The sequence below is a fragment of the Girardinichthys multiradiatus genome, chromosome 2 (genome assembly GCF_021462225.1).
Source record: "Girardinichthys multiradiatus isolate DD_20200921_A chromosome 2, DD_fGirMul_XY1, whole genome shotgun sequence".
NCBI lineage: Eukaryota > Metazoa > Chordata > Actinopteri > Cyprinodontiformes > Goodeidae > Girardinichthys > Girardinichthys multiradiatus.
In genome coordinates, this window is record NC_061795.1 from 1,329,626 (window position 1) to 1,575,547 (window position 245,922).

The 245,922-nt window shown below is 39.8% G+C and overlaps 3 protein-coding genes across 14 annotated transcripts in view; 2 read left to right on the forward strand and 1 right to left on the reverse strand.

Moving 5' to 3' along the window:
- The window catches only part of LOC124880690 (pleckstrin homology domain-containing family A member 7-like), a 167,285-nt gene extending 111,380 nt beyond the window's left edge, over positions 1-55,905 (forward strand). For 4 of the 10 annotated variants that reach the window (XM_047385960.1, XM_047385998.1, XM_047386006.1 and 1 more), the window contains 23 exons: positions 871-975; positions 4,301-4,373; positions 9,089-9,189; positions 20,535-20,713; positions 23,989-24,531; positions 27,749-28,301; positions 29,540-29,623; positions 30,026-30,253; positions 32,876-32,929; positions 35,790-35,855; positions 39,526-39,606; positions 40,779-40,928; positions 41,165-41,266; positions 41,873-41,984; positions 43,984-44,105; positions 44,226-44,420; positions 44,575-44,671; positions 45,131-45,213; positions 46,382-46,633; positions 51,070-51,243; positions 53,132-53,265; positions 53,376-53,509; positions 55,669-55,905. In XM_047385960.1, the coding sequence (XP_047241916.1) occupies positions 871-975; positions 4,301-4,373; positions 9,089-9,189; positions 20,535-20,713; positions 23,989-24,531; positions 27,749-28,301; positions 29,540-29,623; positions 30,026-30,253; positions 32,876-32,929; positions 35,790-35,855; positions 39,526-39,606; positions 40,779-40,928; positions 41,165-41,266; positions 41,873-41,984; positions 43,984-44,105; positions 44,226-44,420; positions 44,575-44,671; positions 45,131-45,213; positions 46,382-46,633; positions 51,070-51,243; positions 53,132-53,265; positions 53,376-53,509; positions 55,669-55,691 (3,645 nt within the window). In that variant the 3' untranslated portion in view covers positions 55,692-55,905. Of the gene's footprint in view, positions 1-870; positions 976-4,300; positions 4,374-9,088; positions 9,190-13,154; positions 13,469-20,534; positions 20,714-23,988; positions 24,532-27,748; positions 28,302-29,539; positions 29,624-30,025; positions 30,254-32,875; positions 32,930-35,789; positions 35,856-39,525; positions 39,607-40,778; positions 40,929-41,164; positions 41,267-41,872; positions 41,985-43,983; positions 44,106-44,225; positions 44,421-44,574; positions 44,672-45,130; positions 45,214-46,381; positions 46,634-51,069; positions 51,244-53,131; positions 53,266-53,375; positions 53,510-55,668 lie in introns of those variants that run through there. The other 6 variants (XM_047385977.1, XM_047385986.1, XM_047385968.1 and 3 more) reach the window with 6 other exon arrangements.
- A 3,246-nt stretch (positions 55,906-59,151) lies between these two features.
- c2h11orf58 (chromosome 2 C11orf58 homolog) lies at positions 59,152-63,695 on the reverse strand. Its single transcript, XM_047384401.1, is given in 6 exon segments — positions 59,152-59,543; positions 59,545-59,717; positions 61,413-61,522; positions 61,646-61,706; positions 61,821-61,904; positions 63,538-63,695. Coding segments are annotated over 6 exon segments (522 nt in total). The 5' UTR covers positions 63,592-63,695; the 3' UTR covers positions 59,152-59,503.
- Positions 63,696-76,945: 13,250 nt separating this feature from the next.
- Positions 76,946-235,149, forward strand: LOC124858238 (transcription factor SOX-6-like). Of its 3 annotated transcripts, none has more exons than XM_047350167.1 (16): positions 76,946-77,272; positions 99,337-99,406; positions 128,861-129,080; positions 133,573-133,783; positions 154,530-154,619; positions 163,481-163,653; positions 175,374-175,442; positions 189,764-189,884; positions 191,630-191,709; positions 201,160-201,309; positions 206,530-206,713; positions 207,878-208,080; positions 224,948-225,056; positions 225,773-225,943; positions 227,754-227,967; positions 231,068-235,149. In XM_047350167.1, exons 3-16 carry the CDS (start codon positions 128,862-128,864, stop codon positions 231,408-231,410), a joined length of 2,337 nt encoding a protein of 778 aa, XP_047206123.1. In that variant the 5' UTR covers positions 76,946-77,272; positions 99,337-99,406; position 128,861; the 3' UTR covers positions 231,411-235,149. The 3 variants fall into 3 exon arrangements, with proteins under 3 accessions (XP_047206123.1, XP_047206142.1, XP_047206132.1); XM_047350186.1 differs by having other exon boundaries at positions 201,163-201,309; XM_047350176.1 differs by lacking the exon at positions 99,337-99,406.
- Positions 235,150-245,922: the final 10,773 nt, after the last annotated feature.

Here is a 245,922-nt window from a genome sequence, read left to right on the forward strand (position 1 = left end):
CAGACTTGAGTTCTACCCTAAAAGACTTCCAGTTGAAGTTATCACAACAAGGGTTGTACAAATATTCAGACTTCAACATTTACAAAAATATGAAAACTATGTGCCAAAATACAAAGCCATTTCAGCAGTAAATTTTGCGAAGCACTCCAGATAGATCTTTTTCACTATGGCCTGTGTCGACTAATAATGGAGTATTCTCAGAGTTACTGACTTACTTTCTTTGATATAGAATTTTCCATATAGATATTTATGGAAACCAATACCTTTCACTTCACACACCTCAGCCAACATACAAAGGTTTTGTCTTTTTTTGACAAATGTTATAGCAACAGTGGCTGTCACTCTCATAGAAATCAGGTGGAAAATTGTCTGTCGTCAAGTAATGGCTATAATTAGGTAACAATTGGGGCAGAAAAGGAGTGATATCAAAAAAAGATAATGATGGTGTGCATGAAGGTCTGTGCAGTGCTGCTGTAAGTGAGATTGAATGCTCTGATTAGGTACAGGAGGCTTATTACGTGCCACTCGGAGGAAGTCATCTGTCTTGCTTTTAATCTCAACTTTTTTTAACTAGAGATTGGATACAGAGGTTTAGCATTCGCAGCTAAAATATACCCGCTTACTTATGTTGTATGAGTGATAAACCATGCATGTTTAGCATGGGAGACAAATTCACGTTGAAATTCTGTGACTTGGTGCATAATTTTTACTTTTACTGAGAGCATTTTTAAGCTTGTTTAACACCAATACATTCTTTTATAGCGAGTGTCATTATCAGCTTTTCACTCAAGTTGATTCAAACCTGTTCTTATGTTACTTTGACACAATGCAAAGTTGCTATTTTTAGTTGTTTGGTTTTGTATGTTGCAGGCCTCTCGGTCCAGTGGGAAGATTCACAGCTTTGGGAAAAGAGAGCAATCCATCAAGCGGAATCCTAATGTGCCAGCGGTGGTCCGAGGATGGCTGTACAAACAGGTAAAACACCCCTGCACAGATAATGTGCTCATCACCACATGTTCCGGACTTATTTTAGATCAAAGTTTGTTCTCAGCGGGCAGTATTGTATAACATACATAATGCCTGGAAAAAGGTATTTCCGATTATATCGATAATAACAAGTATAAATTGGTTATATGATAATCAGTAGGTTTTATTTTTAGAAAAGCTGTTTATGAGGTTCCAGACTATATAAGTCATTTATTGCCAAAAAATGACTAGTATTTTTTGAATCATTACTTGCATCATCAACACCATAAAAAGCAGATAATATTGTGATAACACTTTAATTTGTTCACATTATCAAGAATTAAGAACAAGAATAAAGAAATGGGGGAAAACTGGGGAAGCAAATGTGTTTTTGCTCCATCTTACTATCCCTTGTAGTTTGACAAATTTGGTATATTTATTTATATATAAACCATTTGTTTTCACATTTTCAGTGACACATTTTCAAGTTTTGTAGAAAGGACTGAATGTAACTGTCGTGTAGTGGGTGAACATAATTGTTGATGGACAAGGTGACATGCAGAGGTATTCACAGTCAGTAGTACTACTATTTTTTAACTGATTATAACCCAGCTGCATGTCCTAATAATTTTGGCTGTATTAACATATGAAACAGCAGTGAGAAGCAGTCAGTCTGAATCTCCTATGACAAGGTGTGGGCAGAAAAGCAGAAAAGCAGCTTCTACCCTGTACTGACACTACCATTGAAATAAAAGTCTCAAAATGTGGCCAAAATATGCTTCCTTTCTCAAAGGTTGTCAGGTTGTGGTTGGAGTTTATCTGACATGGGAGACTTAGATCCCGCTTATGTCTCGAGACTTGACTTAGACTCAAGTTCAAAAGACTTGACTCAAAATTCACATAATCATTTGTGAAAGTAAGCAGCTGTAAGCCGAAGACTGCAGCTCTGACTGTGACGTGCATATTCTTCTGTGAAAGGGTGCGTTTGAATTGTTAGCCAGGGATGTTCAGTGACCCCTGCCCACTAATGGCTCATAGCAATCTGTTTATTTTAGCTTCATTATAATGACCGTATGAAAACTGAACTTTGTATTAAACAACTCCAGATCATTTGAGGACAAATTTAACGCAACTTACCTTGACATCTTAATTCTATTGCAGTTGAGTTCATGTAATTACAAATAATTACACCTCTTGTTTTTCAAAATACAAATTCTTTTTTTCTTTATTTTGCAGTGCACAGTATACTCTGGAAAGGCCCTGGTGCAATTTGACAATTATTACCCCTATTAACTATGCATTGCCATTTGTCACTTGTTACTTCCATCTAAACAAATCATTTTATACCCATGCCCTTAAAGCCTTCCATATAAGTATATTTCTTTACAGTAGTTAAGTATCTTTACGCATCATGGAGATAAATGACAATGAAAATGCCAAACCCTTCTTATAGTTTATTACTATCCTATATTCAGTCAGTCATTCAGTCATTTTCTACCGCTTATTCCATAGTGGGTCCTATATTATTATTTGAAAACTTTCTATTGCACTGTTCCCATTGATTGGGGATCTGATTCCCCTTAAATATGAGAGGTACGAGAGATTGGGCCACCTATCAAATCAAAACAACTGTATGAGAAGTCCCTCTGGTGGATATCATGCTTTGGACTCTTTAACCAAACTTTCTTGCAGTACTCTATTGAAAATAATTCCAAATCATTGGTTCTTAAAACATCCCCATGGCGGGTAGGGACTGACACATGGTCAAAATGTCCCACAGTAGGCTGCACCATTTTTTACCAAAGAAATTCCAGTATGAAATGATCAAAACAGCGAAGAAGCAAAATGACCAGAACCCCCTGGAATGAGTTCACTGTTCAGACAACAAAAACTTTAAATGCAGATTTAATAAATGGTTTCCCTAATGGTCTGGCCAGTCCTCTGGTTGAGACTGAAGAGTGCATTAAATACTAATCAATCAAACACGGATTAATGGGTGTCTACGGGATTACAATGAAACTTACAGCCCTTCAAAATAAAAGCCCTTCCTGTTAAATTCAGAAACTTAACATTAATGGGTGTTAGCCTATTTCTACTGATTTTTACTGAACATAAATTGATATTTTTACTGGGGGAAATACATCTTTTTATCTGTTATCTCCTAACATTTTTTAGTTTTATCTTTTTAAAAATAAAATTGTTAAAGGTTTTATATTAGGCCTGGGGGTAAACTCAACCTATAGGAATGGACTATTATGGCTTGCATCTGATTGAAGAATATTCATTTGAGTCAGAGGCTTGGATTTGGAGAAAAAAGTCTTTTGTATCTTTGGTGTATTGATCTGAACTGTAACTGTGATGTTACAGGGTCATGTTAGTGTGTTAGTTATAGTGAGCTATAACTAATACACAATCAATAATGCCTGTTTCAGTATGTTTTGCATTAGGTGGTACATATGATAATGCCAGATGACTATTGGAAACGCTGGAAAAAAAACACTAGTTGGGTCAGTAAAGTTTCAGCTTTTTCTATGGCCCAGTTTTATTCCCCTGATTTATACAGTGTAGTTTGGAAATGTAGAGCACCTGGTGTTGATCACAGACGGGCTATTACTGGAGAGCATTTGCTTATTTAAAGTTCTGCTGAAAATAACTGCTGTTGGCATCGTCCCACTGGAAGACGCCTGGCCTCACTACAAGACAAACAGTGAGCGATGTTACCGCAAGACGACTATAATCAGATGGCAACACACACCGGCACAGACACACACAACTGCACTTGACACTTATAATTACAAAGCCTTTTACCTGCTATAGGGAGGACACTGTAGAGACATGTACTATCTCACACACACAGGTCACCATTACTGTAGCCATTTGGACAGAGTGTGTTTTATCCCATTCATCTGCCCACACAGCAGATACCACATACTTCATACACTTTGAGCAAATGGGAAGAGTATTTATAACTTTGTTTGAGGTTGGGTTTTTTGTGCCTCTGCTGTGTCACCTCTCCTCTTTAAATGGCTCCATTTTTAGCAAGCGAACATAAAGGATAAAACATGCTGTACAGCAGTGAGCCAGTAAACACTCTCTCAACATGTCCATCTCACTTCCCCTTTAATAATCACATTTCTCTCTGTATCTGCTGTCTTGTCCATAAATTTCCTTTATTGCTCAGTTTTTCTATTAATTTCTAATTATTTTCATCATTTCTCATCAATCCCATTTCATTGCCTGCTCACTGTCTGCTTCTTCTTGCTTTCTTCACTCAGTGGACATTGTGGCACATCATTATTATTCATGAGTATTTTGCCCCTTTATCCCTCTGCAGGACAGCTCTGGTATGCGTCTTTGGAAGAGGAAGTGGTTTGTCTTGGCTGATTTCTGCCTTTTCTACTACAAAGGTGAGTCTGTGTAAAAAGACTTAACGTGAAGGAAAACAGTTGTTGTTTTTTTTACGATATCTACACAAAAAAAAAGGAAACTGATCAAACAAGCAGGAGATGTCAGTGTTTTACACAAAAAATAGAAAAACCAGGGAAAGAAAATATGTTGTCTTAAACAGCAGTATTCCCTGTGTGTTCCCTGTAGAGTTGCTAAACCTTTACCTTACCCATGAAATTTCAAATAGTTTGTAAACATTCCTTAATTTGATGGATTAAATGGATAAAACGCAGCAAAAATGCATATAGTTTCCTGTTATTTGCCCCCTCCATGTTGAACAGTAGTAGTCTAAATGGATTGTGCTTCCCCTGACTTCATTTTTTAAAAGATAGCTGAAATGAAAATAGCTGACTAAATAGCTAGCCCTTCCACATTGAAGAGTGTAGTTAGTGAGACTTGGCAGTGCTTTAATATGGTGCATTCACTGGTCAAAAAGAAGACCACTCTGGGTCACGCCAAAAAGTTGTCTGATTCCGATCAGCAGCTATTTTCTCTGTGCTTTTCTAATTTACATTTCTTCATAAAAATATTTATACTCTGAGGCTGATTGCAGTTTGAAATGCCTACTGATATCACTAACAAAAAATTAAGCTTAAAAACCATAAAACTTTGAAATAGCAAATGCCTGCCTGAGTTTACCGTAATTAGACATCACTGTCAACCTTGTTCTAGAACTGCATTTCAACCTACATTAAATTTTAAATGCAGTATTTATATAACAAATTTACTTTGGGTAAAAAGTACAGAGGCTGAGACCACATACTGATGGCTTTGTGAAGTAGAGCTGACAAAGGAGGCAGTAGATCGGTCTTGGTGGTCTTTAATTGGATTTTTCCTGGTGAAACACGTGTGTGACGAGCTCATACACATCACGCACTTCATAACTACTGGGCTCTTTCCTCTTCCGGTCTTAATCTGCCTCTACAGGCATTCCTTCCCCCATCTGCATATTTTTAACTGCACCTTTAGGAAGTCGCTCGTCCTGTCTGCTCGCCTCAGCAGCAGGGTGACATCAATTCTCATTTTGTCTCATTTCTCAGTCAGTTCAAAGGTTTCTGCTCTCAACATGAATACTCTTGATCTGTCCCCAGCAACATTTGTCTTTTCCTTTCATCTCTTGTGTTTACAAAGACAACCACACATTCATTTTTTTCTCTTTTTATGTCGTGTATTGGTTTCTCTTAGGGCTTTAGAGGTTTGTTTTTTTGTCACACATGTTTCAGATCCTCAGGCAAATTTTAATATCAGATTAAGATAACCTGAGTAAATACAAAATGCATGTTTTTAAATTATGAGTTGATATAATATTCATTTACTAAAGGAGAAAATTCAATTCAATTCAATTCAAAAATATCTCCATTTAAATTAAGGTTCTTACTGTGGTTCGGTGGCGTCCCAAAGCATTACAAATGGCTTGGTAACCCTTTCCAAAATGATAAATGTCAATGACTTTGTTTTTCATCTGTTTAGATTAGGGTATGATGTTTTACTTTTTTTTAAAAATGTTTAGCCTACTTCATGTTGTAGCACAGGTTCTGTTTAAGTGATTTCTTGATACTATAGATCAGGCTGTAATTTGGCCTGAGTGTGGCTGGTCAGAATGAACCCAGGAATGTGAATCACACTTAATTCATTATAAAAAAAGGGTGGCAGTTACTTGTTTTGATTAACTTTGTTTCTTTATTAATAGAAACTATTTCTTTGAGAACTGTTTTTGTATTTCCTAAAGGTGACCTTTGTCTATTAAATTTTAACGAGGATCTGAAACAATAAGTACAAACCTCTCAAACCTATCTGGTGTGAGACGAGACGTGATTCACTCAGATGCTATAGACAAGGAGACTTGCTTGTGCGCAGCTGCATCATTTATGTTAGATCATAATCAACACAGTCATTGTCTTTAATAGTTTAAAATGTGTCAATTGACTGTAAGCCTTTTATGCACTGCAACTTAAAATCTCTGAAACCTTCATTTACTGTGGACAGAAAGCTCTTTAAATCTGGGATCAAAAGCCAGTTATGGGAAGAAACTTGTGCCATCAGAAACTGAATTTGAATTGCTCAGACTGAATCTGTATTTGTGTAATTTGAAATTAAATGCATTGGTTTGAAAATGAATTTCACTAAACTGAAACTGAATTTTATGGTTTGAAACTGAATTCATTTGCTTTTAAAATGTATTTCTTTGTATTAAAAATTCAGTTTGAGGTCAGTAATTCAATTTTCAGTTCCAAAATTCAGTTTTTTTGTGTCACGCATCCAGGTTCTTGAAGCCACAGATTAATCAAACACAGATTTACTGAATCACGGATGTCATTAACTATTGCTGTGTCCAAATTTAGGACTGCATCCTTTTGAGGGACGCATTTATAGGCCGATAACGTCCTGGATGAGGTGACGAATGCTGTCTAATCTCCAAGGTTCCAACAAATGCATCCTTCTTATCCCTAGATATTAAGGATGGGTCCGGTGTATCCTCCATGTCCCACCTTATCCCATGATTCAAGTAGATTGTTCAGACGGAAGTAGCAAAGGCTGGAGGACAAAAAAAGCTGTGAATAAAATTGGATATATTGCGCATTCTGTGAAAAAACTGAACATTTACAGTGTTTTAGACGAAAATGTAGTTGTGTAAACCTAAAATATCTGATCAGTTTATCAAGATATCGCTTAATTTCACAAATGTGTCAATGTGTTTGTCTGCTGCCCCAGCAGCCGCTCGCCTCGCCAGCTGTCAGCTGACCGGGTGGTTGAGGTGCGCTGAACCCTGAGAGAACAGCTGACTCCCGGCACATTGTTTTCAAAATCCCACTGGGTTTCCCCAATAGGTGGAAGTTAAACAGATATAATTCAGTCAGATGAAATCTAATATTAATGTTTGGTTTACTTATAATAATAATTATTATTATTATTATAATTATGCTCTGCAAATAAACTGGTTTAAACTTTGTTCCTAAAGTTAATATGTTAGTGTTTAAGTTGTTGAAAGCTTTACAAATAAATTAAACAAATGGTATTTGTCATCAATATATTATATCTAGTGTTAGATTTTTATATCTATGAACACAAAAATATTTTAAATGGCTGAATAATTAACAAGATCATAAAACAATAACATTTTAAAACAAAACAGCATTATAATCCATCAGCAATATATAAAAGGGTAAATAAAAACCGTTTAGTTATTTACAGTAGAGACAGCGTTATTAACCTTCAGGCTCCATTTGTTCGCCTTCAGCTCTGCTTCACGCTAACATGGTTGCTAGGCAACAAAAGTGACGCTGAGGTAAGGGCAAGAGAAACGCAGACCTACGTAGCACCAGCCGCACCATGCTAATCTGGCATGTTTAGCTAATAGCTACAGGTAGCATAAGTGTTACTGTTTGACCATCATTTGTTTACATGACGCTTCTTATAGAAGCTCATTTGACTTTGTGATTGACATCCACCAAGGTCATGTAGCTGCACTGCTGCAGCTCAACATGCCGTAAAGGAAGTTGAACCTGATGTGAAACGTAAATCGATGAATCTGTGTTTGATTAATCTGTGGCTAGCCTCAAGGATCTGGATGTTCGACACAAAAAACTGAATTTTGGAACTGAAATTGAATTACAGACCTAAAAAAGGAAAGTAGTCAAACTGAATTTTTAATACAACGAAATACATTTTAAAAGCAAATTAATTCAGTTTCAAACCATAAAATTCAGTTTCAGTTTAGTGAAATTCATTTTCAAACCAATGCATTTCATTTCAAATTACACAAATACAAACTCAGTCAGAGCAATTCAAATTGAGTTTTTGATGGCACAAGTTTCTTCCTATACCCAGTACTATCCGCCTATGAAAGGCACTGAGCATGTAATTCAACTCTGGCCCGGTCAGGTTTACTCCATATGTGTAAGGTGGCATGCACATGCTGGAGTAAGCCTACACATGGCAGGGCAGATAAAAAGCTCTCACCGTCTCATCCACCATTTAGGGAATGTGTCCTCCAAAGGCCCTTGTATTATTTTTAACCAACTGCCCTTTTAATCCACAGTGTCACCTTATCACCTTCCATCCAAACCCTCAGAGACACGAACATGTGGCATGCACACATGTTTTCATATCAGAAGTGAATTTTACTGTGAAGTAATCATTAAATACTCTCTCTCTCTCACACAAACACACACACACACAGTCATACTCTGAGACAGTACTGAGTGGAAAGCAAATATGTAAGGAGGTGTAAACCTAGAGGGCCGAGGATATTTTTGAAATGTGTGAACATTACCCTTCAAGGAGCAGCTCTACATATTAAGACTAAAGCTTAGGGTGAGGGTAAAAGGTCAAGGACTGGACATTGTCAGTCACGGTCCTTGCTAATATAGACGGATAAATGTATGTTTGGGTGATGTCAGCGAGGAGAAGTAGCAGGATGCCAGCTGGAGCAGGGCAGCGTTTGCTCTGCTGCTCATTTAGCTTCTGGCATAGCACTGTATAATGAGTGACGGCATGTGAGTGTTATGATACTGGTGGCAGGCTGGGGTGAAATTAATGGGTGATGAGTGATAGTTTTTTTTATTGCCCCTTCCTTTCCTCTCTATCTTTATTGCTGTTTTTCATCACCTACCCCACCCTGATTATCCACTCCCTGCCCCTCCCTCATTCACTCTCTCACTCTCTCTGTCCACAGACAGCAGAGAGGAGTCTGTCTTGGGCAGTATTCCCCTGCCCAGCTATGTCATTTCACCCGTGGGACCTGAGGATCACATCAGCCGCAAGTATGCCTTTAAGGTACGCCTCTCGTGCACACTCTTTCTATGCTGTCTTGTGTTTCTTACTTTTTTTTTTTACTTGAATGTGATTGTGATTTTTTTTAAAGTTAGGATGAAAAATATGTTATGAAATAAGCAGCAAAGATTTCTCAGCTCACCAACTGCTGTCCCACGAGTTTAAATGCTATTTAGGACACGGCCATTTCCAAGTCCGCTTCACACAATTCACCAAGCAACATCATCTAAACTTCAAGCTGTAATAAAATGAAAAAGCACCTTGACGCTGTTCAACAATTGAATGGAGTCCATTACACCAAAGTTATTCCGCCTTGACAGACATAGATAATGGGTTTTATTTCCACTGGAGCCACTTGAGATAAAATGTATACACTTCATGCTATTTAAAGCTGAGAAGTTTCCACTGAGTTATTTATGTCATTTCCAGCTGAGAAGCACCTTACCAAAAGTATTTGTACCCTTTAAACCTTTCCACATTTTGTCATGTTATGATCACAAACCTACATGTTTTACACTGGGATTTCAAGTGCGTAATAAAATTATGAGAGGTGTGGCAGGCTCTCTCCCTGAGGTAATACGTAATAGGAAGCCTTTCTGTAATTACAGCAGTAAGTCTTCTATTGTTTGTGGCTGGCAGCTTCGCACATCTACAGACTTTTGCTTATCTTCTTTGCAAAATAGCTCAAGCTTAGCCAGACTGGATTGAGTGTGTGTGAACATCCATTTTTTTCTTATTAGACATAAATATGCTTCGGTCTAAACCATTCCACTGTGGGTCAGGGTGTGTGTTTAGGGTTGTTGTCCTGCAAGGAGGTTAGACCACTGCCCAGCCTCAAGCCTTTGGAAGCTCAAACGGGTTTTCTTCCAAGTTCGATCCACCTACCTTCCCAACAACTCTGTCCAGCCTTCCTCGTCTCTGCTGACCAAACACATCCCCACAGCATGATGCTTCCACAACCATGTTTCACCATGGGGATGCTGTGTTCAGACTGAAAATTCAATGTTATTCCCACTTGACCAGACAGTCTTCTTGCACATGTTCTTCGTGACCCTTCATGGCTTTTCAGTTTTGTTTTTTTGTTTTTTTTGCCACATTTCCATAAATACCTAGTTTTATAGAGTCTACAAATTAGTAGTTGCCCTGTGTTAAGTTTTTCCAACTTGAGCTGTGGATCTCTGCAACTTCTCCAGAGTTACCATGGGCCTCTTGACTGCTTCTTCAAGTTACGCTTTTCTTATGTAGGCCAGTCAGTTCAGGTAGATGGCTCGGTGGGTTTGCAGTTGTCCCTTACTCTTTCCATTTGTAGATGGTGGATTGCATAATGCTCTAGGAGATGTTCAAAACTTGTGATGCAGTTGTGTAAGCTAACCATAATTTAAACTTCTCCACAACTTTCTCCCTGAGCTGTCTGCGGTGTCCCTTGGTCTTCATTATGCTGTTTGTTCACTGATGTTCTCTAACAAACTGCTGGATTAAACTGAGTTTAAAACAAATACAGGAGGTGATTTTTGAAGATACTTGCAGTAGATATGGGCATGGGACTACAGGGAGTGAATGCAGCCTTACATTTTTTCATTTGGAAGAGAAAAAAAGAAAATCATTTAGCGATTTAGTTTCAGTTATGTGCTACTTTGTGTTCGACGTTTGCTGTAACGTGACATAATGTGAAACGGTTAAGAGGTATAGATACTTTTGCACATCACTATAAACGTTTTATATATCAAATTGCAATGTGGCGCATAAGTGTTTCCATAAAGAGATATTTGTGGTTTAGTTCACCACAAGGAGTTTTCTTCTCTACCTCCAACACTTCGTGCAGCACTCCCCACCTGTTGTAACAATGTCTAATACAGCAGATTGTCTGTCAGTGTGTCTGTTGAAACGGACCTTCTCCTCTAGAATGGCATGAAGCTTCTTTGTTTTCCGAGGCACTGCTTTGTTACAGCCCAACAGGTGTGAGGCTGAAAGGCAGGCCTTACAGCACTTCCTGCAGATGTATACCCTCAACCATTTACAAGTCAGCTCAATAAATCTATTTAAACCCAGAAGGTACAGACTGCAAATGTCAGCTTTTTTCTCTCCAAAGGTGAAAGAGTTGAGTTGCTTCAGCCTATTGACCAAGTTGTTGTGGCAACACATTGGCATCAAAAGCTCAGAGCTGTCACACCTGCAGCCTATGAACCTTGTACTTAACTAAACTTTGAGCAAAATGCAATTCTTCCAGCAGCCTTATCACTGCCCTCACTTCTATCTGGATAAGAAAGTATGCTCGTCTGTGTTATGTTCACAAGCAATAAGTCACTTTTACTCAACTTCGAGCATAACATTGTAGGGTGTATTAAATTCTGATCATCGCGGCAGTAAATCCAATTTGCTACACTGAGACCCGAGTTCCCTTTTCAGCCTCCCTGTTCAGTAACTGTAAGCTTTGCTGTAATATGTTCCCTGACTGTAAATGCATCCACACAATGATATTTGCAAATGATATAAAAGACTATAAAACCCATCTGTATAATTTATTCCTGATGTGTATTTGGACTTACTTCAGTTCTTCCTCATGAAGTCTGCAAATTAGATGTTTTTGTTACTGTAACTATTATCATTTAAAACATTTTTTTGCATCAAACCTTGACTTGTGTCAAGACAATACACCCTCTTTTATCTATCACCACATAGTACAAATGATATGGTATCAACCAGGTTCTAAATCTAACCTCAAGTTTGCAAAAACAATATTATTTATTAAGCCAAAATGGAGAAGCTGTTTTTTAAAATAAAAACTAAATACATCCTTGCTGCGAGTTTTGGTAGTTTGCTGTGCTGGAGCATACAAGTGTGTGTTAGCACAAAGCCAAGCTGGAAAGATATCAGCTAATGACCCTAAGGTCAAAGTAAACCCTTTCCTTCTTGAAGAGCTTTTAGAGAAGGAAATGTAGCTGTAAGGTCATTTCCAAACAACTTGAAGGCCATCATTCTGCAGCGAATGAGAGAAGCATTTTGGCTGGCTGGACAAATGAGACCAGCTAGTCATAATGCACAGCTCTATATTTTTAAAAAACAAAAACAAACACAGCTCGTAAGCACAAACATCTGATGCCAACTGTCTAGCATTTTCTTGTAGCCATCGAGTCAACTTTTAACCCCTCTGTGTACCAAAGGTCATATGTGAGGCCATCTGTCTGTTATGTCGAAAAGAGTGGGCCAAAGTTTTACCACTGCAATTCTGAGAGGGTTATAAAAGACTTCTTAAAATTATTACTAGGGTGTACTTAGTTTAGCACAGTCAGCTTTTCCAGTTTGTCTTCCGTTTTGTTTAATTAGTTATTCCAATGTGGAATCTGTTGAGTGTTTTTGTACACCTGAGGTTAGATTTTGACAAATTTAGAACAACTTTGTAAGAATGCATAGTTTTAAAGAAAGTGCACTTTGTTTTTATCATTATATTAAATAAAGCTCTGAGTTTTCATGTACATTTACTGCAGTAAGTGACAGACAGATACAAGTCAGTTTCCTCATGCTGCTTTGTTGATCTTCATATCAGTCTTCTAGATTATTTGGTTCTCTTGGAGAAAAGAGAAAATAATTATCTTTGTTTTTATTATTGTACCTTTTTGTCCATTAAAATCCCACTGTTGCTGATTCCATTTAATAAAATATTGTTCAATATTTTGACTTTTTCCTGAAATTTTGACTCTTTCAAAGGTAAAACTCTTTTCTAAATCAATCAAAATAGCTGTAAAATGGTCTTGTAGGAAAAAACTATGAAATAAATGTTGCTTTATTAGGGTCTTTAAAGCTTTAGATTGTTTTATTTGGCATCTGATGTTTTCATTTCTCTCTACCTTGCAGGGAATTTATGTATGTACACCAAACTCTGCTCATTTTAGTGTTAAATCACCTTGCAGCAGTGCAAAGTATAGCTATAACTTCCAAACACACTGATTGTTAATGCTGAATGCTGCTGAAGAAGTCCGTAAAATGTTGTTCTAACTGTTCTCTCTCCTGAGAGGTCGCCCTGTTGCGGCACAGAGTTTAAAAAAAACCAAAAGACGCCCAGCACTGTGCAGCTCTCTGGGTCCACCTCGGGCAGATTGACAGTCAGCTGCATATAAAAACCCTCAGCTCCCCGACATCCCCACCCTTCACGCTCTCCTTCCCCCCTATTTATCAAACCCTCTCCCCTCTCTTGTTACCATTGGCTGGCTGGCTGACTGGGACCTCCCTCCCTACCTCCCTGTGATTGTGTTGAGCCGTCCAGTGAAAGCCCTTCCATAAATAGGTACTCTACTGCTCTCATGTGCACCCTCTTTGCCAAATGTAAACCTTATATATCCCTGTTGCCTGCCGTTGCTGTGGCTTTGTGGTTTAAATATGGGGGGATATACAGCAGCTGTGTATATTCCTGTGTTCTGATGCATGTCTTGAGAATAATGTGTTATTTTGGCTGATGTGTTAGCGTCTGTGGTATCTCTCTTATCTGATTTAATTTATCATTTTTGGACCCTTTTTCTCCCTTTCTCTGTTCTTGCGTTATGGATCTTCCTGGTTTTTGTTCCTGGTGTTTGTCTGTGTTTCCATGCCACTGTCTCCTTTCTCTGTCAGATCTGCTGTACCAGCAGTCAGTCTGAAAACAAACTGCTGTCACCTAACGTTTCCAGGAAGTAGCTGAAGGGAAAGAGTGAAAAAATGAAAATTTTATAAAAAACTTTTTAGGAACTCTCCTGGGCAGGTTGTGCAAACCTACATAAACCAAAATGATATTAGATAATATTTGGTTTTCTTTCCAAAACACCTAAGAAAAACGGTGAAATGGAGAAACCTGTTATGTTTTCCAGTCATGTTAATAAGTGCCTCCTTTTTCATTGATGTTTTACATTTCAGGACTTATAAAAATAACACTCAAACAAATCCATACGTTTTTTTATTAAACAAAAATAAAGCAAGAATCAAAAGCTGTGAGTGAGAAACCTTCAAACATCTCCAACTTTGATGCTTTCATAGGATTTAAGAGAAAACGTTGCAGACGGCAGAAAATGTGACATCTATTAAAGCAGACAGGTTGTTAGTTTGCTGGTCTGGTGCTTACAGGTGAGTGTTAACACAATCCCAAAGACTTTATTAATAAGACTTCAGCAATGACCTTTTAGAAGCAACTGTTGCTGTACATCAATCTGGGAAGATTGTGTTGCAAAAACCCAAGAGCCTCATTTGGCATTTTCCACTATTAAGTTCATGACAGTTCATGTAAAAGACTCAGCAAGTATGGCTTTTCTGGAAAGAGTTGCAGGAGAAAGCCTCTTCCCCTCAAACAGAACATGGGAGGACAATGTAGGTTCTTCTGAAACAATGTGGTTCCAACAGATAGAAGCAAAGTGGATATGAATAACCACAATGCACTATGTTGTGTTTGGTAAAAAACCAAACGCAACATATTAGCAAAAATGCTTTATTCCAACACTAATGCATGGTGGTGGGTGGTGAAGATAAGGGCTTGGTTGATTGAACCCACTGAACCTGGGCACCATCAACTCTCTGGATACCAAAGAGGTCTAAGGTCAAATGTCCAACTATCTGTCCAACAGCTTAAGCTTGGTGCAAATTGGGTCATAAACAGGACAAATACAGCAGAAATCCAGAAAGAAAATAATTAAGATGTTGCAATAGCCAGAAAAAGTTCCAAATTTAACCTGATTAAAATACTATTACGGGCCTTCAAGAGAGCTGTGCAGAAACCAAAGTCTGCAAACCTCAATGAAGTGAAGCAATGAAGCAATATGAAAATTCCTCCTCCACAACGGGGGCAACTGATAAGAGATTTTCTTTACGTCCTGAAATGAAAAGTCAAATAGGTTTTACTCTTTTCACCTTTTCTGTAACCCTCCACCATGATTTCATCTACATACCAGGCACTGTGTTTTCCTAAAGCCAAATCACCAACAAGCTTTTTGTTGGTGGCAGGTTAGGGAGAAGGTAACTTATCTGGAGCTTTGTGGTGCTCTGGCAGCTGTGGCTTATCGGTGAGTACACAGCCGACTCTTTAAATAACGCCTGGACAAAACAAGAGCGTGCGTTTGTCCAAAACGGTGGGCGAGCGTCATTGTAAGCTTTTGTGTGTGTGAGAAGTAAGTGATATTTTCAGGCTAAAGCAGAGAGGACTCGGAAAAGGCAGGAAGTGATTCAGAGTGGAAAATATGAACCAAAATAATGAGAGGTAGAGTTTAAAAGGACGCAGAGGGTTGAACTGATAAAGGCTTGTTCCTGTGAAAAATGGAGCTGAAAGAGTGACAATGGAGGGATTTTTGTCTTATTTGTGTGTTTAATCAAGCATAATTAAACAAACCTGGTGCTGAAGCAAATCAGAAACCAACTCCCACATAGATCCAAACAGAGCAGTGCGAGCTTTCAGTGAGTAGGTGTGTTAGCCGTGCACGACCCTCTCAGCATTCCTGATAAAGGCAGGCACACACTCCTGTTTTATTTCCGTCTGCTGATGGTGTGTGCTGCATGTGTCTGAGTGTTCAGAAAGGACCAGATTTAATAAAGATCTCTTCTGTTTATAAAGCTGAACACCTTGATAAGGTTTTGTTTATTCATGTTAAATTTGAAGCACATGTGAAGTTGAGGTCAGTTAAGGTTCTTTTAAAAGATTTGTATTTTTATACAGCTGATGCAACATTGTAGATATACAGATACCTTTCAGATATGCGTCTATAAGGTGTGTCAACGTCTGACGGTTTCCCCAGTCATTCGTCTCTCATCAACCTGCCGGTCCCACTGTAGCTATAAGAGGCCATCTGTCATGGAGCTAATGGAGAGTAGGGAGGCGCGCTTTGACAGCTGGTTTCTCACGGTGCTGTTTTGCTTTCACTGAAATATTTAGTTTATATTTGGCTCTGGACCAGTGTTCAATTTTTCAGACATTATTTCTAATCAGCCTCATCCCCTCTTCCCTCCTTTCTGATCTAGCTTAATACATCCCTACTCCTAAAAATAACAATCTACCTGAACCCTAGTATGAGTCGTAATATTGGACAGCAGCCTGACCAAACAGTCTAAACAGTCTAAATGGCTTCACCCATTACGGAGCTTTTTGGGAAAAAAGGTCTGTAATAAAAAGCACTTTCACTGAAATAGCCCCAGAATAGCTGCTAAACATCAACATTTTAGAAAAGCTTAGTGCACCAAGAATTAAAATAAGGTACTGATCAATAAAACAGAATAAGGAAAATAAAGTCAGCGTTTTAAATGGCTGACGAGTGCCTTTTGATATGAACACTGAAATTGTGGAAATCTGTGGACAAAAACATTGATGCCATACAGTAATCTGTCTTCAGTGTGAAGACAACGACTGTGAACACACAGTCGTTGATAAACTGAGGTAGAGATTATTAAATACAAAACCATGTAAGCTTAAATATTACATTTCCTATTGTATTTGCAGGGAACAAAAAGTGTGTGTGTCATGTTCGAAATACAGCCCTGATGATCAAGCTCTGATATATTGTAGTATATGCAAGTGCTTCTTAGTAGAATGGAATGTCATCAAAATGTTATCCAATTTTATTTACTCTATTAATATAGTGGAACTCATTAGAAAGATTTATTAGACACAGTGATGTTTTAACCATGTGTTATGTAATGTTCAAATCCTGTGGGAAGACTGCTGGGTTGAGAGTTGGCAAGCAGACGGGTCTGCTAAAGGAGCTGGCTGTTTAAGAAATGCTGAAACCAAGCATAATATTGGAAAGTTAAGTGGAAGGGAAAAGTGTACAAAAAAATACACAAGGATTGAAGAGTTTTGGGGGATTTTCACAAGGCGTGGACTGTAGCTGGAGTCAGTGCTTCAAAAGCCACACCACACAGATGTGTCCAACACATGGGCTACAACTGCTGCATTCCTTGTTGTAAGCCAAAAGGCAATGTAAAAAATGTCTGACCTGGACAAAAGGGGCTTTAGACAAATGACTGGAGTTTTGTTCAGAGGTCCAAAGTCCTAGTTTTCAGGTGAGAGTAAATTTTGCAATTAATTGAAAAACCAAGATTCCAGAAACTGGAGAAAGATTGCCTTACAAAACCCAAGTTGCTTGAAGTTCGGTGTGATGATTTGGGGAGCCATGCCATCTTCTGGTGTTGGTCAACAATGTTTTATCAAGTTCAAAGCCAGCACAGTTGTTTTACTCGGACATTTGAGAGCACTTTATTCTTCCTTCTGCTTACGACCGTATAGAGTTCCTTATTTTATTCTGCAGCAGGACTTGGATACAGCCCACACGTTTAAATGTAAAAATACCTGCTTTAATGACCATGGTATGACCATGCCTGATTGGCCTGAACAAAAACCCAAATAGAACCTGTTGAGAAGTCGACGAGAGATGCCATACATGCTTCATTTGGATTTTGTGTTAACTATGTTAACAACACCAGGACATCCACCAGGAGACCTACTACTTTGCCGTTTAAATGGTAGGATGTCACCTGGTATGTTTAGCTGGATTCAGACATGTTGCTAAAACACAGCTGTTTCCTACGTAGGGATATGTGCTGTGTGGGTATTTGCAGATGTGAATAATCCATCCTGCTATCATTAGTAGGAGAACACAGTGGCAGTAGTTCCAGTTCAGCTCTAAGCTGTGCCCGGCTGACGGCTATGCTGCCCAGCCTCCATCTCTAAGCACACCACATTCCCTGTAATCTCGGCCAGTCCGGCCAGCTGGGCCACAACTCCTCCACAACATGCTGTCCAGAGCCCTCTATCATCATGAAGGACATCAGTATCTCTACGGAAAACTGGGGTGTTAAAATTAAAGCGTGAATACAGTATGGCAGGGATAAGGAGAAAGAATCAACAGGTGAATTTGAAGCCAACACTTTGGCAGTTTTTTTGCCAATTAAATTTGATACATTTTCAAATTCACTGTGCAGAAATTGCAGTTTTAAACCAAGAACATCACAATAACATTGTTTCACATACCATGGATTCATCTATTTTTAGGATAGTGTTTATATTTCAAAAGTTGGTTATCGTCCAACATATCAGAGGTATTATACAAATGAGCATAAAAAATTCTAATCAGTGGGGCACGGCACTGATGGTGTAGGGGTTAAACTTGCGACCATATACGGAGGCTACAGCCGTCGAAGCGGCCGTCCCAGGTTTGAGTCCCGGACCCTGCAACATTTGCCGAATGTCTCCCCCTCTCTCTAACCCTCTTTCCTGTCTCCCTGCTGTTAAAAATAAAGGCCAGTAGTGCTGGAAAAATATCTTTAAAAAAATTCTAATCAATGCTGATGTGTCACCACCACAATGAAATGAACCGTCAGACAAAAACAATGTAAATCCAACCTTTGCGTGTTATTTAGTCTTTATTTTAGCAGTGCACTCATGCGAAACCTTCCATCCTGAAAGATCTCGTCTGCTTTGCCAAGTTATTGAGTCCTGGTTGAGTCAACCCAACAGTGCAATCAGCTTCAAATATCAAGCAGTGTCAGGGTCAAGCAGATCTTTGGCATGCTGAGCTGTGTTTCAAAGAGTTTCAGTTATAATCAGGGCTAAGTTGGAGCTCCTGAAACCAGCTTGTGTGAGCAACCAGACAGCAGCTCTTTCAGAAGCTGACGTGAACAGGAACATTGTTTGTGTGCATGTTGCGCACCCCTTTGCCAGGTTTTATTTAGAGTTTACAGTAACATGGAGAGAACAGCAGGGGTGACAGTCTGTTTTATTCATCAATGTGTTTTGTGTGTACGTTACAGTGCCAGTGTGGGTGTAATGTTCAGTGTGTTACTGACTGAAAGACAAGAAAGCCAAGCTGTGCTGAAGCATGTTCATCTTCTTATCTAAAGTGAAGAGCACAGAGAAAATGTCTGTGCTGCAGCCAAAGTGGATCCCAACACAATCCCCTGTACAAATCCTCTATCCTGCAGCCATTATTCAGAGAAGGAATTAGAGTATGGGTGATTTGGTGTTTAATTACTTTTCATTTACATGCATCTGTTCTCGAGAGAAGGCTCTTGTTTGTCTGCTGGTGTCGGCGACTGAGGAACTGGAGAAAGGAAGGAAGTAAGGAAGGAAAAGGGAAAGGGGATTATTTAAAAAGCTGGGCTCAGTGAATTGCAGCTCAGCTTCTAAGGGGATCTAATAACCCCACGTTCACAACATAGACATCTTTATCAAAGATACAAAACACTTAGACTAGTAATTAATCAGCAGCTGTTACGTATATATTCTTACTTAGATTTCAGACTGAGTTTAGTCATTTGATTGTGGGTTTCTCCTATTCCTGAGGTTAGCTAGAATTAGGCTCTGGCATCATTTTGTGTGTAGCTGTGAAGCTGGAATATTCTCAGCCTGTAATCAATTCTTAATGGATTTTCAATAAAAAGGCTTCTTGGTATGTGCTCTTCTCTGGACTTGGCACAGTAACCTCTGAGGGAGACTGAAGAAATCTTTTTAAGATCTAGTTGCCACAGCAGCCATAAATTTTCACATATTTAAGAAATAAGCCCTCCGTTTCAAACACCTACCTGATTTCCTTCCCTGCCCAGTACTGGCTGTCTGGATTCTCTGCTGTTTCCACCTACACAACCAGAGGAGCTTGTTGGTTTCTCTGTTGTGCAATAGCCTGGGAACCCTGAGCTGCAATAAATAATATGTTGGAGCCACTTCGGACAGTGGGAAAAAAAGATGAAAAAAATACTGTAACAATTTATACCACCAAAACCTGTCGGAAGGAGTCTGCAAGTCGTTGTTTATTCTCTACATAGGTGTAGATGTGAGACAGGACAACTTTACCATCCATTTACAGATACAGCACTGTGCAAAACAATTTCTACCCCATTGAACATTTTCACATTTTGAATTTACTGGAATTTACATTATAGAAAAAAAATACAGATTTGCATATGATTGGAAACAAAAGGGTACATTGTTTAAAAAAAGTAAAAATATAAACAAAATCAAGCTTTGAACATCTCAAGGAGCACCGTTTAGTGCATCATTAACAACTTCAAAACTACCCACCTAAACTGAAAGCCCCAGAAAGGAAAATATTTAATCAGAGAAGTGAAAATACCTCAAGGTAAAAAGTTTTAAAGGATAATTTGTCTCCATCATATCAGTGTGTCCTGCCTTACACTGGTGAAAGTTGTGGCCGCTGTTGGAACCTGAAATTTTTGTTTGTGCAATCTTATTGTGTGATTTCTCTCTCTGCATTGGTCAGTGCTTGTGTTGCAATTTTTTCCCGTTGGACAGCATGCTGCCCTGTCTCTTCGACCCTTGCACTGTTCTTCATATGATCTCTGTGGAGCTCCAGCCACCACCTGACCTGGCCTCTGCTCTCTCCCTTTAGGCTAGCCACACTGGTATGCGTTCATACATTTACAAGCAGAGCTCTGTGATTGGCTCGCAGGCAGAGCACACTGGGATGCGGACGTATTATTTCAGCACCGACACCCAGGAGGACATGAGTACCTGGCTGAAGGCCATGAACCAGGCCACACTGATGCAGAACCATCTTGACACACTCAGGTAGGCCTTCACAGCAAGTACATTAAAGCACATATTGCCAGAGGATATTGGGCTTAATAGGTTGGCTGTAGGTCACACAGGGACCTTATCTAGAGTTTTGCCTAGAAGGATAAGATAAATCATTTGGTTCCTAAATTAGTTCAACCTTAAATCAAGTATTCAAAACACACAACAGAATCCACAGTGTTATTATTTATTAAATAAAGATGTAAACTCTATGATCCAATAGCTTGTAGGTTCACCTTTACCAGCAACAGACTACAGCAAGGGTTTCACCAACGTTTTATTCAAATATTCAAATCTGATTTCTAGAAAAGGTCAAAAGGTCCAAAACAACTATGAGCAAATCTCATTTTATTAAATCTGATTATAATACACTGTGCTAGCCAAAGAAATGGCACTACAGGCTACAGTTGTTTGTTAGGGATCGTAAATTGCTTTAATTTTTGGCAGAAAACATAAGAAGCACTCTAGTTTAATGACATGTTAACTTTATTAACTCAAATACTTTGCCTTAACTAATAACAGGCCTTTTCTTACAAAACAAAGCACTGACATTAAAACAACTAATGAAAAATGTATAGATACCCAGAAATGATTATAATGCATCATTGTGAAAGGTTACATTGTTTGCCTTCAGTGATCTCCCGAAACTTGGTCCCTATTAAATGTATTTGTTTTTATCAAACATTGAGCTTTATTTTTCAGAACTCCATGTTTTACACATTAAACACTTTCTTTCATCCTACAAAGTATCTAATACAGAACGGTGATGGTTGCCCAATAAAATATCCAATGAATAAAACACAAATAAAAACCTAAGGTTTTTGTAGTACCTAAAAATCCACTTTTGAGTTATCAATAAGCATTTTTGTAATAAAATACTAACACACGTTTCAGATGACAGTTAAGAAACAGTCCTTTATCTGTTATTAACTTACATTTCACACTTTTAGTATAACATGATCCAAATAGTTTGGGCACTTTGTAACTCACCAATGATGATGTAAAGTAGGGCTGCACGATATTAGAAAATCTTGCAATAGCGATAATATTTGTAAATATTGCGATGAGGTGCGATACGTGTCTTTTTTTTCTTACCTCCCTTTCTAATTTGTAAATCCTACTCTGCCAAAAATGCTAAAGGTCACAATGTCATTTGTGTCTGGTATGAGCTTTTGCTGCCGTGAGACTCTGTCCTACTGGATAAATATTGCATTAGCATAAAAAATAAAACTTAAAAACCCTTCAAATGCATTACTCAACAATTCTTGCAATCTAAACAGTCCTTTACGATATGAATATTGCCCACACTGATATTGCGATGATGATATATCTGCGATATATTGTGCAGCCCTAATGTTCAGGAATTGTTAGTTGCAGTTGGTAGTACTGTTGCCTTGCAGCAAGAAGGTCCTGGGTTTGACTCTCGGTGGCGGTCTTTCTGCATGGAGTTTGCATGTTCTGCTCATGCATGCTTGGTTTCTCTCTAGGTACTCTAGCTTCCTCCCACAGTCCAAAAAGATGACTGTTAGGTTAATTGGCTTTTCTGTATTGCCCTTAGGGTGTGAGTGTGTGTGTGCATGGTTGTTTGTCCTGCGTGTCTCTGTGTTGCCTTGTGATGGTTTGGTGACCTGCCCTGGGTTTGAACCCCTCATAGAAATTGATATCTGAGAAGGCCATATTGAATAGCCTTAGTTAATATGTGTTACATGTTTTCGATCACTTTGTCTGACTTTTCTCTCTGGTTGTTTTAGCATGTGGTCTGTCAGCAGTGTGTCTGTTGTGTACTTGGCTGCTTTGAGAAATTGCATTGAGATGACAGTGTTTTTGAACCAACAGCGGCTCTCTTCATCTTTTATGAATGCGTTGACGATAGGAGGTAGCACAGATCAAATATGTGCAGTCTCTCACTGGCAGGCTCAGACACTGCCCCCTCACTTACTCCCATACTTTCTCATTACGCTGCTCTTACGAGAGGAAACCCCATAACACTCCGCTGCCTGGCTCTGAATGACAGGAAGAAAACCAAGCTTCAGACAGCTTCCAACTGGGACTTCTCTGAGCCTTCTTTTAAAGTAGCGATGATAATGTCTGGCCTGTTGCACTTCTGTGTTGTTTCAATTCTTGGTTACAGTGTTTATTTTTTAGAAATATTGACAGAATGTGAAAGCAGTAAAAAGTACTTTAAAACTAACATAAAATGGGGTCAAACCAGTCACCAGTGTGCTCGTTTTACATAATTATTTACATATTAGCTGCTGGGAAGGTGAATTTTGGCACCTCAGGCTTTCCTATTGTTATTTAAGGGTTCTTTCATGACAGAAACTTGAATATTTCTCAAGGCTCTTTCATGTTGAGTTTCATTAATGAGTTTAAATCAGCTTGTGCCTTCAAGGCTTTGCTTGTCATCTACGTTGCTTTTCAAAAAAAAGATCTTCATGGTGTATTTAGTCCTGTCCTTAAAGTGGAAGGTGTGGCTTAAAATTGCTCTTTTATGTGATAGCTGTCTAGTTTAAATTCAGCTCAGGACATCAGAACAAAGACCCAAACTCTCAGAATGTTGGAACATTATGTTCCGGTGATCAAATGATACAGAGATATTAATTGAATAAGTAATTAGGTATAAATGCAGACTAGTAGGAGAACGTTGTTAGCATTTTATCATTTGCAGTGCATTACTGTAAATATTCATACTCATTCATACATACATGAGCTATTCCACAGTTTGTCACATTAGAAGGTTTAAAGTGATGATAAATAACCAAAAACTTCAGTGTATTTTAGTGGAATTTTATGTGATTGACCATCACAGTCTTAAGCATAATTATGAAGAAGGAACATTTCTACAAACAACAATCCAGACCATCCAGTAAATAGAGTCTGACTTTGTATAATTTAACCTCTGTACAAATCCAGCTGTTCTGCGAAGTCCTCGGAGGTTTATTGAAAAACACTAGAGAACAAACAGCATCATGAAGACCAAGGAACACTGCAGACAAATCAAAAATCAAGTTGTGAAAAGGTTTAAACCAGGGGTAGCTATAAAATATCTCAATCTATGAACATGTCATGCAATCCATCATCTGAAGGTGGAATGAGCATGGGACATTTTTCAAACTACGAAGACATGGCTGACAGGCCAGGAGGGTATGAATTAGAGAAGCAGACATGTCCATGTGAAGGAAAGTAGGCTGCTAAATACATATTGCTGAGGGTTTCTTTCTGTAAAAGTTTTAAAAGTAACACGTGTCCTGATGTATCTTTCTTTACAGACCTACTGACAAAGTCAACAAGTTATTGCAACAGGCTGTTCCACAGACAAACCACGTGAGCCACCAGAAGACACGGACTTTAGACTCTGAGACCACAAAAGCAATTGTCCACGAGGTTCTGCTGGAACCCATTCACCGTAACACAGCGGAGCTCTGCAGCTTTCACAAAGACACAGGTGCCATCACACTGGAGCGGCCCCTAGGAAGCATTGCCCTGGAAATGGACACACAGAGCTCCCTTCCATCCAACCCTCCAGCCACTGGCCTCCCACTGTTGGACCACATGTCCGCCTCAGCTCCCGTGTCCAGAGTGCCATCCCGCGCTCCCTCACGAGCCACCTCAACGTTGCCCTCCAGCGTTTGCACAACAAACGGCCTGGTCTCCATGCCTAGCCCCATCTTAGAGCCCAACGGCATCGCAGCGGGGACGTACCAGAGGGTGCCAGAGGCAGCAGTCTCTGACACATTCAAGCATGTGCAGAGGAGAAACACTCTGGAGCAGGTGGAGCAGTGGGTCAAAGTCCAGAAGGCTGAGCAAAGGGGGTAGGTTTACTACATTTAAAAACATTCTGGTTTACTATATTTTATACTTAAAATAGCTCTCATATATATATATATTGCTTTGATTACTGCTCCGCATACTCTTGGCATTCTGTTGACGAGCTTCAAGAGGTAGTCACCTGAAATGGTTTTCACTTCACAGGTGTGCCCTGTCAGGTTTAATAAGTGGGATTTCAAGCCTTATAAATGGGGTTGGGACCATCAGTTGTGTTGTGCAGGAGGTGGATACAGTACACAGCTGGTAGTCCTACTGAATAGGCTGCTAGACGTTGTATTATGGCAAGAAAAAAGCAGCTAAGTAAAGAAAAACGAGTGGCCATCATTGCTTTAAGAAATGAAGGTCAGTCATTCCGAACAATTAGGAAAACTTTGAAAGTGTCCCCAAGTGCAGTCGCAAAAACCATCAAGCGCTACAAAGAAACTGGCTCACATGAAGACCGCCCCAGGAAAGGAAGACCAAGAGTCACCTCTGCTGCAGACGATAAGTTCATCCGAGTCTCCAGCCTCAGAAATCGCAGGTTAACAGCAGCTCAGATTAGAGAACAGGTCAATGCCACACAGAGTTCTAGCAGCAGACACATCTCTAGAACAACTGTTAAGAGGAGACTGTGTGAATCAGGCCTTCATGGTAAAATAGCTGCTAGGAAACCACTGCTGAGGACAGGCAACAAGCAGAAGAGACTTGTTTGGGCTAAAGAACACAAGGAATGGACATTAGACCAGTGGAAATCTGTGCTTTGGTCTGATGAGTCCAAGTTTGAGATCTTTGGTTCCAACCACCGTGTCTTTGTGCGGCGCAGAAGAGGTGAACGAATGGACTCTACATGCCTGGTTCCCACCTTGAAGCATGGAGGAGGAGGTGTGATGGTGTGGGGGTGCTTTGCTGGTGACACTGTTGGGGATTTATTCAAAATTGAAGGTATACTGAACCAGCATGGCTACCACAGCATCTTGCAGCGGCATGCTATTCCATCCGGTTTGCGTTTAGTTGGACCATCATTTATTTTTCAACAGGACAATGACCCCAAACACACCTCCAGGCTGTGTAAGGGCTATTTGACCAAGAAGGAGAGTGATGGGGTGCCTCGCCAGATGACCTGGCCTCCACAGTCACCAGACCTGAACCCAATCGAGATGGTTTGGGGTGAGCTGGACCGCAGAGTGAAGGCAAAAGGGCCAAAAAGAGCTAAGCATCTCTGGGAACTCCTTCAAGACTGTTGGAAAACCATTTCAGGTGACTACCTCTTGAAGCTCATCAACAGAATGCCAAGAGTGAAAACTCTTTGAATGAGAAGGTGTGTCCAAACTATGTGTATATATATATATATATATATATACATATACAGGGGTTGGACAATGAAACTGAAACACCAGTCATTTTAGTGTGGGAGGTTTCATGTCTAAATTGGACCAGCCTGGTAGCCAGTCTTCATTGATTGCACATTGCACCAGTAAGAGCAGAGTGTGAAGGTTCAATTAGCAGGATAAGAGCACAGTTTTGCTCAAAATATTGAAATGCACACAACATTATGGGTGACATACCAGAGTTCAAAAGAGGACAAATTGTTGGTGCACGTCTTGCTGGCGCATCTGTGACCAAGACAGCAAGTCTTGAGCCACGATATCCAAGGTAATGTCAGCATACCACCAAGAAGGACGAACCACATCCAACAGGATTAACTGTGGACGCAAGAGGAAGCTGTCTGAAAGGGATGTTTGGGTGCTAACCTGGATTGTATCCAAAAAACATAAAACCACGGCTGCCCAAATCACGGCAGAATTAAATGTGCACCTCAACTCTCCTGTTTCCACCAGAACTGTCCGTCAGGAGCTCCAGAGGGTCAATATATATATAGCTGGGCTGCTATAGCCAAACCTTTGGTCACTCATGCCAATGCCAAACGTCGGTTTCAATGGTGCAAGGAGCGCAAATCTTAGGCTGTGGACAATGTGAAACATGTATTGTTCTCTGATGAGTCCATCTTTACTGTTTTCCCCACATCCGGGAGAGTTATGGTGTGGAGAAGCCCCAAAGAAGCGTACCACCCAGACTGTTGCATGCTCAGAGTGAAGCATGGAGGTGGATCAGTGATGGTTTGGGCTGCCATATCATGGTATTCCCTTGGCCCAATACTTGTGCTAGATGAGCGCGTCACTGCCAAGGACTACCGAACCATTCTTGAGGACCATGTGCATCCAATGGTTCAAACATTGTATCCTGAAGGCGGTGCCGTGTATCAGGATGACAATGCACCAATACACACAGCAAGACTGGTGAAAGATTGGTTTGATGAACATGAAAGTGAATTTGAACATATCCCATGGCCTGCACAGTCACCAGATCTAAATATTATTGAGCCACTTTGGGGTGTTTTGGAGGAGCGAGTCAGGAAACGTTTTCCTCCACCAGTATCACGTAGTGACCTGGCCACTATCCTGCAAGAAGAATGGCTTAAAATCCCTCTGACCACTGTGCAGGACTTGTATATGTCATATATGTCATTCCCAAGATGAATTGATGTTGTATTGGCCGCAACATGAGGCCCTACACCATACTAAGAAATTATTGTGGTCTAAAACCAGGTGTTTCAGTTTCATTGTCCAACCCCTGGGTTGCACCCGAACATCCCTTTCAGACAGCTTCCTCTTGCGTCCACAGTTAATCCTGTTGGATGTGGTTCATCCTTCTTGGTGGTATGCTGACATTACCCTGGATACCGTGGCTCTTGATACATCACAAAGGCTTGCGGTCTTGGTCACAGATGTGCCAGCAAGACGTGCACCAACAATTTGTCCTCTTTTGAACTCTGGTATATATATATATATAGCTTATACTTTAAATAACTTCTTCATGTGTTGACAACATCCACTTCGAAGAGAGGTGTTGTCAATGTGACCTTGTAGCGCATAGCTGTGGTAATTGTCCTGTTTGGAAAAGAAGTCTGATATTTTTGTAGTTTCCGATCACCAATCCAGCGTAAAATCGCCCGATTCCAATCATCTGATCTCTTGGTGCATCTTTACTAATTTGGTCATGTAAACATAATCAGAGATTCATCATGGCTTTTTGGTGTATCTAGACCCAATAAACAGCTTTTGCATAGAATAAAAAAAATATTTATTTGTATTTCTTCAGTGCATATTCAGGGTATTTATTGTTTTTGGTAAATATCATTTCAAGCGTATTTTTATTCAACAGCCCCTCCTCCAGAGAAAACACCCTTCCCCGTCGTACGCCACCAACCCAGCAGAAGTACACCTCCATCGATGCCTATCAGACGTTGCCAAAAACTCCACGTCACAGCCCACCACCTGGTCGACTTGGCGAGTACAAGTATGCTCACGACCGCATGAGCCACTTCCGACTCACCCCAGATCAGGTGGGTCCAGGGTCCAACACTGTGTTGCAGCTGTATGAATGGCAGCAGCGCCAGCAGTTCCGTCACGGGAGCCCCACGGCACCGATCTATACCCCGGCCCCGGATTACCCGTTCGGCCCCCGCCCCCCGTCCACCGTGCCGCCCTCCTCCTTACGCAGGTCAGATGGGCCTCCTCGCTGTGTGTCGGTGCCGCCTTCAGCCACAGACATCCCTCCACCGGGGCCTCCACCTGGTACCAGCAGAACACTGTCACCAAACCGAAGGCCTCATACTCCTGCCGAACGGGTGACAGTAAGACCCGCGGGTGATATGCCGGGGCTGAACATCCCCTTCACTGTGTCTCCCCGTAGGACTAAATCTCAGATGCTGAAGGTAAAATAATACACAACAGATATTAGCAGATATTTACACGTTCTGCTAAATCACTCACATTTATACGTGGTCAAATAGTTAGGGTTAGTGAATGTTTCTTTTTATAATTTTGTCTTCATGGACCCAAGAAGAAAATAGCTTAGATTTAGAACAGTGAACTCCAGCTTTTTCTTAGAATTTAAACTGCTATTTGAAAGGATTCACACCCCTTGAACTTTTTCACAGTTTGTCACATTACAATAACAAACAACATATTCCACTGGGATTTTATGCCAACACTAAGTAGTGCATCATTTCTGAGTGAAAGAAAAAAAAAGGTTTTTCACCTTTGCATTTAGTGTCCCCTTATTCACTCGTTGGTAGAATCGCTTTTCATTGAAGCTTCAATTCATTTGGAGCGTCTGTCTTTCAGCTTTGCACATCCAAAGACTGCCATTTTTGTCCATTCTTCTTTGCCAATAGATCAAGCACAGTCAGATTGGATGGAAAGCATCTCTGAACCTTCATTTTTAAGTGTTCACAGATTCTCAATTGCTTACATGATCATGAGGTTTGTAAAAGGTTGCTATCTAGAAAATTTGTTTTGTGGTAATAGAACAGCCTTTTCCATTATTGAGTTTTATAATGAATATATAAAATCCTCAGACCTTCTCAAATTTCATATTTATGGAAAATGAAGGAAAAAAGCATATAGTTTTGGGTCTAATAAAAAATAATTATATTCTTAGTGTCATTTTGCTAAGGAACATCTATCCACAAAAAAAAAAACTGCTATACCTAGTGTTATAATTTTTATTTTTATAAACAAAGTTTTTTGTTGTTAGGAGCCACAGGTTGAAGACCCCTGTTCAGCAGTGACAAAATGTCAGACAATTCAAGGGATGTGAATACTTTTGCCAAGCACTGTACAGTAGACATAAGTCTTTCTCACTATTATAGCGGGCATCACAGTTACATTAAAAGCAACCAAATCACATTATTCTAAAACAACCAGCTCTCCGTTTGTGTGCAGGTCAAGCATATTTCTCAGTGAGTGAAGCAGTATGTAAATGTATTCCCATTCTCCCACACATACGTTTCCAGGCAGGTTGCCCTGAGACAGCGAGGAACAGAGAGGCTGGTTGGGAAGGATGTGTTCCATATTCTAAAGCAACGCTTGTAGCTTTGGTTACTTGGACTTTATTATGTTTCATATTTTATGTACATAGTTAATGAACATGGATGTTTATGTGTTGCAGGCTGCTACTATTGAGAGACGCTCAATGCATCCAACTGGCTACATCACTCACACAGTCAGTGCACCCAGCCTTCATGGCAAGACGGTACGTTTAACAATTACATACATATTAGGAAACTGGATTGTGGAGGTTCTCATCTGTCAGTGGAGGAATTTAGTTACCATATGTGGATTCATTTCTTGCTACCACTCCTGATAACACTGGTCAGTTGGTTGTTGATTTTTCCAGGGATATCTCTGGGAGGGAAAAAAGCTTCCTGCTAGCTTGTCAAGTCCACTTTGTGTGTACCAGCTTTTGGTTTCAGCCTCATTAATCCTCAATTAAGCTGCAATTCTGCTTGTCTGGACCACCTATGAGTCACACAACAAATTAGCTCCTAGAGTGGTGAATGCAAAGTTGCTTATTTAAAAGTTGACTGGTTTTATTCAGCATGTTTGCTCAGTGTTAAGTCCTGCCAGACTGAATATCCTGTGGTGCCCCTGATAGCCCGAGGAGCTCACTCTGCTCCTCATTCAGCTGCGACGCCATCAGGCCAAGATGGCCTCTGTACGCCAGCAGGCCTTAGCTCAGCTCAAGAGGCTGAGTGCTCCCAGAGAGTCCTGCCATCAGAACCAGCTCCTTACTACTGCCGCTGCTGGTGACAGCCCCCTCCTCCTCAGCGCCACCCCATCTCCTGAGTCACACCTTGGAGATGTTGACCCTTGCAGCACCCAGGTGGGGCCCCGAGAGGCATGGCTATCCCTCATATTATCAGGAGCTGGTAGAGGCTGCCATGTCATGTTCATTATGGGTCTTCTAACATTAAAAGAATAAAAAAAGAACTTGGACAATTTGTTGCTTAATTTATGCATGATACTTAAACAACAGCTTTTATTTACTAAATATATAGGGCCTGATCTTCAAAGATCCCAAATAACAGGTGCCAATTTGCATGTACTATAAATAAATTGCACGTGCAATAAGTGGGCGTGTTGTGTGTGATTTTCAAAGATTGCGTGTGCAATGGATAGCGGGTGCAAAACAGGTGCAGACCGCCCTATTTAAATGAGGAAATTGCGTGTGCTACTGGCTAGAACCAGAGGAAAAGCAAACAGATCCTCTGCTGTGTTGCTAGAAATATGCAGGGATTGTTATGCTGCATCATTATAAATGATTCATTTGCAGATATTTTCCTTGTGTTCCTCAACCCCTGCTTTTCTGGACTGTTACAGTTGGTTGACTTTTGTTGTGCTACTCACAGCAGGTTTGTCATCTGGGTTGACGAGATTATTTCTCTTATCTTGCTCGACGTAACTTGCAACACATTTGCAAATCAATATTAATAATATAAAAGACAAATATGTCTGTTAATTAATTTGTCTTCCTTGATCTTTTGATTCTTGCCACAATATTATATAGGCCCACAGTATTCTATCTGTTGATTAATTCATAGATTGATTTACAGTAGCCTCTATCCATACTGTCATAATAAGTCACCATATCCTGTCTGCCATAGGGCTGATTTTAAAGTAGGAAATCATTGCCACCCAATACCAAATTAAAGACACATTGAAAGCTTTTGCATGCCTGTTAGACATCACCATGAGCACTATGATCCAACTGTTCATCACTGTCTTAACTTTCCCAAGTAAAAATGTACAACCTTTCAGTATCTAGATGTTGAGCAAAGCTAGTATGTCCATGGAGCTATCAGATAAAAGTGCCGCACAAGAGTTTAGACCTTACAGTGGCTTGCAAAAGCACTTATACCCTTTGAACCTTTTCACATTTTTGTCACCTTTTCAACCACAAACTTTAGTGGGATTTATGGGGGGATTTGCTGTTAAGGACCAAAACAAAGCTGCACATAATTGTAAAAAATTGCCCCCACAAGTCTGATAGTCCTAAATGAGATTGAGTGCAACCAGCTGCCTTCAAACGTTCTCTGTATAATTGATCCTCAGTGTGCATACAGCTGCTCTGTGAAGGCCTCAGGAGTTTCTTAGGGAACATCGGAGAGCAAACAGCAACATGATGACCACGGAACACAGCAGACAGGACAGGGGTATCTACAAAGATATGTTTGTCCACCTTAGAAGAGCATTAACCACAGAGGCCCATGGTAACTCTGGAGGAGCTACACAGAAACAAAGCTCCTGTGAGAAAATCTGTCGGCCTGAAAAATATGGTGAGATGATACCTTGTTTTGATTTTCAAATTGCTTGGCTTTGTGGAAGAGTGTCAAGAAGATGGCCATTGTTTAAAGAAAGAACTTATTCTGTTTGGTATAATAGGCCATGTAGAGAACACAACCAGCATGTTGAGGAAGCTGCTCGGGTTAGATGAGATCAAAATGTAATTTTTTGGCCTACTTACAATCTCCTCTGTGTGGTGGAACACACCATCCCAACAGTAAGCACACGGTGATGGCAGCATCATGCTGTGGGGATGCTACAGGTAGGGGGTGGAGGTTGATGTTTATTTATGGGTAAATTTGTGGCAGTCTTATAAATGTATGCTCACAGACTCTATCCAGTATGGCTGAGCTTGAGCTGTTTTAGGTAGGTAGGCAAATCTGGTAGGCATACCCTGAAAAGAAATGAAATCCACTTTACAATGACTACTTTGTGTTGGTCTTTCACATAAAACCTCAATAAAATACAATAAGGTCTGGGACTCTAACATGACAAGATGTAAAAAATGTCAAGGGTTCCAAATACTTAAGCAAGCCACTGTATAATAATGATAAAGAATGCACTCTGGACTTGGACTACATGACCAAACAACAGCCTAATGTCAGTGGTGGCAGCCTCTACCAAAACACTCCTTTTTCCCGGTGTCACTGAGCGCTGGCCTGGCTGCAGAGACCCATCCACCTTGTTACCATCTGCTCTCCATGTCGTGCTTCTACTGATAACGTCTGTAGCATGATGTGTTTTTCGATCCCTTTGATGTGCACAAAGCCATCCCATGCTTCAGCTTACCGTCTGGCTGGTCTGATGATGTGCTGGTCAGTTTGGTCTTCTGGTGCGTGACGTTCTTATCGGCCCTCGTCATGAAGCTTGTTTTGATGTTGCCCGTCTGTGAGATGACTTCACAGCTGACTTCAGTGGTGTTTAAGAACCCGCTCCCTCTGATGAAGCTGGTTTCATTGCTGTTTTTGTCTGTTGTAGAAAGCGTTTTACCTGATCACAAATCAAAATAAGTGTATGATGTGTATGTTCAAGTTTGTTGTGTATGTCAGCGCAGACATGTTACACCAGCACAATTTGTGTTGATGCTCCTGTAGATGATTAGGACTGTTATTTTGAGTTTCTGTTTACACCAATTTTGAATCAGATGGTTTTCACCTTATAGGCCGATGACACGTACATGCAGCTGAAGAAAGACCTGGAATATCTGGACCTAAAGGTGAGAGAACTGATTGTAGATTGATTATTTTGTTCTGCATCTGTTGTTTCTTTGCTGATTTGAAAAGCCTCATCCCCAGACTAACACAATGGTCTTTGTTATTGTTATTGACAACCCCTTCTGTTCTATGCCCAACCCTGAACAGCAAGCACTCCACCTTTAGCTCCCACATATTTAAGAGGGGTCGTTTTCCAATGCTTGACTGCTGTTAGAAGCATCTCACCAAAGCAGCCACCATATTGTGACTGCAGCTCTGTGTCTCTGTGATTCTTGACTCCCAGATCAGAGCTCTAGAGCCGCTGATCCTCGCAGTTCACAGCTTACTACTGCACTGCGCTGCTGGGCCGCTCAGGCCTTTAATGAACGTAAGCTCTGTTTGTTTGTGCCTTCGTGTCTGTATCTAGTCAATGTTCTGAAGCAACAGCTACAACGTAGTGTTTCTGTATGTGTGCATTTCTGCTTGTGCATGTTTGTATGGTGGCGAGAGTAGGGAGGCGTACCCGTAGTCTCTGTGTACGTTACATTGTGCGTTCCCAGAGTCTGTGCTCTAGGAAGACCATCCCATTGCTTTGCAGCACTGCATTCACAGCTTAAACAGCATCAGAAGCTTTTACATCATGTGAAATTCTGACCTGATTCCATATCTGCCCTCCACCATGTGGCGATGTTGATGAGGCTGTTGAATATTAGGCATGAGATGGCTCGGCAGTGCATGTGTTGTGGCTGTGGCCCGGTGGTTGAAAAGCCAGCTGCTTCTACCAGCGCCTCTGAAACGCTGCACCTCACTCACAATAGTGCGACTTGTTTACCCCTAAACTGATCATTTCCCCATTGTACAAAATCAGTTTTAGTGATTTTTGCTGATAACCTAATTGTTAAAGCTGATGTTAACGGGATAAGTTCAAATTTTTGAAAGTGGGGCTCTTTTGACAGGTTATGAGCAGTTGCTATCTTACTTACCGTTACATGGAGATTCTTAGTGTTATAACCGTAAGTAAAAGTACTGGTATGAACGCAAAAATAATGATTTTAGTCAGAATAGAAAACCAAGAACTATTCTTAGTGCTCCTAAAATCAACAAATTTACAGTTACAATAATAGTTTATTTACTGCTGTTTTGATTTTGATACATAGACTTATGAGAAACAATAGAATGATGTAAGAAATAAAGTAATAGTTCTCAAAACTTATTGCGCAGAATATTATTCCTTGTAACCATTTTGCTCTTTATAGAGAAACACCCCATAAACTAGGAGTAGGACAAGCTAATATCAAGAGCTTCGTTGGTCAGGCTTCTGCACCGCTAGCTGTCCTAGCTGTAGTTGCTTAAACCTTTGTAAAACCTTTAATCTTAAGACCGTTCAGGCTCTGTTTTGCTGTATGTTTCAAATTAAAGATCATCAGAAGCGCAGTGATCACAAACAGTCTTCAATGTAAGTAACTATGCACTTCAACCATGATATTTTGTATAACAGTTCATGAAGTAGTTTTTGTGCAAACTGCTTTGAAACTTATTTGCCTGCAGGTATTGTAGGATTGTTGGAATCCCCTTTGCTCTTGGCCTTAGGCTTCATACTTTTTGACTTTGACTAGACACCACAACACTTTACTATTTCCACTATTCATGTCCTGTATCGTGACCCAATTTGGGCCAAGCTTTAGCTGTAAGACTGATGGTCTCATATTTACATCTAGAATATTTCAGCATACAGATTTGTCCATAATCAACTCTATGAACAAGAAGTGCCAAGGTTCTGTGACTGCAAAGCAAGCCCAAATCATCAACCCTCCACCACCGTGCTTGACAGTTGGTATCAGTGTTTTGGATGATATGCTGTGTTTTTTTGCCCGACATGGTACTGTATATTATGACCCAACATATCTGGTTTGTTCCTACCTGTACATGTCTTGTGGTCCTTTCTGATGCACATTTGCAGACGCATATCCTTTTTAAACAGAAGAGTTTTTTATTTCTTAATTGTCTTGATCTTTAACTTAACATACTACCTGAGGCCTGTAGAGTCCGAGATTTAGCTTCTACACTTTTTGCAATTTCTCTGAGCATTGACCTGTCTGACCTTGGCTTAATTTTACTGATACCCCAACTCCTGGAAAGAAGAGCAGCTGTCCAATAAATGTTTTCCTTTCTGACTAATCTTTCTCTTTGTAAAATGATTGATTTCAAAAAGTTTGGAAATGGCCTTGAAATGCTTCCCAGATCGATGGACAGCCACAATTGTAGGACGTTATAGATATCTTTCCTTCTTGGCATTGTGATCACATACCTGTGTGCTCCAGAGCAGCAATCTTCCAAACTCCTAATTTATTGTAGATGGTCACACTTGCTGATGGTGAATATGTCAGCTGCATTTGATTAGCAGCACATGGTTGCTCCTTTCACTTTTACCTTTAACAAAAGCAGCAAGGAGTTCTATTACTATTAACTGCTCAAAGCTTTCAACAGAGCCTCACTTCAAAAGTCCAGCCTGTCCCTTTAAATGAGCCCTCACCTGTGTTCTCACCTGTGTTCTCTAGCGTTCTACTGTTGTGCAATGGATAAATAAACGGTCAGAAGGTATAGAAGGTTTATAGGCAAGTGATTTTGTGCAGAGCTTCAAAGTCTCCATAGCCACTGTGTTGTTCTTGGCAAGAGCTGATTTTGTGTGCCAGAAGTCACTCATATTATCATGTTGACAAGAGCAAGTAAATGTTAATGATAGTTTGCCCCTGGCTTGTAATAGTTTACAAGTGCTCGCTCTGTTCTGTACCCCCTTTGTTTCGGCGCTAATGTACCGAGGAGTCAGACGCTTCGTTTCAGCAAACAATTAACATCTGGAACTGTTTATGTTGAAATTTCCAGGTAGCTGGAAGTCAGACACTGAAGGAGGCAGGGAAACCTGTCAAGGTGGCGGAAAGTGATGTGGATGTAAGTATGAGATCCATATAATGTAATCATTTCAGCTGCATAAAAAAATGTAATTAATTCCAAAAACCGCTTTAGACAGGTTCTCAGTTTATTGAATTTCTCTACCTACAGTAGAGACCAAAAGTTTGGACACACCTTCTCATTCAAAGAGTTTTCTTTATTTTCATGACTATGAATATTGTAGCTTCACACTGAAGGCATCAAAACTATGAATTAACACATGTGGAATTATATACTAAACAAAAAAGTGTGAAACAGCTGAAAATATGTCTTATATTCTAGGTTCTTCAAAGTAGCCACCTTTTGCTCTGATTACTGCTCCACACACTCTTGGTATTCTGTTGATGAGCTTCAAGAGGTAGTCACCTGAAATGGTTTTCCAACAGTCTTGAAGGAGTTCCCAGAGATGCTTAGCTCTTGTTGGCCCTTTTGCCTTCACTCTGCAGTCCAGCTCACCCTAAATCATCTCGATTGGGTTCAGGTCTGGTGACTGTGGAGGCCAGGTCATCTGGCGCAGCACCCCATCACTCTCCTTCTTGGTCAAATAGTCCTTACACAGCCTGGAGGTGTGTTTGGGGTCATTGTCCTGTTGAAAAATAAATGATGGTCCAACTAAACGCAAACCAGATGGAATAGCATGCCGCTGCAAGATGCTGTGGTAGCCATGCTGGTTCAGTATGCCTTCAATTATGAATAAATCCCCAACAGTGTTACCAGCAAAGCACCCCCACACCATCACACCTCCTCCTCCATGCTTCACAGTGGGAACCAGGCATGTAGAGTCCATTCGTTCACCTCTTCTGCACCGCACAAAGACACGGTGGTTGGAACCAAAGATCTCAAACTTGGACTCATCAGACCAAAGCACAGATTTCCACTGGTCTAATGTCCATTCCTTGTGTTCTTCAGCCCAAACAAGTCTCTTCTGCTTGTTGCCTGTCCTCAGCAGTGGTTTCCTAGCAGCTATTTTACCATGAAGGCCTGATTCACATCCTCTTAACAGTTGTTCTAGAGATGTATCTGCTGCTAGAACTCTGTGTGGCATTGACCTGTTCTCTAATCTGAGCTGCTGTTAACCTGCGATTTCTGAGGCTGGTGACTCGGATGAACTTATCGTCCGCAGCAGAGGTGACTCTTGGTCTTCCTTTCCTGAGACGGTCCTCATGTGAGCCAGTTTCTTTGTAGTGCTTGATGGTGTTTGTGACTGCACTTGGAGACACTTTCAAAGTTTTTCCAATTGTTCAGACTGACCGACCTTCATTCTTAAAGTAATGATGGCCACTCGTTTTTCTTTACTTAGCTGCTTTTTTCTTGCCATAATACAAATTCTAACAGTCTATTCAGTAGGACTATCAGCTGTGTACTGTATCCACCTCCTGCACAACACAACTGATGGTCCCAACCCCATTTATAAGGCTTGAAATCCCACTTATTAAACCTGACAGGGCACACCTGTGAAGTGAAAACCATTTCAGGTGACTACCTCTTGAAGCTCATCAACAGAATGCCAAGAGTGTGGAGCAGTAATCAAAGCAAAAGGTGGCTACTTTGAAGAACCTAGAATATAAGACATATTTTCAGTTGTTTCATACTTTTTTGTTCAGTATATAATTCCACATGTGATAATTAATAGTTTTGATGCCTTCAGTGTGAAGCTACAATATTCATAATCATGAAAATAAAGAAAACTCTTTGAATGAGAAGGTGTGTCCAAACTTTTGGTCTGTACAGTATGTATGAATTTCTGATAAAAAGGAAAAGGTTTATTTTCTGGTGTTTACATAAATTGTTTTTATTCCAAAACAATTTTAGGCTCATAAGATTAGATTTATTCAGTAGTTATATAAAAAAATTTATATATAAAATAGTTAAGTGCTATGTTTCCCAATGCACAGTGACCATAAATGTTTGTCTACTATGGAGATATTTAAAGTTTTAGACATTATTTCCTGTCTTAATGTCCTTCTTCCCTCCCTCTTTCCTTTGTTTCTTTCCTTCCCTCCTTCTATCTATCTATACTTTGAAATGGAAGAAATAGACAGATACCTTTTGTGAATTTAAGACAGAGGTTAACAAATATGGAATTTGGATAATGATTAAATGATTAGCTATTCAAAGGTAACCTTTAGGTCACATTAAAGCATCAAATGAAAATGTTTACAAGAAGACCACTGCACAGTTTGTTCCAAACCAAGGTTAAGTAAAACAGGAGAAAAAAAAGATTTTATAACTCATTTGATAGAAGACAAGGACACGAAATACCGACTGTGCTTTAAAATGATTTTTGTGTTTATCTTGCTTTTTCTAAAAAGCAGTAAATGCTGCACTTTGGTCATCTTCCTCTACTGCCCATAAACAAAGGGAGATTGAAAGTTCAAAAAACCTCAAAAGTAACAGCAGTACAGCTGTTTGCTCTAAATCACTTTCACATGATCTTAATTAGAAATCCTCCAAATGGTCTCTCATGCGAAAGTTTCCACCGTTGATCGGTTTTGTATTCTCCATGGTCACTTTACCCTCATGTAATAAGGTGGTGGGCAGAAAGCAGATCCTTATTCTATCTCGCTTACCTCTGGCATTCTTTTTATATGCAAATACTTGTACCATTATAATTTCCATTGCCAAGGATCCTTTGATTGTGAAACTATTCATACCCCTTCATTATTTTACGTGTTCCCACCTTACAACTATAAACCTAAATGAATTTATTGGAAATTTTTATGAAAGACAACATAAATTACCTGTGAAGTGGAAGGAAGAGAATTTTTACCTTTTTACCAAAAAAGGTGTGAAATCTGTGGTGTCCTTTGGTGTTAAGCCTCCCTTTACTCTGATACCCCTAAATAAACTGTAGTGCAACCAATAGTGTAGCCAACTAGCCTGCAAACTTTGGTTGGGACGGTGTGGATGAATTTGATAAGCTTTTATCCTCAGCTTTTAAAGTAACAACGCAGCATCCAGAGTATGATGTTAATTGGATCCTTTTAATCTTTGACTTGGATGATCCACACAATTCCCTGAAGCTTTTGTCAGTCTCTACTGCTGACACCATTGATGAACATTTATGTGAAAGGAATTGATTACACAACCAGAACTCACCAACTCCATCACCATGGAGACTGTATGAGATAAATAATGTATTAGATTGACTATGTGAACTCACATCAAGCTGTTTTGTTTGCATTCTTAAATCCAGACAGTGTTGTTGTTTTACTGCAGGGCGATCATGTTTACACTTGAACCTTTAACTTTGTGGGTTTTTACTGAAAACCCATGTCAAAGTTCCTGAGCATCCTTAATACTTCTATTGAAAGGTTTTGGCTGGGTGCACCCACTCCGTTATTCTTTTTCCTCATAAAGTGAACATCTTTTTACACCTGCACAAGACTGGGGAAGTTAGAGCAAGGTAAATGTCAACAATTTATACATTTCACAGAGTACAAAGGGCTCTCATGGATCACTGTTCATGCACTAACCCTTTGTTCTGTATGCAGTCTGAAGCTGCAGACACCAAATTTTAATTAAGTAAAAGGGCCACTTAATTATTGGAGGTCATTGCACAGACATTCTGATTAGCCCTTGAGAGATGTTTCATCTGGGTAAGCATAGACTGTTTTTTCACTGATCCTTCTTTCACCTTGCCTACTTATCCCTTTGTCTCCCCCTACAGGTGAAGTTGAGTCGCTTATGTGAACAGGACAAGATACTCAAGGATCTGGAGACGAGGATCAGCTCCCTGAAGAACGACAAGGTAACTGGTCTCTGTTAGACCCAGCATCTGTCCTCAGTCAATCTGTTGAGTGTGCTGGCAGGAAATAAAAAGTATGAAATAAATCTGACATGTTGGAGCTACAGGGAAGGACAGTTTACTGCTCAGAGTTAAATGTAGCTTCAGTTGAGGACTTACTTTCCGCTCTTATTACTATTTTTTTCTATAAAGGAAAGACAGGAACACTAATGCCACCATGCTTTATTTGATTTTCATTATTAAACGCCAGGAATTAGTCTGGGAAACCTCGTAAGTGACGTCCTGATCAGATGTTAGTGACTCAGAATGGTTTATGGTTAAATGCTGCCCCCTGGAGGCGTTGGGAACCTATTGTAGACCAGTGGTTCTCAGAGGAAGAATATTTTCCAGGCTGACTCAGACTCGACAATGAGTTAATGAGTGAAAAAAGGTTTACATTATTCTTTCCAATTTCCTATATATTTCGTGCTATATATTTGTTGCATCAAACAGTGTGAACTATACTATTTTGTCCTTTGCTTGTGTTTTTTTCCAAATATAGAAAGAAGTAGGAAACTACTCTGGGCTGAAAATAGGGTCCATCAGCCTTTAGTTATTCAGAAACACAAAGAAATCTCTTCTTTTGAGAACTGTAAGGATAATATGAGCAAAGTAGTAAAGTGGAGATAGTTGCTAAATATCTTATTATCAAAGCTTACATAAAATGCATGGGACTGATCAGTATACATTAGATAAAATATCAGTCCCACTGCCAGGCGTTCATCGTCATCCGTCTGACTATCTCTGCGTTTTTCAACATCTTTAGAGTATTTAAATGCCTGTAGACATAGGGACAAACTGAACACCGGTGAAAATATAACTCTTACCCAGGCTCCATGATTGACAGCAAAACCTTTTCATGTCAGAAAACATTTTTCTCTGTTGAGGAAATCAACTGTTCTCATGCTGGGTGTCATATGGGTGCAGACCAATGGAGGCTGGACAGACTCATCTTGTCACATGTCGTCTTGTCACCATGGAAATACTGATTTGTTAATTGCGTGACTTGCACAAGTAAATAAATGAAACACAGAGACCCCCACCCCAGGGGCATTCAGAATCACTGCTGTCAAACAATCCTCTTTAAATGAATTTGGTCTTTTCTGTTAACTTCCTCTGTTCCTGACCTGTTTCAGGACAAGCTGGAGAGAGTACTTGACATGTCTCACCAGCAGATGGAGCAGTACCAGGAGCAGCCGGCCCACGTCCACAAGATAGCCTACCAGCAGAGGCTGCTGCAGGAAGATCTGGTGACCATCAGGGCCCAAATTTCTTGCGTCTCAACGGTATATATGTCTGCATGGGCGTGGCTGTGTCTTTCGCCGTTCACTGATAATGGTAGACTTGGCGGAAATTACAATATTTCATTCTAGGCTGAATGCCTGCCAGATTTATATTATAGGCAAAAAGTGTTTTAAAAGTGATTTTTGTCTACATAAATCTTGCTTCATGCACTCAGAGAATAGCATAAGAGTGTTTTGTAAAATGTATGCATGTGTGTGCATTTGTTTGGGTGATGCAGGAAATGGCTAATGCGTGGGAGGAATACAACAGGCTCGAACAATCAGTGGAGCAGCTAGGGCTGGCACTGCAGGCACACATGACCCGGAGTGACACGTCTCAGGTGAGTCTTTGTTCTGAATTTCTAACTATTTAAAAATAAAACCCTCAGCAAGTCACCAGTTCTCCACATTGCTTTACCAGACCTTTAACAAAAGCACAAACTGTAATACACCTTATTTAAATGCTAAAAACGGAGCTAGGGGCTTTCTTGCACATATTTCAACATGAAGGAAGGAAGGAGGAAGGAAAGAAGCAAGGGAGGAGGGAGGGGAGGAAGACATTAAGACAATAAGATAGGTAATAAAGTCTAAAACCTCAAATATCTCCCTAGTAGACAAACATTTATGGTCACTGTGCATTTGGGAAAGAAAGCAAGTAACAATTTTATATGTTATTTTTGTATGTATTTATGTGAAAATAATGGTGAACTGAAGTAAATAAAAATGTTTTCTCAACACTACTGAAATATTAGAAACTCACTTCTTGAAAGCAAAATAAAAGGAACTAAAGGCAACACTGACTGTGCTTAGAACCAAAAAGAATTTGTACTTTTACTATTTAAAAAAAATGTTTTTAATCTATGCAGCCAAGACTACAAAAAGAAAAACTGGAAGAAAGGTCAAAAAGTGCATTTATTAAACATGTGTGTTCATGTGTTATGATACAGCAGGAAAAGGCTGAGCTGAAGCGTGAGCTGTGGAGGATCGAGGACGTCATAGGCGGGCTTAGTGTCAGCAAAACCAACTACAAGATAACAGTTGACTCTATTCAAAATCCAGGTGAGATACGTCTGTTTGCAGATGACATTGTGATCTCTAATGAAAGAAGGGAACAGGTGGAAAAGAGGCCAGGGAAATGGAGCTATGTTCTGGAGAGAAAAGGAATGAAGGTCAGGAGAATCGAGACAAAATACATGTTAAAATGAGAGGGAGACAGATGGAATATTGAAGATGCAAAGGAGTAGATACGTTAAAGGTGGATGAGTTTCAGCCCCTGGGATCAATCATCCAAAGTAACAGGCAGTAAACAGAAGGTTCATTTCCAATGCAGGAACCTATTCTGGAACCAGGGTAATTTTTCTGTCCTCTGGGGTTCCCCTGCAGGAACCAGGACCCAATCAGACAAAAGTGTGTATGTGTGTGTGTGTCATTGCTTACTACAAGACACATCTCACAGCTTTATTTTAATTTTCTATTTTATTTTTTTTGCGGCACTAGAGGCCTGTATATTTAAATTTTTTTGACAGTAGGTAGATAGGAAAAAAGGCAAAGAGATGGGGAGACATCCGGCGAAGGTCGCCGGGTCCGGAACTTGACAGGCACATCGAGGACCATAGCCTCTGCACATGGTCGCACGCTAACCCCTAGACCACAAGCGCCACAGATCTTTAATTTTTAAAGATCTGTGGATTATTACAAACTTCTTCTGGGTTTGAAGTGACTTTAATTTAGTTTCAGAGCTTAACCACTATGGCATGGCATCATTATATATGTAGATATCTGAATGTAATCCTGTTGGGAGCTGTCCTTTGTTCCTTTATTTCCAGGAGTTGGGATTGGCGCAGCTAATTTAAAATCCAGTCTGGCTGTACATTTTCACTCCATTTGGAGTGTCAGTCCATAGTTTTTAAACCATAACTGCCTTAAAATTTGAAATGAATGTTATATTAGGCTGATTTAACAGGCTCCTGTGGAAGCCTGTTAAATCAGCCAAAGAAAAAAGCTTTCAGAAACCCATAGAGAAAACTCATCTAAACAGGTGAGAAAGGGAGTCTTGACAGAGTGGAGTGGAGTGCATGGAGACAACTGTCAGGATTTGCAACAGATGAATAGTTTTAGGATGTAAAGCAAAAGTTTACAAGATAGTGAGACGTGCTACTATATATAGTTTGGAGGCAGCAGCACTGACAGAAAGAGCTGAAGATATTCAGATCAGTCCAAAAAGTGTGGGTTTCATTTCAGCTTCCTAATGCCACATGTCCATGAGCAAGGCATTTAATCTCAAGTTATTTACCAATCTGTCAGTCAGTGTATGAATGTGTGCAATTGGGTAGTTGTGTCTCTAGTATAACGTGCTTTGAGTGGTCAGGGTGACTTGAAAAGTGCTACTTAAATTCAGCCCATTTAGTTTACCTGCATGATTCTCTAAAACCTTTTTTACTGTATCATGTCATGCACAGTTGAAAGTGACAATATGGTTCCTGGTCTCTATGATAGATGGAGTGTCCCTCATTTACTTTAGTAATTATGACATTTCTGCAAAACCTGGAATTACGCTTTGCTACAAAATATTAGAGACAGGTTTTTTGTGTGTTTGCAGTGGGATACATGTGATTTTGTAAGTCATGGTGATGAGGGGAGTGTAGGAGTACTTTGGTAGCACGTTTGTGCATGACTTATGACTTTCTATTTTATAGGTCTGGTATTTCCATGTGAATAGGGATTCAATCTGAGATGTGATTAGAGATAGTATGGGTGTTTAGCCTTTAAGAGATCCAACAGACATTTTATGCCATTTGATTTTTTATTTTATTCATTATTTTTGGCTGTGCTGAATGAATATAGCTCAAATTTACCCTGTTTATATATATATATATATAATTTATTATGTATATGTAGAGAGAGAGAGAGAGAAAATTAGAACTTTTTTTGTTTTTATTCATTTTGGTCTAACTCAACCATTGAGACACGTCTCCTTTGTCATATTGTGGTTCAGAAGCTGAGAAGCTGGTAAACACCGTGACATGTGATTTGGCTTTTATGTGTTAACATGCCTCAGCAGACAGGAGATTAGTGCCTTCAGTGACAGACCAGGCAGTGCCTTCCCACAGTACAGAGGTCCAGCCTCCTCCTCGTAGCTCCATCTCCCACACTTTGCCTCACAGCATCGTGCCAAAGTGGGTGAGTGTCCCCTAACTGCCTCTACAAACAGTTATCTGCGTCTTGATTCTCAAAGACGTTCTACATCACAAACCTTCACCACAAGCACAGTAATGTTGTCCTGACCTGACTGATCTACAGGCAGAGGACAATGCCCCACCCCGACCACCACTGCCTCATCTCTATGACTACGAGGAGACCCCCCCTGTGGTGCCCCCTCTCCCCAAAGAGGCCTCAGTCATCCGCCACACATCGGTGCGAGGGCTCAAACGGCAGTCAGATGAGAGGAAGAGGGACAGGGAGTGTGGCCAGTACGTTGCCAATGGGGATTGTAAGGTATAATGTCATTCATTTTACTTTGTGGAAACCTTCTACAAGTAGTTTGCTCATGTAGAATTGATACAGTTCCTCCATGTAGGGTTGGAAATCATTATGTAGACATTCAGTATCCTGAGTTACCGTCTCAGCCCGTCTTTTATCCCTGATTCAGACTGATTTGAGGTCATACCTGAGTGAACCAGAACTTCCAGGAAGAAGCCTCCAGATGACAGGGTCCGATGCCGACTACCAGCATTATCCAAGCAAAGGTATGTGAGCAGTAACAGGCTTCTCATCTAAGTAGAGACAGCTGGATCAAAGGGTATTTATGTTATAGACCAGCACAAAGTAGTTTATAATTACAAAGTGAAAGAACAATCATTTTTTTTTTCATCCATATGTTTTATAAATAAAAATGTAAAAAGTGTGGTTGAAAACTAACTCTGCACATCACCCTGAGCACCCCCTCCCCACTGTCAACCATGGTGGTGGCAACATGATGCTGTGGGGATGCTTTCATCAACAGGAAAAGGAAAGTTGGTCTGACCAGGTTAACCGGTTTCTGCTGAAAAAAAGCATTCCCACAGTATGATGCAGCTGCCACCATGTTTCACTATAGAAATGGTTTTCAGGGTGACATAAAGTGTTAGTTTTTACTCTTTCCAGTAAAAATAAAGCTAAACCAAACACTGGACTATTATTCTGTTATTATCAACTATGTTTGTCAGGAACCACATTTCAGCTGGACCAGTCTAAGTCCATCTCGTCCTACGTCACCCTGAGGAGAGGTCCTGGCAGCTCTGCACCAAAGGTCAGTGAGGACTGCAAAGGTTAGGTTTAACTGCTGGTAACGTCAAAGAAGGGGTGCACAATGAAACAAGATAATATGAACAACCCCAAAGTTTCAGGACCAAGACAAGACTTAGATGCCAAAGCCACCCAACAGGCTTCATGACGGAGCAGATCTGACAATTAGGAAGTCAGGAGTAGACAGACTGGTAGGGGTGGATGGCGGAAACTACAGAAAACAAAGTTTAAACAATGACAGCTTTTCTTTTCTATACCAGAGTTTGCTGTGATGATGCTATCACGGACTTTATTGAGTGTTTGCTAAACCTTAGTCCTTTGATACAGATATATAAAAGGGATCTGATTTCTACTTTGTGCTGGTTTGCTGTTTATCAGGAGGCGTGTATTAATTTGGCAACAAAGCAAAGTGAAGGAAACAGCAGACGAATATTTTTATTCAGGATTACTAAAAAGAGCCCATGCACATTTCCATAGCAACAACCATCACACTACCACTTTGCTCTACAGTTCACTGGCAGTGAACTAAAATGACACATATCATAAATATACATTCAGTAGAAACTTAATGAGTATGCTTGTCTTAGAGATGCTTCTTAAAGAGGCAGTGAAGAAGCAACATTTGCAAAGAATCAGTTTAAACTGGATTGGTGTAGAAAAAAGGCATTAACTAGGGAAAAATGTTTCCTAAAGTATCCAGACTTTATTTGTAATTCTCCAATCTAAAAGAAAAAAGGGCATTTCACTGCTTTTCCAGCCTATAGATCCCTTTTAGATGAGAGTTTAAATCTTGGCCGGATCCACTTCCTAAACTGAATAAGTCCAAGATGTGAAATTATTTAAACACTGTTTGTTTCAAATAAAAGACTAGACAGATCCCAAACTCCGTTTTCTAAAGCTGTATTTCGTGCAGGATCCAGTCCAGATCTAAGTTATTAAAGAAGCCAAGATAAAAACTGTGACATGGTCCTTTACCACACTGTCAAATCATCCAAGGTTTCTAGATGTGTGAAACTGGAGGTTAATGTTAAAATGATAGAAATCTGCCTGAAAAATGTAAAACATGGAGACTTGAAAGGTATAGAGAATTGAAATGGAACATTTTCAGGAACGTTTCTCATTTTCTCTCCTCTCCTCCCTGGTGTATCATTTCTCTACCGTTGTCTCCTCAGGACAGACCCAAGAGTGCTTTTGAGCGTCTGTTGTCTCCTACGGAGGGTGAGCAGCTCCCGAGCAGCCAGCCTCGAGGCCGAATGACTGCTGAGGAGCAGCTAGAACGGATGAAACGCCACCAGAGGGCACTGGTTCGCGAGCGCAAGAGGAACCTCAGCCATGGTGACCGCTCCTGCACGGGCCTGTCCACGTCGCAGCGCTCGTCATCCTCCTCCAGGCTGCCCTCCAGCCCCTCCGATCCTAACTCCTCCGTACGTTACCCCTCCCTGCATCGCAGCTGCAGCAGACACAGGGAGCACCAACTTCATCCTCAGTGCTGCTATGCTACTCTCCACCCCCCAGCCACATAATAACCTAGAAGGAATGCTAACTTCCTAGCTCTCTTCCTTGTGTCACCAGTGATTGTTGATGGTAGCGGCTCTCACTAACACGCTGAAAAGCAGCACTGACTTGAGCTAGCTTGGTTAATGCTTTAGAAATGTTGGGAGACGAATCGATCAGAGACACACTGAGTTGTTCCTTGTTTATTCCAGTTTTTTAAATTTCAGGGGTTTTAGATAACTTAATTACCGCCGACCCCCAACCCCCTCGCCCTGTTGGACCTCACTGACACAATTCTGAATGTAAACCCATAAAGAAGAGAAAGAAGCATAAAGCGCCACTTTAACTTCTTTCTCCATTCTAATCACCAGAAAGTAAAGAGAAGAGCTCATATATTTGTACATCTACATGCTGTGTAAATGTACTTTAATTTATTACCCGAGGGATATTTTCAGTATACAGTTGTACAGTTCTATTTTGTATAGATTTGGTATATAGAGCAGATATAGAGGACTTGGTGAAATGTTGGGAAGAATAAAAACAAACTTTCAGGTTGATAAAGTGAAGAAAGATGCAACACTAGTGGCACAAATCACGACCGCCACTCCCTGCTTTCCTTTCCTTAAATCAAATCCAAGTGCCTTGGTTTGTTGACGATCATTTTGCCTTTGTCCCAAATTTACATCTGTTATCAACATTTAGGTCAAGCGTGAAAGAATACTTTAACACTTTTCAGACTTGCGTAGGAATGATGTAAGAGCCAACTGTAGGACTTGTTTTCGAAGTCAGGGAGATGTAGGGACACTGCTGCTTTGAATCCAGAAACTGCTTAGCTTATGGCTAACACTGCCCCTTGGTTTCAGCGTGGTATGCTAGCAATGCTAACATGCTTTAATGAAAATACTTATCTCATACACTTAGGATAATATGGAGCATAATAACTGTCAGACTGGTACCATGGTTACAGGACTGCTGTGAGTTGAGCAGAATTTGACATGCTTTGCAAAAGTATTTATGCCCTTTGAACTTTTACTCATTTCGTCATGTTACAACCATGTATCTCTTGGGATGTGACAGACCAACACAAAGTAGTGTATCATTGTGGAGCGAAAGTAAAAAGACACTAATAAACAACTGAATTGTGGCCTGCATGTGTAGAGTCAATGCATGTTGGGTAGAAAGCGGTTTATTTTAAAATCAGTTTGTTTTTTCTGTTTGCAATTAATAATCATTAAATGTACAAGGGACTGGCTAGGCTGTTACTATTTACCAAGAAAAGAACAGGCCAGGCTAGTTTTCACTATTTCATTTTTAGGGCCAGATTAAAAATATGAAATGGAAAAACAGGCAATTTGATTTTAATATTTAAATTGTTGATTTATTATTATTTTTAAGGAAGAAATAGGTATTTTATTCTTATTGTTATTATTGTAATCAAATAATAGTTAATTTTACATTTTGTTGTATTTATATGAACATATTAAGTTGTTCTTTATTTATTAAAAGCAAAGTTCATTTCAGATTTTTTAAATGATAAAAAAATAAAAAAATGTGTTTAATTTCACTTCCTCTTCTACTTTGTGTTGGTCTGTCATATGAAGTCCTATTTAAACACATGGAGGTTGGAAGGTGTGAACATGACAAAAGGTGGAGACGTCCAAGGAGTGTGAAGACTTTTCTAAAGCACTATTCTTTTTGTTACTGTCACATTAACCAATACATGATTTTTATGAGTTATGCTGTTACTTTTTCACATTTCTGTAATGATGTCTCCAGAGTGTTTTTTATTGTGTGCTGTTCTCCACCAGCATTAACCGTTTTGACTTCATTTGAACTAACGCCATTCATACAGCCTTGTCTTGTCTGATCTCTGAGGTAATTTTGTGTGTTATTTGACTATATAACAATAACAGCGAATCATTTAGAGGTTGAATGCTCAGACTGGAGTACCTTGAAGTGGCCTAGGCTGTTTTATGCATCATGAATATATAGGACAGGTTGAAGGAGCTGGGATGCATTGCAATAAAGAAATAAAGTGCCATCCACATTGATTGGCATCCATGGTAAACATGGGTAAAAAGTCTTCAAATAATTTCATCTTTTATTGCATTAGTGTAATCTCTCTGAAAAAATGCTAAAAATTATTTTAAAATAAAATCTGCATTGGCAGAATTATTGGTACCCCTTCAAGGAGCATGTAGAAAGAGGGATCTTTGACCATTCCTCTTTGCTTTATTGTTCTAGATCATCCAGAGTCCTGGTCCTCTCCCCCACTCTTAGTTCTGGGGGATGAGAATGGCCATGGATCAATGTTGGTTTTTATCTGGTGAAGAATGTCTTTTTTGATTTGAACACATTTTTTTAAATTTATAATTATCCCAAAGAGAACCAGTTTTCAGTTTACTGGCAAATTCCACTAGATTTTTATAAAAAAATGTTCAAAGACTTCAGGATATGATCTGTTCTAACAAAGTTCCCATTGGAAAACAGTCCCACAGCATCACAAATCCCCCACCATGCTCAATAGTGGGCGTGAGGTGCTTTTCCACATCTTCATCCTTTGTTTCACACCAAACACACCTGGAGTTTGTCTGTGTTTGTGATAGTTGGGGACAATTTTTTTTTTCTGGCATATATACTCAACAATTGCTTAAAATAGTAATACCATCTAATGGTAAATGTGGAGACATGGTGACCACAAAAGCCCCTCACTGCTGCAGTTCCCTAATAGTGAGCTTTTAAGATCATTTTCCTCTTCCTCATTTGCTAAAATAAAAATCAATACTTTTTCCCACTCGATGAAAAATGTTTTCAGTTTGAAATCATGCTACGGCAATAAAAGATGATTTTTATTTCTGCACATCTTTACCAGGGGTCCCATTAATGTGGCCACCACCAGTGTCAGCAAGGAGTGGACAACTTTGTCATGGAGGATCTGATTGATCAGAGGTGGTAGTTTAGCACATGTAGCAAAATATTTGTCTTTTTCTTTCTAACATTCATAGGCCAAATGCATTTTCATGACATATAACTTCGACCAACAATTAAAGAAATTACATTATAATCAGATTTTTAGAATCTCTGAAAACAAGTCAGAAACAACTTTGCAGCATTTTCACTGTATGACAGTAAAAATGATGACACTGATGACCACTCCTTGTTTCCCCAAACTGTTCCCACCGTAAGGCTTTTGTCCCCCCCTGCCCCCCTAGGGAATAGGGAAATATGACAGTTGAACTGCTGATCGCTGTCTAATTGTGTGTAATTAAAGAAGCAACGCACAACTCTTTTCTCTTTCTTTTCTATCATGTAGAGATTTGCACTCAATAAAGAGTTTCTTGCTTCTGAAGCTCCTCCTGGCTGTTTTCTTCTTAATCCGGTGGGGGGTTGTGAGGGATGTGTGCATGGTTTTCTCTCTCTCTCTCTCTGTGTGTGTGTGTGTGTGTGAGGTTCTGGTTCCTGAGCACACCGAGGCATGGGACGCAGTGTTTCTCTGAGCATGCGAGCACTCCGACAGATCAGACTCTGCAGGCTGCTGGAGGGGGAAGGATGCATGCATGGCTTTGATGCTCCTTGGATGATTCCTCACAAGTACCCCTGGGCAACACAGACACAGACACACACACACACACATTAGTGTTTCTTAGCAGATCATTCAGTGTGCATTGTAGAGAAGGGTGATTTGTCCCCCTCAGCCTGAGGCTCGACTAGCAGGGAGTGAGGATGCATCTTCTGATCCTGCAGATGTGAACTGCTAGAACCTATCCTGTCCCCAAAGCAAACTGCCACATATCCAGAGAAAGATTTAGGATTCAGGGAGTTTATGAGCATTTTCCCTACGCTATGCACAATGTCAGCATTATCTCTGTGATTTAATGTTAACTCAAACTGGTCTGGATTACAAACGTCGTAACTAGCAGTTACCTTCTGAAAAAAAAAATCCAATTTATTTTCCTTTATAATATTTAGGTTAAAAAAATTTCTAAAATCAGAACATCTGGCCAAAATAGCTGTTTTTGGATCTAATGAATCCTTCATATGGGAACTATCTAATGAAGTCTCATTTTGCCTTTGTTATCTTTAAAAAATAGGAATATAAAAAGTTTCTTACCTTTATTTATTCGGCACCAGTCCATAGTGTCAGATGTTTTTGTCGTTTCATGTAAATGGCTTTATCTAATCAATTAAACCACTCCAGACTGCTTAAACCACCAAGAATTAAGCACAGAGCCGATTTAGTTTTTTTGCTTATTTAGTTGTGCTTTTTTCAATTTGTCTTTCAAACTTAAATGAGCGTAGGCCGAGATGGTTTTCACATTTCTTCCACAGTCCTGGTTGGGTAATCCTCACTCTTTCTCCTCTCCAGGTGTTTGACTGGCAGAAGGAGCGACCTGGAGCAGAAGGTCAGAGCAATGAAGGACTGAATCAAGTCAAAGAGAGTGAAAGGAGGCAATCAGACGGGTGGGTGACGGTCACCGCCAGGCGCATACAGGAGGTGGACTTGGAACCCCTCGACTATGACCTGGATATCAGCCGGGAGGTACAGGAGAGTCTCTTTAGGCTCTGGGTCAGATTACAAGGACAGCTTCAAGGTGCTCAGGAAGAAACGAGCACAAATGCCAGTCAGGTCCCACCCATTCCTCAGTGGTACAAATATCAGATTCATTTTGGCCTTTTAAAGAAGAATTTGAGCCGTCCTTTTTCAGGGTTTGAATGGTTGAACAGCAAACAACTTCAGTGAATCTTAAAAACAACATCTGGGAGTCTGAGATTGAATTTATTGTGGATTTTCTTTAATCCACACAGGGTAAAAATACACATGGAGGCCCAAACATAAACCCACTCCCACTGTTTGGTTAAATGTACCTCAGCAAGCTGCAGAGAAACCACTGCTGTCAGAAAGCTTCTGGGAAAATTCTGGCTCCATATTTGACCACTTTTATAGTAGAGCTCCTTTTGTTTTTGGCCCACCCCCCTTTTAAGCATAGTTTTCAGTATTTTTGCGGGCATGGGTATTCCAGAAGCTTAATATTTACTTGCTGTATCCATTCTAAAAGCAGTTATGAAGAGTGTTTGAGATCATTGTCCATTTAAAACACAACTCAGTCCCATTTCAACCATCTAACTGTACATTTCAGGGGAAATTGAGGAATTTGAAGTTAATACTTTGGAACAGTCTTACTGGCAGCAAAATACCCCCACAGCATGATGCTACCACACACACATGCTCAAGAGAAACATATGCACCCCTCACACCACCTTCACCGTTCCCAGCATGATGATGTTTTGTCAACTTGTTGCTTCTTTGTGCTGAGGTTTTTTACAATCTCAAACTGTATCCTGCTAAGGATAAAGTGTGAAATATGATTTATTTCCCCTCTACTTACCTAATGTGGCCTCTTTTCTCATCTAACAAGGGCAGCGCCTGTGAGTGGGCAGCAAAGCCTCGGTGACCCGTCCCCCCCTTGTCTTGTGTCATGATGTATGTTTGGATGGGTTGTACTGGAATCCCCCTCGGGGATCAATAAAGTATCTTTGAATTGAATTGAATTGACAGCCTTATAATGACTCTTCCAATCATGTTCACTGCAGCCAGATATCTCAGTCTCGGTTTCATCTGAACATAATGCGTTTCTCCAGAAGGCTTTCGGCTTGTCCGTGAGTGGCGCTGCAGATTCCATGTGAGCTTGGAGCTGTCGATTACGTATCAGGGTTTTCTATCTTAGTCGCCACCATCCCAGTGACTGAGATACTGGTGTTCAAGCTTTTCTGCTGGCTTGAGCGTTGGTGGTTCCTGAACATCTTAACTAATTAACACAATTCTAACAGGATAATACTGAAGACACATTGAAACTGGTTCTGGAATGGTTAAGTTAGGTTTCTGGAATGGTTCTGAACTCAACCTTATTTAAAGAAGGTTTTTTGTACTATGCTAAAAAGTTGGGTCTGTACCAGGAAACTGGCTCATTTAAATGAACCGTACCAATGCTGCCTTGAGGAGTGGTCAAATATCCAGGCGTAATGATGCTAGGAGATTGTTCACAGCTACAAAAAGTGTGTAGTCTGGGTTCCTCTTGCTAACATTTACTAAATACTGTGGTACAGGGTCTATGTATTTGAGCCTCATTACTTTAAAATTGGGTTTCCAAATTCCTGTTTTTAAAATTCATTGAAGTCGTTTGTTTTCCTGTTTTTTTCATCCTGAAAATATGAACCGTTCAAACATGTCATCAAAAACCCAAAATTCACATGACGTTCATTGTGAGCGTGTGTAAACTGTTGAGTAGGACTGAAGTACATTTATCCTAAAGATTCATCTGCTCTGTTCATTGGGAAAAATCTAGTTATCCCACTTCTACATTCATTTACCGTCTGTCTGTTAAGAATTAAAAAGGGAATTTTTCTACATCTGTCTGTCCAACCTGCAGCTGTCTAAACCAGACAAAGTTCTAATCCCAGAACGTTATGTAGAGTCTGATCCAGAGGAGCCTCTTAGTCCTGAGGAGCAAGAGGAACGTTCCCAACGGGCTGAACGCATCAAAAATCTTCTCACCAAGTCCAGGTATCCAGGGCTCAGTCCGTTTCCTGAGCTTTTCTGGTAGAACTGACCTAAATCTTACATCCAACACAGCGGTATTTCATTTAAAAACCTGTGTGCGTTTTTTCCCCCAGTGTTCAGAACATCCAGCCATTTTCAGTGAGTGATTTCAGTGAGCTGGACACTGCTATGCAGCAGCAGAAGAGGATCATGAGTGTCTCCCACGCGTTGGCCTCAGAGGCTTCACGCAAGAGCAAACTGGTTGCAGGTTAGTGAGTCTCAGTGGAATGCTGCAACAAGTGTCAGCCATTGAACACACAAGCATATACATTGCCTATAAAAAGGTATTCACTCCTCTCCTTGGATCTATCACTTTTTAAGTTTTACAAAGGTATTTGTGGACTTTTTGGGGAGTCATTTTCAAAAAATAAAATTCTTTATTGTCAAAGTGAAAACTGTTTTTTTACTAATTAAAGTGAGCAAATTGATAACAATTGAAAATGTCTCGGTCAGGCTTTCTTCCTCACAAAACAACTCAAGCTCTGTCGGGTTGCTCAGGCATCGGGTATGAACAGCTCTTTTACAGATTCTCTGTAGGATTGAGATCTGGGCTTTGATTTGGCAACTCCAGAGCACTCGCCTTCTGTCTTCAAACCTGTTTCTGTGTAGCTTTTCCTGGATGCTTTGGGTTGGTGCCATGCAGCTCTGAAGCCGTAGTTCTCTGACAGGCTGAATTATATTATCCTCCATTATTTTTCACTTATCATATTCATATTCTCTTGTTTTTACTGTGTTTTGTGTGCGTGAGGACAGCGCACAGATGGATGTCATACCGTTAAAGACAGACCGTTAAAGATGGTGTCTCTATGACCACTAAACACCTGAATATATACATCTGTGCACGTCCCTGGTTTCTTCCTGCCGGGTGTTTGATTTGACAGAGAGCCTCAGAAGCAGATTTCACAAACATGTTTGAAATGTAAGAGCCATGTTCAGTTTGTAGGTTATTCTAATGTAGTTAAAACAATGCAGCAAAAAAATGGTTTAATTTAAAGACTTTAGTGTTTGATTTGTCTTTACTGACTTCTTACCATAGGTTTATCAGTGAGTCTATTTAAAGAGTGTCTAAGATGTAGTGATATCTAGAGGCTAAAGTTCCTGATCACAACCCAGAAATTTAAAGTAGTCTTAGAACTTAACCAGTGTGACATTTCTTAGCTGTAGGCCTCAGCTAAAGTCTTTGTGGAAAGGTTTCCTCTCAGCTGTTGTCTTTATTGAAGAGGCTGAGCTTATTAAAATGCTTGGGAGAAATGTTTCTGTGTGTGTGTGTGTGTGTGTGTGTGTGTGTGTGTGTGTATTTGAGTGTTTTCTGTGTGAAAAAAACCCATACAGTGCTCTGCTAACGTTTTCCAACTTCACGGTGTTTTACTGGGCTTTTATGTGATAGACCAACACAAAGTAGAGACTAATGGAGACGTGGAAGGGAACATTTTCTCCAAACAGAACCTGAGAAGTGTAGCTTGCATTTTAGTTAAACCCCTTTACTAAAAACCCCTAAATACAATCCAGTGCAACCAATTGCCTTCAAAGTCTAAAACTACTAAGCCATGGGCATCTACCTGAGCTGAAAGGCCAGGCCAGCAGAGCATTAATTAGAGGAGCAGCCAAAAGGCCCATGGTAACTCTGGAGGAGCTGCAGAGATCCACAGTTCAGCAATGAAAATCTGTTGATAGGATAACTGTTAGTCATGCTCTCCCCAAATCTAATCTTCATGGTTGAGGAGCAAGAAGCCAGTGACAAGAATTTCCTTTCAGTTTACCACAAGTCATAAATGGGACACAGCATGTCCATGTGGACGAAGGTACTCTGATCAGATGAGATCAAAACTGTTTTTCTTTTTTGTTTTTTTTTAGCCTACAAGCTTTATAGTATCTGTGGTGGAAAATTAAGACCATAAACACATCATCCTCAGGGTGAAACATGGTAGTGGTGCTATCATGGTGTGGGCCTGCGTTCAGCAGGGACAGGGAAGCTTTTCTGATTAGATCTGAAGTGGAGGGCAGCTCAATATATGTTACTGACTCATGGGGGTCTAACTGTGTTTGTTTAGGTCTATCAAATTAAAACCCATAAAAAAAATAATATAATGTTATATAATGTTTGAATGCTTTTGCAAGACGCCGTATTTTTCTGATTTTATGCTCCTGCTTCAGTAATTGGAAACATAAACTATGAACTGCATAGAGCAGTGACATGCTGGACCAGAATTAAGCTAGCGTAGCAAAAAGAAATGAAATTCAACAGTCAACAAAGAACCAGCTCTTCTGATTTCTGCATGTTCCACAGATATTGATTAAAGCTGCCTTCCTTCTCCATGTTCTAGTTGAGATTGCAGTGACTCTGAGACTTTGTTTTTCTCTCCTCAGCCAAAGCTGCTGCCCAGCACTGATCCACAGGACCAGCAGTGGGGACATTCTGTTAAATAGAAGGAAGCTCCATGCAGAAGGATCACATCATTTTTCTTCAAATTAACTTATTCATTCATTAAAACTGATTTTTTATAATTATTGATCTAATACATATTTTTCAAAGCGCTTTTGACTTTATTGCTTCTGCACTTACATTGCACACTTTATGGTAAATCATTAAATGACTGAACTTCCTTTTTGTTCTTGTTCGTTCTGGATTTTCAAAATAAAAGCCCGAATCAACATGTTTAGATTGCAGTGGGAATGCATAGAGATAACTGTAGGTTTGAGATGCTTTGCTTTAGATTTTTGTGCTATACTGTCATAAAATTAGCAGAATACTCACAAAAAACAAATACATCAGAACAACATAATAAAGTCAGGCTGCTTACAATTAATATTTAGACATATCTTTGTTTATGTTATAAAGGTTTGGTTCTACTTTAAGAGGATGTTGGGCCTTTTTCTGATTACAGCCCTTCAAAAGAAAAGACTTTCATCTTTGGTTTAATCACAGGGATCCTACACATTTAGCTATATTATTCAGGTCTAGATAAGTATGGAAAAAGTAAACACAGTATGGAAAAATATTTGTATTTCCATACTTTTTCCTATTCCATTATATAAAGTGGGATCCATCCTGATCTTTTGCAGGTTCCATATTTAAAGCCGGATCACTGCAGACATTCTGCATTAAATTCTTTGGGAACTTTTTTGTGTTTTTGTACTTTTAAAATGGGCTGAAAAAGAACTGACAGACGTGAGGCTGCCATACAATCGGCACACCCGAGCCCTCTGACCACCATCAACAGCCAAGGTGGGTGCATTGTCTTGCCCAAGGACAAAACGACTGGGACAGACAGAGCAGGGGTTCAACCCGGCTACCCACCGGTTAGAGGACGAACCCTACCACCGTTGCACCAATTCTTATTCAGCTGAAATTTTAATATACAGGAACATCTAGCAGAGACTACATATTGTACTTGGTTTTGACAAAAACAAGTGAATAGTGGGATCAGCAGCCGTGTACGGAGGAATCTGACTTGTTTGGACATATAAAAAAATTCCTTTGGGTGACAATCGATACTTCAGAGGCATCATAAATGCTGAACACGTGAGCCACTGCAATGACATTTATGAAAATGCTACTCAAAAGGTCACAGCAGTGGCCCAATAAATTTACCTAATTTCATTCTACGCTATGGATTGTCTCCACCAATGATTTATGCACCTCGGCATCCTGACTGCTTGGAGCAGCTCCGACAGCAGTGAACTCACCTACTGATTATACAGGTCCTTCTCAAAATATTAGCATATTGTGATAAAGTTCATTATTTTCCATAATGTCATGATGAAAATGTAACATTCATATATTTTAGATTCATTGCACACTAACTGAAATATTTCAGGTCTTTTATTGTCTTAATACGGATGATTTTGGCATACAGCTCATGAAAACCCAAAATTCCTATCTCACAAAATTAGCATATCATTAAAAGGGTCTCTAAACGAGCTATGAACCTAATCATCTGAATTAACGAGTTAACTCTAAACACCTGCAAAAGATTCCTGAGGCCTTTAAAACTCCCAGCCTGGTTCATCACTCAAAACCCCAATCATGGGTAAGACTGCCGACCTGACTGCTGTCCAGAAGGCCACTATTGACACCCTCAAGCAAGAGGGTAAGACACAGAAAGAAATTTCTGAATGAATAGGCTGTTCCCAGAGTGCTGTATCAAGGCACCTCAGTGGGAAGTCTGTGGGAAGGAAAAAGTGTGGCAGAAAACGCTGCACAACGAGAAGAGGTGACCGGACCCTGAGGAAGATTGTGGAGAAGGGCCGATTCCAGACCTTGGGGGACCTGCGGAAGCAGTGGACTGAGTCTGGAGTAGAAACATCCAGAGCCACCGTGCACAGGCGTGTGCAGGAAATGGGCTACAGGTGCCGCATTCCCCAGGTCAAGCCACTTTTGAACCAGAAACAGCGGCAGAAGCGCCTGACCTGGGCTACAGAGAAGCAGCACTGGACTGTTGCTCAGTGGTCCAAAGTACTTTTTTCAAATGAAAGCAAATTCTGCATGTCATTCGGAAATCAAGGTGCCAGAGTCTGGAGGAAGACTGGGGAGAAGGAAATGCCAAAATGCCAGAAGTCCAGTGTCAAGTACCCACAGGCAGTGATGGTCTGGGGTGCCGTGTCAGCTGCTGGTGTTGGTCCACTGTGTTTTATCAAGGGCAGGGTCAATGCAGCTAGCTATCAGGAGATTTTGGAGCACTTCATGCTTCCATCTGCTGAAAAGCTTTATGGAGATGAAGATTTCATTTTTCAGCACGACCTGGCACCTGCTCACAGTGCCAAAACCACTGGTAAATGGTTTACTGACCATGGTATCACTGTGCTCAATTGGCCTGCCAACTCTCCTGACCTGAACCCCATAGAGAATCTGTGGGATATTGTGAAGAGAACGTTGAGAGACTCAAGACCCAACACTCTGGATGAGCTAAAGGCCGCTATCGAAGCATCCTGGGCCTCCATAAGACCTCAGCAGTGCCACAGGCTGATTGCCTCCATGCCACGCCGCATTGAAGCAGTAATTTCTGCAAAAGGATTCCTGACCAAGTATTGAGTGCATAACTGTACATGATTATTTGAAGGTTGACGTTTTTTGTATTAAAAACACTTTTCTTTTATTGGTCGGATGAAATATGCTAATTTTGTGAGATAGGAATTTTGGGTTTTCATGAGCTGTATGCCAAAATCATCTGTATTAAGACAATAAAAGACCTGAAATATTTCAGTTAGTGTGCAATGAATCTAAAATATATGAATGTTAAATTTTCATCATGACATTATGGAAAATAATGAACTTTATCACAATATGCTAATATTTTGAGAAGGACCTGTAGCTACTTGGACACACTTAGACTAAGTATAGGACATTGAACTTTCCTAATATGAGCGCCACATCAGCACAGTTAATGTTAATGTACAATCTGCAAACCCCAAACCTGCTGATTACATTAAAAAGCGAGCAAACCTTTTCAATGATGTTGCACCTTTTTCTAAATATTTCTTGAACCTTCCTCCCTAACAGACTTCTTTGTTCACATTAAGAATTTTTTTTCAGATCACAAAAACATGGCCTTACTGATTCAGCAGAAAATAATGAGTGGACGTGTTGCTGAATCAACCTCCATTACACCCTTACAACCCATCCCACTGACAGTCTGTCAGTTTCATTGATTCTCACCACTATTTAGCTCGAAATGGGGCTTTTTTTTAAATTCTGAGGTAATTTGCACTGTTCAAAACAATATAAAAAACATGCTGTACCATTGATCTCAATGCTAAAATCCATGCAGAGCAAACTAAGAAAAAACATAATAGATTCCAAAATAACTGGGGCCGTAGTTTCCCAAAACATTCCCAGGATATATTGACAAATTCAAAGCGAACACTTGAACTTTACTGTTTAAAGACAAAACGGAAAATTACAGGAGTCATATCTACACAAATCACATTTAATGGCAAATGATCTTGTTTCGTTCTGTATATTTCAAGGCAGATACAGGACAATTAAAATGTTTTAAGTGAAATAAAAGCAGGTTCATTTGCATTATTTCACACTATGATATGAAAAGAAAAGACATTTCTTAAGCCTGGAGAATAAATTCTTTCGGAACATGCACACCAGGATGCTTCCCATCTCTAGAAATGAAGAGTGATCTCCTAAAGTCAAACAAAAAGCATCACACTGTCCCAATTTGAGAATAGAAAAGCCAACTCCTCTCTCATCCTACGATGATTTAACAAACGCCATTTTAAAGTTTTGTTTTGTTGGTGTGGTCATCTGAGTCCAGCTCGTCCTGTTTTGATGTTTTCTCCTTTGGGCTGGAATCTTTATCCTGAGCTTCTGTGTGTTGGTTTTCACTGGAAGATTTCTCTGATGTAGTATCTTCTGTCTGACTATCCACAGGCGGGGAGACGACCGGCTCTGGCTGCGGGTCCGGCTGAGGATACAAGAACAAATAAAAGATCGTTGAACTTCTCTTCCCCAGGAGTGTCTGTCTGTCAGCATGGTTTTGTTAGAGGCCTGGTGTTAACAGAAAACCCCAGAAAGCATGGATGGGATGCAGGGATTTCTATTCTTTAACAAATTAAAACTCTTCTCTTCTAACACAACCTCTGAGTCAAAGACTGATTCGAGGAGCACATTGTGGTCGTATACAAACCTTCTGGGTTATTCAGTAAGACTGATACTGGTACCAAAGTCCTCAAACACTCATCTGCTATGCAACTTTTTCTTTTTTTTGGTGCAGTTTCCAACATTAGATGTTGCTACTGAGACTTACTAAACTACTGATACCCTGTGAACTTTGACATTACATTTCAACCACAAACTTTAATGTATTTTCTTTACACTGAATCAAAGTTTGAAAACTGAGGCGTGGGTCAGTATTCAGTCTTCCCAAGTCAAGACTTTGCAAAATGACAAATGCTTTTGGGCTATTTCTCCATCAGCTTTACACGCCTGGACGCTGCCGTTTTCCTGCATTCACCTTTGCAAAATAGTTCATGATCACTTGATTGGATGGAGAGCATCTATGAACATAAATTTTCCAAGTCTTGCTACAGATTCTTAGTGGGATTTGTCAGAACCATTATAACATAGAAATATTCTTAGATCTAAACCATTGTAGCCCTAAGCGTATGTTCAGGGTTTCTGTGCTGCATTAGATGACTTTCCAACACAGACACAGGTCAGCCTCTGACAGGTTCTCTTCCCCACATTTACCTCCATCCATGATTGTATCAACTCTGACCCAATTCTCAGTCTCTCCTGAAGAAATGCCTCCCTACATCATGGTGTTCCCTTGTTTCAGCATGGGGAAAGTGTCTTCAAGGCAAGTTGCAATGTTAGTTTTTTTTCTCCATGCATGTCTAATTCTGCTCTCGTCCGACCAGATCACCCGACCTGGCATCTTCCACATGGTTGGTGGCAAACTGCAAACATGAGGCCAAATTTGTGAAGAGCTTGACTAATAGTTTTGTCCCCAACTCCTCCAGCTTTACCATGAGCCTCTTGGATGCTTCTCTGATGTATGCTCTTCCTGCCTGGCCGGTCAGTTTAGGTGGACGGCGATGTCTTGGAAGGTTTGCAGTCGTGTCATCCTCTTTCCATTTTCAGATAACGGGTTAAACAGAGCTCTATGAGATGTTGTTTTGTAACCTAACCCTGCTTTAAACCTCTCCACACAGTTCTCCATTTTCTCTCTTCTGTTTCTTGGTCTTCATGATGCTTCTTCAAACATCTGAGGACTTCACATTAGGGCTAGATTTATACTGAGATTAAATTACACACTGGTGGACTCTGTTTACTAGTTAGATTGCTTCCAAGGACAACTGGGGGAGGCTGAATACAAAACCTCGTAACTTTCTAATTTGGTCAATTGAAAAATGACAACCATGAACTACTTTGCGTCATTTTATCACAATAACAATGTCATTAAAAATCCCAATAAAACACCCTGAAGTTGACGTTTACTAGACAACAAAATGTAACAAAGTTAAAGGAATCTTATTTTACATGTAATATTGAGATTGAAGGTCTTGTTCCTATAGTTTGGAGTGCGACAGTGAAGGAGAAAAGCAGTCTCAGCCTATGTGTAAAATGACCGTGTGCTGCTTAAAATCTAGGTTCTCACGTCGCTGAAACCCAAACCGCAGTGTCTCCGGTCCCGGCCTGAGAGTTTTCCGTCCATGCTCTGCTGGTACTGCATCTCCAGCTCCTCGTTCATCCGCCTATCTTCCAGCCCTGCGGAGGAGACAGAAGTTTCTAAGATGCACTGAAGCACTACAGATCATGTGCAGCAGGGTGTTGGGCATACACATGGTGCAATGGGTTGTTGCACTTTGCTGAAGCAACAGAGAAGCTCACCGGTCCGGAAGTGGGACGTAGACTTGTGGTCACCAATGACAAGACGACCAGTGTGTTCTTTCTGGAAAAAAAACGTCAATCATTTGTCTCTCAGCTGTGACTTTATTTGGATGAAAAAGTGTATTTTTAATCATGTAGCACAGATCTATGATGAGGGAAAGTATGGCGTACAAACCTTGGTGGCACCCATTAACCGTAAGAACTTTTGCTTTCTGTCATTGCTTCCCAGATCTGCAGACGACCACTGAGTAGACCCATCCTGCCAAGAGAAAATCATTTCTGTTGATTTTCCTTGTCAAACGAAGCCCCCCAGGTTCCTTCAGGAATAAATGGGTTTGGTCCATCCTTGTAAATACATCAATTGACATTTTTGTTGTCAACTTTGGCCTTTGAGCACTCTGACCACGTCTTTTAATTTGGAAACTTAGGAATGAAATTTTAAGTTGTGGCATGGTGTCATTTACTCTCGTTACAAAATTCAAAAAATCAGAGTGATCACTGATAAAACTCCTGGAGCCCCACCAGGCTGTCAGCTCCCTTATCAAGCACTCACAAAAGTACAGCGCTGGGAGCAAAGGAATTTTTCTAAACCATCTTAGAAATGGTATTAGAAGACAAAGAAAACCTGGGAACGTACAAAAAAGCATTTTTTTTAATGATCATTTCATTTAATAAAGGGAATGATCATCCAAACCAGCTTGGTGCTATGTGAAAGAGTAAATGCCCCATAAACCTAGTAACTGGTTGTGCCCCCTTTAGGGTAACAACTGCCAACAAGCAATTGCGGTAACTGATTTTTTCATTCAACTACAATAACCATATTTTACATCGCTGTGGAGGAATTTTTGCCCACTTGTCTTTGCAACACTTTTTTTTCTTTAATATGTCTGTAATGTCAATAGGATACAAGTTTGGTGTTTTGACTAGGCCACTCCAAAATCTACAACATGCAGCAGAATTCATGGCTCCATTCCTGAAGCAGCAACACAGCCCCAGACCATCATACTACCATCACCATGTTTGACTGTCAGTATGCAGTTTTTAAGCCAGAGGCAACAGGAAACACACTTTCCAAAACTTTTGACTTGTGTTCTACTAAGTCAGTAGTGGTTTTGGTCTTTTACCTCTCCCTTGGAGTCCATCTTTGCCCCGTCTCTTCCTGTTGAGTTATAACCACTGAGCTCAGTAAACATCTGTTCTTGAAATTCTTTGAAATGGGGCACCATGTGTTTCTTTCTTGGCTCTTTTTCGATCCTACAGTAATCTGGCCTGGATGTTGCAAGTAAAACTAAAGTCACCTTTCAAAAAAAATGTGGTTATTCATAGTAAACTATGGTTCAACAAGAGGGGACCAGGGACAATACCACCAATATCACCAATGACAGGATGTGTTTGGTGACTTTTTTTTACTTTAACTACAAGCCGAGCAGATTTGTCGCGATTTGTCATCTCAATCAAAACTGCAAAGAAGTTAGAAAAAAAAACAACGAAGGGTGATTTTTTAAATATTTTTATGTAGGGTGATTTTAGGCGCGCTTCTCTTTGAGTGAATGTTTAACACGGAGCAGAAGACGGTTCCCATCTCACCAACCGACAACACTTCATCAACCGGACAGTAAATAAATCACAACTCTTAAACTGTTGCCTCTCACAATAATTTTATCATGTTCTTTCCTGCATTTTAGCTGCTCAAACTATGCCAAGGATTTAAACCAAGCTGAGAATTTGAGTGAACTTTATTTTGGGACCCCAGCGTGTTCACGTTTTCACTATAAAGCTCGTGAGAGCTGCTGTTTGCTGCTAGCTTGCTAAAGCGGTGCTAACCATTTCCCCTAGTTTTTTTTTATATTTCTTGCTCTGATGGTAAAATCATCTTTTATAGTTTTACTCACTTCTGTGGGAGATGCAGGTCGTTTTGTCCCGTGTTTATCATCCGGAGAAGTCATTATTAACTCTAAGTTTAGAACAATTGAAGTATTTTATTCCACTCAGCAGAGGCTAGCTGGATTTGTCAACAATTCTTACTCCCCCTGACGACACTTCCTGTGCCGTCTTCTTCTACGTTTTTTAGAAAGGTCTAACTCGTGTTACTTTCATATCATGGCTATAGATTACACTCGAAAACATTGAAATGGCTTTAGGACCTTTCCACTGCTTTAATAACACGCCCTCTTGTTAAAATGTGGTCAAGAAAAATATATGAAATTGACAATTTATTATTTATTTTAAAATAAATAATAAATTACAATATTTAAATAAACATGTCCTTAATTTACTGCGGACAAGCCAGTCCTGATGGGGTTTTTGTAGGTCACGCTAACACGATGCATTGCGGTACTAGCCCGAAGAAGACCTTTCAAAATAAATGCTTAACGTATGTCGGGTGGAGTGGGTTGTTTTCAATGATTACTTCCACTTCAAGATGACAGTACAAACGTTCACCAACATCTGATGAGGAATTTCAAAATTAAAGTCCTTCTAAATCTTATTTTATAGTTATTTTCCCCTAAGTTGCTGTCAATGTTGCAAAAATCCCCCATCTGTTTTCAGTGACAACTTTCACTTCAAGATGACATAACAGTATCTCCAGATGTTGCTCACCAAGGTTCACCAACATTTGATATTTAATTTCAAAGTTAAAGCCCCTCACAATATCTATTTTTAGTCACTTTTCACTAAATTGCTCTCAATGTTGCAACAAAACTATTTTCAGTGAATACATTAATTTCAACATGACAGTACAACACTTTCAGAGGTTGCTCACCAAAGTTCACCAACATCTGATGTGGAATTTCAAAATTAAAGCACATCCAATTCTATATCTTTAACCAAAAACTTTTGGTCTATCAAGTATTGCCCTATGAATACCAAACCAATATGGTGTGGTATTGTGGAACAATAGATGAAGGGGGTAATTCGAGCACTGGCATTCTCAAAACAGCAAACTCTGCAAACATACGGAATAAATTCACAATAACTTCTCTCCAAAATATAAACATTTATTAACAAAACAGTTCAACTCCAAGTTAAAACATTTCAATTAACAAACCCTTTAACTAGGTTAGTAAAATTTAACTAAAACTACCTAGCAAACCTTAGGGCTAAACCAACTAATGAATAAAAATAAAAGGGAAAAGAGAACCAATAAAACCTATGCAATGATATGACAATTTAGTGTAGACTGCTGAAGAAAGGCACCAGTTTCCTTGCGACCCTGTACGGAAGAAGAAAATGGATGGATGGATAGTTTTAAACTATTTAATAGCAATTGGCATGTGTTCCAACAACCAATTCACAATGCAATGTGGAAGGGTAAGTAAACATTGTTTTAATAAAATTGTAGTTTAAAGAATGAATTCGTAATCAGTAACCTTCTAGGACATCTGATTCTTAATGTTTTTTGCAGCCACCATTATTGTACCAAAATAATATTTAAGGAAATAATATCTGCTGAATTAGAAATCAAGAATCCTTTGGACAATTGATCTTAATATTGTTAACTAGCAATCACATGGAGCAATGGACTACTAAAATGGCAGAGAGGAATGTCTATGGACTCTCACAAGATGACAATGAACCTTCATAAATATAAATATTTTACCTTCCTGGAGCTAGCATCAGCACCTTATAGCTTATTTAGCAATACTAGGTTTTACCCATAATTCCATCCAGCCGATCTAGTTTGTAACTTCAGTCAACTACAAAGGTTTAGCTTTTACCTAAACAAAGCAAAATACCATGAAATAAACAATATTTAGATTGTTTCATCATAAACTAAATTTCTCTGCCCAGACAGCACCAGGACGTGAACCATCCTGATGAACAGGAATGAAGAATGTCCAGAGGTTGTTGGGTTGCGTGGCGAATACGATAAACAAAGAAAACCGCTTTTGGTAGCAGCTTGGACTAGCTTCTGCTCCCCGGGAAAGCATTCAGGAAGGGGTTCGATGCTGCAGTTTCTGTGACTGTCATATTCTGTTAGGTTATAGCTGGACCAAAACACAAAAAGGAACTCGAGAGCCACAAGGTGAGTCAGAAGATTTATTGATAAATGAAAAGGTAAACTTAAACTGTAGAAACAACTCAGAACATTATGGAAAACAGTGGCATGAAACGGACATAGACAATCCAGCAAAGAACAATGACAACCAAACAGTACAGGTAGAGAGTGAAGACAGAGGCAAGGAAAACAGGTGAGGGAAATTTGGTGGAGATGAGGGACAGCTGAGACAAATGAAAGAAAAGAGCTGAGGGAGAGAAGAGTATTAAACAGGAGAAGGCAGGGAGAAACACAGATGAAAAATAACAGAACTTATGTAAATGTACAGAATGACTGGAGGCGTGGAACACCCTCAGAGGAGCTCTGGAGAGCAGTGTGGAATCCTGGGAAACCCACAATGGAGCTCTGAAGAGTGGCATAGAAGACTTGGGAACCCTCAACAGAGCTTTGGGTAGCACCGTGGAAGCCTTGAGAACCTTCGACGAGGCTGTAGAGACATAGACGGTGGTTTATGTCTCTGGACGCTCTCACCACAGAACTGGACACCCTCATAAAGATGGGCTTGTGACAAAGAACCAAGTGGGAATCTTGAAGCCTGAGACGAGGTCAGGGACATGGAAGCAGAAGTGAAGGTGTCCAAGAAAGGTCTTCTGCAGCTCCTCCAGCAGCAGTGAAGAAGGCAGAATCCCTCTGTCCTCGTATAATTGTTCCACCTCCTCCAGCTGTTGCTGAATCCATTGCAGTGCTTCTGCCGCCTTCCTGTCTGCTTGGTCCAGTCTTTGGCTGGATTGTTCTGTCATATTCTGCACCAAAACGCAAACAGGAATTGTGTAGCTGCATGGTAAGCTAGAAGATTTAATGATAAGTGAAAATGTAAACTTCTAACTCCGAACAAGAAGGAAAACAGTGGTATGAATCGGGGATTGTATAATGGACAATCCAGCAAAGAACAACGACAACCAAATAGTATATCTACAGGGGGAGAGTGAAGAGAGAGGCAATGCACACAGGTGAGGGCAGTCAGGTGGAGATGAGGAACAGCTGAAAAATATGAAAGATGAGAGCTGGGGGAAGAGTAATGAACAGGAGAAGACAGAGAAATACACAGAGAAGACACGTAACAGAACATATCAAAATGGTTGGACAATGAAACTGAAACACCTGTCATTTTAATGTGGGAGGTTTCATGGCTAAATTGGACCAGCCTGGTAGCCAGTCTTCATTGATTGCACATTGCACCAGTAAGAGCAGAGTGTGAAGGTTCAATTATCAGGGTAAGAGCACAGTTTTGCTCAATATATTGAAATGCACACATTATGGGTGACATACCAGAGTTCAAAAGAGGATAAATTGTTGGTGCACGTCTTGCTGGCGCATCTGTGACCAAGACAGCAAGTCTTGTGATGTATCAAGAGCCACGGTATCCAGGGTAATGTCAGCATACCACCAAGAAGGACGAACCACATCCAACAGGATTAACTGTGGACGCAAGAGGAAGCTGTCTGAAAGGGATGTTCGGGTGCTAACCCGGATTGTATCCAAAAAACATAAAACCACGGCTGCCCAAATCATGGCAGAATTAAATGTGCACCTCAACTCTCTTGTTTCCACCAGAACTGTCCGTCAGGAGCTCCACAGGGTCAATATACACGGCCGGGCTGCTATAGCCAAACCTTTGGTCATTCATGCCAATGCCAAACGTCGGTTTCAATGGTGCAAGGAGCGCAAATCTTGGGCTGTGGACAATGTGAAACATGTATTGTTCTCTGATGAGTCCACCTTTACTGTTTTCCCCACATCCGGGAGAGTTACGGTGTGGAGAAGCCCCAAAGAAGCGTACCACCCAGACTGTTGCATGCCCAGAGTGAAACATGGGGGTGGATCAGTGATGGTTTGGGCTGCCATATCATGGCATTCCCTTGGTCCAATACTTGTGCTAGATGGGCGCGTCACTGCCAAGGACTACCGAACCATTCTTGAGGACCATGTGCATCCAGTGGTTCAAACATTGTATCCTGAAGGCGGTGCCGTGTATCAGGATGACAATGCACCAATACACACAGCAAGACTGATGAAAGATTGGTTCGATGAACATGAAAGTGAAGTTGAACATCTCCCATGGCCTGCACAGTCACCAGATCTAAATATTATTGAGCCACTTTGGGGTGTTTTGGAGGAGCGAGTCAGGAAACGTTTTCCTCCACCAGTATCACATAGTGACCTGGCCACTATCCTGCAAGAAGAATGGCTTAAAATCCCTCTGACCACTGTGCAGGACTTGTATATGTCATTCCCAAGATGAATTGACCCTGTATTGGCCGCAAAAGGAGGCCCTACACCATACTAATAAATTATTGTGGTCTAAAACCAGGTGTTTCAGTTTCATTGTCCAACCCCTGTAAGTAAACAATGAAATTAACTAAAATAGTAACACTAAAAGAACATAAACAACAAGGAAAAAAAGATATATACTTAAATCCAAAACCCAGACTCCTAAGAACCATGACAATGCCATATCCTGTTAGGCAGGGAGAGGGAAAGCCACTTCACTTGACCTGATTAGAAATGTCTCTTCTAGGGAAACCTCGGCTCAGATTCCTTTTTTGTAGAAGCTCAGGAAGAAAGGTTTAAAAAAGCTTGTCTTAATTACGCCCGTAATTTGCTGGATGCACATACAGCAGATCATAACTTTCATTTGTTCTTTGACCAATGAATACACCAACTTTTCTGCTTCTGCTCTCAGTGGAGGAGGATGCTTTTCTCCTGTCTCCCGCACCCTCCCATCTGCCCTGCGTCTGCTCTGTGTCTTGTCTTGTCTTCTTTCGGAGACTCTCTTTGCATATCTCCCGAATTGTGAATTATGGATCTGGTCAGCCGGTCTCTCAACGCAATTGAGCTAATTTTCTCAACGGGAAGACAGGGTAAGGGAGAGCCCTCTTGTCCAGACAGGACATTTTTCTCCGGATGAACAATGGACTCCTGGCAGAAGAGGAGGATTGTCTGACGATGATGTCAGTTAAGGACGTGGAAGATGTGTGCATAATTGGATTCCTGATAACAGGATTTCTGCTTTTCGGAGTTTGTGTTTACCTGGCATATCTAGAATTGGGAAATGTCGACAGCAGTTCTGGCCATTGCAAGGCTGCCTGGCTTATGTGAAGGGATCTGCAGAGCTATCAACACTCAGACTAAAATGTTAAGGGAGCGGAATCGCAAACTGGATATGATCCTACAAGATCGCAGACTGTCGGCGGTTCCTGCACTCAGAGGTGAAATGGGATAAATCTTGGAGAAGCTGCATGCTCGGATCTGGTGAAAGACCAGGAATTTGGCTGTTTGGATTTGCCATTGAGAAGCACCAGCGAGATTCTGAAGGCTGACGGAAAATTAAGACTTAGCATGACCCAAATAATTTTTGTTTTTCTGGCTGCCCTGCACGGCCTTGATGGCTGGTTATCTTCAACTTCTCCTGGAAGTTATGTACCCATGACACTCTGCTCCCTCTGCCACCTTCCTTCCCTGAGGACACCAGTGGACCTGCTCAGAACTGTGTGACCGGTTGAGGAACATTCCAACATACCATCAAGGACAATGGCCTCTGTGACAGTGCTTCATGGACTTACTTTGCACATATAAACATACGCACCCCTGACATACAGCCTTCACTGTATCTCTGCTATATGTTATCTCGTATATCATTTTATTCGTCGTCTTCCGCTTTATCCGGGACCGGGTCACGGGGGCAGCAGACTCAGCAGAGACGCCCAGACGTCAACCTCCTCCAGCTCCTCTGGGGGGAGCCCAAGGTGTTCCCAGGCCAGCCGAGAGACATAGTGTCACGGAGTGACATTTTTGGACTCTGTTTGTGGCTTTGTTTGTTTACCTTTTGCTTAAATTTTTCTATTTTGGTTTTTGTATCATGTTTTCTTTTCTCCCTCTTCCGCCTCCTAGTGTTTACTTCTTAAGTTCTTTTATGGTTGTTTTCTTATTACTTTGTATGGTTTATTATTATTATTATTATTGTAATTATTATAGTTCTTGGTCTTCCCTGGATTCTCTAATTTTATTTCTCTTTTTATCTTTGTGTTTAATTGTGTTTTATTATTTGTTCCTTTGCACTCTTCTTGTTTACTAGTTTATTTTCTGTTTCCTTTCCAGTTAATTCAGTCAGTGTGGTTAGGTTTCTTTACTTTTGTATTCAGGTTTTCTTTCTGTCTGCACTTTGGTCCGCCCTCAAACCCTTTCTTGACACATAGTCCGTCCAGCATGTCCTGGGCTGTCCCCAGGGCCTCCTCCCAGTGGGACGTGCTTGGATCACCTCCCGAGGAAGGCGTCCAGGAGGCATCCGATATAGATACCCAAGCCTCCTCAACTGGCTCCTCTTGATGTGGAAGAGCAGCGGCTCAACCGAGCCCCTCCCGTATGACCGAGCTCCTCACCCTTTTTTTTTCTCGTGCTCTTGGTGGAAGACACATGCGTTTTCTCTCCCTTCCTCCCTGCTGATCCCTGCTTCTGCTTTTGTCAGTATTTTTCTCAGAGCCTCGCATTGCATATCCTCCAAACTTGTAAATTATGGATTTGGTCAGCTGGACTCTCAACATAATTGATCAAATTCTTTTCTTTTCAACGGGAAGACAGGGTAAAGGAGACCCTCTTGTCCAGACGGGACGTTCTTCTCTTGATACACAATGGATTCTTGGCAGCAGTGGAAGATTGTGTTCCTGACTACGATGTCGGTCGAGGACGTAGAAAATGTGTACTTCTTTGGACTTTTAATAACAGGATTTCTGCTTTTTGGAGTTGGTGGTTACCTGGCTTATCAAGTGATTCACAAAACGTGGGTGGCTGTTCAAAGCTGTCCAAAGCTGCCTGCGATGTTAGATGGAGTCTGTAGAGCGATCAACACTCAGACTGAAATGTTAAGAGAGCAGAATCGCAAGCTGGACACGATTCTTGAACAGAATCGCAGCCTGGCAGCAGTTGGACTCAGAGGTTAAAGGATATAATCTCGGAGAAGTTGTACGCTCGTGATCTGCGGAAAGTACCAGAAATTTGGCTATTTGGATTCACAATTGAGACATACCAGTAAAACTCTTAAGGTGGTTGGAAATTCACTACTGCCTGAACCACAACATTTATTGTTTTTCTAAATTTGGCGCCCCAATGTGGCCTTGGCAACTTCTGCTAACTGGCTATCGGCAAAATATCTCCTGGATGTTATATAAAGACGACATTCTTCCCCAGCACTCCCCTACCAGCTGTGTGCTGATAGGATTATGCAGCCGATTGATAAAACTTCCACCTCTCTTCTCAAGGACAATGGTGCTTCTATCAGTGTTGACAGTCTAATTCTTGCAAACACACTCAGACTTATATATTCGCAACCTCAAGATCCCACCGTACGCTTGTTAAATCTTTACTTATGTGTGTGTTGCTTACCTCTGCTGAGGGTTTTTGTGATTTTTTTCCAACTTACTTTACCTAAATGTATGATTTCATTACTTTTCATAGATTTTCAGATTTCTTAGAAGGATTACCAGCAAAAGCCAATTACTTTCTTAATTAGACTACAATGGACTGTTATTACTAAGTTCAAGTAAAAGCACCAGTAAAAGCAATATATCATTAGCACCTGAAAATGTGGATTAAAGCTGTTTTGTACCAGTGACTCAGCTTCTCTAGTTATAATTCAGTGGAATGATGAGACTATTAGATTTCTCAGAAGGATTCATAGATTTTTAGATTTCTTAGAAGGATTGTAGTATCATTTGATTTGTTTTTCTGTGTCCGTATCTGTGTTTATTTTCTTTGTGATTGTATTGTAATTGTATGTAAAGCGCTTTGAGTGTCTCGTTACTGAAAAGCGCTATATAAATAAACTTACCTTGCCTTGCCTTATCTTACCCTATCTCTAAGGGAGTGCCCGGCCACCCTACGGAGGAAGCTCATTTCAGCCGCTTGTATCCGGGATCTCGTTCTTTCGGTCAGGACCCAAAGTTCATGGCCATAGGTGAGGGTAGGAACGTAGATCGACCGCTAAATCAAGAGCTTCGCTTTTCAGCTCAGCTCTCTTTCCATCACAACGGACCGGCACAGCGCCCCCATTACTGCGGCAGCCGCACCGATCCGTCTGTCGATCTCCCGCTCCATTCTTCCCTCACTCGTGAACAAGACTCCGAGATACATAAACTCCTCCACTTGAGGCAGGAACTCCCCTCCAACCTGAAGAGGACAAGCCACCCTTTTCTGGTCGTGAACCATGGCCTCGGACTTGGAGGAGCTGATCTTCATCCCAGCCGCTTCACACTCGGCTGTGAACCGCCCCAATGCATGCTGTAGGTCTTGGCTAGAGGGGGCCAGCAAGGACCACGTCATCTGCAAAAAGAAGAGACGAAATCCTCTGGTCCCCAAACCAGACCCCCTCCGGTCTTGGCTGCGTCTAGAAATTTATGAACAGGGGAACTGGTGCCTTCATACCTAGAAAGTTATGAACATGCACCGTGAATCTCGTATATGTGTTGCTTAATTGTGCTGAGTTTTTTTTTTGATATCTCAAACTGTATCCTGCTAATAATAAAGTGTGAATTAAGATTTTTTCCCCCCTCCTCACATTTTTTACCTAAATGTGGCTTTGTAGAATATTAGCTTTTTTTGAAGGATTGATAGATGTTTAGATTTCTTAGAAGGATTGTATTACAACTATTTCATACCAGTAAAAGCCAAACATTATTAGTATTTGAAAGTTTGGACTAAAACTGTTTTATACCAGTAACCCAGCTTAGAAGGATTCATAGATTTTTAGATTTCTTAGAAAGATTGTATTCTTACCAGTAAACCCCCGAGGATTATTAATGGAATTTGATTTGTTTGTCTGTTGTTTGATTTTCTGTGTCATTGTAATATTTTTTCTATGGACAGTGCCTTGAGTGGCTTGGTACTGAAAAGCGCTATTTAAATAAAATTGACTTGACTAGATTTGACTTAACATCAGATCGTAGTCAACTTTGGATCCAAAGATTCTTCAAAATAGTCTTACCAGTGAGTTTCAAACACTTTACGGTAATTGTGCGCTACCTATTCAATGCCATCAGCTGCGCTGTCACGGCTTAAAGACAAGAGGGATGTCTCAGAGAAGTGCTCTGTTAGTTTCTCCATTACATCATAGGGATTCCCGCTGTGACTCCTTCTTCCTAGGCTGTAGTAAAAATAGGTTCATGCGGTGTATTTAGGGATTCAGAGTACAGTTTAGTCCATGTTTCTTCCATGTCTGGTGCACAACAATAACTTGATAGGCTACACTACACTGTCAGAAATAGGGGCACTGAAGGAGTACATTTCTGTCCCCCATGGTACGCTAAATACACTGCTCAAAAAACTAAAGGGAACACTCAAATAACATCCTAGATCTGAATGAATGAAATATTCTCATTGAATATTTTGTTCTGTACAAAGTTAAATGTGCTGACAACAAAATCACATAAAATCATCAATAAAATTTATTAACCAATGGAGGCCTGGATTTGGAGTCACACACAAAATTAAAGTGTAAAAACTCACTACAGGCTGATCCAACTTTGATGTAATGTCCTTAAAACAAGTCAAAATGAGGCTCAGTATTGTGTGTGACCTCCATGTGTCTGTATGACCTCCCTACAACACCTGGACATGCTCCTGATGAGACGAAGGATGGTCTCCTGAGGGATCTCCTCCCAGACCTGGACTAAAGCATCCGCCAACTCCTGGACAGTCTGTGGTGCAACGTGACGTTGGTGGATGGAGACATGATGTCCCAGATGTTCTCAATCAGATTCAGGTCTGGGGAACGGGCGGGCCAGTCCATAGCTTCAATGTCTTCATCTTGCAGGAACTGCTGACACACTCCAGCCACATGAGGTCTAGCATTGTCCTGCATTAGGAGGAACCCAGGACCAACCGCACCAGCATATGGTCTCACAAGGGGTCTGAGGATCTCATCTCGGTACCTAATGGCAGTCAGGCTACCTCTGGTGAGCTCATGGAAAGAAATGCCACCCCACACCATTACTGACCCACTACCAAACCAGTCATGCTGAAGGATGTTGCAGGCAGCAGATCTCTCTCCACGGTGTCTCCAGACTCTGTCACATCTGTCACATGTGCTCAGTGTGAACCTGCTTTCATCTGTGAAGACCACAGGGCGCCAGTGGTGACTTTCCCAATCCTGGTGTTCTCTGGCAAATGCCAAGCGTCCTGCACGGTGTTGGGCTGTGAGCACAACCCCCATTTGTGGACGTCGGGCCCTCATACCATCCTCATGGAGTCGGTTTCTAACCGTTTGTGCAGACACATGCACATTTGTGGTCTGCTGGAGGTCATTTTGCAGGGCTCTGGCAGTGCTCCTCCTGTTCCTCCTTGCACAAAGGTGGAGGTAGCGGTCCTGCTGCTGGGTTGTTGTCCTCCTACGGCCTCCTCCACGTCTCCTGGTGTACTGGCCTGTCTCCTGGTAGCGCCTCCAGGTTCTGGACACTACGCTGACAGACACAGCAAACCTTCTTGCCACAGCTTGCATTGATGTGCCATCCTGGATGAGCTGCACTACCTGAACCACTTGTGTGGGTTGTAGAGTCCGTCTCATGCTACCACGAGTGTGAAAGCACCACCAACATTCAAAAGTGACCAAAACATCATCCAGAAAGCATAGGTACTGAGAAGTGGTCTGTGGTCCCCACCTGCAGAACCACTCCTTTATTGAGTGTCTTGATAATCACCAAAGATTTCATCCTGTTGTCTTTTCTATTTGAACAACAAGATGTGAAATTGATTGTTAATCAGTGTTGCTTCCTAAGTGGACAGTTTGATTTCACAGAAGTTTGATTTACTTGGAGTTATATTGTGTTGTTTAAGTTTTCCCATAATTTTTTTGAGCAGTGTAGATTTGTACCCTCTAAGGACCTTGGGGACATTTTTACCCTACTGGTGCCTGAAAAGGTACATTTGTGTACCAATAGTCCCAACACTTAGGATAAAATGTCTAGATGTGATCTGTGTTAAGTTGGAAAAAAACCTCTTCACCTTGTAAGTTTTTTTTAATATTTGATTTAAAAGAAAAAAAACAAGTATCAAATGTGATTTTGCACTTCATGAAAAGTATACATTAAAAGTTAACATTTTAATCAGATAAGAACCTTTTGAACTTATAATAATAATAATAATAATCAATATATCCATCCAAACCCATAACCTTCCTACTGCAAAGCAACAGAAGTATAATGATAATCATGCATAAAACAAAATAAAATGCAAGCCTTAGTGTTTGGTTTGAGTGTGTCAATCACTGTAATCTGATAATGATTGCCTGTCAAACGAAACCAAATTCAAATTCATACAATACAATGATTGTCAGTAACTGTAAATGATTAACTCCTGACAAAACTAGAAGACACAGCCAAAGAGGTGACCCAAGGTAAAGCACTGGTATTTGGAGGCAAGTTAAAATTTGCCATGTCATTGGAAATTAAATGAGTTAGCAGAAATCTAGACCTGAAGGCTGTTGAAACAAAAACTGAACAGTAGCCTTGAATTATAGTCACTTTTCAGTTTTTATTTGATTGATTTATTTTTAATGCAATCTTGTGTCATTAGATGTAACTTTAATGACTGTTTATTTTTGTCTATTTTTCCCAGATATGTGACAACAGCTGTTTTCAAAGGTTACCTGTTCACACTACAGTCATTTAGTTAATGAAAACGCAGAGTTCAGTAATCTATAATGTCTAATGTTATACATCCGCTGGGAGTCTAAACCTGACAGAATTACCTGGAACTGGTTTTACAGATCATTCAGGAAAAGTGCAGCTTTTTCACTCTCTAAAAAAGTAGAAAGATGCACATTGGAGGCTCTTATTTCATACATCTGTATTTTGTCTTTATGTGCCATGCACATTATTTGATATGGTTGTCCAAAACAAATTCAAATATTAAGTTCATGGATGAGTGATGTCTCACTGAGCTTCATTTAATTTGTATGTATCATTTTATGTCTTAATAGAACCAGTAGAGCACAGACACAGATCCTCTCATCTTCACTGGAACATCTTTTACCCAGTGGTCGACAGGCCAAGATGTTCTCCTGGAGTAGTGACAGTGCTAATGCTCAAGTCAAACATGCTAGCAAGCTTAGCCTCTTAACCCTAAAATCAGAGAAAGGTTTAATAGTAAAAACATGTTTAACACTATTCTGACACGTATGTGGTATACGTGTCAGAATAGTGTTAAACATGTTTCTACTATTTCAGTAATTTTTTTATGCTTTAGTCATAAACCAGTTATTATTCATGGTTTCTTTTTAACATGGGGTCATAAACTAGGTAATTAAATGAGCCAAATACTTAGAATTTAACTAATTTAGTTTATTAAGTTCATTTATAAAAATAGATGTAATTTATTTAAATCTATTGTAGCTGTTAGACCTAATATACAAATGTTCCACTCAGAAATATTCATTAAAATCTTTCCAAATAGAATGAATGTAAATTGTAACGCCAGTTCATTGATGGAGGTTCTAAGTTTTATTACTGTAAGACTAAAGCCTACCAAAAGGTGGCGCCAGAGTAAATCTTATGGCTAAGGAGCAACTGACTCAAACCGCGGACAGGACGCTCAAACTGAATTTCAGCAACTCGAGAAGTTAATCTGAACAATGTTTCAGCGCTTAGAAAATATGTTTGGTCACTTTTCTTCTAAACAACACATCTACCATAGCTTATTTTTTCTATTGGTTAACAAGTCAAATATCCAATCATCCTATTCTGAGAATGACAAGTTTTTTTTTAATTGTATTTTGTTTTATAATGATCCAATTTTGTGATATAACAGTTTTTCTTCTTTTCATATTATAAATGACCACTGATGAGCCAGTTTACTCCATCGTAACTCCACAAATGATACAAGCGGAATTTGACGGCATATTGTGTGTGTGTGTGTGTGTGTTTTGTCGGGGTGATTTCTGACCAATTTAAAGCATTTTTTAAAATTATGTGAGCTTTAAGACCAGATGACGGACACCTGTAAACGTACACACAGTCAAACGCTGAATTTATAAAAAGAGGGAGAAAAGTGTAAGAAAAAAGAGATTGGAGAAAATCTCTCTTTTAACTGTTGCATATGTTTGTAGGCAATTTTCTTAAAGAAAGTGGAAGTGACGGGCATACTCAGATAAAGTGTATTGAGAGAGGGTGAGAAAGCAAGGGAGGGAGAAGGGGGAGGGAGAGGAGGGGTTATCCTGCCTCTGCCTCTTTGCCCGGCAGTGCCCCGCACTCTCATTGAAGCCTCCACATAGTGCTGGACGGGAAATAACCCGAAAATACTTTTTTTTGTTGTTTAAAGGCAACTCTTCGGCTGGGTGTTACTCCTGACAGCGACGCTGAAACTCTCTGATTCCCTCCTCTCTCCTCGGCGGAGCGCAAACAGAGGAGTTACACCAAAGTCCCCCGACGCGCTCCAGAGATGGTGACTTTACGCACGGGATCTGAAGGCAACCTTAACTGACTCCCTGCTTCTTTCTGCCCGCCGCTGGTCATCATCACACACCGACGAATCTCCAAAGTTTGGGAGAGCCTGCGCAGCGCATGTGGAAGAAGTGAGTCCAGGTAAGAAGCGTCTTGTTGCTGCAGCGGCGCTCAAACCGCTGGTCGGCTTGTTTTTAAAAGTCACTCCGCTTTTCGCAATAAACAGCGATGACAGCCGCAGATCCAGGCTGCATCACGCTGTTTCAAGCCACACTTCCAGGACACTGATTGTAGCCGAGTGTTTTAAGTAGTATAAACTTCTCCCAGAAATAGAATTTAACTAAAACAAAAAAATGTTGCAAATAATAACGTTTTTTTTTCTATTTTTTCTCCTTTTAAAATAAAAAAACAGTAAAACAGAAGGTTGTTCATTCGCATCACTTTCAATCAAGTCTGCTAACTGCGCTCTTAATCCATAACAATCATATCAAACGGGATCCAAACCGCACAGATATGAGCAGAACTTTCAAACAGGAGCCCGAATTAAAGGTTGGCAGCTAGAGGTTTAATTTTAAATCTAAAATACGCACATAGATACGGGGAAACTATTTTTTATTCTCTCTCTTGTTTATTATTTATTATCAGCAGAAATAAATGAGCTGTAATATTTGGTAAATTTCATCAAGTAACATTTTTGCAGAAATCAAAGGATTTTAGGTTTTGTCTCTTTTATTATTAATAATAATCATTACATTTTTATGAAAGATCCGATTTAGGAACTATAATCTCACCATTATAGCCACTTCTTTTATTTAGTTTTATAACTTATTCTTCAGTGGCCTTCTTCTAGTCCGAGCATTGACGGTTTATTGTGACTGTGGGGCAAGAACCCTTAATGACATATTAAAAGCTTCATCCACCATATGAACATTTTAGAAACTAATTCAACTTTATAAAAAAAATCTAAATAAAAGTTTGTTTGGAAAAAAAATTACAAAAAGAAATGTTTATGAGCTGGAGGTGAAACTGACAGTAGCACCACAAAGTGAAGATGCTGGAGAGGTTATAGACATCCCTCTAAATTTTGCAGGGCATCCCACTGCCACTCCATAGCCAAAGTTTACTTATATGAATTTAATTTACAGTGCATGTTTTAAATTTATTTATTTATATGTCATTTATTTGTATTGTTCTTAGTGTGCCATTTTAAATATCTGTCACTCATTCGTTGTTCTGCCTCCTGTCCCTATCCCCTTTATAAAATGTCCACCAACCCAAGACTTGTTTGGGGCCTTATCTGGTCACCCCAACACTTCTTTAAGACACCCTTCCTTTCAGACACTGCATTACAACATATAGGGAAAAGAAGGGTTCCATCTTCAAGGTCCAAGCTGTCTCCTCTAGAGGTCACAAAGGTTTGACCCTGGAAGAATGTGTGAGTCATAAATTAAAAAAGATCTGATACTCCAGTGGTAGCTGCGAAGCAAGACTGTGACGTCTCTCTGTTTTTAATTGTCTAATCTTGGGCTTTAACTTTGGAGGTGAGCAAAGATCAGACATCACCGTGCAGCAGCCCAGCGCTGCTCCTGACTGAAGTCCAACAGTTTGAACTTGAGTTGAGCATGTAGAGGAGGGGGTGGCTGGGGTGAGGGGTGCAGTTTCTAATCCCATGATCGTCCAGCTTTCAGCAAGCTTCCGTGAGGAGGACGAAGAGGAGGAGGCTTTGCTCTGGAGTTCACTGTAAGGATGATGGGACAGGGGGTATGGGAGGACAAGGCACACGCCACCGGGGTGGAAAAGCGTGATAAAGCCACTTCAAGGGTGTTGCCCATGTTCAGAGCCACACTACACCTTCGAGATAAGCCTGTGGCCGCCCGCAGATAAGAAGCTTTTAGAGTAACAGAGCGAAAAAGAGAGAGAGAGCGAGGGAGATCATGCAAGAGGACAATGAGTTTTAAAAACCACTATAGAGGAAACGCAGGTCCAGACAGCTGTTTCACTGATTTCCTTCATTCCTCATCCTAACAGTTTGATCACTTTTGGAAGTTTGGTGAGAATGCGCTATTTCCCAGGATTACTCTGAATGGTTTTAGCTCATTTTTTCTTTTCTTTTCTTTTCTTTTCATGTGTATCAACCCCTTTTCTTCTTTTCAGTGTTGTAATTGGGCCCCTGTTTGACAAATCCTCCTGCTGCCATGTTCAGGCCTGCCCTCACTATGCCGGGATGGGCCTGCACAGTAATTTACGATTCCCAAGAAGTTGTTTAATTGTTTGGACTCTGGTAGAACAATTTATAGACACCCCCACCCACCCCCACCTCATGGCCCCCACCACACGCACACCTCTGTTGTAAGTGAGAGTGTCTGTGAAAAACAATCTGGTCTGATCTCCTATGGCATTTTGTTTGGAGCAGGTGCTGCGGGCTGAACTTCCCTCATAAGGTAAAGTGGCATTAGAGTGTCCAAATGGCAGACTTATATATAGGCTGCCAATTCAGCACATTGTTTTGATCTGCATGGCTGCGCTCACCCTGCGCTGTCTGGACTGAGAAACCTACTATCCCCCTCCAACACCCACACCCCCTTTACTGGCTCCCCCCACCACTCTTCTTCCTCCTCTGTGAGAAGCAGCACTTACAACAAGCGATCCGGCCTGTTCATCCAGCAGCTGGTCACTGTGTGGTCCATTGTGATCCAGCCAGCCAGCCGCTGGAAATCACTGCCATCAAGCATGAATGAGAAAAGTTCTTCAACATATCTGAGGGTTCTCCAGCCTGGAGCTGCGGGGCAACATGTGGCCTATTCCTCCAAAGTGACTCTTCAGAGGTTTAACCCAAAATGATGTAGAAATGAGCTGCAACTTTATAGATGAAAGCAATGGGAAATGATCCTTTTTGGAAGTGAACATCTCCTTAAAATTTCCACAATGGGACAATACTAAAGCCAACGGCACCAAGGTGGGGGCCCAAGGGGTATGTGTTGGGGACCCTGACCAGATCAGTCTTATATGCATGATTTTATCTTTAAATATGAAATTACTGAATATGATTTGAAAAAAGGGGAGGACAAGCTGCTGCAACGTTTATTTATTGTCCCATGAAGAATGCCTCGCATGAATCATAAAACCTTTGAACTTCTAGTTTTTGTCATATGTATATATATATATATATATATATATATATATATATGTATATATATACTTAAAATTTAAGAACCGAGGTTGATTTTATTTCTATTTTTAGGTTTGAGAATTAAAACATTGAGTTTTTACCAAAAAAATAAAATAAATACATTATTTTCAACCTAAAGACAAATTATATCAGAACAAAAACATAAAATAATAAAATAAAAACCAAGTGCAATTACTGCAGTTCATTCAGAAAGTTTTTAAATGGGTGGGATTTATAATCCTGGAGTGGTCTATACTTCTAAAGCTCAATAGGTTATATTGTTTCAAAGGTCACATAGATTTTGCAGCTCCAGAAAAATGTTTTTGAGGAGACTTGATGTAAAAATGACTCTTTGGATTATGTTTTGACGTATTATTTTCAAAATGTTTTTAACCTCTTGATGATCTATTTCGGTTCCTTTTATATTTAAACTCTTCAAATTGACCTTTTCAGTTAAAGATAAAATACCATTTAGTTTCTGGGCCTTAGTTTCAGCACAAAATTATTTTTAAATTGTCTGAGAAACATTTCTGGTTCCTGATTTTTATTTATAATATCATAGAATAAATACAGAACATATTTAATTAAATTCTGTCCAGAAAGTATAAATGTCAGAATAGTATTCATTTACCCTGGTACGAGACCCTAAAATTGTCCATGCTGGTGTTATTGCAAAGCAGCCCATTCTTTAGAGATGCATGCATTTTTCTGAATGCATTTCATTTTTCTGAATGATTCTTGCGGCACTCTGAGAGGCCTTCCTTTGGTGGAGTGCAGAGTGACTCTTAAGTTGCAGGGCGAAGAATGCAGTCGGAGGAAGAGTGAGAGATGCCCTCCGTGTCTGGATTTCATGGAGGAGGGTGGAAGATACCTGGCTCGATAAGGTGTTTTTGCCATCTCCACCCACCTCCCTTTAGCAGTACAGTTGTTTTATTTATCCACCCTACTGAGCTTAACATCTATCTTCTATCCGACCACGGTGTTGCAGATTTAAGTGCTTCCAGATGTTTTTTTGTTTTTCTTTTTGGTGAGGATGTCATTCACCTTCATCATCGTCGAAACCTCCCGATTCACCATTTTGAGCCTGTGGCTGATCTGGAGAGTCTGAATTATTTGTTGTCGGGATCTTTGAAAGAGACACAGGCCCCCAAATTGGACATGTGTTGTACAAACACAAATTAAACATTTAGCTCTAAGTATTTCTCCCTGGATCCTAAGTGCATATTAGTCAGCCTATACTTATCTCCGGCCCAACGGCACACCCAAATTGCAGAGTTGCTGCTGAGAAAGAAAGGCTTGGGCCCCCGGCGAATGAGCATTTGAAGCATGCTGGCAGATGCCCATGAGCTTCTCAACCACAAAGCCATCTTAGGTGTGTGTGTGTGTGTGTGAAGATTTTTACGTCTTTTGTGTTTTTGTGGGTGTCAACAAAAGAATCTGACAAACGTGTGACTAATCATGCCCCTTTTCCAGGTCCAAATGTACACTTCACGCAACATCTCTCTGCATGTCTCAGTCACCCTCCCTGCTGTGGATGTCTCTGCTGAGTGGATGCATGTATATTTGTGCCTGCACACACGTCTGATTGTGAGTGTGTTTGCTGCTGGGTGGACGTCCCTCTCCGCGGATTCCTCCTCTGTTTTCCACCGCTGTGCAACTTTGGAAAAGAAAGGATTCCTTAATGTCTTACGGGATGGAAGAAAAAAGAGCCAGCGTTCGCATTTAGGCCTCAAAAATCCTCCCACCTTCTCTTGTCTTTTATATATGCGTGTGTGTGTGTGTGTGTGTGTGTGTGTTTGTGTTTCTGTGTGCTTTTGGTAGTGACTTTTACTTTCTGTGGCTTATTTTTTTAATACCTTCACACCCTCTTTGCTTCACACTCTACATTTCTTTTCCTGACAATATTTAGCTGCTATCAGGTTACAGCTGCTAAAATAACATATTGATTATTACAAAAGTAAATATACTATTTATAACATTTATTTATTAATATATATTGAACAGACGTCAGCAGAAATGCAGCTTGAACACCTTAGTTGTAGTTTTTAACTGTTGGACTTAATTAGTTGGGCTGCTCTAGCAGTCAGACATGAGATTTTTTGCTTGCCAGCTGTAGTTTTAAAACATCATTACCTTAAAAAAACCAAACGTTGTCGCACTGTTGGTTTCCACGCCACAACTGTACGTATTTTTTTGTAACCTGAAATATTTCTAAAGTGCCAAATTTATGTCTTTATTGTAAGGGAAGGAGGAGATGTGTGAACCGCCTTTCAGCAAACTGACTGGCAACACTAACAGCGAGGGTAGGGCCAGTGCCGCATTGCTCCATGTTAGGTACAGGGAAAAAAAATTCAATTTTCTCAGAGACCTGATTAAAACGGCATGATGGAAAGTTTTAGTTGGTTTGAAATGTAACTTTTTAAAACCTTTGTATACCTTAATACCAGTACCTGGTTATGGATATTATAAATACATAATGATTCACATTAGAGCAGTGCTACTGCAGTAAATACCACGTTTTTCTTGTACCACCATCTTGACATGTTTTAAAACGATAGCACTGTGTGTATTTATATATTTTCTTGACTTAATATTAGTAATATTAACAGTTTGTAAAGGCACAAACAAAGCTCCGAGTTGAATCCGAATGTGTAGAAGGAGCAAAAAATAAGGGTGATGGCAATCAATAGTCAAAAATACAAGTAGAGACATGCAAAAAACCTTGTAAGAAGGTTAACAATAAATTTCAATTTTCCAAAATATGTTGCTAAATTATTATTATAATTACATTTCTTGAGCTGTTCCCTTTATTGCTTGTGATAGCCTGTGTTGTTTTAGTCAGAAAAACGCTTTTTGGTTGAATGAAAGTTTGGATTTGGAAAAAATAAAATTGAAGTTCTAATACTGTGTGGGAAAATCAGAGGTTTCGCACCAACCCTGCCCTCGACACCCAATATGGCTGCTATGTGTGTAAAACTCAGTTTACTGGCATTTTGAGAAAATCTTAGCTGCTCTACAACCTCCTCCAGTGAAAAGGCTTCAGTGTTTGAAAGTACAGAACCAGATTGATTCTGATTCATATTGAAAATATTTGATTAGCCTAGTCACAGAGCACAACAATAAGTAGATCTGACTGGTTTCCAAACTTGGAACTTGAACATTGTTCATTTGGATTTGATTTAGTTTTCCAATCCATCTTCAACTTCAAAAGTAAATGAAACTCCACTTAAATAGCCAGTTTATTCATATCTACTAAACTTTCTTTTGAGAACCATTAACAACCATATTATTGGAGCATTTGACCTCTAATAAAGACACAAACCATGCATTTTGAAATAAGAGGAAAATAAACAGTGGTTCAAATCCGCATGTAGCATAAACCGATTAATTTTATTTTCTAATTTCACAATAATCTGGGATAATTTGTGTGTCATGGTGCTTTTGTGCTCTATTAGATTTTCACTTGGCACAAAAATGCTGCAGTCTTTTTCTCAAGTGGATAAACTCCTCCTCACGCTCCGCACTGAAACATGCGCAGAGGTCCACCGGCTCCTGTTTGGTGCCGAAATACTTTTGGGGAGTATGTACTAACCTAATATCTGAAGTAGCGTGACAAATAAGGTTGTGGAAGCTGTAGAACAAATCCAGCTCTTGACCTGTACATGCATATTAAGGGAGTTTGGGGTGGAAAATTCAGCATCTGTTATTTGGTGTATGCACCTCTGGATGAAGACACATTGTTTTGTCTATACTAAATTATTTACATGATTTCTTTCTGTATTAGAAGAATGAAGCAAATAGTTTGACAATATCGAAGTAAAAATGCGAAGGAGAAACATTGGATCAAGCTCACAGATGCTGACTTATGTCTAAAATAGCACTTAAACAAGTGGAGATCACCAACTCAATATTGTTTTGTGTTTATTTTTGAAAGAAGACCACTTATGACAGACACAAACGCATAAAAAAATTAAAACCTTTTCATATTTTTAAACCGCTTTTAAAAATGCAATCAGTTACTCTCAGTAGTAAAATAATGACATGTCTCTCTTGGTGTGAATTGCTAATTTTATCATTTAGGTAATTATTTCCACCAAACACACGTGCAGTATTATTAAAAGAAAATCCGATCCTCCTTTAAATTTCAAATGTTGCATTTAAAAGAGATTACCTTGACAGGTTTCTACTCTTGCCTTTTTGTTTAACGTTCTGGATGCCATCTTGTTTAGAAATGCAGAATTTGTCAATTTGTTCCCTCCTTTCTTTCTCCGCCTCTTTGCTCACCCAAAGTCATGGTAAAAAGGAAGCGCACCTTCATTAAATGTTAGGGTTTTATCTATCAGGAAATAATGCCACAAGAACCTTAAGCCATCTAAGAAAAATATCCTTTGTACAGATAAGATCAAAGTATAGATGTTTGGCCACAATGCACAGCACCACAGCATACTAGGACGAATACTTCCTAACATCTGTAAAGTATGGTGGTGGAGGGCTGAGAATTTGGGCTCGTTTTGCAACCACAGAACCTGGGTACTATGCAATCATTGAGACAATCATGTGAAGAAGAGTGGGGTTAAATTCCTCCAAACCATGTGAAAGACTGATAAAGTCATACAGGAGATGCCATTGCTGGTATAAGATGTTCTGCAATCTACTGAGTCATAGGGTGGACCACACAGTTTTTCCATTTTGGCCCATTTTCCATTTTTTAAATGAGGACAGCACAGAATCTTTTGTGTGTTTTCACACATTTAGATTAGAATTAATTTATTTTAGAACCTGGTTATGTCCAAATGAATGTTTTTGCTATTTTTGTGACACAAAGGTTTAGAATAAAAAAAGTGTGATTATATAAATGAAACAGGGTGTACTTTCTGTACATGAGAACTATAATCTTTACCAGGGGCAAACACCAGGAATAAACATTAAAGATGGATGGAGTCCTGGAAAAAAATGTCTGTCTCTTCTGGACTATTAATGTTGACATAAATTACAGGATTAAAGTGCTGTGGTCAGCCTGTTTGATTCCAGCCAATCACGGTGCCAGCTGTTTTATTTACTTATTTATTTTTATTTCTACCAAGACTAGAAGGTGACCAGGTGACTGACACAAATGCTCCAGGGAGTGTTTTCCTGTCAGTCAACAGCCTTGGATTGCAAACGCAGCAGCAGCAGCAGTGACAGATACTTCAGTCGTCTCGCTCCTCCTGGAGATTTTACAGAAAAAAGGAGATTAAACAAACATGTACCCAAGTCCTGGAGTTTTTTAACCACTCCACTTGCATTATTCCTTCTTCTGTTTTTTTTGTTGAGCCACCTTAAAATTATTTGAATTATAGGAATTTAAGCTCTAATATTAATTAGATATAGACGTTTTAAGACCAACAAACAGCTAGGCTATACAGTAAAATCTAGCAGCATTAGCAAAGTTATTATCAAAAAATGGACAGAAACTGGATGAGGTATTTAAATAACTAGACAGACAACACAAGCTGCTGGATCAGTGCCTGCTTAAGTTTGAGACATTACACAGACTGCGTATTGTCTTTTTTACTGTATTAGTCACTGTACTTGGTTCTGACGAGACTGTAACATTGTACTTAACAGGAAAGTTGTTTGGGGCAGGGGAAAAAGATTATCCCAGATTTTCTGGAGGAAATTATGATTTATGGTCAGGGTATTTTTCTAAGTATATCAGAAATTATTTCAAACGTAAGGGATGACTCCTAACCACAACAAAAAACAGGTCTCACATTACATAATGCGGCTTGTCAATATTGAAAAGTGGGTGTTAGCAAACATCTCATGGATAGTTTGCTGCTGTTAAAAAAAAAACGAAGGGTGGAGTCTGATATAGAAAGAGAATACAGGTACTTGGAAGAATTTGACTAGAAGTGTTTGAAGATACACCAGCTCTCTTTTCTTAGCTTGATTGCCAGGCTGCCTGCATCTGTATTGTCACGACATTTCAGCCACACCTTTCTGGCACGTCCTGAAGGTTAAAACAAACAGAAATTATTTGTATTGGTTCCGGATGAAAGTATATTATGAGCTGATCTTAGGTGATAATACGTTAATCGGACTTATAACTAACATTTCTTATTTCTGCTGTGGATGTCTATTGAAAATTTAAAGGGGAACTTTAAACTTTAAATAGGTGTTTAAGGTCATCTACTTAAAAATAGAAACCTAAAATGTACTGTAGCGATTCTTTTGAAAAGAAAGTCCTCCTGTGATGCTAAGCTTTTCTGGTTTGGATGGAGCTGTTAAAAGTGGCAAATGCTCCACAGATTGACTGAACAGAACAGATTCTATTGTGCTGGTATGTTTTGGCAAGGTTAACACAGAAAAGCATTGTAGAGTAGAAAAAAACCCATTGTAGAGCATTCTACTTATATATTTTTCTTAAAAATTCAGAACACAAAGCCTCTGTCTGCTTCTCGTTTGAAACGTTTGAAAATAGTTTTAATCAGTTTTTGCAATGAAATCCAGAGTGGTAAAATAAATAAGTTACTGCATCTTTGTTTTAAATGTCCAAAATTTGATGTGTGTTTTGTGCAGGATCAGATGTTCTTTTTGTTTGTTGAGCGGCTATCCCATCAGAGGACAGGAACCCCAACCCTTGAGTTTAAAAATGTTCATCCTGCTACCAGAGCCGGCCCAAGGCAGAGGCAAACTGAGCTCCTGGCTTGGGCACCCAGAAGAATGCTTAACTACACAGGGCTTGAACGTTAGAAATATCAATTGTAAAAGAATTTAACTTTACATTTAAAAATTATTTTGTTGTTGCTTGTAACCACCACCACTGAAACCTGATGCCTCCTATTCTGACTATACAGAGTCTCTACTGAGAAGTTGTACATGACTTCCAGACCTCATAAATCTCTCCCCACAGTTTATTCACTCTATTTGTTTTATTAAAACAATGTAAAGTGACTACTCTCAGGGCCAAGCAAAAATTTATCCTGTCATACAGACAGTTTAATTGTTTCTTCCACTTGAGCAGTGAAGCTGTCGACTGCTTTCTGATTGATGCTCTCCTTACCTGACCTGTCAGTTTAGGTTGCAATGGATTTAATTTCAGGGTGTCAGAGTTTAGGGGGCTAAATGCAAAAGCATACACTACTTTTCAGATTTTTATTGGTAAAACACGTTGGAAAACCATCAAATTCCAATAAAAAACACTTTCCGGCTGTAATGTGACAAAATGTGAAAAGGTTAAAGGAGGGTGTATACTTTGACTTAAAATCATGTAGTGGGTTTAAAAAAAGCAGAGCTTTGAGTGGCAAAAGAACATCTGACAATATTAAAGTGTCCTGAGATTGAACAAGGCCTCAGTTTGGTCTCTCTGCAAAGCTGCAGGATCCCACATTGCCCAAAATGCAACATGTCAGTGCATCTTGTTTAAAACCCTTAAAATGCTTAGCACCTTTAGCCTTCTCCACACCCTGATGGCATCGACACAGGGTTTTTCCAGGGAAGCAGTTCCATAGCGAGATCAGGGCTGGCTCCATGATGCTATACACTGATGTCATTGTTGTTGGAGTGGACTTGAAAAGCCTATTTATGGTCTAAAGCCCTTTGATGTTCCAATAAGATTACGTTTATTGTAAATAGTTTTTATAAACAGTATATACTTTCTTTCTCTAGAAAAAAGTTTTTACTGCAAGTACTAAGTTCTGTACAAAAGTCTTAAGCTATCTCTCTTTTCTTTATATTTAGTTTCCATAAAGTCAATTGTTCTTGTAAACATCTCATCTATGACTCATTTAGGTATAAAAAGGTTCCTAAACTCAAGGGATGAGCCAGCATGGTTCTCTTCTTAGAAGCAAACAAAGAAGCATTTATAAAAGGAACATTTAAGCACTTGTCCCAAATCCACAAACTGTTTCAACTTCTTTTGTTCAATCCATGAACATACACAGTTTGACAGATAGAGTAGTATTTATATAGAACAACAGTTATTTTGTTCAAATGACTACGAGTTATTTTGAACTTGGCATACAGGATGGATCAGCTGAATGAAGATGCATATTTAAAATTCTAAAACAAACCAGCTGCAAACAACTCGGATGGGTCTGCATCTGTGGAAGCGTCACAGTACTGTAAAAGAGGCTGGCTAACCTTCACTTTGCCGTGGTTTGGCGTAATAGGGCGTGGCAACAGGATTTGGCGTGTGAGGCCTCTGAAATGATCCTGTGGTGAAGTAGTGATGGCCAGGATAACACAGTCCCACCCACCAAGCCAAAGATCCAATTGGTCGTCAGCCAGCTTGTCCATGCAGGGCGTTGCCATGGCTTCCTGGCCGTAAAGTAGTCTTTAATTGAGCCGATATCGTAAGACTGATGGTGACTGCGTTTGCCGAGCAGAGATGAGTTGAAGAAAATAAAGTGAACATGACTGGATATGGGCTGCTAAGCTCAGAATAGAAAATACCAGCTCATGGATCCCGTGTGTCCTGGAGGTGTCCTGAGATGCTGCTGACAAGCCCCAGGCTGCTGCTTACTTGTATATGGCGTACTGTGCTCTGTACATGCAGCGGGATTAGCAGAGGAGCAGTGTTTGATGCTCCGTGATGAGAGGGGTGCCACTGGCTCGAGTGTCCAGCTGACTGGACTGAGACATCAGGTTTCCTCGTTATAGTCCAACACACTGAAGACGATCGGGCAGAATGTAGGCTCGTGGCCTTCTGACATTTACTCCAGAAGGTTTCACTGACAAGAATACACCTGGGTGTGAGCCTTTCCAAAAGTCTCATGCACCTCATGAAGCCTACTTATTGTGATTTTGTTGTGTTGCAAGAATACAACAACTTGCACAAGTATTCACTCCCCTTCAGCCTCATGTTGTCACATTACAACCACAAACTTCAACATGTTTTATTCAGATTTTATGTAGACCAACACAAAGTAGTGCATCATTATGAAGCGGAAGAATTCATGTTTTTAATTTTGTTTCATAAAGAATAATTTTGAAAGTGCGATGCACATTTGTATCCAGCCTACCTTTATGCTGATACCCCTAAATAAAGTCCTGCACTACTTTCAGTAGTCAATAAGCAAAAGGCATCCATCTGTGTGTTATTTAATCTCCATATTGATCTGGCTGGTTTGAGACGGCCCCAGAGAACAAACAGCATGAAGAAGATCTAACAAAATACATAAGAGAGATCAAGAATAAAGTTGTGTTTTTAAGCAGGGTTAGGTTATAAAACAACATCCTAAGCTTTGAACATCTCATGGAACACTGTTAAAGCCACCATCTGAAAATTGAGTGAGTCATGACGAAACAGCAAAAGGCATGGCTGCCCATCAAAACCGACAAACTGGGCAAGGGGAGGATTAAGCTGCAAAGAGCCACAGCTAAGGTGGGAGACTCTGTTGACAGGATAATTAATTGTATTGCATTCTACAATTCTGGCATTATAGAAGAGTGGCAAGAAAAACAACATTATTGAAGAAAGCCGTTAGAAGATTATTTTGTCATTTTCTGCAAGCTCTGTAGGAGATAAGGTAAATGTTGAAGAAGGTGCTCTAGTCACATGAGAACAGAATAGTGTGGAAGAAAACTAATATTGTACATCACTCTGAATACACCATCGCCTTCTTAAAACATAGTGGTGGCTGCATCATGCTTTGGGAATGCTTCTCTTCAGCAGAAACTGGAAAGCTGGTCAGAGTTGATGGAAAGATAATTGGAGCTAAATACAGGGCAATCCTGAAAGAAAATCTGCTAGTAGTTGCAGAAGACTTTTGACGGATGTGCCTTCATGCAGTATAATGACCCAAAACAGAAAGCGATTGCTATGATGGAATGATTTAAATTCAGTTCAGTTCAATTCAAAAATACTTTATTAATCCCAAAGGGAAATTAAATGTTGTAGCTCATATTACGAAGGTTTCTTCAAAGAGTCGTTGTAGATGCTGATGGCTGTGGGCAGGAAGGATCTCCTGTAGCGCTCCGTCTTACAGCAGATCTGAAGAAGCCTCTGACTGAAGACACTCTGTTGTTGTAGGACAGTCTCATGAAGAGGATGCTCAGGGTTCTCCATGATGTTCTTCATTTTATGAAGAATCCATCTTTCCACAATGATATCCAGAGGTTCCAGAGGAGTCTCCAGAACAGAGCCAGCCTTTTTTAATCAGCTTGTTGAGCTTTTTTAAGTCCCTGGCTCTGATGCTGCTTCCCCAGCAGATGATGGTAGAAGAGATCAGACTCTCCACAACAGACTTATAGAAGATATGCAGCATCTTGCTGCAAACACCAAAGGACCTAAGCTTCCTCAAGAAGTACAGTCTGCTCTGTCCCTTCTTGTAGATGGCTTCACAGTTGCATCTCCACTCTAGTCTGTTGTCCAGGTGAACACCGAGGTATTTATACTCCTCCACCACCTCCACTTCTTCTCCCGTGATAGAAATAGTTTTTGACTTATTCCTGTTTCTCTTAAAATCTACAATCCTCTCCTTTGTTTTATTCACGTTCAAAATGAGACGATTGTTTCCACACCATGCCACAAAGCGGTCCACCACCTTCCTGTACTCATCTTCTTCTCCATCTCTGATCCATCCCACGACTGCAGAATCATCCGAATATTTCTGCAGATGACAGGAGTCTGTCTTGTACTGGAAGTCTGAGGTGTACAGAGTGAAAAGGAATGGTGAGAGTACAGTCCCCTGTGGTGCTCCTGTGCTTCTGACTACCTGGTTAGACTCACAACCCTTCAGTCTCTCAAACTGTGGTCTGTTTGTCAGGTAGTCTTTGATCCAGGAGATTGTTGAGGCCTCCACCTGAGTCTTCTGGAGTTTCTGACAAAGCAAATCAGGTTGGATTGTATTAAATGTACTGGAGAAATCAAAGAACATGATCCTCACAGTGCTGCTGGCTTTGTCCAGATGACAGTGGGTTTGTTGAAGCAGGTCTATGAGGGCATCTTCAACTCCACAGCGATAAGCAAACTGAAGGGGTCCTGATGGTTTACTGTTTGCTTACTCAGGTGGGCCAACAGGAGTCTCTCTAGGACCTTCATGATGTGAGATGTCATGGCAACAGAAGCAGGCCGTATTTAGAAGCATATTTACTGTGTTAGAATGGCCTAGTCGAAGTCAAGGCCTATATCCAATTCAGAACATAAGGCAAGACCGTTCAGTTGATTTTGTTGACCTGGGGTGTTAAATATAAAAACAAGACATACCTTTCAGATTTTTATTTGTTAAATTCTTTGCAAAACAATGTGTCTACAGCGTATTTACAGTTTACCTTGTATTGGTCTATCACATATAAGCTCAATAAAACACATTGAAGTTTGTGGTTGTTAGGAAAGGTATGAATACTATTGCAAGCGACTTTGCTTAAGGAAATCTAGTTATACTGTGAACTCTACAGTGGTTTAACATTAGAAACAAGCAGTCAGTTCAGTCCCTCGATGATTCTTTTAGACGTAATTAATCCGTCTTGGCTTGCAGCTGGTGTGTAGCCAAATAATATGGCTCTCTGCCACAATGTTCGAAGTTGATGGTTCCTGCCGATGCAGGAAGGGAAAAATGCCTCCTCAGCACGCTGCTTAGTCTCGTTCTCAAGAAGCTCATACTGGGTCTCCCTATTAAGTAAGGGGAACATATTTAGGCCTGTGATGTCAGTTGTTATTGCTGGAGGCCCGCTATAGGAAAAATCTCGTTTGCCTTTGTAAAGCACTTTGGTGAAAAGGAGCTTATGCCATAAAGACGCTATTGTGATTGCTGCAGTCCCATTCGCGTGTGTGTGTGTGCCCAAGTGTGTTTACCTGTGTGTTTAGGTGACGCTGCTACAACCCATACTTTGTGGACTTCACAGGTGCTTTCTTTACATTGGTGCAGGTCTGAAGGCACAATGGTTTCAGTACCTGTTTGTTCTCACCGTGTACACAAACGGAGTGAAGAAGTGCCTTTTTGTGGGTGGAATTTATGAATGATGGCTGCTATTGTAGTTACAATGAATGATTACGCATTTCTGCAGCGTGCCTCTCTTTGATTTTACATATTCTTTGGAGCTGTGCAGTTCTGGGACTTCCTGAAGGACATGGCGAGATGTTAAAGATTAGGAGAGCAGAAGTTGTGTTTCTTTTTATTTTTTATTTGAAGTGAGCCAAGAAAAAAACCCAAAACATGTCGATTTGAAGTATTTGAAAACATTAGAGCTAAATTAAAAAAATATTTGCTACATTCCTCCCTGCAGTTTGTTGTCTACTAACATGACTTTACTGGGGATGTCTTATTTGTTTAATGAATAAATCATTTGAATATTTATATCAAAAAAATGTGGAGTCACATAAAAATTTGTTACTGGCATCCAAAAATGTTGAGGAACTAATAAATGCATTTTGATTTCAAATCAGTAAATTTTTAACCATGCATAATTTTGCAGCTAAAGGACTTGGAAAAACAGTGAGTATAAAGAAAAGAGAAAAGCCTTGCTCACTATAAATGATTGCATCATGCTCAATGCCCCAACATGTGAAATATGAGCATTAACTGTCAAAAAAATATCACTGTAGAGTAAATTGCAGGCTCAGAGTGAAGTGGAGGAATTACAAATGACAGCAGAACCATATGTTTGATTAAAAAAAGTCATTTTCAGACATGTGGGGAAAAAAAGTGATATTTATCGCTACTGCACATTTTTTTTGCAGTTGTCCTTTTTAAATCTTTTGTGCCAACCACCTCTTTTATCTCAACAAGTCTCTCCTCACGTTCAACCTCTCTGTGTTTTACCGAGCAGCAGATTTGTCCTCCGTCCTCTAAATCATTTCCCTCTTTCGCAAATTGCTCCCCGCTGGAATATTGGCCTGACAGCCGTTTTTTTTTGCTCCCTCGGCTCCCCCAGTGGACTCATTTACATTTATGCACGCAGCAATTAATTACAGGCTGGAGCTGGCCTTATAAATTAAAGAATATGGTGTGGGGGGGCCAAGGTTGCCCTTATTAATTGCCCCCTGACAGTTAAAGCCTTGTTCAGGTTGTGACCAGGTTGACTTAGGCCGAAAACTACAATAGAGCCGGCTCTTCCGCATGCTTCTGTTTTCAGTTTGCTGTATCTGAGTGAAAATGTTCATTTGTACTATTGTCTTATTTTTCTTTGCTCTTTTTTTTTGTGGGGGGGACCTAATACTGTTTTGCAACTTTTATGTTCTTGCCAGCTGTAGGTCATCATTCCATCATTCCTTGTTTTTGCCTCCTTTGTGTTTCTGGAGGTCTTTCATTTAAATACTTATGGAGGAGTTTTTCTATAGACCCAAGAGTCAGGCAGACAACTTCTCACGGTATTGGCCTTTTCATGCAAAGACGGTCCAACTTCTTTCCGGCTCTTTCCTTCTCAAGGCCTTCCTTTCTTCACTGTCACGCAGTGATGTGTTTGTGCATACCTCACTCGCTAGACAAAAGAAGGGAGAGATCCTATTCACTTTTGCCTTTGACATTCACCTCTTGTTTTTACAATCTTTGGAAGGCGTGCTGTTTGCACAGTGGAACAGGCTTTGTCTTGAAGGAGTTGGACAATGGTGAGCACCATAATGTAATCTCTTAAGGGTAGCAAGCAGAGCTGTGAGGTTTAGATGTATGTGCTGGCACTTGCCCCTTTCGTCCCTCTCATCACCCCCTCCCACCCTTCACTTTAGCCATAATTCATGTTCGCAGCAACTTGGGAGAGAATACATATTGTCACTTAAGCTTCTGCAGTGTTCCCCCTGGCTGTTTGTGAAGGGAACGTAAAAGCGTTTCATTCATTCAAACTCTCCTTTGTCTGATCTGTTTAAAAGCACTTTGTCCAACCTCTTTCATACCTTCAGCTATGTTTTTGTTGTTAGATGTGATTACATCTAACAACAAAAACAGTTATTGTTCCATACGTTTCTTGACCATAAAACAATTAGCAATGCATACAAGCTTAAAAAATATAAATTTAAATGATAAGTATTTTAAAAGTGATTTTTTTTTCATCGTATTTTGAGCATCCCTGCGATGGAACGTTGAAACCACTTACTGTTACCTGGTACTGGAAACTAATGTAATCAATTTATTCAGGCAGAAACTCACTGAAATAAAAAAAATAAAATAATCTTTTTCTGCCCTGGAGCCAGAATGTTGGTTCAGATTGTTTGCTAACGCAAGGTTAGATGCAGAGCAATTTCAAAGTTTTTATTTTTAACTTCTGCTAGACAAGACAACTTAGCAGCAGAGCCACAGGTTCACGGTCTACATTCAAGGATATTATGATACAATCTCCCTGTGCTCCTGATATTGGAATTATCATTTCAAAAAGGACAGCAGCAAGTTACGTATCCAATATGACTGTCAACATGGTGGTTTTTTGGTGTTTCAATGTTTTGTATCACGTCCAACTAGTTGCTCACTTAGTGTGTAATATTTATTTATGAATATGCCCCTTTAATGATAAAATACATTAAACAGAAATAAATACATTGGTATTGGCTTGTGTTGCTAATAGCAAATCCCACTGGTTTTCCATGTTAGAACGAGAATGGGCTCAACTCAGGTGTGATATAATTTCCAGATCTAAGCGCTGACTTTCAAGACAAATCAAAACACACCATTAGCTACCAACATAGCTAGCATGTCCAACTGGTTAACAGAGTTGCTCTTGAGGAAGTCAAAAACAGAAGCACAGCTTTTATATTAATACCTATTTATAACGACATTTTTCAAAATAGAAAACCACCATATATCATTTATTTTACTGCTTAATAAATTTCTGAAAACTACTTATCCTACTTCACAGTAAGACATTAAAACTGCCACAAACGAGATGCAATATATCAGTCTCAGTTAGCATCTGGATGGTCCCTCTGCATCTATCGGCAGCTCAGCAGGTGGGTTATATTTCCCTGTCTGCGACTCATGCATGAATGGATCCACGTCCTCTTGTATCCTCAAGACTGTATTACAATTTCCTCATCATTGCCTGTTATATCTGCAGATAAACCTTAATGTTTTTTCTGAATTACTGCTTTTACAGGACTTTGTCTCACCATGTTTTTCCCAGGAAGTAATCTGGCTGGGGTGTTTGCTTCTGGTCTTGTCTCTGGCTCTGTCCCAATACCCTCACTACACCCTACGTCCCTCTATGAAGTGTTTACTTTGTACAAGTGCATGTAGGGGTTGAAGTGCGCAGGTTACAAGCATGCAAAATTGGAGAATTGGGACAGTAGGGGTTACGTCATCGACTTGCACCTCTGCACCGTAACATCAAAAAGGGCGGGAACCAACGCAGTTTTCACAGTCTTGCTCTTAAAAAAACTATTTAAAACTGCAACAAGCAATTGTTTTGAGGAGAATAAAGTGCAGGAAGCGAAGGAGGCTTATACACCAGACTCTCGCCACGCCAGTGTTTGTTTGAAAGGTAACTTCAGTGTTATGGCCTACTTTCTGCCCAGACTCACTCTGAACCCACTGGTATTTTACAATGTTGAGCCTGGAAAACCAGTAAAAAAATATATTTGTCGGCTTGCTGTCTAAAGTTGACGCAGTTCTTATTATTCTGATTTGATGGCTGGTTACGTTGACGGTTGTGATTGTTTTTTTTTCAGAACGTCATCTGCAGCAGTGAATTGTGGGTAATATACTTCGGTGAAGTCTGCTTAGATGCGGGCTTCGCCGAAGGGCGGATGTGGGGCACAAAGGGGGCGGGGCTAAGGACCACTCTGGAGAATTGGGACACACTACGCACTCGAACCCATCAATGGGAACGCGCAATTCAGGGACACAAGGGTGGAAGTGCGGGTATTGGGACAGGGCCTCTAATGCTACATTGGCAGCCTTCTGCACTCTTTGGTTGGTTAATGTTCAGATTGTTTTCAACAGCACCAACAAACTAAGTCTTCAACAGGTTGAACAGTCTTCAATCATATATTATGGTTTACAGCAACCTATAGGTATGAATTGAGTGGTATATAGGCTTAAAACCCAAACACATGTGGCATATTAAAGGCATATGTTGACCACCAATGTCACAGTCCCAACACCCAAACAAAAAAAAAACCAAAAAACAAAAAAGTTCTAACATTGTTGAAAATCCTTGCCATGATCACTCCTAGTTTGAATCTCTGTTGAATTGACAGATGTATAAAGTTTTTTGGAGGACAGACTGGAGTCGATTTGTAGGAACAGAACTGAAGCTAATAATTGTGGCTCCAGGCTCTCTTAAAACAAGTTTATGGGCTAGTTGTTTTTTTTTCTTTGTACCAATATGCCCTGGGCATTTAGGATGTCACTCGTTAAGAATTGAAAAAACAAAAAATCAAATATGCAACCTATGGATGTGATCCAGCACAAATTGTCAACAGAATGTCTCTGTTGGAAAAAAACACATTTTAGAAACACATTTTTGTGAAATACTAATATCTTGAAAGTTGGCAGGGTACAAGGTTTGTCAAAAAAAATTTGAAACTTGTGCAGTAAAAGACAGTTTCATGGTGAAAATTTGTATCCTGTTTATTGGGAGATTCATTACTTGCTTACAAACTCCCTCAGAGAGAAAGAAAACTGAGCTAAATAATCATATTCGGGGTACAACATGACCAGTGGTCCTCTGAGAGTCAACACATGCTATAAGCTCATCATTTATGGGTCAAGTAAAGCTCATTTTGGTTTAATTGCCCATATGATTATTTGGAACATTGGAAGTGGAAGCGCTGAACCTCATGCTGTGCTGCACTTATTGAGATAGTCTCTCTCTAATAGAGTTCCATTGTTCTTACCCCTGAGTGTCTCCATCTGCACAAGTGGCATTGACAGCTGCAACAGGATGACCTTTGGGACTATGCATATTTCGTTGTTTCAGTGTGTGCATTCATTGTGCAGGTGCAGACCCTGCTGTGAACAAACAGCAGTTTACCTTCACTTCACCTGTACTATGTGTAATGCTATGATGTCATGTCATGGTGTTTTTAAAAGATGATTATCTGGTCTTCACAATTTCAAGTTTAAAACTAGTTGAGATGGCCCACTTGATACACACCATGTACCATTTTACAGCTGTTGGACAGTGGGCCAAAAAGGTAGCTGCTTACTGCAGTTGTCTGGAGCAAGGCTCCATTGCCTGACCATGTCATGGTAAAAACAGGAACTTTCCTTTTTTTCTACTTGCAAATGCTCTTTCTCACTGTAGAATAATACATTTCTAAATAGCTAAAAATTTACTCAGAACCTGTCCCATATTGATGGGTGGCAGCTACTGCTATTATGAGGTCACTGCAGATGTCTTTCCTGATTGGCATTGTGTTAACACAGACCTATATGGTTCAAAGCAACAAACAGCCTCTGGCTGTGGTAACTTCCCCCTTATGTTAAATTAATCAATCATTTGATCAGTACTTTATGGCTGCTGCATGGAATCAGCGGTGTTGTCTACCTGAGGTCACAGGCTCTCATTCATTTCTCTTTCTGATTCCTCTCCTCAGTGTCAAGTACTGACAGTCTTTATGCATGGATCCAAGACTATGCTGAAATGTTCAAAAACAATTGGGGTAACAAACAAGGCTTCTGTTAAATGTGCATATTTTTGAACCAAGCATGTAGGTTTGAGGCAACCCTCCACTTTAAGGCAGCCAGCTGTCTCTCTGATTACCCAGCAGCCCCCAGGTTTTGGACCTGCCATCTGCAGACGAGTGGCAGGGTGTGAAATGGTGGGGAAACAGAAGAACTGGTTCAGCAGAGTTGTGAAACGTGTTCAGACGGGTCAGTGAGAGCTGCGAAGTATGAACTGGGATCTGGCAAATTTGTCTCAAAGATTGCAAGATATGAACTTCTAAATCCTTGAGTTGTGTTGGCTACAGCGAAAGGGAGCCTCATCTTATACTTGTGTTTTCAGAGTCATACTTTTTAAAGTATGTATTTGTAGATTCTTTATCATTATTATCAGCACTTCTTTGTGTGCACTTAATGGTGCCCTGAGAGAAAAAAATACATCCAAGAGAAAATCATTTGGTTGATTATGGACGTGAATAAAAGATCACACATGCCCAGAGTTAGCTTTTTTCTTCATTGTTTTCAATTAGCCTCAAATTGTGGAATCAAAGGCGTGTTTGTATTGCCATTTTTGTACAACTTAGATGCTGTGTTCAGGCGCCGTCGTGATGCTTAATGCTGTTGCAGCATGTATTGCTTGTTTGTAGTGGAACAGTCTTTCTCTCTTTCTCTTTGTCTTCTTCACTTCTGTATTCTGGAATTACTGACCTCCCACTATTAATTAAGACTATCTCCCATCGTTTTCCAATTTTGGGCCCTCTCCTTACTGTGGTGGTCCGCCCGTGATCGTGGAGTCTTCAAAGAGCTTTGTTGGAGGTTTGACCTCTTTGATGTTATGATTCATTTTCTTTGACCCTCTGCTTTGGAAATGCCTGCTTGTGACGTGTGCCAAATTAGGGCCGACCACAGGTCAGCCCTCGGAGTCAAAGTGGTTTGTTCTGGCCCAACCGCTGAAGAGTAGAGAGCTGTCCATATGATAAGAGCCATTTTTAACTTACTTTTACTGGAATCAGTTTTTAAAAGAAAAAATCAAGAATCACTTACCGCGTTAAGAAGGATTGTTGCCAATTTTTCAACTTCAAAGCAGCGCACAAAAATCCTGTTTGTTGTTTGTTAGACCTTGCGTGGCATGAGAGTTTGTGATGCTGTTTGTTCAATGAGGGCGCTGTGAAGGAAATACACTGAACTTATGTTTGCTCTGCTGTGAACTTCACACTGGACCTCTGTTCGGTCTCGAACACTGGCCGCAGAGGCCCCTCAGGTGGGCTGAGAGTTTCCACTTTGAGCTTTCAGACTTTATCAGAGCTCGGTTTGTAGGTCAGGATACATCCAGACCTACAAATAATGACTAGCGTCGATCAATTTGTTTATAGAATTTTATGTTGTACAATCTTCCTTTAATGGCTTTATTACTTTATCATTTGGGTGAACATACTCCTGAAATGAACCTGGTGATAACCAACATTTTGATTTGTGATATTTGAGTCACTGCATTAAAGTGCAGTTTTCTCTGTTTTCAGGGTACGTTCATGAGTTTTATAGTCATCCACCAGTGAGAAGAGGGTGTTGGAGCTGACGTCTCTTATCTCTGTAAGTTCCCTCTTTCTCCTAAACTATTTCCTTGGACTATTTTCCTTCCCAGTTCTTCCATGCCACTGTTTGGCACAATTTTATATAAACTTTAAATTTTCAAACGATTTTTCCTACATTTTTTAGTAAAAGTTTTAGTGCAGCTTGTCTGTGTGTAAGTGCTTGTTCATGTTTCCTCTCTATGAACGTTTTTGGTATAGTAAGTTACTTTCTCAAGTCTTATAGGCGTGTGGAGACCAAAGTCTGGCCCTAGTGTGTTAAAACATAATTTTTACACTTTTGGGTTAGGGTTAGAGATGTGAATTAAGTTTAGGTTTGGGATTGGGATAGAGGTGCATTGGTAATGGTCAACTTTAGAGTTAGTGTTTAACAAAAATGGAGAAACTAAAATAAATGGATGTCAATACAATGTCCTAATATATTGAACAATTTCTAGTCCATTTAAGAAAACTTGATCAGACCCTGTGCATATCCTCTGGTTTTTTACCCCACCATCGTCACATACTGAATGCTTCTGCTTTGTCTCACAGTGAATGTAGAGCGCCACTTTGAGTAGTGTTCTCATCTGCGCTCCCTCAATAGCTGCTTTCACTTTAGCAAAGAAAGGGGTCTTTTTTAAAGGCTCGCGCAGGCATCACTCCAGGAACCTTTCAGCACTGGGACCCTACAGTTTGCCTTTTAATGGACATTCTCTCTGTTAGCAATAAAGATTATATCTGGAGTCAAATAGTGCTGTAGGTAACACTAGCCTAAATTAAGCCAATCCCGATGGTTTTGGTAGGGTCGGAAAAAACTGGAAATCTACAAATGGGAGAGGTTGGAGAAAAGAGTGATCTGACCATCTGGCTAATCTCCCTGTTTAATACTTGTTAAGGGACTCTCCGGTGGCCCTTGAGTCGTGTCACGTCTAGGTCGACAAATGTTCTGTTTGATTCTCCCTGGCAATTCAGTTACAGACGGTAGGAAGAAAACACATAGCTGGTTAGTGGTGGAGGGGGCGGGGTCATCTTCAAAGAGAATTTGTTATCTAACCTCACAATCTCGAAATGTGTCCCCAGAACACCCCCCCGCCTATCATGAACATCCTACTGAGAGGATACATTTTTGGAGAGTCTGTATATTTCTTTGGTTTGGGGGATTGTTGGGATCTCTAAGACTAATCCGACGAGAGTAAGTGGGGAGCCAGATCTCTGGGTTTCCATCCTAAAACGTACCCCTAAGACCCAATTCCAGATAATTAGAAGACAAAATATGGTTGATAAGGTCTTGAAAGTTTTTTTCTGTTACTATCCTCTTGAGCTGATTTTCTACACTGAATGTCAAAATCCTTGTGACTAATTATTTTTGAAGCTCATTTATAGGTTACAATTCAAACAGCTGCATTAAAATTGGGGAAAACCTGGAGCAAAATACCTTTGAATTCTATCACCGTCACTTAATTGGAACAGTTCCTCTTGTAACTTGAAATTGTATCAATGTTCCCTTTAAAATGTAATTACTGTTCAAATTTAATCACAAAGAGGTAAGATGATGAGTGAATTCTCCTGACAAAATTACAGTCTTGATGTCGTGACAGAAATAATTTATAGTGTTTTTGTTTAATGGGATTTTGAAAGGAAAATGGTGCCATGCTGTGGAGAATTAGCACAATTAGTGGCCCAGCTTTCACTGGTTCATAAATTCTGAAATAAGTTCACAATGTGCATATTTTCAGAGGGTGGAAAGCCAGAGCTCAATTTGTTTTATAAATAAAAAATAAGATCGAACCTTATTAAGATCTAAATGTTTCTAAAATGGATTTGTAGCTTTGTATTTATTGACCTGGATTGTAATGCCAGAACCAGCCTAAATCTGAAAAAAAACTTGCAAACCATCTGATGCATGTAAAATCAAAGCCTTTTTATTAAATAAGTGAACTAATAGCACACGTGTGAGGAGTTATAAAAACGTAAACAGATAGCCAGTGGTTGTTGAGATAGCTTGAAAGCTAATTAGTTAATGAGCTAATGAACCCACTGAGGTTGCCTGTTTAGCTTCCCCAAAACAATTTCCTTTTTTTTTTGTGAGCTTCGCTTTGCTCCAGTTACAGTAATGTAACACAATTTAGTGTTTTTCTGCAGTTAGCTATGTTTCCTGTGATTTACAATGTTCTCTAGCTAGGTGTTACAGTGCTTGTCAAAAGTTTACATACACGCATCATCGGCATGAAAGTCATTATCCTTTTTTAATTATGTATTTAAGTCATTTTTTCCCCAGGGTTGAACGAATATACAACAATAACTCAAAGACATGTAATTAATTTTAGGGTGCACAAGTTTGAATTTATTCCCTTTTAAACAGTCAGTCAGTCATTTTCTACCACTTATTCCATAGAGGGTTGCGGGGAAGCTGGTGCCTATCTCCAGCAGTCTATGGGCGAGAGGCGGGGTCACCCTGGACAGGTCGCCAGTCCATCGCAGGGCAACACACAAACAACCAAGCACACACTCATTCATACACCTAAGGTCAATTTAGATTGACCAATTAACCTAACTGGCATGTCTTTGGACTGTGGGAGGAAGCTGGAGTACCTGGTGAGAACCCACACATGCACAGGGAGAACATGCAAACTCCATGCAGAAAGACCCCCGGCCAGGAATTGAACCCAGGACCTTCTTGATGCAAGGCAACAGTGCTCCCTTTTAAACATGAATTAGAAATTATACATACAGGCTAAAATTGTGTTATCCAGCAAGTTAAAGAGAAACCACTCATTTTTCATATACATTAAAAAGGTCCTGGCATAATTGTGGCTGGATATTTGATCACTCCAAAAAGGTAGAGTGCAATCAAAGTGGTTATGTTTCTGCTGCTGACTTAGCTGTTTTAAAGCTGGAACTTGGAATGTTAGTCTGCCTTGTTGATTTCAAAACCAGTTTTGATGTTAGCTAGGACCTCTCCTCACTTGGAACCCCTAAATGTGTCAAGGTTTCACCCAGCCATCTACTGATTTAAGGTTAAGTCTAAGAATTTGGAGGCAGTTCTGCATCTTCATAATGCCACTTACTTTGTTTAATGCACCTGTGACGCTGGTTACTTTACTGCTACTTTCTTGGTTCTCTCCGTCCATGTTGAAGTTAAACCCACTTCACTGTGGACAGCGATGTTGATGTCCACATATTTCAGTTTATAACGAGTTTAACCAATTTCCCTTCCTTGGAGGTGACAGTTTGGGCCAGATGGGGTTCCACCAGGGCAATGATTTCCAACATACATCAAAACTGGTTTTGGATACAGCAAGCCTACATTATGCTCCTGAAATGGCCCCGATTTCAATACTTTTGAAAATTTATGAATCAACCAGTTTAAAAAAGCTCCACCATTTCTGATAAGAAGAGTACGACAAACATAAGTTATAACCGTTTCTTATTGATGGCAATAAAAGGTGTATGGGTTCTCTATAACTTTTAAAGTAAATTTGTTCAAAGGTTTTTAAAGGATGTATATATTTGAGCGTTTATGTATCATTTTAAACCTGTGTGTATTATACAAAATCTTTTTGTGCATCCAGCTTTTGCTTTAAAGATCCTTTGAAGTGGTTGGTTGTGTAATCATTCCAACCCGAAAAAGAACAGTTGAAATTATTTTTTAAAGCCCAAAATTCATGCTGATACTAAGTGTGTATAAACAGTACAAATGAAAAAAAGTTAATTTCTGTTAGTTATATATTTAAGTCTATAGTAGATAACTTAAAGGTTTTTATTGTGGAAGTTTGGTAAAAAGATATGGACTTCAGTGACGTGCTGTGGCAAAGCAACAGATTATATGTTTTGTGTTATGTATTTAGTGGTTTGTCAGGCTGTGCCTGTACCAGCTTGTTTGTGTGTATCCTTACATGCATGCTGGTCTTTTGCTCACTCATCCCACATCAGTATCTCATCTCAGACCCATCTGGTTTACTTGAGAGGCTGGTGGAGCTGTAGCAGCAGGGCCAAGCCAGCAGCAGTCCATCCTCGCTTACACATGAGTCCATGAGGCCCTCTGCCAGTAATAGTATAGGTCAACCCTCGTGGCTTCCAAACCACCCAAGCTCATACCCCACCTTCTCTCTTATATTCCCCTTGAAATGAGGTCTGCTCTAAATATTACCTCCCCGTGCGCTTTATACCTCCGTTTATCCCGAAGTCGGCAGAGTCAAGAAAGAAGCTGTGGAGCTGAGTCACTTTTTCCCCCCTCGCTACTCTCCTTCTTCTCTTCTCGCCAAAACCACAAGCAGCGGCAGCAGCTTCCTGGAGATGAGCGCTTTTGTCTGTTCTGAGACTGCTGCGGCTTTAGGCAGATCCTGCTCTGATGAGGTAATGCAAGGTTTGGATGAGCAGGAAGAGTAAGAAAATAAAGGTGTAAGAGGAGTGGAGGTTCAGAATAGATCAATATTTTAACTCTACTGGGATACATGCTTTCTTTCTTTCAAGACCAATAACATTTGCACACATGCAAACCTCTTTTAGCTGGTCTGATCTGCTGATCAACTCTATTAGGGCCCTGTGAGTCACGTCCTGTCACATAGTGCTTTAGTAGAATTTCTTTTGTGATTCAATCTTCTGTTACCAATAGGCAATGAGAAACATTTCTACATATTAAGGCTGGAAATAAAACTAAGAAAAAACTTTTTCGATGACACCTGTATGAAATAGGGTTATTTGGAATCAAAGTTTCTCCTTGTGCTTAACTGCTTGAAAGTGGAGAAGCTCTTTTTATTATTCGCCCATTGTGGTTCATCTGCTCTTTCCTCACAGATGCATAAAAAGTCTAAAAGGTTTTTCATGTCAATTCCTCTCAGTTTTCACAGCTGACAAGAAAAAGAAGTTGGACTGAAACCCAGCTTGTGAATATTTGTGTGAATATTAGTAATTTATGAGCTCTTGTCTTATTTTCTGCACGTTGGGGACAACTGGCATCTACTCAGACCTCAGGCCTCCTGTGGAGGAATGCCACTGGACTGGCTGACATTCCGGATAATTGCTTCCTGTTTTAACTGTCAAGGTTCACAGGGGTCAGAGGGCAGGGTCAGTCTCAGCTGTTTCACTAGGGGCTTCAGAAAGTGCCACCTGGTTCTTAGGTTGTGATGATCCAGCATATTATGGAGTGCAAACAATAAGCCTCTTCACCTTTTTACATTCTTCAACATGCTGTAGCTGGAAGTGGCATCTTCACCAGCTGTTAGGCTCTACTCAGTGCTTCATTTAAGCCTCAGTTGTTTGTTTTTTTCGGTAATTTATATGTCAGAATTTAAAATGTTCATATAAGATTTGTCAGGGCTTAAAATAATAGGCAGCACACATGAAAAAGCATATGTTTTGACTGCTGTTGTTCTTTATAAGTCTAGATATTGTTTCAGATGCATTACAGTCCATTACTGACAGCCAAAATATGTTTGTTGAACATAACATTTACGGCTCTCTGAAGGGGATCAGATCCTCACAAGGATCCATTGAAAAGACTGTCCCATTTTTATTTTGATCTATTTTTATTCCATTATGTCAGGTAAATATTCACAGGAATGAATAAAGGATTTTTACCATCCCATATATGTTTGGTTGGATATCTGAGTTTGAATAATTCTGAATTATTGATTATAATTTCATTTGACATGTATGGAGTAGATTTTAATATTCCATTTTTTATTTTATTTTATTTTTTCATTCTTTTTAAAAGTCTTTGTTGACCCAGACTTGAGTGAAATCCCTTTTATGCCAAATATTACACTTCACTTTATCATCCTGTCATTAGACAAGAACATCCAGATGCAACTATGTTTTTATTGGCTCAGACTAGTCATGTCGAGTAGCCAGCCACTCACATCAAGTGAAGTCCCACTGTTCTCATTAGACTGCTCCTTACTTGGCACTCGTGAGGACAAAGTGAACAACTCAGATAATTTCATAAGCACCGTACTTATACGCTGCTGAGCTCCTCCCCTTGTGCCTGTTCTCTGTCTCACTCAGTTGAGATGTGGGGGTATTTGCGTGAAACTCAAAAAAAAAGTTTCAAAGAACAGTTCACAACTGTGACAGTTTCTCATAGTTCCTCTTAAAGAGCCAGTCAATAAATTGGGAGTTTGTGTGAAGTCACAACTTTGATTTTTGGAATTTGCAGGCAAAGTAAACAAACATAAAAATGCATTATAACTCTCTGTGGGAAAGCTCTTGGTGGAATGTTGTGGTTCAACTAGGCCAAAAATAGTATTAGTTTACATAGTAGTATTCTGTCAGTGAGATACAACTGGCTTGCTTTAGTGGATTCGTAGATGTATACGTATAGACCCTTAGTGCGTGAATCACACATACATCATCAGATGTCAGGCTTTTAAGGTAGTGTAAAATGCTGGTTAGAATGGAAAAAGAAAAATCACAACAAGCACTCGTTTTGGTATAATAGTTTACTTGCAGCATCTCCAGGGACTTGTGTCTTTGTGAACACTATTTAATTGACCATGAAAGAAAAAAAAAAATCCTCCTCATAATAACAGTATACTCATTACTCATTAAAAAATCCTGGATCTCATTTTAAAGCCGCCATCAGCCAGAATAACCCAGCCGTAATGGCTGCTGATTACATTCCAACAGTAACCAACCCCCTCCTCCATTTTTAGTGATCTGATCATTTAAGTACATGCTAGCATAATTGAGGTCTCTTCCTTGATTAGATTTGAGGCAGCTTTTAACAAAGCCTGCTCGAACTTAATCCAATGAGGCCCATTGTGGCGAGAGCAGAGGGATGACATCGCTCCTGGTTAGCTTCAGAGTCAACCCCGCCGCCGAGCAATTAGAGACTGCACTGATAAAGAAGCTGAACGCCTCAAAAACTAAGAGCACACGGTTTTCTTTTAAAGCTCGCAAGAAAAAAGTGGGCAGCTTAGTAGGTTCTTACCCAGTGGGGTATATTTACTTTAAATGAGCAAACTTTTACAGATAAACTTAGATTATTCCAGAAATGCAAGCCTAAAGGCAATGTTTCAATTTTAAATACTCTTCAATAATGACAACCAGCAGTAAGGCAACTGTGCTCTCTTTCAAAGTTAAATCAATGCCCTTTATGTGTTTAGTTTTCATTAGAACTTTATATACTCATGCTGGCCAAACAGTTTCTTACTTTGTGTGCAGGTTTTGCTTCCAAAGGGCTTCTTTTTTGTGCCCTGTAAATCTCCACTGCCAAGCTCCGTGGCATGTTGATGTATTTAGAGTTTTATGTTGAACCACGAACATTGTGCTCTCTACAGTGCTGACCTACAAGGCCTGGAATAGTCTGCTCAGCATGGTGTAGAGGAGTCGGCTCTGGTTGTGTCCCTTGGTGACTTCTGCAAATTTCTAATCACAGAGACTAAACCTGCTCCTGACCTGTGGCGGTGTGTCACAGGCTCAGTCTCCTAATCTTCTCCTTTGTTCTCTGTCACCCCCAATTAGTCATTCACCAGGAGCCACTGGAAAGTGGATGTGGGAATACACGTGTGTGTGTGAACAATTACCCCTAATTACTGTGCACATTTTGTTTGTGTCTTCCAAAGCAAGTGCAACAACTGAATGTGTGAAAAAATTAGTTTTTTAAGGATTGGCCTACTGTTGAAAATAAATTGTGAACCATTTTGATTATTGGTTATTTTTTGTAAGATTAGCTAATTTTAGTCCTAATCCAGAGGCAGCTGAGGGTTAAAGTAGGAATGTGATAGCTGTCATGTTTCTGGGAATAACGTTAAAGAACAAGCCCTCATTTGAGATTTCATATTCAAATTTTAAAGAAGTAGCAGTCTAAAGTCCACTGTAGCTGCACTGGTTTCTAATTTGCAAAACATGTTTATTCTAGAAATCTATGCAACAAAAAATATATTGTTCAGAGTGCAATAGGCATAGGATGGTATGAGATTCTGACTGTATGGTAAATGTGAGGAAAAATACCACACACAAATGTGTGACATGATATAATTCATTTTATGTACAAAAAAAGGCAATAAGCTGTAAGCTGCCATAGTATTGCAACATATATAACACATATAGCTATAATAATATTATCTATAGCAGTTATTTACTACTCAGAGTTTTATAAATTGAGTTTGCCAGAGATATTTCCAGCTGTATTTGCTTTTCCTTTAAGCGATAAAAAAGTGTAGAAGCCTTCTTTCAGTCAGCTGACTGGTTGTGTGAAGCCACAGGTGGGAGACGGGCAGCGTTCATTTACTCCAATTTTGATCACTTAGGTACTTTTTGTGACATCTCTTTAAAAGGGCTTTAAATCCTCAGGTAGGGTGCAACAGTTTTAAATAAAGTGTGCGCCGTGCTGTCTATCATATTGAACATTTTGAAGTGTCTAACAAAAGGATGTCACTGTAAACAGGCCTTAATATGTTAACGCTCACCTGGTCAAGCTTTGACTAATCCTGAATTACTCCTATAGTTCAATGATCTGGACCATAAGGTGCCACAGGAAAAGCAGGTTGGTAGTTTGTTGGGCAGACAGAGGCTAAGAAGACGAGGAGAAGAACAAGACAAACTGATTTTGGAGCCCAGCCCAGTTGTTGGGGGGCCATTTTAAAAGCTGTGAATTGCTGTTTCGGGACATGGAGAACAAGAAACAGAGAAAAAAAATGTCTACATTTGTAAGCACAAAGTACAACAAAGACAGTGTATGTTTAACACCTTATCTTGGTTATCTGTTTGCTGGCAGCATCTGATATGAAGTGCGATAAATGCACTCTGATTTATGAGGGAAAACTGTGTTATATTCTGCAGACACAGACGACTGAAGGAACTCTGATATGAACACAAGCCTAATTTATGTGCTTGTGTTGAAGAGGACAAGCACCTCTGGAGTATGTCTGTTAAAGCCTTTGGATGGGACTCCAAAATGACTGGCTCCATTCCAAACATTTGCATCACTTGCTGATAATAGAGACAGATTTGACATGCTGTTGCCAATTTGTTGTAATTAGAAGGTACACATTTAGATATGCACTCAAAATACACAAAGGAAGACAATTTATCATCTGGATACAATTAATTTAACATATGGAGCCTTACTCAATAATTAATATCTATTGGCTTATGACCCTTTATGCCATACAGTAAACAACATGTCTCATAACTATGTATGAGATCTTGTAGTCAGCTAATATATGGTCGAAAGGCCCAGAGCTAAGCTCTGGGTCTTAATAAATCAGCCATAACTAATGAAACCCCTAATTGTGATTTATAGTCGGTAAGCCCGATGGTGAGATGGAGAAAGAGGAGGATAAAAGGAAGGGGTGAGCTCCTAGATGACAGAGAATCCCCATACAGTGAAAGCCAACAGAAGAACTATTTAAAAACTGTTTCCCTGTAAACATTTGAAAAATTCTAGGGTGATTTTTTTTTTAATAAGGAATTATCTAAAATTAAATTGAACACTAAATAATTTGTGACTCTCCATACAATGAATAGGCATGGACACGATTATTTAATGTCCTCCTGTCCCAGGTTAGAAAAATACTGTCAATATTTGTCTTTTCTTAGTCCATATGGTGTTTATTTTTTGGGCTGCCACTCTCCCACCTATTGTAACGCGCTGCAAGTCAGCTGGCTTAAAGAAGGCTTCTGTACCTTTCTCACAGGAAAGACAGTATTGCAAAATACAGGGGTTGGACAATGAAACTGAAACACCTGTCATGTTAGTGTGGGAGGTTTCATGGCTAAATTGGACCAGCCTGGTAGCCAGTCTTCATTGATTGCACATTGCACCAGTAAGAGCAGAGTGTGAAGGTTCAATTAGCAGGGTAAGAGCACAGTTTTGCTCAAACTATTGAAATACACACAACATTATGGGTGACATACCAGAGTTCAAAAGAGGACAAATTGTTGGTGCACGTCTTGCTGGCGCATCTGTGACCAAGACAGCAAGTCTTTGTGATGTATCAAGAGCCACGGTATCCAGGGTAATGTCAGCATACCACCAAGAAGGACGAACCACATCCAACAGGATTAACTGTGGACGCAAGAGGAAGCTGTCTGAAAGGGATGTTCGGGTGCTAACCCGGATTGTATCCAAAAAACATAAAACCACGGCTGCCCAAATTACACCAGAATTAAATGTGCACCTCAACTCTAGATGGGCGCGTCACTGCCAAGGACTACCGAACCATTCTTGAGGACTATGTGCATCCAATGGTTCAAACATTGTATCCTGAAGGTGGTGCCGTGTATCAGGATGACAATGCACCAATACACACAGCAAGACTGGTGAAAGATTGGTTTGATGAACATGAAAGTGAAGTTGAACATCTCCCATGGCCTGCACAGTCACCAGATCTAAATATTAATGAGCCACTTTGGGGTGTTTTGGAGGAGCGAGTCAGGAAACGTTTTCCTCCACCAGTATCACGTAGTGACCTGGCCACTATCCTGCAAGAAGAATGGCTTAAAATCCCTCTGACCACTGTGCAGGACTTGTATATGTCATTCCCAAGACGAATTGATGCTGTATTGGCCGTAAAAGGAGGCCCTACACCATACTAATAAATTATTGTGGTCTAAAACCAGGTGTTTCACTTTCATTGTCCAACCCCTGTACATCCCAGCACTCCAGCCAGTAAGAAACCACTAGTCCTGCATTACTTCAGTCACTCTAAAACTTTCTTTGACGTTTCCTTATAAGAAAAAAAATTAAAACTTGATACCCTGAACGACCGAAAATGTTGAAAAGTTCAAGTGAATAGTTATCTTCTTTTAGCCATGAAGATCAACACAAAGTTCCCTTAGTTCAGTGGCATATTATCTTGTTTTTCCTATTTTGACGAGTGGCTTGGAGAAATGAGCTTGTTTAGGGGCTCCCACATAGACGGGCGTACTTGACTCAGTGGACGTCCATGGGTACTCAAGACGAACTCAAAGCAGACGTCCGCCGGACATGTCCACACAAAGCTCAGTTTTTACGATCATGTACACGGTGTTTCACAATCAACTACTCAGCTGGAAAAAGTGACCACATTTAACTGTTTTAGATGTGACACAATGCTTCAAATAACCAGTTGTGAGGACGTGCAGTGTCACTGCCAATCTATGTGGTATGCTGAAAGGTCCATTCCCTTTCTTCATCCCTAGTACGGTTTAATGGCCTTAGTCTTTTGTTTTTTTATTTTTTCAAAGCTACAAGGCAAGTTAACTCTTCATCTTCTCTTGGATGATGCCATGGCAGAAAGTGTGGGAAATGTAGGAATTTGCCACCAGAAATGTAGAAATTTGTACACTCACCTAAGAAACTCGTGGACTCACGCTCGACTACTGCCTTAAAGTCACATTTACATCTGGGAACAGGAAGTCATGGAATACTAATTAAAAGTTCATGTAATCAATTTATAAAGTACACTTTAAAAAGTCTTCTGATAAATGTATTTAGTAGGATTTGCCCATGCCTTTTCACATGTAAAAGATCTAAGTCGCACAGTCAACCTTCTACATTGAATTTGAGCATTCTGATGAGCAAAAGTTAGCCAAAAAGACAACCTTTTCTTGCCCAAATAGCATGTATCTGTAGAAAAATTCAACCAAATGATAAAGTGGTAAATGTAATTGTTTCCGAGTCTGAGTTATTTAATGGGCTGACCACTTGTAATTCACGATATCTTCATTAAGATTAAATTTTGATAGGTTATAAGGACTAAAAAAATCCAGCGGTTAACATTTTTTCCTTGGCTAAGTAGAAACAATTTTTATTGGAGGTCCAGTGTTTCGAAAACTTTTTAATATGAGGATTCAGTCAGACCAAGGGACACTTTACATAATATAATAATCTGGACTGTATCACATGCAGGGAGCTCCTACTGCAGAAGAGCTGAACAGCTGGTTGAACGGCTCACCTCACATCTCCTCTAGGTGTTCTTTGAATGAAAACAGTATTTCAGATGGCTGACTGAATGTAAAAAAATAAGACTTTTATGCTGTTGCACTTGGTGTGAAATCTTTTGGGTAAAAGTGTCAGGCTGATAAAGTAATCACATTTTTACCATCTCCATTCATTCTCCTGACAGACAGAGTTATATGCTGCCAACATGATAGAAAGAAGTTCTGTGATCCGAGTACGCACCGCTTGTTACAGCCATCTGTACACATTACACATTCACGAGCATCAATAATTAAATGAAAACATGTTGTTTAGTGGCTGGCCTGAAAGTGGCTGGCCTTTGAATAATGCAGTCACTTCACGATAACAAAGCTGAGGAAATCCTCAAAGCTCTTTCTCAGATAGGGAACAAAGCTCATTGTCAGAGGATAGAGAGGCAACAGGGATTACAACGAGGCCATGCAGCGAAACGCCTTGTCAGTCTTAATCTGGGATTAGCAGACATTTATGCCTCCTGGGTGCTCTAAAAGCCACCTGTTTGGACAGCGTGGCAGATGATGATACATTCTAGAGCTCCTTCTTAAATTCTCTTTTGTTTGCATTAAAGTTTTAAAATATATTTTTTTTCCCAGCGAGCTGTCATAGAACTCGTTTTTAAATGCGATTTATTTAGATTCAATTAAAAATAAGTGATTTTGCAACTAAACTATAATGGCTTTGCTTTTCCTTTATGTGCTGTATGGAGCTAATAATGCAAATCGATAATTTATATATTAATATTCCTCAGAACTGGTCTTCATGAGAGTTTTAGCCACTCTGTGCCTGTATATCCTCTCAAGTGAACATCTAGTATGTTATAAATATGTATCAGGGATGGAAAAACACACTGAATTACCTTGGAAGAATGTCAAACATGGCTGTCTGATAACTGTCCTCATCTTGGGGAGACCCTTGAGTCCTGTAATGACTTACTAAAGCTCACTTTCCTTTGATGCCAGCCTCGGGGCAAATGGGATCAGTCATGTGTGAGTGCAGCTGTCACAGATCCGCCAGCTTCTTTGATAACTTTCTAGCGCTGAAATTACTTCGAAATAGACGTCACTGTCAGTGATACACTGGAAATGTAACCCCTTGAAATTCCACCCACTTTGATTGTTTAATCTGTAAGATTAATTCAAAACCAAACATAGCTGCATTCATGCGATGATCTACTAACAAATAAACTGTGTGGCCACCTTGAAAATAATGGGATTTCCGCTTGTATAAATATAGAGCACCCACAGGTATTGGCTCCGTACTTAAGATAAATAATTTGAGTTAATTTATTCAGTAGAGGAAAAAAAAATCCCATACATTTTTTGTACATAACTACCCATAACTCCTAACAGTGTCAGAGAATTTTTACCTAATTGAATTCCTGTTTCCCTATAGATATAAATAAATAATATGTACAACGGAAGCATATTTCTCTTAGCTACTCTTCAATACGGTAAAGACAAGAGAACATAGTATGTAAGTTAGGCATATATGTGTTGATCTTCATGGCTACAAGAAAATTTGATGTTCCTATATCTACAGTAGAAATGGACTGGTTCTAGTGTATGAGGATATTCCAAGGCTTTCAAAAGTTGTCGTTTCAAAACTGCCCACAGTTTTCTGCATATTGACAGTTTAAACTCGTTTTAGTGAGAGTCCAGAGAAAGTGGCGGAGTGGTTGCAGTTTTTTTCCGGCTCTGTGGTGCATTAAAGTAAAAGAGTAATATCCCTCCCCCACATATTGCTGCACACAGCCTGTCAGCTGCGTGAAAGACTGTTACTATGTACTTCCTGTGCAACTGTTCAGACCAGTTTGGAAATATTTTCAGTGAGGAAAAGCACCAGGAGTGACACCCTTTACTTTTATTGAGGTAGCTTAAAAGCTGGTTTAAATCTAAGTACTTAGTTAATGTTTTATGATTTTTTTTGTGTGTAATAATGTGATACTGAGAAACTGGTATCAAGGTTATCATGCCATGAGAATCTCATACAAGCCCCTGCCAGTTCTACAGTGGGAGCAATAATGAAAGTAGTTAAATTTAATTGTACCAAACAACACTTGACATTGATCCAAGTTCATATTGCTACATCAGATTGAGGAGAATGGTAACGGAGATTCAAAAAGATTCCAAAAGTTCACTGAGAAGTGCATTCAGATTTTCAGTGTGAGACTATGCCACTGCAATAAAGGATATGTTTTGACTAGTTTTTTCTAGATCTAGATTTATCAGGAGTGCCAATAACTTGTGATGGAGCCAAGGTGTTCATGGGATTGGCACATGTACATGGTGTAAAAGGATTTAGTTTGAAGGGGAACAGGAGAAGGAATAAACAAAGATGGAAACAGAAGGATTGCAGAGAGTCCTCTGACTGTGGAGAAGTAAATTGGTTACAATTAAATTTCCACTTTTACGTGTTAAAATGTTGAATATCTGCTATATTTGTTAGTTTCCAGCTGCTCTAACGTGAAGCCTTAGTCAGATGTTTATGTTCACTCACAACAAAGCTTTCTGTTTTATGGGTAAGAAAATGTTTTTTTTTGCTGGTACACTGAGGGGCCTTTGATTCAGAAACAAAATGTTCATAATTTCTAACTAATGTGAGCTGAAGGAAACAAATAGTCCCTTTCTGAGCCACTGTGTGTGTTGACTTTGGTCCTCAATGGCTTCTTCAGTGGTTTGCTCTGTATCGTTGCCATGAAGCAGATAAATGTATATGTGTACTGTATTTGTATATGCTATGGGTGTGTTTGTGTGCCAGGAAAAATAACGAGCACAAGGGAGGGTGTTGGTCACTACGACCACTTCTGGATGTTTGGGGTTCTGCGGTTTCATTTCAGCAGCAGGGCACAGACCCTGAACACAGAAGCTTGTGGCTGCTGTATGAATGATGCATTCATCATTTTATGATGGTCCCATCATTGGCTTTGATTGATATTTCCACTAACAAGCCTAATGTGATTCTGTGTTTGCAGCAGTTGTCCATCTGATGAGGGTTAGTATTCTGGTTCATTTTGGAATGTTAAAATATCCAGTAAACCCTGTGAGGAATGGAGTGTTCCTTTAGAGATTTATTTTATTAATGCATAATAGGAATACAGTGTTTTGTCCCAAAAATGATGAACATCTAACCATTTTATTATCATTATTATTATTATTATTATTGACTATGTTGGCTGTAGGTTAATTCGGCCCTTTGTCCGTTTGTACTTACAATTTATGGCTATGCTTTGCTATTTTGTTCAGTTTGCACATGTAAAAATAAATAAATAACATTTTCACACAAATACTCACATATTATTATTTCGTCGTTTTTTTTTCTGAAGACTATATTTTCTGTATTCCACACTCTTTTCCTTTATTGTTGCTCTTAAAAGTATTACAGACTGTGTGCCTTGATCAAACCCTAAGCGAACCCTGCTATTATTAATTGGAGTCCTAAAACCTTATTGCCTTACAGTAGTTTATGAGTAGAATATTAAAACATTCGTACACAAGTCCATGGTTGGTAAGAAATGTCTCTAGGTTGACAGCTGCATTTCATATGTCAAAAAGCTAGATACAAAACAACCAAAACTACTAACATATGAAGTGACAAAGAGGTAAAATGACCAAACGCCCCTGCATTAATCAAATTAATTCAGCCTACTTCCTTTTATGAGGGCTGACTAGCCTTTAACAACGAGGACCGTCTCCTAGTCTCTGATATACTGTTGCTTATCAAATACCTCAATTTTAAAGCCGTGGAATGTTTTCAGTAATGTCTGCTGCTTTGCCCAGGGTTGAATTGTTAGTGAGAAGATGTTTAAATACTACTGGCAGCTAGGTTTGCACTGTAGCTTGTTTTTTTTTTCTTTGTATCACTGATTAAAAAAATTCTAATATAGTAGCTACATACTTTATTGCTGTTGAACAGTGGCAAGAGTGTAGTACATTAAAACCAAATCATTTATGAGCATAAACGTTTTGTTGATAGAAGTGAGTCCTCAGACTTTGGTTTGGATGTTTTCTTCAAGCTCTTCTGCTGTGGTGCTGCTTCATGTGCTACCTTTTAAACGTTGGGTGGTAGAAAATAGTTCATTGGAAGAGAAGATATGATTATGTGACTCTGGTAGAGTTTTTTGAAAGCAGGAGGTTGCTCATAGCTATTTGGATTTGATCAGGGGTCATATTCTATTATGTTTCATAAGAGTCAACTGGTCCAAAGGGTTTCACAACCTAAATCAATGAAAACAACATGCAGTATAAAGTATTTAGAAAAAAGGGCAATTAAATTATATTTGACAGGAGATTTGAACACTTTTGTGATTATTTCTTTCCACAATTCATGCTACCAAGAGACATAAATGGTAGTCATACAGTGGCTAGAAGAGATATGTATTGGCTCAGTACATTAGGTATGAAACAGTGAAGGGTGAATTACCTGTGTGTAGTTCAGTGCACGTGCATGCCAAACTGAAAGGCCCACACTGAACATGTATGCATGCATGTTGCATTACGGATTTGACGTAAATATTTACACATAAAAAAATATTTTCATAAATTATAAAGAAACCAATACAGCACTTGGTATATATTTTCATTGAAAATCCTAGTAATTTTAATAGTTTTTGCTTTTCTCTGTGCAGGATCTACAGTTAATTTCCTCCACAGAAGGTATTATAGGTAGGACTACCTCACTGTAATTTTTACATCTAGATGCTTAATAATAGCAAATGTTACCAATATTTTTGCAAAAGTCCCAAACCAATGATGTCATCGGTGATTAAAAACATAAACTGCAAAACTAGTTAAGGAAATATCTTATGTAATATTAAAAATAAAAACTTAAATAAAAAAAGAGTCAAATTGGTTGGGCTCTACACATTGCCTGACCAGTACCCTTTGGTGGTAAGAAGTTTTTAAGAAGATAAATACACAAAGCTTTTCAGAGTAGCACAATGATTTGTGTTTACCTGAGAACAGTGGAAGGATTTGGCTCTGACAGCAGATTGATGTAGCTAGTTATGTGGTCTGACAATCGTGCGCAGCCTCCGCCCTCTGTTTACTTCTCCTCATTGTTTCACCTGAGTCACGTGAAGGTCAGAGAATACCTGCGGTCCTTTTTGCGATAAGCAGCTGTAGCTTTGAAACAGAGAAGCTATTTGTAGGTTCTATAGAACCAAAGAGTTGCTTCTGACAGTGAAGTCCATGTTAATGGGCTGGAATTTCAGAAAACAAAACTGCTTTTCTTCTTCTATAACGGCAGCGACAAAACGTGCCGGTTTGGGGGTGACTGGCTTCAGTTGAGTTAATCTATTTTTAGCAAAGGAGCTGGGACAAGGGAATCTCTTGGAGAAAACAGGGCAGCATGTGTATGCTCACATTCCTCATGTCTGACCTTTGACTCTGGTCTGTGTTTGCAGCGGTATGCAACCATATAATGAGAATCCAGAAAGGCCATGATATAAAAGACTCTTATTTTTACCCCATATTTAATTAAAATGCAGATCTACCTGGCAGCATTTCATTCACACTTGCCTGGTTGCTTACAATCATACAGGACTGCTGACCACCAAAGAAACTCTCTGCAGTCATCAGTTGTGCAAATTTCAGATTTTCTTGGAAAGCTGTTCCTAAACTTTGAGAAGTGCATCAATAAATTACTGGATTTGCTCCTAATAACGTATTCTGTTTGTTAGTCAAGTATCCTATTTTGTTAGATTTTTAGTTATGATTTGAATAAATGATTGCAAGGCTGGTGATCAAACATTTATAGAGGTCTTTGAACTAACTTTCAGCTGTAGGCATGGGTCATCATAAGATTTTCATGATATGATAATCACAATTTCATGCTATTTATAAAATTATTTTTATTTTACCATGATGCAATAACCTTTATTTAAAACAGCATTACCAAAGAGTGATGGGTGGAGCTCTTTAGTGTCCATACCTTGGCTGTCCTTGTTTTATGTGATTGTAAATATTTCCACACTGTTCTTTATGTACGTAGCAGTGGACAGCAACATGTGGAGGAGGGGCTAAACTTTGTTATTCTATGCTCCATGCAGCCTTTATTAATAGTTCTTTAAACCATAGAAAGGCTATGATACCAAATGTTTTGGCTCTGAAACTGTAACTTTGAAAACCTTCTGGGAAACAGGCCCCTGCCTATTTAGCAGTCTTTTTTAAGATGTAGGATCTGCTTTTCTTAATTGCATGGCAAGATTTTGTCTTTTCAGGGGTTTAGATTGCGTTTCCATAGAGTCTCTTTGTTTCCAGTGAAACCATCAGAATGCACTCTTTCCCTTTATTTTCTAGCTTGGACTCTTCAAAAGACAAACAATTCCCAAAGTTCTCCTGTTTTTTTTCTTCCCCTCCTCTTATTCACCGTCTCTTTTGCTCTTTGGTATTTCCCACTTCCTCAGTTGTATCCAGCTGAGATGGCTGGAGATTTTACACCCAATTGGTCCAGTTTGAGGCCTTTGTTGGAGCCCTTCTCTTGCTCCACAAGTGGCAGAAGGACCTGGGCTGTGAATGGTGCTTTGTGCACTGTTTTTCTTAGAGGGGGCCCTCTCTCTTCCACTCTCATCTGTCACAGGTCCCTCTCCGTCCACACTCCACAATGCCTGATTGTTCCTGCCCAAGTCGCCAGGTTCCAAGCCAGATCTGAACAACACTGTGCTGCCAAATACCGACCCTGGTTTTCGTTTCTCTTCCACTCACAAAGGGATTCTGAGTTAGTGTCCACATTTCAAAGGGGTCTTAGCAAGCAGTCCATTATTACCACTTTGTTGAGCTAAAGGCTGTAAAAATGTTCTGAGGAAGTTGGTGCTTTAATACAGAAGAGAAGTCCCTCAGAGGGATGTGCTAAAAATGCATTTGTTTTTTAATATTGACACAGCATTACCATCAAGTAGTGTTTTTTTTCCTGTGACTCTGGTTAGCTAAAGTCATTCTGCCATCAGTCTGTTTGGGAGAATCTTGTTCCTGTTGCTTCAATTGTTTGTTTTTAAGATCCACTCACTTGTGGTCATAAAAAAAATCACATTTTAAACTTTTTTATACTAAAGATTTTATGCATACTTTTAGTTCTTAGTTGATGATAAGAGGCAACTTGGTAAGGTCATATTACCTCATGTCAGATACTTTTCAATACGTAGATACATATTACAGCCCCATGCTTATGGTGTTCATGCAGGGTTCTTGTGAGGTGTTACCAATGAAAGTCAGTCAGTCAGTCATTTTCTATACTGCTTCTTCCTTTGTGGGTCGAGGGGAAGCTGGTGCCTATCTCCAACAGTCTATAGCCGGGAAGCAGGGTACACCCTGGACAGGTCGCCAGTCCATCACAGTTCAACACACAAACAACCATACACACACTCATTCGCACACCTAAGGGCCATTTAGCGAGACTAATTAACCTAACAGGCATGTCTTTGGACTGTGGGAGGAAGCCGGAGTACCTGGTGAGAACCCATGCATGCATGGGAAGAACATGCAAACTCCATGCAGAAAGACCCCCAGCCGGGAGTCGAACCCAGGACCTTGCAAGGCAACAGTGCTACCAACTGCGCCAGCGTGCAGCCCAACGTATAAAGTTTCTATAGCAATAATTGCGTGGTACCCACGTTAAATACTACCTTTGAATGATTACAAAATTACCTGCAATATATTAATGGGGTTACCGAGGGGGTACATTCAGTGCAGGGGTGAATCTATGGATGTACTGACAAGGTACTTAGAAGTAACCTACAGGGTACTAAAAAAAGGGTGCCCACATGGTACCCTGTACGCTTTAAATATCCTTGTAAATATCCCATAGATGCCTAGAGGGGACCTTGCTTTTTTGCCCTTTTTATATAAACATATAAACACACAACTGTGAGATTTAATTATTTATTTATCTGTTTATGAATTTCACATATAGAGTATGCATGTACCTGTCTGTCCGTTCTCTATACCCACTTATCTTTAGAGGGTTGCGGGAGTGGTGGGAAACACCCGGGACAGGTCCCCAGCCACAGAGCACAGCCATGTTTCCCTCCAGTACTACCACCTTGCACGACACGGGAGGGGTCCACTTGCCATGGACTGGACCTGCTACTAAGCGATAGAAAAGTAATTCTGACAGATAGTTTGTTTTTGTGCCACCCACTGACAGAAGGGTACCCTGGATAGGGAGCCAAAACAGCCACAGTAAGTTCTCAATCTGTACCAGGCTTTATAAGGCTTTATTACAATTTTTGTAAACATGTAGCTCTTATATACTGTGCAAACCAATTTTAAATGAAAAAAAAAAAAAAAAAACTATAGTAGTCCAAAACACCCTGCCACTAAAGATCACTGGTTTGTCATGTTGGGTTAATAAAGAAGTCCAAAGAGTTAACAGGTAATTTGCTTTATGATCAGATCAAGAAGTACACTACCTCCCTGCTCCAGCTAGTCTCAAAAGGACTAGCAGCAAGCTTACCAACAACCTAATGGTCCCTGCATGGGGAAACTCTATCAGTGGCAGCGGGTTGAGAGTCTTGGCATTCCAGGCCATATGAGACTCCGGTTCCAAGAAACCAAGACTGAAGCACCCTCATAAACACAGCAGCAGCAATATTGTCAGCTAAATATAGGCTCTCTTCTGTCTTCTCCTTCCTCGGCTTCCTACTGCTCACTCATCGCTCCAGTATGAAGTCCATGAGTTGATCACGGATTAGTGTTAGTTGTTGCTTGTCTCCTGACTAAATATCTGAAGTACTCATATCGATGCGTAAAGACTGAGCCTCCTTGTTTCTTAGCGTCAGACTGCCTCTGCGTAAGAGGAAGTTGACCACTGTGGCATATTTGTAAGGAAATGTAATGATACCTATGGTAATAAAAATACCAAAACAAAACCAAGTGTTGAAGTGACTTAAATAAAATTTCTTAGCAGTCTATTTAACTAGGTTTTTATTCGACTAAATAAATTTATTTCTTTATGTACACTCCACTACCAGAATAATAACTTACATTTTCTTTGGTGCACTGTTTTTGGTGCACTGGTTGAACAAATTCCTTTGCATTATTGGAGCCTTTAGTTTCACATAAGTGACCCATGTCATGTCATCACAGAGCCTGGACTATATGCTGGTGAGTGATAATTGCCCAGATGGTCTTTTTACCTTTGGCATAAGGAGTTGGACATCCCTTTTGCTGAAGTGCAAGGTGAATGCGCACTCCTTTCACCAATTACAGTTGTGCACTCCACAAATCAGTCCTTTATGTGTGAAAGGTCTTACTAAAAGAAAACCATACAAAGTTCCTTTTGCAGTTTGCCACAAGCCGTGTAGAGGACTCAGCAACATGTGGAAGTAATCTGTTCAGATGAAACAAAAACTGAACTTATTTGCCTATAAAGGATTACCCTGAACACCCATCTCCGCTGAGAACATTAGTCTCAAACATTATGACAAACAACATTAAATGTTCTTGAAACAAAAGGTTAATAGTACAGTTTGTTCTTAGCCTGCAAGACAGATGTATATCATTGCATTGGTGCTCTATTAATAGCTCTCCAACCTCTTCAGGTTGGAGGTGAGTAAGTTTCACTTTTCATGCCATAACACCCATGGTCCTCCTCTAATTTAACCTGCATTGCAGAGTCATTGGATGGCGCATTCCGAAGGAGGCAGTAAAAAGTGACATGCATGATACATTATGGCCCCAAAAGTACTGGAACAACAGTCAAACCCAGATTGAAATTTTGCTTTGTTGCACGGTACACCTCATCTTGACTGTCCAATTAATCTGTCTTTGATTTGTTGCAGGAATTTTTATTCCCTCACCATTCTTTTTCACATTTGGTTTATTCTATTATCCAAGTCTTTAGTCTCTCTCTAAATTGGAAATTGTTCACCATCCTTTCTAACCGGACACATACAGAGTGCAAACCTGCTCATACCTCCTTAAAATAAGGTCATACCTACGTTTAAGGGCGCCCAAGGGGCTCCATATTCAGATGGACAGCTCACCCTGATTTACGGAACACTGATGTTAAAGTTGCAATTCGCTTTGCCTCACAGAAGTCGAATGCATTCAGGCATGGGTCTCTGCTGTTTTTAGTAGCAAGAGCAAAAACAGATCCAACCCAATTTATGTTTTCTTACACACATTGTCAGTTATCATATTGCAATAAGGTTCAGTGTTTAAGTGTTTATGTGTAAATCAGGATTTTCCATATGATAAAAGCAATAAGCGGGCTCACAAGACAAGAAACAAGGAGATGAATCAGTGGACGCTTTCTTAATTTGAAGATTACTTTAACAATATAAATTCTACCACTGAGTGATGAACATTGTTTCTGATGCTGTAACACGCAGGGAAGTGTTTGATGTGGCATATTTTAATAACAGCATATTCATGTATGTATATATTAAGAGAGAGCGTTTGCAAAAATGAAAGTTGTTCTAAATGAGTCTGTTTAGAAATACCAAATATAAGACGTTCTTTATATTGCTCCTATGTGTGAGTTGTAGTTAGAATTTTTAGCCTTTATGTCTCTGCATTTTAAATGAACCTATGCTTTTGTATTGTATGACACGGTGTTTTCAAACTTGAAGTGTTTAGTCAGTTTAAAATGAACTCTGGTTCGTTTGTATAGATGTGATCACGGCAATCACACTAGGGTGCGGACTGAAACAATCGTACCGAGACCGCTTGGAGGAGTTGGTCTCACTACGGTTTCAACCGAACTCTAGGGCGGTTTGTTTATGGTGTGAATGTGATCCGACCTCTATCTGACACAGCTACCGTCTTTTTCATAAAGCATAAAGCTTTATTGAACTTTCAAGACGCCTTCTCAAAATCGTCCGGTGTACTTAATTCTGCTTAAAATAGTATCCAGAAAAATACTGAAAAAGAGGATTACTTTCTCCATGTGTTTTACTTGCTTGGAACACAGCATCTACTTGCTGTATTTTTCTTCTCAAAGTGTTTCCTCTCAGGTGTATTTGTTATATTTCTAGGTCTTGTGCTTCATTACCTTAACATTGTTGAAACATATTGAAAATAATAAAAACAGTACGTTATTCACTTTAGTCCTGAAAATGGCTTTAAAAAAGTGTTCTTTACTTTCGCCATTTAGTATATTATGTGTACATTAGATATACAGTAAAAAGCAATGCTGGAAATTTCTTAAAATGCTTTCATAAATGTAGTCAGCCATTGTTTACAGTTATTGTCCTATTCAATAAATACCATGCCAGGGGACTTAGTACACTTAATGCATTACTACATACTTTTCTAAACTCACTTAGTTCACTAATATATTTATGTATTATTAAAGGTCTACAAAAAAAGCCATTGATGAAAACAACTTAAATTTTGTTGAATGTGAGTCATGGGCTGCATGGTGGTGCAATTAGTAGCACTGTAGCAAGTAGCAAGAAGGTTCTGTGTTCAACTCCTGGCCTGGGGTGTTTCTGCATGGAGTTTGCATGTTCTCCCCGTGCATGCATGGGTTTTGTCCGGGTACTCCAGCTTCCTCCCACAGTCCGAAAACACAAAAACAAGACTGTTAGGTTAATTGGTCTCTCTAAATTGCCCTTAGGTATGAATGAGATAGGCACCAGCTCTGTATGGAAGAAGCAGGTATAGAAAATGTATGGATGAATGTGTCCTGTTTTTTTAAGGGAAAACTTACAAACCAACCTGTTTTCTTTAATTGTACAATGCTTTAAATAAAGTTTCCCTTAGAACCTTTTCCCATTTTGCCATGTTGCAACTCAAACCCTTGTGTGAAGCATGGTGGTCCCAGCATCATTTGCTCTGCTGGGGTTAGATGTGTGGAGTACATACAGAGCAATACAGTAGGATGCTGCAAATGACTTGATACTGGGGCAGAGGTTTACCTTCCAACAAGACAAAGACCCAATCAGAACTGTGTCATTTGACTGGTTACATACAGGGGTTGGACAATGAAACTGAAACATCTGGTTTTAGACGACAATAATTTATTAGTATGGTGTAGGGCCTCCTTTTGCGGCCAATACAGCGTCAATTCATCTTGGGAATGACATATACAAGTCCTGCACAGTGGTCAGAGGGATTTGAAGCCATTCTTCTTGCAGGATAGTGGCCAGGTCACTACGTGATACTGGTGGAGGAAAACGTTTCCTGACTCGCTCCTCCAAAACACCCCAAAGTGGCTCAATAATATTTAGATCTGGTGACTGTGCAGGCCATGGGAGATGTTCAACTTCACTTTCATGTTCATCAAACCAATCTTTCACCAGTCTTGCTGTGTGTATTGGTGCATTGTCATCCTGATACACGGCACCGCCTTCAGGATACAATGTTTGAACCATTGGATGCACATGGTCATCAAGAATGGTTCGGTAGTCCTAGCACAAGTATTGGGCCAAAGTAATGCCATGATATGGCAGCCCAAACCATCACTGATCCACCCCCATGTTTCATTCTGGGCATGCAACAGTCTGGGTGGTGCGCTTCTTTGGGGCTTCTCCACACCGTAACTCTCCCAGATGTGGGGAAAACAGTAAAGGTGGACTCATCACAGAACAATACATGTTTCACATTGTCCACGGCCCAAGATTTGCGCTCCTTGCACCATTGAAACCAACGTTTGGCATTGGCATGAGTGACCAAAGGTTTGGCTATAGCAGCCCGGCCGTGTATATTGACCCTGTGGAGCTCCTGATGGACAGTTCTGGTGGAAACAGGAGAGTTGAGGTGCACATTTAATTCTGCCGTGATTTGGTCAGCCGTGGTTTTATGTTTTTTAGATACAATCTGGGTTAGCACCCGAACATCCCTTTCAGACAGCTTCCTCTTGCGTCCACAGTTAATCCTGTTGGATGTGGTTCATCCTTCTTGGTGGTATGCTGACATTACCCTGGATACCGTGGCTCTTGATACATCACAAAGACTTGCTGTCTTGGTCACAGATGCGCCAGCAAGACGTGCACCAACAATTTGTCCTCTTTTGAACTCTGGTATGTCACCCATAATGTTGTGTGCATTTCAATAGTTTGAGCAAAACTGTGCTCTTACCCTGCTAATTGAACCTTCACACTCTGGTCTTACTGGTGCAATGTGCAATCAATGAAGACTGGCTACCAGGCTGGTCCAATTTAGCCATGAAACCTCCCACACTAAAATGACAGGTGTTTCACTTTCATTGTCCAACCCCTGTATACTCAAGTCCAGACCTAAATCCAATTCAGAATCTGCAGGAAGACTTAAAAATGCGCAGATGTAACTTACAAAACTAATCAAGCTATTTTAACAAAGTAAAATCCTAATAAAATATACTGAAGATTCTAATTGTAACATGACATATTATGGAAAGGTTTCAAGGGGTGTAAATGCTTTTGCAATGTCCTATACATATAAAAATGTTGTGGAGTATATTTTATGTTGTCTTAAAGAATAATCTGTAATAAAACTTCTTTAAATACAAAAGAGGTTTGGTACCAAAAAAACAACGTAGTACATAATTGTGAAGTGGAAGGAAAAGGATGCAGGCTTTCAGATTTAATTTAAATCTGAAAACTGTAGCATGCATTTGTATTAACCCCCCTTTACTCTAATGCCCCATTTGTGTGGTTGACCTCGGTATAAATACAGCTTTTTAAATTTTTTACAAATAAAAACAAAAACCCAGTTGTGCATTTTTCTTAACCAGAACTTTATTATAATACCCCTAAAGAAATCATTTAAGGTTTGCCACAACCCATGTAGTAGAGAAACATATGGAATAAGGTGCTCTGGTCAGAGGAACTTTTTCACCTACATGCAAAACACAATAGGCCCTGATCTAAGATCCCAAATAAGGATTGCTTGTGTGAACAAAAAATTGCACTTGCAATCAGAGGACATGTTGGAGGTATTCTACTAATAACTGTTGCAAAAATGTTACAGACCGCCCTATTTAAATGGTTTTGCGTGTGCTACTGTCTGTTACAATGGAGAGTTTGGACACATTCAGGTACATGCACAGATAGACCACTAGTGGTGCTCATGTATCTGCCCTTGTGCCATTCCCCCCCAAAGTGTTTTGATATTAACAGGAATTTATTTGAGTGCACAAGCCCACGTCTTGCCCCTACCTCCACCTACTCCACTTTGCTGTGACGCAGTGTAGATCACATAGCCAAACGGCTCAGGCTGCCACATTTCTCCTGTGACCCGCATGAGACACACATGCAGACAGGTCAGTGTTTCTGGAATCCCAGGACAGACATTGAAAGGGACATTAAAGGAAATAAAAAAAAAAAAAAAAAACCAGATACATTCAGGCACATGCAAAATGGTTTTTAATGTTTTTTTTTCCTCCTATGTCCCTTTACTGGCTCCATAATAGTTTCATGTTGTCTGGTGGCTGTTAATGTTCAGTTTTGTTTGTTTCAAAAGATGCCACAATATTTAAGGTCAGTTATGGTGTTTTTTGTTTTGGTTTATTTGCGTAAAGAATTTAAATAAATTGCATACGTTAAATGGCTCATGAATCCGATTGGCCAGTGTTGTCTGCAGTCGCGCTGCATCAATGTCTTTTATTCCTTTTTCTTTTATTTTTTTTACCGTGTCCTGTCCAGCAGAGTAGCGCTCAGAACTGTTGTCTGAGTGCCAAGAAATTGCCCAACAGATTTACTTTCACAAGCAGAGCATCACAGCTAATGCTTTAAAGCTCTGCTTGATATTTATAGAAGAAACTTTATTATAAACTTCTTCGGGAATATTTCAATTGTTACGGACACGGAGACTGAAATGAAAAGGAAAAAAGAAGCTTGAAAAAGAGAGAGATGGGGAAAAAGGGGAGAAAAGGAGGAAAGAGTGGAGGAGAGAAAGAAGGATAAAGAGAATACAAGATTATACCCTGCTTGCTTATATACCTACAGCTGTTTCTTTTTTTTTTTACAAAATAGTACACGGTAATTCTGAATGTAAAATGTACTTAGTGAGAGGTGCAGCCCAATATAGAACATCTGTGTATCTGTCAACACCTGAAGCTTAATACCTGTGAGTATGAGTGTGGACGCGCTTTTGTATACAAAGTTTCTCCACAAAAATATGCAATAGCGAGTGTGAGGACCCACAGGCCTGCCCCATGGTCCCTGGACGGACACTGAGGAGATCCGAGCCACAGACATCTAAAGGCCCCCCAAAGCACAGGAACCCCAGGAGAACCACCGCCGGGACTACCGCAACCCCCCCAGAGAAGAGCAGTGGAGAGTCCCAGGGGAACCACTCAGCAGCGACAGTGCATCAATCTGTCTTGCCAGACATCTTTTTCTCCACATTCATGGCATCGTGAATATGTTGTGGAACATACAGCAGACAACTATAATCTACGCCACCTTTTTTGGGCCATACAGAAGCGCTCCTCCTGTGCAATCCAGACAACATGTCATATTGGATAAGGCCGACTTGACCCACATGCAGAAAACACGGAAGACAAAGAAGAGTTTCAGGAACTTTATTTACAGGTGACCTGGGGCTGGAAAACCAAAATCTGCTGACCGGCTGCAAAGGAATGGACGCAGGTAAGATATTGCAAATGCAACCCTTGAACACTACTTTGTAAGGGGGCTTACAGTCTGGTTGGAGGTCGGTCTGCCAGGGAGAGAGGTTGTCAATCCTGGGGGGCAGCGTGGCTACACTGAACCGCCGGAGCTTCAGATTGTCTTGGCAGGACGGAGGAGGGTGGACAGGGTTCGCCTGGAAGCTGCGGAGGAACCACCAGGGCCAGCGGCCGGCAAGGAATAAACGATCAGAATCCAAGTTATTGTCAGATGAGTTCCTCAGAGGTTCCTTTACTTGGGCAACCTGAGACGAATACAGACTATTAGTCAAAGTTATCAAAATGTTTCAAAAATACAAAGTTTCTTCAAGGTTCTTTCAAACTAGAAATGGCCAGGTAATAGTACCACAAAGAGGCAAAACACTCAGGCGTCAAAGTGCTGGCTTGCCACCTTCTTGTAGTCCTTCAGCTGATGACAAGATGTGACACACCTGTCCACCCTGATCCTTCAGCTCCAACGGTCCCTACTGGTGGAAAAGGGTTAGTAGCAGGCAGATGATAACCAGGATCTGACACCACCTCCCCCTCAACGACTGTCACCGGGCGGTCCAGACGACCCGGCCCAGGATGACCAGAAGTCCTGGACCAGTGTCGAGTCCAGGATAAAGGACCGGGGACTCCAGAGGCGGTCCTCCGGACCGTAACCTTCCCAATCCACCCCTTGCCTCGCTGACGGGAGGCCACGATCTGACGGACCGAGTAGGCAGGGTGGCCCAGGAACTCCTGGGCAGGTGGAGGGGGCTCAGCCGGAGGGCAGAGCGTGCTGGACTGGACTGGTTTTATCTGAGATACATTGAATACTGGATGAATCCGGAAACTGTAGGGTAAACGGAGGCGTGCAGACGCAGGGTTGACCAGAGAATCAATAACATACGGACCGATGAACCTTGGAGATAACCTGTCCACCCTGATCCTTCAGCTCCAACGGTCCCTACTGGTGGAAAAGGGTTAGTAGCAGGCAGATGATAACCAGGATCTGACACAACAATGTTGTGCCATTAAGTGATGGTGCGCTGGAATTATGTAGACACAAGAACATGCAGCGTTCTCCGTAGGAGATATGACATGGCTTCTATTTGTGACTTTCGCCATATCAGCCCTCTAAAATGGCATTGATGGATAGATGATGTTATTACTATTTTTATTTCTGACAATCCAAATATGTCGACATGCACATAGAAGGTTCACTCTCTCTGTAGTTTGTCATTGTGCCTATGCCTCCTTCTCGCCATGATTGCAGACATTTGTTTGTAATGCTGTTCCAGTTTGCACCTGCATTTCGAATGTGCTAAATATAGATGCAAAAACAGTACCCCCAATCAGTTTTGTTTGAGAAATCACATTGCAGATGCTAAATGATGACATTTGCATGTTCCCCTCCCAGTATTTTGCACTTCTGATAATCAGCGAATATTCTGCATATTCATGAAGGCAAACACGCTAAATGGATTGCGCCTGCTATTTTGCTAATTTGGTGCAATCCTTGGTGGACCCTGATAGATCAGCTTTGCGCACGCTATCAGGTTTGCACTTGTTTTCATACAACAAACCTTTCGTTTTTTTTTTTTTTTTTTAACATGCAAACCTTAAGTAGATCAGGCCCTAAGTGTGGTGGGAAAACCTAACACTGCAAAGAACTTTAAATACTCCATCCCCACATTGAAACATACACTGATTAGTTCTGGTTTATCATGTGAAGTGGTTGCAACATGACGAAATGTTGATTTCATGGGATTATTATTATTAATGTTAATTTCATGGGATTATTTCAACAGAGCACTGTGCTCTGAGGTACAGTGAAAGCAGCAGCATTTGAATTTAACCTTTGGCAGAAAAAAAGATGGAGGGTGTAGATTTTTTAAAACATGAGTTTCACATTCTATGATGCAATATGTGAGCTGGTCCATGTAAAAACAGGGAGAAAGCTGTGTTCTGCATGGAAGAAAGGTTCTGCATTTTAAGTTCTCAGTGACTCTAGAAGCATTTTAAGAATCAAACCCTATAATTTTTTTATTTTTACAGAATGATGTCTTCCATGCGAGCAACACCTTCTTTTCACCCGCCTTCTGAGGAGGCGGACGTGATGAGTCAGGACAACACAACCTGGGCCGGAGACGAGCAAGAAGGCCCGAAGAAGATGACATCACCCTCTTTGCACAATCAGCCCCACCCGGATGAACTTCCGCCCGCTGGAAAAAAAACGGCAGATGTCGAGTGGGAGACAGTCACCCCCACTGTGATGGTGAGATGTGAATTACACTCAGCGAAAAGAAATGGACAATATCTGGGTGCGGTGCTGGTGGCATGGAGGGTTAAGCCCGCGACCCATATACAGAGGCTTCAGTCCTCGATGTGGCTGTCCTGGGTTCAAGTCCCAGCCCTGGTGACTTTGCCACATGTCTCTACCCCCATTTCCTGTCTGCCTACTTTCAGAACAAATACTGGTAAAATAAAAGCCACAAGTGCCGCAAAAGAAAAAAAGAAGGATGGACCATATCTTATACTGAGATGTGTCGCCATTACTGAGCTCTATAAAGTATATGCCATTGTTGTGTATACACAGTGAACACACTTGGGGCATGCAGCTCATAAAACACTCATGGAGTACATGGAAGCGCACCGGGTCTGCAAATTCTCATGCATAATGTGCTCTCTTGTGTGCAACCTTTTAAGTCCATATATATATATACACTTACCCAGAGTGAACACACACATTCACACAGCAGTAGCTGTTTCTGGTCTGTTTGCTACAGGCAGTGCTGCAGGCTGCCCTGCGAGGGTCCTCTTCTGGAGAGCTATACCCCCAGATTTTTATCTCCACAGTGGGTTCTCAGGTGAATGTTTGTATGTGTTACCTGGCTTTAGATTCACTTGGTTCTCAGCACATTTGGCAGGGTTCACTTGAGTTTATGAGTTTAGGAAAGTTCTCAGAAAGAGATTTCTGTTGGTCATCCTTGTGGTCAAACACACCTCACAATTCCAATACAGTGTGTTTTAAAATCTGGAATGTAGATTGGCCTGCATTACAATAGAGCAACACATTTAAAATGTTATTTTATTTTTGGTCATTTTTAGTGATTTGTCAGATCTTTAAGCATCATGGCACTGTTTGGAGACTTTGATTTGTTTTTGCTTCAGTGTCAAGGTTCAAAGCTGCCTCAAGGCAACCATGTTCCTGAATACTGGCAAGCTTTAAAGACATCAGTTCAAAAGGGGTAAGGCCTAAAAATGAAGCACACAAAGTGCTTTGCATATGTATTCATATCCACTGACCTTTTTTGATGTTAGTAACTTTACATTCACCAACTTTAAGGTGTGATATTCCTGACCTGTCTGGTGCATCTTTGGCCTCCAGAGAAAAGTTCTGTTTACACTGATATTAAATCACACACTGGTAGACTGGTACTAATTAACTAGTTGTCTTCTGTGGTCATGACTGGTTACCCTGGTTTTTCAGAGGAGTTACAGAGTAAAGGAGGCTTAAAACTAAAGCATTCACCAATTTTCTCCACTATCTCTACTAGCTCTCCTGTTCTTTCTGATGGAAAGCATCCCCACAGCATAATGCTGCCACCTCCATGTTTCACCATGGGGATGATATGTTCGAATAGTAACCTTTCTTTCTCATTTAAACAGATAACCATGTTCTACATGTTTACTGTGCCCCTCACATGGCCTACAAACGGAGCATAAAGGTGCTGAATAAAGGTTTGAAAACCTTATATCCTGTAACTTCAAATCAAATCCAAATTTGTGGCTGCAATGTGACAAAATGTACAAAAGCTCAAAGGATTTCAATAGTTTTACAAAGTTGTGTAAAACCTTCATCTGGTCATTTGCTTGGGTCAGATCATTAGATCTTCCTCTAGAACAGGATGCATGTAGAACATTCAGGAAAGTAATGCTCTTGAACAATTTACAAGTGACACAATATCCCTCAATTCTCATTACAGAGGTACAGGGGTTGGACAATGAACTGAAACACCTGTCATTTTAGTATGGGAGGTTTCATGGCTAAATTGGACCAGCCTGGTAGCCAGTCTTCATTGATTGCACATTGCACCAGTAAGAGCAGAGTGTGAAGGTTCAATTATCAGGGTAAGAGCACAGTTTTACTCAAAATATTGAAATGCACACAACATTAAGGGTGACATACCAGAGTTCAAAAGAGGACAAATTGTTGGTGCACGTCTTGCTGGCGCATCTGTGACCAAGACAGCAAGTCTTTGTGATGTATCAAGAGCCACGGTATCCAGGGTAATGTCAGCATACCACCAAGAAGGACGAACCACATCCAACAGGATTAACTGTGGACGCAAGAGGAAGCTGTCTGAAAGGGATGTTCGGGTGCTAACCTGGATTGTATCCAAAAAACATAAAACCACGGCTGCCCAAATCACGGCAGAATTAAATGTGCACCTCAACTCTCCTGTTTCCACCAGAACTGTCCGTCAGGAGCTCCACAGGGTCAATATACACGGCCGGGCTGCTATAGCCAAACCTTTGGTCACTCATGCCAATGCCAAACGTTGGTTTCAATGGTGCAAGGAGCGCAAATCTTGGGCCGTGGACAATGTGAAACATGTATTGTTCTCTGATGAGTCCATCTTTACTGTTTTCCCCACATCCGGGAGAGTTACGGTGTGGAGAAGCCCCAAAGAAGCGTACCACCCAGACTGTTGCATGCCCAGAGTGAAGCATGGGGGTGGATCAGTGATGGTTTGGGCTGCCATATCATGGCATTCCCTTGGCCCAATACTTGTGCTAGATGGGCGCGTCACTGCCAAGGACTACCGAACCATTCTTGAGGACCATGTGCATCCAATGGTTCAAACATTGTATCCTGAAGGCGGTGCCGTGTATCAGGATGACAATGCACCAATACACACAGCAAGACTGGTGAAAGATTGGTTTGATGAACATGAAAGTGAAGTTGAACATCTCCCATGGCCTGCACAGTCACCAGATCTAAGTATTATTGAGCCACTTTGGGATGTTTTGGAGGAGCGAGTCAGGAAACGTTTTCCTCCACCAGTATCACGTAGTGACCTGGCCACTATCCTGCAAGAAGAATGGCTTAAAATCCCTCTGACCACTGTGCAGGACTTGTATATGTCATTCCCAAGACGAATTGATGCTGTATTGGCCGCAAAAGGAGGCCCTACACCATACTAATAAATTATTGTGGTCTAAAACCAGGTGTTTCAGTTTCATTGTCCAACCCCTGTATCTCCTGCTTGAAGACAAAGTGCACAACAGGGCCCCTATTGGAGCCATTTCAAGAGTGTCTTAAGATCCTGCTGTTCAGCAAAGCCTGTTGTCTTTGAAACATAAGCTTTCAAAAGTTCTCGGAGATCCCCTCAGTCTGTAAAGGGGAGGAGAAAGCCTCCTGAAATAGCTCCGGTGTTGAGACACCTGTGCTAAAGTGTCTGTTGTGTGGGACAATGTGGTCATGTTGAAGGGATTATCTTGTTGATAATTATAGACTCTATACCAGCAGAGGAAAACACCAGTGGGACCTTTCAAAAATGTTTAATAGGCTGTGAACAAGTAGCTTTTGCCTCGACTTTTACTGAGACAAGAATTATCAACTTTTCTAAAGAAAAAAATGTTTTATGCTGAAAGGCTGAGGTCTAATAATGATCATACTTTAAGTATCCACTTGAGGTAAGCATAAAAGTCAGAAACACTTCAGATATCTATATGAGTGAACCATCGTCTCCTTGTGTGTGATAAAAGCATCTACATTTTTTCCTCAAATAAAAGTCTTGCAGAAACAATATTTTGCTCATTTAAAATGAGTTAAATGATTAAAGAGAACACTTCATCCATTTACAAAAATTAAAGACTGTCTGTCTCCTGTTCTCTAAGAGTCTGAGATATTCTCAAGTTGTTGTACTTTTACACTCCTTCAGCTGAAAAGGCATTATGCTTGGCTTTAACGTATGACACCAAAGTATGCTAAAAACAAGCAGTATTAAACGCGGTAGGACCACTGTATTTCTGATGACAGGTAGATCAGTTACTGTAATCATCACATTCTGCCAGTAACAAAATGCAGTTCTAAACATAACTTTGGCAGTACCCCTCCCGTAAGGCAATTCCAACCTCAGGACAGGTCAGGCAAGCATCATCGAAAGCTAAAACAACATAATGTTCACATTTCTGATCTGTGGTTTTTGTAAGGCTTTAATCGGCTCATACCAATTTTATCTGATCACTTTCTTTTTTCTTCATAAACTATAATACAATACGTTACCTTTTTTCTCCGCCTTCCTGCCATGATCAGTCAATAATTACTTTTATTAGGAGCAGAGGTGATGTCACAGCATGTGTGTGAGACAAGTCATTGTTAAACAGAATTTTACAATTATTTAAAAAGCAAAAAAAAAAATACTGTAGATTTGAAATATTAATTTAAACTCTTTTAGAGCTTTTTGGTTCATCTAACTTTATTTTTAACACCTTACTAATACTGATGGGAGCTATATTTGTGTCCTCTTCGCTAAGTTACAGCATTAGAAATGGAGAGTGTTGTCATCAGGACAACTTGTAAGTGTTGTGTGGTGCATTCACTGATCAGAATTTAACAGGAGATTAGACTTTTGAGATTCTGACTGGTCAGTCACCAGTCAAGCTCAAAATCTCCTAGTTTATTCAATACCAGAATTTTTGTGGATCTTTATTCATTGGGGACTTTGAGGTTTAGACTCTAATTGTCTATGTCTTCTCAGGACAATGAAGGCAGCAAAGCCTGCTCTGGCTACGGTTACCGGACTAACCCTTCCCCTCCTACCAAGCCAGAGGAGTGTTCCAGGGATCGCGGAGAGTCAGTGATCGGCCTCGCCTTTGGGACTCCAGAACGGCGTAAAGGCAGTCTGGCAGACGTGGTGGACACACTGAAACAGAAGAAGCTGGTGGAGCTGACCAAGTCAGAACAAGACGGTGAGAGAAAGTCTTTAGCTCGTTGAAAATGTGTGTGTGGTTTTCATCTCTCTGTCTTCAGGGAAAAGATGCAAATTTCCCTCTTTTCAGTGTTGCATACCTTTCTACCCAGACTTGGATGCTTCATACTGTAGCCACTCTATCACTGGACACCATCAGTTGTTGTCTTGCTTTAGAAGATCCAAGAATAACATCGCTGCTTAGGTTGTGCTGTGTCTTGGGAAGATTTACTGGCCTAGGTGTTTTAAAATAAATACAGTATCTAAACCTAGGAATAAATTGATCCAGTCACAGTAAAAGAAAATACAAGTTTAAGTCCAAAATTCTACGTATCAGGATATTTTCAAAATCTTTACCTTCGTCTTCAATCTTCATCGTTACCAGGTTCTAAAATAAAAACCAAACCCCAAAAGTACAAAAAACACACAGCAGATTTGACCTTCTCCCAACTCTCCCCAATCCAGGTTCCTCCACAGGACTTTTGGAATGATATTTCTTAGACCGATGGGACTAAAGTAGAGATGACACAGCATGTCATCCCAAACACCTAGACTCATGAATACAGTCAAGCATGGAGGTGGAGATGTGATGATTGGGGCTTCTAACCATGAGCTCCTTTGTATTATGAAGAGTGGGCTAAATTTTTCCAACACAATGTGTTTTTTTCTGTATGACTAATAAAGTCATACAGAAAAAAGCCACTTCAAGTTATTGCTGCAAAACTACAAGCTACAGACACATAGGGTAGGCATGTAACGATATAAACATTTTGTATCATGATTATTTTGAGCTTGATAATGATAATGATTATTAATATTATCAAGGTTCTATTAAAAACAGCATTATTAACGGTATAGGTTGTAGCATACATGAAGTTATCAAAATATTTATTATGGCCAGTAGTAGCAGTAACACTATGTTATCTATATTGTACACATTTGACAACTGCTGTCTATTCTTAAATGAGCATCATCAGTTGTTTTAACAAGCAAAAGTAAACTAAAACAAAGACAAAGAGAATGATTTAAGTAATTTCACTTTTTTTTTGTAAAGATATTTTTTTAACTTTGAGTGCCAAATATTTTCATGAAGGTTTGCAGGAATGTTTGGTCTCAAGAAGTTCTAATAAAATAGAATCTTTCCAAAATGCTTCAGGCCATTAGCCTTTTATTAGTTCAATAATCTTGTCAAGTAGAAGCAGACACAGAAGTGAGAAAGAAATTAGGAAAGAAAGAAATAAATAATTTTTATTCAATAAATAATTCTGTGGTGTTTTTAACCTTAAAGGCTAGATGATATATATACATATATATATTATTTCAATATAATTATCTCTTGTTATGAAAAAATATAACTGTGAGAAATTTGTACTTTCTGTATACTAGGACTAAATCATCACAAAGTCAAATCATTATCATCAAATGCTTTTTTTTTTTTTTTTGCTTTTTGTTATTGTTTTCACTGTTGCATTGTATTTCTATGGTTAAAGTCATATCATTCCTCATTTTCCATTTATGAATTTCCATTACAGTCGACTTCTGGTCAATGAAAGAGCAAAGTAAGAAAATGATCAGTAGTCATGAATCATATCCATCATAGTTTTTGTTTGAACAATGAAATTGGTAAATTTGTGAAAGTTACAGTAGGATTTTGTCATAATTTAACAACAACTAAAAACTGTTGTCTAAAATGCCTCCAGGTAGGGTTGTTAGCAGCAGAATAACTGCTCAGAACTGACTGGACAGCCTTTAATTAGATTACTTTAATGTCTTATAGTTAATAGACAAGATGCTTTCTACCTCTCCCTTTGCTCATAGAGTGAGACCAACCATTTCGTCCTCGCTTATTTTGTTTTCTCTTTCCTCTTCAGAAGATCTTTGAACATCTTAAATTACAAGTAGCTTATCCTTCGCCTGTCAGATCACAGTTTCAGTCTGTGAAAACACAGGTTTCCCTTTCTTTCCTGCTCCCCTCTCCAATGCCTGCCAGCATGCCTTGGCTTGCACCTTCCCTACCCAAAGCAAGCCAGATCTAAAAGCGTCTAACACTCCTCTTTACTGTTATGTGCAGATAGTAATCTTGATGATATCAGAGGAGCTCTTGATCTCCCTCATTTAGAGGTTTTGCTGTGCTATTGATACAGTAAAGTTGGCTAGAATGGAACAGCCAGAGGCGCAGTACAGTTAACGGTGTCTTAAGTTTAAAGGCAGGTAGATGTGTTTTTTATTTGCCGCACAGGAACTGGCTTAAAAGGAAATAGTGTGTGTCTGAGTGGGTTCAAAAGCGTTGACATTTTTCACCTCTAGTTTATTGTGAAATAAGTTGAAAGATACGCACAGCAGCCTCCTTTTTTCAATTAGTGGCAAGAAAAGAATTTCATTACGTTTTCCTTAATAATAAATTAGCATAAACTCCTTGTAGCCAAAATGCATCTAATTGAAACTGCTGAAATCCTCTGTTATACAGTTTGTATAGAGTGACAGAAGTTTTCTCTAGCTTTAATGAGCATTTAATGACGCAATGTTGTACCTTCCTCACTTGTTGCTGCTCACTGCCTGTCAGCTGACTTAAAGAAAAACAAATTCGGATTTTTGAAATGGTTTCCAGTCATGAAAGACATGATCATTGTGTGAAAACAAAAAGAGCACCACTCTTATTAAAGTAACAATGTTTTAAAACTACAGTTTGCAAGCCAGCAGCCAAAGCGTTGTTAAGTGGCCAACTCCTGGCTGGATACAAGAGCAGATAGCCAGACTGATTAACCAGCTAATATCATCTTGTTATAGTTTTGTTGTTTTATTTAAGGGATATTTAAGTAGCTAACGTCTTACCTGCAGCAGATAACTCTTGTGGTGTTTTCATTTAGTATCAATCCAGACTGGTTAGATCTGGAGGCTGAAGCTAAGTGTTAACAAAGGCAAAGATCAAGCCTGAATGCTTCACATTTTCCTTTCTCAGGAGGTAGTGCGCCTTTTGGTGGCGCACTACCTCCAGCCTCCAGGACCAACAAGTCTGGATTTACACTAAGTAAAGACCTCAAGAGAGTAATTTACTGCCGGTAAGATATGAGCTGTTATCTCTTGAAAACTACTACTAAATTTAGTAGGTGTTATATTTTATATTTTTGCCTGGAATAATCAGTACATTATAATATATTATAATATTATAGCACACTTTTCTGTTTTAAAACATTTAGATTATGTTCTAAATTTTTGTTTGAATTTTTAGTTTGAACACCGTGACACTGTAGCATTTGTAACTCAAGGTTTTCATTTCATGAGTATCTCCTATTGGCCCATTTGCGCCTTTTAAATAAGATGAGTCACTTTTATCTCAACTGAATTTTCTGTGGTCTCTTTAAAATACATACAACAGGTACATAAATGGATATTTTCCACTCTTCTGGCTTTGGTTTGCTTCAAAAAACAAGGCATTGTGTTGTTTTACAGAATGAAACCTTCATGTTGGACATGCCTCAGTGATGCATCAATTTTTTTTTGTTGAAAGATGCAGGAAAAAAAATTATCTCAATGTCAAATACAGAACAGTTGAATTTTTTTCCTTTTCCTTTTTTAATACATCACAATAATAAACTCCCATGATTTTTATATTTTTATAAATTGATCAACTACCAACATGCCATTTGATAGACTGTTTTTGAGTTTAGTCAAAATGTGATCAAGTTTAGGGAAATAAACCATGCATAAATGTGGATAATATCAAAATTAGTCATAATTTGAATCAGCAGGTCAGGTTTTGGAGGAAATTGGAAATAGGTACTGGTAAGGCCAATCCTGATCATTACAGCTCTAAGTATTTCATCCAAGAACAACAAGTAACCCAATTTTTCTGCACAGCATTTATCCTGGTGTTGAATGGGAGGAGGCTGGTGATGTTCGGGGACACGACCCTGCCTTAAATTTTGCATTTCCTTTGCTAATTAGCCTACCTGCTATCTCTGAGTAAATAACAAGGGGCATTGATCGCAAACACAGGTGGAATCCAACAGGAGAAACATGTGCGGCGCTGCCAGACCCGCCTCATCATACAGTGTTGGCGTGTGTGAATGGGGTCTCGTAAAGTTTTCACGTAAATTGCTGTGATCCTTGAAGGCTTATTGTCGAACTGTTCTCCATGTAGCGCTGTGGAAATGCGTTCCATTTTGGAGCCGGTGCGTGCAGATTGACAGGCACCTCGCATTTTCTTTCTCGCCTAATGAGCTTTGACAAAATGAGACGAGGTGATCCATAGATGTCTGAGGCTGAATGCTTCATTAAGTGAGTTCTCCTGTGGCTTTCAGAACTGATGAGCATTAAAGCCTAAAACCTTTTTCTCTGTTTCAGTTTTTTTTTCTCTGTTTTGAATTTGTTTGAATAGGCTACTGCTTCTTCATTTAATTGCATCTTTCTTTCCTCTATTATTCCCGTTGTCTGCCGTTCACGTTTTTTTTTCCTTTTCCCCGTTGATAGACTTCCTTCTCTTGTCTTCTACCCTTCATCTTTAGAAGCATTTTATGTTAAGGAATTTCTCTCCACCACGCGACCTAACTCGGATCCTAAATTAAAACATTTGTTGTGCCAGCAACAGAGAGGTGTTATAAATTAATTATCTGCCATATTTGTTTTAATTTGTTAAAACACACAGGAGTGCAAGGCTGCCCTGGAGAATGGGACTACAAGGATTCCTGCTAAGGCTGAAATTAAAGATCATTTAGCCTTTTTGTCTTTCTGACATCAGTGGTTAGACTGACACCTCTGTTCAGATTGCATTTAGAGTATTACCAGAGTTAATCATCAGCACTGAACATAAAACCTCAATGAAATGTAAACAGTTTTGACTCTTCAATCAGCCCGAGCTCTCTCAGGTTCTAGTTGCTGTATGATCAGACAGAACAGACTCTATTAAGCAGCATAGCTCTGATCTCAATGCGTGCCATAGCCGGGAGCAAAGCATCAGAACATGTCGCTTAACCCCTGTCGGCTCGCTGTTAGCAGCCTGCTACTCAGAGGAACCCTTAGTGCCTGTAACTGTGCTTATGAATAGACACGGCCTCGCGCTAAGATACGGAGGATTTTTTTTCTCTCTTTCTTTGTACAAGTGCAGCCTCAGCCTTTCAAAGTTTTATCAAGAACTTTTAAGATGGTGTCAGGTAGTTGTGTTACCGCATAGCTTGTTGCTGAAAATGCCTCCCTTTCACCTAGACTTTCACAACATGCAAGCCGAAAGGGCTTTTTTGACAATTTTGTATTTATGTTGAGTCATGGCACAAAGGTTTAGACACAATAGCATGCAGAGCACAATAGCCTTTCTGTGTGCTGTTAAAGCACTTAGCACTTATTCGACTGTTAGGCGGGGTGCTAAATAAAATGTTCAAGGCCAGTGTAAGGGAACATCAGAAGAGAAAACAGGAAAGCATATGGATACAAGACTTGCTGTGAAACAGAAATCTCAGTCATCGTTTGAGCAAATTTAAGGAGTTGGAGGGATGGGAAAGGAGAAGGTGAAAATAATAAACAAAAAGAAGCCAAACAATAGGCGCTCATCATATATCCCATTAGTAGTCATGAATCTGCCCCCCCCGAGGAGCAGATTATGATCATCTGCATTGTTGCTTCTCGATAAAGCCAACCTGCTGCTAACAGGGCCTGGCACGGGGAACGTGCCCCAATGCCAGCTTAGTCAGCCATCTAATGTGCCTAACGCAGCTCTGGCGCCTGGCAAACACTTAAAATCACACTAAACCCTGCTTACACCAGAACAGGCCTGAATCACTGTACAGTTTGTTTCATTTGCAAATGAGACAGACTTCAACTGCAGCTGTGCTGAAACAACTGCAGGACTCATTTTTGAACTCAGCCAAATATCTGTATTATCTTGCAGAATTATTCACACCCACTGAGTTTTTTTTTACATTTTATCTTGTTACCACCACAAACTTTCATGCATTTATTGGGATTTTATGTGATAGGCCAACACACAGTAGTGCATAATGGTTTTCAGATTGTTCATAACTAAAAATCAGAAAAAATTGAATTACAATTTTATTGAGCATCCTTTAATCTGATACCCCTAACTAAAGTCTAGCACAGCCAATTGCCTTCAGAAGTCACCTAATTAGTAAATAGGAGTCCACATCTATATAATTAAAGCTCAGTGTAAATCAGCCTGGTCTGTGAAGGCATCAGAGGTTTGTTAGTGAAAATTAGCAAACATTATGCAAAGAGTATGACACAACTGCAAATCAACCAAGACTTGGCTACCCATCTAAACTGACAGGCCAGCAAAAGAGAGCATTAATTAGACAAAGAAGCAGCCAAGAGGCTCAGATAACTCTGGACGAAATGGAAAGATCTACAGCTCAGGTTGGAAATAAGCCAATAAGATATGTGTTAGCTGTCCACAAGTGGCACACAGCAAACAGTGGCTCTAAGAAGACACAAGTTTTTGGCCCACATGTGTGCCAGAAAACACTGCCACTTGTCCTAAACATAACATCTCTATGGTGAGACAAGGTGGTGGCAGTATCATGCTATGGGAGTGCTTTTCTTTAACTGTGGCGGGGAAGTCTGTCAATAGTAAGATCAATGGAGTATCACAGAGTAATCCAATAGAAAACCTGCAAAAGACTTGAGATATGGTGGTGGACTCATCATGCTGTGGGGATCATTTTCTACATCAGGGATAGAGAGGCTGGTTGATGGAAAGATGGATGGAGTAAATACAGGGCAATTCTGAAAGAGAAACAGGCTGCATATGACTTAAGACATGGCGGTGTTGGTGATGCTTTCTTCAGTACAGATGGTAAATGTATATATATTGTGTATATCCATTACATAAAATCCCTTTAAAATTATATTGGAGTTTGTGGTTGTGATGCTCAACTTTTTCATATGTTCACAAGGTACTATGGTGGGTTTGTCTCTGTCATACAAGAAGGGAACTTTTCTTATTTTTATCAGAAAACCAAGAACACTGCTTGTGCATTTTAGACAAAAGCATGGACCTTGACTAAAAGGAATTTACTGTAGTTTCTTGCCACACAAACACTCTCTGTTATGTCAGATGTCTAAACAGAAGAATAGGAATCGTTTCTGAAATCATATTTATATCACTGCATTTAAGCTTGATTCATACTCCTTTGTTTGTTAAATATTTAACAGTCTGGAAACAAAAACACCACTTTTACTCTTTCCATCAAGGCCCTCACAGTTGTGAGCGCCCCTCCCATCATATGGAAACTGGCAAAAAAGCACAGCATCCAGTCTGGGATTAGTGGTTATCACGATGGCGCTTTTAGGATCGAACAAACCCAACTTTTTTTCATAAGTCATCATGACTGTCTCGATTGATTCATTCGTGTGGGAGCTTGAGCTTGCAATAGCTTATAATTAAGTGTTAAGTTTAAAACATAACACCCCCCCTCCCCGTTATTTTTTCGGCCCCGATGGTCCGATTTCTTCACCTTAAAATAAGCTACAGGATTCTTGCTGATTTTGTCCAAAAAAACTTTATGTGTTATGCTTCAGTTAGGTATGTGATGATAGGGCCTTGTTGGAAAAGAAAAATAAATCACATAGATGCATTTACAATGAAGTGATAATTGAATAACAACTCAATTAAAAGCGGCGTGCTTGTTTGTGTTGCAGCTTGTTGACCAGCATGTTGAAAATAATGCAGATACTGATTTTTAAACTCAGATATTTAGACAATAAAAGTTAAAGCTTTTAAAATCCTCTCCTGATTTTTTAACAGTCACTGAAATACAGCACCCTTCACACTAATTGTTTACTGATTGTAAAAAGCTTTTAAATAATACATTTTTTTTTTATTGTTAATGTTGTTAATTTCACACTGGAAGATATTGAAAGATCAAACCTTTTTTTTCAAAATAAGATTCATTCAGTCAGGGAAAAAAAAATGTTACATGCAGAAATGATTGCTTTTTAACTACCCCCTAACAATCCATTTAAAATAAATGGAACTGAAGCATTTCTTTGTTATTAAGCTTTATTTTTTTGATCAAAGTTTCTAGAAATTTGTAACTAGTCATTTATGCCCAGTTGTTTCCCTGTGATATAAATATGACTGGTATCATTAATCAGATTTTTATTCAAAATAACAAGGTATTTAAACATTTTTAACAAGATTCCATTTGGAAAAGAAAAAGCCCAGAGAATCACAGATCCTCTACTGTACTTAACATGAGGTGGTCAAAAGTCAATTTTAGCTGCGTTAAACCAAAGCACACAGTTCCAGGTAAAGTTGTAGTATAATTAAATAAACTCTACAGGTTTGTGTTTCTGATGGTAGGACACAATTGTTAGTGTTTGCAGATGAAATCATCTGTAGACTTTTATCACTCAGCTAAACTGCAGGAGAAACTCCAGTTCATGACCTAACCTCAAACCTCTACAAGCGCATTGAGCCTGGCATTCCCTCTGTATGCCCAATCAAAGTGTGTACGTGTGTGTGTGCGTTTGTGTGTGTGTGTGTGTGTGTGTGTGTGAGAGAGAGACAGGGAATTGCAATGACAGTTTAACAGCAAGTATGGTCAACCTCTAGAGCTAATCTCATTGGGTAATTACCAAAGCCTTGGCTCTGGCACTATGTTTGCCTTATTCTATGGGATTGGCAGCTTGAGCTGTGATTGTTTGCAGCTAGAGCTTTTGTTAGTGTATGTTGTGCATGGAAATTTGCATAACATAGCTTCTAAAATTTGTCTGTACTAGCCAGATTTCTGGAAAATAGCAGATCTGGAGTTGGGGCAGAGATGTTTTATTCATCACAAAAATATATTACGCTCTAATCTTGCTGGTGTGCACAGCTCTCATCCTCTCCGCTAACTGGCACTCTCCCCGTGGATCTTTTGGAGTTGCTTTCAGTCTATCACATTGTAATTGATAGGGCTTTCCTAACTAATGATCACCCACAGCCTGTGGGCCTTGACTATGCAGTCGGTGGGGAAGACCTGTCCTGCTCTGTTTGGCTGCAGGCCAGCGAGCATCTGGTTCAGGAGCGTGTAATGTGGTTTGTTGGAACAGCTTTGTACTACGTCCAATACAATCAGATTAAATCATGATTTTATCAAGTTCTGTTTTTCCTGTTTTTTTGTCCTGCAAGGATATAAGTTAAAGTCTAAATTGCTCCGTAATTTGGTGAAACCCAAAAAGAAAAAGAGAAACCTACAAGATCACAGTAAAGAACAATCAACCACTGGAGCTACAATTATTGGTACCCCTAACAATTTATTATAAATAAATATAATTGAAGCATTTTTTTGTGCATACCAAATTCTTTTTCAAAGTTGATCAGAACTTTTTTTTTTACTTTCTGTTTCCCCTTTCTTTCTATTTACCATTGTTGAAAATAGGAAAGGCAAAGGAACACTGGATGGATACCAACAGGTTGTTTTGGAGTGATGCCAGAAAAAGCTGTTGCTTTCCTACTATCACAAAAGAAACATGTGCAGTTTGCATTGGTCAGATGAGCTATTAGGTGAGGAACACATCAGGTGGGTTTGGAGTGAAATGTCAGGAAAAAGCACCTCATACTCACTGTTACGTATGTCAGGGGCCAGTTTCTCTTTCAGAAACACTTGGAACCTTGTTAGAGTGCATTACCTCATGATGATGAAAATACTAGGATATTTTAAATGAAAATCTAAATCGACACATAGCCAAATCAATATGGGTTCACTAGGGACAACGTTATTTATGCTTCTCTGTCCTCAGACCTAAATCCAATAGAAAACCTGGTAAACTGAAGAGAAGAGAGCATAGGTGGAGACCCAGGATTCTGGATGATTTACAGACTATGCTTAAAGGAATGGTCAAAGATTCCTCTCTGTGTATTCACCAACCATATAAAATGTTTGAGGAGAAGACTAAGTGCTGTTCTATTGGGAAAAGGGAATTATAAAATGAATTTATATCTAATTTAGCCATCTGATATTTTGCTACAAACAATAATTTCTTTATATGCATTTTTTTAAATAAATGTAAAGGTTGGCTTTTTCTATTTTTTTCTATTTAAGATCGCCCTATTGCATTAAAAAGTTCATTGATTTTAAGAGTTTTTTTTTTTTTTAAATAAATGTTTGAACATGTTAGGAGTTGTATACTCCCAGCTTGTAATCTTAATTGTGTCCTGAATTTGAAGCGTTTGATTATAGTAAAATGTGATAATAGCAGTATGTTCATGTAGGTGCAAATAAACATGTTGTACTGACCTGAGTTCTGAATTTTACAGGATACTATCTCGCTTCAGCTGTAGGCTAAGAATTAGATTATTTTAGAGAGGCATTTTCTGTACACTGTGGCTTTTGTTTTGTGGATCTCTCCAAACATGACACGATTTTAAAAGCGTTTATTAACTTTATCTAAAGTGATGCATCACCTGTTACTGATTCCTGTAGTAGTCATTATGCTGATTTATGAACATGCCTTTCCTAAAGTGCTATACAGGTTCGTGTTGGTCGTCCCTGCTAATACTAATACACCTAATGTTAGATAAAGGTACATTTCTTTGCTGTTTTCTAGTTGTAGCTCTTTAATTATCTTCAGAGCAGTTATTGACTCAGTCCAGACTCACGGTCGGTCCCCAGAGATTTGACCCCCAACAACAGCACCACTGCCTAATCACAGGTCCAGCCCACTGCAGCTCCATCGTTGGCCGACCCAAAACAACGTTTCTATTGTGTCAAAACCGCATATTTTCCTGTGTCTGCATGTCTGTGCAGATATGTCTTAATGTGTCTGTGTGTGTATATGCTGAGAGAGGGTTTCATATATCAGTCCTAAAGTGGAACCAGACGCTCGGGTCTTGAACTGGTGTTTTCAGTGTGTTTGACAAAGAGGCAATATTATGCCATGGATGAAGGTGTTGTCAGCTTTCACTGACACAAAAATTGATTGCAGGTTCTACGTTATTTTTAAAAATAAATGCATTTTTGTCCCCTTATTACGTATTTTATTGTGTTTTTATTTACTAGAGCTATAACAGACAACAATATTTAAGTTTAAAATGTTACATTAGAATTTAACCCTATACAGCCTGATACAAAAAATATTTGTCAAAAAAATCTGATTTTTAAAAATGAAATAATCAATTTGGTGCTTTTAAAAAACAAAATGTTTTGATAAATTGTTTGAAATAGTTTTTGCCTAGTTTTCTCATTTTTTTCTAATGATACATTAGGCTTTTGCTGTTGGATTATTATCATTAATACAATTATTTTTGCTTTACAGTATTTTATGAAGAATACAATTTGTTTAATAACACATTTACTCAACACAGAAGGTTTTTTTAAAGAAAGTATACCACATTTTGTTACAAAGGTAAAGGTTTCAGAAAGAGTTGTTTCAAAAAGCATTTGTCCGATGTAGAGTTAAAAACCGAAAAACAAAAATTAAAAGAAAAAAGCAAATATTTTTATCAAATATGAAATGAATCTAAAGGAGAAGTAAAATGGATCTCAGTGTACAGTATATAAATGCCCCATTGCTCCAGTCTAAAACACATTCAAACTGCATTCCTTAGTCAACTCATTGGGGGCAATGTGGGGTTAATTGTATAGTGTTGTGCGACAACGGGATTTTAAAGCTCTGTTGCTAATCATCAACTCTTTTATTTACTTCAGCTCAAGTAGAACAGACCCTTCAGTTGGTTGCGGCTCACCAGCCGACTCAGCAGATCTTTATTGTTCTCCACCTCTGGCTTGATGAGATTAGGTGAAGATGCTGCCTCGTTTCTTTCCAGAAAAACTAAATCAGCATATAATGAGATTTATTAGTAGTCTAGGATCTTGTTTTATCCCATAAAAGAGAGTAAGGGTTGCACCCCAGTACGCAGATCTTTTGCTTTGTGGTGGACTCTACTGATGTTAGGTTGCAGTGTGTCTATCAGGGCAGGATTGACCTCTGTGTGTGTGTGGCAGGATGATCTGTCAGCCTTTTTTAGTTTAGTCTGATTCAGCTGCAGAGTTTCAAACTGATGCATTCAGCACACCTTGTATCAATGAAGTACTTCACGGCTAACAGGAAATTCATTATTCAGAGGGACAGTTTTATTCAAGCATGGGTGGCCCCTGATGTGACTCAGAAAGACAGTGTTGAGATATATCTTAGTTTTGATAATAGCCTATAATAACTACATTTATGAAATACATTTGTTTGCTTTAAGATTCATAGAACAACGGTCAGCAAAAATTCTGTTATGTACATGAAACCTTAACCGATCATATCTTACGATCAATTTACAAACCTTCAGCTAACACACACACATACACACACTCCCCTCCCCATCTTGACTCAGTCAGAAACACATTTATTTGAACCCCGGCTAAATTTGAGAAAGAAACTAAAAGTAAATTCTACTTCTTTCCAGTAGCAAGATCTCACAAAAAATGTGAAATGCTTCACCATTTATTTAATTATATTTAATTAGTGGGGGACAAATCCTTGTGTAGAAATAATTGTTAATTTGTTAATTTTTTCTAGCTCCCTTGGTTTTGGACCTTGGTCCTCTTGAAATAACTCAGAGTCTACCAGTTTCTTCCTTTGCTTCATCCTTTTTCCTACCAAACTGAAGTGTTTGTGGCTGCAAAGCTCAACCTTAGTCTCATCTAACCATTGCACACAGCTTCAGTTAAAGTGCATGGAAAAGTGAAGCAAACTCATTTTGTTAATGATTTTGATGGTAGGACAGAAAATGTTGTTTCAGCTGTCCTTTAGATAGCATCTTAAGGAAGATATTGAAACAAAAAACGCCACTCTTTGCTGAGGTTCTTCAACAGTGATCTTTAGAGATTATTTTACATTATCTACCTTACCGTCCTGCTCACTATGTGTGTTAACAAGATAAATATGGATCCTCATTCCTCTCTGATTAGCTTAAAAAAGTAAAGGATACCTTTAAAAAGGCTTCAGTTACATTAATTTTAAAAGGATTACAAGGAGATCCAGTAATTATGTCATTGGTTGTATTGCAATTTATTTTCCTATTTTAGATTTTCTAAAATTTTCAGGTTAAGATTACGCTAATGCATTTGAAGATTAATTTTATTTGAAGGCTTTTTACCCATCTTCACCACATGCACCAACCAATGTGTTTGTGTCTTATTCATGTTTGACCTGAACAGCAAAAGGAAATTGTTTGGGGAGTGTGTGAAGGGATAAAGGAGGGTTACATGCCACTCAGAAACATCCCTGCCGAGCCATGTTCAGACCAGAGGGTCTGGGTGTCATCTGACAGATGAAAATAGCGTATGTGAAACAGACATCGTGCTAACACGCAGCCCAGCAAACCGCTCTGCAACGTAATGGTTTTAGAACATGGCTGAATTCATGTGTGTGTGTGTGTGGGTGGGTGTTATGTACCCCTTCTGTTCTATTAAATGTCTCAGCAGTGTAGTGGTATTCTTTAATCAGCATGTGTGTGTTCTCTTGTCAGTGGGTCTGTGTGTTAATGTGTGTATGTGTGTCTCCTTCTCCTCCTGGCTGCCCCCTCTCCTCATCTTTGGACATATGTTGAGTTTTATTTCACGGAGACATCAATCCTCCTGGCCAGCTGTTAGGACAGCTGCTCTCTGTTGTTTTCTCGCTCTATACCTTCGCTCTAGGTCCATCTTTTTCCCCTTCAATGTTCCAGTCTATCGGCTTTTCATAGGCCCACTTCTTCCTCTTCTATTTATTTCTAAGATAGCTTGCTAAATTCTTTAAACCATTTGATTTTTGTACATTTTGGCTTGTTACAACTTAAAGCTTCAATATTTTCCACTTGGATTTTATTCAGTAGACCATCACAAAGTAGTGTATCTTTTTTAAAGTGGAAGGAAACTTCTAGGTTGTGTTTTTCCAGGTTTTCCCTTCTGACCAGCTTTCCTGTCCCTGCTGAAGAAAAACATCTGTACACCATGATGCGCCCACCTCCGTGTTTCATCATGGGGATGGTGTTGGTCTACATGGTGGATGTGCAGTGTAAATAAACATACATAGGGGTGCTAATTACGTAATTTTGATGGTTTTGGTTCCAATGGAGTTCAACTACAGACCAACCCATTAATGACAGTTGAGACTGTTCTGGCTGTGGGATACCTTGTAGGACATGGCAGTTTGGTACATGCTTTCAGGATAAATGAAGAGCTGTTGTTCTATTAGGATTTTCTGACTGATTTGATTACGAGAGGTGTTTCTTTGAATCTTGACTACAGGTTGGCTGTGCATTCCAATCAGGTCACCATCTCAGGTGTCCCACCATAAATTTATCCAAAATGTAGTGATTTTACAAAAGTTAGTCGTTGTTGACCTTTAAGAGGAAAAGAAGCGTTTCTGCTTTGAAAAAGTCAACAAGAGGAAAAGCTTGAAGAAATTGAAACTTTAAAATTGAAATTATGAATGTAGTTCACTTAGTGTTTCTTTTTCTCAACATGTCTTTTTCATTCACCACTTTTTATGCACAGGGTGAGAGTGGGCTATTTGAATATTAATTGGTGGAGGGATCACCAGAAGTGAACAGTTACTGCTGAAATAATTGCTCAAAGGAGATTGGATGTATTTTATCTTAATATCTTTGTTTCTTTGTTTCTTTGTTTCTTTCTTTCTTTCTTTCTTTCTTTCTTTCATCATGATGCTGTGGGGTCTGTGGCTGAAGTCAGAGGGTCTGACATAAATTTGGATGTGCGAAGTGTGGCTGTCAGCTTCCATTTACCGGCTTTCAGCGGTGAAGTGAAGACACAGATTTTTTCTTGCTTTTTGGGGTGTGTTCTATGAACAGGCACTAAAACATGGGGCCTTTGTTATTTTTAGCATTAACTCATTTTCAGATTAATGTTTTTGCTCTTTACTTTGGCATTAGACAGCCAACCCCTGAGCTTTGAGCTTTACCATAGCTTAATACAATATGTAACCTAAACATGTGTGTTGGGACAACTAAAAACGAACAAAAGCAATTTCAGCTGAAGGTGATGGGTTTATACCAAATTGCATTAGTATGTGAAAATTTAGCAGCTTTCATTCTTGTTTTTCATTTCGATTTAATTGAAGAAAATAAAATACATTGCCATGAGTCTTTACACCCCTCATAGATGTTTTTTTCTTCACACTTTTCTTCACACTTCCAGATCACATTTTAATGTCTAACAAAAACAAATTGAACAAATACAAAAATCAGTTTTTAAGTGATGATTTATTTAAAAGAAAAACATTTTCCAAACAAACCAGGTCCTATGGGAAATGTCCCCTGTTGTTAAATCATTAACGATTTGTTATTACCTGCATTTTCCGGTTCAGTTTGACTTGCCACAGCCAGGCTTGATTAGTGCTTGAACTTCTGAAATCAAGAAATAATTTCAACAGAACCTGTCTGACAACCTGAAGTAGGCTAAAAGATGTCTAAATGTAACACATCCTGTCCTAATCTAAAGAAGTTCAAGGACAAATTATAAACAAAGTTGCTGGCATCTAGTAGTCTGGAAAGGAAAATTATTATCTTATAGAGTTTGTTTTATTAAAAACCTTTTAATCTAAAAGCGAGAGAATAAAAACAGGAGAGGGCCATTAGAAGAGGACTGTGCTTTTAGAAAAGGCGTTTGGCAGATTGTGTGTTTATTGGTAGCAGTTGTTTGGGACTGTCGATTCTTGCCTGCTACGCAGCAAACATGCAAACAGTGAAAACTGCAGGGATTTGCCTGTGGCCCGTGTTTAACATTCGAAATGCTGCATGTTGGCAGATTGGGCAGGTGATAAAACTATGCATACCCAAAACACTTGGCAGCTACTCAGCTGCCTAGGTTTTGATTTACTACGTCCCTGCCGCTTGACATATATTCAACAACCTTTGTCTTCCCTCACTCAATGGTTGCTGCTGATGCTGGCTTAAAAGCCATGGACATAAAAACACATCCATATTACAAGTTAACACTTTAAATTTGTATTTAGGAAAAGTAATATATTAGCTATAGTTAGTAGAAAATTCTTACAGCAAAATATCTGAAATGTTAATTATCACTTTCCTGTGATACTATCCACAAGATTTAAAGTCATTTTAAGCTGAAAAAGAGCTATAGTGACCAAAGTTTTCTTCAATAGTTTGGAGCATAGAGTAAGACACCCCTGTCCCTCCTTCACTTGTTGCTGCAGACCATCAGTTCGCTGGCTAAAAGAAGGGTCCCTCACTTTTCCCGCACTTAACTGCAGTTTTTGTTTGTTTGTCTGTGAAACCTTTTACATGGTATCAACTTTGAATGTACTTAATAACAATTCAGTTTTATTCAGTTTATTTAATTCACAGAAAAAATCGATTTGCAAGGCACTTTCCAGGAGAAAGCCTGGTAGGACAAATCCTAACAATTCAGCCCAGATTCAGTCAATTTAACCCGGTTCAGTACAGTCAAGTTGGAACCCCTCAGGTTGCACTGTAGTCAAACTAACTCAAACCATTTGCTTTTCTTACTTCATCCCAAAATGCAATTTAAAGTTGTAATAAAAAATGTGCAGACATGTTCAAAGCACAAGATACTTTGAGCTGAGGCTGAAAGCTGATGAATTAAAACTGTCATCTTAAAACTCTATTTTTGTTAGTTTTTTGCTTCCACTTTTGCTCTTTATTGCATCTTTCTCTCCTGTTAGGCATAAATTTAGTTACTAGTATCAAAACAGATCAAGGTTTTAAAAAGTTATGCTTTCAAAACCACAATCATTATCTATTATATCATTCCTTTGGAGGTGTCTTGGGATGTTTGAAGGTCCAGTGTTCTGTCGGTGTGCCATACTGGAAGTAGATTTTTATAACGTCTGTCAGTTTAGACTATTTTATCAAAATAGCATACCAATGTTTTCGAAAAGATATGCTGTTTTGATAAATGCTTTTCATAGGAAAAAACAGTTTATGAAGGGGTAAGTGTGATTAATACGTGATATAATACACAAAACTCACCGCTCTTAGTCGCAGGTATGCTGAAATGATGGTTTAATTTGAACACGTGCAATTATGCAGCGCATGCGCATTACTTGAGGGTTTTCCATTCAGATGGGTATGGTGAACCGTCAGACCACTGGTCCTGGCCCTGCCTATTTATCTCCTGTTGCTGCCGATCAGCAGGCTTAAACAAGGCTCCTCCACTTTTCCCTTGTGTACAAGAAACACAGATTTGGCGGATTGGAAATATTTCCGGTTGCAAAAAAACGTAGACGCAGGTCTTCAAGAGAAACCAGCTAAGAGCATCTCATTTAACCCCAGTGTTGATCTATAAAGAGGAGCATGGCAAGAAGGTATCATATTCTTGAAAATTACTGCTAAACTCAACAGGTTTTAATTCAATATTTTTAACTCAGGTGTATGTATGAAAATCAAAATAACAATAAATCAATGTTAAAAATAACATTGTTGTCACTGTGTTTTTGTTTAGCGTTAGTCTATTGTAGATTTGCCTTCCTGACTACTGTGATGCCAGTGGCAGTATTCCATGTTTAAAAAAATAAATAATACAACAGGTTGAGTTTTCCTTTTTGTAGGGCAAAACTGCCCTGACACAAATGGGCCACCAGCTCCTTCATATGGCTTGTCTGAAATGAAAAGACAAGACACATAAAACAGGAGAAAATACCCAAAACATTAAGATTGCTGTAGTAAGTAGTATAATTTAAGCAACAGTAGGAATAATTATTGCTTTTCTGTTTTAAACACACAAATCATGTTATTAATATATCTATTTTTTAATAGCATAATAAAATCTTATACACCATTATGCCTATTTCCCATCCACTTCCCACTTCTATCCTCATGTCTCTGCTCCTGATTTCTTCATGTTTCCATCCTTACCTCCTCAAGCCATTCATACCAGCTCTCTTTCCTTCTTTTCCCTGAGCCGTCCGTCTTCCACATTTCTGTCTGCGTTCAGATGCCTTGGAATTTTTATCCACCCCCCACCAGTCTAAACAGCACTTGAACCTTGACTCTTTCACAGCGACAGATATTTACCTCTTCTAACCCCCCCCCAAACTGTCCCCTCATCGGGGCTGTAAATTGTGTGTTGGAGTACACACCGTTGACTTATGCAGAAGCATCTTAGAGTTACAGGTTGCACTTTCCCATCTAAAAGCTCTCATAAATTGCGCCCTGAGATTTTGTGTGATTGGAGGCCTATTACAAAAATGCATATTGGCGTCTTTTGGTCTTGTTTTGAAAATACAAATCTTTCCCGATCTTGTCCCTCTGCCCTCCCTGACAATGACTCCATAACTCAGCGCTTGTACCACATTTACACAGCAGAGTAACCTGTCTGATAAATCTGTATGAAAATCATTAGGGTAATATTAATTGCTTCACTGTACAGCAGGGTGGTCCCTTTTCCCTGGAAATAATGCATGTTTTTGTCCTGATCACCATCAGTAATACCTGCAGCTTATAAACTGTTTCTTTGCTACAATATCCAGCTGTCTCCCCTCTTTTTTTTACATTGACCCTTTATGATCCAGACCCCTGCATTAGCTTATTTACAGCAATCATAATCCCACTGTAAACATGTTGGGCTTAAATGAGCTCAATGAGGAAGTTGTGCTCGGCTGAAGGACAGCATCCCATGACCGCACAGTACAAACCCAGCATTAAGCCATTCACAATAGACCATGTGCCGTTATGAGTGCCTATAGCGCCTTTTGTCAGGATGAAGGCACCACAAATGAGCTATTGTCTGAGTTAACCATTCTAAATCAAGGAAGCCCTCAGAGGCATGTTTTCCACACAGAAACCAAGAATGTCTCTTTTTCCTTTGTGTGTGTGTGTGTGTGTGTGTGTGTGTCTTTGACATCCATGGGTTGCTGAGGCTTTGGCACAGAGCCCTGCGTAACTCTGACACCATCTGTGGTGCTTATGCTGGCATGAAAACCACTGTTTGCACACAAACTCACAAGCTGAAGAAATGCATCAAGCTGCTGTACCTACATGAAGCTCTTATCATACAGGGTCTTGCAATAGTATTCACACCTGTTGAATTATCTCCACATTTTGTCTCATTACACCTACAAGCTTCTGTGTACTTTATTTAGAGTTTATGTGTCAGACCAACATAATTGTTTGTTGGTAGGAAAATAATATGTTTTCTCCCTATATTGCCTGTATTTAGCTCCATCCTTTTTCCCATCAAGTCACACCAGCTTCCCTGTCCCTGCTGATAAAATGTATCCCCACAGTATGCTGCAGCCACTGTCACAGTGGTAATGGTGGATGTTAGTTTTCCACACCACTGTTTTGCATATATGCCAAATAATTACACAGGTGGATTCTACTATTAGGTGACTTCTGAAGGCAAATAGCTGTGCTGAATTTAATTTTTGGGGTATCAGAATAAAGGTATTCTCGACCGGAAAGGGTGGCTTGTCCTCTTCAGGTTGGAGGGGAGTTCCTGCCTCAAGTGGAGGAGTTCAAGTATCTCGGGGTCTTGTTCATGAGTGAGGGAAGAATGGAGCGGGAGATCGACAGACGGATCGGTGCGGCTGCTGCAGTAATGGGGGCACTGTGCCAATCCGTTGTGGTGAAGAGAGAGCTGAGCCGAAAAGTGAAGTTCTCGATTTACCAGTCGGTCTACGTTCCTACCCTCAACCTATGGCCAGGAACTTTAGGTCATGACCAAAAGAACGAGATCCCGGACAGAAATGAGCTTCCTCCGTAGGGTGGCCGGGCACTCCCTTAGAGATAGGGTGAGGGGCTCGGAGTAGAGCCGCTGCTCCTCCACATCGAGAGGAGCCAGTTGAGGTGGCTCGGGCATCTATACCGGATGCCTCCTGGACGCCTTCCTCGGGAGGTGTTCCAGGCACGTCCCACCGGGATGAGGCCAAGGACACGCTGGAGGGACTATGTCTCTCGGCTGGCCTGTGAACGCCTTGGGCTCCCCCCGGAGGAGCTGGAGGAGGTGTCTGGGGAGAGGGACGTCTGGGTGTCCGCAACCCGGTCCCGGATAAAGCAGAAGATGACGAGTACGACCACATCTGATTTAGAAAGCCACACTCTTTTGGTGATAAATCCCATTAAAAAAATTAACTGGTCCAGCATAAAACAATCAAACCTTATCAGCTAACTTTTTATCTCAAAGAAGCTCCTGCTTGTGCAAGTTCAAATCAGTGCCTCTCTCTGTCTATGCTTGGCTCTCTAGAGATAATTCAAAAAGTTGCCATTGTTTGAGTGAAGTTCACAGCAGGACTCCTATTGACCAAATGAGACCTTATGAATCTCATGACCACGTACAACCACGTGTCTCTGCTGTTTGTTATCCCGAGGCTACGAGACACAATGTGAGAAAAGAAGACAGCCACAAATAAGAGCCCATCTCTGTATAATGCACACATTGTCATATTGGTCAGCTGGATGGCTGCTGCTTTTTTTATGTTTTTGGAGAAGAAGCTGGAGGACATTCTGGAACGTAGCAAGTCCTTGAAGACACAAAAAACAATATCTTCTCTTTGTTGCGTTCTTGATCCGACTTTCTTTTCTTTTGTGTCTGCTGTGCTCTGCTTTTGCTTCTCTTTGGGTTCTTTGTGGCAGTTTATTTTATTGTCATCTTTTTGAGAATCAATGGACAAGGTGCATGAATGGTGCACAATTTTATTATGGAATTATATTTCTGAAATGCAAAATTCTGTTGTACTTAATATTAAAAAAATATAGAAATTGTGTAATTGTCATTTTCAAAAATAATTTTACTTTCATAGCTATTGCACTACATATACATTACATTTATTTATATTTTTTACAGAACCATCTTGCATGGTGAGGCTACTTTCCAAGGACTGGAAGGAACACGTTGAAGGCCTTAACGCCAATGAACTACTGGGAGAGGTGAAAGGTAAGAATCCAAACGTGAGCAAACCATGAGCAAATACAGCCAAATCTGCATGCAGATCCCATCTGTTCCTGAATGCAGCTAAACGTTGCTCCTGTTTGCACAAAAATCAGAGTGAAAGAAAGTCAGACAGACAGAAAAACTATAAGTAACACCTTTTTGAAACCAGCAGCCTCTGAAGCTCTTCTTTTTGATTTGGCTCAACAGTGTCATAATACAAACCATTGGTGTGGGCAAAAAAAACCAAAACCCAAAAATAAAAAATAAAAATTGACGGAGCTATTTTGAATAAGAATTGGTCAAATACCGTACTTATCTCCTGAATGTGTGTACTTTGAGCTCAAGAAAGCAGCAAAGTAAATGGTTCCCTGCCCTACCTACGGGTTATAATTGTATCTCTGATTAAGGGTTGGGTTGGAGGGGAGAGGCAACCTGAGCCCCTGCCTTTTTGTCCAAATCAGCAAATAACCTTTATGACGCTATAAATTGCACAGACAAATGGATATATATATTGAAGCTAATAATGTGTTTGGCCACATTGACAAGTGTTACATTTGGAGGAAAACTGGAAGAGCTTCCAAGACTCAGAATGTCATCTCAACTGTAAAGCATGAGAGTGGCAACATCATGTTATGTGGGTGTTTTCCTGCAAGAGGGAATGGTGCATTTCACCCAAAAGATGACATTATGAGGAGAAACTTTTCAAGTTATTTCATCTCACTGTAACATCTCAAGACATCAGCCAAAAAGTAAAATCTTTGAAAAGTTAAATCTCTCAAAATGTTGAACAAAGCACAAAGTGTGAGAGCGAGGCAGCCTGCTCACTTGACTCAGTTACACTAGCTGTGTCAGGAGGAAAGGGCCAAACTCCCACTAACAGTTGGTTTTGGAAACCTGATAAGAGCAGAACAACATAATTTTTTTCTGTCTTGGATGATTCTGTGGATTATGTTTGTGCGCTCCAGCCTTTGGCATTACAGCTTTGCAGTGGAGCTACTCTCAGTAAGGGAGACTGTGGTCGTCTCATAATGAAATGGCAAGAGTTTCCTCTGTGGAAAAAACAACTTCAGAGAGCCTTCTGCAGCACAACAGCAGAGACATTGAGTTTAATTTCAACACAGAAATCTGCCATTTTTCCCCTCTATTAATTGTGACCCACTCCATGGCCAATTACCTTAGCAGAAAAACTGCTTTTACATTTGTAAACACCTTTTGCTAAGCAATAATTGGACATCTGTTACAAGCCTGCTAACTGAAAAAGAAGCCTTCCTATTTAGTTGTGATATAAATTGCAGAAGGCAAAATAACAAACTCATACACGCCCAGCCTGCTATTTTATTTCTAAATTTGTAGCTAAGGATGCTTAATACATCCTTATGAGTACAATAAATACAATATATACAATAAATACTATTAGTCAGTTTGGCAAGTCCTTTAACCACCACACGTCTTTGGAAATGCTGAGGGAAAATCAACTATAACAAGAGTACATTTTTTTTTATCTGTACTAGCTTTTCTTTAAGGACACTTGCTGCTTTAGGTTAAAGGGATAGGCTTCTTGTTTTAAGGTTCTGTGAAACTATTAGCAGTTATAGCTCACTGTTATACTTGTATAATGATTTCATCACACTTCGAGTTTGTAGAAAAGTCAAGAAGTCGTCAGAGTAAGGAATGGGCTAACAACAGATTTAGCAGTTTAAGACAACTCAAACTGCAACTGACAATGCCTTCATAAGAAACTGTTATGTTTCTTGTTGCTTTCTTAACCAAGCAACCTCTGTGTTACTAAAAGTAATGTTGGTTGATGTTGCTGACTATGAATCCTCCTGATCAGCTCCGATTCTTTAGTTTGCTTTCTTGCTGCCAATAGTGGAGTAAACTTTAGGTTTTGGTGTCTGACTGTCGGTTGAGCAGAAGCATCAAGGAATGTATGTCCCTGCGCTGTTTTGCCAGTTTTTCTTGTAATTATCCCGACGCACTTACTATTAGCTAATCAGGCAGAATGACAACGATGTCAACAGACACAAGTTTAGCGTGGCCATGGCAACAACAGTCTCTTGTTAAAGTATAGACAGTAAATATCCACTAATATAGCGTTAGATATGAACATTTTCAGTCTGAGATGTTTCAATTGTGAAAATTTGCATAAACAGGATGCCCATCTGACTAGATGTTACCCTTTCACTTCTTTGCGGATACAGTTATGGCTTGGTATGGGTTTAGTACAACAGCAAAAATTTATATTTTGATCTGAATTTGAGTGCTCAGACAAGTGTTCAACAGAAATTTCCCTTCACAAAACCAGAGATAGAAAGTAACCCCTAAGGCAGCAGGCTGTGTATAAGAATCAGCATTGTTCAGTCTGAAAATGTGCAGTTTTACAAGCATATGTATGTTTGAATTGAACCATAGCGAAAACCTGTATTGCAAAATGCTTCATTAACTTCAAAAAACACTGTGCTTAGTGTAGTGTCTGAGGAAAGAACTTTCTTTAGATTGCCCTACGATGGATTGGCGACCTGTCCAGGGTGTACCCCGGCTCCCGACAATAGACTGCTGGAGATAAGCACCAGCTTCCCCGTGACCCACTATGGAAGAAGCGGTATAGAAAATGACTGACTGACTGACCTTTTCTAAATACTTCTTCTTCTACCACTTGTTGAATCCATGCAGGCTTTTTCTGTAGCGATATCTGCTGTTATAGAGAACTGCAATGATCGTTGGGCATAATAGGTAACACAGTTCATGTTTGGGCCAGGACTGGCCTGTGAAAGTATCTGTTAAAGTATATCCAAGCCTTTAAGTTCAGCACAAACATAGACTCTGTTAGAGCCTGCAAGCTATCTTAGGCATAAAGCAAAAAGGTAATAATAATTACCTCCAAATTACAATGAGATAATGAGTGAATTATTTCTTTAGATACAAATTGCTATTAAACTTTAACATTTATGAATGTGTGGAATTTTATTTCTAGAAATAAATGCATTGTGTTATGCTTCTAAAAAACATCTAAATCTTTTACAGCAAGGTATTTAATAATATGAGCAAAAGTACAGAAAACACTTCTAAAAAAAGTGATATGTGAAGTTAAAACATGATTTTCTATTTGTCTCTAACCTGATTCAATGTACTTATTGCAAAACAGGTACATTGAATAAGGTGCAGGTACAGGTGATACAGGTACAATACCACTTTAAAATAAGTTTAGTAAAAACATGCCTGCCCGACACACTAATTTGGATATTAGAGCACATGAACGGTCTCCTTCAAGGGAACACACAAACTCACAGATGTCTCTGTTCCGCCTTCCCAACTGAAAGGAACGCCCTGATTAGAGTGGAACGTTTTATTTCTCCGTGTCGGTCTGGCTGACCTAAATACGCAAACACAACTGTTGCTTAGTGCCTCCTGACACAACAACCTGAACTTACTTGTAAAGTTACAGTTATTTTAAGGGTGATGAAAACCGATGACCCTCTTTATTTCTTTAGTGCTCCCAAACTTGCAATGTGTAGAGTAAATGTGCCTTTTATTCAGTTTAAGTGAGGAACAAGTGAAACCTCCAGTAGAAATCTGTACAAAACAGAATATGTGTTCAGGTTTGTGGTTATTAGTCCTTTTATGCTTTCTGACGATGCTGTTTGCAATATTTACCCTCAAAGCTTTTAGACATAAGCTTTTTTTTTATGTGTTCTTCCTCACCAACAATATTTTAACTAACATTGTGTGGTCTTAAGAGTTTTCTGAAGAGTTCAGCTGTGGTTCTAAAGCGTTCCTACATCTCTCGCGCAGCAATATTTTCCCACCATGTTGTTTGGGTACAATAGTTTACAGTGTTTTGGTTTCTATGCAACAATCAGGACTTTCCTGGCTGGTACTAATTTCTTGTTTTCTTTGAGGTCTGACCTGCAGAATCTGAGTTTGACTGATTTATATATTTTTAAGGACTATACCACATAAAAGAGAAACAAATTCACTGCACAAATTTGATAGAGGTAGTTTTCAATCCATCAGAAAATGAAGGAATAACAAATCATATAGCACAATTAATTCATTTAATTAAACCAAACAAAATGCTTCAGTGTGCCTCCTGTTGAATAATAGAAAATGATGGAAGCTCTTAATTTTGATAAATGATGAATAATTTTGATGATTTTATTGAAAAGCGAAACAAATTCCCTTTTTTCAGTATTTTCATTAAAATTGTCAGATACGGCTCTCTGATAAACTGTGCATCTCTAATTTCTATTATAATGTGTAAATGCATGATATTTGTCAGAAAAAACAAAAGTAATGATTTTTTCATCTGTGATAAATATAATGATTAATTATTTTCATGCAATAAAAAGAAAAACGAACAAGGTCATACTTTAAAAGCATGGCGGTTTGAAACACCGCAATCATCTGCAAAATCTTTGCAAATAATTCTTTTTGTCTTTAAGCCTCTTGGTGTTTATTATTTTATTATAATTTTTTTCTAGCATTTACATTTAAATATTTTTCAAAGCACAGTCAGTAAAGCAAAGGAACATATGGATGGAAAGTGTCTCATTATAATGTTAGATGCATGAGCTGGCACATCTGGCTGCAATAATCATATTCACATTCAAGTATCAAATCCACTATCGTACTTTTTGCGCCGTTATTTCCTATTTTTCCCATGAAAACATATGTTACTGTCTGTCTGCAGAAGGGAGTTGACGTCAACCGCAAAACAGAATATTATCAGAATTAGAATCAGCCATATTCTCCAAGCTTGTACACACAAACAAGGAATTTAACTGCGGTTCCACTTTGCTCTCACGTTCAGATTAGATGTTACATCCTCCGGCTTGCTCTACGGCACAGATTAGGGTCAAACTTTTTGATTTATGTAATTTGAAAGCACACATGAGATGAAAATTATATCTTTTTGTCTTCTCTCTCTTTGAAAGTCTACTCCATCATGAAATGTCATGTCTCATCTATTGCAGTTTAATGCTAAAGGAGGAAAGAGTGGAGCTTCTGCGACGGAATGCTTTGGTACCATCTAAAGAGGATGTGACAAACTGGTACCGCAGTAAATTAAGTAAATTAAAGTCACTAAGGGACTCTCATAGACTGTGTACAGTGTATTAGGCAAGATAATTAAAATCTGCTTAATAATAATAATAATAATAATATATACTGGGGGATATCGATTTGCATCATCATCATTAATAATACAGACATATTGTGAGGATATTTCCAAATATAGACAAATGTATTTATGTATGTTAAAGTGAATCCTTCAAAACATTTTGAATAAGCAAGCAATGCTTTTATGGTAAAAGTTACACAGAAATTTAGAATGAATCACTTTGTCTTGAATTAAAACGAGGTGTATTAGTAAAAAAACTGCCCGTAGCTCTAGGAGTTCTGTTTTAGAATATCCACATCACCCAAACAGAGTGAGAAAACAGCTAATGGCTTTCTGTTTTGGCTGTTGACCTCTGCAGGTGTCAGGAATAATCCTGATGGATAGGAAACGGAAATATCTCCGAAGGTTATTGGTGCCAGAAAGTGTTGAAGGAACGCAAAGCAGCACGTTTGGAATGCGCAGCACATAATCCGAAAAGATGAATCATGGAGCTGTAATCGCAGTTGTTGAGATTACACAATAGGTTTCACTTCGCAAAGAATGTGGTGAAATACAGAAGAAGTCTGTTTTTGTGTTTGGTGTGTGTTTGAGATTTGGGTTATAAATGGGAACATCGGTGTTCCCATTCTACTCTGGTCAAAGACTGAAAATAAGGCTTGAGAGGAGTGGTGAGAACAGCAGCGGGTATTGGGGTGATGAAGAGAGAGAAAGGGAGGAGTTGGAGAAAGATTTTGAGAGTTGGGAAAGAAAAGAGGAGGAAGGAAGGTGTTGATGAAAAAAGATAGAGATGCTACAACGTAGTAAAAAGAAGCTGCAGGAATGAAAGCTGTAAATGTGATAAAAAGGAGAGATGTAAGACAAGACTAAAATAAGCAGCAGAGAGTGAAATAACGCTAAATATCTGGAAAAAAATGGAAATCAAGAAGAGTGGGATAAATCAAAACACGAAACAAATGGAGGAGAGGGAATACAATGGGGAAGGGCTGAACTGACTGATATGGAGGTTTTGTGGTAAAAATCAAAAAGAAATTCAAAGCTAAAAAAGGGACAAGGGAAGGAGAATGCTGTCTTTGATACAGGGATGATGAGGGGTAATTTCTCTCTGTGTGTTTGTGTGTATGTGTGTGAGGAGGGACAGTCTGGGGTACAATAGTGGCCTGACAAGACCACAATGGAGACTTTGTTAGTATGCAGGTAGTGTTGGGGCCACCCTGCAGTCTCCCTACATGGCCCCAAGGCAAAACCTTACACACACACACACACACACACACACACACACACACTCACTTGGACACACGGACAGGAACTTCTGAACATGCTTAACTTCAGTCCATGTGCAACATTTACATACCAACAGGGACACATATCTGCACACACACAAAGTCAATCAAAACAGATGAAACCGCATATGAGCTCTTGTGTTTTTGTATAAACATAGAACTTGTTATTATACACAAAATACTTTTTTATCACACCACAAAAAAATAGTAAGTCCAATTTTTAGGCCTGTATAGGGATGCAGGATGCACAACAACAATTATTTTATTTCCAAAATAATGAAAATAAAAGTAAGTGGATTATTTATTTTTAAGTTCACCTAATACACAATTTCCTACAGACTCACAGGATATGGATAATATATTTTTAAACCATTCCGTACAATTTAATACCCGCATATTGCCTATCAGCATTTTGTTTCAATGGCTTCGGGAGACATAATGCCGCATCCACATTGCCTTCTTACATTTTTTACACTGCAGCATACACAATTTGATCACCAATTAAGTGCCACTGCCACAGATTTTTTTTCTTACGTACCATGGGTACACCATACATACGTGCACCTCTATCACAGAATCAATGCATCAGCCATTCAAATATTGCAGCATTGACTCGAGAGTAACATTACTTAATCTCACACTTTGCTATTTACTTACTTCTGCGTGCTTGATACTTAAAACTAAAAGTGAAACTGACAGGATAATCTACTCTTAATAATGTGGTTAGCAATTATCTGACATCTTGGGGGAATCAAAAACATTTCAATTATAAAGAAAACAAAGGTGAAGGTAAAAAAGTAACAAATGTAACCTACCTGGTCCTGATGCAGCTGAACACTGTGAATCCCAAACAGCTGATCTCAGTACACATGCACATATGCATACTGCATGGTGGTAAAAACATAATATGGAAGAATACCTTCTCTTGGAATCTGTTCCCTCAATTTAGTAAATCTGCCTCTCCAGATTTACAATTCCTTCCCTCCGTTTAGTAAATTGTACAAACGGCTTTTATGTGCCGTGTTGTGTTTTGTTTTCACAGAGCTGAGGGAATTGATATAAACAGAAACTCACACGCCGATAGAGAACCGACGATTTAAGTACCTTCTACATTTGCAACATCTGGCTATAACACTCAGTGAAGTCAATAATGTTCACTATAGTTTCACAAAAATCCCATTTGACATTTATGTATCAGACATTTAGGGTGCCCTTAAGTGGTATCACAACGGTTAAATAAAACAAATGCACTTACGCAAGACCAGAAAGGTTTTTTTAGTTGGTTTATGTTTTTGATCTTTTACAAGAACTTGTTGGGTTCAGAGCATGACTTGTTGTGAATGCATTTTGGGTTTTAGTGTGCAATCAACTCCTCTGTTGACGAATGGGAATGTTAGTGGTTGAAATTATTGAGCCTGGGAGTATGGATTTATCCAATTTTCCAACTTCTCTTAACCAAGCCAATGATTTATTGCATCTTTTAAAATAGAATGATTGTCAATTAATCCTTACAAATAAATTAAGTGGATTTTTGCAACCTCTTATTTACAGTGTGCTCTCTAGCATCCCACCGCCAGGTTTTGATTTGTAGCACTTGACTTTTACACCATAGAGACAGAGACCACAACTTGGACTCTGGAAAGTGATCAAAAGAACATTAGAGGGAAGCCTTGGCTGATTAGTGTTATTAGTTGATAGAATGCTTACATACCGATTGTATGGGAACTTCCCTAAATTCGACTGAGCAGAACTGTAGTCTATAACTTCAGGTAAAGCATTGTGAAAAATAAAATGCCATAAAAATAAAAATTCCTTTATGCTTTATTGAATGGTTTCTGTTCTTTTTTATTAAAAGGCAAATGTTAGCAGTATTGTCTGTCTTTTGTCTTTGCTACCATGTAAAAAATATGTGTAATAAGAATGGAATGTCGCTGGTGGCCCACAACCTCCCAAGAATGTCTAAATCATAAACCTGACAAATGTCTTTAACACGTACCTATTTTCAAAAGATTAACTCGATCTAATTTTATTGTTCTTGTGAACAGACACTGGTTGTTAACATGTGGAGACAAGACAGAAGATAATGAGTAGTGAGATGTAACAACAAGATTTATGGGAATTGAGGTATGAGTGTTTTTTTTCGAGGGGCCAAACAAGTTGTTTTGAATTCGTGCTGGAATCTGTGAAAGGTGGGCTTCCATCATGAAATTTAGCAGAAAATAAAAAACACCCCAAAGTGCTTCTGGCACTGTTCAGGAAATTTTAAAATAGTATCATCATCTATCTAAGCAGTTTCTTGCTCCTTAAAATATTAGGAACTTATCTTTTTCAATCTTTTGGAAGAAATAATTATGTAGTATTAATTATCTGGTGATTCTGATATGATCTTAACAACAATCATTAAAGTTTGTGTTTCATTTCATAGCTTTACAGTGAAGTGTATTGATGTACAAATATGTCTCCAGGTACACCGGAGTCGCTGGAGGAAAAGGAGCACCAGCTATCAACCATGATTGGTCAGCTGATCAGTCTGAGGGAGCAGCTTTTGGCTGCCCACGATGAACAAAAGAAGATGGCTGCCTCACAACTGGAGAAGCAGAGACAACAGATGGAGTTGGCGAGGCAGCAACAGGAGCAGGTATGAATGGCCGGACAGGTACTTTTGGACAAAACTACCAAATAATTCAACCAGCTCCATTCAGAGGATGTCAAATACAAATGTTATTGTCAAAGTACATTGTACTTTTAGAGGAACGCACCAAGTATCTTTCAAAATGCAAAGTATTTCTAGATATACCCAGGTAGATGACAAAAGCCTAAAAAAGAATTATGCTGTAGACCAGCAGAGCCAAACACATCCAAATTCAGCATCTGTGTGTGACCCCCATTTGGATTTCGTCAAGTCTGATGGGTCTGAAGTGAGCCTAGGCTCACAATGGGTTTCTTATGTGAAACCCACTTGGGTGGATTGACTACATCCCATATCTTCAAAATCAGTTGGGTACTCCATGTAGGTCTAAACTGGATCTAAAAATGGTATAAACAAAATGAGTTAAAATTGTGCAACCCCCTAAAGACCTATATGGGTCCCACGTTTGACACAAAGGTGTTCGGCATCAAACTTACTGTATATAGGCATTGAACATGGGGCCTTTATAAAACCTGCAGACAATTTACATTCTGATAAGGAGGATTTTCAACATTACTAGGAAACCATGAACCAATGACTCTACATTTAACAATAAATATCTACGTTTTTGTTGTTGAGACAAAACGGTAAACGAGGTATGTTGTAAATTACAGCACAATGAGTGAGGTGCAGTGTAGTGAGTAAATGAAAGATAATGTTACATTTCTGAATGAACAGGAAGCAGTTTTATTTTGATAAGTGGGAAGTGTCATAGTGTTACGTATGGCTCTGACCCACATGCAGAATCAAGCTCAAGGGAAACGGGTACAAGTTTGAAAAAGGTTTATTTAAGGAGAATGGATCGGTATGGTGTGCAGGAACAACTGTAAGGAAAAACGACAGGTAAGAGGCATAGTAAACGAAACCGGAACTTAAATGTGAAATGTCTTTTACTAGGAGGGAGTAGGCAATCCGCCAAGAGGAGAGGAATTCGGACTGGAGAAGAAGTGAATATGGAGACAATGGTAAGTCCGATGATTTCTTAGTTACTTGGGTTAGAGCTTGGAGTGCAGGCGAAGCATCAGCGGAGAGGTGGAGGGTGGGCAGGTTAGGTTGAATGGTGTCTGGAGAATCCAGGTCCGGAAGCAGCAAGCCGGGGAAGTTCCAGAGTTCGCCGTCGGGTAGGTGTGTGTGGAAGATTCTTCCTGGGGAGATCCTAGGAGCGTGGCTAATGCGAAACGAAGCCACCGGGGCCAGCCTGGGTAACCTCCAGGTAGTCGCCGGTATAATCCTTGGAAGGTCCTTGAAAACATAGTTAGTGTTTGAACAAAGCCGCTGGGGCCAGCCTGGGTAACCTCCAGGTAGTCGCCGGTTCAGGTCACTAAGAAAAACAAAGAACAAGTTAAACGTTGTCGAAGGCAAAGTACACATAAACCTAATTAATACGAGGCTGGTTGAGTAGCTATAGCTACCACAGAGGCTAATACTCGAGCGACGAGATGCTGGCTGCTTCCTGCTTAAGTACTCTAGGACTCAATCACCGAGATGGAAAAACACAGAAAAAAACATACAACAGAAACTCCAGCCCCGACATTACCCCAACCCCCCCCCCCCCCCCCCCCCCCCCCCCCGACCTGCCGGTCCAGAAGGAGAAGGATGGGAAGCAAATAAATCAGAAATCAAGAAATCAGAAATCGGCCGGAGGGCAAGAACCACAGTCCTTTACGGGCTTAACCTGAGATACATGGAAGGTAGGGTGTACTCGTAAAGAGGAATGCAACCTGAGGCGAACGGCAGAGGGACTGACTAAGGACTCAGTAACGTAGGGCCCAATAAACCTAGGTGACAACTTCTTTGACACGGCCTTGAGAGGGATGTCCCGGGAGGAAAACCAAACCCTTTGTCCCGGCTGGTAAACAGGAGGTGGCCGTCTCTTGCGGTCAGCGATACGTTTGTTCTGGGCCGGAGTCCGATTGAGTGCTTGAACTGTTTGTCTCCACATCAGTTCACATCGGCGAGCATGATGGTGAACAGAGGGTACAGCCACGTCGACCTCGTCAGCCTCGAACAGAGGTGGCTGGTACCCTAATGAGGCTTCAAACGGGGAAACTCCTGTAGCAGGCGAGACCTGTGAGTTGATAGCATACTCAACCCAAGGGAGATGCTCGGCCCAGTCTAATGGGGCAGAGGAGGTCACACACCTAAGTGTAGACTCGAGCTGCTGGTTGAGTCTCTCTACTTGTCCGTTAGATAGGTGATGGTGGCCTGAAGTCAGTGATACCTTGGCTCCTAAAACTGAGCAAAACTGTCACCAAACTGGGGAAATAAACTGCGGCCCTCGGTCAGACAGAATATACTGTGGTATACGGTGTAAGCGAAAAAAGTGTTTGACCAAACGTTTGGCAGTTTGCAATGCCGAGGGAAGCTTTCTAAGGGGCACTAAGTGACAAGCCTTGGAGAAACGGTCAACAATAGACAAAATGACCATCATACCCTTGGAACTGGGTAGCCCAGTTACAAAATCTAAAGCTAAATGTGACCAGGGACACTTAGGGATGCTCAAAGGTTGTAGTAGACCACCTGGGGGTTGGTTACTACTCTTGTTTCTTGAGCAAACTGTACAAGAAGCACCAATTCCCGATGCGAAAAATACCCACAAGGGTGCAGTTTGTCGTCGTCAGAGGATCGCTGTGAGAGTACTGCTCCCACCCCAGTGTCGGAGGCATCGACTTCCAAAATGAACTATCTGGAGGGATCTGGATGTTTTAAGATAGGTGCCTGGGCGAACTTCTCCTGAAGAACACGGAAGGCTTGATCCGCAGCGGAGTTCCAAAGGAAGTGCACTTTAGTGGAAGTTAATGCAGTTAAAGGTGCTGCTGTCTGGCTGTAGTTCCATATGAAGCGGCGGCAGAAATTGGCGAAACCGAGAAACCTCTGTAATTGTTTCCATGAGTCCGGAACAGGCCACTCCAGCACAGCCTTAACCTTCTCTGGGTCTGCACAGAGCTGACCACCCTCTAGAATAAAACCTAAGAAGGTTACAGAGGTCTGGTGAAATTCACATTTCTCCGCTTTCACATACAGTTTGTTCTCTAAAAGTCTTTGTAACACCAGATGAACGTGATGCTGGTGAGTCTTCAGATCCTTAGAATAAATCAAAATATCGTCTAGGTAGACAAACATAAAAATGTTCAAAAAATCCTTGAGGACATCATTAACAAGTGCTTGGAAGACAGCAGGGGCATTGCAGAGGCCGAAGGGCATGACTAAGTATTCAAAATGTCCGAGTGGGGTCTTAAAAGCTGTCTTCCATTCATCCCCCTGGCGGATCCTAACTAGGTGGTAGGCATTCCTAAGATCAAGCTTAGTGAAAACTGTGGCCTCGCGGGCAGGTTCAAAAGCTGAAGAAAGTAAAAGAAGGGGATACTTGTTCTTAACCGTAATGTTATTAAGCCCCCTATAATCAATACAGGGCCTTAAAGAACCATCCTTCTTGTTGACAAAAAAGAAACCTGCGCCTAGGGGTGATGAAGAAGGGCGGACAAGACCGGTAGCCAGGGACTCATTAATATATTTCTCCATAGTCTGCTGCTCGTGTGTAGAAATGGGATACAACCTGCTGGTGGGCAGGGAAACTCCTGGAAGTAAGTCAATGGCGCAATCATGGGGTCGGTGGGCAGGTAACAAAAGCGCTTTAGCTTTGTTGAACACTTGTTTAAGATCATGGTATATCAAAGGTGCCCGGGTAAGATCCGGAAAATCACTCTCCTTAACAACTGAGTCAGGGGGAATGGGAGCGACTGGAGACTGAAGGCAGGTAGTGTGGCAACTGGTGGACCAGGACTCAACTCTGCCCTTAATCCAATCAAGGTGAGGATTGTGTTTACTAAGCCAAGGGAAACCCAGCACCATAGCGTGCGTAGCTACAGGAAAAACGTAGAAGGAAATTAATTCTCGATGATTGCCAGATAACAAGAGGGCTATAGGTTTAGTTTGGTGAGTAATACGAGACAATTCCTGACCGTTGAGTGCTGTCACAAGATGTGGTGCTGTTAAAGCCACAGTCTCAATCCCAGCTGCTTTAACTAGATCCAAGTCTATAAGATTCTGTTCACTTCCTGAATCAACCAGTGCAGAGAGATTGTGGACCTGTTGGTTAAGTAGTAACATGGCTGGCAAACAAAATCTGAGGGATTCAGGTGAAACAGTCTGGTCCGCCGGTATGTCCCTATCTACCGACGGACCTGATCTTTTGGCCGAGGAGGACAAATAGGACAGTCGGCTACAAGATGCTCTATGGAGCCACAATAAAAACATTGCCTAGCCTGCCAGCGCGTCTGTTTTTCCTCGCTAGTGAGGTGCGCCCTACCCACCTGCATGGGTTCAGTTTCTCCTGCCAGTTTTTGGGAAGGGGGCTTGGGGTTAACAATAGGCAAAAACATTGGCTGGGTCCTCTCCCTTAACCGGCTGTCTATTCTAATGGCTTTACCAATGAAATCTTCCAATAACTCTGGCTCTTCCACTAAAACAAGCTCATCCTTTAAAGTCTCATCTAGGGCATGAAAAAATACAGATTTAAGGGCCCGGCTGTCCCAGCCAGATTCTGCTGCAAAGATACGAAAATCTATAACAAATTCTGTTAGTGGTCTACCTCGCTGCTTAATAGTCAATAACTTTCGACCTGAAGCCACATAATCAATACAGAAAGAAACATTTCTCCTAAACCCCTGCTCAAAATCAGAAAATGTGCAACCAAACTGGACACAACTAGGAAAAATCTCAGTGCTTTTCCTGACAAAAGGCCAATAACATAAGAAATCTTAGAGTCATCTTGGGGGAAAAAGTGGGGGGAACGATTGAACACTAAAGAACATTGTAACAAGAAACCCGTACAGTCACTGGTCTCACCTGAATATTTCTCAGGACTGGGGGAAATGATGTCACAGACGAAAGGAAGACGCTGGGTCTCTGTACTGGCTGCAGCGGGCTCCAATGGCTGAGTGGGGGTCTTGTTCAAGGATAGCTATAACATGGCAGTTACCTATTCGAGCTGTTGATTTGTCTGACGTTGCTGTTCGGCTAGAGAGCATAAGGTGGAATCGTGAGACTGAATATGGTGAGTATGATCGGAAAGAATTCCCTTGAGCGCCTCTGCTGGGTTGGGTTGGTTCGAGTATTCTGTCATAGTGTTACGTATGGCTCTGACCCACATGCAGAATCAAGCTCAAGGGAAACGGGTACAAGTTTGAAAAAAGTTTATTTAAGGAGAATGGATCGGTATGGTGTGCAGGAACAACTGTAAGGAAAAACGACAGGTAAGAGGCATAGAAAACGAAACCGGAACTTAAATGTGAAATGTCTCTTACTAGGAGGGAGTAGGCAATCCGCCAGGAGGAGAGGGATTCGGACTGGAGAAGAAGTGAATATGGAGACAATGGTAAGTCCGATGATTTCTTAGTTACTTGGGTTAGAGCTTGGAGTGCAGGCGAAGTGTCAGCGGAGAGGTGGAGGGTGGACAGGTTAGGTTGAATGGTCTCTGGAGAATCCAGGTCCGGAAACAGCAAGCCGGGGAAGTTCCACAGTTCGCTGTCGGGTAGGTGTGTGTGGAAGATCCTAGCAGCGTGGCTAGTGCGAAACGAAGCCACCGGGGCCTGCCTGGGTAACCTCCAGGTAGTCGCCGGTTCAGTTCACTAAGAAGAACAAAGAACAAGTTAAACGTTGTCAAAGACAAAGTACACATAAACTTAATTAATACGAGGCTGGCTGAGTAGCTACCACAGAGGCTAATACTCGAGCGACAAGATGCTGGCTGCTTCCTGCTTAACTACTCTAGGACTCAATCATCGAGATGGAAAACACCTGTCTCCACCACTGCTGAGCACTAGCACATACTAGGAGTTAAAAAACACAGACAAAAACATACAACAGAAACTCCATCCCTGACAGGAAGTGTCTTTATAATGAGGCAGATAGCTTCACATCGATAGATTAAGATGTGAGAGGTTACGTTTATTTTGCTCTGAAATTAACCCGAAGTTATTTTATACTGCATTTAGTTGAAAAGACTTCTGTGTGGACATTAATATGAAGCTACAGCCAAAGTGAACAAAATGGCTAATGTCACTGGCTACAAATTCAGGTAAAACATGCAGATGCAGCACATCGACTGTCAGAGTTGGAGACTGTAGCTTACGTACCGGCTTGCTTTCAGTCTGATTAAAAGAGATAAAGATAGTAAGTAAGACTTGAGTGTCGGGCCGCGAGTCTGAAGTCAGGTCTTGAGTCTAAGTCAGTCTGAATGCTTTATCATTGCAAATTGAGTCAAATGTATTTGAAAATTAATGTGACTGTTAACATAAGAAACTAGAAATATAATATTGACAAATTAATAACTACAAACAAAGAAGACTAAACGAACCCCGACCCGCTACTGATGCACTAGCTGCTGTTTTGTATTGGATGCAGATACTTTTGTAGGTTTAGGAAATGTAATTGTTTTCAAAAGTGAATTTATTTGTGGTAGGATTCACCAATGAGAAAACTTGTTTTGCTTCTTTCATCTTGTTTCTAGGTTTAAGTTTCATCATCGGTATCTATCCTTTATGTTCTGTTACTGATATGTATAATTAGCAATATGTCTCAAAAAAGCAGTGACATTAGTCTTAAGTGTATTGCTATTCTCTTAAGTTGTTATGTAATATATATGGTCTGACTTAAGAAATAGCATGGTTTCCTTACATAGTAAAGTAAGTATATTATATCACATTTTATTTATTGCTAAATGTCAAATCACTCTTTGGTAATCTTTTTCCACTGTGTACAACCCTTAGTGTACTCTTCTTTTCCCTGTATATACATCCTTTACACAACTTTCTGCTGACTTTAGAGCTTTTATATATAGCATATTGATGCAGATGTGAGTCTTGAGGTCAATGACTAAAACTGCAAAATGTTTGAAAGAGGAGGAGAGAGATAACATAAGCAAATAGGTGTTTTAGGTGGGCTGCTCTTTGTTTTTGCTGTTTGTCGACATGTCACCTTGAGCTGGCATTTGACAGGCTCTGTTTGGACACGTCCACACCTCCCATCAAAACACATACCACCTTTCATGGCTTTACAAAAGAGTAGATGAGATGGGGAGAGTGAAAGGAAAGACAGATTCCAATATCAGCCAGTCATTTGGCTGTTGAGACTTGATAGGATAATGCCCTACAGATAAACCCAGAAAAATCTGCTTTTAATGAAATATGACACGTGTGCAAATAGGCTGCCGCCTCCCATTCAGAAACCTGTTATTAGGGTTTGGAATAAATATACTAAACGATTCCTCAAAAAAAAAAAAAGAGAGAAACAGCTGCTTTACTTTTTTTTTTTTTTTTTGCTCAGAATGGGTGGAAGTAGTTGAAGAAGTTCTCCTCTTTATGGAGTCTATGCTTTTACAACTGGCAGGTTCCTGGCAGCCCCCACTAGTCAAGACTCAACTCTTTAACATGACTAAAAATGTTTGACATCGCACAATTTCACATTAATGACTAGCCGAGTGTTTATGTTTATAGAAAAGGGTTCCAAATAATTTCAAAGTGTTGTTAACATGTCAGTCTCAAAGCTTCATTGTAAATTGTGAGATGTGCATATAAAGCACACAAGTACCAGCAAATGTTTGCACATATTGTTAACTTTACTGGGTTGAGGTGGTTAAAAATAAAAATCAAGTATGAAAAACATCACCAAAATGTTTTCTCATTTTTTTTGCTTTTCAGTTAAACCGCTCAGTACATCTTGAGGACGTTAACTTACTTCTGCACTTTTGCCATTTTAGCCTTAACTAACTTTTTTTGCATCTGCTAGTGTTGTAACAGTAGAATGAGCTCACGAGATATGAAATTTTAGCAACATTTTGGGACAGAATAAGAATGTCATTTTTTTCTTTCTTTTTCATAAATCACAAACTATGTTTTAAGTGTAAAATAATTCAGTCCAAGTTTGATCAGAATAACAAGTTTATATTCTGAAGTAAAGATGATCATGTGCAATTCATCTACATTAAAAAGTTTACCACCAATAGGATGCTATGCTATGAGACCAATTCTAATTGTAACGTCACTAACAGTTAGCCAGTCACAGTATTATCAGTTTTTAAATATTTTTAACTGTCTTTTTCTACAGAGGACACAAAATGTTGTAAATTAGTCCAAATTTAATACATTTTTTTATTTTTAGGTTATCCTAGTAGCCTACCAAAGAAACATTTAAAATGTTCCCTTATTGTAAGGTGACCAGACTTCTGAAATCAAATCCGAGGACATTTCCAGCTCAGAGATTAAAAGAATTAAATGTTATTAAGATATTTTCCTTCTCTCTCTCTAACTCTTCCAATCTTTCTCTGCTCTTTCACTCTTTTTACTAACAGTCTTTCTATTTTCCTCCTCTCTCCTCTTCAATCAGACGTTCACTATTCTAGAAAAGAGACTTAATATAGTCACAATCCTCTCCAAAAACCTTAGAACGTATAACATACAGAAAAATTACAATTAAACAATTAAAATAAGATCTTGTTTCAGATAACCTTTAGTAGTCGGTTATTTTTATACGTGAAATTAGGATATTGCAAATATTAACTTTTCTTTAATTATTGAGCTATTTTCGTCAGTTGATGAAATGTCCTACATTGCTATACAGGTCCTTCTCAAAATATTAGCATATTGTGATAAAGTTCATTATTTTCCATAATGTCCTGATGAAAATTTAACATTCATATATTTTAGATTCATTGCACACTAACTGAAATATTTCAGGTCTTTTATTGTCTTAATACGGATGATTTTGGCATACAGCTCATGAAAACCCAAAATTCCTATCTCACAAAATTAGCATATCATTAAAAGGGTCTCTAAACGAGCTATGAACCTAATCATCTGAATCAACGAGTTAACTCTAAACACCTGCAAAAGATTCCTGAGGCCTTTAAAACTCCCAGCCTGGTTCATCACTCAAAACCCCAATCATGGGTAAGACTGCCGACCTGACTGCTGTCCAGAAGGCCACTATTGACACCCTCAAGCAAGAGGGTAAGTCACAGAAAGAAATTTCTCAACGAATAGGCTGTTCCCAGAGTGCTGTATCAAGGCACCTCAGTGGGAAGTCTGTAGGAAGGAAAAAGTGTGGCAGAAAACGCTGCACAACGAGAAGAGGTGACCGGACCCTGAGGAAGATTGTGGAGAAGGGCCGATTCCAGACCTTGGGGGACCTGCGGAAGCAGTGGACTGAGTCTGGAGTAGAAACATCCAGAGCCACCGTGCACAGGCGTGTGCAGGAAATGGGCTACAGGTGCCGCATTCCCCAGGTCAAGCCACTTTTGAACCAGAAACAGCGGCAGAAGCGCCTGACCTGGGCTACAGAGAAGCAGCACTGGACTGTTGCTCAGTGGTCCAAAGTACTTTTTTCGGATGAAAGCAAATTCTGCATGTCATTCGGAAATCAAGGTGCCAGAGTCTGGAGGAAGACTGGGGAGAAGGAAATGCCAAAATGCCAGAAGTCCAGTGTCAAGTACCCACAGTCAGTGATGGTCTGGGGTGCTGTGTCAGCTGCTGGTGTTGGTCCACTGTGTTTTATCAAGGGCAGGGTCAATGCAGCTAGCTATCAGGAGATTTTGGAGCACTTCATGCTTCCATCTGCTGAAAAGCTTTATGGAGATGAAGATTTCATTTTTCAGCACGACCTGGTACCTGCTCACAGTGCCAAAACCACTGGTAAATGGTTTACTGACCATGGTATCACTGTGATCAATTGGCCTGCCAACTCTCCTGACCTGAACCCCATAGAGAATCTGTGGGATATTGTGAAGAGAACGTTGAGAGACTCAAGACCCAACACTTTGGATGAGCTAAAGGTCGCTATCGAAGCATCCTGGGCCTCCATAAGACCTCAGCAGTGCCACAGGCTGATTGCCTCCATGCCACGCCGCATTGAAGCAGTCATTTCTGCAAAAGGATTCCCAACCAAGTATTGAGTGCATAACTGTACATGATTATTTGAAGGTTGACGTTTTTTGTATTAAAAACACTTTTCTTTTATTGGTCAGATGAAATATGCTAATTTTGTGAGATAGGAATTTTGGGTTTTCATGAGCTGTATGCCAAAATCATCCGTATTAAGACAATAAAAGACCTGAAATATTTCAGTTAGTGTGCAATGAATCTAAAATAGATGAATGTTAAATTTTCATCATGACATTATGGAAAATAATGAACTTTATCACAATATGCTAATATTTTGAGAAGGACCTGTATATAGCAGAAAGACCCAACTATTTTTACTTGGAGCTACAAGCTAATACAACAGAGGAAATACACATTTAAGTAGGTGATTATTTCTGCTTCTTCATCATTCTCGCTTCATGCAGTTCTTGCCTCAATCACTTGCTCTGTTGCTGACTTCTTTATTTTTTGTGAGAAACTTTCAGATGTCTGAACGGAGTGGAAAACAACCCTCAGCTGAAGTTCACAAATAACTATAATAAATTAACAAAACAACTAATAACTAACTCTGAAAAGTAAAGGTCACCAATCAATTCTAAAACATCTTACTTTGGATGAATCCTTGTGGCATCGCTCGATTTTCCCAAATTAGGCAGCACTTTACAAGATGTTTTAATCATTCTATTATGATTTCTCCCTCTCTCCTTCACTCAGTAGAACAAAACACATCCAAGCCTTTTGTTTTTTTACTTAGGCACAGTGAATGTTGAAAACACTAGTAACGTTTCCTACCCCGAACCAAATCTTCATCACATCAAAGATCAGCCCAGTTCATGGCAACGAGCTTAGCTCTTCTTCTACTCTGTCTGTATCCGTTAATAGCAGCGCAACCAGCTACCATAACAGCTGTTGTTGCACGTAACATGCTCGCTCATGCTTTCTACCCCCAGCTATCGTACCAGTCTACACACAAGATTTTTTTTCCTTATTCACAAAACGCTAAAATCTGGGATATTTCTGTGGACAGCTTTAGCCAGGGACAGGTCCTCTAAAATGGGGACTGTCCTTGGAAATTGGGGATGTCTGGTCACCCTGCCTTTTTTGCCTCTTGAGATTTAATAAAGGTTTCATAAATTAAACTAATTTAAAGAATACATGTTCTTTGTAGAATTATCAAATTTAACACTCACCAGTCTAAGTATATAAGATTTTGAACCAGATAGCTCTTCAGTTGAGCAATTATAGGAAGCAACATAGCCAATGCTAACTTTAGCACCCTTAGCGGCTAAGGGTTAGCTGTTTGTGGTATACTTACATTGTGTTATTATCTTTTTCACAAATTAACAATTTGTTCTATCCACTGAGGACCCAAAATGCAGAAACATAAATAATTTTAAAGATGAAACCTTTTCAGTGCTACTGTGACTAAATGTTGTTGGCTAGCCCGACTAAATAATAGGTTCAAACACAGATATAACAGGTTGTCATGCCTAATGTGCTCATTTTCATATTTTGGCTCATGATTCGTTTTACTTCATTAGATAATGTTACATGCTGACATCAGTTGAATTGTGCTTTCATGATCAGATATAAAGTAAATTAGTTAAGAAACATTGTGGCATTTTAGTTTTTACTTTTTGTATTTTTACCAGATTATATAAAATTCTGAATTAAAAAGATCTTTCACTGATCAGTTATGCACAGCTGAAATTTGTAATATGTACTCTTCTAAAATTATTTCTCTGTGTGCAGATTGCCAGACAGCAGCAGCAGCTTTTGCAGCAGCAGCACAAGATCAACATTCTCCAGCAACAGATTCAGGTTAGTCGGTAGATGCATTTTCCAAACTCTGCACCTGCAAACACAAACTTTTTTTGTTCATTTAAAATAAAAACATTTTGCTCACATCTCCCACTTACTTGTTTTTTTTTTATTTTATCCATCCCTTTTTAGTTGCAATCCCTGTACACACTAACACAAACACAAAACTAAGATTTTCTATTTAGTTTGGACCTCTCAACTAAAACTGAGATTTTGAAAAACTGCGTCTGTCATGTTTGCACCACATATCCGGTCATTCCTGCAAACAGTTACATATAGACCCTCTTTGCACATGCCCATTCTGGTTTCATTATTAGATTCCACGAAAATAATTTGATGTAGTTAATGTTAACATTATTGCCACCTTCTGGCAGCGTTTTTCATTGGAATCTAACAAACATTCTAGATGCATATTTTTTTTAAATCTGAGGAAAAAAGTAATTCCAGAGTAGTAAAGGCTTAAGGCCAATACATGCTCTGCAAGTACAAAAATATTTGTTCTCTTTCCCAAGGCTGAAAGAACAAAATGACTTAATTCTGTTCTTGCAGCCCTGGTTTGGGAGTTTCTGCAGCTTTTTCTTAACACATATTATCGACAGACCTTTTTCTTATGTGGTGTAAAATAAATATTGCCCAGCTGATCAGAAATTTAAATTCTGCACGAGGTCCATATGGAGTGTAAAATGTCTTGGCCAAAAAAGAACTTTGTTCTTGCCATCATGTGTAAAAGAACATTTATTTTTTTTTCTTTCAAATATATATACAAGCCTTAAAAAACTACTCCCAGTTATGGTCATCTAGCCTTAAAAATCTAACAACTTTCCGAAAGAGTCAACTGTGTGTCATATGTGATTGGAAAAACAAACAAACAAAATGCAATGGCTTATGGCCTTTGGATTACTTGCTAGCATGGTTATCTACAGATATACACATAGTAAGACAAAATGGTGACTCAATAATTGCCCTGTTTATAGCTGGATCTTTACCTTTTGCATTGATTGCTCCAAGATCAATATAGATTTCCCAAGGCTCCTGCCTTCTTTTTTTCTACCCTAACTTGTCTATTTACCAGCCTGTGTTACTCCTATCATCCCAGCATGCAAAACACTCACTGTTGTTATTTATTTTTAGCTCCCCTCCACCTTTCTGCTCAAATTTCAGCTTTATTCATACTTTTAGTCTTGTTCTTCGCTTAGAATCGTTGCTTATGCATCCAGACTTAGCAAGAAATTAATACCAGTTGTGAAACAAATGCTGTCAAATTTGGACACTGTGGCTAATAGCCACATGGGAATTTGGTCCACATTTGATAAGTTTATTTATTTATTTTATGTGGTTGGTGTACCGCTATATTAAATCAGCTTTTGAGCCAATCTGAATGCACTTAGCGCTGGTCAGTTCAGCCTTGTATTCAGTTTTACCCCCTGCTGTCCACAAGCTTTGGATCTCCCTGCGCTCTGGAGGTGTGATAGAGTTAATGAGGGGTTGTTTTCCTCCCACTGTAGGCTTTTTTTTATTGCAGGACCCCACCTTTAGATCTTAATAAAGCTCAGATCGGACTTCATTAGGATTCTCAACCCCAGGGGAGAGCGAGAGGATAAAAACTGGCTCCTGCTCGGATCCTCTTCCACGCTGTGAAGCAGTGGATACTGTGTCATGTTTGGTTTTGAGGATGAAGGGATGTGCAAAAAATAGCTCTCCAGAACAGCTTGTTATCGTGTAGAGCTTCAGGAGCATCAGCTGTTAAAAACCGAGCTGGTGTAACTCTTGTTTCACACTTTGCTTTAGGTTTATTTGAGTTCAGTTCCACAATTCTCTCTTTATGTAAAAACAAATTATGTAAAATTCTAAACAATAAAAACAAAACACCAGAAGACAACATTTGTTTTCATTTTAAAAGCTACTGAGTGTTAAATGCTGCCAGAGAGGTTACAGCAACTTCTTGTCATTTATTTAAAGAACAATAGCTCGTCTTGGCAAGCAAGCCCCACTTAGCGAGAAGCATGTGGTGGATGTACTGTACGGAGGTGTAGAATTATTATGGCAAAGCTCCAGGGTTTATTCGCTGGGGTACGGGCTGTTTACGCTGTGTCGGATGTGTATTGGCCTTAAACACACAGGCAGCGCCGTGCCGGTCTGTTTCCACTTATCAGTTCCAGACCTGAGCTTCACTCAGGCCAATACTCAGAGGAGCTGACCGAATGCTACTGTTTCAGCTAAAAAGAATAGGCCTCAGTGTGCCCGTTCTTTACATCTCAATTTGAAAAAGTAAATCTTAGCCAGATGGTACAAATAACAAATCAAAACAAAGTTGTAGGCAGAAAACTTGGATAGTTGTTGAAGTGTCCTGCATAATGAGCTCCAGTGATTGCAAGGATTTTTGTCCTCTTATTCAAGACATTAACATTTTATAGATCAGCGCTAACATATCAGGAAAACTTTATGGCCTTGGACATTGAAAACTCAACTGGAGCATATTTTCATGTCTGTGTCCCTCTTTTCCAGCTTCGGTCTCTGGATGGTGTGAATGTGTTTGTCAGCTACATTGGTGGGGGAGTGGAGTTCAAAGTGTCCTAGGTTTCCTGTCATGTGGTTTTCAGTGGTTCGGAGAGCCAGCAGGAGACATGCAGCGGTTAAAGGAATGCTTCCGAAGGCCTCATTCTGATAGATATACTTACCAATATGAACACACAAGGAAGTGGGGCAGTGCACTGTGAAATCTAAATGCAGTGCTCTGAAAAAGTATTCAGAGAATTGAATTGAATTCAACTGAATTCAATTCAATCAATTAAATTAAATTCAGTTCAATTCCGTTCAATTCAGTTCAATTCAGTTCAATTCAATTCAGTTCAATTCAGTTCAATTCAATTCAGTTCAGTTCAGTTCAATTCAAGTCATTTCAAAAATACTTTTGCAATCCAAAAGTCAACTTAAATGTTTTTGTAGCCCATATTATGCAGATGTCTTCAGAATTATTGTAGATGTTGATGGCTGTGGACAGGAAGGATCTCCTGTAGCGGTCTGTCATACAACAGATCTGAAGAAGCCTATAATTGAAGACACGCTGTTGTTGTAGGACAGTCTCATGAAGAGGATGCATCATCAGGACCTAAGCTTCCTCAAGAAGTACAGTCTGCTCTGTCCCTTCTTGTAGATGGCTTCACAGTTGCATCTCCACTCTAGTCTGTTGTCCAGGTGAACACTGAGGTATTTATACTCCACCACCTCTGATGGAAATAGTGTTTGCTGGCTGAAGTGTTTGTCCTATTTTTGTTTCTCTTTAAATCTACAATCATCTCCTTTTGTTTTATTCACTTTCAAGATGAGATGATTGTTTCCACACCATGCCACAAAGCGGTCCACCAGTTTCCTGTACTCTTGTCAATCTTTGATCCAAGTTCCTCCATCTGATTCTTCTGATGACAGTGGGTTTGTTGAAGCAGGTGTTTGATGGCATCTTCAACACCCAACTCCATGACGATAAACAAACTGAAGGGGGTCCTAATGGTTACTTGTGTAATTACTCGGGTGGGCCACTAGGAGTATCTCTAGTACCTTCATAATGTGGGATGTCAGGGCAACAGGTCTGTAGTCACTGAGGACTGATGGATGAGTTTTCTTCCACATCACTGGAACCTTCTTCTGGGTCAGGCTAGGAATGAAGAGGTGCTGCAGAATTCCCCAGAACTGCTGTACACAGCCCTTCAGGACTCTAAGGCTGACTCAATCTGGACCTGCAGCCTTATTCCGGTTCAGTCTTTCCAGTTGTCTCTTCACCTGACTTCTAGAGACACACAGTTGGGAGGCAAATGGGGCATCAGTATCTTCTGACTTGGTTGAAAAGAAACATGTAGAAGCAGAAGGGTCCATGGCTGAAGTGGAAGATAAAACATTTGAGGGCTTACTCGACAACTGTGAGGCAAAGGAGGGTGGGATGTCTGTTTGGCTGTGGGGAGGAGAGAAGGATGCTGAGCTTGATCCTGAACCCACTGAATAATTAGTTCCGTTTATTGGCTCTGTCCAGACCTCCATCTGTCCGATCCTCCTCCTGCTTGAAGCCTGTGGCCTTTTTCATCCCTGACGACATATCTTCATACGGTGTGCCACTTGTTACATGTAGTGTTAAACTAATGCAGCATTTTACAAAAAGATCACAAACAGTCAAACATGATGATGGTAGTATGTTTGTTGGAAACTGCTTTGCTGCTTCTGGACATGGACGACTTGTTGTTATCGATGAAACCATGAATTCTTCTCTCTGGTTTAATTTCCAACCCTAAAAGTAGGTGCACTTTTGTATTTTCCGAGGTTATCTTTGTCTAATAATAAAATTAGTTTGATGATCTGAAAAATGTAAGTTTGACAAGAAAGCAAAAAAGATGATGTGAATACTTTTTTAAACCACTGTATGAAATTCATGTAAATACTAGTTTACATGTGTATTTGTACCTATGCTACACCAAGAAGAGATAGTTGGTATTAATGCATAATCACATACATATGGACAGTTCATGCTTAGCCCTGACACAAACAACATACACACATGCTTGCAGCGGTGGCGGGCCCTTTGTGTGCCGTATATGCAGAGTGGCCCAACCCAGCCTGGTGGCTGACAGGCATGTGCCTTTGTTAAGTCAGTTCCTATAATGGCTCTCATATGGGGCCCATTTCCTTCAGGCCCACAAAGACGCAGGCCCTAACCACACTGCCCGGGCCCTAGCTAAAGGGCTAATTAATGACTGCAAAGCCACACTCCTCCTCCTCCTCTCTGTTCTTCATTTATAACTCCTCTGTCTCCTCCTTCACCCGCCCTCCTCAATCTTTTCTGACTTTGGATTCTCGTCTTCTGTTTTTATTTTTCGTGTCATGTGCTATGATTTTATATTCTGACCCCTTCAGTTTGGCTGTTAACATAGCGATTGATCAAAATGACTGATATTCTGCATGCTAAACTTTAAACTAGAGTATACGAGGACTAATAGATTAGTTATTTTATTAGTCCTGATAGCTTATTGCCCTCTCTAATTCAGCTGTTTTTACTGTCTGAATCAGAGCCAAAAGCTCCTCTCCTGTCAGGGTACCAGACATGCACAAGCACAGCAATCCACTCACTCACAAATGTGCACAAGCACTCTTGAGGAGCTAAGGGGCTGTTAGATGGATAGGCATTTTCAGAGTCAGCACACACAGATTCCAGACTGGAACAACTGGAAACCCCGTGTTGGTGATTGTGTTCAACATGTTTATCAAACTTAAAACAATATAAAGCTAACTTTTTTGGGGGGTACAATAAGGTGCCTGTGGACATTTCCTTTTCACCATTTGTCAAATCTTACCCATCTTGGGGACGTTTTATGCCTACTTTGACAACAGGTGATTTAAAGTAGTTTTCTACAATTCAAACATTAGCTAGTGTACGGAAAAGGACTAATCCAGTCCTGTCATGTTGCACAGTCCTGTTCTGCTGCAGGTACATTTTATGAGAGATGGTTTCAAACTCATCAGTTAAATCAACATTGTGACAAAAATCCCAGTTTTTATCTATGTTCCCTCTTGCAAACTTCAGGCAAACCTCCCATGGAAGCTAAACTTGTCCAGTCTCTTTCTAGAGCAATCTGGAGCTCAAGCCTTTGTATTTATTCAGTTCTTTTCAGCAGGAGTGTTTCAGTTTTTTTCCTTTCCTCCATGCCACCAGATTCCTTTGACAAAAACAATAATTTTACCTTGCAGAACAAGTTCCTGGTCTCTTTTGATCTGCCTTAGTGTTTTAACATGTTAGTTTGGATCTGCAAAAACAAGTCAAAACACCAAAGCCGCTCAGTTATTCACAATCTGACAGACTGAAGCAGTGCTCAACCTTATCAGGAGAACAGAACAGCTGTTTTTGTCAAAGGAGTCCTGTTAAAAGATAAAAAGACAGCGTTAGCTAAAACTAAAACAACCTTTTTTCTAAGCAGTTCACTTGACCATTTTCAGCTGCTGCAAGTTGGTTGTATGTGTGATCAGAACCAGTGCAATTTCTTACATGCTAATGTTCGTATGCATCATGCAGTATTGGCGATTGTTGTTCCTTAACATTTCTCAATAAACATGGGGCTGTATGAGATTCTCATAGCATGTTGACATTTTGTAAAAAAAACTACATTGTTATTTTGTACTTTGATTTCAATTCATATGCTTAAGAAAAAACCGGTGAAATTTCTCAGTAGTTTGATAGTACTACACAATATCTTTTTATCGTTCTGCTCTTTACAGAAGTATTAACAGTAGCAGGATTAGCTTAAAAAAATATATTTTTTAAGCAATATACTGTGAAGTTACTCTCAGTTATAGTTTGATAACCTATAGTACAAAGATGTCATCTGGACAAGAGTTTGTAGAAAAGTGAATAGAGCGCTAGAAGGCTAGCAGTTAGTTTTACAACTAAAACTGAAAATGTTCCAGTCCCAAGTGTAGATTGATAATAACTGTCATTTGTGCACACATTCCTGTGCTTTTGCAAGTCTTGGGATGGTTAGAAAATTTCCCGGTGTACTGGTGATCAGCCTGTTGGGAGAACTGGTACAGCCAGCAGCCAAAACCTATGTAACTTTAACATTGTAACATGTAAGTTGTTTGGCTAAGAAAACAGCTCACACTTAACAATATTAAGGTGTGGATGGTTAGTGTCGGCTTATATAGCTTTGTATGCCGTGGATGGAAACACATTCAATTTGAATTGTTTTAAATGACCAAAATCTGCGAAAATGGTTCAGGACCTGGTTCTGTCTGAATAGCTGTTAGCCTTCTACCTCTATCCTAGCCTCTATCCCTCATACAGCTTGAGAAAACTCTGTTACTTTCTCTTCTCATTAAAAAGCACTTAAACCATACAAAACTATACACATGCAATGGAAAACATTTTTTCTTGTTTTTTTTTTTTATTTCATGTACCTTGATACCGGTAAGCAACCCATGCCTACTATACACAGGTCAGTGTATTGTTAATCCAAACTTGGTAGAATTGTAAATATATCCCACAAATGCAAAACTCTGGAGACAGTAGATTTTTGTATTTTAACATATAAAACCGTTATGTAATCAACCTCCAGCCCCCTGGGGATCACCAGTCAGTCACCTTTTCAATTTGCCGATGATTTCTATGTAGATTTACATACTCTAGCCTCAGTCTAAGCGATGGACCAATTGAAGTGTCGCACTCACACAGTTGTACATGCGTGCGTACCTGCCAGACAACACAGTATTTTTCTTTCTCCTCGCTCCTTCTCAATCATGTCTATACAAAGACGTAGCACATACATGCTCACTGGCCCCCCTAACCTCGCTGCCCTCGAACAATAGCACCATTAATTCTGAGTGTGTACACATGCTCTATGCTGCTTAGGTGTGCATGTCAGTGTATGTCTGGTGGGCAGTTAGAGGAAGGAGACTATGTGTTTTCTTACGGGCTAAGCAGAGGGGGGCCCACTGCCACCCCACCTTCCCCCATCCATTCATCCAGTAGCACCCCACCCCTCCCCTCGGTAAAAAGAGATCTTTGTGTGTTTGCGCTGGTGAAGCTGCCCCAGTCAGTCCCAGTATTCCCAGAGGAGCACAATGAATGGGAGCATTTTGTCCTACTCCATAACCCCTCACCCCACGCACACACAGATACACACACAACACACTCTTCTTCTATCCTTCTTCTTTTTTGGGTGTTTTTAGGCATTCGGACGCAGACTCGTTTCTCATCCTCGGCCCTGCATGTCACAAGACAGGCTCCTTATCTTTATGTATGTATGTATAGGAATGCCCCAATAGTGCATCTGCTACCAGTGTGAACGTCTGTGTGCCTCAGAAGATATTTTTAGGGTGATCTAAACGATTCCGTCCGAGGACCCAGTCAGCTGATAAACACATGAACACAAAGTCAGGTTGATAATCTTTAACTGTAGTTTATTAAGGCAAAATAAAAACATAATAGATGGGCTCTGGTCGATTTTTTGTTAAACATATGTTTTTACATTTATAATTAAAATAAAATCTTTCTTAGTTAATGTTGTGCACTGACACTGAAAGGCTCAATGCTTTTAACGACAGGCCACTAGGCTGAATGAAAACCCAGATTATCTTTTCACCAGTAAGATGATAAAGGAAATAAAAAACATCCAAGTCTCACTGCTTGAGAGCTGCATTGGAGTAGTAGAGCTGGACAGTTTATCGAATCACAATCGTCACTGCAATATCAGTGTGCAATATGGCAATTGCAAAGGACTACTTGGATGCAGTATTTGGTTGGATAATGTAGTTACAGGGTTATTCAGGCGTATTAGTGATATATTTGGCCAGTTGGATTCACTCTAACTGCCCACACCAGAAGGGGACATATAATTGTAAAGAATGGAAAGAACTAGGAAAATCTTGGTTAATCATAATCACTATTGTGTTTGCAATTTTCAGCAATAGTGTTGCAAATAAATATTTTCCAATGTGGGTCGGCGACATTCTGATCCACACTCCAAGCCAGCTGGTGGTGGTAATGCACAACATCACACCACACACTGTTCGTGTGTGCTTGCCGTGTGGCTGTACACCCCACACTGCGTGACCAAACCTGGGTTATCTACGATTTTCTATCATCATGTGTGGGGTTTGTTACGTTCTCAAAATCAACCGACAATTCTAAAATCTTGCCGTGCAAACCAGGCATAAGGTTTTTGGCAGTACCCACTCCAGGTGGGCTTGGTGTAAAAACAAAAGGTATGCTTGTGAAAAAGCACCTCATGCCTACTGTTAAGTAAGGTGGGGAATTTGTGATGCTGTGGGTCTGCTTTACTAAAGGCCCTGGTCAGCTTGTTCATTTGGATTGCATCAATAGGGGTTTGAAACAGGAAGGCACCTTAAATAATTCAATTCAATTCAGTTTTATTTATATAGCGCCAATTCACAACACATGTCGTCTCAAGGTTCTTCACAACAGTCAGGTTCATACATTCCAGTTAATCCTAATCATTGAACAGTTCAGTCAGATTCAGTTATTTATTCAAATTGGATAAAAAAGTTTTTCTATCTAAGGAAACCCAGCAGATTGCATCCAGTCAGTGACTTGCAGCATTCACTCCTCCTGGATGAGCATGTAGAGACAGTGGACAGTCACTGGTGTTGACTTTGCAGCAATCCCTCATACTGAGCATGCATGTAGTGACAGTGGAGAGGAAAAACTCCCTTTTAACATGAAGAAACCTCCAGCAGAACCAGAACCAGGCTCAGTGTGAGCGGCCATCTGCCACGACCCACTGGGGGTTAGAGAGAACAGAGCAGAGACACAAAGAGAACAAAGAAGCAGTGATCCAGGAGTACTTTCTATAGGAAGAAAAAGTAAATGTTAATGGATGTAGATCCTTTAGTCGTTTTACCTAGAAAGAAAGAACAGATAAACTCTGAGACAGTTTTCAAGGTCAGAGTCTGAAAGAGAGCACATAGAGTTAGTTACAGTAAAAGCTCAGTCAGTAGCCATGTCTAGGAGAGAGAAAGGGTTAAACACTGAAAGACAGGGCCATGTGGATCATCTGTAGAGGGTGAGCACCAAGCCGTTGCCAGCAGAAGCTCCAGAAAGGTGTAACAGGTAGACACAGAGCCAGGCCAGGTGTAGCTTCTAGGAAGAGAAAAGAGAGAACAAGGTTAAAAGCTGAAATAACAGCAAATAATGCAAAATTGGAGAGTAGTATGAGAATGTAGCAAAGAGGGTGAAAGTGGTCATTATGTCCTCCAGCAGTCTAAGCCTATAGCAGCATAACTACACAGATAGTTTCAGTTCAGATTATGTAACGGCGCTTATTTACAACAATGTCGTCTCAAGGAACCCCACAAAGGGTCCCACTGATGGTCATTGTTATACTAAAAACCACAACGATTGGGATACCTCCCTCTGTCAGACTGTCAGACTGAAATAAAACCTGGTGGACTCTGTCTGTAAACTGAAAATGAAACTGAAAGACCATGTGTGCCTCCTCCATGGCGAGCTCAGTCTCAAGACCTGTGGGGGAGCTTAAGAGAACAGAGCATTTCTTAACATGAACCCCCCCTCCCCCCTCCCCCCTGAATAAATAAGTGAAATAAATACTGAATACATTTAGCTTTGAGATCAAAAGGACATACATATTTGTTGCATTTTTTAATGTTTGCATTATTCATTTAATGTCAAATCTGTGGTCAATTACTTTTCTGTCAATCTAATTATTATTTAAATTATAATTCTGGGGCTTCAGAAGGCACAAACCAGTCAAAAAGGATTCTGCTCATCTCTCTGTGTGTTCCTCTTTAGTCATGCTGTTTAAACCTCCCTGCTACTTACCCCTTAACTCCCTGCTGCAAACATAAACATCCCAGAGGACAGTCATCTTATTTAACTAATTCAGCAGCACAACCCTGCAGCACACCAGAGACATGGTGATTGCAAAGCTCTGACAGCTCATTATGAACTGCAACAATGGGTCACTGGGGTGTCGGGGGGACTCTGGGTCATCAATGAAATGGTAGCAAAGGAGATGAATAGAGGAAGGTGGCAATAATTTGAGGAAAAGGTTAAAAAAAGAAGTTAGTCACAGCCTACAGATGCAGAAAGGTTAACCGTGTAGTAGTTTTACAAGCAAAAGCACAATACGTTCCGTTATGAAAATGATGATTAGATCAATAGAATTTTGAAATAAGCACAATAAAGCAGTTTCTTAAAGATTAGAATTATATTGTGACACACAGGAAAAAACCCAGAGGAAGCAAACCAAAGAGCACTGGTAACAGCTGATATCCCTGATAAAAGCTGCTAAAAAAGGTGAAAATAATAAAGCTATTATAAGATCAGGAAACATCCAGACTTGTTCAAATCCAGAAGTGATCATAATGTAGTCGTCTATACGTGTAACTTTTTATCTTTGTGATGCCATCTAATCCACTTTGCACTTCAAAGCTGTCATTTAACTGTAAATATGTAAAACAGTCTGATAGAAATACTTGAAATGAACACACAGAGACTCATACTGATTCAAGCCTTTATCGGTTACACTGTTATCAGACTAGCTTGTGTTATCCCACCCCTTGCAATGGGGAACTTTTAAGGGGATAGTTCCGCTAGTTTGAAGTGGGGTTCTGTTCAGAGGTCACGACCAGCCAATAACTTACCCATATTAGGTAACTCTGTTTGTGTCTTCTCTTTAAAGAAACTACATCAGAGATTTACATAGAGAAATTTTGTAGTTTTCCATGTAGGGGCTGAGAATGTAAGCCAAAGTCATCTTAGTGCCCGTTTTTTGCCTATCCACAATGTGGAGAATAAAATAAAAAAAAAGAATATATATATATATATATATATATATATATCTTTACAGAGAAAGAAATTGAAACTGAATTCAAGCGACGGCCCTATAAGGTGTTTTTTGTCTGTGATACTGCTCTGACTCTTTTAAAAATAGGCATGGTTCTTCTAATCAGTGTCATGTATATGCATAAAATCTTACTAGGTGTAAAATGCAGTAAAATAATAAACCATTAACACATCTGTATTAATGGTCTACATGAATATTGGGATTGTGTCCTACTTTACCTGCACACTCAAATTCAAGCCTAGCTGTTTTTCTTAATATCGATAGATATTTAATTTCAACAGGACTTTCTGCTTTTTGGTTCTGTAGATCTCTCTGACCTGACACATATGTCTACAACCTTGAATTAACCTACGTGTTGCTCCTGCTAACAATGTTTTTATGAGGACCAGTTAGCATGTGTACTCAACTCAGTTTCAATGCAATTTGTTTATTTAGTGCTAATTCACAAAAATCATCTCAATGTACTTCACAAGAAAAAACTGTTCCATTTAAAATTTTATTATATAGGAATGCCTAATAAATCAATACATACTAAAATCATACATACTTCATTTATACGTCACACTCTTTATTGCAATACAAGACTGTAAAATTCAGAATTATGTCTATTGGGCTCAGTGTAAAGAATCAAAAGACTGGCCCAGGAGCACTTTCTATGGGAAAGAAAATCTGAACACATAGAGTAAATGGAGGTATTACTTCTGTTAGTGGAGCTTTGTGGGGAAGAAAAATAGTTAAACAGTAAAGTGCTGTCCCAGGATACTGAACTCAGCTCTCTCCATAGTGTCTCAAAGATAATTTGGCTCCTAACCTATTTCAGTGTTGTTCCAGTTAATCGTGTCAACAACAAAACATGCAGAAAAAGATGTTCTTCTGCTTCATAAACTTTGATCTTAGCATTAAATGTCCTAAAATGTAATGAGCAGTATTTCAGCTGTTCTGTGTGTAGCTGGTTGGGGATGTCTGAGCACACAGCAGGGCACAGGACACAGGAACAACAGAAACTGCAGCATCAAATACAGCCTTTCTCCAACTGTGAAAGTCATTGAAATGGATGAATATTTTACAATGAGGATGATTCATTATATCAACAAATTAATGTCCATATAATCTAATTTTGCAAGCCATGTGGACAAAAATACACAGCAGCAGATTTTTAAAACTGGCCACAGCTCGCAGAAGGTGCAGCTGAGACTAAATTAGTAAGCATTAGTTTAGTCAATATCTCCTGAAACTGGTCATTTTTCACATACCTTGATCAAAATATGTAATCCACCATTGCCCTCAAAGAGCACTTCATTAGCTAACAGAATCAAGTCAAACCAAGTTATGAAAAGTGAAAAGGATGAGACAAAGAACAAGAGATTGTGGGGAAAGTACAGTCTGTTGGTTTATCACAGTCAACCCTAATAGATTCCTGCAGGGTCATCTTTGATATGCTGCGTTCAGTTGGAGCCATCAGTGCCGTAAGTCAGTCAAACACGCAGTTTTCAACAGTCTTTCAAGCCGACATGAAAGGCAACTTTTAGCCTCTCTGTTGTAGAGGCATTTTGTTCAACACTTTTGCACTTGTTGCTCAAGAATGTTTTTTTTTTGTTGGTTTGTTTTCTTAAATCTCTATTCAGCCTTTAAAATCTCAAGCCTTTTTTCAAGATGTACCCTTGATTTGTTTTGTAACATGCCTCTTCATTTTCTTGTTTTGTTACACATTTTTACATTAATTTCCCATCTAGATGACTTTTGTATACAATTGTTTTTCTTGCATTTTATTTCTTCTGCCTTTGAGCATTTTTCTCCCAATTTTTTATATCTTGTACCTGGGACTGTGAGTATATTTTTGTGGGCTGGAGTTGGAGTATGTGGGTTTAACAATGTATTTATATAGAAGGAGTGGATGCAGGATCCTAAAGTTTAAAGTCAGGATTTTTAAATGGCTTTTTTAAAACAAGAGGGATGTGAGCTCTTCTTTTGGTTTCAATTAAGAGTCTGGCTACAGAGTTTTGGACCAACCGAAGGTTATCAAGGGCCTTTCTGTTGATATATATGAAAACTGCATTGCAGTATTATAGATGAGAGGAAATAAAAACATGAATAACGATCTCAAGCTCCTGCTTTAACACTAACCTTTTTAGTTTGGATATATTTCTGTAATCATAAAAAACTGTTTCATGCAAGTTATTTTAAGTGACCTTTTAGAGACATTAACTGGTCAAAAACAATACATAAAATCCTTAGATTAATTGACAGAATTGAAATGTCCAGGGAGGATAATGCTAACTTTATCTTCTCAGAGTTCAGTGGTAGGGAGTTATTTTTTAACCAGTTTGTAATTTTTTTATATCCTTACATAATTCTGCACAGTGTGAAGAACTGTACAGGTGAATACCATTTGCATACACATGACAGGAAAGGTAAATGCATTTATTAATTATCTATCAAAGGGGTATATGTTTAGCAAAAAAGAAGTGGGTCCAAACAGTCTTGAAGTACCTCACATTTAAATATCCAGAAGTTTTAATTTGTTCTTAACTACAGCCAGATTATGCTATTAAAATGAAAGGTGAATTTATTGTAAGGCTATATTAAATTTGGAAGGTGTTTTAGAACCGTTGTATTACAAATACCTCAATATTTTACAATACATTAGATTCAGAATTTTCCTAGAATATAATAGAGTAGAATATACTTCATTGATCCCAAGGGGAAATTGCTTATTTGTTGAAAAGTTACTCCATCCAAGGTGAATGCTTACATAATGGCAAGTAGTGACTAAAACAGCCAAAAAACAAAATCTCCAATAAATCGTTTAACTTTGCATTTTGAGTTATAAACTGTAACAACTGTTTTAATGAACTGCATTTATCATGTGTTTGGCTGCACTGAATGTGCTCATCAAGGTGTTTTCAGTTACTTTCTAAGGTTTCACCTTCACCTCTCCCTCTTGGTCTAACTCCCCTTCAGGTCCAGGGTCACATGCCTCCGCTGATGATCCCCCTGTTCCCACACGACCAGCGTTCTCTGGCTGCCGCTGCCGCTGCACAACAAGGCTTCCTCTTCCCGCCCGGCATGTCCTATAAGCCAGGTATATTTATGTGCACCCACCCACCCCCACTCACCAATCTCCCTCACACAGACACAGAAAAGCACTGAGAATCCAGACGATAGTAACGAGGTGTGTCAGGCAAGGAACGTTCTGGAAATGAGCGAAGAGATTTACAAGCCCCGCTTGTTTACTTCAGGTCAATGCATTTTAACACAGAGCGGACTGGAACATCTCTATCCATGGCAGCTGCAGGGCATGTCAGTTGCCCTGCACATCTGCAACATGGCATTTCACACATTCTCACTCCTACACATCTGCACTTACATACATATACAGTGCCCTGCTAAGGTATTCATGCACTTTTTCAGATTATGTACATCCGATCTGACACACCAAGGTAAGGAGAGACTGGATTTTTTTGACAACACAACTATTGGTGGTGCAATCAAGTAATCTGGCATAAATAGAAGTGTGTCAAGAAGAAAGCCGTCATTAAAAGAAAACCATAAGATATGCGATTTTCATTTGGACATAAGCCATGAGGGACACAGCAAACACGTGGAAGAAGGTGCTCTGGTCAGATGACAATGAAATGAAAATTTCTTATGCCTACATGTGGTGAGGAGGAAAAGTAGCACTGCTCCTCATCTTGATCACACCACCCCCTAATGAAACATGGTAATGGCAGCATTATGCTGTGGGATGCTTTTCTACTGCAGACGACTACTTACAGTTAATGAGGAGATAGATGGTGTTAAATAGAGGAAATTCTAAAAGAAGCCCTGATAGAAGACAGGGGCAGAGGTTCACGTTCACACAAAACAACAACTATAATCAGTTTGAAAACTATTATTGAAATTATTATTGTTGAAAATTATCAGTTACCTTCCACTTCACATTTATGCTTAACTTTGCTTTTGTCTATGAAATAAAATCCTGCTAAATTACAGTTAAGTTTGTGGTGCAACATGACAAAAGGTGAAGAAGTTCAAGAGATGTGAATACTTTTGCAAGATAGTGCACAGAATTGAACTTTGGTGTGTGTTGTCCATGTAAACAAGAAAATTAATCCAGAAAGAAAGCACACATGTAGCATATTTTAGCAGTTCACATTTTTCCTCAAATTACCTCCACAACTCGTTTTCGCACACACCTTTGCACAAAGTCACGCATGATAGGCGGTCTTGTTTTTGCAGGATTCTATGCACCACCTGCTTTCTTTGCATCTTCCTCGTCCTTCACATTCCTTTCTCCCATAAATTCCTCCAGGTGCTCGCCTGACACAGGTTTGCACCGAGCCTCCATGGTTCAGACAGAACCAGTTTGTTTAGTTCTACTCGGCGGGCACACGCTCCCACAAGGCTGCAAACAGAAGGAAAACCAAAGAAAGGAGTTAAAAAGCCATCATTGTGCACTCTCTTTCTGCTTCGATCTGTTTTCAACAAAGACCTGGACATGAAAAGCCTTTTAAGGACAAACAGTAGGGGTTAAACATGGCACTCGCTTATGAGTTGGTGAGTGCATCCCATTGAGCGAGCTCTGCTCAGACTGGTTTTAAGCACTTATGTGTGCAGACAGTGAGTCTTATTAACCTCTAAAGAAAGCATTTTTTACCCTTCTTGTTTATGTATAAAAACATAAGCGGGGAAAAGTGAAGGGGACAAAGCAGGGAGACGGAGAGAAAGAGTAGACATCAAAGAGAAGGTAAACATCAGTTTTGTTCTTGTGCTGAACTCTTCCCCTACCTCTCTCTGTAATAAGTATTGTTTCTGGTTGTTCACCAGGTGAGAATTACCCAATGCAGTTCATTCCATCAACAATGGCAGCCGCGGCAGCGTCTGGACTCAGCCCGCTACAGCTACAGGTAAAAGGATGACACCTTGACAATTCATCGAACCAAAAACTGACTCCATGGTCAATGTGAACTGTTTTAAAGTACAAATTGATTCCTTTTTTTTTTTATCTTGATAAAGCAAGCTCTCAAGTAAACTTGCACAAAGAAAGGACTTAGCAATGGAGTGGTTGCAGATCATAGTGAGAAGGCTGGTAAGAATGTGAGATATAGTTGAATTAACTTGGAAGCACCTTTCAACTCAAGTAAAGAGCAGCGTCAAATTTCTTCTGTCTGTGTGCAAAAACAATCAAAAACTTTTCAAATAGACATACATATTTACATACACCAAATCACTGTTTGTACTAAGGCAGAAGCCAGTGGTTTTGAATTAATGTGGTTTTACTTGTAAGTGTGGAGACAGTAATACTGATGTTGGCATGTTGTTGGGCTAATGGCCCCCTGCAAAATGCCTTAGAATTGAGAGCACCCATAATGTCATCTTTATCAAGTCAAACAGATGGGTCTCCCAGAGAAACTACATTCTTTCTTTCACTTGGAAATGCTTTTAGCAATGTTATATTTATACTATATGTGTTGTTACTCTATTGCCAAAGGTATTTGCTTTCCCACACATATGAACTGGAATGACACCCTTTTCTCAGTCCACACGACGTTGGCCTACTATTTGCAACTATAGCTGTCTCAACTCTTCTGTGAAGGTATTACACAACAGCAGCGAGTGTTTATGGGTTATTTCGACCATTCTTCCAGAACTGCATTTTTGAGGTCAGACACTGATGTTGGACGAGGAGCCCTGGCTCACAGTCTTTGCTTTAATTCATCCCAAAGGTACTTTATCAGTTTGAGGTCAGGCAGTCATGTTTGAACAGGAAGGGGCAATCCACAAACTGTTCTCACGTAAGCCCCTGTGCACCAAATTTACACTTGACACAAAGCAGTTCAGCAAGTGTTGTTCTCCTGGCAGCTTCCAAACCAAGACTTTACCAGGCAAAGAGGCATAAATTGTCACTCGAGAAAAGTCACTCTAGCGTCCAGTGGGCGCGTACTTTACAGCACTGCATCCACCACTTTGCACTGTTTAGCTGCATCCAATCCATTCCCAGCTCTCTAATCAATGTTCTTGAGCTAATCTGAACACCACATAAACTTTGGAGGTTTGCAGATATGTGGCAATAATCTAGCCCTTCATGACCTTGTAGCTTTTGTTACCAATAGCTACCACTTTGCTATAATGTCACTGACAGTTGACTGTGAAATATTTGGTGGCGAGGAAATTCCTTAACTGGACTTATTGCACTGGTGGCATTCTGTCTTGGTACCATCCTGGAATTCATTAAGGTCCCCATAGCGATGCATTTTTTTTCAGAAATGTTTGTAGAAACTGTCCGTATTCCTAAGAGCCAGATATTCTCTACATGTGGCCATGAAGGTCATTGGAACACCTTAATTTTTTTTATTTGGAGGGATGATCCAATGCATTTGGCAGCATAGTGTATATAGGATCAGAGATTGTATTATGCTGAAAATGACTGTGATTTTGAGGGTGATGGTGGAAGGAAAAGGGGTTGCAATATTTGCATTTATATTTTTTACTGTGGGAATCTTGTTTCGCCAAGTTGTCTGTTCAAAAAATCAGAATGTATAATCCTCTGTGTTTTTATAGCTATAATAATCAATATGTTACATTATTTCTGCACCAGTAAGAATTATTATGCTTTTCTGTTGTACCTGTTTGTTTTTTTAATTTTTTGTGTGAATGACGTAAAACTGTGGTGTTATACTTAAGTCTGCCATACTGTGAGAATGTCATACTGACTTCTGCCTAATTTCTTATAATACTGATGCCTCGTTCATTATGTAAATGAAGTACATTTATAGAAAACAACGTTTGAAATGGTTGCTAACTAAAGTACTGATCTCCAACCAGTTGTTCAACTGAAAAGACTTGAAGAGAAGAAACTAAATGAAACTCAAGTTAAAATGAAGCTCATGTCAACCCTGTCCTAAGGTGAAGAGAGCATAACACCAAAAACCTTGTATCTTGTAGATTACTGAAACACATATTGGCGTCAGGGTCAGCTTTTTGGCAAGGATCTGTAAAAAGCCAGAAAATAAATTCAGCTCTTACAACTTTAGTAAAATCATGCTCTGCAAAATGTAGAAAAATCCAAATTTGCCTGTAGCAGAATAATTGTTACCTCTGATTTCACTTTGTAAAAACCCATTTTGCTTGTAGGAGGGACTTGGTCTTCTCATATAGCATTTTGCAAGACTTGAGCATTTAGTTTGGTGCACATACAGCACATGCAAAATTTCTCTAGATGTCTAAAGTCCTGACTCCTTTCTTATTCTCTGTTCTGTTCAACTCACTCCACAAGAGACAGAGATGGTTGAAGAAGAAGGTTGATTTTGTTTCCAGTAAAACCAGTTGTATGTTAATTAAGGCATTTGCTTTGGATCGTTACGCTGCTAAAAGACCCAATGATAACCTATTTTCTATTTTCCGGTAGAATCCACTAGATGGGTATTTAAAATGTCCTGGTGTTTCAAAAGAGCTCTTGATACCATATACTCCAACAGCTGTGGAAGAGAAATTGACCCACATCATAACACAGCCTCCACTGTACTTAACAGTGTTTATGAGGTGCTTTTCATTATATTCATTCTTGTTGCCAAAAAACTCAATCTTAGACTCATCTGATCAAATCATAATTTAAAGTTTCTGCAAACTTCACATACACATGTTTGAATAAATGTACTCAAATTCAAGGCCGTATGTTTTTCAGTGTGAAATTATGCTATTTGATGAATTTATTTAATACCTTTTTCACACTTTGTGAATTCAATTCAAAGATACTTTATTGATCCCCGAAAGAAATTAGAAAAAGATGAAAAAGGTGTATGTATTTTAGACTCTAATAAGAACACAATCACATCTTCTGTGTAGTGTGGCACTAAAAGGCCACGGCTATTGTTAAAGTCGAGAGCCTGACAGAGTTTACAAACAAAGAGCTAATATCGACGCATGTGATTAAGAAAGAGGACCTTGGGATTTTCATGAGGATTCACATTCATAATGAAAGCACAATTAACAGGTCATAATTTGACAAACAAAATCACAAGAAAGCAAAACCACACTTAAAGACACTTTGTTCAACCACATTTTGCTTCTCTATACAATATCCTAGCCTGAACTGTTTTGCTCTTCTCAATATGTTCATGAAAAACTTAAAACATTTTTTTTCAAAGTGGAAAATACCATTGAAAGCTGGAGGACACCCAGTATGCATTAATTAGCATGTGATCCAGATTTTCTCGTGTTTCTTTTGACTTTTAATGGAGTTCCAGCAGCTCTTTAAAATAACACAACATGACTCAGTGTTTGAAGATAACGTTGGGCGGACTGACGCTAACAGGTTAGCCTCCTTATTCGCTGTCTGTCAGTTGTATCAGACAAAAGCCGTTATGATGAATACCTGGCCCTGGCAATTCATCACATTTTTTAATGGCTCCCTGACACCTGTGGTTTGAAAATAGCACTTTTCCATAAAGGTTTACATCCAACATGTTTACAAAGCTAAAACATTATGCAAAATAGAAAGTAGGAGAAGATGGAAAAATTGATATGCTCTCTAAAGGCGGTTGGGATCTTAAAAAAACAAGCCCAGCACCCTTCCTGCTGTACCTACTAGCAGCAGAAAGGACAAAAACCCTCAAAAGCTTTTTTCACTCACAAACAATGTAGCTTCATCATGTCACTCATTACTGTAGCAAGGCTTTTCGATGTCACAAGAATCCTTATCTCACTTTATTCAATTTGCATTGTGGTTCTCGCTTATGGGAGAATTCATTAGCCGCTATTGACTTAGCAAAGCGCCCTGCTTCGCCATGGGGGTGTCGGAGCCCTCCTGTTTTCCACTCCTGGCTTTGAAATGATCAAAAGAGCTGCACGGTGTGCGAGAGGTAAAGAGGGTGCATGATGTCAGAGGCGCAAATGTCGTTCACAATCAAGCGCCGCCTGAGACGCTCATGGAGAACGAGATGCGGCGAGGGACCTGAATGAGACAGGAAGTTTCTCATCAGGCCGTTGGCAAAAACCATGAAGAGAAGAAAGGCGGGAGATAGAGAACGCGGGGATGTGTTTAGGATGGAATAAACGGCAATTGTTGGGGGAATTTTGTGCGTGTGTGTGTGTAAGAGAAAGAAAGAGAGAAATGAAGGCAGTGTCTCCCAGCATATGTTTGGACATTCTTTATACAGTAATGTTTTTACCAAAAGCAATCCAGATAAGATTTCTACAATATGTTTGTGCCTGTTCATAATGATAAAAACTCTCAGCAGCAACCTTTTTTTTTTTTACTTTACAGCTACAAATATAAACAATAAATAAAATACCTGCACAGTGTGGCTATGATATATATCTGTACGTTGGAGAGGTTTACTGTGTTGCTAGTTAATTATTTCTTGAGAAATTATTCTCCCAGTTGCTGAGTTTGATAGATCATTGAAGAGTTTCGCTCAACAGTTGGTTTAGTTTTGAAGAACGGAGGTAAACTTGTCAGACACAAAGCCTACAATAGTTTATTTAGCTGTTGTTTTAACCCTCCTGGGTCCTTGGACTTTAGTTTTTGTTGGTTTTTGAATTGTATTTCTGTAAAAATTTGGCTGCGTCTTTTATATTGCTTTTATATTAGATAAAGCAACTTGTTAGAGATGGTCAATTATCATACCATTTATTGTTAGCATGAATTCATGCTGTAATGCTTAATTCTACATGATGATATTTGTACACGATAATGAATTGTTGGTGTATTATTGGAATTGTTACGTTTCCTATTTGTTACACTGCATCCATGAGAGCAGCACTTATTATTAACATATTTCAAAGAAACAATTGCATCAGTTATTGGTATGGTGGCAGACAGGGGCAAACGTGCAGCAAACTGCTAAATGTTCATCAACTGAAAACACATAAATGATGCGAAACACACAAATGCAAAAAAGAAATGCAGCAGAAAAACGCTGCAAATAGAAAAAAAACAACAGCAAGTTAAGTAAATCTGCAAACTCGCTCCACAAAACAGATGAGCACCAGACCACTATAGGGCATCAATTTGTCTACATTTTGGCTCACACTTTATTCAGTGATTCACCTAAAATTAAACAGGGTTTAGCTATAGTATAGATTGCTTTACATTTGACTCCATAAGACTTTATTATACGGAGGCATTTGTGATCAGCTCAAGTGCCCTGTGGCTACAAAACAAACCCAACTCATCACTCCTCCACCACTATGCTTGACAGATGTGACACCTTTACAGGTTTGCGATGTAGCTCTTGAGTTTTTTGCAGTTTCTCTGAGCATCACGTGGTTTGAGTTTACTGACACATCATCTTCTGAGAGACTGGGAGCTTTCTTAAAAATAAAAAAAATCTCTTAATAACTTTACATTATTTGGATATGGCTTTACAACCCTTCATACACATACGCTGCAGCAACAATAGCTTCTGTAATGTCACTGTTAAATTCTTACCACCTTGGCATTGTTTTAACCCACACTTCTATGTGCCACACCAGTAAACTTCCAAATCTTCTGCTTTTATAGAAGTGGTCCCTTTTGCTGATGATCCAGTAATAAAGGTAATTTAATCGGCACCGACTACTATTTCAGTTAAATTCTCAGTTAAATTCTATGGCAGCAGCGGGGTGTGGCTAATTTTACCACACACAGCTTTCCTGTTTTTGCTTCATCTCGCTTTCATGATGAAAGTGTGGATACCACTGCATGTTTTTGTACACTTGGTTTTGTACCCTTGTGTTTGTGTTTAATATCGCTCACAGAAAGGTGGAAAGGCAGCCAGCCAACTTCTCTTGGGGATAGATCTAAATAATCTTAGACCTAAATAGATCTTTTCTATACCAGATAAATAAATTTGGTATAGAAAAGCACCATTTATATTTTGTCCCAAAATTTAAAACCATCGAATTTAGAAAGAGCGTACTTTCCTTTTACAACTTTTCACTATAACTCCGGTACTGAGTGTTCTAGCGACAGAGGCGTATCAGTATTAGAGGATGTTGTAATACTGATGCTATATTTACCATGCTGCTCACTCCTTTGAAGACATGGTGTGGGGTCAAATGCACTTGTGCAATTATTAAAAATGTATCAAAAAAGAATGTTCTACAACACTGAATCTGCATTAAAGGGGAAGGAAAACATATGGTTCACTGTATCCATTTTCATACATTAATGCATCGCTTTTTATTTGCTATGAAGAGAACAGTTTTTGTACAACTCTTAAATCAGGGTGTCAGTTGGGATTTGAACGAGATGGTGCTTGTTAACATGTCAGTGTCGTGACAGTGGAGGAGGGATATAATGACTCCAGAAAGTCACCTGATTGCTGGAAAAGATGCCTGCTGTGGAAAGGCGCCCTTTCTGTGCAGAGTTAGGGGCTAAGCTAGTTTAATATTCATTGGTAAATGATCTCTTGAACAGAGCTACAGATACTATTCAGCAAAGCATATGAAATCACAAGAGATTTAATAGTCATTAAATGCAATTTACATAAGAATTTAATAAATATTTGTTCAATGTCAGCAAAGTTTTGTTACTACAGTAGGCTACATACTAGAGTAGCATACACCAACACAAGCAAGTTGCAACAATGACTGCTCACTATCTAATGCAACATCAAGGCATTAAACATGAACCAGCAAGAGGCAGTTTACCATTTCTTCATTATTATAAAAAAGTTTAACACTAAAGTTTTTCATGGAAATGATTTCGCTTTTCGGTTTTAGCAGCTAAACATACCTAAATTAAATTTGAAGCGCTGTTACTAAGGTATGTAACAAAAGCTGCACATGCAAAGCCTGACCCGCCACGACCTAAAATAACACTTTTTAACTCACAAATCTTTTGCTGCTGCCGTGGGAACTTGTTCTGTCCGATTGTTTCTATGGCCTCAAAGCAGACCCCTTCACAAACAGTGCTTTTTTGCCAAAGAAAGGCCCCCTTTGTGCACGGCTAATGCAAGAGAAGTACAGTTACTTAGCAGACATACTTGTTTAAATCATATGACATCTCTATTTGAGTCAATTTCTGTTTCTGCAGAAAAGGTGACAACAAAAAGTGATTTTTGGCTCCCCTATTCCTCACTGCTTTCAGATCACACACTGATCAGGTCTAAATGGCTTGTCTTATCCTTCAGTGTCGATGTTTCATGTGGCGGTGTGAACTGGCATAATTGTCAATGTAGCTGTATCGTTTGTGGAAACAGTCAACCTACACAGTCCAATATTTAGCCTGTTTTCTCTGAGTGAACTGACAGTCGAGCTGTTTCACTTTCCTTTATTTCCTCCCTACAAACCTGCTAAAAAGACTAAACCTAAGTTGTTTTGTGTGCTCTGGCGATCAATAGCACCTTGACACTAAAAGAGGCCAGTTAAAGGGAACCTCCACTCTGTCCTAAAAGGACAGAGAAAGCTGCTGGAGAACTGCCCTGTGGCCGTCAGACTTCACCTTTTTTTTCACTGTCCTTGCACCAAACTAAGTCAAGCTTGAATAGATAATGCGGGAGAGCCAACAATGAGACATTTTAGTGAAATAAGCACTTCTTTCCAGAGGCTCGTCAGGTAGTTTGGACAGATGAAGCACAGTTTAAGGCCCTCTTTGTCAATTTGTAATTTAGGAAATGGCTTCATTGTCTTCCCTTGGGGGTTGATTGTGCAGCAAGAGCTCTAGTTTGGGTTGTTTATGCTGCACATTAGCCAGTCAACAATCAATTGCTGAACATCTTGGAGGAACAAGAAAGCAAGAAAAGCTTTTATCATGAGTATGTTGTTCTTTCAAGACTTCTGTCCTTTTATTGTTGACAGAATATCTGCTGCAAGCACAATGGGATAGGGTGTGTTTGCAGAAAATACGCCAAGCGTGTGCGTTTGTGCAGACAGGGGTGCGGGATCCCAAATGTGTGTTTTACCACACAGATTCAGGTGTCTGCACTGAGTCCCTGCTCCTTGTACAGCTGTAAGAATATCAGGCACCGCTGTAAGTAACTCTGCGGTCGGCTTGATTGACGCGCGGGGCCTCAACACCAGCCATTCGAGGCACATTCTAAAAGGGATCTTTTAGACTGTGCGTGCTCCTGATAGCTTCCAAGGAAAATAAGCAGCGTGACATCAGGGCTTTGTTTCAGCAGCGAGGCCCCTTCTGTTTGTGTTTAATATCGCTCAGAGAAAAGTGGAAAGGCAGCCAGCCAACTTCTCTTGCCCCTGACTGCTGAGCTTGGCGCTTTGGCGGTGAAGTGACGGTGGTCTTGTGTGTCTGCTGCGTAAAACCCTCCATCCCTTGCTCTCCTTCTTTGTTCGAGGGTCTTTCTTTGCTCTTGGATCTCCGCTCCCGGGAGGCTTTGCAGTTTGGGCTGCAGGGAAATCAGATCTCACAATACTGGGGGCCAGTTCGGGTTAGAGGGGCAGACAGTAAAAACACAGAAAACAAAACGGTAATGGAGATCTGGGGAAAATGATATGAAAAATGATTTCTGGAACAAAACCGAGTCAGAAGACAAGTGGAGAGAGGCAAAGGGAGATCAAAAGAGAGCAGGGGGAATTTAAGACAGATATTTAGAGGGAAGGGGAGCGTATAGATGAGGTGAGAGTAACGCAGAAAGAGAGGAAAGCAGAAAAGAAAGGAGTAAAGGAAATCTACTGAAGGCCAGCCATGACTGGGTGGTTTTCCTGAGGAGAAGCTCTTTGATACTCCAGCACTCAAACTCCAATGCGTTCAGACAGGAGTTGACAGTGGTTTCGGGCAGCGGTTTGTCTGGCCAGCAAGCTTTGATTTAGAAGACCCTGTACGGTGGGCCGAGTATTTGGCTCTTTGATTTTTGCTAAGTACTCTGGATGGAAAGTCAGCTCTATTTTTCTTTCTTCTTCTTTTCTTTTTTGTTTGATTAGTTTGGTGTTTCTGTCCAAGCCAAAGGCTTACGTGTTCCAAGCATTTTACTTTTTTATTATGCAGCTTTCATTTTTTTTCGTTGACTATTATGCTAAAGATGTAAGTATAGTTTGACTAAAACATTTTATAACTGCTCTTATCTAAGTTCATAAAGAAGTGAAGAAATGCACCTTTATATTTTACTAGGACTACCTGGGGGGATATGGAAATGTTCTGTAAAGTATTTATTAGTTTTTATTTAAATTTACGAGTATGCACTACTTTGTGTTGATCTAATACAAAAAACCCAATAAGTTTGATTAAAGTTTGCAGTTGCAAGAAATCAAAAAGGTCAAAGTGCATAAATGTGCAAGGCATTGTATAGGTAAGCATGTGAAAAGATAAAACTATCCACTCGGATCCAAAGAAAGGATAAAAGAGGAAAGCCACTGACGAGCTACTGGCGAACAATGTTAATAGGCTGTTGGTTTTTCTGGTTTTTCCTCTTTTGCAGCAGCTGTATGCCGCACAGCTGGCAAGCATGCAGATCTCACCAGGAGCCAAGATGGCTCCCCTCCCACAGGCTCCTAACTCCTCCGGTCCTCTTTCACCATCCAACCTCAAGAGCGAGAAACAAGTATCCAGCCCTGTCACTCAGATTAAGGTGCGTGAAAATTTAAAGGTGTTAACATTTAGGGTCATATAAGCTGAAGCAAAGTCACATAAGATTTTTAGGAGTGGGTGAGAAAATAAGCCTACTGAGTCAGTAGTTCATACTTGTTCCCTGTAATTAATAAATGTGAAGTAAAATGGCGTCTTAATGTGTTCAACAGACAACATAATAATACAAAGGAAAGAGTGAGTTCAGAATCTGTGTTTTGGGAAAACACTTAAGACCGATGATTAGTGCAGAGTTAAAGTGAGAGGCTGGAAATTTGGAATATGTTGAAACGATGATCTGTGCACAGCCCACTGCTCTTCACCGTCAGTTAGTACCAGCTTATTCAGAAGAAGTCGCACACTGATACACACACAGACACACACACACACACAGACACTGGCGCTGGCTGCTGTTTGGCAGAAGCCCAGACCTCTTCACTAGAGAGAGCGTGCGCCTCATCTTTACTCAACAACCAGGCAGTAATGGAAACCATGTGTGTGTGTGGGGCACAGCTGCAGCCGGCGTCACAATAGGCTGGCGTCAGAGCTTGCTGCACTCAAACAGTAGTGCTGTGCCCTCCAAGTGCCCCACCCTCTACTAACCTTTGCTCTGGTGCTCCACCAGCGCTTAAACCCGCAAATCTTTTACAACAAAGCTCATCCTAAACTCCTCTCCTGTACACTTCCTCAGCTGAGGCTTTGTTGCAAATTAGATCCATGTTCATGATGTGTTTCCAGCCACATCAAAAATATAGACACAGACACTGATGGTGTGCAAGAGTTCATTTTGTTAACATGGATATTATTCATATTTCCATATATAGTTCTGTGAAAAAGTACCATCTTACAAATTTATTCTGTTTTCTAATTTTTTAGATTATTTAACAAATCTATGATAGATTGTCTCCGTAGTTACAAAATTGAGTTTTCCAGATTTAATTTATTAAGGGGAAAAAAAAAAAAACATCCCAACCAATCTGGCCATGTCTGAAAATAAATTTACCCTCATTGTAAGATTGTGAATTAACTGTGGATACACTATTCCTCAGTCCAGGCCTGTTTACTGTCTGACCTCTGGAATCAAGAAATCACTTAACTAGAACCTGTCTAAAAGCATGAAGTAGGCTAAAACACTTCAATAAACAACACATGACCTTACCTGAAGAAACAAACAAAGTCATTGACATCTATAAGTGTGGAAAGGGTCACAAAGCCATTTCTAAGGCTTCGGGACCTAATTACCAATGGAGAAGACACGGAACAATAATTCACTTTCCCAAGACTGGCAGATCAACCAAAATTACTCCAAAAGCTCATCAATGACTCATCCAGGAGGTCAGAAATAAATCCAGAGCAACATCTAAAGTACTGCAGGCCTCATTTGCTCACATGTTCATAATTCATTGGGAACAGCATTACAACATAAAAAAAAAAAAGTACATTCCTATATATTCTTAATGGGGAGAAATAAAAGATTAGGACCACTGCTGACCAAAAGGAAGGCAAAAGACCCAATTCACATTTATCCAAGAAACATCTTGATGATCCCCAAAATGGTTGAAAAAATTTTATGATGGCTGATGAGAATAAAATGAGACATTTTGGAAGGAGTGTGTCCTATTACATCTGGTTTAAAACTAACAGTATTTCAGAGAAAGAACATTATACTGACAGTCAAACAGTGGCAGTGTGATGTTGTGAGGCTGCTTTGCAGCTTCAGGACCTGGACTACTTCTTGTAATTGATGGAACCATTAATTCTGCTCTCTGCCACAAAATCCAAGAGCTGAATGGCCAACCATTGGTTTGTGATCTTGAGATCAATCCACTTATCCAGAATTAGAAATTTTCAGAGCTCACCAGCAAGTTCACCAATGAATGGCTCAAAAATAGAAAGTTTTGGAGTGGCCTGGTAAAAGTGGACTTTGACGAGGCAGACCGACTGACTTTAAACAGGCTATTCATGCTTGACAACCTTCGGGTGCGGCTGAACTAAAACAATGTGTGATGAGTAATGGCCTTTTTACACTGTGCAACTTTAGCAGTATTAAAAGACAATTCTATGACACTATACTATGTGCATCTAATAAACTTTTCTGTTTGATGTGTGCACATTGTACGATGACTGTTTACTACTAAATCGGTTACTACATACGGCAATTAGCAACGTCTATAGTGTGCACACATCAGCGTACGCCATCCATCTTTGCTCCCAGAGGCAATCAACACAAACACACAATGATGAATGCAGCCCTTGTCGTTGTGGCATGTATGTGTCTCAAAACACATATGAAGAAAAGGTGGAGGAGTAGAATGTGGACGAGTTTGTGGTTGGGGAAAAGAGGCCAACTTCAGATGTCGATGTTGTGCGAAATTCAATCTGTTCCCCTTCTGCAACCAACAATGTGTTTGCCTCACACAAGAGGATTCTCCTCACCAGTCTGCTATCCACCGGGCCTCACAGGACTCATACCTTAGCCTAAAGAACTCTGTGGAAACACTATATGGTAAAGTACATATGGTAGCACCCCCATGGTGTAACACCTGGTCACACAGCACCTCTCAGGGGAACTGAATTTCGCACAACACTGGTTTTATGCTGCAATTATATTTGCGGATTAGTAGATGTAGGTTGTAGCAGCTGCCACACTGTGACATAGTTATTCTAAATATTCAGATATGCAGTAAATATTCAGATATTTACTGCAGGGTATCTTTGGTCACAAGACGCTAACATCGTCTGTCCTTGAGACTGTCTCATAGTGCAACGGAAGACCGCAGATTTAGAGCCATGACCAAAGATTTCTCTTTTCTTACAATCCACATCTTTCGGCTGTGACAGCCCAAAATCCCACGGTGTATACTGGCTATAAAACACTTGTTGCCAGCTATAACAAACGCTCGATGGCAGTTGTTGCAGCCAAGTGTGCAGAACCAGCTGTTTAGGGTGCAATTACTTTTTCACTTAGAGCAAGGTTGGTTTAGATAGAGTTTTTCCCTGAATAAATAAAATCACCATCTGAAAACTGCATTTTGTATTTATTCAGGTTATTTTTGTCATATCAAAATTAGTTAGATGATCCAAAAATATTTAGATGTGACCAAAAAAAAGCAAAAGCAGATAAAATCCGAAAGGTGGCAAATAGTTTTTCACAGTTCTGTATACTGTATGCAGGAATCCCTCCTTTTAAAGCAGAAGGTACATTATTAGATTGAACATATTTGCTTACACTCACATCTTTATCCCATTTTTGGATATCAGGTAATGTGTAAGAGGAATCCTGAGCAACATTAAGTGCAATCAAGCAAGTTTCAACAAGCTGCTTGGCTGCAGAACATCACCCCCAGCATATCGCATGTGTAAACAGGAACGAAATAGACACAGATTAGAAAGTAAAGCAGATCTTGTTGCATTACATTTCAGGTCCCACACTTTTACCTTCCCAAAATGCTCGATTGTTTAAATTAATGGCAGTTTTTTCAACCAACGTATTTTTTTTCTGAGTGCATTTCACAATGTATGACAGTTCTACTGAAGACTGTTGATAATTCACCCCAAATATATTCCATGGTAGGGCTGTACAATATATCGCGACTATATTGTCATAGCAATATCAGGGTGTGCAATATTCATACCGCAAAGAAGTGTTTGGAATGCAACGTTGGCTAATATATTCCAACTGTTTTGAACTTGGATTTTACATGCCAGTGAGATACGTGTTGGACAGAGTCTCACAGCAGCAGATTCTCACAGGAGACAAATGGCATTACCCAAAATGCTAACGGTCACATAGTGTTGGAAGCAAAAGTGAGAAAGAAAGGAGAAGAAAATAGGCGTAGATCACAACTAACAATTTTAACGGCATCGCAGGATTTTCTAATATCCTGCAGCCCTACCGCATTGGCCCTTGATTGGACTCTTAACTTGTTCAGGCTGTACCCTACCTCTCGTCAATTGATCGGATAATGACAATGATATTTGATGATAGTTGGATGTTCTCCATGGTGAAATGGTCTGTTTTTTAGAATTTATATGTCATTTAGTGGAGTAAAAAGATCATGTGTCATAAGAAAATTTGGAGTCAAAGTGAAATTTGTCTCAAAAAGTGCTGTTCAGTTGCTATCAGAATAACTTCAGGCTGTTCATATAGGTTTAAGATTTTATTATAGACCCCTCATATGAAGTTTTACATCCTGTACCTAAGTTTGACACTCTTATTTTGAAGTAAGAAAGGAAGTACTTCTATAGTTGCCCTGGTTTGTTGGTGTTTATGTTTGCACTGCAGAAGCTTTCATCACTTTTAACTTGTTTGTGTTGCTGCATTGCTGTCGTGGAAACAATAAACACTGACCAAATGACAAACAATAGCTGTACACTTCAGCTGGCTAACAGTTAGCTTCATCATCAAAAATAAAGCTAGAAGTTAAAAATTAGCTTCCTGTTCAACGCTAAAGTAATGGGATTTTGCAATGAAATCTGGACTTCATTTCATCGAGTGCAGCTCAAAAACCAAAATACTTAAACTTGAACCTGAACTGGAAAATTTGACAATGATCAGCATTTCTTTAAAACACAGTTTAATATTAATGAAAACATTATTCGGTTTGTGAAAACATAAAGATAGCTTTTCAGTGCTTTGTAATCAGGGCACCTTGGACACCAAACTACCAAAATAAATGTATTAGCTCCACCAGCAGGTGGCAATAACATGGATATTAACCAAAACTCTAAAACAGTGCTAGCTGAAAGATTGTTGCCTTGTTATTTTCTGTTCCTCTCAGTCTTTATTTTCTTTCAGCTCTATGTTCACTGAAAACAGAGACAGGTGTGACATTAAAACAATAGAAATTAAAAACCTCCATCACTAGTGCTGTGAGTTGAAGCGCAGACAGTAATAGTGAGAGATTGCAACGTGGATCTTTTTGTCTTTGTTTTTTAATGTTCTCCTTTTATAAATCATGACTGCACCAACAATTTTGTTTTTTTTAACTCTTCACTTTGAAAACCATTTTAAATGTATAAGTTTTGCCACTTCCTGTGTGTTGACATGAGCTGCAAACAAGGCAGAAAATCTTAGTTTGGCAAAAATATCTTAGTTGGGACAAGACTATTTTTTATTAACTGGTTTTGTGTTATAAATCATACATCAAATGTTATCTGGTCTCTTGAGTAGAATTTATGTTTACACCACTAACATCTCTTCACTTGCCTATTTTGTTACCAGGAAGAAGGATCCACACAGCCACTGAACCTCTCAGCCAGACCTAAGACAGCCGAGCCTTATCGCTCTCCGACGTCACCGACACAGAGCCTGCTCCCTAGAAACAAGACCAGCCCAAGCAACATGGGCAAGGGTCGCATCCCCAGCCCCATCTCCATCCCAAGCATGGGCAGAAACACATCCCTGGGTAGGTGGCAATAACAGTACACCAGTTTATATCTAGACTAACAGTCCCCCCAGTCTGATGAACCTGCTTGCACTGACTTCACTCACATGTTCTTTCACTTAAACTACGCTACTCTAAGCCAAGAAGAACAACAGAGTGCGAACGCACTTCCCCAGATCTATACTGTACATCCGCCCCTAACAAACACATCCTCGCTTTTGTGTAAAAATTTTGTCGTCCCTTTAACCGTAAAAACAAAAACATCACACAGTCAGACACTTCACTCCTCCCTGCCACCCACAGACACACTTTGCCGCATTGCCTGCGCCTGAACGACTGCAGACACTTCAACCTCACCAGGAGACCTCTGTGTGTATGTGTGTGTGTGTAATCTGACTGAGTGTTTGTGTTTTACAGGAGTCCAAAGCCCTGTATTTAGCCCCAATGAAAACCCTGGCAGCGGAAGCAGTGAAACCCAGCACACGTTATTTGGTTTTTAAGAGCTTCCTCGCATTATTGTCTGCCCGCGCTAGACCTTTTATACTCCTACCTCTGCTATCTGTTATTAAGGCCAATCTAAAGCCTCTCATTATGCCACCCCTCCCCCCCCAGAAAACAATTTCACCAGCTTCTCTATAGTGGCTTTGAGGACGCGACGCTTGTGTTATTTTTTGCCCGTTTTAACGGCCACCCAAGCGTACAGTGCTTCCTACTTGTCTGCTAATTAAACGAGGAGGGCAACGGAAACTTTGCATCCTTTTATTTCTTTTAATTCCTCAAGTGCACGTTGGCTTCAAAAGTGAGAAGTGTGGCGCACAAACAAGGGGGAGGAGGTTCTCTTCAGTTTTGAACTGGAAAACATGTGGATGTGATTTCAGAGCAAAAAACAGTTTTGATTACATTTGTTTGAATTATATTAAGGGTGTATTTAGATATGTACACTTTAAGTAATTAAACTGTCTCTCTAAACTAATTCAACCAAATTAAAAGAGGTTTGCCAGTCACAATTTAGAAATCAGGGGAAAACAAAACCTTGGACCAGGACAGAAATTAGATTCGACTTTTATGCTACTAGAATCTTAAGATGCAGTTTGCTTTATCTAACTAAACATTTGCCTTCTTGTACTTACATTAAGAGTGTAATTTTTCATGCTTTAAACCTTTCATCTGCTGTGTCATTTGCAGACATCCTGTCCAGCCTTAACTCCTCAGCGCTGTTTGGGGACCAAGACGCGGTAATGAAAGCCATCCAGGAGGCCAGGAGCATGAGGGAGCAGATCCAGAGGGAACAGCTCCACCATCAGCAGCAGCAACAGCAGCCAGGCCACCAGAGTCTGGAGGCCAAACTGTCTGCACTTAGCAGCATGAACTTCAACAACAGCAACAAGGTTAGAAGGATGTGAAGGATACATGTTAGGATGTGTCCACTCTTGTCACTAATGATGTTTATAGGAGGCAGTGAGGTATAATCTGTTTTACAATACCAGAGTCCATTCCTTTAAACACTTAACATTTGCTGTAACTGTTTTCTAACATCCTGCAGGTGATGAATAAAATTCATGGCTCTCTCTCTACTTTACCACAAGCTTGTTTGACATAAAGCTGCTCTCATCATCTGGTGCTTCACATGAGCAGCTGATGCTTTATTGGGTACATCTTGCTAGTTCCAAGATGGGCCTCGTTTTACCTTTAAAACTACCTCAGTTCCTAATGCCATAGGTCCAACAAGGTGTCGGAAACATTCCTCAGATGTTGTGGCCCATTTTGACATGATAAGATCATTTAGTTGGTGGATATTTGTCGACTGGACTGGTGGAAATCTCCTGTTTCAACACATCCCAAAGATGCTCTCTTGGAGTGAAATGTAGTGCCTGTGGGTGCCACTGGAGTGCAAAGAAATCATTGTCATGTTCAGGAAACCAATTTGAGATAATCTGAGCTTTGTAAGCCATCAGAATGTGGGTACACTATGATAATATAGGTATGGAAATGGTCAGCAACATTACTCATGTAGGGTGTTACTAAGAGCCCATAGATTACCAAGAAACTATCCCCCACACCATTATACCAATACCACCAGCCTGAAGCCTTTTATTCAAGGCAGGATAGATCCGTGCTTTCCCCTTGTAACACCAAATTATGACCCTTGCCATCTAAATATTGAAAATTAAATCAAGACTTATCAGACCAGGCAACATTTTTTCTTAATGGTTAGTGCCCAGTTTTGTTGAGCATGTGTGAAGTGTAGACCCAGGTTAACGTTTTAATCGGACAGGAGTGACACCCTGTGTGGTCTTCTATTACTGCAGTCCCCTGCTGCAAGGTTTGACATCAACAAGACATTTTTGTCTACACAACTGCTGCTCACTGGATATTTTCTTCTTTCAAACAATTCTCTGTAAACCTGTGAGATGGTGAAGGAAAATTCCCGTAGATCGGTAGTTTCAGAAATGTTCTGACCAGCCCATTTTGCACCAACAAATATGCCATGTTCAAAGTCATTTCAACTAATTAAGCCATTTTCATTTCAAGTAGGTGCATAAATGCACTGAGTTGCTGGTATGTATGTGCTAAATTGTGTTTATAGCAGTTGAAGTCTACTTAATAAAGTGGCTGTTTAATATAAGTATATATTTCAACAATACAATTGCAATTTTGACTCATATCTTCTGACTGGCCTGGTCACAAGGGTGTGACCAGGCCAGTCCCTGTTTACCAGACATCCGCGTAGGCCTTACAAAACTTATTTAAAGTGATCTTTTTGAGCGGTTGTCCTCTAAGTAATCAGTATCCAGCCCTGGACCTGGAGCCCAACTGTCTGGCATGTTTTTGATGTTTCCTTGCTATAGGACATCCTACCACATTACCTAATCAGTATACCATCAAGTAATGCAGAAACCTGTTGATAAGCACAGTCATTTCAATCTGGTGAGTGGCAACAGGTAAACACCAAAGACTTCCAGAACAGTCAGCCAAAATCAAACTGTGTCCATTCTTGCTGCCCATGTAGCAGGCAAGTGCACCTGGATGTTGAGTTTCCATCACGGCTGACTGGGGATGGAACAACTAAATACCGCAAACAATTGCAAATGATTTGGCCCAGCTGCAGATAAAAAGCCCTAACCCAGTCCAAACCAATGTGCTGAAAGCCAGATGCTACCAAGCGTTAGTGGGGATTTTTGGCTAGTTTAAAAGATATTACACATCATACTAATGCACCACGATGACCTGCTGAGGGCATTCTTCATTTACCCCCTACAATATTAGGTTCTGTCTCTTGCGCTTTTAAACATACACATACACAGCGACATACTCTCTGTGATTCTGAAGCTCCTTCATTCTGGTGGCACATTTATCTTCTGGATTACCTTGGCTGAGTTTCTTAGATTTCTCCTCAGACAACGGCTTGGTCTGAGGAATATTCATGGATTATTTTTGGTGTAATTTGGCTCAGGCTGCTGGTGCTCTTAAAACCTTCTCTTTTTCTCCTCTCATCTCTACGGCCACCCAGAAGCCAAGAGCTTTGAAGAGGGAGCAGCTGGGCCAATGACAAGTGATAGTTCTGGCGTGTTAGTGTGTGTATGTTTGTGAGCTTGCCTTGACTATGTGATTGGGGCTTTTTCAGTTTTTGATAGATTGTGTTAACATTAGCCTGTGTCCGTAGGTGTATGTGTGTGTGTGTGTATGTGTGCGTTTGCCCTGGAGAGGCGTCAAAGCCCAATTACAGGGCGTTTTTAAGAGAAAAAGGTCCTCCCCCAGAGATGTACAATATGGCTAATTTCTGATCTCCAGTTTTTGTATAGCTTTGACCGATTTTCTCTATTTCAGAATATCTCTTTGAGAATTTAAAGAACAATTTGAAGATGTAAAACCTGCTAAGATAATAACAATTTTTTTGGCCTTTTTGTCCCGAGTCTGTTTATTGTTTATATTTAAAGCAGAGGCACTGCTCTAATGTATGTGTGTGTGTGTGTGTGAGAGATCAGTTGCTTTAAAATAGGGGTGGGCATTTATCATATCGTTTATGGTAAAGAATGTCTTATGAAACAAATTTGAAATTATCATCACAATAAATTCCTGTTAATGATGTTTGGAAACTCCAAAAATTGGCTGTGTTGTTGGTTGGTATTGTTACTTTTTATTTTCCCCATTGTTTGTTCCATACATCAATAAATATCAATAAATTTAAAAAAATGATTAAATGCAGTTACTGTGTGGAGTTTAGTGATGAAAATCTTATTTCTTTATGCAACTGGTGCCCTAAAGAAGCCCAAATCTCCCACCCCAACTGTAAAAACATTTTTTTTAATATATATATTTTAAGAAAAAGAAAAAAATGAAAGAGTTCACATTTTTAACTGTTTTTAACATTCCATGCAAGTACCTAATCAGTGTAATTAGCAGGTTTGCTTTTCTAACAATGAACAGTGGCATATTCTTTCCTTAATTGTATAAAGTGTACAATTGTAACATGTACAAGTTTCTCAATGTTTGCACATTTGACAAAGAAAAGGCTTTTATCAAAGCAGGTCAGAACTCATTAGTGATGAATGTGTGTAAATGAAAGTATAATTGGTTCTTTTGGAAAGTATGTGAGAGTGCGAAAGTGTATGTGTGTATGAACAAATAGGTATGTTTATTGTATAGGTACAACCGTGTGATAGAGAAATGATAAATCCCTGGAAATCTTTAATAACTGGTGTAACTGAGGGGCGAGGTCTGTTACAATTGTGTTGTATGATTAACATCAACCTGTCAAGGGACTACAGGTGGAAATTAGCATCTTTTGCTATAACCTGGCACCATGCATATTTCCTATTTTTAGGTCAATGTATTGTTGTGCACTGTCTCTGTACAAATAAAAAAACAATCAATCAATCAATAATTGTGGAGGTCAAAAAGATTCTCAGCATTTCCAAATACATTTCCAAATCAAGCATGTTCCATGAAGGTAAAACCTCTGAGGCTTAAAAGAGAACAGCTTTGCTGCAATGCGTTCAGCCTTCCTGTTATCGGCTGAAACTCTTCCTCTCTTTCCTACCCTGAATGAATTTTGAATACTGATACTGAAAATAGTAAACTTTTACTTTTCCTCTCTCGGCAACAGCTTTTACAACAAAAAGTGTCTTTTGTACGATCTGCTAAAGCTTAGGTATGAAATGTTTGCTGATCAGAAAAGATAGGATTTTTAGGTTCTCACAGGCTGGTCACCAGTTAGGGCAATCAAGCTACAAATCTGCCAACTACGGTCACCAGCCAATTTCTCCGACCATCTCTATCTCCTATACACTCTTATGTCTTCTGCTTATGTTTGTCCCGTAGGCTGACCAATATGTTGCCTTTGTACCAAGAGCTCATATCCACAGGAGAAATTCAGATTCCAAAACATCTTAAATTAGTCTGATCAGCCGATTATGGATTGTTAGGATCAGACATCCTGGAAAAATGGGGAACACGATTAAACCAACTCTCCTGTGCAATTGATCCCATGTTGCTCAAAACCAAGCAGATAAAAGGGGAGAAGAGGAAGTCATAAATATTTTAGGGCTAGAGACTTTGAACCCTCCTCAACCCCAAGTAGGTCATGATTTGGTGCACTCTAAGGATGGCCTGTTTTGATTCTTTTGGACTTGTTTGCTTCGCATCTTTACCAGGAAAACATTCGAAATCTGGCAGAAAAATATAGCGCTGTACTCAACTTTCAGTCCCGAGTGGGTTTTTCTTTAAAAGTCATTATACCAGTAAACAGTGAGATAATCATAAACATAAATTATAGAACAATTGCAGATAAATTCTTGATAAATGTTTAATGTGAGTTGTCTGCTGCAGGTCCACCTAAAAGTACCACTGAGATGAATTTGTGCTTCAAAGCGATTTTTTTTATTTACTGTTAACTTAGAAACAGTCAAACATTAAGGTGGGTGGGTTTCACAAAGATTGTTGTATGTTGCTGAAACTCTACATTTTCCAACTTTATAGGAACAAAACCAAAGCAATGCAGTTATTTAGTTTACAGCTGCACACCTACAAATAAAAAGCTCATTGGGAAAGTTTTAAAGTGATTGTTTCCTGTTCAAAGCTGCCAGTGTTCCTCTGCTTTTGTTGTCATGTTGTACACCACCTAACAACAAGCACTCAAACACATGCAGCTGTGAAGACATCATTAAATCTAGCCAAACAACTCTATCGGTGTGCGCCCATTTTTTTTGTTCTTCTTTTTCCAATACTCCCAAAGGCTTCGCTCTGTCCTTAACAATTCATGGATGGAACTTAACGGGGACTCAAGAGTGTGACTCACCACTTCCACCTCAAGAAGAGCGGCACTTTTTCTTTACCTTGGACTGCTCTTTGTTTTTTGTTCGCTGAATAAGTTTCCGACTCAGTTTCTTCCCCTTGAAACTTTAATGCTCAGTCTGAGCCCTTTTGTTTCATGACACTGCACCGACAGCAGATTTGTCTTTTATTGAAAAAAGGGGCAAAAGCTGTAATTGATATCTCAGTGTTAAATGTTGAGCTATTTATTGCTCCCGCTGATTCGGCTCAAAAGGAGTCACTGGATGGCCATCTGAGTGCATTTTTGCTTATTTCGATGTGCATGTATTTTTGCGCCCAGGGTATTCTTTTGCAGCAGTGACTACATAGACATTTCTCTGAGAAGTAAAAATGATCCCAGTATTCTTTCTGTGTGTGTATTTTAGTGTGTTGGTGTCCTAGCTCTGCTTTGGACATGTTAAGATCCTTTTAGCTGGTGTACAGACTACAGGCCTGGCCAGTTAGTGGCATTGTTGAGTATCACCTTACGCTAACGTTGCTTCCAGCTGGCCTGTGGCTGCCAGAGCTCACAGAAATAGTCACTGTGTTTAACTCTGTGTGGGTGTGCACATGTATATGCAAAAACAGACTGTGCACGCTCATTTGTATCAGTTACAAAGCACTCAGTAAACCCACATAAGTCCTGTTGAGCATCTGAAAGACAAGAACGTTACACATCATTGTGTGATGAAAAACTGTAAGCAGTCATTTGTCACATTACAACGTAAGAACAAGGAAGGATTTAGGTAAATTAGTGCAAGTCAGTCCTGCAGAATTTGTATTCTTTACATGATCTGTATCATGCTGAACACCAACTGACTTGCTCCAAGCCTGCATTTTACCATAGAAAAACAAAGGTGAAAGCTTTAAATTTACAAATCACTCAATAACAGAAATACTCTTTACTTGTCCAACATCTGCTTACTCACTCAGAGTCATATACATCATAGATAATCTCATTAATGTAGTTCATTTGAGATAGGGAATGGGTATTTGTCGTTGTTTTCAACTTTTACTTAATCTCTTTGCTACAGTTATGACAAAAAGAAACCCTTCTTCTAGGGTTTCATGTACAAGTACATATGAAAAATGACCTTGGCTAAATTGCCAACATCTAACCTAAATTGTACAGATATGTCTGAGAGATTTTATTGTTAGGATTATTAATCTGTGAATATTATTTAATATTAATATTTTAATATTTTATCAAATAATATTTGGGTCTGTTAAGGGTTGTCTTGTGAATACCAGCCCAGTAAGGCGATGGTATTAGGACAAAATAGAAAGGTGTGAGCCAAGCTCTGACATTATTGAACAGCATAAACTCTGCACATATATGGAATGAATTCACACAATTTCTTAAAATACAAGAATTTATTAACAAACATAAGTCAACTCAAAGTCAAACATATTTCAATTAACAAACTCTTTACTTTGCTAAAACAATTCAACTAAACTACTAAGCAGAATTAAAGAATAATGAAGACTACTGAACTATGTACAACATAAACAAGTTGATTAAAGATGATTGATAATTATGACCAAAAGAGTGATGCAACATTACCATGCAATGTTTATGTTTGAGAACCAGGGATTATCTTGAAGAATCTGGAAGTGAAGTTAAGTTAGTCTTGGAACCAACTTAGGCAATAATCAGCAAACGTTTAGACAACCATTCACAATGCAAGATCAGATAAAATATTATTTTAATAAAATAATGTTTTAAAGAATGATCTGCTGAATAAAACCAACCTTCTGGATGACCATTTCTCAACGGTGTCTAATTAGCTGCCTTTATTTATTAAAATAGTATTTAAAGAAATATTATTAAGGGAGCATTTTGGAAAAGAGCCAAATCTTTCTGGAGAAATGGGGCTTAATGGTGTTTACTTAGTTATCAAATTTAGTAAAATGATGTTTAGGGACTATTATTCACTAGCTTGAAAACTAACAACCTTTCTGTTAAATACTCTTTAGTAACGACCACGTATTCTTACCGGTTAGCAGTTGAGCTAACAAAAGTAGCTGATAGCTTAGCACCAGAATCAGCTAACCTCCGTAGCTGTTGGGGGGTTGAAGTTGCGGCCACTCTGTGAACAAAGGGTTAGCTTCAAGCTAACCTCCGTAGCTGTGGATGAAAGACGCCAACCACACTGCACGTTACCGTAACCACGGTGATGCGGCTCCTGTTGTCCTTCTCTCAGGCAGGGAAAACCGCTTCACTCGGCTTGCAGAGACAGCATCTCTACTGGGGACTTCTCTGGGATGGTTTGCTTCTGCAGGCCTCAGAGAGAAAGTAAGCAATGCTTATACCTTAATTTACCCCTTTTTATGAATGAATACCGGATTCTTTCAACAGTAATTCATCAGTACATCAATACTTAACTTGTGCATACGATCGTGGGATCGTATGACACCTTGGATCCAGTTGAAAAGTTTATGTCTGTTTGCCAGCAAAGAGACATTAGTGCGCTGTCTCCTCCTATTCCAATGATCACCGGCATGGAAGAGAAAGATTTGTGGGAAGGTGGGGGGGTTTATGCTGGCAGTGGCATCATGGGAAATCTGCTGTTACCCCCAATTCCTAAGTTGTGCTGGAAGTAGGTTAATGCAATTTATTTTGAAAGTTCCAGAAAAGCTTGTACCGGAGTTTTAATGTTCAAATCCATGGCTGTGGGTCCCAACATTCCCCCTTTTAGTTCCGAAGAATGGGATGAAGTTCACAGTCTTTGGGGCTTACAGGGTTGATTCTGGACTGCAATGGCTTGCCACGTCTTTTAGGAACGCCGTTACCTCAGTTATAACGCACCTGTAGATCATCTCAAACTCCTCCTTTGCGATGACATCTTTGGAGTGGCTCCACTCTTTGCCACCAACCTTACAGTTTGATGTTGCACTGTGAAAAAGTGTTTGTCTTTTAACTGGCTGCTTGTCTTTTGGCTGGTGCCAGTTACCACCCCCCTGGTTCTGTTGCATCACTTGGGGACTGATTTTGCACTTCTTCTTAGGCCTGTTCTCAGTTAGAATGTTTAACACTCTAACTTTGCCTTTTCCTGCTCTGTCTGACACGTGTTTCCCACACAAGCTGAGCATATCTACGAGTCTCCTGCATGGAGAGATTCTCTGTTATGCAATGCATGGTCACATCATACTGCACACTAACGTGGAGGTTGTAAAGAAACAAAGACTTAAAAGTGTGGTCTTCTTCAAGACCTGGAGCATAACATCCCTGAAAATAAGCTGTCTTTAAATGGTGGAAATATTCTCTGGGAGCTTCATACTGTTTTTGCAAAACTGTCAAAGCATTAATAGTGGCAGCGGCTTAATCTCTGTAAACATAGTACTCTTCTCTAAGAGCCTGACAGAGAGCTGAATAACTGTCACTAATTTCGGGAGGAAGAGTTTTTATGAACACATGAACGCTCTTAGCTGTTGTTTTCCAAATAAGCCTCAGTTTCTCACGATCAGAAGGAAAACGCAAGTCAAGAAGACAATGTTCCACCTCAAACAGGTAAGCATCAATATTTGACTCCTGGCTACCTGGATCTAAAACTTCTATGTCCTTAGCAAGGGATTCAAGCTGTTTGAAACGGACACCGTGCTCCCAAGGTGGACCACGTCCATCTGAGAAGTCATGCTGGTTAGGTTCATGAAATGGTGGAAGAAAACAAGTTTTCTCATGATTTAAATGAGAGCTTTCTAATGAAGGTATTCGTGCAAGTGGTGGTGGGTCAGGTTGGATTGAGTCACCTGAGAACCATGTGCGCCTCTCCTGGCCCCTAGGGGTCGACACAGAGTCAGAAAGGAGAGGGGTGCCGATCAGGCTGGAATGGTGCTCCTTCCACCTAATTGGACCACTTGTGCACGCTGAGTCCGGCACTTGGTCATCTTGGTGGTTGTTCACTGAAATGGGATATGGCAGGAAACCACTGGAGAACATCTGACTTCCAGTACTTCTGTTAAGGTCTGTGGAAGTAAGTTGAACACTTTGACTAAATTTAGGAAGGGAAGACTCTGACCTAGGTGCTGGATGCCTGCTGTCTGAGTCTGCCCCCTGCTGTGGCTGCTGCGAGTGAAAATGCAAATCAGGTACCTGAAAGGTGGGGGCCTGTTCCCCCTTTGGGATGAAGCTTTCTTGAGCTCATCTGCCTTCAGGTCCAGTAACTTTGCTTCAGCTTTCATGGCCCTCTCCTCAGCTTTTGAGAGCTCAAGCTTTGCAGCATCCTCTCTTTCAAGGGCCATCTGGTGGTCAGTCTGTAACTGAAAATATATTTTAGCTTCCAGTTGTGATTTCTGCTGATACAACAAGGTAAGCCTACCAACAACATCTGAAATCAGAGCATCTCTAGTTGGATTTTCAATTTGGTCAAGTAATTCTTGAATCTTTTCATCACATGCAGCAAGGTCAAACTGATTTAAAACATCCCGCTCATCTGGAGACAAACGGATGAGATCAGCAGTTTTCTGCATCTTCACGTCTGCTGAATTCATAATGGAGTTTGATTCCATTATTCTGGCAGACACTACAAAACAACAACAAAGTTATCAGAATATTGCTAAAAGCAACAACAAATGTATGTCCAGCTATATATGTATTTTTGACTATACATATATTGCAAACATTTGTATGAGTGTAAAATGAACACAGAAGTTGATCATTCAACCTGTGACTTTTGACAACACTGTGCTCTAAGTGTTATAATGCTACACCTTTCTCTAAGGATATTTTGTGACTTTAGTGTTAATTGTTTTACCTTTCTTTGGGAGGAACTAGTGATTAGATACTACTCTTAACCTTTAAGGGAATTCTGTTTAAAAATGCAAAGGGTAATAATTGCAATTTGAGTTTTGGTTCACCCCCCTTTATGGCAGGGTGGATTAGACTAAATTTGGGATTTAATCTGGCAATAAATCGTTTCTTTCAAAACATAAAACAAATCTAAAGTTCCAAAATGGATACATGCATCAAAATTAGGTCAGATACTAAAATTAACTGCAAAGTTAATTCAGTTTCAGATTGTGGTCGTACACAAAACACAGCCTCTGGATGCAGACATGCAGCAACTGTCTGGACAGAGAGGTTAACTGAAGTTAAACCAAGTCTCAAGTCATTGCTTACACAGAAGAAACCAGAGTCAGAACATCTAAAACTTTGCCTATGTAGCAGAGTTGATTGTTACTAGCATGGAGATATTGGAGTTATTAATTCTGACAAAAGTCTAAATTTGTGAACACCTGGAATGTCATGAGTTATAATGTTCTCTTAAATATAATCAGTGACATCTGATGTTAGAACTCTGATGTTTTGAGTCCCATTGTGACCAATGACAGCTGGTTTTAAGCTAATCACTTGGTACATCAATAATGTGCAGCTGTGGTTTATTCATTCGCATTTATGTACAGTGCAAGCTGTTCATGATAATGCCCACCCAGGGACGCCATAATGTCCCAACATTATTATTTATTAAACAAATATAAGGCCCAAATGGGGCCTCATATTTGTTTAGGGCCCAAATGGAAAAGCTATATGTAGACAACTAAGTGCATCCCATGATTCAAAAACTTGTTCAACCACCTTTTGAACTTGAAGTGCTTGTATTCAGTATGACTTTATAAGTCTGTCCCTTTGTCATGATATGATTTAAGCCAATTTTGTTTCTTCCAGCATTTTTTATTGCTCAAACACTTTTTCTTCAGCTGTTGGACATATGGCATCAAATTTGACCCTAGAACAGTGCTGTCCAATGTCAGTCGTCAAGGGCTACAGTCTTGCAAGTTTTAGATATTTTTCAGCTTCAGTACGCTTGAATGAATTGTTACCTAATTACAAGGCCTCTGGCGAATTGATGAGATGCCGAGGAGGTAATTTAGCCATTTAAATGAGCAGTGTTGGAGCAGAGACACATCTAAACCCTGTAAGAATTTTTTTTACCCAGATACATAAAGCATATATATATTGTTTTGAAGTCTTGTGGCTTTTTTTCCAAGTCTATGTCATGCTGCCATATGTTTTCGTGTAAAGGTTTTTTTTTTCTGGCAACCCTTCCAAACCAACCAAATTTGTTCAAAATTTTTCCAAATGTACTGTCATGAACTTTGACATTTAACCTCTTAAGCCCAATGGTCTGTTTTCCTTAAAATGCTTTACAAGGGATTTCTCAACTAGTACAATGCCTAAACTGGTAATCTTGGTATCAACTAACAGAAAGGTCCTGGAGGATGACATTGATGTGAAAATTTGAGAGTAAATTATTCTGGACCTGAGTAAATGAGGTTTAAATGCCAATAGGTTCTGCCAAAAACACCCCAGATGTTTACATACAAAACCTCTTACTCTTGCTGTAAAGAAATAAACACAATAAATTGTAACTACAACATCTGAGTGACATTGTAGCCAGTCTGGTGTCAACACAACAAGCAATTGAAAAGTTATACATGTTTAGACTGAAACAAATCCAGGCGGACCCCTACTGTGCCATTTTGGCACACTTTGGCACAGTTTGGCACAACTATTGAAATTTTGAATTTATTCTTGGAATTGAAAATGTGAGTTGATATTATACATTTGGTCATAGAACTAGTGTTTATTTTAAAAAAAACATTTTTTATTTCTTCAACACCCTTTATTTTCACACTAATTCCAAACTATATATACAAACAAACTATAATGAAAAATGGAGAATGAAGCAAAGAAAAAACAGTTCACTTTGAATCATGCCACACTTCAAAACAGTTCTTGGTCATAAGTTGCATATTGGCTATCTGTGTGCTTTTTTGCATGGCGTTTGAGCTCTGGTCAGTGGATATAAGAATGGAGTAGATACTTTTGTAGAGGAGTCTCAGATGAGGATCTGGACATATGGTAAGTGTGTGTCAGTCTCAGAGTTAGTCAGCTACAAGCTAAAAATGCCAAGTCCCCTTGTAAGGGGACCCTTGTGCTTAAGAAGTTAGCATGCTATCTGAGGCCTGAAGAGTCCCAATTTAAGCTATTGGTTAGTTTGCAAATTTTCTGGGCATTTCACATTCTAACTAAGGGGTGCATTTATTTGGGCATCCACTCCAGAGACGATGGGCAACTGTTTAGAATGTTTTCAATTTGTGAATGATCTTTTTCACTATTGGACAAGGGACTTAAAAAAGTTTGGAAATTACATTATAACCATACTAGATTTATGGGCTGCAGCAATTGTTCCTGTGAGATCCTTGCTGATGTCTTTCCCTCTTGGCAAAGTGTTAATGCACAATTAATGCTTCAGATCAGCAAACTGCCAAAACCTCTTCAGATGTTCAATTAATTGCATGCATCTGATTAGCAGCACCTAGCTGCTACTTTACCTCTTCAATCCAAAGGAAGAAGCAGAGGTGGATTTTTCCACCTGGGTTGTTTTTGTTTATTGACAATTGATTTTAGAACGTGATGAAGACCAGAGATGTTATAGTACATAAAACGGTAGAATTAACAGAGGCTGTCCTTTCTCTTCAACATCTACTAGCCCTGTTCGTACTTTCAGATTTCCCATACACATGATTTTCAACTGACTGCATTATTTGTATAGATTTGGAACTTACAGGAAACATACATTTTGGGCTCTTGTATTTAATATGGCCCAACCTACAGAAAGCCGTTTGTCTGTCTCTTCTTTGTAAGAAGCGTACCCATAAAACCAAAAGCTCAGGCAGCTAAGACTCCTAATAAATTTTTCTTTATCTGATGGCTAAATGGTATATGTTTAAATAATGTATGCAACAATACTCAAGGTGGCACCTGCAAAAAGCCACCTCAAAGGGTGGGTAGTTAAAAACAAAGTGTGGGGGGGGAGAGACGACAAGAAAAAAAAAACAGGGCTGAGTGACAACTTTATCAGCACACAAGAAAATCTGAGAAGGAAAACAGAGAAAGGCAGAGCAAGCAAGAATTGTATGGGGGCTTAGGAGGTTGCCAAACTTGATTGGTCCTGGAGGAGACAGTAAACGGTTGTGGGTCAGCTCGAGGCAGGCTGCGCTGGCAGAAAGCAAGTTGTAACTGTGGTAATGAGCTCAATACAGTATGAATTAAGAAGAAGAAAAAAAACTCTCAAACACACAGCAAAGTTTGGATGGTTACCTTAGCAGCAGTGACGAGTTGCAAACGCCAAGAAGAGAAGAAACCAAGCAGAACAAAAAGAGTCGGGTAACTCCTAAACTTAGAAATATACATTTGGCATCAGCACATTGTCAGGCCAATGGAAGCAGTGATGAGTTGAGACGACTGCATCAGCTGGTTGAATTTGTCTCTGGGGTATTTTTTTAACATATTAACAAATTTCAAAGTGAGAGTTGCACTTCTTTTAGACTGCTTTCCTATTTATTTTTAATGTATTTACTCTATTACCATGCTCCAAAAGGCAGTGGTCCAGTAAGAAACCAACAAATATGTCAGCCAAACCTATTTCAATCTCGACTAAACAATGGAGAGACAGCTCCTTTTTTTGTTTGCCGCGAGGACTTTAAAGAAAAACAAAATGAGCCCGACCGCTGAGAATATCTTGAAATGTTCACCCAGGTCTGCTGTTAATCTGCTGGTTGATTGATGCTGTCTTGGTCCATTAACCAAATCCCCAACTTCTTCTTCTCTACTTTTCCATTTGTCTCCTCCCATTTACCTCAAAAAAACATACATCTCAAACTGTTTAACCTGTTTGAAAATTATGCACCAAGAACATCTGACATTCAGCTTTTAGGGACTGATTGCCAAACTTCTTGTAACCACATCTTCAGAAGAAGCGTCATCTGGGGCGGCCTTCCATAAGCCGTCGTTTGGCAATGCATGAGCCTAAAGGGAGGTTCTATGTGGAGTGCCTATTTTTTTCTTGAAACTAGTTTTCCATTCCTTACTTTATCTCATTCTGTCATTCCCTACCTCTCTTTTTCTCTTTTCTTTAGTCCTTTGTTAGGAGGTTGCTTCCTGCGGTGAGCGTGGCACTGCCCAGGCACATGTTCTGTGGTAGGCCTGATTACAGCCCTGCTGTAGTGCTGACATTGGCCTGCACCAACTCCTCATCTATAAACACACACACACACACACACACACACACACACACACACACACACACACACACACGCATGCACGCACGCACGCATGCACACACACACACACATACACACTCACTCACTCATTCGGTGGGCCCTAAGTTCCACCAACTCTGCCAGCAGCTACCGCGGCATGACTTCACCCGGCAACCATTCTTTGCGTCAAACAAAATGCCTCTGTCACCAGAAAAAGAACGGGAGCTCAAAGGGTGGAGGAGAAAGGCAGGGGAAAAAGAAGACAGAAAAAAGGAAAAACAGAGAAGAGTGTGGATGTGCGGTAGCTGTGTTAAGGGTTTGATGTTTTCGGCCACACTCTGGGATAATTTTAGCCAAGAGGCCCAGAAGACAAGCTGCTCCCAGAAGTTGCCTCAAAAGTGGAGTGGCAATTCAGATTGGCAGAGTTAGAACAAGCACACGATTATGGGAAGATAGATAACACAAAAGATTAGCCTAGCCTCAAGCCTTATTTTGTTAGCTTATGTTTAGTAGTAGGCCAATATATCAACTGGATAATGAGTTAGGCTGACATTTGCTGTTTTTTAAATATAACCTATCAGCCATGCATGCTAAGCCTACAGTCAAGCAGGTGTGTTTGTAAGCAGCACATAGCTGATTTTAACCTGTGGACTATAAAACTTTAAAAAACTTCACACTGGGGTTCTAGCAAGATCTTTTGGCACAAGATCTTCTGCTTTTAAACATAGCAATATTTTCTGAACTGAACACAAACATTAAGAAAGGTCGTGTTTGGTCAATTTATTTCTTTGTTGTAACAATCCTAAAAAAAATCTTACACCGATGGTAACCTTGCTTATAGAGAAATTGAGATACGATTCTGTAACCAGTGGTAATCCAATATTACCACTCTTAGAGACTGAGCTGCATGTTGTTTGTACTAAAATGACTAACACAACTGCATCGGCTTACTTGTGACAAATCCTGCTCGAAGAATGGGATGCCATCCCACAGCAGTGTGTGACCAGGCATGTGACCAGTATGATGCGGAGGTGCCAGGCTGTTTTTGGTTGTAATCGGTTATCCAATGCAATATTGAGCCCCCCCTATTTGTTGAGTGAATAAATAGTTTAATTTCTAATATGTCTTGCTTCGTCTAACTTCCAATCCAATAAACCACACCAATTAATAGTCCATAACAGAATACGCTGTTTGGCACTGGCAGACAGGATTAGACCATTTTTTACATCAGTACAACCCACCTACTCTGCTGCTCCATTTACAAATGCATTTCTATACAACTTAATGCTTAAAAGGAAATAATCAGTCTTACCAACAGTGTTAGATGTATTGGTCACTGGCCTGTGTGAAAGACAAAATACAGTTTAAGCATTGTGAGGATACTGCAACTGGCTAACTGTTAGCTGTTAACCTGATCAAGTTGACATGTCCTTCGAAGCTTCCTATTTGTGCAAACTAACGTGCTATTTCATAAGATTCTTTAAATAATCTGTCCTGCATTTGATCATCTTTTCTTTAAATTCTTTGTAAAATGTAATATGAAATGTAATATGAAAAAAATCTTCAGTCGTTTTTTCCGTATACCCAATGTTATGTGTCGTCTTGTCTGAATAGCCGGATGTATCATCACATCTCTACACTACACCCTTGTGTCCAAAGTGCAGCCCTGGGGCCATTTTGGCCCCTGGACTGATTTTGTATAGCCCCTGACTTCAATTTGAGAATGATAAAAATTTGGCCCTCCAGCTCAGGTTTAGATAGAGACATTTTATTTTCCATTAGGGCAAAGTTTTACAATAGAACATGTTGGGTACAACACAAAGTATATCTCTAATTGGAACCACGCTTTCCTAGTAAATAGGATCATATCTTATCTAGTAACTTTTACTGAAAAAATTATTTTGGTGCATTCAATATGCTTTTAATTAATTTACTAAACTTACTAAATACAGCAAGTATTTTGAAAGAAACAGTGATCTTATAACCTTATAACTAATTTTGTAAAGGTTTAGTCAATTCTATTAAGTTTGCAACTGAATGCCGTTCTTGTAATATGGCAAACATGCTAAATCCATTTTTAAACTGCAATGATTTACACATCCCGTTCCCACAACCAAACAAACTACTTTATTTGCTCAATTCAAATAGTGCATGTTTAGTTTAATATTAAGCAGATATAAAAGTAAAAATACAATTTATGTGATTTTAGTTTTTTAAAACTATATATTTTTTGGCTTTTGACTCAACGTTTTTGGCCCACGTGACAAAATGTTTAGACACCACAGCCCTAGAAAAACGTTCAGTTAGCTGCAGCCTAGTAAGCAATGTGTTCACACAGGCACCGGGTCTGAGCACATATAGCTCCAACGTCATCATCTGTACTGGGGAACCTCTCTCCTGCGGAGGCTGTGTGTGAAGCTAAGCAGATCTGTTCATCTGATTGGGTTTCAGATTAACTGGATCCACCACCAGATTTTTAGAGGCACAGAAGCAGAAAGAAGCTACTTCCTCATCCATCTTAATTCAACCGAGTGACAGGATAAACTGATTTTTCACAATGCTGATTCCAGGTGAAAAATGTAGATAGATGGAAAAAAAAGACATATGATCAAAATAAATTAATAATAATTCGAACGGAATATCATCAGTGGCAAAACAAAGATGAAACCATCAAAAAAATAATAATTTAGTTTTCTGTAACTCCAGTTCGACTATGTTTATACATTTCATTGTCTTTACCATCCTAGATTGTGATGAACCTCTTTAATTTATCCCCTGATTCAGCAAATAAAAGGAACTATTAAAAATTTTGGGCCACATTTCTATCAAATGTCCACATTGTCATTAACAATTTCAGCTTGTATCAAGAACCTCTATACAGGTTTCCTTTCGTTGCAGGAGCGGCTGCACTATGAGACTCTGAGCCAGCACCTGGGAAAGCTTGGGGAGGACGCAGGGAAGATGGTACACCGAGTCATTGACCTGACAAGACCAGAGGATCTGGATGGTAGGTGCCTCTGTTGTACCTCCGTTCTACTTTTTAACTATACTTCTGCTTTTCTTTGCTACATGTGAGCAATTTTTCTTGTTTTCTGATGAAATTTGTACTGGTAACTTGCTCTAAATTCACTTGGCTGCAGGACGTAGAAGATGTTTGCTCTCTCCAGAGGAGGTTGAATGCCAGTGTTTGGGTTCTTTGAAACATTTAGATGACATTAGCTGAAGCGTCCCATTTATTTTCAGCATGCAAAAACAAAGACAGAGCTTCAGACAAATTTGTCTAGAACATGATCAGAAATGACATTTGAGTGCCTAATATTCCACACAGCTTGTTGTAAGCATTCCACATGGCATAACATATTCTCACTGAATGTTGCCTTAGAACACTCTTACCTCAACCCACCTGTTTCTCATAAAGCACCACTGTTTACACAAGATGAGAAGCTGAAGAGTACTCATCATGATTTAGCTTAGAGGCAGAAGATAAACACAGGAGCCTGGGGAAGGAGATAGTATCAGGCAGCAGCAAACTGACTACAGTGTGCAGTGTTCGTGTCAAGATGTGGAGGGCATCCCAGAGAGACCTCACTGTTGTTGTACAACGCAACACACCAAAGAAAAAACTAAACAAAACAGAACAGGGTTATACATTGGTTTTTATGATAAAAAGATGGAAAGTGAATCTGAGATATAAGGCAAATGTCTTTGTTTGTTGTCACTTAGGGAATAATATCACAGAGGCGCGAGTGTTCAGAGAGGCACGAGGCAGGAACAGCAGCGAGCCCCACATCAAGAGGCCCATGAACGCCTTCATGGTTTGGGCTAAAGACGAGAGGAGGAAGATTCTGCAGACCTTCCCTGACATGCACAACTCCAACATCAGCAAGATTTTGGGTGAGATTCTGTAGTTCCCACTTCAGTTAAAGATGTTTTTTCTTGACTCAGTTTGTTGTCCAATTAAAGTATGAACTCCATCACAGCAACAGTTAAAACTAGAAATGCACAGAGAAATCATGTGCTGAGTCGAATCTGATGTTTTTCTACTTAATTGGCCCTGGCCTGGTCAAACAATTAAAATTTTTTTATCTTTTTTCCATCAAGGAATACACTACGCGTAGTGGCTAACAGGTTGCACTACTAGCAAGAGTATTTAGTATGGATGCTGTAACTAAAAGTAGAAGAGTTAGCTCAAAAAAGCACAGAGATATAAGAAATGACTTATGAAGTAAGAAACTTTTCTCTGACATATCCAGACATGCCTTTGATTGATTCAGGTTGAAAGAATGTGTGAGAGAGAGCAAGACTTTCAGCATATAATAGGAAGGCTGAATAGGGTACTGCAAAGTTTTTAAATATCTCCATTACAGTAAAGATCTGCACACTGTTTATGTAATGCTAGTTGTGCTAACTGTGGTAATTGCTAATACAAAATGCTAAATCCTAACATATTTAAATATGAGCTCTGTAATAATTTTGTCTGTTTTAAAGCTGCCTAAAACTGGCTTTGGCTGGTCATAGTTTTATAAATCTCAGGGATCAAACATCAGCCACAAAATTCTGATCTGTGCATCTCTAGTTAAAATGAAAAATGTATTGAATACTTTCTACTCTAAACTGGATAAAAAAAAACCAAACATACTCAGGTTTAAATCCTGTCTAAGAACAACTTTTTTGCTAACCCAAGATATCCTCCGTCACTTCCAAAGATAAAGTAATGTGGCTCCCTTTTTTCAGGGCAGTCATTAGCTTACCTTCCCAATGTATTTCATAGTTCACAGGGTTTCTTACCAACAAGCGGCAGATTATGAGAGGGACTAATGTGTTTTTCAGCCGGGAACGCTCTGGACACAGAGCTCCACTGTGCCACCTTGACTCGTTTAATGGATGCATTCAGTTCAGTTCCTTGTGGATTCTGACCTCCTCCACACAGATATCTATTCACACAGTGTTGAGCATGACGGTTGTTCTTGAAGCATTCCTAAGACCTCCAATGTCCAACACAGAGTCAGAGCCAGAAGAACATAAATGTTGTTCCTGAGCATCATGAAGAGAGGTCCTACGGTGTTGACTCAGTTTTGATTAACAGGCATCATCATAAGTGAAGAAAACTCTGTGGAAGTCTTCTAGGTCTTTATTAGGCTTGTGTAACAAGACTCCGAGGAAAAAAAAGGGAATGGTGTACGTGTATATGACCATACGTATACAGTGCATGTCCTTCCAACATAAAAACACAGCTGGACTTTGGGGAGAAGGTGGGTGGCAGGCTTGAAACAAACTCCCCTGTGTTTCCTGTGTCAAAATTACAAGAAAGGTTTGTGATAAACCTCGATAAACAGACAAACGAGGCTGAGTGTGTATAATCAAAGCGCTTCACAGATGTGCACGTTCCTGCTGTAATGGCCTTGTCCACTTGTTCGGAAAGTTCTCTTTACAAGGAAACAGTAGATGTACACAATGTATCGTTCTTCCTGGGCTAAGAGGGAGCAGACAAGAATCCACTCCTAGCTCTAAACAACCTCTAATACCTAATGTTGGGCCGTCACATTAAGACGTCCAAGTTAACAAAAAAAAAAAGCACACCAGGACAACCAAAATATTGACTCATTGTGCTTGTCTTTAAATTTGTTATCCTCACCCTAAGGTCTATAAAGTTGATTTCTAAAGATATCGTATGTTTAGAGTTAACCCCAACGATGTGTTCCAGGTTCTCGCTGGAAAGCCATGACCAATCAGGAGAAGCAGCCATACTACGAGGAGCAGGCCCGCTTGAGCAAGATCCACTTGGAGAAATATCCCAACTACAAGTACAAGCCAAGGCCCAAAAGGACCTGCATCATCGACGGCAAGAAGCTGCGCATTGGGGAGTACAAGCAGCTGATGCGCTCGCGGCGTCAGGAGATGAGGCAGTTTTTTGTGGGGTAAGTCTGGCTGATAAAGATTTAAGATTGTTCATGTTGTTTGAACCTTTTCTTACATATTATATGAGTGAAGTTTGGGTGGTAAATCTGTCTTGTCATTCCCTGCTTATACTGGAGATTTCAAAAATAAAAATAAAAATATAATGTTACATATTAGGGTTTTAGGTCAAGAAAATGCTTCTCTGTTTATCTGCACAGATTTATTGAGTTTAGGTGTGGTTTTGTTACAGCATGAGATTGCCACAGTGTGATAACCTTAGGTAAAAGTCCAAAGCTTCTTACATAACCTAATTTTATCTGTTTTGAAGACCAGCATTTGTTCATTCTCCTGCTAAATAATATAACATTTATCATTACAGTTGAAATTATTTTATTAATAATAACACATTTATTAGCTTAGTTTTTATGCATATACTAAACCAAAAACATTGAACAAACTCTTGCTACATTATACTTTTTGTTGTTCGGCTCTTTTTAAAGTAAAACAAGCTGCTTTTAGCTTTTTAAAAAGATGGTTCAGGGTTTTTGAAGTGAGGGTTCCAGTAAGGTCATAATCAGTTTACATCTTCAATGCAGTACTTAACTCCCTTGCCATCTTTATTTAGTATAAGTTCAGGTTAATTGGTCCAATAGGCTGAAGCTAAAGGCTAGCTCAAGAAGGGCAGACTTCAACCCTCCTTAAAAAAAACTCAAAACTGGATAGCAGTTCAATTAAAATGTCACTAATTTACATGTGAGAGTTTTAAGGTGGTAGGAGTATCTTTTCGGCCCCTCTCATGCTAGTCTTTAGCTTCAGCCACTGAGCCAACATTTTACATTTTATTGTTTTGGTGATGTTTTTTTTTTTTTTTATGTGCTGCTGTACAAAATGTTGTAATTTGAAGGTGTTTTAAATAGAAGTTTCAAAATCTAAACACGGGAAGGCAAATGTAAATTATCCACATATTAAAAAAAGTATGAATGTTTTTTTTTTAAAAGCAATTTTGGTGCAACTTCACAAAATGTTTTGATGGCAACTGATTGCTTTATTTGAGGCTTTATTCTTTTATGTGTGCTGCTTTATGAAAGGTCTGGATCCTACAGTGCCTCCATCTGCAAAATCCTTCAAGCATTAGCTTAAGAACTATAATTTTTAAGAGAATATTTAGTGCAGAAAGGTGGAAAACAGTGGCATTGTCCTAATGGGAACCAGTCGTGGACGTGTTTAAAGCCATCACAGTGGTCTGAATTTGAGATGGATTTAGCAGAAGCCGCGTCTTGAATAGGAGCGATTTTTAATAGCTTGTCATTTATTAAATCAGAACAATGGCGGGTGCTTGCGGGCAGTGAAACCAGAGACAGACAGACAAAGTGGAATATGAAATGTAAGCAGATGTTTGAGAGGGGAAAGAGAGCGGGGCAGACGTCACAGGCTGAATGCCACATTTTCTGTGTGTGTGGTCAAGTCAGTATGAAAAAAAGCTCAGGCTTTCCAGGCTTGGACTTTCAGTTAAAGCGGCCCAACCAGGTTATGGTGCAGTCTACATAACTAAACCAGTGTCGTCTTAATGTGATAATGAGGGTGTCGGAGAATATGGTAGCAGCAGCATCAGGAGACACACGAGGGAGAACTGTTGGGAGAGAAAGGTTGCAACAATTTGCCTGCTTCATCTGGTTCATTGGGGAGTCAGAAGGCCTGTTTAAACAATGTGTTTAGCCTCATTCCATTTATATCTCTAAGCCTAATTAGCTGATGCTGCTGAGAACTGGCAGGTAGAGCTCCATGTTAGGGCACGCTGGCCTAGACGACAAGCTTTGCGCTCAAGTTTAATTATAATTACATTTTGTAAGCTTTTGTGAGTGTTTTGATATTCGAGGGTTCCAGAATCCTCTTTTTGGATTTTTCTGTGACGCTTAAACTGACCTTCTTCTGTGATAATTTAGTGTGATAATTTATGGAATACATGTACCCCAGAGAACTTATCAAAACCCATGCAAAGAAGCTAGGAAATCTGCCAGCTGAGCAGCAACATAGTGGCGTTTTCACTGTTAGCCATTAGCATGCTGCCATCAGCATTTATGTATCATTGAACGTATAGAACAATAGAGAAAATGAAATCAAAAATTTAAATTTTATTTTTATATTAACTACATTTTATGTTTCTTTTTTAAAATATATAATGTTCATGCCTATTTTTACCATGCCAATACAGCTGAAAGCTAATATATAGATCATTTTTATGTGAGCTAGTATGCTGTTTTTTGTAAAAAGATGAGCTATTACAGTTATGGTAAAACAAGCAACAACAACAAAAAAAAACTAACAAAGGGAAAAAAAAAAAACCTGGAGAAATACATAACCCCTCTTTCAATTTTAGGGTTTGATTTTCTTAGGACATTATAAAAATCTCAGCTTTTTTTCTTGGTTTAAAAGTAGTTTCAACCACATACTGTGACCCACCATTATAAAAGTACAGTTTGCTGGTTTGGATCATAATGGATGTGTGTTAGCAAGAAGGAAACTTGTCTGCAATAACCTTAGAGGGGCAATTGTTGCTACCTTACAATCTGGGAGAGTGTGTAATGGCACTTCCAAACAATTTTAAGTCCGTTATACAGTGGAAAAAAGAGAGTGGAAAAACATTTAACACACTTTCCAGTCTGCCAGGAATTGACATCCCAACAAATTCACCCTGCTTTCAGGAAGTGCAATGCTCAGAGAGTTGCAAAATGTTTGCATAGTTGCATCTGAACGGATCACAAAACTTATGATGCACTGTCTTCATATCAACCCTGTTATCTCACACTAACTGTGAAGTAGGGTGGTGGAAGGTTGATAATTTGGGCACATTATGCTGAACCTGAACTTCATGCAGTCTTTGAGTCAATCTGTAGTAATTTTGTGCACAATGTTAAATATATATAACTTTAGAAACTGGTAAAGTTGAGATTACCTGTCCCTATACCCCTATAGGTTGAATGTGTTTTTTACCAGGTCTGATTTTGCATACAGGTTTTTACTGTTATTTGTATTCTGGATTTTACATGCATATGAAGTTGTGTGTTATAATTCACCAGAATTTGACATTGTTTTTTTTATGTCCTTTTTTCCAATTCTTAGGCCTCAACCCCAGATTTCTCTGGGCAACAACTCAGGAGGTGTAGGAGTTTATCCAGGTGCAATAACTATGGCAACAACAGCAACACACTCCCCACATCTGACCTCAGACTGCTCGAGCACCTCAGCTAGCCCTGAACCTAACATCCCAGTCATCCAGAGCACGTACGGGGTGAAGTCTGAGCCCGGCGGGGGAAGCAACGGAGCAGGGGTCGGCGGTATGGATCTTCCCAGGGACCCCACAAACGGAGACGATGACATGGACATGTACGAGGACTTTGAGGATGAGCCCAAATCAGACTATAGCAGCGAGCACGAGACACGAGAGGTGGTCAGCGCCAACTGACCGCGATCACTGTGTAAACGTAAAAATGAACAACTTCCTTTACATCCAGAGACAAACTCTGAAAACAAAGTTTATCACGGAGACCTCCAGGCAGACTTTCAGGACATGTTCCTGCATTTACTGAGCATGCCCAGGCAAGATCTGAAATCTACAGACATGCTCAAAGAGTTGTGGAGCAGTATTTTGACCGGTGCTCCTGTTGAAGAAGAGGGGTGCGACAGGGGAGAAAGTGTCCCACGAACACAACCTCAATAATCATTCAGACTTTGAGCTGACAAGGAGCTGCAGTTTCCTACACTCTGACAATCGTTAAAGGAACAAGAAGAGCGAGAGAGAGTGAGACAAAGAACAAATGAGCAACAAACAAATCACATGTGGTGTGGTTTGTAGAGAGCATGCATGGGTTTTTCAAGCATCACAAAATGCTCTTTGACAGCTATTATTTGGTCTTAATGTTTAAAGAGTGTGTTAGTTTTACTATAATGATGAATTTTACTTATTTGTGACCCCATTTTGTTTTCTGGTCCATCGATTTCTCTGACAGGTCTCACTGCCTGTACAAACTCTGGACTGTCAGAACTTGAAATTTGGAAAGTTTTTAATATAAATTCAAATTTGTGTTATCTTATAGTCTTACTTTACTTTCATTTCTGGTAAACAGTGCTATGCCCTTTTTTTCTGACAAACTGCTTCTATTACATTATTATTAGATTTTTTTAAAGAAATGTCCCAGCTCAGGTATGATGTGCCAGCTTGTGAATGTCTTTTTTTTGTTTCCGTAAAAGTAGGACTTTTAGATGTTCCATAGGTAGGACTTTTAAGACTGTCATTGAAATAAAGGGAGTAGAACCCCTTATTATTATTATTATTATTATTATTATTATTAAGGAAGGAAATACCCAGACATTTTACAATTTTTTTCAAATGTGCCAAACATTCACTTCGCCCCGGGATGTTGTAGTCTTAATTTCCAATGCTGCAAACAACGAAAAAGTCTTATACAATCACCTTTTTTCTATCTGATGTAATAGAATGTTTTTAGTAGAATGCTGGTTCCCCTCCTGATCCAATCATACCCAGAGCTTAGGGAGGACATATCTTCTTCACACTTGCTCAATCACACAAACATGTTGCATCGGCTCAGTTACAACCCATTTAACTTTGAGACACATAGTAGCAGAGTAGATTATTTTATTTCCAACTGCACTGGTGCTTTCATTAACCACATTGCTCTTAGTTCCTTCACACCAAACCAGTTCGCTGTATGTGCTGTATCAGCATTTATGACCATCCATTTAAATCAGGCTAATACCAGAGGTACTGTTTAGTTTAATTTTGTTTTAAAGGCAAAGGCCATAGAATTTGAAGGGATGTTATAAAAGGTTACAAGGAGTTGATAGCTTACCTGGAGTAACGGACTCTCCTTTACTATGAATCCATATTAGTTGGAGTTGGAGGAAGAGGCAGAAGCTAACTGCTTGTCCGGGACTAACAAGGACTCTTTTTAAATCGTTTTAAATTATCTCTAATCTCCAGAGCTCTTACATGTTTAGGCGAATGCTATTTTATGAACTTTTACAATATAGATGCATTAATAAAGCTTTTAGTGGCTGATTTCCAATTTTCTTGATATCTGACCTGCAAATTCTATTTTTTTTTTAAAGAGAAAATGTGCTGCAGGTTCTTTAATACAGTTATTAACTACAGTAGTATCTCCTTTTATGCATTAAATGAAACATCATGTCCCTAAACTTTGTTTTATTAAATGCAAAAAAGTGCATTGGTTCATGAGTTTAAAGACCAAAATGGTTGGACTTCTTAGTTTTGATTAGCTTTGAATAGCAAAAAGAAAAATCATTGTTTTCATTTTTTGACCTTCTCATTATTGATCAGAGGCCATCAAGGTTAATCGGATGATTGATTGGTGCATCTCTACCATTATCTGTTTTTACGTTTGCATAGGTTGGATTTTTAAAAATAATGGAAATGGATATTTACATAGAAAAAACACGATGATCTTTCTGTGTGAAACATGTACTCAAAAGCAGAAGTAAAATGTTTCTGGTCAAAGTTGCTATCTGATATGATATTCATTCTTGTAAAAATAAAAAAATAGTTTCGTTTGAGTGAACGCTATCTTATCGATTATAACACCAACTTACTTTTATATGACTTAGTTACTCTGACCAGAAACGCTATACATGTATGTTCCATACAAGAAAAATAGTTGCCACACTGCCTCCCCACTTCATATCACATATACATTTTAATTTGTTCCTCTGTGAATAAGTGTCCAATCAAAATGTAATGATAGTTTAAAATTTTATAAAATAGTATTCGCAAAAACTGCTTTAAAAATAGCCGTTGTTGTTCTAGGATAAAAGTCCAATTATTTATTTTTCCTTTTTGGACTAGGTATTAGCTTCAGCTTTCTGGTTCAACTAATATAAAATGAGCCTAAATGAGGATGCAGGGAGAGTTATCTACTGCAGGTAGGATACAAACTCTTTCATAAACCTTTAATAGAACTTCACTTCCTTTTAATCCTTTTTAGAATTTCTAACACTAACCCTAAACGAATATTTTAAACTTGTCTCACTCAGAATCACATGAAAGGTCAGAGAACAGCTGCAGAGAGTTTCTACTAAAGGATGAAGATTTGATTATTGTGGATTATGTGTTTTCAATTAGTACTAAAATGTCACAGGAATTACTTTGTCTCTTGGCCTGTTTGCTATAAACGTCCTCTTAGAATATTGTGAAAAATATCTGGAAATTCATCAATTTGAAATTTAATAGGTTTGTTATTTAAAAAAAAAGAAGATGTTTTCTATTTTTGATTTAAGATGGGTTAGGGTGAGGACTGCAAAAAGTTAAAGTCATTTAAAGCCTTTTTCACCATGTGATGTAAGATGTTTCTACCTTCTGATGCTTATTTATGCTAAGAAGAAAAGTATTTGTGCTCACTCATATGTCATAACCTGTATTCGAAAACACTTTTGAACATATTTGTTATTTTTGTCTCATATCAGCAGAATTCCTAAAAGGTAAAAACGTTTTTATTTTCAAAACCAGTGACTCTAAATGGTTCCCTGGGTGCTTTTTTTTTTTTTTTTTTACTGCTTCAGGATGAAATTTCTCCTCACAATTATTTCTGTCTGTTTTTACTAGGACTAAACATTAGCTTCAGCTCCTATTATATTTCTGTTAGTATCAAACACATACTAAGCACTGGATAATAATTCTGTTGTATTTCTCCTGTTTTTATTAAGAATTGACTAATGTGAAGTCATAGTTTGATTTAGAACATTACAAGTTAGTCAATAAAGTCAGAGTGGGGTGGTTGGGGGGGGGGGGGGGGGGTTCGTTTATGCCAGGCACCAGTAAATCTCCATTTCTTTCAAAGCATTTTTATTTTTGTCATTTATTTAAGCAAACCTTTTTTCTGCAGCTTCGGTGGCACCTGAACAGGTCACGCTGCCTCTGATCTCTTTAAAAAGAAAAGTAACCTCATGCTTTTTTAGTTGTGACCTGCAGAGGCAGAGCACATGTTTCACGGTCACACAGATTCTTTTTCTTTTTTTGTGATGAGTATTGTATTTGAAATTCAATTGTGCGTTTTAACATTTCATTGTATTTATTAGCCTGCTTTGGCTCTAAAAAGTGTCAGTACAACTTGGGGAGAGAGACAATCTGAAAAAAAAAATATATATATGAATAAAAAATAGTAAAGACTTGAGATTTTTCACTTTGACTTGTTCTTTCGTCATTGGTACTTTTTCAATGTTTGTGAATACATTTACAGTAGTACAGTCATTTATTTAGAAAAGAGGAGGTAATGTTGGAGTGTTATTTGCTCTCTCTGTGTGCGTGTGTTAAAGCAGTGTGCACAAGGGACAGGTACTGCTTTATGAATTTTTATTTCCATTGCTCTAAACGGAGCTTGCTCTGTTCCAAGGATCTAATCATTTCCAACACAAGGCTTTCTGTTTCTAAAGCCCAGCTATTCCGCTTGGTCTTTATATTTTGGTGGCCTATTACAGTAAATGTGGCCTATTGTTCCACTATGTGTGTGAGTGAGGTAACGCTGCACATTCTGACTGTGCTGTGGTGTATACGCCACGGCGCCGGCGCTCACTGTAGCCAATCCAGTGACAGAAACGGAGAACTCAGCCATATGCAACCACATAATAAATCTAATTGTAACTCCCAAATCAACTGTAGCGTCACCCTGCAAGGGGCGCCACAAGTTTGTCGCACTCCTTTGTAAGGTTTTGCGTATGTCTCTTTGTGTGTGTGTGTGTGTGCGTGTGTGTGTGTGAGTGTATGTGTGCGCTCTTTGTCATAACTTTAAGTTGGGAGGGGTGTTTGAAATCATTCTTGTACTGTTGCCATGCTAATCTCATTAAATAAGTCATAATAATTTACATTTCCTTTTTCTTTTTTATTAACATTTAAATTGATGGAAAGATTTAAACACCTCCACAAGTGATTGTGTAGTTTTTCACAGCAAATACATAGTTGCATAGACCTGAACCTGATATTGTGTGGCAACTTCATGAACCTGAAGTTTAAGAAAATGCTTTATTTTATGTGTAAATATACAGTGGGGAGAACAAGCATTTGATACACTGCCAATTTTGCAGGATTTCCCACTTGCAAAGCATGTAAAAATCTTAAATTTTTATCTTAGGTACTCCTTAACTGTGACTGACAGAAAAAATCAAGAAAACAAATCAAGAAAATCACATTGTGTGATTTTTAAGTAATAACCTAACATTTATTACCTGTATTTGATCACCCACCAACCAGTACGAATCCTGGCTTTCATAAGCCTGTTAGTTCTGCTTTAAGAAGCCCTCGTGTTCTCAACTCATTACCTGTATTAACTGCACTTGTTTGAACTTGTTATCTGTATGAAAGACATCTGTCCACACACTCAATCAAACAAACTTCAAGCTCTCCACAATGACCAAGACCAGAGAGCTGTGTAAGGAGATCAGATGGGCTACAGGAAAATAGCCAAGCAGCTTGGTGAGAGGGCAACAGCTGTTGGTGCAATTATAAGAAAACGGAAAAGGTTCAAGACGACGGTCAGTCTCCCTCGTTCTGGGGCTCCATGGAAGATATCACCTCGTAGGGCATCAATGGTAATGAGAAAGGTGAGCCCAGAATTACACGGCAGGACCTAGTCAATGACCTGAAGAAAGCTGGAACCACAACCTCCTTCCCTCAGTAAGGGCATTTAAGATGGGTCGTGGCTGGGTCTTCCATGACAACGACCCGAAGCACACAGCCAGGGCAGCTAAGGAGTGGCTCCGTAAGCCAACACTTTCACTTTTTTTCTTATACTGCCACCTAGAGGTCAACGAAGACAGGTTTTTCGGCGTTTTAAAATTCAAGTCGGGTGGTCGCTGATATCTAAGGTTAATGCTGTTTATTTCATTAATTCTTTTCCATTACATGATTTATTTTTGTATTTGTTTTTGTTTTTTTTGTTCAGTGATCAGAAATGTTCCATGTCCTTTTACATGGAACCTTTGCCATATTAGGCTGAAGTGAGAAAGTCAGTAGACACGAAAATAGGGTGGAGAAAGAGGGGAGGACGTGCAGTAAACGTCAATGGGCCCGGACTCAAACCTGCGACAGCCTGTGTTGTCCTAGCTTTCTTTGATTCGCAAAATTGGTTAGTTGGAAGTTCATGACCTTGTTTAGCTGTTATGCTACAAATACTGTGATGTAACAGTTCAAATAATGTAACAGAGAAAAGAGAAAACTGAAGAAGACTGAAAAATATGACCCAAACAGAATATAAAGATATCTATACAGCACCTAGAGAGACTAAATTCATTTTTCTGCATTCCAACAAACTCCAAGTACGTAACAAAATGTATGTAAGGGCTAAAAAAGTAGATTTTGCATGATATGGCCCCTTTAAATCACTACTTTCATTACTTTAAGTTCCCCCTTCAGTGTTCACACCATTAATGTGTTTATATTTTGCAAGTAGAAATATGAACAAAAAGCCAAACTGTTCTATCTACCCCTTCTTTCAGCAAGCTGACTCACCCTATAGCAACAAGTGGGGGAGTGGTAATGCTCTATGGACTGTAGGGCCATGGAAAATTATGATCACTTAACTACTGGCAGCTTGTTAATAAGCCATTGAACTTGTAGAAGGAGAAATTTAACTGGTTTTGAAACTGTAACTTTTTAAAACCTCCATACACCTCCTAGCACAATTTTCAACTGATACTTATGTTGGTTTGGTATAGAACCCTGTTTGTGCATATGCAGATCCTACAAAACGGAGGTACATTGAAACAGACACAAACTTGCATGACACCTGTGCGTGTTTGCATGTTGCTACAGCACTCTTGTAGCTCCAGCTCCCACCTGAACAGCACAAGTCCAAGCAAATATTTTTGTTATATTTAACCTACTTTAGGGCAAGGGAGAGAGATTCGGATACATATACAGTATATCTATATATATATCTATATATCTATCTATATATATATAGATAGATATATATATATATCTATATATATATATATATATAAATTTTTTTTTTCCTAGTCAATCTCTTAGTAAATCAATTTAGTATTTCTACTAATCATTGAAGAACTGTAACATAAAAAAGATAAACATTAATAATTACAATAATTACTATGATAACTAGCCATGCTGTGATAGTAAATGTTTCTTTCAGCTCTGTGATTATACACACTTTGAATTTATCTTCCTTTCTCGTGGTTTTGGTGTGTGTGGGGATGATGAGGTATAATGACACTCTTTCTTCTTTCTCTTTCATGAAGGCTATGCTGGATGGGGGCCTAAAGGCAATATCCACTTTTTGATATTTAAAATCCATATTGAAGAGCAAGGGAGACCACAACCTTTCTGTTCTTTCTTCTTCTATTTCTCCTTAGCAATTGGGCATGTAGATCAAGAGAATTATAAATAGTAAACACAAAGGAGGAACCTCCACCACCTTCAGATGTGATGGAGAGGCATCTTCAGGGAGGCATCAAACTCCCCACAGAACAGTCATGATGATGACCACTTTGAGCTTATGGTGCTTAAGCTCTGAAATGCTCTTACATCAATTGGCCTCACATTTTGTTTCTTTGTCTTACAGTTCAGGTAAAAGTTATCTAGAATTCTGCATTATTCCAACATGTCTGAGATCTAGGCTCATGTTGTTTTCAACTTACTTCTAGGTTTTCTTTAATACTAACAACGTGAAGCCAAGCAAAGCAGAGACTGAATGCACTCACACTGCTCTTGAAAGAAATTAGCAAATTCAAAAGTGAGGCATGTTGCTATTATGATATACTGAAGAAAATACAAGACATTCTGGAAGCTCATCTAAAAGTAAGAAAATTACAGTTTTCGACTGTTCCTTTATCACTCTTTAAAAGGAATATAAAGGATCTTTCAGATCCATCCATCCATCCGTCCATCCATCGTCAAAGTGTGGTTTTGGGTTGGACCAAAGCACAGACAAGAGCTTGGCAGCAGCATAATCTGAATAATCTTCAGCTTTATTCCAGGGTACAAGTGTAACAAAATCACTGCAGGTAAACCAGAGATCCAAAAACGTACATCTGCAGGAACATGGTAAACATGGCAGTAGCGGGGTAGACCCGAGTTGTGCAACGAGCAGGCAGAACATAGTGTAAACAAACAGAGGAACCAGCAGAGAACAATGAAACAAAACCAACTAATATACAGAGGGAGAACAAAGGCAGGTAATCAAAGGAACTAAGAACAGGTGAGACAAGGAGGCTGGGAGGCAGAGGGAGCAGGTGAACCTAATAAAACCAAAGCATGAGGAAAGGGACTAAAGATAAGACAGTAAGCAGACCTAAATGAAACTATAAACCAAGATAAAAATAAAGCATAAGCATCAAGGATAAACATGAACTGAAGGAAACTGAGAAACTGGAGGAAACGCAACAACCTAAACACTTAGGAAAACAGAAACATAAGGAAACCCTGACTACAAAAGTAAAGAAACATAAGAAAACAATAACTAAAGCTAACCTATAAAGGAAAGGGTGGAAAATAAAGATGAAATAGAGGAATAAAGCTAAGAAGAACTGGAGAATAAAGGGAACTTAAACTGAGTAATAACTAAAAGGGGGAAAACAAATGACGAGAGGAGTAACAGAAAAGAAACTAATAAATGAGAGTGCAAGGGAACCAGATAACTAAGAGAAATAACAATAATAATAATCATAAGGAAACCATTCTAAGAAAATAGACAGGAAAGCATTGCCAAGGGAACTAGGAGAGCACACTGGGGGGCAGAAGATAACCCAAAACAGAAAACCACAACTAACATGAATACAAAACACAAGTAAAAAACATCTAGCTAAAAGGTAAACAAAAACACAAAACCACAAACAAAGTCCAAAATGTCAGTCATTTTCTACCGCTTATTCCATAGTGGGTCGCAGGGGAGCTGGTGCCTATCTCCAGCAGTCTATGGGCAAGAGGCAGGGTACACCCTGGACAGGTCGCCAGTCCATCGCAGGGCAACACACAAACAACCACACACACACTCATTCATACCCCTAAGGGCAATTTATAGTGACCAATTAACCTAACAGGCATGTCTTTGGACTGTGGGAGGAAGCCGGAGTACCCGGAGAGAACCCACGCATGCACAGGGAGAACATGCAAACTCCATGCAGAAAGACCCCTGGGTGGGAATTGAACCCAGGACCTTCTTGCTGCAAGGCAACAGTACTACCAACTGCACCACCGTGCAGCCCCACGATGTCACATCCTGAAATTCAAAAGTGATGCATGTTGCTATTATGATTTATTGGAGAAAATTCAAAGCTTTCTAGAAGCTCATCTAAAAGTAAGAAAATTACGTAAGAAAAAGCTTTTTAGGCCTGATCTTCAAAGGTTTTGTGTTTACAAAACCACATGCAAACCTGTTTGTTTCCACAAAGCTCATCTTAGGAGGCACTAATTGGATGCGTGTGTAAAATCAGTGGAACAGCGGGCGCAAACGTTTTAGGGTGTTTACCTCAACGAATATGCAAAACATCTGATAATGACCCAAACATTCAAGTTTATGGGAGGGGGATATGCAAATGTAATCCCTTACCACCCGCAATGCGATTTCTCAAACATGAAACGTATTGCGGTGCTGTTTTTGCATCTGGACTCTAGACATGTTAGAAATGCAGGTACTATCTGGGAAGCAACATTGTCTGCTGTCACTGTGGTCCGAGGGAGGCATGCATAGAACGACAGAGAAAGGAGAGAGAAAATCTTCTGTACATGTGTCGACAGATTTGGGTTGTCAACAATTAAAATAATAAAAATAGATGAGAATAGAGGATTCTATGAGGATTATCTAAGGGATTTGGAGCCAATAACAAACAGAAGCCATGACACTTCTCCTATGACAAAACTCCTTGCAACATTTTTTTTCTTGCATCTGGATCATTCCAGCGCACCAGTCCTGTCAGTGAGATCATCTGCTGCTGAAGCACAAACCTGATGACGCAGAGGTGTGCACATAACTTGCCTGTTAACTGTAATTGCACACCATGCAAAAGACTCACTGTGCTTTGATGTTGATTTTATAATTAATAGGAAAGACATAAAGACATTATGAGGCAGATTAAATCCTTCATTTGCTAGATGCTAGAATCACTTTTTAGCAGGTGAGAAATCACCATTTTAAGGCAACCTATTCCATGTGGTGAAAAACAGTGTAAGCTTTACCCTGGTCACTAAACTAAACAAACTGCATTATTGACAGCAACATTGTGTCGATGCAGAGCAATCGGAGCTGAATCCGTTTGATTATGTTGTTTGAATGTGAACATATGACAGGGGAGGGTTTATACAGTAAAAAATGACTTCATGCCACCAAAGAACAAATAAAACAAACAAACACGTTGTATACCATTAGAATATTGGCAGAACAAACAAAACGAATTCAGTAAAATCATTGGAAAATATTACATTTTATGTAGTATGTTCAATTTGAATTCTTTGCAGGAACCTGGTGTGATGTTATGTTTTAAAATGAGCAAAGCTATAACATACAGATGTCATGATTTGTGGGTGTTTTTGGGTTCTTCTTCTTATTATTATTCTTGATAGATTTTGAATCATGCTTCTGTTTATTATTTTCCTGGTCATGCTTTAGTTTTTGTCATCTAGTTCATGTTTTGTCAAGTTACGTTTTTTGGATCTGGTTATGCTTTAGTTGCACGGTTTACTAGTTGTGTTCCTATTAGTTTGTATTCAAGAGTCTCTGTTTTGCTCCAGCCACGTTTTGTTCTCTCCTGTCTGACAATTAATTTTATGCGGTTCACCTGCACCTAGCATTCAATCTCCTCGTTTCACCTGGTTCTTGCTCCATATACAGGTCCTTCTCAAAATATTAGCATATTGTGATAAAGTTCATTATTTTCCATAATGTCATGATGAAAATTTAACATTCATATATTTTAGATTCATTGCACACTAACTGAAATATTTCAGGTCTTTTATTGTCTTAATACGGATGATTTTGGCATACAGCTCATGAAAACCCAAAATTCCTATCTCACAAAATCTGCATATTTCATCCGACCAATTAAAGAAAAGTGTTTTTAATACAAAAAACTTCAACCTACAGTTATGCACTCAATACTTGGTCGGGAATCCTTTTGCAGAAATGACTGCTTCAATGCGGCGTGGCATGGAGGCAATCAGCCTGTGGCACTGCTGAGGTCTTATGGAGGCCCAGGATGCTTCGATAGCGGCCTTTAGCTCATCCAGAGTGTTGGGTCTTGAGTCTCTCAACGTTCTCTTCACAATATCCCACAGATTCTCTATTGGGTTCAGGTCAGGAGAGTTGGCAGGCCAATTGAGCACAGTGATGCCATTGTCAGTAAACCATTTACCAGTGGTTTTGGCACTGTGAGCAGGTGCCAGGTCGTGCTGAAAAATGAAATCTTCATCTCCATAAAGCTTTTCAGCAGATGGAAGCATGAAGTGCTCCAAAATCTCCTGATAGCTAGCTGCATTGACCCTGCCCTTGATAAAACACCGTGGACCAACACCAGCAGCTGACACGGCACCCCAGACCATCACTGACTGTGGGTACTTGGCACTGGACTTCTGGCATTTTGGCATTTCCTTCTCCCCAGTCTTCCTCCAGACTCTGGCACCTTGATTTCCGAATGACATGCAGAATTTGCTTTCATTCGAAAAAAGTACTTTAGACCACTGAGCAACAGTCCAGTGCTGCTTCTCTGTAGCCCAGGTCTGGGGAATGCGGCACCTGTAGCCCATTTCCTGCACACGCCTGTGCACGGTGGCTCTGGATGTTTCTACTCCAGACTCAGTCCACTGCTTCCGCAGGTCCCCCAAAGTCTGGAATCGGCCCTTCTCCGCAATCTTCCTCAGGGTCCGGTCACCTCTTCTCGTTGTGCAGCGTTTTCTGCCACACTTTTTCCTTCCCACAGACTTCCCACTGAGGTGCCTTGATACAGCACTCTGGGAACAGCCTATTCGTTCAGAAATTTCTTTCTGTGTCTTACCCTCTTGCTTGAGGGTGTCAATAGTGGCCTTCTGGACAGCAGTCAGGTCGGCAGTCTTACCCATGATTGGGGTTTTGAGTGATGAACCAGGATGGGAGTTTTAAAGGCCTCAGGAATCTTTTGCAGGTGTTTAGAGTTAACTCGTTGATTCAGATGATTAGGTTCATAGCTCGTTTAGAGACCCTTTTAATGATATGCTAATTTTGTGAGATAGGAATTTTGGGTTTTCATGAGCTGTATGCCAAAATCATCCGTAATAAGACAATAAAAGACCTGAAATATTTCAGTTAGTGTGCAATGAATCTAAAATATATGAATGTTAAATTTTCATCGTGACATTATGGAAAATAATGAACTTTATCACAATATGCTAATATTTTGAGAAGGACCTGTATACACTTCTGTTCTGTTCATTCCTTGTGAAAACCTTTCGGGTCATGCCACCCTGGTTAAGGATCATGCCATGACTTTCCTGTTACTGTTTTGTTCCTGCCTCCTCTTATGAGTGAGCTTGTGTTTTTCTAAAGATTAAAATCTTCTACTTACCGTCATGCTGCCTGTCCGTCTGCATTCTGGGGTCCTCCACTACATAAGTGTTGACCGAATGTTTCCGCCTAACATGGACCTTGCCGACGGAAGGCAGGAGAGCGCCAGGGATCGCTGGGTTCAGCAGCAGATGGAGGAGGCAATGAGACATCTGTCGACCGATCAGGAGGTTCTGCCCTCTCCACTGCTGCTGGAGCAGATGGACCGTGAGGCGGTTCAGCGCTGTTCTTCGCCTGCTCCCCTGGTTGCGCACCCTGATCTGGCAGAGAAGCCCATGTCCTCCTCCCGCCGCAAGACATGTCGGCGCGGCGCGCCTTCCTGCTTTTTGGCCGACGAGGAGGTGGGTCCCATGCCCACCGACGTGTGGGCTGCAGCGAGTTATCCCGTGTCTTCGTCTGCCACAGCACTGTCTGCCAGGGTCGCTGCACCTCTACCCAAGCCATCTTCACACTCTCCAGCCCAAGATTCTGTGGCGACGCCTGATGAGCTGGAGGAATGTTTTTATGCTCGCCAGATTAAGAGCTTCACGAGGGACAGTCTCCTATATTCCTCTCCTGATCTTACAGCCAAGGTCAGAGAGTCATGGAGGAAGATTACCAGGCTGCAGTAAGGCCTTTTTACTGCTGCCCACCTCCATCCTCACCATGTCTCCAGAGCACTGCTACTGAGCAGCCCACGTCAGGTCTTCAATGCGCTGCTGCAGCTCGGCCCACGCCAGGTCTCCAGGGAGCTGCTCCTGTCCAGCCCATGGCAGGTCTCAATGGAGCTGCTGCTGCCGAGCAGCCCACGGCAGGTCTCCAGAGCTCTGCTGCTGCCGAACAGCCCACGTCAAGTCTTCAGACCGCTGCTGCTGAGGGTCCCGGCGATGCCTCAGCCCCTGCCCATGCCGCTGAGGGTCTTAGCAACGCCTCAGCTCCTGCCCACGCCACTGAGGGTCTCGGCGACGCCTTAGCTCCTGCTCCTGGTCTGAAGGCCTTCCAGGGGTTCAGTGAGAGACTGGTCCTTGTCCTGGTTCCTGAACCCTGTTTGAAGACAAACCCTCGTCTGGTCCTGTTCCTGAGCGGTTTGAGGAGAAATTAGTCCTCATTCTGGCCTCTGAACCCAGAGACGAGGGGTTCGAGGAGGAAGCGCCGCCGGATTCTGAGGGGTTCAAAGAGCAGCTTGTCCTTGTTCTGGCCTCTGAGGGTCCCCCAGACTCTGCATCTGCCCCCGAGGGTCCCGTTGCCTCTGTTCCTGTCTCTGAGGGTCCCGTCGGCTCTGTTCCTGTCTCTGGGAGATTGCCAGGCACTGTGAAGGCCAAGCCTGACTCCAAGCCTGACTCCAAGCCTCAGGAGTTCCACCGAGTTTCTGGAGGTTCCTCTATGCTCCATGGTTGATCTTCTGATCTGCCATCCCGAGGGTCCTCTACTCTGCTTGGCCGACCCCCAGACCGAGGGTCCTCTACTCTGCTCGACCGAGGGTCCTCTACTCTGCTCGGCCAACCCCCAGACCGAGGGTCCTCCACTCTGCTTGGCCGACCTCCACACCATTAGTTCCTTCATCGCCGGCCTCCTACACTCCTGTTCAGCCACCGCAGGTTTCCTGACCAACCTGCAGTTTCCCGGCGATGCCAGCCTCCACGGTCTCTACGTCTCTGCTGGCCTCCTTGTCGTCACCGGCCACCGTGGTTGCTATGCCTCTGTTGCCCTCCACGCCTTCGCCGCTGACCACCCAGTACTCTGTGTTGCAGGTCCTTGCGCCCGCCTGAACTGTGTGCCTGCATGAGGTGACGTCCTGGTCGCCCGCCTGAACTTTGTGCCTGCGCGGGGCGACGTCCTGGTTGCCCGCCCAAACTTTGTTTTGGTTTTTGTTTCTTCTAGAGACGTTTGTCTTTTTTATAACTATTCGTCCAATTTGTTGTGAGTTACATCAATCAAAACAGTTAACAAGCTGTGCGTGCTCATATGATGCTGTCAGCCTAGACCAGCTGCCCTGTGTTTGCACCGATGGCTGAGGGCGTGTGTTACTTTGGACACAGTTCTGCCCTCCTGCGCAATAACCTGTAATCCAATATTTTTATTAAAGGCAAAGCAGGATGTAGTCTTTGCCTCACTGGGCTCGTCCGGACCACAAAAATGTATTATCTGCCCACGAACAACTTCAGACTCAGCCTTCTACATGTGCAATTAGGCACTCAGAGGCTGCGATGACAAACGCGCTGCTGTGAATAACGACGAGAAAGGTTAACAAGCTGTAACAGTCAAGAATAGCAAGAGGAACAACGGAATAGAAGGAACAAAATCAGTAACTCATTTATAATCATGCGCCGCAACAACCCCTGCATGCTTCAAACGTCACAGCTTTTGTTCGCTTTTCTTCTTGTTCCGCTGGGGGCAGTAGCGCCAGCCAGTAGCACACGCAAT

Coding starts and splice junctions, on each gene's coding strand:
- LOC124858238 (XM_047350167.1), top strand. CDS start 128,862: ATGATGTCTTCCATGCGAGCAACACCTTCTTTTCACCCGCCTTCTGAG. Junction 191,710..201,159: donor TCAGCCCGCTACAGCTACAG/GTAAAAGGATGA, acceptor CCTCTTTTGCAG/CAGCTGTATGCCGCACAGCT. Junction 201,310..206,529: donor GCCCTGTCACTCAGATTAAG/GTGCGTGAAAAT, acceptor TTTTGTTACCAG/GAAGAAGGATCCACACAGCC.